The sequence below is a fragment of the Coloeus monedula genome (assembly GCF_965178545.1).
Source record: "Coloeus monedula genome assembly, chromosome: 6".
NCBI lineage: Eukaryota > Metazoa > Chordata > Aves > Passeriformes > Corvidae > Coloeus > Coloeus monedula.
The window spans coordinates 39367376-39655733 of record NC_138786.1 but is presented as its reverse complement, the minus strand read 5'-3'; the positions used below and the strand labels follow the sequence as shown (position 1 = coordinate 39655733).

The window sequence follows — 288358 nt, the reverse complement described above, 5'->3', positions numbered from 1 at the left end:
ACAGATGAAGGAACTTGAAATAGTGATTTCAAATCTGTATTTCTTTAGCCATGCTCTATTTTTTTTCACAAGAGAAGTTTATCTAAAAAATTTTAGATACCAAAGGATTCTGGCCTTGAAACTCCTTTCACACCTGCTTTACATGGGTATCTCATACATCCATGATCTCTTTCAAAAATATAAACATTTCCACTTCATCAGGTATAGCTTGACTTATTTGTGTCCCTGAATCCTCTGATTTCTAAAGAAGACAGATATGGTACTAGTGGTCATTACACATGTACTCTTTATTATGTTTTTCTCCATTATTAAATGTCCTTCTTGTTGACTGCATAAGCATTTCAGTACACGTGAGGATACAATCAAACACAGCATTTCAAGTGCAGATGCATTAATGCCATGTGTCTTGCAAACACTGTGGCTTTTTGTTTGTGCACTTAGTCACAATGTTTCACCAATATCAGCCTGTGCTTCAATTTGCAAATTTACATTTGTTTTTCTTATCTTTAAAACTCCACCCATTTCTAAACTTGACTTCTAAAGAGCTAATCCCCAATTTTTATCCACCCTATTGATTTTCTTTCTTGTGCCATATATAACCTTACACTTACTGGCATTTAATGTTATGTCAGATGCCGTTTTTCAGTCATACGCCTTCTAAGGCTTTTTTTTTTTGCTGGTTTTATAGAATGAATGTTCTAATCCTTACCCATACCTTTATGTTCTTTGCAATTATCTCACTGTTCTAGATCAGCATATGTTCTCACATGTTTAGCCAGCTCTACTGTGAAAGCTGTTGCCTGTTGTGTACTTACACAAGTTTGTCAAAGGTTCCAGAACAGTCACTTGTTCTGAGACCTGGCATTACACAAAACAGTGGTCTAGGTCATCATTATGCTCAGCTCCTTTCCTTCTACTTTGTCCAGCTCATTTTGACATTTTCAGGCTTTAACAGCTGTTTTTCCTATTGGAAAATGCAAAACACTTTGAAGAGGCAGGGGGTGGGCAAATACTTCAATGGAAGAAAAGCAAATCTGTACTCCTTCGTATGTTGCTCTCCTTAGATGATATCACAGATCTAAAGAAGTACTTTCACACCTGCTTTCAGTAGGACTTCTGTAAGTTGCTCCTCTGTATTCTCTCTTCTTTCTCATTTAAGGTGCGAATTTTGCACAGTGTTTTCTATAGGCATGAGCTGGTAATTAAATACCAACTAAGGCATTGCTTACCACAGCAGCTGTCAGTGATCCCCTCTGCCAGCAACCCAGCACCCCAGCGTGGGCAGCTGCTCAGCCAGGACACGCAGCAGGCCAGCCAGAGGATCCCTACCCAGCATGATGCGGATCCCCAGCCCTGCACAGCTCTCACCTGGGCTCTGCGGCTTCTGTGCACTGCCCAGCTGCAGCTTCAAACAGGCAGATTCCCCTTAGCACTGAGCTAGCTACATGAGGGACTACTAAGTTGGCTGACAGTCTTACCTGAAGTAGAAATACTCTGCATTTTTATATTAACTTTTCTTTTTCCTTTTTCTTATCACTGCTGGGGTTTTTGCTCTCTGCGAAATGACACAAATTTCCCACAGATTTTTTCTTCAAACAAATTCAGATTTCTTCCACTTGGTCAACATTTTCCTGGTGTATAGATTATGGTTCACATTAAAATTGAATTGAAATATTTTGTGACATTAAAAGTACTAGATGGCAAAAGGAAAAGAAATTTACCTTGACCTGTTCTTTATCACTCTTGCCAGACTCAGTTCCAGTTCATCTGACATTTTGGCATCTCTAACTGATTTCTTTTGACAAATCGTTGAGTGAGTTTTTAGACACCTGGGTTTTTTCACTGTTTTTTTTTTTTTGTAAATAAGTATGCATGCTCTACACTACAACATGTTAGCTTGGTTAAAGAGCCTTTTCTCCATTTTTCCACAAATACTGTTCTGTTGCAAATGAAGTCGTAGGGCATTGGTTTTCTGTGTGTCTTTGTAAATTGACTCTGCTTTTTGTTGTTGATGTTGTTGTGTGCCCTCCCTCTTCCCTCTGTCTTCTTCATATTTCTATGGCTGGAAGACAAAACTGAGCTGGTTATTGAGACAGTATCATTTATTTGTGTTCTTTAAGCAGGCTGTAGCAGAGCCAGAAGATAATGGGCACCTCATTTATTCAGGCTTTGAATGATCATATTTAATTCCCAGTGACAGCTGTCTTCACCATATTAGCATTGCAAATCAGCACTGTTTTGTAATGGCCTTCTATTGAACATGATTCAATTACGTGTGGTCCGTAGCGAGGCAGGATACGGTCTTAGTATCTATAGCAATATTTCTGCAAGCTGCTGCTCTTTACACTGCCCACATTTAAGCTGTCTGTTTATCACAATGCTTTCCTTGAACTACACTGAACTCTCTTCATTTTGCAGTGAAATAAAGAAGAACGAATATAATTTGTGAAAGCAGTTATCTGGTCAGCTATATTACATACCCTATCTTCTTTACACATGCCTGGAATCAGGAAACACTTGTTAAAATAATTGTTATTTACTTAAAACATTTATATTACAAAAGTCATTAAGATGGATTTAAATTATAATACAGTGTTAGATGGTACTAAATATTAAAGCTCAATGCTGGCTTGAAGAAAAATTGTAATAACATATCAAACAAGTAAATTTTGTGTTAATGTCATAGTTTTTTGAGGAAAGGGCAGTGAGGCTTAACTTTTATAAAACAAGTTAAAAGTCATAAAATTTTAAAAATACCATTTCAAAAGGTTTCAGAAGTCGTATTTCATTTACTGTGGAATGGCTAAATCCTGTGCTCTAAGTATTCTACTCTTTCCACATCGTGGGCCGACGTGTGCATATGACATTTCAGGCTATGCTGTTGAAGGCCTAGATTTCAAGACCATAGCTTAAAAGGTATGTGTTCTTGTTATAATATAAAAACCCTTATAAATTCTGATTCCAGCTGTAAGATAAGTTCTCCTATTGTGCTAGGCAGCCTCAAAAAAGAAAAGCTTCCTCTGCACAAATTCAGCAAATACATGCTTCAGTCAGTGCAAGGCAAAGCACAAACCTTACTCTTTCCTTCAGGTTTTCCATTCCTATGTTTTCTACAACATTTAGATCTTTTCTTGCAGAAATCTCATTATACACAATACAACTGTCCCCAGCCCCAGGGCTCTCTTAGCATCCTTCATCTTAGTGACAAAGTGCACCTATAGCAGAAATACATTGTTTATTCACCAACTAGAGTGCTGGGCCATCATTCCAAAGTTTTTGGTAGATCAATAAGATGCAAGGTTTTTTAATCATATACAAACCTTGAACTGTTTAAAGATACTTTCTAGGTAATTGCAGCAGAGGAGCTGACATTCCCAGTTTGAGGTTGGTCCAGCCAAAGATGCCCCAGATGGGGTGGAAGGTCACAGAAAGCCACACTAACCATACCACTTCCTCCAGTGATACTGCATTGGATACCACTGTGCATATACCACATTCATCCACTTTTTAAAGGATTACTTAAGGTTTTTTTTCTTTTTTTTAGTCCTTATTCAAACCTTTCCACTGTCTCCTCCAACAGGTTCTGTTGTCTTTTTTTCAAAGATTTGCTACATGTTAATTTCTTGATTGGATTCCTAACTTCACATATGAGATTTTACTACATTTTTGTAACCAAAGAGCTTACGTGAAAATAATGACTGCTTCATCACTCACATAGGGGATTCACTGCATTTTTTTAAAGCAAGACCCATTTGTTGTTCATGACTGGGTTTGTTTACGTATATCAAATTACATATTCACCTACCTGGGAAGCAACTCGAGTTCATGGAAGCAGTTTGACTTACTTTTATTGTGCCTACTGCATAAAAAAACTATGTATGTACAAGAAAATACCTTTACATGCTATTTTTGCACATGGTCCTTCATGAAGCTGCTCCAAGACCCTAACAAGTCAGTTACATAAGAGGGTCTCAGGCCCCAGTCCTAAGAGGTATTTAGGGATATAGTGCCCATAAATTACATGCAATGCCAAAGCCTGCTCTGCTCAGATATCCAGAAAAGGAATGTGTCTCAATTTATATTACACTACTTGAGCCTTTCAACTGGCTAAAAACTGTTTATAAAGGGAATTAAATAATATGGATAATGAATAATGGAATAAACCTGTCTCTACCATACATGTTTAGAGTCACATTCTCTAAACTCTTCACAGACAATCAGAGATTTTTAAAAATTAGGAGGAAGTTGTTCCGTTATTTTCATACATTTTTCTCTCTTTTTTTTATAATATTACCTTGAAAGATTTAAATTAAAACTCTTTTTCTTAAAGAATTATCAACAGGGATAAAACTTTGTTTAAGGATGAATAATGGAGCAAGATAGAAGAGCAAAGGAAAGAAAAGCACACATTACAAGCTCTACAGGGAAGAACACAATGAAAGGCTTTATAAAATGAAGGAAGAACAAGATCTTATCTGTACCCTTCAGTTCTTTGTCCCATTGAAAAAATGGAAGAAAAAATCATTTTTAGTAAAATGCAGATTTCCATTGTGCGTAGTAAACAATTCAACTATGTCAGGCATGAAGAAAATTTGTACATATCTGTCCTTGGTTTGACTGGAATAGAGTTAATTTTCTTTCTAGTAGCTGGTACACTGCTGTGTTTTGGGTTTTGTATGAGAATAATGTTGATAACACACTGATACTTTAGATGTTGCTAAGTGGTGCTTGCCCTGAGTCAAGGACTTTCAGTGTCTCGTGCTCTGCCAGTGGCAAGGTACACAAAAAGCTGGGAGGGAGCCTGGCCAGGACAGCTGACCAAACTGACCAAAGGGACATTTGACAACATAAAATGACATTCCCGAAGTATAAACTGGGAGGAGTTGGCCGGGGGGGTCTGAGCACTGCTTGAGGGCAGGCTGCACATCTGACAGTGGATGGTGAGCAATTCTATTGTGTATCACTTGTTGTTCTTGGGTTTTATTACCCTCTCTCTTTTATGTCCCTTTTCCTCCTCCTTCTCTTTCTCCTTCTCATTCTCATTATTATTCTCATTATTATTATTATTATATTTTACTTTGTTTCAGTTACTAAACTGCTCTTATCTCACCCCACAAGTTTTACCTTCTTACAATTCTCCTATCCATCCCACCAAGGAAGGGCATGGAGTGAACGAGCAGCTGCAGGATATTTAGTTGCTGGCTGCGGTTAAAATGCAACAGTATCAAAATATGCCCTTCCTTATCACCGTCTTTCACCTCAGAAAAATTGCACTACGACTAAAAAGGAAAAGCCAGTGGAATGTCTACGCTGTGGGAGGTCCTGGTGGGGCTCCCAGTGGAGCATAAAGCCATGCTACAGCAGTCTGTCACATGGGTCGTACTGTATGACCCTCCTAGATCATTCTCAGGCACACATTTTCAGATGTTGACCTTTGCACAAAGTATTTTTCACTGTTTCTTTTCCTAGGAAAATGTGGTTTCCTCTTACCACAGTATCTCCCTCTCATCTAATTTCACACACACACAATCACTACTAACCCAAATCTGAAACTTACCAACGATTGCACTCCTACAGGTTTCCTGAAGACCAGCAGTTAGCAATAAAGTCTAAAAGAGAGGAACATATGTCCGCCCCAGAGGAGCACAGATAGCCTCTGCTGCTGCCAATGCAGCTGGCACAAACACTGACAGGAGGTCCATGTATGGCACCCACATGACTGCTTGGCTTAGGACACTAGAGAGGACTTAGAGGGAGGTGGAAAAGGGGCTGCAGTAGTGGACACAGTAGATCCTAATCCATAGCAACCCAGGCTCCACTGATTTTATCACTCAGGAAAAACCTTTTTATTCTGAAATAAGTAAGCTCTTTTTACATGAAAACTACACAAACAAAACATCACCTCCTGAGTGTGTACTGCTGTTATGTAAGAGTGGTCACGCTTACAGTCAATTACCACAGAAAACCAGGGAGTTTCTCTCTATATTGCTGTATGTAATGGATACTAATGACAACTTCCTCCACCTGTCATGTAATTTGGTGTAATTAATGTAATTTGTTCTGGTAATTGTAAGAAGGTCAGGATCAGAGTTCATGAAATATGAATCACTTCCACATATTCAATATTTATCATCCTGTGCTACCCACACATGCCATTATTATACAAATAACTTAATTGAGAAACAATAAAGGTTTCTATAAAATAAACCTTTCATAGAAGTAAGGAAATGAAAAGTAAATCCCATAACACCTTATTGTTCAGCCAGAGGCACATGTTCTGTAGCGTTCATATAGCGTAGGCCAGCACTCCAAAATCTCCTAGAAGAGCCAGACTTCCAAAGTCATTACTTATCAACTGCTTTACAGTAACACTTTGTTTATGCTACTTGCCCCTGCCTCAGACGACTTATTTTGCAGAGTACAGAGGAAATTAATGCAGACATCAATGGTGGAGATAAAGCAACCGGCATTGCTCAGCTTGATCTCAGGAGACTGTGCTCATGCTCTCATGTATTAGTCTTAGTTAAGAAGAATATTAAGCAGGGATTTGGAGGATAATGAAGAAGATTTGGTCTGCTTATAGGGATATTCCCGTTTCCCAGCTTAGGTAGAGGAATACTACAGGGAAAAACCAAATGTATCTGCCTGGAACTTCAACAAGTAGATGGAGAAGGCTGGGCTTCAATTAGGTTTTCTAAATCTGATCACAGATTTCTGGCTTTCTTTCTACATCTGCATTTTTGATAGTCTTCAGATTTGTTTCTTGATTTGAAAACGTGCTTTCTCATACATCCTCTGTCTGGTCGCATGTGGTACTGTTATGTTTTCCTGAAGCTGTTTTTGTTTGTGATGAATAAGAACTACTGGAATAATCTGTAGTGATGCTAATTCAAATCCACTTGCAGTGCTGCTGCCTAGATACATAGTAATTGTTCCAGAGCCAACTGGAGGTTGGTGTTCACCCTCACCCTTGAAGATAAGGTCCTAAGTATGCTGCAAACAGTTGTTAAAAGCCTCAAGAATTAATTAACAGCTTAAGTTTAGAGAAGCGAGGGAGGATGGATTTTGCAAAGCAAGGGAATCAAAGGTAGTAGAAACATAGGAAGGAAGATCTTTGCAGCAATAAGAAGAATTGTCAGAGGAACAAAATTACAACAAAAGACTGAAAGTATGCCATCGTAATGGCATCACAAGATAGTGCCAACTTCTGCTACATGAAAATGCAGGAATTATTTGAAATATTGCAGAAAGAATCATCAAGACAGCCTGAATGGAAGAATAACCCACATAGCAAACCCATGCTATGTGCCTCACTGACAAGCTTAGCAGCATTCATACTTGGAAAATGTAGGCTGGAATTAGAATCAAAGGTTAGTAGCTATCTCTGAACTGAACATGAGTTCACAGGTCTCTTGAAGGCTATGCAAGAAAGTTTTGGACAAAATAAGTCAAGACTGGAATAGAGAGACAGGCTTGTGAGGCCTTTTCTAAAAGGTTTCATATTTTCACAAGCAGATATGTGGAGACACAGTTAGGAGAACAGACATAGTCCATTCAGAACCACTACAAAAATTTTAAGAATGCTGAGTAGGACAACTTTTTAAGGGAATACTTCCCAGAGTGTTCAGAGGTAGGAAACAGAAGAGGACAGGAACTGAGCAAATCAAAGGCTGAGAGGTGGGCTGAGAGGAAATAACAAGCCCAAGGGATAAAGATGGAATACTTGCTCACTAAAATTATCAAAAGAGGAGCTGTAGTGACAGAAAGAAATATTAGTGAAATGTAGATCCTAAAACCAGATGAAGGGGACCATGGGTAGAACTGGAAGACAGAAAGGGACTTCGGTAACAGAGCATCTATATAAGGCAAGAGGAAGGGAAGAAATAGGTGGGAAAAGAGGTCTTATCACTGTATCCATTTGAAAAAGATTCTGCAGTTACTCCATCTACGATCTTTTGCAAGTCAATTCCTCCACCAACTATCCTACCCAAATAAATTGATGTCTGTGTAGTCACTGGTTCTGGAGTTTTTGGGAAACCAAAAGCAGTAGCTTCTCAACATTTTCTTAATATGATGTAGTGAAGGCTATTGTAATGAACCATCAGCACTTTAAAAGGCAGAACTTACCAATGGCAGTTACTGACAACAGTGGAGTCAATATGAGTAAGTCAGAAATAAATGCCTAGATTTTTAATTGAAAAACATATGTTTGATTCTTTAGATATACAAGGCATAGATGTTTTCTTTGCCAAGAGATAGTACTGTTTAGGGAGAGTATTATATATTTTTTAATTCATTTCCAAAAGCAGAATGTCAGTAGACAATAGCAGTCCATACAAGTTAGAAAAACAAGCAGTCAGTCCACAATTGCCAATGTAAGAAGAGGCAAGCTATTGCTTATTGCTCACTAAGTTCCACTGTTAACAAATGATTTAAATACTAATATGGAGAAGCAGTGGCCAGTAAACCTGAGACATACTCCAGTATTCCATAAGTGAGTGTTATATTAAATTGTACCTCTAAAACCTGTAACATCTATATACTCTCTAAATAAATATACATTTAGCTTGAATTTAATTGCTCTTCATCCAAACTTTAATTATCCATTTCCTGGATAAGAACTAGGAGCAAAAGCATGTAAGAGATTATAAAATTCTCGCTTAGAAGATGACAAGAAAAGTAGTTTTTCCTAGATTCTCATTCTTCTCTATGGTACATTTTTTCTGGAATGCAGTTTTATTTTCTCTTACATTCCTGTTCTCTCATATAGATTCTCTGTACTTGATGTATGGTAATTAGCAGTCACCATTTTTTAAAAGGCCTTTAAGAATACTATAGATAGAACAAAGAGCAGCTATTCTGAGAGCCAGTTCCCTGACTTCTCTGTGGACAAAGAAGTCAGATTAGCAAACTGCCATTACAAAAGAAGGTCTCCAGCATTTTCTCAGTTTGGTTCAAATTAACAGTTGCCAACTAAAGCAAGAAGACTGAAGCTGAGGAGTTAAATGAAATAAAACTCTTCAAATGCTTGTGAAATGCAAAAGCCAACCAAATAACCTCTTTATCATATTCCAGTGCAGTTAAATAAACAAACATGGTATTATTAATACAAAAAAACATTCCTCTAACTTTCTAGAACTTTCATGTTGTCTGTCTTGTGAGCGCCCTGACCACTTAGGGCTTAGCAACAGCAACACACTCAGAGGTGAGTACTCTGAGTTAATAAATTTTCCTTCACTGCAGAGCTACAGGCTTTACTTTCAGAGCCCAACACAACATATGTCACAAAGCAAATTATTTTATGCATTCCAAGACTTTTAGAAAGATAACCTGTTTTGATTTTAAAATGCCAGAAAATATAGATTACACCACCTAACCTTTGGTATTAAAAAATGGTCACTTCACAGCTACTGTCAATGATTCAGTGGTTTTTTTCTACAAGCTCTCTTTCTACCTCTCTCTCCCATCAGATATCCAAACTGCAAATGGACACTCTAGAATAATGTTTTTTAATCTGATCTTAGAAACTATTGCAGAAACCCTTGTTCACAAATACCTGCATTTGCAAATGACAACTATGCAATTGATTGCATAGCTATACATGCCCACACATGCAAGAAAAATCCCCAGGTGATTGTTTTATTTTACTGTATTTCAAAACACGCAAACCACTCTGGAATAAACAAATTATCTTCAGTTTATTAAAGGCTGCAAACACAGAAACGAAATAATTTTAAACTTAATGACAGTCTACAGGTCTTCAGCTTGGTGCAGCTCTGTGCATCCTAACAGGGTGCACTACCACCTGAAACCAACAGCTGGTTGAGGAACACTCCTGATTTTATCTTCAGGGAAAATCCCTTTTGTACAACAGTGCCTTAATAGTGGGGATGGACGGGGGGGGTTGCAATGGATGATATGCTGGTGTTGTGGTATCCAAGACATTCATACTTTAAATATATTGTGCCACACGAGATTCAAACAATGTACATCACATGTGTTCGACTGATTAGTCACGGTATTTTAGGGTTATTAAAGTCATATATATACATCCTCAAAACCTGTTTCCATATACCCGCCCTTTTGCTTCTCTTCATTAGGAAAAAACACTGTAGTTCTGAGCTTAAAGAGCAAATGAGTTAAAAATCAGTGATGTCTTCATCATGAATATTTGTCTTTATCAGAATAGAGGGTCCTGTAACAATTACTATGTATCTAGGCAGCAGCACTACAAGTGAATTTGAATTAGCATCACTACAGATTATTCCAGTAGTTCTTATTCATCACAAACAAAAACAGCTTCAGGAAAACATAACAGTACCACATGTGACCAGACAGGGGATATATGAGAAAGCACATTTTCAAATCAAGAAACAAATCTGAAGACTATCAAAAATGCAGATGCAGAAGGAAAGCCAGAAAATCTATGCTCAAATTTAGAAAATCTAATTGAACTTTTTAATAATATCTGACAAGTGCATCACAAAATCTCTTACTTGTACAACACAAAAGGCTATAAGCAGAACACCCATTCACACAGTGACCTTGTCAGGGAGTAATGGTGGGTAAATAAAAGCACCACTCCCTGTCACATTCCCCAACACTGCTATTGCTCTACTACCCTATAGAAATGTCATGCAATTAATAGAGGATAATGCATGTTAAAATGTGTCCCATACATGAAAATGTATGGGAAAATGTAATTAGTATTAACATGAAGAATATTTTGCACCATAGCTCCACTATTTTAATCGTAGATAATGAAAAGAAGTATGCCTGCTCTCCCCATCCTTCCTTCAGTTATTAACTATCACCAGTATAATTGCATGCAAGCAGCACTAGATTACACATTTATGTTAAATTGCTGAAGTTTCACAACTAAACACACAACAAACAAATGCATTGTTCAACGCATTCATTTTGGATGGGTACTTAAGAAAATTCTGTCAGCTTTGCTTGAAACTTGAAAGATCTGAATTCTGACAGCAGAAACTATTGCTAAGAGAAAGAGAGCACATTTTTAAAAATATTATAGTCTGAATATTGTTACAAGAACTGACAATTATTTTCCAGTATTTTGTTCCTCAAAAGGAGAGGAGTTATTGTTTATACCTTACTTATATCAGACTCACTTCAGTGGGCCAGCACTTCTGTGACTGTACAAACCAAAAAACAGCCTCATTTCTGAAGCCCAAAGCAAACTTGTAGGGATAAGTCTCCAAGAAGACAAATTTCTATTTTACCATTCTCAAATGTTTTGAGGAAATATTTCTTCTCCTCATATTAATTTCTTTGTTAAAATAATTTCCAAATTGTATTATCAACTTTAAATACAAAATCATTTTCAAATATGGTCAAGGTTTACTACCTGCATTTTAACAGCATGAAGAAATTAAGCCTGTGGGTCTTGGATGTTTTATTTAAAATTGCAGAGTAACAGCAGGAACTGAATCCTGCTCTTTCTTTTCACCCAATACTTTCTCTCCAGTAGCCCACAGAAAACAAACCTACACTGATACTATCTCACCTAGACTGATCATGAGGAATTTTTCCATTTTGAGTATTCCTGCTCCAGCATAAATGCAGATCCCATTTCTATTCTGGTTTCATGGAACTGTCATTCCAGGAGTTCAAGAAGTGAGTTCAGCACGTTTCTGCAAATAACTACTTGATTCCACCAGCTGCAAACATACATCCAACATAATCAGAAAGCAATTGGCAGTGGCCATGATGCATCAGACATGACAGTGTGGATGAGAAAAATGTGAAAAGTTCAAGACAGTAATTTTGAAGTCTTATCTTCACTGATACCTGCATTCAATTTGCACCTGAAATTTTGACACAAATTTCTCGAAGCACCTAAACATGGACACTTGAAGCACTTGCAATGACACCTGAGCTCTACTCAGGGAGAAAGAGAGAATGTTCTCAGACTCTGTCCAAGTCTCAAATGTCAGGATGTTTATGCAGTGCTTAAGACAGTTCCTCTCTTACACCACAGGCTTACAACCTGACAGGACCATTCAGCCCATTGCCATTGTGCAATATATCCAACACCACCAATATCCACCTCCACGTGGTATTTCCAGCCAGTCCAACTTGACACAGCAGACATGCTACTCTTACAGCTGAGCCTGTCCAGATACACACGTATCATCACATGATGCCAGTGCTGTGCCTAATGTTGCCAGACCTCTTATCCTGGAAACAAATGTCAGTACAAGTCCCAGCTCCTTAGGAAGCTGCCTGAGAGGCAGGGCACCCGTTCGAATGAGCTCTGTCGTTTTTCAGCTTTCAGAAGTGAATATTCCAGAAAATGCAACAGTACCTGTTCATAAATTTGAAAATAATAGGAGAGCGCTAAGTTCTTGACAGTTCAGTGGTTTTACTCAGTATTTCAGTGGTTGATAGCACCTTTAACAGCCAGCCTTTCCATTTTCTCGCATTTCTCCCATGGCATGAGCTCTAAGGGCTTCATTCTTCCTCAGATATTGAAGTATTTTTTTTTCAGCATTCTCAATCGGCAGAGCAAACTCAAACTGTATTTTTCTCAACTTTGCTGTCAGGAGAATCTCATTTTCTCTCATTGGAAAAAACCCTCAGGGTTGTTCCCTCTCTCTCAGGGACAACTCAGCCAACATTTTGTAGACTTTCCATGTGCCAATTCCAAAGCTGCAGTTTTGTTCATGGTGGGCCTTGACAGAGAAAGAATCATGGTCACATTAGCTTTGAAGACCTGTGAAGACACCAATGTTCTCCAACAAGGTTGTTTTCTGTTCCCACAGAAATCACACATTTAGTGGGAGAAGCCCTTGAAATAAATATTATATTATATTATATTATATTATATTATATTATATTATATTATATATTCATACAGTAATAAAGGACAAAACCCACCTGGATTACTGTTCTTCTGGTACTATTTTGTAAACGTAAAGATACTGAGAGTACTTAACTATTCTTTCCTTCCAAATTTTGTTTCACTAAAGCAAAATTAGAGAAACTGTAGAGAAACAGAATTCGCATCCTTTGCTGGATTGTGGAGATATATCTCTCCCATTTGTCCTTAACCATGCAACACTTATGATGCCATGAAGATTTTTGCCTTTTCTTTTATACCCCTGTTATACCTTTTTACAACTTCTGTATTCCCAGTGCTTTTTGCCTACATTCTTGGACTTGTTTGTCAAACTAAGAGACTAAACATTTTAGAAGCTTCATAGCTAAGGACCAGTGTGCCCCAGACCCCAAGGTCCTCTCCAGAACACATTCTGTAAACCAAGATAGAACCATCCAGGGGAAGGCTCCTGGGGGAGGGGGGCTCACTTGAGCCTCTCATTGGGGAATCTTAGATAGATATGCTCATTAGTAAAACCTATAATGTTATGCCCAATGCTGGGGGGAGAACTCACACACACATACTCGCCAGGGTGCATCTCGATGCATATGACCTAGACATGTATACCTAAGGATCCTTAAAAATAAATACCAAAGTAAAATCCCTTTTCCCCTTCTAACCGTGTATGACTCTTGATATTAAGACCAAGAAAAAGCATCACTCATTGAGGCTCAAGTTGTATATTCTGTATCTATTCATTTTTCTTAGCAACATTGAAAATATTTGTAGACCATTACATACATGACAAATGCCTAAAAGAGGATCGTTTAATAGAAGGTTTTGGCTGGATTATTATTGACATATTATCGATTCAGAAGTGCTCAGTTATATGACATTTAATCATGCCGCCGAAATGACACCAGGTTAGCTTTTATATTGACAATAGGCTGGGATAAAGGATAGCAGAATCAGAGCTTACATATTTAGTTTGAATAAACCATACTTTCTAGGCTGCTTTACATAAAAACAGATATGCTAGATCAAACTAAAAACCAAAAGATTTTTCTCAGCCAGTGGCCTGCAGCTGATGTTAAGAAAAAAAGAACATATGAAAGAGGGAAAGTAGAACAGTAGTTGCCAGCTACTTCTGTTTCAAATCATCCATCTCATGTTTAATAGCTCTTCACAGTCTTTCCTTTACAAAATTGTTTAATCATTTTTTTAACTTATTTGTAATTTTGGTGTCCAATGAAAATGAATCTCAACATGTAATATTGCTATGCAGGAAAGGGCTTTCTTTTGTTTGTTTTAAACCTGCTGCCTAATAGTTTCCTTGGGTACCCCACAGTGAGTAATCATTCCCTATTCAGTTTCTTCATGTCATTCATAATTTGCTATTCCTCCCTCACACCCACATTTTGTTGTCTTTTTTCCAAGCAGAAGAGAACTGCTACACAGTTATATGTCTCACAGGAGTTGTCCCATACCCTTAACCTTCCCTCTCTGCTCTTCTCTCTGCCCTTTCTAGGTCTGTTTGCCTCTGCACTTCCACAAATCATTTACTGTGTTTCCATCTCATCGATGTACACATAATCAGGCTTTCTGATGGTTTTTTTTTAATTGCTATTCTTTCCCAGTGCTTCCTAATATCCTGTTTTTCTTTTGATGGTTGCTGAGATTTGGGCTGATGTCTTAAAGGAATTAATCAGAAGAGTTTCAAGATCTTTGCTAATTTAGAGTCCACCACTGTGAGCTTCATCATTAAAACTGTTTTTCCCTCAGGAGGATTACTTAGCATTAATTTAGTCTTTTCTCACCCAACCACTCAACACTAATTCCTTACAAAACTCTTTACAGTAAGATTTGGCTATCTTGAATGATTTCATATCAGCCAAAAATTGTCTCATTATTTTCACCCTTTGCTAGATCAATTAAGAATATATTGAGCGACATACAGCTCCATCCATTCATCTATGAAATCTTTTGGAAAACAATTATCTATCCTATGTTCTTTTTTTCCCCCTGTTTTTTAACCCATTGCTAATTCAGGAAGAAACTTATTCCCTATCCCGTTTGTGGAAAGACAGCTGGCAGTAAAATCAGGGGAAACTGAGAAATTATATTCACATCCTAACAGGAGTTACAATGCTATGGAAATTATAGGGTAAAATGTAGCTGCTACTCCCTGGATGGAAAATGGTTGGCATGGTCCACAATGATTCCTGATACAACAGTAAGCACCTGCTAAGGGAGATGGAATGGAAGGTGGAGCAGAGTGGAGACATCGAGGGCCTGGCTCTGTTGGAATCCTTGCAGGGAAGGGAACTCGATGGCACTTTGTAGCTGATAAACTGCTTACCACCTGTCAGCCAAGGGAGACAGGAGATGTCCTGCTGCTGAGCCAACAACTGTGGCGAAATCTCTCTCCTTAGATGCACTTGGTTCATTATAGCCTAACTGTAATGTTAACACACACTTCCACCCCAAAGTTACCCACCCCCAAGGTACAACCGGTACAACCACCCCTCACTGGGCATGGGCTCTATATTGTTTTGACAGTATCTTTACAGCAAAGCAAGAGAATTTTACACCAATCAGTAACAAAGGTATTTATGACTCAAGTCACTCAAGCTCCACCTAAACATAAAGAAATAGTATAAAAGTAAGTCGAGAATGGGGAAAAAGTTAGGGAAGCCTCCATCGTAACTGCTGGGATCTGTTGATAGGCTGAACCTGTCTTCTCCCCCATGGGGATACCTATTGGGTAACAATCATATTCTATGCATGCAGAATATGTTTACTGGGGATTAGAGCTTCTCTGTGTATTGCTTTAAATATGTTTTTGCAGTCAGGTACTATCACTGACAATCCCGGAACCTTAACCTGTCACAATTTTATGTTTACAAACAGTGTTATTCCATAAGCTGTTGGTGGGAGTCCTTCACGGGTGCTGGCAGTCCCTGGCGGAGGGTAACACATGCAAATAAAGAGGAAAACCCACTGAGGGGTCAAAAAGAGGGAAGACCAGCTGAGGGGTCTCCCTTAAGCTGTTGGCGTATTTCCCTGGGCCACCCTCCACTCTGACTTCTGCCCGCAGCCTGCAGCACTGCCTGGCATTATTGTGACCCAAGGGCAGGACTCAGCGCTTCACCTTATTACAGCTAACACAGTTGGCCTCAGGCCATGGATTCAGCCTGTCCCGATCCCTTCAGAGCCTTCCTGCCCTCCAGCCCATTAACACTCCCATCCAACTCGGTGTTGTCTATGAACTCGCTGAGGGTGCACTCAATCCCCTTCATCCAGATCATCAACAGAGGTATTAAACAGGACTGGCCCTGGGGAACCCCCCTGGTCACTGGCTGCCAACTGGATGTAGCTCCTTTCACCACTGCTCTCTGGGCCCAGCCATCCAGCCAGTTTTTTACCCAGTAGCAGGACAGAGCACCTGTCCAAGCTTCTCCAGGAGAATGCCATGGGACACAGTATCAAAGGCTTTGCTGGAGTCCAGGTAGACAATATCCACAGCCTTTCCCTCATCTGCTAGGTGGATCAACTGGTTATAGAGGAGCTCAGGCTGATCAAGCAGGACCTGCCTTTTCTAAACCCATTCTGGCTGGGCCTGATCCCCTGCTGTGTATCCCCTGTCCTGTATGTGCCTTGTGAGGTACTCAAGGTAATCTGCTCCATAGCCTTCCCTGGCACCCAGGTGAGGCTGACAGGTCCATAGTCCCCCAGATCTTCCTTCTTACCCTTCTTGTAGATGAGCATCACACTGCCTAACTTCCAGTCATCTGGGACCTCCCCAGTTAACCAGGTTCACCCAGATCACAATGAAACTGATTCAGGGATACAAATAGTGCTTGATATTTTTTTCTCAATGTCTTTTGTTACCCAGAGTGGCTTTGGGGTCTTTTCCCGGCTCAGTGAGCTCCCTTGAAATAAGATCAGAATGAAGATTTGCTTGTTTAACCCAGAGATAAATTCACTAAGGCTACCCCAGCACAGTGAGGAATAGTCAGTGTGTGGGAGAAGAGGTTCGTATAAATAAACATGTATTGAACGATCTAAAACCACTGTGCCACAAGGCAAATTTTGAACACAATTAAAGGATGAATAAAGGTGACTAAAGACTATATTTGGGCCTCTTACTTTATTAAGTGAGTATGAAACTAGCAACAATTTCCAGGACTGCCTGAAATTTAAATGATAGGAGCAGAAGAATATCAGCACTACTGCCAAGAGGAATTTTCCATCTTGTAATTACATGGATTGCAACCAAAACCCTCTTCTATGCACTTTCACTAGAAAAGCAATATTTTTCTTTCAAATACATTTAAAATACAATAAAATATTGCACAAAACCACCTTCTGCAAGAATGTAGAGAAATCAGATTTAGTGACTCTAAGATATAGACAAGCATCCATAAATCTATGGACACAACATTGAAAACAACTTCAACTACATGTAAATCTGGTTTTGCAACAAACTTTCATTAATAGAAAACAAAAAAATCTTTTTTTTCTTTACCATCTTCAAAATTAACACAGTTTTTTCTCCATCTCTCTACACCTTGCTCTGTTGGGATTTTCCTGATATTTTTAGATTATTTTTTCTCTTCTTCCACATCCCTGAGCATTCTTTTACTTGTCTACCTGACTTTCTTCCTCTTTTTAGCCTCTCTTGATTTATTTCGTTGTGTTCTAACAACAGTGGTACCTGGTACATGACCTCTGCCTAAGCCAACCTCAGCTAATTTACACACATTTCTTTCATAAGAGTGTACCTAGGGAATAAAGGCCCTTCTCCCTGATACCTCAGTATCCAGGTATAATCTTGTCATAGAGTCATCTTAAAATAGTAAGAAGGGGAGACTTAATGGCTTAGGGATCTTTACACCTGCTTGCCTTCACAGAAAACAATAGATATCTTACTGTGATATCTTCTTTCTTCTCTGGTTTTGCATTTGTTTTGTTCAATATTATGTTGTTATAAAAAAAAAATAAAACTGGCTGTCCCTTTTCTCCAAGTGATGCTTCTTATGTCCTCCTCCTGTCTGTGCTGGACCACTCATCTGTAACTGAGGTACTTCCCACACAGCAACCAGGAGAACACGGAACCATGAAAGAAGAATGGAAACCACATTTGTTTTGCAAACCCTATTTTACAATTTCACCACTGAACTTTGTTTGTGGTTCTATGGAATTCATTTTTAAAGAGACAGCCTGTGATGGATATTAAGCCACGTTAACATCACTGAAATGCCTGCAGATGCAATCCTTCACAGAGAAATTCACACAAATACAGACCCAGGTTCCAGTTGAGACAAAAGCTGGATAAGTTATCCAGGAATCAAACAATCATTTGCACATCTTTTCTTTCCAACATCATGAGGTTTTCAAGGACAGCACTCCATCCTAGTACTCTTGCCTCTAATTAACTCACATTGTAATTAATGGGATATGTAGCTGTGAAGCTCTGAAGAGATTTTGTCTACAAAACATTAAAATGAAAGTTTTTGTTGTTGAATATACATCTATTCACAGAAGCTAACAGGTGTTTGCTCCACTTTCTGCAATTTAAATGTTTAACCTTCAATTCTATTAAACTCTATTGATGAGAAGAGAAAGTTCTTTTAACAGAGTGCTAGCAAAGCATTCATGAAGCCTTCTCAATCATACTCTGCCAATTATTTCTCCATGAGGTTCTTGCAAAAAACAATCTGCCTTAGCTTGTGACAAGTTCTGCATCCCAGAAGTACATGAGCTTGAGAAACCCTGCATTTGTCTACGTTTAGGTAAAAGTGCTTCTCTTAGCCAAAAACCCACAAATTCACTAATCAGAAAACACATTATAATGTACTCTTTTTAGGGGGTGAAATCACTAGAATATTATAGTTGTCAGTTTATCTAATTTTTAGCATTTTTTTAAAAGATCAAATGAAATTCCTGTAAATATGAGATTTCTTTTTCAGAAATGTTTCAATTAATAACAAAACTAACCATGAATTCTACTGGGAATCACTTCATTGTTGACACTTACTAATAAATCAAGCCATCCAATACATCCATAAAAATAGAATAATTGGCCCAATCTTTTGTTAATAGATTCGTAACCTTCACAAACATCAAAGTCATAACTCAAACTGTAAATGCCATAACAAGATTGGTTGTTAGCCATTTGGGCAATAAAGTAGTGGATAAACTCCTTGAACAGAGTTCTTTCTTTTATTTTGCCTATTTCTTGATTTAAGTGTTGGATTGGCACTGATTCCCTTTCCGAATTTTTTTTTTTTTTTTTTTTTTTGTGTGTGGCCAGGCAGGTTAGGTTATATTTTAGTTCTTCTCTGCACACTTATCCAGCTTTTTTAGACTCAAATTTCCTTGCCATTAAGAGTTAGGGAAATAGTATGCACTGCATGACCTTTATTACTTATTTATGCAGCCATAAATAAAATCCTTTACTACTTGATTAAATAATCACATTTTGTTTCTTTTTAGAGTTCTTGTTATGTTGTCAGAACAGTTTAGTTTTCTTTTGTGTTGATATAATGGGGGTTTTTTCAGTTATTTTGGAATACTTTTGGTAAAGAATTGTCCTGACACAGCAGAAAACCCACACAGCTTTACTTTTGCAATAGGCACCTGTACATATTTGCCACATTTCAAGTTATGTCTCATTGTTCCACCTAGCCTTAATTTCAAATGTGGTCTATTTTCAGTTTTTAGATGCAGTATTTTTGGCTACTCTGCTACTTGCTATGGCATGTTTTTTGTCTAGAGACTCTTCAAGCGAAGCCACATGCCATGACAAAGAAGCAGTAATCATCCTCTGTTCAGGTGCAGCCTAGCACCAGAAAGAAAAGTATATCTTGCTTCCCACAGAGACTTTAATTCTGGATTTATTTTGAGTTTCATGTTTAAAACAAAACTTATTAGGCCTTGGAAGCAGAAGCTACACGTGGAATGTGGCAACATGTTTTCCAATACACTAATAGAAGTTTCTGAAAAATCTTTTGTTAGTTTCTTGTGTTATTTATTACCTATATGCAAAGCTGATTTATATGGCTATGTGCTTATTATATCCCACCAGACAAGAAAACAGTGATGTACCTAGAAATCCAATAGGAGGCAGGAAGAAAGTTGCCCTGGTCAAGAGTGCCAGGACATGCAGAGTTCTGGACCCAGAGAAGGAAGCATCTGCTCCACACAACCATGTGAGGAGGTTCAGTGCTAAATGAGTGAGTGTGAGAGGTAAGACATAGGCAAACCATATCACATCTTACAAAGGCTGCTAATAACTAAGAGAGGGACCCATGAGCTAAAAAGCACTGTTGGAACATATGTTAGAACTGGCTCACTCAGTAGCAGTGAGGAATGGTTTGATGAGTGTTAATCATTTTTCCCACAAAGAGAGTTGGAAAAGCAATTTGTGCAGCAACTGCTAATATGAAAAAGGATCTGCTAGTCCACTTCAATGCTTACAGGCAGTTTGTCTTGTCTTTTCCTAGTGTTCAGGTACACAGACAGTGGGATCAGAGCAGTGACCATTCTCAGTGCTCAGGAGACCTTGTTTTGACAGGCCAGAAAAAAGGAGACAGTAGATGAAAAGTATGTATCTCCTTTTTAATAAGTCACAAAAGAGGCATGGGCAACTTAAGCTGCAGTTAAAATAGAAAATAGAAGATCAACACAAAAACATTCTCAATATCTCCAGAGAAAAAAATAAACTAACAGATCATTTTTAATGTGCATTAGACAGGAAATTGCTCAAAACAAAACTGAATCTCAACAGCATAGTCTAAACAGGCTAATTTTGACAGTTTTAGCAAGGAAGTATCTTTGGGCTGTCCAAAAATCAGAGTTCTAACATGGCATGGTGGGATTAGATAACTATAAGTTTGCTCAAAGTGGCAAAGAGAACATGAAATAGTTGCTCTTTGTCTGAGCATGCCTGTCACCAGAAGGGCTGGAGAGAGGAATCATCATGCAATTGTACTAGACAGAGTCTTTAAATACCCTTAACAACTGGCATGGGATCATGCCGGTAACCGTTTGTGACAGTGGCACTGCACAGTTTTGCTGATCAGAATAATAACATGCTAGCAACTGCAGATTTTAATTCCCCCCCACCAGTCCTGTCAGTGATATTTCCCCTTTCCCTCATCTCCCAAGGTAATGCTGTCACATAACAGAATTACCAGAGTTGGATGGGAGGTGCTTCTTTTCATTTAGAAAAACTTCAGTAATGTAGGTGAAGGCTATCTGGGATGGATGGTGAGATATTTCTTTGGGAAAACACACCTTTTACAAGTTTTGTGATTAAAGGAAATATCCTGACATGTCCAAATGGAAACAAATTTATTGGCTGAATATTTCCAGAATTATTAAATGCAGATAGATCCTTTTTCCATTCCAGTTTGTGTTATAGCAGGTCACTTGCATGAAATCAGAATTCTGCAGGAACACAGAGAACTGAGTTTTACTCCTGTGTCTAGGGCTGTGAAAGAGCCACAAGTCTTGCCAAGGCAAGGCTTTCAATGCAACATGTGACACACCACAGAACCACCAAGCAGAACAAAGAGGATTTGAAGAATGGAAACAACCAGCAGCTCTGCAGCAGGAGGGATGCAAAGGGAGACTTATCTCACCATTCCCCCGCAAAAGCTTTTTTTTTTTTTTTTTTGGCAAGCCCAAGGACCATTAATGCCATTTTTAAAGTTTATAAAAGTGCTTAAAGCACTTCTCAGGATCCTCTGGGATGATATTTCATCTGCTTGCTCTATATCAAAGCTCAGAAAAGTGACTGGATTGGAATGGGTGGAAAAAGCCAGAACAAAAACCAATTAGTTGGGTTTTCTAGTGGTGAGGAGCAATGTTATTCTATATCTTTCTTCATACTTGTATTGTTCAGTGGAAGGATGCAATTATAAGCAAATTGTGCCCCCAAAGCAAACTAAACTTATGCACTGCAGGAAGTGAGTTTCCCAGCTTTGAAGCCAAGATGTGGGATGGACAAATGAGAGGGTTTTAACACCACTGGATCACTTTGCTCCCTCCATCGCATTTGCAGTTACTCAGTGAAAATTAGCCAGCATAACCAACAGTCATCCCTCACTATGGTATCATTTCAAATAGAATAAGTCCAGGTGCAGATAAACACTGCAGATTACTCAAAAAAAAAAAAAAAAAAACCAAAAAAACAACCAAGATTATCATTCTTATTCTAAAGAAAAGGTATTTTTTATAAGCATATTTTAGTAAACAAGACCATAGCCAGGAAACAGTGTTGTTGTCCTTTTTGGATTTTATCTGAATTGAAATGCAGTTACAAATAACATGCATTTTTAAAAAGACCTTTTCAAACCATACAGCTGTCCTTATGCCTCACACTTAGTTCTTTAATAATTTCCATGAAAAATACTAAGGGCCAGAAAGTGGAGTAGGGCACAGAGGAAAATGAGTTTGAGCTTTACTTTCATTATAATCTCTATTCAGCTAAAGGAAAATACGAATTTGTTTAGGCTGGAAGTCTTTCCTTTCCTGAAGTACAATTTCCATTTCAATTTTTTAAAAACCTCAAGTATGCACCAGAAAATGGTGGTGTTTCTCCAACATTATATTTTCTTTATGCTAATTCAGATAGAAAGCAAACACTGTTTTTCAAGTCAGATAGATGTTTAAGATGTTTATTTTTTTATGTAAATTTTAAGAAATTGCATGCTGTCAGCTTCATGCTTTCTACTCCTTTCTCTAAGTTGATTAATGCAAAAAGTGTATATCTACTTGGTGACATTCCCAATATATAAATGCATACTTTCAACAAAGGCATGTCCTTTCCTAACATTTTTTTGGTTTGCATTTAACAAAATAACCGCAAATGTCAGGTATTAGAAGGGTTGAAACAACCTTTTCTATTTTGTTGTCTTTAGAACCCCATCTTTTATTCATGACTTTTCTCTTAGTGCTGGAAGGGAGGCTGTGTTGCTATAGCAATGCCCTGCATATCCTTGTGGATAGCTTACAGTTTCACTTTTTTTAAGCAACAAAGAGCCATTGATACTACATGTTGCCAAAGGTTACAAAAGTTGAATTCTAAAATGGAAATATTTCTTCTATAAGGCTGCATAGGATATATGCCATGCAAATTCAAATCGTCAAGTAAACATACAGCCCTTTTGTGAATACAGATGAACCCAGGATAATACTGTTTGGCTTCAATACAATATCTGGAAGAAAAGTATTTAAAATATATTTGTTATCTACTCTTTTCAAGACATAAATGTACCAAAATGTATGACCTACTATTACGCCTTTCTGACCTGCAGTAGAAATAAAACCTTTCTACATTTTAACAGATCTGGATAATAAAACACAATCTCGTATTCCAATTATGATTTAATAGTAAATACACTTCCAATGTCAGGGAACAGTCACCTTATAGAAGCTTCCCTGCCCACAATGGATATTAAATATAGTTGAGTGTCCTTCAAGACTTCTTCAAGTATGGGGGGTTTTCCTACCCTAATTGATTTCTCTTCTGTCAGATTTGACTCCCACAGATAGATGTTTACATAGTACAAATTCAATAACGGTTCAACAAGTTAAATCAAATAAAGAGTTAGATGGAAAAAATTAGGGTTACAGTCATAAGGAAGAAATTTATACTCGTGATTCAGCAGGCAGCAGCAATTTACTCAGAACAGATCAAAGAGGGTAATACGGGCAAAACATCACCCATGACTACTACAGAGCAGTAAATCAGAGAGGAAATCCAAACTTTCTCACCCTCAAATACCTTCTGTGCTGGTTTTACAGCAGGTGTTTACTGCCTCATTCCCACTGCACTGATGGGAGGAACGAAACCATTTCAGGAGGTGTTTCAATTGAGTGATTCAGTTTTCTGTGTAATTGTTCTGACACTGGTGCCTGGCAGCCACAAGGGCCAGGTTCAATTCCCAAACTACTGAAACACTTAAACAAGCCAGACTCTCCTTTCCCCAGAAACCTGGTACAGGAAGGCCACCTCTTGACAGATAGGGACAATGCCACATGGAGCCCTTCCTGCGCCTTGCAGGCTCACCCCTGCACTCTCCTTCCTCGCAGTGGCACTGGGGCACTCTGCTGGGGCCAGGCAGGAGTGAGCTCAAGAAAACAGCTATCCTGACACTCAAAACATCTATTTTAGTTTCCAAATCTCAACAGATTTAGAAATGCATGAACAGCTGCTAAAACTACTGCAGGGTAGACTGCAAGGGAATATTCATCAAATATTATCCTGACCATCCTGGACTGCTTGGGTTCTGGACAATCCACCTCTATTATCAAGCAGAGTGGGATGTGCAGAGTTAAACAGGCTTTGTTTAAGTGGAAAAAAAATTGAAAAAAGAAAAAGTAAAAATATATTCACAAGAGCCAGCACCACCTTCCCAATGGAGTCTCTAGCAATTTACCTGACCCTGTCCTCCTCCAGGTGCTTCTGATCCCATGTTCCTTCTGCGAGCGTGGTCTGCTGGACCTGGTCCTACTGCTGAGGACCTGGTCTGTTGTGCTGCGCTGCCAACCCACCTTTCACATCAGTCCTGTGCAGCACAGTGGGGCAGTGACATGGCAAATCCACTCGAGGACTTTGTCCCAAGGAACTTTGGCACCTTTTTTCTTTCCTCTGCAAACCCTGAACTGCAGAATTGGGTTATGGTGGCTCCCTTGTCCCAATGAAAACTAGACTGCTTGAGATTTTCCCAACTTGATTACAACAGTTCTGTTCTTCCTGATTTTACAGTTTTATTTTGCAGCTTGGAAAAACCCCTTGGAAATTTAAGAAGCTGCCAATAGGGACAGGTTTCACTGCCACATTTTACCAGCCTATGCCAGCTATCGCTTTCCAAAAGAGACTCTCAGAGGGACAGGAGAGCTCTGAACTCAGATTCCCAGAGAAGCGCTGATCTTTGTCCTCCTTTATATCCACAGTCAGGCATATGAGGAAATGTTACCTACCACAAATAAAAGACTAGAGTGCCACAACACTAGCTCATATTCTCCAGATTGCCACAGCACACTTTGTAAAACAAATATGTTAACTATCTTTTTCTTAAGTGACGACAGTGCCACAAAGCTTGCTAGAAGTTCCTTGCTAGACATCTGCAAGAGTGCTGCGTGTGAGCCTGCTCCCCCACCAGAAATGGTCCACAGAAAGAGTCTTTAGGCCACTACTTCATTGCCCCATAGAAACTGGGAGAGTTAGGAGAGCAAACCCTGTTGTACTCCCCCAGACAGTTCATGCTACTGTCCTCATGCCCATGCAGCACCAGTGAGTGAGGCAGAGACTGCCAGCATGGGGATGCAGAAGCCAGAATCCAAGCTTTCTGTGAATCCTGTTTGCCTTATGACATTTGAAGTCACATCCTTTTTCTGAAACATTTTATCTTGCAACAAGGGGAAGTTATGTGCGCACTGGTGATGGGCCAGGAATGTTGTACTCAGACATGGTGCACATATGTTGCTGTTGAGGTAGGGCCAGGGACAGGCAAAAGAAAATTCACCTTATGCTTCCTCTTGGAAGCTCATCTCAAGGATGTGGTGAAGCCCAGATTTTGTATGTAGGTTGGTTGTGACTTATCAGTGATTTTGAATGCAGGCATGGGCTTAACTCTGATGCAAAGACACTCCAACCTCTCCACTGAAATGTGAAGCATCAGTTCCTTTTAGACCCCACAAACTGGCTTAGCACAGCTTTTCTAGAGCTCAAAGTTGTGCGCACTCTGGGCTAATATTTTACCAACAGTTTCCTCTATCAGATGCCCCTCACAGAAGTACTGTTGGGTAGCAGGGTTTCCAGTGGGATCCATTGCTTTGGCTTCTCACCTGGAGGCATATCATCACAGCACAGATGGCAAAGAAATCCCTGCTTAAAATGAAGTTCTCAGTCTGATACAAGGTGTGCAATACTAAATGCAGCTGACAGACTCTACACATCAGCTCCCCCAAACTATCCTATGCAGCTTTTATTATTTGCACCTCCAAAACCTGGGCCAAGATGTGACCATGAGCCAGAGCTGAGTTGGAATCCAAACAAGTCAGGCTCACAAAGTCTCCAATTGGAAAAAATCCTGAAACTATCACACTAACACATCTGAATCTTTTATGCTTATTATCTAGGGCTCTCCCTACTGGCAGGCTGCCTGTTAAAACCAGCCTTTCTGGGTTACACAAAGCAGCAGTTTGAGGTGATTGGGAAATTTTGTTTTGTGGGTTTTTTGGCAAAAACAATTGCTTTTACCAGCTGTTCAGCATTCATAAGGATTTTTGTTTCATGAATTGTGGGATTTAGTGTTTGAGAAGTTGCTAATTCAGTAACAAATTCATTTGTTGTCTTCCTACTTTAACCAAAATGACAGCTTCTGGGTTAGCCTGCTTGCTCCAGCTTCCACTGTGACAGAACTTGGCATCATAATCTTTTCCCAGTATAGATACCTACAAATATCCCTCCCAAATTACCTGCAATACTGATCGCTGCCTGTCCCTTTTCTCAAACCCTCTCTAGTCCTGAGGTCCTAGACCTCACATCGCTAGTCTAACTTTTGACCCTTATTCATCCTTCTTCTCTGACACGTTCTACAAACTTCTTCTTTACCATATGTCTGCTCTCAGAATGCTAAGTCCCACCTCAACATGCTCTTAAAGATGAAGTCTTGTCTTATAACCATAGAACCTTTATGAAAAAAGTACTCTTGGACAACACAAGTTCCATACCGAGATTGGTGCTGAGCAACAAAAAGGTGTCTCAGTCTAGATTTATAAAAGCCTTAGATATAATTGTGTTTGTCTTTAGGGTTTCATGTTGCAAATTATACATAAACCTATATGCATTGGACCTCCCTCTGAGGCAGACACCAGTGCTTGGTGACAGATAAAAACTCTGGGAAGGTGGAGCTGAAGTTAAGATGCCTGAAGCAATGACTTGGGGTAAAATCATTACAGGCCTGAATTGTAACCATTCTAAAAATCAGATTTATAAACCCCTGGAAAATCAGGGTGAACCACGCTTGAAATAAATCCAAATATGTGAAAATATCTAGGGTATTGTTACAAGCCTTTTGTTTTCTTATTGAAGGGCCTTACACACTGGCCTGAAATAACACAAACTAATAATCGTGAGATTCTGATTTGGCAAATATGGTTGTCAAGGCCAAGTTAAGAGACCTGCAGCTATTCCATGGAGTGATATTGAAGATTAGAGTTTTAGTATAGACTTTTGAGAATTTGTTCTTAAACGTGTAACAGTAGATGCTACAGCAGACCATGAGAAAATGAAAAATTTCCACAACTGTAAAGGAGCTCATTGATGGTGAGGGATTTTAATGCTTATATGTCCAGATAAAATCCGCTTTTTAAAGAACAATTTTTTTTAATGTTTTCTTGATCTCACAACAGAAGAGGTATTCTTACAGTCATTCACAGAAAAACAAAAGATTTTTTACATTACTCATTTTAAAATTATTTTCAAATTAATTTGCATATTGAAATGCAATATTTTTCAAAAGAAAAGAGCAATCCTGAGTCCATTACATTTTCTGAAGAAAATCTCTGTAGCATTCATACATGAAAGAGGGATTTTTTTCATGTAATTAAGAGGTCTCCAGTGGAGGAGATCTGGGTTGCAACCTCTTTCCTAAATCAAACAACATGGAGATCAGAATGTAGGTTTCTACATTCTTGGTAGGAGTCTTGGTTACTGATTATAAATAGTTTTAGGAGTTTTCTCCTTGGTCTTCCTGTGAATGCTCCCTAACACCTTAAAATTTGTATTCAACCAAAACCAATGGATCAAATTTCACTGGAACGTGCGTAGTTTTTCTTTCCACTTTCTACTTTCTTCTCACTTTAAAATTTCAACTGAAAAAAATTATCCTATTGGGCATATGCATTATTAACCAAATTAGAGACAGCACCCTCTGTGTTCATTTTCAGCTTTGAGAACCATGGTTAATAACTGAAGAAATATCCAGGTACAAAGAGAGTTCTACTATTTTATAGCAGGATGCTTTACTGTCCGAAGTACTAAAGGATGAAGAGGAATTCTCCTTCATCTCCTATCCTTTTCAGTTATAGCTGATAATAACAACAAAAAAAATCTGACTTAAATCAGCCCCTGGATCCTTCCTTATTCATTGCACAGTTCTAGATTACTGATAACACCATAAGAACAAATATATGCTGGGAATCCCATAGGCCCATTTGATTCTAACTAGGTTTATGGAGTGCCAAGCAGATAAACTGCCCTTCTGGGATTCCAGTAATGTGTGCAGAAGAGATCTCATAACACCCAATACAAAAACCACTTGGCAAGAAGTGAAAAAACCCCATCCTTTCTAAAGGATGGTTTTCCATGTGTCAGGACCCTAATGGAAAAAATCCGTCATGAAGCAGGAAAAAAATTACCAGAAACATTTTTGACAGGTAACTTTATACCACAGTGGTTACAGGAGGCAAGAACGTAACAGAACTGCATGCATAAAACTGGTAATATTTGCAAAGTCACTAGATTTTAAGCAACAAAGTCCCACAATCAATGTATAAAAATAAATTCAAGGTACTTATGGCAAGAAGTCTCGTGAAATCAAAGCCAAGTTTTCAGAAGACTTAGCAGTAGAAGCAATTATTCCTCTAAGATGATGCATGCAGTTGAAGTGCTGTAAGATCCAGGCACGGGAGGTGGTAGTGTGCTGCCCCCCAGAGACTGCACTGCTTCTCTTAACACTGACTTTTTTTAGTACTGACAGCAAAATCTTGCCTCCTTGCTTTGCCCTTGGCCCAAACAGCTCTAATCTAGTCAGTTCTGAGCTTTGTATGTTTCAATAGTCATTTGAGGGAAAGGAATAATTTTCTTTACTGCTGCAGCTGAAATTTTATTCTAAAGGCAATAGATAGATGCAGTGTCCTCTGCTTTTTGTTATTCTATATCTGAAGGTACCAATTTACCTGCAGTCATTAAAAAAAAAAAAAATTTACTGTTTTCTCATACAGAACCACATGCTCCCCATAGTGCTTTTACTGTTTGTGTTTAAAATAATAGCATGAGACATTTGATGGCATCTTATCTGCTTAGCAATCATCAAAACATACCAAGGTGAGGAAGGCTTCCCACTCATTCTTCCAAAGCTTCTCTTGCTGAGTATTTGTTTGGTCTGGAAAACGCAGTAAATGCTTTTCACACAACTGCGATGGCACCAAAAGGTGTACAAAGTCATGGATGCTTATGTAGTAGAGGAAATTGTTTTATCAAGAAAAAAACAGGGCTAGGATGCAAGACCTCTGGGCTCAAACACAGCTGACACACTGTCTCAGCCATTCCTGCCATTCTACATGTATTTGTTTTTTCATTAGATCTCTCTAATCTCCTCTGAGAAAAGAAGTCTCAAATGTCTCCTCCTCTGTTTTATCTGTCTCACTGTCTTTATTTTGGTCCCCTTTTCCCTTTGTCTTTTTCAGAAATCTGAAAGGACTTCTTTCCAATTCTTGTCTTTTCTTCCTAGAACTCTCTCTTCATATTGTCAATTTCAAATGTATGCTTCACAGTCCAGAAACCAAAGTCTATTCAAAGTTAATGAAGTGTGGAGTCAGAATGCCCACAGTATTTTTCAACTAAGTTTCACCACTTCAGCATCTTTTTTCCACCTCTACATCCACATTCCTCCCTTTTTCTCTCTGAGGTCTTTAAGGCTAGATCTATTTTGGTAAAACTCAAAAGAAGAAGAAAACCCTGGTAGAGAATATTTGATATTATAAGGCATTATAATATCAAGGGATGAAAATTACTCATTTATTTCCTATCCTTCATCTTCAATCAAAATGGAAATTTGATACCAATGAGAGGCTGAAAGCTTGTCATATTATCTGCTGCAGCAGAAAACTCACATGCACCTTGAAGGCAGGAGAGGTGATCTAGAAAAGGCAAGGTTAGCTCCATGGGAGGTGAATTACACCAAGCAAATACACATCATCTGGGTATCAGTTCAGCCCTAAGGGTTTTTTCCTGAAGCAAGTGGGAAATGAGGTGCCAGATATGAAATATAAAGAGGCAGGTACATGGTTCCCCCTAGCTGCAGGACATTTATCACCCATACAAATTTTTGAGGGGATATTTTCACAACGTTGAAAGCAAAGAAACACATAGATAAATAGAAGATATGTATCTCCAACCAGTTCATCAAACAAAAAAATTTGACAACTGAACTTTCAACCTCTACTTGGAGTTCAGGATGTTTTTCACAGCTCTGTTAGCTGCTCTAACACAGCTCTGTTAATTTTCAAGGAAAACCATTCTCTCTTATCCAAAGTAGTACAGGAAGAGCCCACAAAGATGCAAGGACAGGTGTAGTCTTGCATACTGTCCTTATTCCAAGCCAAGGAACAGTTCTCAAGCCACTGATCCAAATCAGACTATCTCAGATGTAGGCCAGTACAGAGCTCAGAGCCACCAACTCCCACCTCCAACTTTTTTCCTTAATTGTTAGAGGAAAAGCTCCCACTACCTGCTGTCCAACTAATGTAACAGAATAGAGAATAGTTTTAACAGTTGTAAATAGCAGCTGGTAATCTCAGCAGACGTAAGCTAGAAGTAAAACAACCACCATAAAATTTTTTAAAACTGTGGTTTGTGATCACCAGCAAAATGCAATAAAACCCCTCTTTCAGCAGAAGGGATTTTTATATTGAATGTCTTTTTTATTTAAGGGAGTGAGAGATACAACACAGTATCTGCCACTTTCCATCTGGAATTCACCAATCTTGGGTGAACATTTGAAAAACATTGCTACCTTTATCAAAATCATATGCACAAATAGCCAGATGAGAGAAATTTCATCCTGTACTTAACTCACTCAGCTGCCTCTGACCTTTCATGTAAGAACAAGTGTGTGTACACTGTATAGGTGAACAAACAAGAGGGTTATATGCACGCTTAGAAGCAAACTGCAGCGATAATTACTCTGATTGCAAACCTAAGGAGAATGCAAAGCCTGCTGTGAGCAGAGCAAGAGCTCAGTTAGGTGCTCAGAGCTGCCGTGCCAGTGCAGCCCCAAGGCTCGGGTGATGGGCAGAGAGTAGTCCAGGGCGCAGCCCCTGCAGGAACGGTGGTCCATGGTGGTAGGCGTCCCCTTTTAGTGGAGCAATCAAACAGGTTTGATTGTCACTATCTGCTTTTGTCCAGCCCTGACCTACACATTGCGCTGAGGGACATCTTTGTCTCACTTCTCTTTGGTCACGGAGTTCATGGAGCTCAATGGGCTGCGGCCGGCAGTCCATTAACGGGGGTGCTGGGCTCAGTGCCGGGCCACCCAGGAGCCCCGCTGCATGTTCTCACTGAATGGCTTCACTGGTGGCCCATTCAAATGCGATAATGTCAGAAAAAAGGGTTGAATGGAGGAGCCAATGTACACCATTGCTCAGGCGAAGTGACTGCAGCCTCCAACAAAGCCTCCCCTGTGGCGATGTTAAGCAGAGTTATCAATAGTGCTAAGGCAGAGCAAGAACTAATGCTCCAATCATGTCATCCACAGGTGGCACAGATGGAGCCACTTCAATACAGAAACCACAGGGCAACATTTCCTGGTAATTCTATCCTCTTTCCAGTGCTAACATACAGAAAAATGTGCAGATGTCATGCGGATCTCTTGTAGTGTGTCAGACCCCCTTGAACCAAGCTCCAAAAGACATTTTTGTTTCCTGTTCCTTTTACTATTCACACCAACTGTGGGCAATGTTAAATTCTCATTTTGTGGGAAGCAGAAAACTTGGGTTTTAATGTACACATAAATAAATTCCCATACTTTTTCTGAGCTGCAAGATTGGACCTTGTCAGCAAGAATGGAAACTGCTTTAGTACTCGCAACAGTACAGGACACATTATTACACCATTTCATTCATTCTTAGAGGGAACACTAAGTTATTTTGATTATTTAAATAAAAAGAAATTAAATCAAAACATAGTTGCACTCACATCCACTATGAGCACGAATATCTTTTCTTCTCAGCTGAGTACAATGTTCACCTCTAATGTTACAGAGACAAAACAGAACACAATAAAAACAGAGCTTCTAACAATTCTGAATGCAGCATCTATACAAAGTGAATTTGCAAAGCACATCTGAGGCAAAGAACTGCCACAGTTTCTCCTCTAATTAACAACTCATAACTTTGTCTATGAATTTCCATTGCTGTGTTCATAGTAGGTGGTAAATGTGCAGCAGAAGGGAAGTAAACATGTCCACAAAACACATTACTCCTGAACAAGACAGACATCTTCCTTGCTTAGGCCTAAAGACTTGCTTTCATTTTCAAATCCTTCATATGAGACAGAAGGGGAGAAAACAAAAACACTAAAGAAAATTCCTCTGCCTGGGGAAATTCCATCACTCAAAGAGTCTGAGATAGGATTCATTCCAAAAGGGGTTCCCACAATTACAGGCAATCAGTCAGGACACGCCACAGGTCATAGATACAGACCACTCACCAGAAAGCTTTTCTCAACTCTAAAACTAACCAAAAACCAAAACCCTGGACCCTGAATCACACAAAGAAATAGAAGAACATACCAGTGTTCTAGGTCTTTACAGTGAATTGGTTAAGCACAATCCCCAGATGATTTTAGGAAGAAAATTCAGCACAGAACTAAAAAGGTACGAGGAAAATTTCCACAGCAGTCCAACCTGGGTGAAAAAATCTCTTATTTGGACTTTGGCTCTCATTTGAATCACTTGCAGGGGTCACCTTCCACTCTATGGAGACAGAAGAGAAACTGTGGACCAGAAACATGAAGTAGGGAGTAGCCAGTTCTGCACAAGAAACAGATTCAACATTTCTCTGCTCCAATGCAAAGCAAATCCACTATAATGACAGAATTGAGAAAGAGTGCTGAGATTAACAAGACACAGGTGGGATATTCCCATTGGCATCACGTGGTCTGGTGCATAGATTTACCATCAGAAGGTGTTTTTTTCCCGAGCTGCTGTAACATTTTTCAAAATCCATTATTGCAAATACAGAATTCATTATATCAATGCAATCACTGAACTAATATTTTAGTTTATTTCTATGTTTAACAGTCTGAATATGATTTGCATTACTTATTGATGTGTTCTTCACTTGTGGATAACTAAACTAATATGATCTCAGGCTGATAACATTAAAAATTGTGATACAGAGTGATAACATTTTCAAATCATGATTGTCAACCTGTCTGTGGGATATATGATTACCTATTGAAAGCAGTAGGAAGACCTACTGAATAAAAGGAGGTTTTGCTTTAAATTCTATAAGTATATAGAGAAATCACCATAAGATATAAATGAGCCCTTTACAGACATCTTTCCATTTACATCAGGTTTTCTACGGCCCTTTGCATGAAACTTGACATGTTTGCTTGCTTTCTCTAAGCTTTCAAAAGACATAAGGAAACAAAAAAGATATCCTGATAAAAAAAAATGTTTTCCCTAGTACTTTACTGTTTGCTAATTGATAACACTTGTTTTCCACTTCACATCCAGCATAAAAATGTTCAAGAAAATTTAACAGAAATTTTGTCTAAGAAGATGTCTAACCTGCAGATGTCAAGAACCCCTTAAGCAGTGTTCATTGTCATTACACATTTTGTAATAGCTTACATTACAGTTGGAGGTTCTCGGAGGTTTTCAATCCAGAAAAAAGTATAGGTTTTTTTTTCATGTTTTGGCCTTAAATGCTGCTATACAATTTCAAAGAGATGTCATAAAAGATTCTACTAGAATAACACAAGAAACTTTCTCGAACTAATTTTCCCCAAGGAAAACTCCATTCGCTTAATGCAGAATCACCTGCTTTTCATTATTCCTGCCTTCCTTTTGTCTCTATGCCTATGACCATAAAGGCTCTGCAGACCACTGTGGAACTTTAAATCAGGAAAGAAACTCCTGCTGTTTTGTATGATTTAGTCTTCGATGCCTTTATAAATGTGTACAAAACCACAAACTGCAATAGTTTCACAGCTGGTCTTCTCCTTCCATGTCTCTAATTCTACACTGAGGAGCCTGATACCTCTCCCAGAGGAATGAGCAGGAGGCTTCAGTACTAGCTGGTACAATGGCCCTTTTTACACAACTTTTGGTCTTAATGTATATGCCAAAGTGTTTTACAGGACAACATTTATTTTCTTAATTTATTTTTTTTAGTCTTTCTAAAATTCACAATTAACTAACTAATAGCTCCTACTTGCTTTTCAGAATGTTAGGATTTACAGTGCTGGTTGCTTCTGTTCACCCAGGTCTTCTCACTGTGTTATGTGGCAAGAGAACATATAGTGAGGCCTGGAAGATTGTATGTGTATTGTATCACCCCTACAAACATGCTTAACACTGTCTGTTTACACTTGAAGGAATTCTTCATTTAACTACAGCAGGCTTTGGCTAGAATAATTTTTCTTACACTTTTTAATGTACTTTTAATATATTCAAATATAAAGCCAGATCCCTTCCTACAATACTGGTTGGTACCTTGAGGAGATGAGAAAAAAAAAAAATCAAGATTTAATTCTCTCTATATTAATGAAAAAGCAAAGAATATTTGTGTTAAAATATTACAGCTGGCTTACAAATGGCTTCATTTCTACTGGGAAGCAGCATCTTCAGTTCTCCCTAGTGTGAAATTTATCTCTGTGCAATAAAAAATTCTGTGCCTTACAAATTCTATAATAGGCAGGTCAACAACTTAATATCACATCATTCATGTAAACATACACAGCACTTGAGCTTTACATAGGTCTCAGATGTTGTCACTTCAAAGGAGCTCAGATTAGAAGCAGAAAGAGAAATTAAGCAGTAAGCGAAAATGTGCTCTTTCTTTAATACAAATGGACTCCTTTTTAAAGAACTGTTTTTAAAAGCCTTCATATCACATTAAAAAAGTTGCATTTTGGCTACTGGAATTAAATGTCTTTACAATTGTCTGATAATTCAAAAATTAAACTCAAAGAGATTGTTCATAAGTTGAAAATGACAACTGGTATCCCTGCTGAAATAACCTCCATTGAAACAGTAGCTGTCACAGAGTTCAGTTCCATTTGGCTTTATTTGCAGGTTGTCTCACGTCGTAAGGATTCAGTCAGCCCACCTGATACAGAGCAAGAAAATAACCCCTGCCCCAGCATTTGACAATGCAATGTACAATGTTCAATGGTGTACAATATCTGCATTCAATGGGAAAGAAAACAAAACAAAACAACCCCACTCCAACCGTAAAACAATTGTATCCAATATGACAGTGTACAGAAAACAAAAGTTTTTTGGCCTTCCAGGATACAAACATGTTGCAGACTGGGGGGAAGGTGCAGTTCTCCCATCAGCATAGACCAGTCAAATCAGGGCTGATCCCATTCTTGAACATTCTGTGATACAAAGGCATGGACAAAAACAACAAAAAAAAAACCCTGTTGCAAAGAATGCCTATGGATAACTTGTAGGAAAAACATAAGTGGATTTCTATAATTCACAAAATACTTAAGAAAATGGGCAGACTTTTAAATGGTCACAGATCTCTGTGGGAAAGATGTGATGACCAGAGGGCTTTTCCATGTACTTCGCTAACTGCAAACTGTTAGTATTTTCAGGTTCTAATTCCAGCGCAAACTTGAAACAGGGAGAAGTATTTGACTCCAGCTACTCTGTCCTGAAAGAATTAAATCTGGGAGTGAGTAACAGTTCTTCTACCAATACTAGAGGCAAGCAAGCACTGTCTTAGTTTAGTAAGCCATTGACCCAGTTTCCAGACAGGCAAGGGCTGAGGGCCTTTCACTGCCTCTATAATCTACCAACAGTTCACATAAAACCAGAGAGTGGGAGAATCCCACAGGGATCAAAATTCAGACCAGCATGTAGTAGCAGAGGTCTAAGCCCATAGAGAAGCCATCCCCACCTCTTTTTCTCCCACTCACACGCAAGAGACTATCAAAATATTCTTCACTAGACAGGCTGAGAGACAACCAGTAAAGGGAAGGAAACACTGTGGCTGTAGAATGCTTTTTGCAGTGTGATGCTCTTTTCTTTTCATCCCACTTCATCCTAAGGCATCCTGCAACTTCTATGCTATCCTCTGCTCCAGTGTGCAAAATTCCCTCTGTCATTTCCTCCCGTAGTGGAGCATTGGGGTTATTGGTGATCTTACCTTTTCCTCCTTGTTGGGCAAGGATCTCCTTTTCTGTCACTTCATTCTCCATCCACACCAGACAGGAACACAGACATGCTCCCATCATCTCTCTTCTTGCAAAGTGCAGCAGTAGCCTCTACTTTAAAGAAAAAGGAACTTGAATCAAACCTCTTTTCTTGCCCTACCCACTTGACAATATGAGCATCCTGGGTTGCAGTGTATTCCATTACCATCCTCATGAGCTGTTGAAACCAGGTGGGGCAGTGTTTCCTTGCCTCCTCCCTCCGGACTCTCTTCTGTTAATGAGCCCATCAACACCTGGCCTCATGACCCATTATCCCATTGTGAGATGCTCCACCCAGAGGCAGGAACCAAGCATTCCATCCTGGATATAGTCTGAGATTCTGAACACCACAGGCAACCTTTCCACTGGATTCCCAGAGGACAGGAGCTACGTAGCCGCCACTGGACCTTCCGAGGAAGAGCAGACCTCTCTCCAGGATCGCCGCTTTGACAGAACCATGGCATCCCGCTCACCGGGAGCCGCCAGCGCCCCTGCCGGCTGCGACAGTAACTACACCAAAGGGGAAAGTGCCTGACAGCCGAGGAGGCCGTCACCGGGTCTGTAGCTCTGTTACTGCCATAGTTGTTGTTTGCTTGCCTTGTTATACACACACACACACACACACACACACATATATATATATATATGTAAGTAAAGAACTGTTATTCCTATTCCTCATATCTCTGCCTGAAAGCCCCTTTCAAAATTATAATTTGGAGGGAAGGGGGTTGCATTTTCCATTTCAAGGGTGGCTCCTGCCTTCCTTGACCTGTCTTTCAAACCAAGACAATAGGGCAGAGAAAGAAGAGAGAACAGGACTTCAAGTAGCAACCAAAATACTGAGATACTGAAATAATGAAATCAAATCAATGAAGTCATGAAATCATGAAAATTCTGGGCTGAAATAGTTTTCAAGAAATTACCTAGCTTAGCAAGGTACATTAAGGAAGAAATCTCTCTGCTGACAATACCGGGGGGGGGGGGGGGCTGTTAGTACTACCATTCTAGCCCTGCAACTTCTCATCAGTGTATTGGCTTCTTCATATTTACTCTTTTTCTTTTCCCCCTTTAAATCACACACAATTTGTGCTATCACTCAGCAAAGACCCAGATTAATACATATCTCAGAACATGTCACTGGCTTCAGACACACTTTCCTCCTGTATTGCATTTTGATGGGTTTTGGAGACACCTTTGCTCAAGGAATTTCTTCTTCCTGCAAGTCACTCACAGAAGAGAAAGGTTAAGTGAAAGAATAGATGTTTTACTAAGCCCATTGAAATTACATTTGTTACATCCAAATGGATTTTTTTCAAGCAGTGCACTGGATTGCCAAGGAAGCACCTACTCTGCAGAAAACAAGAATGAAAATTAATAGGAGACCAAGGCAAAAGAAAGACTGTGGGTTTTGCTCACCACCATCAAATTGCTGCGATTTAGAAGAGCACCCTTCGATCTCTCCCAGACCAATTACTGCCCTGGGTTTGACTGCTTAGTACATTAGTCGTCCTTCATAGAAAAATGCAACCATTGTAATACTGGAAATAAAAGTGAAAATACAGCATCAAATAACAAAAAATAGCAAAAGTCATCTGTCAGAATACCTGTGCCACACAACTTTTTTCAAGTGTTCTTTAGCAGAGTAGCAGCATGTGCACTGACTGTTAAAATGAAATAGTTCTAAAAAGGAAAAGCATGTGTCTAAGAGCAAAATCATACATATTTATTTCTTCATTTTTTTCCAATATGAAGTTGCCACATACTGTTGTTCTAAACTATAAATTGCCAATGTAAATCCCATGTATGTGGATTTTTTTATATTATAAATTTCTGTACTGCACCTAGGAGTGGGATGTTCATAGAACACATGGCCTTTGCTGCCAGCAGTAAATTGATGAGTAAATTTCAGATACAGTTATACATAGGCTGTACCTTTAGCTTGTACAGGTAAGGCAAAGGAGGGAGTATGTTCAAACTTTGTTAAGGTAAAAAAGAATAAAAAAAGTGAGATCAACACAACATTAACTTAAACATCCCTTTACCACATTGTACAGCAATACATCATTCAACGTGTTGAAAACAGCCCCTCTCACAGCCTGAGCCTTTGCCTGTGAGCCTAGGGCCAGGCAAGGATGGCTACAATTGTGTCTGGCTCAGGGTTACCTCCTTTAACAGATCTAGATTTATGAGCAGTATGTTTACTGTGCACAAGCAGTCTGGTACAATGCTGGCACCTCCAGTGTGGATCCATATAAGAGCAGCACGTCACCAGCAGGCTCCTGTGTTCCTGCTATAGTCATCAGCCAGGGCAGAGATCTGCTGCCCCTTTGGAGCTGGGCACCGTTGCCATTCCACAACTGTCAGAGCATTCACTATCTCACCTGTGACAAATTCAGACAGCAGCAAAAAGCTCACCATTCCCATTGCCCATATCTCAGGTGGGGGCTCATGTGTCAGCAAAGGCCTGTCTGAAAGGCAAAGCACCACGAGGTACCTGTGGGAAGAGATCTTGGATTTTGCTATGGAGTCACCAAGAAGCACCCAAACTTGTGGTTTTACAGGCAAGCACATCTTGCACCAAGTAACTTTGCTTATGAAATAGTCCTCATAGTAATGTCCTAAACCATCATGCAGTCACAGAAAGAACACTTCATTTCTTGAAATAAGATTATTTTGGAGCTGTAATAAATCTGAACAAATAAACATAGCTTTCTTTAATGCAAAGCATTAAAAGATAAATTATATCTTACACAAAGTCAACAGAAATTTTGATTTGTGCCATAGCTCACACCTGTACCTACCAGCATTGAAGGATATTATCAATAACACAAAGAGTAGCTTTGGTATCACAACAGTACAGAAGTTCCAAATATAAAATCAGACAGATGGCAGATAGCTCTCCCTCTTTCCTAAACACCAAAAGCCTAATCCTCCAGAACTCACACATCTACAAAAGCCATTTTTATACCTCTGCAGTTCTACTTCCATGTAAGCAAGACCTTCCAGGAATGCAAAGTTCATCCACAGTATTCTCAGGTATGAGAGATTAGGCCTCCTATTTTGACAGTGCCTAATATGTACAGAGCTAAAATAACATCAATAGGCTTATCTACAGCATAAAAAAATAAAAGCTAAATGGTTGGAATTTAATACTAGGCATTCAAAACAACTATAGTAGTACTCCTCTCTACCCTCTGCAAGTCATACTGGCAACACAGACCGGTATCATTTGAGTTTACATTTCTCTCTCAAAATTAGTGTGCCATTGCTCTGGGCCAAGAGGTCCTGGTTTCTTATGATCCCAATAAGACAGGCACCCAGACACTCTGATTTATCACTTAAAATACCACTCAGCAGAGCTAATACCATAAAAAAGCTGGGGATAGTATAAAGGATTTTACATCTCTTCAGATACTGGGAATCCTGAGCTGCACAGCATCAGACGGGGATCCAATCGGTGTTCTGTATGCTGCACTGATCTCTACCCCATTTCGGACTTTTAAGCTTTTATGGGCTTTCCTTCAAACATTTCTATTCATTTGTACTGTCAAACAAAAAGAGCATCCACAGGAGAACTTGTTGCCACATTTTCAGGTAAAGACACAGACACTGGGGTGGTGTGATCACTGGTACTGACTGGGAGTTGCCTGCACACTCCATCATCACAGTTCACTGGAAACATTTATCCTGTGGCCAAGGTGCACATGCAGCTCTGAAAGCAAAGCTATAAATGCAGTATGTAAGCTGCTAAAGAGGTGCAGCACAGGCCTGCAGCTCCTCAGGCAAACTCCCATCACTTGGTCAAGCATCACCAAAGCCTGTTTACTTTTCTGCTTTATTAAAGAATTCTTCACAGCACTCAAAAAAACTCAAAGAAAATAATTATCTATTATACACATTTAAACTTCTTGCACCAACCATAAAAACCAAATTTCTAAATACGCTGATGTGCACAGAAAACCCTAAAATACTGCCATAATACTCTTTTTGCAGTTATATTAGATTACTTCCTAGCAGTTTAGAAAAGAATTGATATATTCTGTAGGAACTTTCAGACCACAAGATACCAATAAAATAGCAGGCATACTTTGAGTATTTAGGATTAAATTTATATTTAATGCATAAATCATTATAAAAGTTATGAAAAAAATGCAAAAGGAACAAAACCCTATTTCTGACTTCGGTTTCCTTGCTCACTATTTTAGATAATAAATACACATACCTAGCGCAGTTTTCCAAGCAAATGAGCCTGATTCAACTGATTCAACACCTCCTGTTGGTCCATCAGTCCTTTCTCTCTAAAATGTTCTTTATCAGCTTTAATTACATCAGACAAGGCAGCAAGAGGATTCAGGGAAAGCACTTTGCTACAGTGAGTGAGAACATGTGGGTAGGAGGTAACAGCCTACGTTGTTGTTCCCTTTGGAGGCAGTTAGAGGGGACCTGAGGCTAAGGCTAACGTCATTCTTGCTCCTCTTCCACCAACTACAACATCTTCCACTTCTTGCCTTTAAAGCATCAGGAGTGCTTCTGCTGCCCAGTCCTGGCTAGAGGGTTGTAACCTTAAGGCCAGGGAAGCAGCTTCCCACTCACATTGGAATTGCTCCTTCTGAGGAAGGGATGCCAAATCCCAAAAGCTGGTAATGCTGAAAATTTATCCAAATTATTATCACCATATATGACTGGTAACATTCTGGTTGTGTATATTTCCAAAGTTAAAATTGGAGATAATGAGATTAGCCTGATACTAGGTATCAGGAGATAGCCCTTGCTGTGAAAGCCTTCTTCATAAAATAAAATATGAGTGGGATATGGTCAGTCCTCTGTAACAAAAATCTTTCTTGTATTATAAAGTGGAGTAATAAAGCAACCCACACCCTCAATACTACATAGCAAGGAAAAAAGATTATTCTATACAATTTCAAACAATACTGGGCTATTTATATCCCAGGAAGGGAAAAAACCAAACACCACCACCACCAAACCAACCAACCAACCAGAAACCCACAAAGAATGAGCATTACTTAAAATGAGAAACAAGTTTGTGTGTGAAATTTTTATGATAGAGCCCCATTCAGATGAAGCCTGATTAAAAATGCTCATTTGTAGACAAGTTGGAGTTGGCTGACTACTGCCTAATCATTAGGAATATTTATATGCATCTCAAACTATTTAAAATGCAAACACTGGAACAACTGGGGAAAAAAAAAACCAAACAAACAAAAAAACCCCACAAAACAAACCAAAAATGCATTTCATCCCAAAAAGCTTTCCTTTGGTTTCTATTTAGAGATATAATGAATACTCCAGTGATAAAAGCAGCAAGACCACACAATTAGAGAATGAAAGACCCTGGAAAAAGATGAGAATTTAGTAACTGTTGTGCAATTAATAATATATTTTAACACATGTTCTCAAAACTTTTTCCATAGGTGGTGAGTTTTAGGCTGCTCATCACAAGTGAGCTTTGGAGACAGAAATTATACACTCACAAAACAGATTTGTGATTTGATTCTTGCTGCTAAAATGGTAAAAAATTTGAAAAAGTCAGCTATTGTTTACATACCACGCACAGATTTTGCCTTGCTGAAGTTATTCTTTTCTTCAATCCTATAATCATTCCAATAAAATAATCCTTGAGTGACTAAAACTAGATTCTGCTTCACAGTTTTCAATGCAAAATAACTTATTTATTATGTTGGGCTCAAAATACATTCTGCGCAATATAAGTGTCTGGTTTTGTTAGTTCTAGGATTCCCCAAATAATCTGATAAATCAATGTCAAACACCTTAAACCTCATGGCTTCCCCACAAGGAAGTCCTATTTTACAAGTGGAGACAGATGAGTGCAGAGGTTAAGAGCCAAACTCTCAATAGTACCTAGGAACCGAGTAGCAACGCCTTACCTAATTTTGAGGCAAGAGCAAGGACACGGAGTCATCACCTGCAGGTGACTACAACACCTCTGATTCAAACACACACCCATTTCTGGACAGGTACTGAAGAGGTGAGGCTGTGTATCCCAGACCTGCAGGGAATGTCATCAGCACCAAACCTCAGGGACTTGTTCAATATGCAAAAGCCCTACATGCTGGTGGTAACCACGTACTGAAGCACTTCTAGTAAACATTAATGATAACATACGCAACAACTTCAACAAGTGAAAGTGCAATTTTGCCACTAGACAGCACCCAACACCTTCTGCTGGCCGTCTCCAGCTTCAGAAAGCCTGGCAACAGAGGAAAGAAACAAGCCACGTGGGGTTAGGCAGAAAACAAACAAAAAACCAAACAAACCCCACACGTTTTGGGGATTGAGCCTCCTCTAAATTTCCAATTTCTAGTGCACCACCAGTATTCAGGCAACTTAGCAGGGCAGCAGCTGCACTGAGAACAGATTGAGCTGCACAACTGCTTGAGGCTTGAAAAAGAGGCTGAAAAGAGGCTTGAAAAAGGACCTTCAGCTTTGGTCCCCTGGGGGCTGGGGCATGTGCCCTTCCCTACCTCTCATTTTATAAGATTAGAAAGGTTAGAAATTATTTGGTTGGTTAAAACAAAGTCAGGGATCAAAAGAACATTGAAATGTCTCAATTCAACTTTAGGAAGTTGTAGATGGTTTTGGAATCAAGTAATTTGTAATAACATTAGTAAGCACAAGAACATCAGTGTAGTGTTAGCCACAGAAAGTTAGGCATTTGGTATTTTACAGATCCTGAGCACACTGCTGGAGCACAACACGGTGTTAATATAAGGCAAGAGGTAAATTGTGACAATTTTTCATTACTGTGAGATAATACAAAATTTCTAGTGATAACACTTAAACAGTTTATCAATTACAGTAGGCTTTGTAGTTATGAAAAACTCCAAGCAACTTTGTCTGTTGAAAACCTGAAGAACTGTGCCTTCAGAAGTCTTAGCAGTGGCAGGTATCCTAAAATATTGCGGATTTAAATGTGCTTAAACACCCCCAACCTAACCCTAACCTTGCTCCCCCCTCCTCCAAAAAAAGGGGAGGAAAGTCAATGCACTTTTCTAGGGCTTGGGGAGATTTTTTTTAAACATACTTACACTGATAGGGTTTGTTAGCTGGACTAACGTTTCAGATGCTTTAGAAATCAGTGTAAATATAGCCAAACATAACAACACACTCACCTGAGGATGAGGGAACAGTCTGCTTGAGGAATAAAAGTCAGGCAGATCTCAAATAAATTCCTACCCCAGAAAATGCTAAGAATTCAGTCTTTTTCTCCCTTTTCTCTATTTTCCTTTTGGTTTTGAGTGAGGAGGGATGTTGGGCACACTTTGCCTCTGCAGCAGAGCTGGCTCTCTGTGTCTGTTCAATGTTTCCTCCTGTTTGTTTCCACCCTGACGTGCAGAGCCCTGGAAATAGGTGTGCTAAATCAAGGCTGCCACATCCTCAGCAGGGTTTAAGAAATTATTCATTCCACATAGAAGCCTAGCAAGCAAATGCAGATGTGCCACATAAAGTACTTCCAAGGACAACATTGTCTGTATAATGTAGATTCTGATATTTTAGCCAGGTTATGGCATAATCACGCGAACTTGAAGTCATACATTGAACTGAGTGCAGGATTTTCTTTTCCTTCTTTTCCTTCACTCTGACCAATAAAGGTAAGAATTATATACCATAATTCTCTATTTTTTTTCCTTTGGAAGGATGGCGTTGGTAGTGTGAAATACAAACCTAACCAATTTCCTTCCATCCACCTCCCAGGGCCACACACTGAGATGTGCCAAATAAGAGACCTTACCATGGCAATAAGCCTCCTCGATTTATAAACAGCAGAATGTAGTCACCTTAGGAGTTAAGCTAACAAAGAGAAGTAACAGTCACTGCTACATTTCTGAACTTTAAGCAGTTAAATTTTACGGTAGAAGAATGAAAAAGAGAAGTCTGAGAACTCGAGTTAAACTTTTTTAAGTAAAACAGTGTTTCAAGAGAAACCTCAAAGTGCCCTCTCCTGACACCTGGCAGTAACTGCGGCTCTGAAACATCCTAAAGCCGCAGCACCTACTACCTGACTAAAAGGAAGTTCTTTTGACACACATTTTTTGTTAAGAAATTGTCTCTATTAGCTATAGAGCAAGGACATGAAACTGTTCAGATAATCTTACAGAATAAGAAGCATTGAAGTGATCTGTTAAAAATTATTTTAAAGTGTAATTAAACTGTTCATACTGTTTGGCTTTTTTTTTTTTTTTTTCCAAAAAAGGCATGTGCTTAAGATTCATTTAATTGTATTATCAGTATCACATAAAATTAATGTTATTAATCTGACACAGTATTGATGTAAATTTTCACTGCATTACTTATTGTTGATTATTATTGACATTCCTTTTTATAGACTCACCCTAGAAAGCAAAACATTTTTGGTTTTAGTTAACCAAACACAAAAAGTACAGTAAGTGAAAATTGCATTAGAAAAATAAACCTGAACCCTCTGTTTATTCCTGGGTTTGGTGTTGTAGGTTAAAACACACATTCCATTGTCCCACCTTTCCTAAGCACTTTCATCAGTGTAAGAGATGCAATATATTTCATTTTGTTTAATTACATATTTTGTTTCTATGGCAACTAGACAGAATCTAATCCATTTCTGTTCCTTCGTAAGCCTTTACATAGCAATTTCCTTTCAGAGTGTAGTAGCAAAAGATAATCCTCCTTTAGAACTCCTAGTACTGTTCTTTCCAAATATACCTTAATTAGTATGCATTAGGATTAAAACCAGTTGTAGTTGTGCTATAACTAAGAGAAACGGTGGAAAAAATCTAACAGGATCTAGACAGAAAATTCTAACTACCATTAAGTAACTTCAGCGTAAGTTTACTGCCACCTGCAGGTAGGTTTTCACTGTCACGGATCTCCAGAGCACGGGAGCATGGGGACGAAGCGAAAGCAAATTTCATGCTCGAACTCTGGCCAATTGATTCAGATTTATTTTACATATAGGAAAAGGAGAATGCACTAATCTTGCCCTGTTTAATGAAATAATACAGATTATTTTAATTTCTGTTGTTCTATTCCAGCTTGCTTCTATTTATGCAGATCGTGGTAATGTCTGAAGATTTTCCTTCTGAATTGACACTGTAATGAAGGACACACATTCTACTGCTGCTAACCACCTCTTGAACAGTGTGCTTTCTGTATTCTTCTATTTTTCAAAGGAATTACTATGTTCTAAAATTTAAGCCAGATTTTTAAAAAAATCTATCAAGTCATATCTTACAAAAATATCATGTCTGTGGTTAAAATACCTGTTCCAGGAAAATCTGGAGATTACTGCCTTATGAAATGGCCTCAGTCCTATACATTCATATTCTTTCATACAGAAAACCAAACTGAAAGAGCAACATTGACACTTGTAAATCTTACAAATATCAAACAAAGTTTACCTACAAGGCCTGTTTTTGAACCCATTACCACCTGAAACAATCCTAACTTACAAAATCATACAGTATTTTCTCCTGTCAGAAACTGATGTTGTCTCAGTGCCTAGGGCAACTAGGGCTAAATTACTCATCTTACCAATTTTTTTTAAATGTTAGTGCTTAAAGCACACTTCATGCCTTCATTTATTCTATTTACCCAACCAATCTTTATACTGCAGTAGGAATTTCTTCCTTTCAACATTGCATTCAGCACCACTCTTAACCTCGGGTCCTCTGCCTGCTAGTGAATCTGTCATTATTTCCAGCCTTCAAACCCTTCATGCCACATCCGGTAAAGCTAAATTTCTAGAAGTGAGGTCTGCAGGACTGCCAGCACACTGAAACAGGAGTCAACTCAAAACATCAATTTTCAGCTTTCCAGGCTGGTAGTTCCAGAAAAAAACAGCAATGAGTCTTAAATGGTGAGAGACACATCTGATCCATCACAACCATTTTCCATACAGGGAAACAAAAGCATACATAATGCCATCCAAGTACATTTAGGCTGGCAGGAAATATCAGGTTTACTGAATACATGCTGTGCCTTTGATTCAATTATAGACTGCAAATTCCATTCCAGAGGTAATATACTGGCTACCTGGTCTGAATTGCAGCAGTAACTGTGCCTCTGCCTGAGAATAGCATAGTAAAGAGCTTTCTTAGGAACAATCACATGCCCTCAGAATAGAGCTTCCTTTGCCACGTGTAAAAGGCTGTTTGGACAGGGCTGCCATCTGTCAATCTGTTATCATAGATTGATAGAAACGTTTGGGTTAAAAAGGACCTTGAAGATATCTAAGTTCCATCCCCTCTGCCATGGGCAACGATACCTTCCACTAGACCAGGTTGCTCAAAGCCTCATATGGATTAAAGCACTGAAGATTTCAGCTATTTAAATGCAAAGTATATTGAACACATAGTTTCTTTCTCCTTACCTCTCTCCCTTGTCCTCTAAAAAAGGAGGGGAAAAAAGGCTGTTCTTTCCCACAGTAATATTTGAAGAATTTCTCCAGGAGATGGGAAGCTGTATTAGCACATCTCTCTTTTGATAGAAATCTAAGCCTGTTTTTTTCTTTCTACTTATAAGAAAAAAAAAAAGAACAAAACCAAACAAAACCTCGCACAAAACAAACTGAACCTATTGTTGGAAGACAGCACAGGTTTTCAAAATGAATGAAAATTTCAGTACTTAATCATCTCTTACCGCTTGCTGGGGGTGGTGAACTACTTACGCAGGCCTTGGCTTACAAATATAGAGCAAGATATTCCTGGACTATAAATAGTCAATTTTTATAGTTTAAAAACAAACACACTACAACAAAGTGCCAAAATTCAAATGCATTTGGAAAGTTTAAGACCTGCTTATTATGAAATACCTAAGCTAAATTCCACATTATACTTACACAGTAAGTATTGTCAGGTTAGATCAATTGCATTCCAACTAAATATACCAGATACTTCACTGTGGGAAAGATGAGCAGATCAGTTTGCTGTGTTTACTAAAAACCAAAGCGCATCTCCTCTGAAACATAACTATTGATAGAGAAGCCTTTTCTACACATGTATAGAAAGTTACTTTTGTCACTAAGTGCCTCTTGTTCTTCATTTCCCTTTTCACGCACTATATATCACAGAATTCCTTTCAGCACTTTACAGATCTAAATCCAATTTGTAGGTTAAAGCAATGCTACCAAGGCTTGAAAAGTAATGGCATAAAAGATGAAACAGATGACAAGAGGCTAACAATGTCTGTACTTCAAAGGACTAAAATCTGTGGAAGACACCCCTTACATTTTATGTTGGATCAAGCAAAACATTAACTATTCAAATATTAAAAAGATACAAAGCATGTACCAAATGTTCACCTAATCATGAAACAACTAACCAGTTATAAAGAAAGACCAACCTTACAGCTTTCCCATCACATATGCAGAAATGGTTACATGTCAAAAAGGAAAGCTAAAGCTCAGTTTCCTGTACTTCTAGTAATGGAACAGGTAGGTCCCAGTTGCCTCATCACTAATCCATACTGCTATGATTATTACCTCTCATGTTGATATGAATTATGTTTATTCTGAATTAAGAAACCACACTCACTGAGTGTCAGTCCAAACTGCAGGGCCGTACAAAGCAAAGTTCTGCTTCGTACAAGATCAGATCAGCAAAAGCTGTAGGAATAATCAACCGCAGCTAGAGAGATGCAAAATACAGAAGAGGAAAAAGGAAAGGGGTAAATCACAAAAACAGTTTAGAGTGCCCAGTATGGCCTAAATACAAATGATTTCAAGCATGTCAACGGATATGAAATTCTTAACAGTGCTTATGTTCGATTTATAAATGTAACAGAATAAAGCTTCCATAAAGTACTTTGTAAAAGTTTGTAAAAACAAACAGAATCTATACAAACAAACTCTCAAAAATCAAAAGAAAAAAGTGAAGTCCAAAGTTTTTAAAAAGCTTTAGGCCTTCTGATTATTTAAAAATATTTCCCTGTGCCATTTGGTAGATCAACAATTCCAACAAGACTAGAAAATCAAAAAGCGAAACAACATAAAAGATGTTCACTACCACAGATCATTTATTTATACACTAAGTTAAAAAAATGCAAATATTTAATTACAAAATGTTTATCAAACAACTGTATACATACAGTTCATATTGTTAAAAGCCAACATGTCAATCGATACTTTATGTACATTTGATTTATAATGTCATACAATTGTAGAAAAGCATCACTCAGCAGAAACTGATTTGGCATTTGGAAAGTACTTACCACCCTGCACTAGAAGAGACGATTAATTTATATGTTACAATAAACGTATTTATTTGCTGTGATCATTTAAAGCAAATGGATGCTTTTTTTTCCTCCAAGAACAATCACCAAAAGTGGAGATTAAAGTGCACGTAACCAATGCGTTAACAATTCTTCAACAATCCCATCTACCATTCTAGATGCTTGAAGCACATCACAGTAACATCAAGGATTTAGGACTTTCCTCTGTGGCTAAAAGAGCAAGACTTTAAAAGACATTCAGCTTCCTAAGCTGCATGAAATACTTCCGGTGTACAATAAGATGAAATGGGGTACAGAAATTTTGAAAATAATGTTTGGTGAAAAACTCAGTGTAAATTCTCCCAGATATATGATTTCTGGGGAAATATTTTCCTTTTCTAACAAAAATTCATCATATTTCATACAACTGTGGACCAAACATGCAGGCCATGCAACAGCATTTATGTAACCATCCCCGCAGTCGTTCTTTGAGGGCTACATGTAACACAGGTTGGAGCAACACTGTCTACCTTATGCATAAATTTTGCTGGCAATCAAGAAAAAACATCACCAATGATTTGTCTGCTATAGAATAGGGTCCTACACTAGAAGAGTGCTCTTCAAAAAATATAGTTCAAAATATTGGCTTTGTCTCATTACAAGCAATACATTAAACCTTACAAAATAAAACACAGTCAGTATTAGCAGAGCTGTTGAGGACAATAATTTTAATAAATCAGTACACTTTGGATAAAAGAATGCTTATGCATGTTACAATCTATTCAAAAGCAACAGCTGAGCAGGCTAAATTTACATCCACAAGAGAAGCATGACACAGTCACTGAAAATAAAGTGAGTTGCTGGTAATTATGGTTATCATTTTTTTCACACCAACTGGTCAGCAATGGAAAAAGAAGAATTTTTTTTTTTTTTCATTTTACAAATATGGTAAGTTTTGAAGCATTATACTTGAAGAGCATACTTCATATCTTAGGCACTGGACCCAATTTAGAGGCAAAATGTCTGTTAACAGGATTTACTCTCCTCAGGTTTCTGAAGGCCGTCCATAGGAAGTTTACATACAGCACGACCGATACACATTAGATACTGCTGTATATATATAAGGAATACAAAACACTATTAAATACAATTTTCACCCCATGGCACATCACGCATGGCAATACCACTTGTTTCATATCCGGTGAACAATGGTCAGTTGTGGTTATGCTTTATTGAATATTTTCCTTTCTGTAGCTGAGAAATATACAGCTTAGACTTGCTTCCATCCGGTCTTTTAAACCAAACTTCATCATGGTTAATTGTTGTAATTATGGCACTACAGAAAATGAGGGAAGAAGGGTCAGGGGAAAAAAACAAGAAGAATTTAGAAAGCTTATAAGCTAAAAATAACCTCAAAACTGCAGCTGTATTTCCACACAGTAAATGAAAATATACATTAGTTCTAAATGCTAGGCCCCAAAGATACTGGCTTCACTCTAAGGATAGTTTTAACAGAATCCCTTGGCAACTGCAAATGTCTTCAGTGAAGGTAGCTAATGTTTCAGCCATCTATTTTATTCTCTTACAAGAGAACCCTAACATGTACAAATATTTTAATTGTTTAAAAGAACAACAGTCACATAGAGAAAACACAACAATAAATCACCCATAGTAAAAAAACAAGAAGAGCCTTGAAATTACATCAAATATGAAGTACTTGAAAAACAGTTGAACAACCTGAAGCCACAATTTAAAGCACAAAATGTCTTCAACTCTTACTCATTATACCAAGTCCATAAGAAATAAATTGAAAACTGATTTACCAATTCACTATTAAATGAGCCCTGTTTTTATGCTTCTTGTGGTAACCTTTAACACAAACAGTGAACAAAACCCCCTCCCCACACCCCACAGAAAAAATATCATTTAAAGTAGATTGATGGGGAAAACAGAAAGGACAAAACCAAAGATTAAAACAGTTCATAGAATAAAGATCTATTGCTTACTGAGCATGACAATTCCCTCTAGTCTTAGAAGTTGCTGGAATCTTGAAAGCCCAGGAAAGCTCCACTGCACGCTTGCCCTGTTAAGCATCAGCTTTTGGCTTTTGTCAGACACTAGATACTAAGATCTTTACTTGGCCCAGTATAACTGCTATGTTCTGCTAAATTAATTCCAAGTTTTTTTAATTTCAGACACAATCTATAGTTTACTGAAGTACCTTCCTTTTTCAGCCCTGAACAAATACCAAAATCACCAAAATTTGTTCCTCTTCACAACACACAAAGAAAAAGAGAAACAGCCAGTTCTACAGTAAACTACTGATATATGAAATTAAAGTGAAGTTTCCTGAGTACACATGCCTATTTAATCAACACTGGGCTTAGACTTATTTGCCCCATTCAGTAAAAGGTAAGATACACATTTAATTTTAAATACACTCAGACTCTTAGAATTTACAAATATTATCCATATAGAAAAATACATTTAAACGTTCAACTGAATTTGCACTCTAATATTTAGACTGTTCCCAGGTAGAACCTTTCTTAAGAGAAAGAAATACCATTAAAAAGGTCCAATTCTTTTCTTTCAGACCACTAATCAACAGAAAACAACGCTTATCTTAAACAGTATAAAGTGTTTTTCCATAATTAAGTATGAATTCCCATAATTAAGGTGAACTAGTAAATGTTACTGAGGTGGCAGTATTTCCACATAGGCCTTACTCTTCAATGCCATCATCCAAGTTATTGCTTAACATAAATGTACAGAGCTGCATAAACTAAATAATCTTTACCTTGTAGGACATTCATCTTTCTTATCAATGCATATCGTCTGCCCTCGTCCATACCACTCGCCGTCATAATAGAGTCTTCCTTCTTCAGATCTAGCACTATGTAGATGCTTTTCTAATTTGACAGGTGCTAAATTAAGTCATAAAAGTGATTTAATATTGACTTCACAGAAATCAGTTAGGTGGTTAAATACACTTTCATCACGTTATTTACACAGAATACACATTTTTTCCAACAGTTCGCCTCTTAATAATTGCATGGAAACTGGAAGCAATATACCTTTTTATTTCCAGCCAGATAATTAAAAGTTATATTTTAATTTTCAAATAGAAACTATCACCTACTTGCCTACTGTCCCTTTTCCTCCTTACTCACCTCCAAATATGTGATTTTACTTAGCACCAACATGCTTCTCACTTCAGTGCCAAATATGAATACCCCTCCTTTCCCATAGCTCTGCTTTTTCAGGGTTGTAGCTTGAAGTCAATGTGAGCATCTTTTGAAATGCACCTCTAAGGTCCAGATGCTCTCAGTTTTCTGCTTAACCTTGTGCAAACACTGGCACAGTTTGCTCATAGGAATTGCTGTAAACCACTGTTGGAAGCCTGAGTTTTTGATGCTAAATTTCTAGAATTTGTGTCAACAGAAACAACAGCAATCAAGTTACAGGTATCAGCACCTGAGAGAGGGGAAAGACAACAGCCACATCTTCCAGCTACTTCACCTCATCCTCCATCACTATACCAGTACTATAATAAATGCAATCTGCCTGGATGCAGTTCACATCATTCCACATGGCAAGTTCTGTCTTATGAAACCAGACTATATTTACTTACGTTCTGGCTTTACCCTGTGTGGCCCCAGCGTAGCCATTGCCTTGGAACACAAAAGAAAATTAAAGCTAGTCAGCAAGCATAGTCATTTTTTCTTAACTGCCAGCTTTAGTTGTGAAGTAACGTGCAGTGGTATTTACTCTTATATGCAAGTATACACTTGCATTTACATGCAAAAAACACAATGAGAATTCTAAAATAAAAATGTGTTCAATGGTGACTCGGTAGCTAAACAAAAAAGAATTTTGAGGGTGAAAAAAATCACCTTCTTTAATAAGTTTTGATTTCAAGTAACTCTGAAGTTTTTCTAAATTAAATCCTCAAAATTGCTCTTACGTAATTCTGTCAAGAAAACACAAAATTACATTAACTCATTCTGAAAAACAAAATGCTGCATGAACAATCTAGTCTTTTAATTTATATGTTATAAGCTCACAACTTACTTCATGCAAACTCCAGATCACACATAGACTTGAAAAAAAAAAAAAAGCACTCAGGAGTTTTTGGGGGTTCACTTCTTTGTTTGCTTTTTGGGGTTTTTTAAAATTATTTCCAAAAAAGGCAAAATCCCTAGTAGGTCCTGGGTATGTTGCTCTTGTTTAAAACTCTGTAAAACTACGGAAAAGAACTCAAGCGAAAGATATTTTATGTCTGTTCCTCTGAAGCAACAGAAAGAGAAAAGTCAGAGAAGTTCTCAAGCAAAGGTCACATTTTACTTCTTGTTTAGGAAATAGGTACAAGGTAAAAAACAGGATAGAAACTGACTCAGAGCCAATTCCCCACCAATTTTTTGAATTCACCTAAGTGGTTTGCTATTCCATAAGCTGGGATGCACTAGGATACTAGGGGAAGCTTTCTGACTGCAGGTGCCAGGCAAGGATAGCATTTCATTACAGCAAGATCCTTCAACAGTCTTACAAAGATCTAAAAAAGGCATTACGCAATTAAAAGAAGGATGTATTTTTTCAAATATATCAACTGATCAAACAAATTTCTTTTCCTATAAACCATTATTCTATTACAATCTGAGAAAAACACAGCTTCCCATTTTATGTAAAAATACATAAGAAGAGGTCCAAGGACAGAAATCTTCTTAAAATAAAAAACTTACTATATGAAAACATGCCATATGAGATACATTTTTTAGAATTTTCATATAAAGCAAAATCCTACCAGACTATCCTATAACAGTTTCTATCCAATTAGGCTAGACTATGAGAAAGCAGATCCACTTAACACAGGCTTTAGGCTCGCTTTTTCATGGAAAATTATGGACTCCCCTTTTTAGAGATACCCTCTTGCACACCTTTAATGGATTCCTCTGTATGATTTAGGTAGAAGCAGAAGTAGCAGCAATAACACAGATTAAACTGAAAAGACTAACTGACTACTGAAGAAATAAAAATCTACTTAGTATTTTGATCATGTAAGAAATCCAATTACATATTTTTAAGTAACAAAAGGACTAGATATGAACCCAACTAAATCCACAGTCATTGGCATTCATCCTTTCATCTTACCTTCCTTATTGTTGTCCAGTCTTCAAGTATATCAAGGTCTTGTAACATATAAACTATATACGGGCGTGGAAATGTTAGGGAAAACTCTTTTAAACAGAAATAATAAAAATATTCTAACTGTAGAAAGATATTAATAGCTCTCTTCTGCCTGTCTTTCACACAAAGAGTACCCACATGAAGTAAAAGCTCAGTGCAAACACATCCATCTTTGAATTATGCAACCTAGAAATGCACTCTAAGAATCATTAAAAGAGGTAATAATAGCATGTAGATATTCAGACTACAGGAGTTCAACAAAGGGATAAGATGAACTGAGATATAATCATTCCATTCCTAACAGTTCAAAAATTATTCTATTCACAATAATTCAAATCACAATTAAAATTCATTGCAATTTCAACATACCACTGCAAAACAGCACCTACACTAGTATCAGCTTAAATGAAATAATTATTTTTACAGTACCCTGCATCATATATCTTAGAGAAAAAAGTATGGTCAGCACCACATATCTGAATATCAAATATCCAAAACACAGGAAGTAGAAAGGCAAAGCCCCCTTCCTTAAACTATCAACTGCAAAGTAAAAAATGTGTATTAGAACAATACATGAACTTCAAATCAAAATTCCATATAGTACAGCTATTCCATTACAACAGTCTTTACTTTTTACTTTGTTTCTCCCCATTTCATCTCTGAACAAGTTTAGAAAAAGGTGCTACGGATGTTTAAAAAAAAAAATCTCCTAAAATGGACACCAAGCCTAAACTTAAAATTCCATTTGAAATTTTAAAAATCTTAAACCTCTTTCAAATCTATTTTTCTCTAAATAGCAAAAAATTACAAATCAAAAGACATGTAAAATGTCTAGGTATTTTCTTTACACAGATCTGACAAGTTCATAACTATTTCTAAACGACAATCAAAGAGAACAAATTCACTTACTTCACGACTGAAAGGATTTTCAGCTTTATAAACTGCGTGAAATTGCTGAGATTTTATACTTAACACTATATTAGTATTTTTGGTTTGGAATATACTCCAAAATAGCAAGGTAGTTCATAATTCACAGAATCCAGTGCTATTTATATGGTCAGTTGGCGAAGCTCAAGCGGCCTAACTTAATTCTGCTTTTGTCTTGTAACTCTATTTTTCTTTAAGAGTCAGAAAAATCAACTTTTAGAAACATTTTCTACATAAAACTAGTAGCTAGGTAAGAGAATCTTAATTTCAATTTTCATAATGGGATGTGCCAACATGGTTTCTCTAGTCTGAATTAGAATAATATCTGCCATGCAAAAATCAGTTTTGATAATTCATTATCACTTCAACTTGATATTAATCACACATGTAATAAAATTAGCTAGAAAACTGCAAACACTACTAGAGAGAACAATGATTTCAGTAAAAGGATATCTGATACAACAACAGGTTTCTTCTTATCTGGGCTAAATGGATCCTTCCTTTTCTTCCTGGACTGGAGCTCATCATTCCATAATTCTGAAAAGATATAATAAGAACATGCTATGAATCAGAAACATTTACATGTTTAGCTCTTTTTATAGCAGAAAACATTGTCCAAAAATGAAAAATAACATATTCTGGTGAGATGCTGCTTCTGAACAGAATAAAGGTGTTACATGATTATGTAGGCATAGATTAATACTCTCAAAATACACAAGGGATGCTGACAATTATTAAAGCAAAGTTTGATTTAAGTTTAAATTCAACCCTCTGCCTGAAGTCTACAGCTGAATAGCATTCTAACAGATCACCTAAAATTCACCAGACATACTATGTGTACAGTCAACTAATTAGTAGCCAGCGGAAGATTAAAAGCAAACAAATTTAAAAAAAACAAACTGAATTTCCATCCACCTGAGGTAATGTCAATGCTATGTCTGTCTTCTTCAAGTCTTCTAATCTTCTCTTCCAGTTCACTTTGCACAGTATCATACAAGAGAAGCTTCTCACTCTAAAAAAGCAAGATTGCAGATCTTTACATTACTAAGTTCAATAATCTAAATATTGACAATTTAAGGAATCAGTGGAAGAAACATAAGAATAGATTTTCCAGAAGCCACCAAGCATCACATCTCCCCGTATCCACTTCCTTAGCATGAGATCCTGGCTCCTTAAAGACAGCACACTCGCTTAGCACAAGAGAAAATATAATTACATATTTATCAGCTATTGGTACCAAGAATAATTAAGAGCATGCAGCTAGCTCTCCAGAAAAACTGTTTGCATTTTGACACAAACACAGTATTTTTCTTCTGGATAGAAAAGATTTATTCACAACGGGTAACTGTAAAGTAGTGACATCTATGCCACCTTCCATTACAAATTACAAAAGCTAATGTTTTCATGGAAAGCTTTTTATAAAGCTACCTCCTATACTAAATTACACAGTATCTATACAGAACAGTTACTCTTTTAAAGGCAGCATCAAAACCCACTGAATTCTCTAAAAGAGTAACTTGGAATTAAGCTGAGTTTCAAGCCTCAAGGAAATACCTTTACTGCTCTTTCATAAGCTTGCACATTTCCAAATATATGAGTAGAAAATACAGCCAATTGTTAGATTTTAACATTCACTTTCAGTGAGCAATGTCTTCAACAACTCTGGAAAACAGAGAGCTTGGACTTACTGAAAAAACAGCATAAGCAGCTCAAGCCACTGCATCCAGATATCTGCTACTGTGTCTCTGTCAGAAGCTGCAGTTCCCTACAGCCAAATGAGCCGATGTCTGCACCTCAACTGCTCTTGCCCACAGCAGAGCACAGTAACAGAAACTTACTTTTACCAGTGTTCAAGCTAGTTTTCTGGAATGAAGCAAATCAGCTGAGGAATGGACAAAGAATCCTATTCCACCAAATGTCTGTCGTGCTTACCATTCTCTTCAAGTTATAAAATATGCAAATTCTAAAAACCTCCTTTCACATATTTTTCAACCCCTCATTATAAAAAACATTTCCCAGGTGAATTTAAAAGGCAGATGCCTCTTTATGTATATCTGAAGTGCCAAATGAGTGTTATCTCTTCTGAGATCATTTTAAAATTCCATTTTAAAATTAAATAGCATTTGTGTTTAGACGTGTTCTGCTTCAGGTAGCTGGTAACCAATAAGGTGTGAAAAGCTGTTACAGGCATCAGAGGCATTCTTGCTGAATGGTTATACTCCAGTGCAACAGTGATTCTACAAGCAGCATTTCTGACTTAATAGAGCTTTTTCCCCCAAGAGCCTTTTATTGGATGGTGAATATCTGAATTCCGAATGTTTCACGTAACAGCAAAACAAGGGACAAAGACCACCTTAAAGAGGAATAATACATAGCCAAAGCAAATCATTCAATCATGGATAAGAGACCCTGCAAGTCTTACAGGGTTCTGTCAAGCCTCAGGAGTATCCACAGGAACAAAGACAGCCAATAATGAGTCATCCTTCATAATACCTAATTCTTTCCCAAGGCATCAAGAAAATGGAAAGCTTTTCAGAAGTACACATGCATATTCTTGCTTTATTGGTATAGTAGGAACCAGGAATTCAGGAATATGGTGAACCACTCAGAAGAAAACACCTTTAAGCAACTGTAAGGGGGCTGAGGAGTACTATGATGAAAAACTCAGGATCTAAGCAGCTATGTACAGCATTGGACATACATGTACTTGAGTGTTTGTACTACAGTATCCAGCATTTAGATATGTGAACAGGAATATTTATGTTCAAGGAGAGGAATATTATTTTTATTGTAACTGCTTTTGAAATGACAACTCTATCACTAGCTGTCTAATGCATCTCAAAAAGACTTCTTTGGTTTTGTTATTAAAATGTAAGGTGTTTCTTGCTAAAATTATGTCAAGTATTTATTTACTTTCTTGGTAATCTTTTTAAAACAAAGGTAAAAAATCATGTGGGAATCTATTAATAAGAATTTGATAATGAAAAATAAGAAGACTTAGCTGTATATATATATGCAAAGCCAAACTAATAAAAATCTCTCCAACATCTTCATTAACGACTCAGACACGGGACTCAAAGGGGACTAAGCAAGCTTGCCAACAACACTAAATTGGGAGGAACTGTCAACTCCCTCAAAGGCAGAGAGGCCCTGCAGAGAGATTTTGACAAATCAGAAGGCTGGGCAATTGCCAAAAATGAAGTTCAAAAAGGACAACTGCTGGATCCTGCATCTGAAACAGGGTAATCTTAGATGTACAGACAGAATGGGGAATGAGATGCTGGAGAGCAGTGCCATGGAAATGGACCTGGGGGTCCTGGTCGATGGCAAGCTGAACATGAGTCAGCAGTGCCCTGGCAGCCAGGAGGGCCAAGCGTGTCCTGGGGGGCATCAGGCACAGCATCACCAGCCGGGCAAGGGAGGGGATTGTCCCACTCTGCTCTGCACTGGGGCAGCCTCACCTTGAGTCCTGTGTGAAGCTTTGGGTGCCACAATATAGGACAGATATTAAGCTACTAGAGAGTGACCAGAGGAGGGTCACAAGGATGGTGAAGGCTCTGGAGAGGAAGCTGTATGAGGACTGGCTGAGGTCACTCGGTCTGTTCAGCCTGGAGAGGAGGAGACTGAGGGGAGACCTCATTTTGGTCTCCAATATCCTCACAAGGGGAAGCAGAAGGGCAGTTACCAATCTCTTTACTCTCATGATCAGGGACAGGATTTGAGCAAAAGGCATGAAGCTGAGTCAGGGGAGGTTTAAGTTGGATATCAGGAAAAGGTTCTTCACCCAGAGGGCACCTGAGCACTAGAACAGGCTCCCCAGAAAAGTGGTCCCAGCTTGTCTGAGTTCAAGAAGTGTTTGGACAACACTTTTAGACACATGGTTTGATTCTTGCATGTCCAGCACAGGGCCAGGAGTAGATGATCTTGATGGGTCCCCTCTAACTCAACATATTCTATGATTCTAATTTTCAGATGCTTTGAATAAACTCTTCCATGGGCTTAAATGTTACATGGCAATTGCACTCAAATAGCAAATAACTAAAATAATAAAAACATGCACTGAACCTGAAAAGCATGACAGACAGTAAAGTTAGATGAGATTAGCTATCAATGTGAAACATCTGGCACAACCTCACAGTGTTGTCGAGAGGCTTGAATTTCACATTCGTATTTATTCTTCACAGATTCCAGACAAAGCTCTCTATAGATACCTGTAATCAGACAAATTACAGCAATATTACTTTCTTTAGCAAATATCCAACTTCAGAATTCTATTTTAAGACTGCCTGCAAGTCCCAACACATGCACATAGTGGAAAATACAGATATATTACATTAGGCACTTAGAGTGGCTGGCTGCTTTAAAGAATAAAAATAAGAACAAGTAAATCCTTAATTCTGAAGATCTGAGCAAAACTAAATGATATTTTAACTCCTTCTCCCGTCAGTCAAAAAGTACACCAGTAGTCATACTAACTTTAGAAAATATGTCTATTTCATATTTCTGATCCAGCTATCCTGAATATCATCAGTTTCCAAATTTAAGTACTAAATTGCCTCTTCTATTTTCTAACTAGAGTTTAAAATAAGGTTTTGGGGTTTTAAAATAGCTAGAAAACTGATTGAAAGAAAAGGATTTTAAAAATTAGTATTTGGAATAATACTTACTTTATAATACATGACCTTAATAAATTAAATTAATTAACAAGACTGATCCATTCTTAAAAATAATCACCTTGTGATACAAAGGATACTGATTCTAAGTATTAGGAGCATTCTTAGACATTTCTGAAAATGTGTCCACTAAACAGCTGAAAAAAATCTGAAACGTATCTGAAATGTAATACCCAGCAAGCATAGATAAAACTTCATTTAATATATTCAATTCATTCAACACAAAATATTTAAATTACTTCAGATTAGAAACATGAGGAGTTAAGTTTGCACACACAGTAGTGGTGTCTTGCAACTGAAGAACTTTCAAAATCAACTTCCCTTATAATTCAACTGACTATAAATGAACACAGTACTAGAGGAACAGTATTACTACCAGCACTTCCTCTGAAAAACAAACCACAAAGTATTACGTCAATCATCTTTCCACAGTGAAGCTATTCTAGAATTCAAAATGTTATTTTCTTACATTGCTGTTATGTTTCTTTTATTTTTTTAGTATTTAGGGCTGACTGGCATATTTGGGTCACTGTTTACTTGCCTGAAATTTAACAATATAGGTATGAACAGTTCTAGAAGAAACAGTTGTTTTTCTGACTTGCTATAATAGCCAAGATCCACATTTTGTTTGAATAGTGCCTTAGAAAGCTGAGGAACGGAAGTTTCTTTTCTACCACAGATGTAATTATATCCAAGGTTTAGCTAAATATAGTTTAGTTTGGGGTTTTTTTTCACCACTTCCTCCACTCTCTCAGGTAACAGTAGGTCCCTATGGGTTACCTGCTGGAACTCAAGTCCTGCTATTACCAACTTCTGTCAAGGCTCTCAAACAGTAAAAGCAAATAAGCCAGTTCTGCAAGCTCTTGCCTTCTCTGGAATAATTTTATCAAGTTTATTCAGTTGGGGATGAAAGGGAAATAACCTCCTGTTTTCTAGTCACAACTTCAAGAAAACTTGAAGCTGGGCTTTTTTTACATTGAAACATGGCTCTTCAATGCTGCTGAAGACCAATCAGGAGAACGTGTAATATGCTGCATATCCCATACCCACCTACATGAAAGCACTGATGGACAGTCACATTTAAAACTTAAAATCAAAAGCCTGGATTAAGGTTGCTTTTATATCAAACCTTTTTGCAAGTTCAACTGAGATCCTTCTGCAAAGCCCAAGTGGGCTACTTAGGACTAATCATGTAAATTTGGGCTAAGAACTTAAAACCCAGAAATGCTGGGTCAGCAGCTGGGAAAAAGCATTCCAGAGAAGACCTGGAGGGAAAGAAATGCAGTAGATCAAAAGATTTCAAATTCTCAAAGTCAGAAGTACCAATGAAGACGTACGAGTAGTACTGAAAAAGCACTAGTATTATAGAAAGTATAAGTTGGTTTGTCATTTTTCAGTTAGCCTGCACCACATTTCTGCTAAATTTTTTAGAAAAGACACTTGTATGGCTTCTCTGGCTACAGAGATCACAGGTGTCTGTCTTTTGGCTCCCTGACAGCCTATGTTAGGTAACCCTTAGCTGAATCCTCCTAAAGGAGTCAAGCTGTAACATGAAACAAATTTAGGGAAGTAACAAAGTAGGGAATTGCAGAACTTTGTCTTCCTATATTACCATTCCATATGGTTATATGGTTGTATACAAGACAAATATTCTTGCCGCCTTCTTCTGAGCACAAAAGCCCGTCTAAACATTAATTTTAATAATTAAAATTGAGCTTAGAGAAAAGCGCCAAGGACAAGAGGTTTTTCCTCTTTCCCTAGACAGAACAGAAGGATAGAAGCAGAGGAGTAGAAGAGACACAGACTAGAAGATCAGGAAAAAATGTGATCATATTAGATAGTAAGCATGTCATGAGATAGCACCAACATGTCTCTTCAACAGTGACCATTGTGTAGACCTGATCCCAAACCTTCTGGCTAAAAAATCATTAGCTTTTACTCAGTAATTTTGTGCTTACTGCACAAAGACAGGCAGCTATTAAATGAAAGATAAAAAAAAATCTACTTTTAGCGTGATGTTATCAGGCAACGTATGCACGGAGGTAAGCAACATATTCATTTTGACTTAAAAACCACCTACTTAAAATTATGCTACAGAATTTCTAACTTTAAAACACACTCCTTCAACAATTCTGAAGAAAAGAGAAGATTGACCTTAAAACGCATAGCAAGTTTATACTTTGGAACAGCAATACTCATTTTGCATGCCTACCTGCCACCTTGGTTCGGATTTGCATATTTTCTTGTAAAGCTGCCAATGGTTCTAAATATTCAGGTGCTTTTCCAGCTATGACCTCTTGTAGCTTTGCATCCACTTGGCTTAATCTTTCTTTGTAAAGTCTTAAAATAATAGGAATTATTAGGATTTTATTTAAAATAGAACAGAAGTTAGAATAAATATTTTTAAAATAACTATTTGTCATCCCTTTATTAATGCTATGGAACACTGAAATAAAATGAAGATTTGCTAGCATTTAAATTTTGCAATACATCTTTTTTTTTTTGAACAACAACATTATTCATGTCTATTAAGCCTTTCTGAAAAGCAAATGCAAACAATCAGAAGTGCAGAAAGTCAGGATAAAATTAAACATATCTCCATCTCTAAGGAAGAGGAAAAAAAAATTGTACATCTGTTAATAATATGACATAAATCAACATGGAAGAGGACACAAAAAAGTACTACAGTACATAAGAACAAATTGGGTTATGTCATGAGAGAGAAAGACAGTTTGTGGATGGAAACAATCATTCATGTTTCTGTTCACGTATCTGCTCCCCTGCTACCATAAACCAAGGAAAAAGAGATGCAGGCGCTTAATGAAGCGACTCTCATTTCATCTCCTGTGAAAATCTACCTGTTGCATACGATTATAAATATCATGAGATAATTTCTAACTCACATATTACATTCCTGCCAAAAGGAAGTGTAATTAAAATATTTTTATTTTACCTGAAATTCAGTCATTCCATAAAAGCTGATATTTGCTGGCAGACAATGAAGAAATCTGCTTGCACTTTGAAGAATTTGATGTAATATCAATTACAAACATTTCAATCTCAATAAAGGTCTGCTTACTTGTAACTGATAGTGTTCCATGTTAGAATCATCAATATAACTAACTTTTCCTGTTCTCATTTTTCACCTTGCACCCCACAATCAAAAGGTGTAAAATTAAAGCAAACATGTACAAACTCTGTGTTACGAACACATCAGATGTTATCTGTTTACACAGACATAAACAGACATCCTCAGGACAAGGATGCTGCTTTTTACTTATTTAAAGTGCACAGGTTAAGTAATTAATTAGACAAAATAAAGTTCATGTATACTGACACATCAAGACCCCCTTGAGAAATAACTGCCTGTTCATCTTGCCACCACCTTGCTCATCCTCTTACTTTGACTTTAGCTAGGTTAGGTACACACATTTGCACTATAGAGTTGTCATCAGTGATCACTGCCCTCCCTCTTACCTGCAAGAAGTTAAGGGTATGATATGCACAATCTGTCCTGCAGTCAACTGACATAGCCTGCAGCTGATCAAACCCAGTTTGCTGGGCTTAACCCTTGATGAGCATGCTGTGCACATGGTGGTTAACACAGACCTGCAGCAGAATTATTTAGCTCGAACATAAGCCTGGGTGCACAGTGCACATGACTGGGTCAGTCACTAAAGTTTGATTACATAGCACTAAGTACCAGCTACATAGGAGCAAGCAGCTATGGACTGGGTGCTGTCAGCACTTGGTACCATGCAGCAGCTGACGGATTACAACTATTTATCCAGTACTTTCAAACAATGATTTGTCTAAAGTGAATAAATGCTACCAAACCACTGTAAATGCTACTTACAACATCCAAATTCAGTCTCCCTGAAATGGATAAGGAGGCAGACCCAATCATTACATCATCTCCGCTGTTAGGTGCGACAAAAATCCCATTGTTTATGCATCTTTTTCTACTTCCCAAACATCATCACCTCCCTACTCACAGCTGCTTCTCCCTATAATCCTTCTTCCACCATTCTAATGCTCTGTTTCCAGTATTTCCACCAACTGTTCTTCCAGCCCACACAAATACTTCTCTCTCAACTAACCAATGTGTCTACACAACGCCTTCCTCCATATACCACAGCCTTACCACTTCTCAAATACCATTCGTAAGCCCTAAGCCCCAAAAAATACTTGCTTCCTTCCTCTCAAGACCACCCTCTTTCATATTCACTCCTTAAAGATCTGTTTCCACAAATTGTTGTCAGTCATCCAAGCTGTCAAACAGATGGAAGAGTAGGGCTGAACTCAAAAGCTGACAGTTTTCCAAATGCCAAACCAATCAGTGCCAACTGGCTTCAGTACTCATCAGCTGGCTGCATTTCCCAGGTTTTCCCATGCTCAGCCCAAAGAACAGCAGGACAAACAGTCCTTTCTAGACACTACGGCAAGGAATTTCTTGTTGGGCAATTCTTTCCAGACCCTACTATTTCCAGACCTCATAGTGTCCTGTTATGCAAAGCAAGTTATATGTCTCCATTTTGTAGCAGAAAGAAGTATCTCACAATATAAATACGCATCTGAACCATAATAACAACTGACTAAGTTTTCAATTAAAGCATATGCCCAAGCACAGACCAGGTCTTCTCAAAATTTCACTTAACAGTTACCAAATTGCCACCAATTTAAACCTTGTCTGTGCATGCATGAAAACAAATTTAACTTCACATACATTGCTGGAGCTTGTCCAAAGAAGGACAACGAAGCTGGTGATGGGTCTACAGCACAAGTCCTGTGAGCAGCACCTGAGGGAGCTGGAGTTGTTTAGCCTGGGGAAAAGGAGACTCAAGGGGGATCTTACTGCTCCCTACAACTACCTGAAAGAAGTTTGTAGCGAGGTGGAGGTCAGCCTGTTCTACCTGGTAACAAGAGGCAGGACTAGAGGAAATAGCCTCAAGTTGCACCAGGGGAGGCTTAGATTAGATATTAGAAAAAAATTCTTCACAGAACGGGTGTTCAAGCATTGAAACAGGCTGCCCAGGAAAATGGTGGAATCACTGTCCCTAAAAGTATTCAAAAATATGCATAGATGTGGTGCTTAGAGACATGGTTTAGTAATGGACCTGGTACTGTTAGGTAACTGATTGGACTTCATGATTTTAGAGGTCTTTTCCAACCTTAATGATTCTATGACACAAACGATAGGCTGTAATACAAATGACAATCACTTTTGAATAACTCTTCTTTTAAGTAGGTCTTTACTAGCTACTTATGCAGGTATTATGGCAAACTACAGACTGAGATAACAGTATTATCATTTTATCTAGTAGTGGTATCTGGTTTGCAGCAATCACAAGAAACTTTCATTAGTACCAACTATAAAAACTACTGCTGAAAAAAAACCAAACCTAATTTCTTACTTAGCAAAGACAATGCACTTAGGTCTGTCCCACATATATCAAAGTATGAGAATGATATTGAATGAATAAGTAATTAAACAAAATCTCAAATTTCCCTAAAATCACAATTCCTTGGTTCTACTAGTGAGTTTGATGCAATAGACCCAGACTAGCCCTTCACAGGAACAACATTTCAAAACCATCCTTACAGCCAAACAAAAAATACGTGAATATATAGAAGTATTCTGCCTGCAAGTAATTTCAGAATTCCCAGTTCCTACTCTTCTCCAAAAGTAGCATCCACATATACGAAAGACAAGAAACACCAGCTGCACGATATTTTCATGGAATGGATCCTCAAATGAGGCACTTGAAACATTAAAATACTTACTGATCTTTAAGGTCTGTAAACTGCTTTTCAAGATTGGACATTTCATCTAAACATTCCATTCTTCTTCTTTCACAGTCCTCATCATCCATTTCTAAGAATTTAAAAAAAAAAACTTTTAACAATGTAATATATAACCAAATAAACTGGATATTTTGTTTCTAGTGAATGTGAAAGAAACCTGAATTATAGCCATGAGCAGTTTCTCTCATATTATTATTATTCTCACAAAGCAGAATATGAGAAACCACTTGGCACATAAGCTACAAAGTTAGAAACCTCGATATAATTCTAGAATAAACCCCATAAACAGCAATTTTTCTTCCTCAAAACAGGAAACAACAGCACTGTAAGACCTCGAGAGGTGTATTTCATGCCTGATAATACAAAGAATACATAAGAATGCATGAAACAGAAAAACTAAACAATGCATATCACACCAGATGAAAGACACTGTTAAGTGTGAGCTGTTATCAGCCACCACTGAAAATTCAAGTGTATCCTGGGTTAGTACAAACAAAAGCAATCCCTGGAATGCAAGCACGGTTCAGTGTTACATTTGTCATATAAAATTCAAGATTTGTTTTATTAATATTCTTTAAAGAAAAAGCAACACATAATTTTGAAACAGGTTTCATCCTGTCCAGTTGGAAAAGTTCTTTGAAGTTGAAATATTAATGTAAAAATATCTGCTGTTCATTTTAATGACCATTTGAAATTACTCTAATGAAACATTTCTTAACCTGAAAAGTCTACACATTGCAGATACTTAACTTTCTATGCTTCTATGCAGCAAGAGTAGTTAACATTAAACTCTTCTCACAGATTTTAATTTATATTCCTAAATTTTTTTCTTAATTTACCTAGGGAAGATAAAGCAACAAAAATACACACATTTTTGCCAAAACTTTTGACACTGCCATTGAAACATCTGATGTTACTAAGCATCAGTTGTTACCTCCACTGGCCTTTCTTAGACAAGAAAACTGAGAAACTGTGATAAAAAATTCTTGACTCCCAGAAGAAGAGAAAAAAGAGACTTTGTTAAGCCATATTCAAAAGTCAGATACGTGAAACTGCTTTATAACAGCAGTATCTGCAGGAATTAGCTCTCTACAGTTACACTACAACTGACCCATTATCAACCAGTAGAAGGCATGCAGAAGGAATGGCCATGCACTCAGAACTGTGACTGAACTGGTGGAAACAGGCCAGATGCTCGAGAGAAAGCACTGTCCTAAGGAGCAGTTACTCTGACAAGAAAAACCCTACCTCCTGACAGAAAGGCAAAGTAGGATTCTAAACTGAGCAGGAATCACTCTTTTAGGCTATAAACAACTCTGAGCTTTTTGCTTCCTCCTCACTCACATTTTTCCAACAAACATGTTTAACTGTTTTATGCTGTCTCCTACACCAACTACAGAATGCAGTGTGCAAGTCTCCATTCTTATTGTTTTGCAAAACAATATGGCAATTTGTAAAACTCATGAGGTGAAAGGAGTAGCTTCAGGGCCACTAGCTACTTGGAAGGATCTGATTAAATCAGATTGTCAACTCAGGCCTCTCAATATTTGAAGCTCTCTGCACTTAACTTCTTCCTGAAATCATCACAAGCTTTTAAGACTAAAAACGACACTAACCTTCTCTGCCTGGATATGAAAACCAGCAGCCAGCACAGCAAGATTAGTCAGTATTACAATGGCATCTATGAGTCCAAATTAAAGACCCAGTGCAGTCTGTCATACTACTGTTAGTACAATCAAAAAAGACAGTGTACAAAGTTTTAAAACACAATATAACCTGGAGTATTTGAAAGCAGAGCAAGAAAATTTAAAGACAGAACTTTAAAAAAATACATTGAATGGGGAGGGTGGGGGAAGAGCATATCAGGCTGTTAAGAGATATTATTTATATTAAAATATTGTTCTCAAAAGTCAGGCAGAACCATAATCCCAAAACAAGGCTGAAAACCATATGAAAGAACAAAGTTTTATTTGACTGCTTAACACAATAACCAAGCCAAAATCGATTTAGCAACTTATAATTTGGCCAGATTTAGGAATGTGGCAATCATATTACTCAGTTGTCTAAAGCATTTCTGTGCTACAAAACTAAAGCTTCTTTAAAATTTGAAGGTACCTCCCTGTAAAACCAAACAGGAGCAAGCACTGGGATACCTACAGTTTTCCCCCTTAATTCTCAAACATGTTTCAGATGTGTTCTGCTATGCTTTTGATTCTAAGTATGTTTTAGTAAGGAGTTCATTGATAAGCTTTTCTTAAATTAACGTGGATTTATTTTATTGTTTGTGTATGTTTAGGGAGTACAAAGCAAAGAAAGCTACAACTGTAACCCTGGCTGAGGATCAGGGCACTCCCACTGCTGGAGCAGAAGGGGACTGCATCTTACATTTTAACTTGCAACTTGTGTTGCAAGGAAATTGCTATTCATTGGCGTCTGAGGGCATAGATGATTTTCCTGCAGATAAAGAAATAACACATAGCTCTCTCCAATCTCCTCTCAGCTACAAATACCCTCAAAAGTCTTTGATTTTCTGTGTTGCAGTCTACATTCTAGCTGTCATTCATACTGAATGTCAATTCACATGCCAAGTTGCTCTTCAATTGTTTCATCTTTATTCTTCCTCCAATAAGATTCATAAAATGATGAAGATTTTCAGAGTCCTGAAACATCTTTAATTCCCCACTTATGGAATTTCTTCATCACGACCTTAAACAACATACAGACTATGTAATACGTATGCATTGCTGAAAAGGTAAAATGTTTTAAGATCAAATCTCATGGCTTTCCAGTTGAAAATTTAAATGACAGGAGGTGGAAGATTGCTCATTTCATATTAAAACACTTGCTGATAGGCCCATCCTGTCTCAAAACTTCAGATTTACCACAAAGTTTCATACTGCAGAAAGTATTTAGGCTACTTTTAAACACTTTCAAAATCACAGTTGTTTTTTCCTACTATACTCAAGCAGTCCAACACAGTAATTAGGGCAACCTGGTTTAAAGATAAAAAAATCCACACAGCAGTTGAAATGTGACAGCACCTAAAATAGCTTTTTTTAATAAGCTGTGGCCTGTATAAACTGCTTCCAAAAATGGCCAAATTCTCCCCTGGGATGGTAAGCATAACTTGTGGCTTTTTTAATTCATCTCTAACAAACTATTCTATACCCCAGTCAATAAAACACCTGTACTAAATACATAAGATCAAAATGAACAGGATAGATAGAATGCCAGCTCTCAAGGACGAGTCATGCTTCCTCTAACTGCACCTTTTGTATTCTCAGGCATCTACTGGAGAAAAAAAAAACAAAAACAGAATGCTGAATGCAAGTTAAGCAAAGGACAAATTTAACCAAAAAAAATCTTTACTAATTTCAGTTATGACTTATTTCTTGAGGTGCTAATCATTTTAAGTCTGTAGGAACAACATGCTTCCAAGGAGTATGTTCATATTGGTCAATACACTGAGACAAGCATGTAATTTTCTGTAATCATCACATTTTAAGTGCTCCCTTAAAAGCATTTCTCCATGGAATGCAATAGAAATTATCTGGAGAGCTTCTTGTATTGTTTTGAAGAAACACGCACAGACTACCTTCACTTAAAACACACTCCTTCCTAATCCCAGATGAAACCAAGATAAGGACAAAACCATATAAATATTTGCCTTCAATAAAAATCAGCCAAAGTGTCAAGATGTCAAGTAAACTTGAAAGTTTTCTTTGAAAATAGCAAATAACAGAACTACAAACAGGAAACAAGACAAATTTTGAAAAAGAGCAAACTTCAAGGCTGGAACTAACAGAGACAATTCTCTCTTCACTAGAGCCAGAGAGTTGGGAGAGAAAAAGTTAAGTTTACATATGTTATACCAAACTCACTTCCTCATACAGAAAATTACATTTCCTCAGACATAAATACTGGCTAGAATAAGAAATTAAGAAAGGGCATTCCCACGTGGTATCTAGCTACAATACAAACTGGAAGGCTAAGATCAGGCAAGAAAGTAGTGGATTTTGTTGCAGTGCTGCTCCTGAACCTCATCAAAGAGACGTTTGCAACTCTGTGTCTCACCCACCTACCACCCGTTAAGGTTGTATATTCCTCCTTTTTTCTCTCTCTGTTTTCCCCTGAAAGGTGTAACTTCATGTACCAGAACTTCTTGAAAAGCTATCTCCATTAATTTCTTATCCAAAATACAGTACTCCTTTTTCAGGTCCCATACAATTCTGACAATAGAAGAATTGAAGCATGCTTTCATAAGTCACATCTCAAAGGAATAGTGCAAGTTGCTATGCAAACAAGCATATATCCAAGGATATATCCAAATCAGGTATGCTTTTCCAACATGATTACCTCCAGCTGCTTGCCCTGGTAGCCTCACTCAAGTTCACCTTTTTTCCAGCATAACCACCAGCACACACAGATGCTACCTAGTTTAGGTTTCACCAAAACGAGCCAAGACCATTTGAGCACATCTTTCTGGCCCTGTTTTCCAACAGAATCACTTTGAGAGAATGGGGATAAAGAAAAACTGATCAGCCTTCCCCAGTACTGGATCTGTAATTGTGTCAGGGGAGGTTCAGGTTGCATATTAGGAAAAGGTTCTTCATCCAGAGGGTTGTTGGGCACTGGAACAGGCTCCTCTGGGAAGTGGTCACAGCACCAAGCCTGACAGAGTTCAACAAGCATTTGGACAAGATTCTCAGGCACATGGTGTGATTCTTGGGGTGTCCTGTGCAGAGTCAGGAGTTTGTCTCAATGATCCTTCTGGGTCCCTTCCAACTCAGCATATTCTATGGTTTTAATTTGGTGATATAGGGGCCTCAGCACAAAATCACTACGCTGCCAGAACCACATGTCAGGACTAGGACTGGCCCTGGTCCGCATCCATATCAGGACTTTTCTCACTTCACTAACCCTGTCCACCTTCCTTTCCAACCACCGGCTTGCATCTCATCACTAGTCAAATAAGGCACCACAAACTTCCACTGGAAATATGTTTTACGATCAAAGACAGAAAATAGTAATTGCAAGGAAAGCTTGAACAGATAATAACCTTCTTTACAACACAGTGTAAATTGAGCATAGTAAAAGGAATCCTTTTAAAGATAGATTTCAGCTACTAATGTAATTTAAAATCTACAGTCCAGAGGAAAGCTACGGAAAAAGGAAGGAACCTTCAGCTGAGCAGAGCCTGAAGTGATCGGCAAAAGAGGCCAGTGGTATTGACAGGGCTTCCAATATCCCCTCAAAGACAGGTCTCAAAACACCTAATTGAAATTCATGAACTTGCATGGAAATACGTACTTATATGTACGTACACACTTGTTCATGTATGCACACGCCTTTAAGTGGAGACCTCAGCAAGGAGTCCCTCTGCGAGGACGCACTCAAGCCCAGCAGGGCACAACCCACAGCTCTTCCACGGAGCGGAGCACCGCGGCCCAGTCCGCCATGGCCAGTGCCAGCCTGCTGCGGAGCCGGCGGCTCGGGGCTCAGCGGGGCTCCCTGCCCATGCGCCCCGCCCCGTTCCTGCGTCCCGGCCGGCGGCCCGAAGAGGAGCCGCTGAGCCGAAGCAGAGGCTGGGGCGGGGCGGGGTCACGGGGGGGAGGGGAAGGGGGGTGACACCGACAGCCACCAGAACCGGGGCGGAACCGGTGTGCCCCGGGGCAGCACCGGGCGCTGAGGGAGCCGCCGCGGCGCCCTCTCAGCGGCGCTGCCTGCGGGTGGCCGTGGTACCTGAGCTGTCCCCCTCCTCGGAGACGGACGAGCTCTCGGTCTCCTCCTCCTCCGAGCTGCTGCCCTCGTTCTCTCCGTAGTCCACCTCCATCTCATCGTGATTATTCTCCTTCTTCTCCCGGGAATGGACCGGCATCGTCCCCGCCGCTGCTGTGAAGCCCCGAGCCCGCCCTTCCCGCCGCCGCTCCGCCGCTACCACCGGCCGCTCCGCCCCGCCCGGCGCCTGCGCGCCCGCCCATTGGCCGAGTCCCGCCGCCGTCTGGCGTCACCACGCGTGCGGCGTTCTGGGAATTGTGGTCCGCCCTGAGAAAAGAGAGCTGGCGAGGTGCTGCGAGGGATCGGGAGCGTAGTGGGGGTTCCTCGCGCCCCTCTCCCGTCTCGGGACACTCACAGGACTGCTCGTCACCGGGAGAGGCTTCGTGGCGGCCGAGCAGAGTTCGGAGCGCTTTGTACCTGCCCGCGTCTCGCGCAGGTGGCCGGCCGAGCGAGGCTGTGGCCCTGTGCGGCGGCGGGGTTCGATCGTTGCCGTTCCGGGCCGGAGTAGCGGAGGGACGACGCGGGGCCTCACGTGTGCCCCCACCACCTGCCTGGTTCCTATCGAGGAGGAGCATCCTGGCAAGGCGTCCCTTATGGCTCGGATCTCAGAGGAGAGAGGTCCTTGGGATTATTAAGGGGAAATTCTTTACTGAGGGTGGTGAGGAACTGGAACAGGTTTCCCACAGAAGCTGTGGATGCCTCATCCCTGGAAGTGTTCTAAGCCAGGCTGGATGGGGCTTTGAAAAGCCTGGACCAGTGGAAGGTGTCGCTGTCCATGGCAGGGGGCTTAGAACGAGATGATCTTTGAGGTCCCTTCCAACCCAAACCAATTTATGATTCTATGAATAGTGGCCTCCCCAGCAAAACTTGCTTCTTCCCATTATATGCTGTCCTGTAATCAGTGTGATATGCTTTAAATTAAATCAGACTTAACTAAAGCTGACAGCTGTCCACTGAGAGTGGATAAGAGAAGGGACTAAACAGATACGCTGCAATCTGTGCAGAGTTGGGATAGGGTTTTTTTGGCTTTGAGTATCAGTACTTTTCTGTTCATTTGCCAATTGCTGTTAATTGTGCTACAGAAGATGTACTGAATACAAGTGACACTTACTGGAAAAAGCTGTTTCAACTGTCCTCTTGCTCTGAGGGACTGATTAGCTTCACCTCAGGACATACGCACGTACAAGGAAGTCTGGCAGGGATCCTCAAGTGTCCTGAAATACAGAGCTGGTTGTGGCCTGAAGGTCAATGTGGGTGATATCTTTGGGGCGAAGGTGAGCTTACTTGTACTGCACAGGCTCACTCTGGAAATCTAGGCCAGCTGAAGGAGTAGTAGAAAAGCACTGTCTGTCTCTGTGATGTGATGTGATGTGCTGCTCCAAAGAAGTTCAGGTTGTGCCTGGCAGTAGCAGTTCTTCATACTGAGATCCAAATTTGGCCCCTCTCTGCTGTCTGGATGGATGTTATGGAGGCTATATTGTAAAGCAGTTAATAACTTCTGAGTTTCCCTATGGATTTCCACCTCCATAGCAATAGCTGCCCACCTCAACCACAATAACCATTGCTGTACATTAGTCACTTCTTTTCTTCCACATCTCTGTATATCCAATGCAAATAATTTCCCTGAATCTCCCCCAAGAGCAGTGTATGTAGGTGTGCCACCTCTTCTCCAAGGACACTGAGAGAAATAGTAGACAAAATTAACCTCCCATCCTTCAGTGTGCAAACTCCATCCTTTCTCTTTTTCTTGTCTCCGGCTTTGTAGTCAACCAGGGACACAGCAAAACTTGGCATGCATTCTCCATACCCATTACAATTTTCGTCATTTTTTTCATAGATCCATAGAATGGTTTGGGTTGGAAAGGACCTTAAATATAATCTAGCTCCAACCCCCCTGCCATGGGCAGGGACACCTTCCACTAGTTGCTCAGAGCCCCATCCAACCTGGCCTTGAACACTTCAGGGACGGGGCAGCCACAACATCTCTGGATAATCCACTACCGTGCCTCACCACCTTCACAGTAAAGAATGTCCTCCTAACACCTAATCTAAACCTACGATTTGTAAAAGAACTGTAGCCCACATGGGAATCCCGAGTCCTTTCCTAGATCCGCAGCAGTGGGCAGCTGCGGAAGGCTTTTCTTTCTTCTGCGTCCACTCCTTCGAGGCACTCCTCCCAGCCCCTCCGCGGGGTCTCTGCTCCCGGCTCCCAGCACCGCGCCGAGGGAAGGGACGGCCCTGCGGCGGTAGCCGCGCATGCTCCGGCAACGGGCCGGACCTCGGCGGAAGGGAGCTGGCCTGGCCCAGGGTATTTAAATGTCTCTGGCTACTTGACGGAGCAGTAGTAGCTGACTTTGTGCCCAGGTTTTTCCCGGGGAACTTGTGAGTCCCCGAAGCCTGGGCAAGTGCTGGTTCATATAGCTTTAAAAACTGATAGAGGCAGTTATCAAGGAACATTTATCCCTTCCCCCCCCCCCCCCCCCCCCGGCTGGTATTCTTTTGAGGTAGCCCGGTAATAGTGTTAGTAATGATGGGTGGTAGTCAAATGGCTCAAAGGAGCTAGGAGACGGCCTGAAACAAGACCAGTACACATCCCAGAAGAAAACCAGGACATTTCACAAGCTGGATCTGATTTTTTTTTTTTAAGATATCTAGAGGGATTCCGACGGGAAAAACCCACAAAACTGGAAATCAAAATGCCTAACAATCCCCAATTCAAGTGCTGCCTTTTGGACTAGCAAGATAAAAAGACTAGAAATCAAAGGTTGTGGACTAGAAAAAAAGCTACTGGAAACAGTTGCCGGGAAAGGAATGGCAGGAAAACAGGAAACCTTTGTCTTGGTTGTCATTTCCTATTCAAACAGTTAGAACTAGGTCTAAAGGAGCTAAAAATAAACCCTAGAAGGAAATCAAAGTTCCCATGCCCTGGTGGAAATCAGCAACCAAGATGACGAGTTAAGCCAGAAACTCTTTTTAATAACACACAATTCTACATGCTTCTCTTCTGTTTATAGCCAGAGAGGGGGGGAATTACCCAGCTCAAGCAATATAGACATCTACTGTTGTGCAGAGAAAAAAAAGCTACTCGCTGAAGTTAACTTGACTGCCCAAATAGAGTGCTAGAAAACCTAAGAGAAAAGGGTACCTCTGGGCACTACATATGGTGGCATAGTGCTAATGGCTGCTTATCATTTATTTCCAGACTATGAAGTTAATTTATCAGATCACCTATAAGCCCTTAACATATAAAGTGGCAACACCTATCTTAATCAGCTCTCTAGAGGCAAATGCTAGGAGTGGGAAAAGAAGAAATTCTATCCAGCCTTTTAGAGAACTCGCAAATAATTTTGCTTAGTGTGTATACACACATCTATGAATCCAGCTAGCTACCAGAGGACCAGTCTATAGATTGACTATTTCATCAAGATAAGTGAAAGAAAGTGTTAGGTGCCTACAAAGGTGTGATTTGTTTGTTTTTTTGGGTTTTTTTCTGAATCATGATTTATGCCCTTCATTAAAGTAAAATAACCATTAAGAAGGTGATTGTCATCATCCGCATCTGCTCAGCTCTGCATTTAATGGGGAAGTGGGGATTAACAGCGGGGGGGTTTTTTGTGGTATATTCCAACAATTAGAGACCATTAACAGGGCCAGTTGGCAACAATGTAAAAATTCCAAACTGGAAATTCTGTTGAAAACTGGCATTGAAAAAATTTGGATGCAATAACAATTATTATAAATAAAATGCTGGCTAATACAGATGGTGATATCTCCTTTCCCAATTTGGGACACCTTCAGAAAAAGCTAGGAAGTACAGCTGTTATTTTACACCTAATTTATTGCATGGAGGCAGTGAGTAGAAACATGTATCCCTTTAGAATCTGAAAAGCAGTTACTAACTTTCTGATTATAAACCTGATTGCCAGCTTTTGTTTTAGTGAGTAACTGCATAGTAACTGAGTATTTCTGACAAGAAGAAAATTGTAAAGGGAGAAACCAAAAATATTTATAATGTGAGTCATTAGGATACAGGTATAGATGACACCTTGAGAAGCAGGGATGAAAAAGCTTTTACCATGTGTTAGAAATACCTTCTCATTAGGAGTCTCTCCCATTTCAAAGATTTAATATGTCTTGGACTGGTCATCACAGGTCTGGTTGCTGGTGTGAGATCCTCCAAAGGAGACAGAACAGCAACATATTAGCCCTGGGGTGTTTGGACTCTAGCAAACCAGAATATGCCACTTTTTATCACTAAAAAATTATACTCTGAATACTTTATTAACTCTAACTCTTCACCCTCAATTTGAAAGTGCAATATTAGGAGGTAGGTCACAAGAACTCTGAAAATACTATTTTGCATGCAGGTCAAGATCAGCAGCAATTTAAAGTTGCAGTCATTGGATGCAAGCTATGAGCTATGTTTGAAGGCTATTGGATGATGTTCCTTCCTCAGATCATGTTTTTTTCTAGGCAAAATACTCTGATATGTGCTGCAAAAGGTGTAAAGTTGTACTAATCAAAATAAACGCAAAAAGATATGACCTATTTCTAAAATATCCATTTTACTCCTGCAGGTGGCATAACAGGAGAGATCGGGGCAAAATATTTCCTTTGATAGAAAGGAAATAATCTGTACAAAATTGTCTCTCACCTAGAGAGGCTGGCAGACATGCAGGGTTTCTTTTGTGCATTTGCCAATATTGCAAAACTATTTCATAAGTTGCGAAAGAAAAATAAAACATGTCAGTGGTTGAGAGAGTGTTTGAGTACTTCTGGTTAAAAGAAAAGTTGTTGCAACTTCCACTGTATCAGAGTATTCACATTTCAAAAGCTCTTTCATATCAGATATGGGTGCTAGTGCTCACATTAGAACTCAAACATTGTGAGTTGGAGGTGACTTTACATAGCAAAAGTCTAAATTCTCTGGCACTGCTGGCCAGGAATTAGTAATGATTACACCAGTTTTAAACAACTTCCAAGTGTCCGAAAGTTTCTCATCATGATAGGCCCTATACCTCTTCTGTTCTTTGAGCATGGCTGACACAGTGCTAGCATGCTAAGGAAACAAAGCTTAGGTAATGATTGCTTGGTTGGTTTTGGTGGTTTGATTGGCTGGTTTGGGTTTTGTTGTTTGTTTTTTTTTTTCAATTGCACTCTTGCTGTTGCTTTTGAAGCCATTGTCTGATTTAGATCTTATATTACATGAGAGCATGAATATTAAAGATGTCTGCATGTTTTGTGAAACAGCATTTGGAACAAATAAAAACTAGTAATGTCCCAGAGAGGGATATGTGTTCACTTAGCTTTTGTCCAAGGGACAACAGCTTGCCAACCCATACGCATGTAGTTAAGATTTAACTGCAGTCCAGCCTCTTACCCATCCCAAATAGGTAGGGGAGGACTAAACAAAGGAAGGCTTATGGTTTTGAAGGGAGGTGGCTCATGGCTTTCAGTGGCTAGAATACAAATGTGGAGGAAATCCGGCTTCATGAGTTCTGTAGTCCTTGGAAGAGTTTATTCAAACTTGGGATCTTTGGTGGTTGGAAAGACTGCAGTGTTCTGACTTTGTATCACACAGAGATTAATGCTGATACACTGCTTAACAAAACAAAAGCAGAGTATAAGCTCATGAAAAGCTCCTTCCCTTAAACACAGAAGTTTATAAATTCCAGATTACATCTGTGAGACACAGAGTTGTGCAAATGTAATGGGAAATTATGGGGGTTTTTTTCATAGGAAGAGGATTTTGTTGAAGGGACAGCTAGCTGTTCCATGATTCTTATACTAGAAATATATTAGAGGATCCTGATATTTGACTGCTTAGGTGAAAGTAGTAAACATCTCTAGTATCAACACATTACACTAGAGTATTAAATTGTACAGAACTGTGGTTTTGACTATTAAAACTTAAATATTTAATTTTGGGTGCGTTTTTCATAAAGTAAATAGTTGCCAATTAAGTAAAAATTTGTTACTCAGGATGAACAGGAATACTGCTGCACAGGTAAAGCCAGAGGTTCACAGCACACCATTCCAATGGCCACAGCAGAATACAGAGAGCCTTCTTTCTCAAAAGCAAGACAACCCTCATAGGAAGGACACTGTGAGCTAAATATGAAATTATCAGAAGCAGTGAAACATTTTTAAAAAATTCTTTTAAATTTCTTCTTTTCTCCTGAAGGACCATGTGGGCAAATATCTCTTCAGTGCATGCACCTCAGAGGGGTCAGGTTTAAGATTTATACTAGCTACCTGAAAGATGGGAAATACTTAGTGAAAATCTGAGTAATTTTAATTCACTTTTAATCATGTACACTTATGTGGTTTAAATAATAGTAAGGCAAGAATTCCAGAAACTTAGATATCTGTAGGTGTATGCAAGAATTCAAAACAATGTATCCATTGAACTGTTGGATCAGGCTGCAACTGAAGGGTTTGCACTCTCTAGGATATATTAAAAAATACCTGTATTTTTTTTTTAAGTATTTGGCAACAGCTAAAATCTTAGGAAATCATAAATCCTAGATAAACTGAGAGAAGTTTTTTGATGGTATGAATGTGACCCAGTTGCCCCCCACTACTTTGACTATCCTATGGGATCCTGTAGAGATTACAGAATCACAGAATCTGATGAGTTGAATTATCGAGTCCATTTCCTGGCCCTGCTCAGGACCATCCCCAAGAGTCACATCATATGCCTGGGGGTATTACCCAAATGCTTTCTGAATTCTGCCAGGCTTGATGACAGTTAATAGGAGGAGGGAATAAAGTTCTGCAGCACTTAATTGTCTACAGTACTCCTCTAAAAGTTCAGTTAAACTTAGACAATCCCCTTGCACCTGGACAAGAATATTTTAAAAGTTCTTTCTTTAAAGTGGAAATGTGAAGAATTTGGCACAGTAATAGCAGCCTGGAATGCAGCAGAACCTAACCTCTGCCTAACTAATCCTGCCATTTTCTAACTTTGTCCGCCATGCATATTCAAAGAAACCGAAGTCACATGCTTCAAAGTCAAGCCTCTGCAAGATCATGGCTTTTCCTGTGCACAGAACATGCCCTTCCTGCCTGGTGTGGTCTGCACGAGGAGGTTAGCTACAGAAGTCATTATTATCTTGGTTAACACCACTCCCTCCTGTCAGTTAATATTTTTGTGATGCCTTACTCTATTATTTTTAATCTCGTCTTGAGTTAAAGATGTAAAAGTTAACAGAAAAACAAGCAAATTCTCCAAAGAAAAGGTATCTTTCAAAGTTTTTAAATATGCAAAATTGTGTTTAGAATTAATGAAATTTTGAAAACAAAGCACATAAATCAATGTATCATTGTCAGATCTTAAACAGCTAAAATATACTGTGTTATAGTAAACCAAATAATTGTAATACTAGCTATTACCTAACATTGCTAATCTTCAGATCTCATGTACAGAGATGGTAGAATATTAATTTTTGGGGGACAGACCATATAGTCAGGCAGACAACACTGAGTCCCTCACTGATGGCCTGCTGACTAAATCCCACTTCCCTTGTGCTTCTAATACTAACTGTTCTCTGTCATTAATTTAAACACTTGGGTTATGTTATTTATGCAATAGGTCTGTAAATGTTGACAACTCTTGGAATTTTAAAACAAGTCTCAAATAATTAAATATTGCCAATATTAAAAACTCCAGCTGTTGCAATCAGACTCTTAGCTCAGGGAAGCGGATATCCTCAATCCAAAACAGAGCACAACTGACTGTTTAAAAATGTCCAAGCAAAGAGATACTGGAAAGAGTCTTGAATGGTACTACAGCAGATGTCTTTCGGAAAGTCTGAGAATTCTCTGTCTCATGAATGCAAACAAACATTTAGGAGAATCTTGTGACTTTTCCAATGTTAGTAATTCAGTTCTCAGCAAGAGTTGATATGGCACCTCATCCATTTCCTGGGGTGTTGTGGGCCTCACTGGTGAGGTTGTGCATGGAACTGGAACAAACGTGGTCTCTTGAGCTCATCTGGTTTTGCTGTAGGAGCAGAAGGGACAGGACCGTCCTACAGCACAGAAGAAATGAGGATGCCTTAGACCATGGTGCTGGACCCAGACACGCCTGATGGTTCAGTCTCGATGCCAGCACTGCAGCTGAAGGCGTGGGCAGTGAAATCAGGGAGAAGCAACTTTGGCCAGGAGCTCGGAGTGAGGAGTTGCGGCACTTTGAGGACCAGTGTGGAAAGAGGAACTATGAGACACATCGTTACTGGTTGCACAACTGAGGCTTGAGTAAAGGTTTGGAGTCGCTGCCGTGGTGAATACGGTCCCCACCTGGATTTTATTTCCTTATTGCTCACAGGATTGCCCCCTTACACTGCAGCATCTCTGTACAGCCAGAGTAGCTGTGTACTGGGATAACTTTACATTTTACTTACAAACAGTATGAGTACAGTTTCCCACACAGTTACTGTTGCCGAGCTGCTCAGAGGATCCTGCAGCGAGCCCCAAAATGTCCTGCCCTGGGGCCCGCTCTCCATCCTCGGCTAGGGGCTCGAGAGATGGCGCGGCCCCACCCACCACGACTCGGAGGTGCGCTGGGCAGCGCCGCCGTGACGTAGCGACGCGGTTGCCATGGGGACGCTGGGGTCGTACCTGACGGCTGTCGTGAAGCAGCGGGAGGAAAGCGAGGGAGGAGGAAGGGGGAGTCCAGGCCCAGCCCGGCCCCCCGGCCCGCGGGGAGTTGGCTCCGCGCCGCGCCCCTCCGCCCTCGCCGCATCGCAGTCGGAGTCAGGAGGACGAGGAGGCGGCGCTGCCGCCTCTGGCTATGTAGGGGCCCCAGAGCGGGCAGATCCGGAGGCCGCTGTTTGCCTCTGGAGCGCGGCTCCGGGGCCGGGCCCGGGGCCGGGCCCGGCGGGATGTTTTCCAAGAAGCCGCACGGGGACGTGCGGAAATCCACGCAGAAGGTGCTGGACACCCGCAAGGACCCACTCACCCGACTCAAGCACCTACGCGTCCTCATCGGTGAGGTGGCCGGGAGGGGGGAAGGGAGTGTGCCAGCGGGGGCCGCGGGTGCCGGCGTGGGAAAGACCGGGAATTTGGAGGGACCGGCTGGGCGCTGGGGCGGGAGGCGGACTCGGGTCTCAGCTCCGGCTAGAGACCCCACCCGGCGAGCAGGGGAAGACCCCGCGCCCGGCATGGCGGGGCCGGCGGCGGCGAGACTGCAGCAATGAGCCGGGGGCTGCGGGACCCCGCGGGCGCGGCGCGGGATGCTTCGCTCGTCGCTTTTGTACTGAGACACGGACATTTCCATCTGAAGGTGGAATTGCTTTGGTAACTGTGGAAGGAGGCGAAAAAGTAGTGTTCTTCGCATGTGAATTATTCTCTAGAATACACAAACTGCTAAGTTGGTGCGCATGAATAAAAGTGGCTGGTGAGCGCAAATGATGCCTGTAACTCCCGAATCCATTTCCCCTACGTTCTTACAGTAACAATTTATGTTTGGGTACGTTTTCAAGGTAAGAACTGCAGCAGTAAGTGCTCACTAGCGTAGATGTGAATGAGCTTCTATAGAGCCAGATTTAAAACACTTTTGTTTTGCCAGTTGGTAAAGGAGGACACACAAGCCCTTACATGCTGCTGCAGTTCCATGTGAGCTGCCATTTAACCTGACCAGTGAATTAGAAATTGTGATTATACAGCATAATTGCCTAATGAAAAAACCAGGGGGAAACAAAAACAAACCTCGAGTTAACCATGCCAAGATATCTGTTAGTTGCATGTGTTTGTAAAAATCTAAGTCATTGTCATCAAGCTGTCCTTGAAAGAAGAAGCTTGCTCTGGAGTCTCTTCTGGGCACTTCAGTCCTGTAAATGCGTGTGTTGCTTCTGACAGTTTATCAACATGAGAGCAGGGCTGGGTCAAGGGCAACTGCATTCCGTGTTTAGCACAGAATGCTGAATGGATTATTCTGGGTTCTGCCCACAGTCTGGTGGTATTTATGTATCTTGTCCTCCAAAGCTGAATTCTTTCCTTTCAAAGGAAAACGGCTATTTCTCCCTTTTTTTGCCTTGGTGTTTAAAGGAACAGGTGTTCCCATGTTGCACCATCTGCTTCTGCATGAGTTATTTTCTGCAACATAGTAATTATCTAGACTTGAAATGGAGCATAGTTTTGTAGCTAGCTAGCTGAGAGACTTCAGTAGTCAGATGCACCCTCTTGCCTCACTCAGATTATACCACTCTTCCTAACTAGCTGTACTGAGCCAGTTGTAGCTTGCTCTGTGTTGATTTTTTGCTACTTCCTCAGTTAGAACTTAAGAGGAAAAAACATTCTAAAGAAGCTAAGTACCTCTGAATTTAGATTTCCTGGCTAAAGTATATTGAATATTTCTAGTTTTGCTTTAGTCTGCAAAACACTCTGAATGATTTTGATCTGATCTGTTCTAGATTTTGTATTTATGTTGCTTGCAATTTATTAACAAGGTTTTTTCCTTCAGCTTTCTTAATAATTGGGTGCCTTCTGTAAGTTGCAAGCCATAAGCAATGTCAAGCGGACATTCTTATCTAATCTAAGGTTTCTGTTTACTGGCTGTAGGACAGACTAAATTTGCTGGGGATGTTTTCATATGATGCCCTACCCCCCCACCATGTGTATATCTCAGCTGCTGAAGCACGGCTCCCACACATCCTTTCTCCAGGTTTGGGAGAACACAGTGTGTGAGTGACTGCGTAATTAGGCAAAGGTGTAACAGTACTCTTCAGCTTGTCTGTTTTGGATACATCTACAAGATTTTGTCATTATGCAGATATTCTTAGGTACATGAGGTACAAAACCAGGGGGGGTTTTAGGGCAGAAGAATAAGGTATTTCCATACATATTCCTACTGTAATGCAAGAGAAGTATTTGAAGTCTGTCTTCTGCTGTGATCAGCTCCTTAACTTAATCCTTTCTCTACTGCCTAAAGTGGCTTCCAAAACATAAGATCTATGGTCTTTCTTCTCCAGCTGTTTCTTTGACTAATCTTCAGGACCAGATAAAAAAAATTAAGGTGCCCCCATAAGACAGACTGCTCCCTGAGGTGGCTTTTCATACAGGCACCATCCCACAGCTTGAGCAGTGAAGTGCTGTGTATCATTTTGTCCACAGTGACAACTCCCCCAGAAAAATAATTGCCATATTTCCGTGTGTTCAGGGGAGCCAAATTAGCTATTGCCAACAGACTATCTGAGGGGATGGGCAGGAAATCTTAGGTCATGCCTGTTCAGCATCTTCATGAAGGAAAAATGATTTATTTTGTTTATTACTCTTAGCCTCTGCACACTGGAGACTAAAAGATACCCAGAAGAGAATTTTCTGCAGTTTCACATACAGGAGAAGGAGAGAATTTTATCTTGTTTTTTAATTTATAATATTTTCAGTAGGCCTGCAAGGTGTATTGGACCAGAGTTCATTTTTTTTTGCTGTACATTTTAGTCTTTGGTTCAGCAACAGTAAACAGGTATGGCCTTGGATTCATGGTTAAGACTTGAGGGGAGGAAAGGGAGTTTTAGTTCATTTCCCTGCTATTTTAGCAAGGCATCCAAAGCAGCAGTTCACCAGTAAGCCAAAATACTGGAATAGTCATGAATAGAGGTGAGTGCTTGTGAATTATAGACTGATGGCTGTCCATTAGCCAAAGAGAAATCAAAAAAATTTAATTATGGGAAAACACTGAGAGTTGCATCCTGCAAGGCAATGGTGCAAGTCAGGCATATCTAAAAATATTTAAATGCCATTTTTAGTGAGGATCAGAAGAGACTGAACAATATCAAAGAACCCAATACAAAGCTAAGTGGATGGATAGCACAAAGAGCGGTGACTTTTATTTTTAACAAATTAAAAGTAGTGTACATTAGGTGGAATTTTTGAAATGTCTGTTAGAAGATAGCTTAGAATGAAGTGAGTTGTATTCTTTTAAGAAAAAGTATCCTGTCATTGGTGACAACTCAGTTTAAATTTAGTAAAAAATGCAAATGAGTCTGCATAAGGATATATAAAAAATTTTGTGTCTTTTGTAAAGCAGTGGTGTTCCATTGTACCAAATATCATTGCAGCTTTAGGAGTCGTCTTGTTATAGTCAGTGTATAGAAGATTTAGGTATGGGAATGACTCAGATGAGAGTAAAACTTTAATGTGGAAAGACACTGAAAGCTTTACAATTCCTTTGTGTAGGGACAGAGGGTGAAAAATTGTATGAAAAAGACTAGGAAATAACATCTATTAAGGCTTATCTAATTTGAAGTTACAAGTTCCAGTAAATGATTTTTGTCTTGGGAAGCTCTTGAATGCTAGGCTAGCAATCAGTTATGGGCATACTGGGGGAAAATGCTTTTCTTGTGGTTTGGGTTTTGGTTTTGTTTCTCGGTTTTATTTTTTTTTCTGAAACTCTTTAGTAGATAACTGCTCTTTTCCACTTCAGTCCCATATCCTGTCTCTGATTCTCTGATCTGCTTCAGTTTGGCTCTATTCAGCCTTTTTTGTCATTTGGGAACCCGAGAAAATTATGTGAAATTCAGGTGACTAATTCAGAATTGATTAAATTATTTGTTAAAGTAAGTACAATATATGATAAATTTATGCATGTCATAGGTATAAGGTTTTTTTTAGTAGAAGTTAAAGCCTTTAGGAGACCCCTGAGTAGTAAGAAATATTATTATTGCTAAGAAATGCTAAGAAAACTTGGAAAGATTGAGGTCTCATATCTTGGGACTTAGCAGTATATGAGGAAAGGTAATCTGCTTTTCATTGTTATGTTGCTGCAGTATATTTCTTGAAACAACTGCAGCTATCTGGTTTAATAGATTTTATTCTTCTGAGATGTATTAGTTTCTTCGCATAGGGAGGCGTTTACCCCACCCTGCTCCATTTCGTTTTTTCCTTCTCAGTTCTGGGAAGTGCCTTAGAGTCTCATACAGTTCCCCAGTGCTGATTTGGTCAGTGTGTGACTCTTTAACAAACTGTTGTGCTGTCTTGCTCCTGTATGCTGGAAATGCTGTAAGTTTTGTTTGCTGTGTGTGACTGCGGTAGTTAGAGCATCCGAACCTTGGGCGGGAATGGTGGACAGGATTCCCTGGGGGTCTGTGTGGCAGCAGCGAGGCCTTGCTGGAAGGAAGGCTGCCAGCTGCAGTTGGTGCAGGTGTGATCACTGAGGCTTCTCTAGCTGATGGAAGGGAGGCACATCATGTACCTTACAGAGTTAGGTATTGCCTGTACAATGATTTTCCAGAAAAGATATCTATATATATATATGTACATATTTTTAGCAGTCCCCAGTCAATTAGCAGCTGATTGCAATTTTTAGGATCATTGAAGTGGAAATAATATGGCGTTATTCTTAAAATGTTGCACTGTTTAATCAGACTTCAACATCAAACTGAAATTCTATGATTTTAAAATGGTCTTTTATAAAAGTTTGTTCTAGTAATGTTTCAAGCATGAGATCTTGGTTTATTTGTCCTTTGCTGAAACAGTGCTTTGAGTTTGAGCATTGTATAAATAATTAAGACAACTAGGTATGTGACCCTTCATAAGATCATACTTTAACAATAGTGACTTTTCGTTTTGATATCACATATGTTGGTGCTACCTGTTGAATTTGAAGTTTCAGTCAGAATTTGGAAATATATGTATTTTTTAAAAAAGCTAAAACCTCTAAATATTTAATGATTTCTGTGAAATCCTACTGTGCAAGTAAGTCAAATGAATATACTTGGTTTAAAATTTACTTATAGGCCTGAATTTTTAAGATACTTGTTTTCTTGTTGGGTGGGTTTTTTTCCCCCTCCTTTTCCACTTTTTTTTGTAGAGTAGAAGTTATAGGCCTATGATCTGTTAATCCAGAGTAAAGAAAAAAGGAAATATATTGTTTCTCATGAATTATTATGTTTGTATCTGATATCTAAAACTATACTGCTTTTATCTCTGGAACCATGGAGAGAATACTTGTAAAATGCAAGAGAACAGAGTATCTAAAGTGTAGGCTGTTTATTTTATTATTTTGTTTTGTTATTCTTGGTGGTTGGTTAGTGCTGGACATCTCATGTAAATAGTCTTTGATAGGGAAAAGTCAAATTATATGGGATAGAATGAAATGGACCGCATTCAAAGTCAAATGATATACCATTCTGATATATCATTTAATATTAAACAATATATTTAAACAGAGATTGTATTCATCTAAAGGGATTTTAATTTAAGAAATCTATTTCACTGGCAGTTAGCCCTAATGCTTCAGCTGGATGGCATTCATTGGTGTTGCACATCATCAACATCAGTCATAAATGAAAAATGTTTTATCATTGTTAAAGTGACAGCAAATGAGAAGATGCAACAAAACTAGCTGCCTGGAGTTTCTGTGGATGTGCAAAGATGTATTATTTTTGGCAAGAGTTGTAGACTTTTTTTTCTCTTTCCTGGTTAGTCTAACTACAGAGGTCATGTCACTGCTCATATAACCCACAGATCTGGATGTGGGTTGCATGCAGTGTAAGAAATTGGTCTTTATGTTCTGTCACTCTTGACTTAACCCTGAACATGTTATGTTTTGGTCAGGAGCAGAGGGGGAAGATTTACTCTGCTTTAGTATTTTGGTTAATGTTACACTCGACTTGCAGAGTTCAGAAGTGGCCAGGGCTGCTGAATTGCAAGGCTAAGGGCTGGAGCCAGATCAAAGCCCCAGGGTAGACAAAAGGGAGGCTCTGACCACTTGGTTGCAAAGGAAAGGTCTGTGTGGGTTTAGCTCTGACAGTTTGGAATGAAGGTAAGTACATTACTATGGAAGTGTCTGAAGTTGCTCAAATAAAAGCTGAAGTTCTGGAACACATGTGAATTGTTGTGGAAGTATTTCTTAAAAGTTTGCTAGTGTAACTCTCAGACTCTGCAAGCACCCTTAGAGAATTAGCTTGGAAAGCTGGCAGCTGCTTCTGCTCATTCCTGTAGAGCACTGGTGTAGTAAGAGTTTGTATGCAGATGATGTTCATTGGTGCTGTTAACCTGCTTATTCATTTGTGATTTTCTTTTTCATTTGTATCTAGAAGATTGTGATCAGGAGTTCAGACTTGTCGGATGCAAAATAGAAGTCCATTAGAAGATTTCTTTAAGTCATGTTCCTTTTTCAGTACCAAAACCTTCAAGAATATTTTCTTTGACAGAATTACCTTTTAAAAAAAAATGGTTTTGCTAAATAGCTTGTAGTTAGATGTGAAACAGTAAGGGCTAACGTGAAGCCTTTGTTTAATAGATTTGCATTTGTGATCTGTTATCAGGGCTCTTTCACTTTGACAGTCTGTTAACTATGCCAAAGCTACCAGTTAGTTCCCGAGGTTTTCCACTTAACCTTTCTCAGTTACGTGCTTTTCTATTCGAGACAGTCCCTATGTAACCAAATCTCTCGACTGTTCTGCTGTAAAGAAACAGTATTGGTCTAAAAGTCTGTCCATCAATTCAGGTTCAACCCACTACACCCTTAAATTTTTCAGCTTGGAGAATTAAGAATGAATAAGTTTGATTATCCATTGAGGACATGGAAACCTTTGCTTTCTAGTGGCACCAGTTTGTTACAGGGATTAATACTGACCTTGTCAGTTCATAGCAGGCCTCTGCTTTACAGAAATAGATCCAGAAGTCTGGCCATCTTCCAGGTCATTGTTTGCTGCAGTTGTCAGTTTGGTTTGTGGTAAGGGCAAGGGAAAGTGACTTAAAAGCCAGTAAGTCTTGGAAGGAGGCAGGATAATATTTTCATTATACTGCCTGCTCTGACAATTTTATGTATAAACATAGTATTAAATTCTAAAACTCTTAAAATAGAGCATGAAATTAACCGCAACTTAATCTGTAATCATACAGACTGTTTTCTTAATTCCTGCAATGTGGTGTGAACTGATGAAAGTTCTCTTCAGAAGAGTTAAAATATATGTCTAAAATCTGTTTTGGTGGGGTTTGCTTTGTTTTAAGGAGAAAGTTGCGTTTAAGCACAAAGAAACAGCATACTGTGTGACATTAAAATATTATAAAGCAAATAAGCTAGTACTTTTCTGCACAGGACAGAACTTTAAAGGTAAACAATTGAAATACTGAACTTAAAACAAAATGGACCCCGCCAAAACAGATTTGGGCTTTTTCTTTTAACAAAAAATAGCACCACCGAACACAGAGTTAGTATGGAGATCAGATTGGTACCAGTTTCTAAGTTACAGAAAATTATTAATGAAAAAACTGCAAAGATCCATGTTTATTGCTGTTGTGAAGAAAACTGCATTTTCTTGACAACCAGCTTTCATAAAATGCTGAAAATCTGGATTTTAGTGTACTGAAACTATGCTTTGTACAGTAGAAACTTTAGTTTTTACATCCCTTTGGAATACAGTAGTATCCCATTTTTCCCTCTCACATTCTGAGGAACTTTTCCAACTATTTCATATGATGCCAGCTCTATTTCTGAGTCCTTCTCTCCTCCCAATCCAGATTTAGAAGCAAGAACAGAAGGAATACTTTAGTTTGTATTAGTTACATGACCTGTGGTGGAAGAATGTAAAGTTCTTTTGTTTAAAAAGGAGGAATGCATGGGAAGTTGTAGAGAAAAGCCTCTTTCTGTTTAATTACACTTTACATAAACAAAAAGCTGTCTCTCTTCTTAAAAAGCCAGAAAATATTTAACTAGTCAAAGCAGACAAGCAACTTCCTGCAAATTCCTGGTTCAAGGCTGTCTGAAAAGGTTATGCTGCTTGTAGAATAAATGATTTTTACCTGTATGCAATATGCATGGTACTTTAAGAGAGCATAGAGAAGAGACAGTGACTTGGTGTTGGAGAAAATGGTTTATGATGCGAGAGTTGAGGAGCTGTTCCTTTAGCTGATGACAAGGTTAGAGGTAAACTGAAAATTTTAGAGACATTAGGAAAAAGATCAAATCCTTGATTAAGGAAGAAAGCTGTAACAGCGGCATATAACTGGAAGTTTTAATGGTACTGCAATCAAGGAGAGCAGTAGTCTCTCCGTACATGTATTAGTCTTATGGGTTGTGTTCAGTGTAGAGGTAGCTGTGAAATGGAATGATGTTTACAGGTGGCCATATCGAGCTCTCTTAAGGTCTACATTGTTATGTCCATGCTGTATCTGCTATTTTCCCCCTCCTTCTTCTTGCCATAATTCATGTCAGGGTATTCTTAATGACTTCCAAACTTCTTGACCAATGCAAGGTTCCAAATTTCTGTACTAGCAGCTGATTGAATCACTACAGGTGTCTTTTGATGATGAGCAGATGTTCTCTTTTGCTGTAGGTGGCAAGCCTGTCAGATGAACAACTGTGTTTTCCTCCCTTAGGAAGAAAGCTGTTTTTCAGCATTAACAGAAATAGTTAGTGAGTTTTTAAATAAGTATTATTTTCACGTAATAAAATAATAAAATTCCCATTAAATAAAATGTTACATTTTCTTCCATCTGAAGCAATAGTATTTATTGCAAGAATTCAGTTGTTAACTGGTTTCAATTTAAAAAACTTGCTTTTGATTATGCTCTTAAGTGTGTTCTTAGGAAGGAATCAGAGTGAAATGCATTTGCTATAGAAATTGCAAAGTCAAGGAATTTTTTACTCTCCTCCTACTCTTGCAAGCTCTAACTGTATTCTGAGGGTATGCTTTTAATGTTAATTGGGTGTTAGTGGTAGTAATACAGGTCTACCACTGCTCCTTCAAGCATTTTTTTAGATGATTGACACCATATTATTCTTAAATAAGTCGAAAACAAACAAAAAATTTAAAAAAGGACAATTTTCTGAAATTCCTCCTCATCCCGCACCCCAAAGATGGAATGCCTTACCACAGTACCAGTTGTACATATGCACTTATGTGGTAAAATGATAGTCAGTGTTCAGCTGGTTATGTAGACAAGTCTTCAGTTTGTTGCCTGAAGAATTTAGGAATAGCATCTCCAAAAATACTGAGTCTTGTGTTGAGATTGAGTGTTTAAAGAATACATTTGGTTTAGGCATTCAGGTTTTCTCTTTTGGTCTGCTTCAGAGTTGACCCATGTCTGAGGAAAGAATGAGGGCCTATTTCAGGAAATGAAACATTTAACATGCCTGCAAAAATGCAGCATTTCTGTGTTTTGACTGGAAGGGACCCTGTTTAACTGCTTCCTATCCCTTTAGCATTTGGAACTAGTGTTTTCTGCACCTTTGCATTGAGTGAACCATTCCACTGCTTTCTACGTGCAATTCCTATACAGTCCTATAAACATATGGACTACAAGATATCTTCTGTCACCCTTCTTTCTCCTGAAGGTCTCAATCATTGCTTTCTCTTTTTTTTTTGTTTAATCCATCCATCTCAAACTCCTTATTTTCCTTCCAGTATTTTCTTGTCCCTAGCCTAGGACTGACTTAAGGCTCTGCCCATGAGCAGAAATGGTTGTAGTTGCTGTGCTTATGCTCTAGTCATAGCTCCATTTTGTGTGCATTTCCCTGATCAACTGAAAATAGTCATTCAGCTTGTTTCAAGTGGAATTGGTTTTTGTTGTCATTTAGCATTTGTGTCTCTAAACTGTAGCAGTTGAGCTGCTGATCTGTAGGTGATGTGGCAGTTTCTGCAAACCCGGGGGTTTGGTAAGCCTGTAGATGATCAGGTGCATGCTTGCTGCTCTGGACCGCTGTTTATTCCTAGCTGAGCTGCCTTGCTTGAGTTCATCTTGGTTGCTGATATAGCCCTACTGCTCCAAGAGCACCCTAGCTCTACTATGGTCATTATGCAAGATGTTGGTAGAATGCTGTGATACAGCAAAAATTAAATCTGTACTGGAAACTTCTATGGCAAAATTTGTGTTAAAATTGAGTTAATAATCCTCTAGAGCTACATAAGAAAACATAACTGAAAATATGCCATGCTTTTGGCCATCCTTTCTGTTGATTGTTCCTGTCTTTATACTCTGCCATTTTTGTATATCCAGTCGTGTGAGATGATACAGATTGATGTAATTCTAAAACAGGTTAAAAACCCTGTGATCCAACACAGAAGGAGCTGTTTAGAAGATATATCTACAGTGAAAGAGGATGTCTCAGTGTATACAGCTGGTGAAAGGGTATAAAAGTTTTGTTTGCCTCACTTTTCTTCATGTTTTGCTTTTGTTTGGTTTTGTTTGTTTCCCATGAGTATTCTGAAAAAGAGGAGAGTTTTGCCACTTGAAATGCTGTCTTCCTGTTCCTCTGTGCTTCCATGGTATTGTTTTGTCCACCTAGTTTCTCAAGTCTTATGTAGTTGAATAACAGGAGAGGGAATGTCTTTTGTTTCAGTGTGTACTAAGGCTTGATTGTTTAAAATGATCACTTTAAAATTAATCAAGATAAGTCACTGTGTATTTCTTTACTGGGAATTTGCAGAAAACCATCTAGAGAGTTGTGGGAAGAGAGTCTGGAAACCTTCCTGGGGTACACAAGAAAGCACATTCCTCTATACATGCAGTGATACCTGAGGGTATCCCTGAGGTCCCATCTTCTGATCTCCTGAGACCACACAATGAAAGGAGGGTGGGGGACTGAGCCAGACTACAAAGTAAAGTGTGTGTTGGAAGTTGGAGGGAATAAGGAAGCAACAGTGGGAATCCAGTGCTGCTGTTTGTGTCCTCCCAGCTTGTTTCTCTACAGAGCAGATGTGTTCCTCACTTAACATCCTTCTTCCACGTTCTTTAAGCTTAGTTGTATTTAGTAATTACTGTTGGGGTATGTGATGGTCTTTCCGTTGTAGAGTTTGGGCAGTGTCACTAGCTTTAGTTCTATTAAATTGACAATTAAAACCAAATTAATCTGTACAGTGCTAGTCTTGATGGAATTAGGGTTCATGGCAGGCATTTGTTTGCATTACTGTCATGCAGACAATGGGTGTACAGGAAGGTGCTGCTTTCTGCTTTAAAATTCACTAGGCGCTTACAGCATGCCATACGGAATTTCGTTAGCCTCAGTGTAAAGAATGAAAACGTCAATAGTTTCTTTAATTATTTAGTTATTTAATTATTTAAAACCCAGTATTTTTTCTTTTAAATATTTCAGTTCTTACCACTGGATAATGGTTGACTCTGAATATTTGAAAGAAATATAAATAGTGTTCTGTTCTGTTTTTCAGAGAATGCAGAATCAATTGATCTCAAACAGTTTTTCGACCTACATTTTTCACATATATATTATGTGTTCTTTGAAAACTTTGTGACTATTGAAGTGAACCTTAAACAAAAAGGTAAGTATTTCAGATAGAACTCTTTTTTGTCTTGATGCTTGTGTTTTTGTTATAAAATAAAGCAGGATGCTATAAATAAAGCTCTGTTTGGTCACAAATGATAACATTAGCTATGCAGAAATATGTCTAAGAACTAACTTTGCAAATAAAGGCAGAGCAATGAGATGTGCATTCAGTGGAGGTGAGGAAGAAGTGTTTATTCTCTGATGACTCTGTTTGCCCTTTTGCAAAGTGAGGGTTCTTAAGGCGTTATACTTTGTGTTCTGCGGAATTATTCTTTAACAAGATACTGTGTAACTTAATCTGTCCCAGCTGTAGATGCCATAATAGGAAGTTATACAAATTGTAGCTGCTATAAACTCGTATTTGTGGAGTATAATTTTTATTTGCAGAAGCAGTGCAAAGTTATGGTTGTATAAATGCAGGTTTTCATTTTACACATTTAAGGGTCTTTGTTTTGATAAAGTGCGTGCATCTTCTGATTTTTTTTAACTATTTAACTATTTTAATTATTTATTTTTGCAACTAGGTCACAAGTCTCAGAGAGAAGAATTAGATTCTATTCTTTTTATTTTTGAGGTAAGATATTTTGAATTTTTTTGCTTTAAGTCCTGTTATTCTACAGTTGTCTGTAAATACACTTTGCATTTAACTGCATTCCTTCTCCCTTTTGCATAGAGCTGCATTTATGTGCTTTGTGTGAAAAATAAAAATTTGACTTGCAGTTTTGCAGGAAGATGTCTTAACTGGAAAAAGATGTTTCTGTGTCTCTAGACAGTTGATTAGTCTTTGGTGGTGGTATTTCTGCATAATGTATTATACACATTGAAATTCTTAGAAAGGTGATATCTGTTTAATCATTTTATTTTTGACCTTTTGATTGCATATTATCTCTGATTTCTCTCATAATAGATTGCTACTGCACGTTTTTTTTCTAGATCCTTTCTGAAAAATATTCCTTATTTTAAAAAATATTCATTATTTGAAAATTGCATCTCACAATATTGTTTCTTAAAGCGTATCTTAATCAAGATTAATTAGATACTAATGAAATAATTTAACAAAATTAGAACATTTCTAAGCAGACACTGTAGTTTAGAAACAGCTTATATTTGTCAAGTTTTCATCTTTCCTTTTTGATGGAGGCTTCTATAATTATAGAACAAGCATTGTGCTTTTTAAAAATTTGCAAAACTAAAAGCTTATTGATGTTTATCACATGGTTGAATATGAATTAAGTTATTATTTATTTGTTAGTGAGGTACATTGCTGAATCTGGAAGAGAGCTAGTTCATTTGTTCACTAGTTTCTGCATAAAGGAATATTAGGTGATCTGTGCTTTGGAAGCATTTGCACAGTGTGCTGGAGGGCCACAGCCAGAAATTCGTTTGGGAAATCGGGTTATTTACAAGTTGCAAATGCCTCTAGTGTAAATGTTGCAAGTCCTACATGATAGATTTTTAATTACTAACTGTGCTCTGTTTCTTGTCTCTGGAAATGATCATTCTATTTGTAGAGGTCTTGTCTTCATTGTTTTGCTGTTGCTCACTACCCCTTGGTTGAGAAGGCTGAAGCAAATGTTTGCTTGTGCCACAGAGGCAAGTTGACAGCTGAACATCCTAGCTGAAGCCATTAGAAAGGTGGAATAACTTAATGCAATCTGTTATGAACCAGGGCAACTCAGACACTCATCCCATTCCATCCCATTCCCTCTGCTGTAAGCAGCAGTATCCATCAGAGAGGCAGTGGAGCCAAATGACCTGCAGTAACATCTGAAGTCTCCAATGCAGGACTCAGAGACAGTCTGTCAGAGCCTTTGGGCTTCTTAGCTTTAGGAACGGGATCATCTTGAAAGGACAATAATGCTTCCAAGGAAAACATTGTGGGAATTTTCTAAGTTGATGCTTCAGCTTCTGATCTGTAGCCTTTGTGAAAGGGCTGTTTGGTCTTTCAAGAGTGATATCTACAACATACATCCTTGGGTTCTGGTTTTTTATAGAAAATTTTACAACTCCTTCCTGAAAGGATTCATCAGAGATGGCAATTTCATAGTATTGGTAAGTTGATTTTTGCTTTCTCCCTCTCTCTTTCCCTCTTTCTTTCATTTTACTTTTTGTTTGTAGCTACTAATTAGTGGCTACTATGCCATTCATTTCCTTAAACTTAAAGTGGCTTAACAGGGGTTATGGTCTTGAAAAAAGCTGGGTGAAGGAAAATAAAAAAGAAAATAAGAGAAACAGACAAAAAACCTCACCAATGTAGTGAAGACTCTTCTAGATAGATTTAAATCTGGGAATATGGAAATAGAAGAGTGGCTGAGAAAGAACAGGTGAAAAGTTTAAAGTTTTAATTATTATGTTTTTCCTTATTTTTTTTCTCTTAGTAATACATTTCAGAATTCACATGAGGTATTTGTAAATAGGGAATGCTGATTCTATGCGTAGTGATGACTTACTTTTAATGTGCACATCTCAAAAATCTTTGGGGAAAGATATTATATGAGGAAGCTATGAAAGGTGATATTTGGTTATTTTTCCTTCTGGCATTGAGTCAATTGCTTGAAGGTATCAAGGTCACCAAGATTAAATTGGAGATTGCCAAGGACTTGTTTAAAAGTGACTATCAAGTCTGACCGAGAACTCTGACATCTTACTTAATATAAAAAGAAAGGACAAAAGCAAATTTTTTTCTCCTCTTTTTTTTTTTAGGGTTGATTTTAAAGAAGCTTCTTCACACTGGAAATTCATTAAAGGTATTGCAAAAAATGGCATGGTCTTTTACCTACAATACTTAAAAATACAAATAAGAACATAAGGACAAATTTTCACAGTAAAAGCATAGGAGTGAGAATCAGATCATGACTTGTGTGTCATGAAAGAATGACTTCAAATCATCAGCTTTATCTCAGTAAAACTACTCACAGTAGTAATGTGTTTATATAGAGTAGCTAGTGGTTTAAAGGATTTTGCATTAACAAAATAGTAAGCCTTAACTGTTCATTGTTAGAGGCAAGGAAGCTGATGCTAGGGCTCAGGCTACCTTGGAATTGGAAGATTATCTATGCCAGGGAGACCTGCTGGTGGGTAGAGTAATTTAAATGGTTGACCATGGGACTAAAACAGCTGTACCGCTCCTCTGTAAACCACCTGCAGGCTCCTCTGGTACTGAAATTCTCCAGTGTGAGAGGCAGGAAGGGAATGCTCTAGGAGTCCATTACCTTTTTTTGAAGGAGAAATGGAAGAAGGTAGAATTGGTCCTTCTGATACAGAAAGCTCACTCTGTTGTTATAATTCATGAACACTTTTAGAAATTTTATGTTGGCCTTTGTATTTTCTGAAAAATTAATGTGGCATCTCGCAGTGCTGTAGTCAAGCAAGTGATTAGATATGTGCTGGTTTTCTTTCTCTTCTTTCAGAGAAACCCCTGTGAAAAATTCTTTGAGGCAGTGAAGGTGCCAGGCTTGCCCTTGCATTTCATCAGGAGCAGCAGATATGTTAGTTTGGCTCTGCTGATTGCTGGGGGTCATAGTGTCTGTTCTCATTTTTTTATTGCTCCCCTTCTCCCTCCAGGACAAATGGAAATGCTTTTGTTTGTCCTGGGACAAGATAACTTATTCCATGCTTTTTCCTTTAAGATACGTCGAGAGGGTGTGCGTCTCTTTCTTTTGTGGCTGCAAGCACTTCAGAATAACTGTAGTAAAGAACAATTATGGATGTTTTCTTGCTTGATTCCTGGATTTTCATCACCACAGTCTGAATATGGACCCAGAACACTAGATAATCTCATTAACCCTCCCCTTAATGTTCAAGAAAGTAAGTAATTCGGTAATATTACTCAATTCTTGACATAATTCAAATCTTGTCACAGACAATGCAAGTTGAAGTAACTGACATGCATATGTACCCAGGGAGGTGATGGAGCTGAGATGAGTTTCTTAGCAGTTTGTCAGATCTTCTTTCTGCAGCAATTTCTGTCTTTTCTGTTGTTTTTCAGGATGAGTTGTTTTTTGTGGTTGTTGGGGTTTTTCCCCCCAGGTAGGCTATTGTAGCTTAACACATAGTGGTGAAAATAAACTGACCAATTGTGTGTAATTCTTAAGAATTGCAAGAGGATCCTGCATCTACTGCAGACTTGCACAGGTGAATTCTGCTTGTGTCGAACATTTGCACTGGCTTTGTTCATACTCCAGGGAGTAGGCTGTGCAAAGGAGTTTCTGGTGTGGCCTTCAAGAGAGTGAGTGGTTGTTAGGGTAATGTGTAAGGACAAATGCGTCTGTGTATGACCAGGCAATTAAGGCTGTCCTATTCCTGCAACCTGGAATCTTTGAAAATAATCAGACCTTGTAAATTGCAAAACTTGAGGTGCTAAAGGTTTGCATCAGTGAAAAGCTTGAGCATTCTGAAATGAGGTTTTTATACTTTCTGATGTTTTTTTCTTAATGGTAAGGTCATTATCTTGGCCCTAATCAAGAGTGAGGATGATTTTTCTCTTAAGATGATTCTTAGCACAGTTTTTCCTTTGTTCACTCTAGTATTAAGCGCTTCCTAACTCAATTTATTCTTGATAGTGGGATTTGAAACTCATTTATAATGAATTGCAGTTAGATGGGGTCTTTGAATGTAAGTGCATACTCTGCACTCACATAAATGGGAATAAGAACTTGAACGCTTTTTCCCCTGCATGTTGTGCTGTTGCCTTCTTTCCATCTTCTCTTAGTATTTGAGTATTTTATTGCTTGTAGAGGAAAGCAGTGTCTCCATGACTAGCAATTAAATTTGCTGAAACACAGCAGACAAATTTCATGGCAGGATAGCTCTGCAAGTAAAATTTTGCTATCTACTTAAGCCCTTTTTTATTATTATCTTGTGAAATTCAGAGTGCAAGGAATTATATGTGAACATCTAACTACAGGAACAGGAGAAAAATCAACTCTGAACTAGCTTCACTGTCGAGGCAAAGAAGGATACAGCTAGTAAAACTTAAAGGAAATGTAACTGATCAACTGCTAAATTGGAAAATGGTAAAAGATGTAAATAAAGATTTGGCATTTGTGTACCATAAGTGTTACGCTGTTGTTTGCATAAATTCCAGAAGAAATTAATTACACCTTTTGGAAAAATGTGGGTTTGGCAGGTAGATTGCAAAAGTGCATAGAGAAAACCTACTTACTGTCTGCTGTGCTTTTTATATGTGTAAGAAATTAGTTCCATGGTGGTTTATTAGTCAAAATTTCCTGATTTTCATTAATCTGTGGGTGGACTGTTTTACCTGTAACTGTCTCTGCTTGCTGCAGTGCATTTCCACTTTCATAACTTGGTAGATGTTTATGCATGAGAAGAAATGGTCTAAATGTTAGATGTACTTCTGTTTTTCTTTAAATAGCTCAAGTAACTATAGAAGAAATCACTCCACTTGTTCCTCCACAATCAGGAGATAAAGGACAAGAAGATTTAACAAGCTATTTTTTAGAAGCACTTTTGAAATACATGGTAATTCAGGTATGTTCTATAGTTTTCAAGCAAACAAGTATGAAACAATTAACACCTCTTTGTCCTTTATAGTAAGTTTTTTACTTGTAGCACTGCAAATGTATATAAAAATATTTTAAAGATTTCCTCCTTGCCTCTCCCTTTTTTGTAAAAAGCAAATTCTTCTAGAATAATGTTCCCCTGTCTTCTGTGTGAAGATTCCTAGATCTGTTACCACAGGATCTTCTATCTGACTGTGGCATAGAGACAAAACAAGACCTTTCAGTCACTTCTAGCAATGCTGATTTCAGCTCCCTTCTCATTTTTATCTCCCCTTCCCTGTCCTGTTGTCTTCAACCAACAGTTGGATCAACTGTGTGCAGAAAATGAAGAGTTGAATGAGTATTTAGTCCATGGTGTGCAACTCAGACACACACGCTGTTCTTCCCTTTGAAGTTTGACAATTCCATGATCTCAGTCAGTACGAGGCATAGCAAAAGCTTCTGTCAAAAACTGTGGCCCAGCTGTTATGTGTTATGTAATTGATTTGCTGGCCAATTAGCATGTGCTGCTTCTGAGCCTGCTGTGCTGTCATGTGCTGCATGACATGGTAGGTATTCCTGCATACTTCCTTCTGGGTCAGACTCGTCCCACAGAACCCAGTTAGCTATCCGTAAGTTTTTCTTCACACTTTTGCAGGTTTTACTAGAGAAGATGGACAGTGTACATACATGACAAATGTTAAACATTTCATGGCTTCCCTTTATCTATCTTTCTCTGTGAACTTGCCATGCTGGAATAATTTTCAACCTCATTTTATTGCTTCCAGCATCTCCCACTTTGAACAGAGGTCTTCATACTTGTGATCTGTAGGGTAAGCTTAATGCTGGCTATTTACTTTGAGGAAAAATAGCCCTTATATTTTTGAAGATTTTTCTGTAATAAATTGTTAGTATTATATTTAAATGCAGGTAAGTCATTGAGATAGGTGTCATAGAGCTTGTTCACTATGTGAGTTCTGAAGTTGTTTGCTGAAGTCCCTTTAGAGGCACTGATAATTGCTAGCTCCTTTGATACAAAGTTCTGCTAAAGGACTTTGTGTCACTGAATGATATGTATCACCCATTGTACTGAGTTACCCATTGCCCTGAAAATGGATCATAATAGAACTGTGGCCTTTGAGTAAGAAATGGGGAAGTAGAGGGGAAAGGGAAAAAAAAAAAGAGAGAGGGAAGTCTTCCTTTATATTATTTATGATAGACTTGGCAGGTCACTTAGCTCTGCAGGCAGATGGATTCTCAGGAGCAAAGATGGAAACTGCATGTTGGATTTCTTGAGGAGAACTTACCATGCTTGGTAGCACTTACCATGTAGTAAAACACTTCATAATGGGGAATGCTTAGCAATCACAATCCTTGAAAGGACATTTGTGTAACTCAACTTTAGAGTTGTATCTTCTGCTGCTTGTGGTTGAAAAATTTGTCTGTTTTGTGTTGCCAATTACACGAATGGATCCAAGTACCTATTATAACGACTATATGGACACTTGTTAGTCAAAATGTCTTAGAAAAAGTTGTTGAAGAACTATTTGGAATTATTTATTTGGTAATTATTCTTTTTTTATAAAACTTTTTGAAGTATAAAAACAGTTTTGTTAAAAACAGTCAGTTTGGGCTTACTCCCTGATTTGGCAAGATGTCTGCAAAAGCGAATGTATTTCTGTTGGTTTCAGTATTTTATGTGTTCATTTTCAAACAGTATTTTGGAAGAGAACAGTCTTTGTTTCATTGACATTTCCCAGCTAGTTTCTGTTTCATTTTTCTAAAACTGTTTATTAAAATATATATGATTTTGTTTCAAAGAAATACCTTATAAAGAGGACATTTTATCAGTTACCTGTCTCTTCTATTTGTAGATATTTACTTTGTCCAAATTCTTTTTTTAAGGTTAAGAGTTTAGAATGGAAGAACAAGGAAAACCAGGAAAAGGGATTTTCATTTTTATTCTCAAATTTTAAGAAGTACTACTTACCTTCTATTTTCCCAAACATCTGTAAGGAGACCAGCTTGTATAACCCTATACTTGGTAAGTGTTAACACAGCTGATAAGATCATTACATTTTATCTGATAGTGATGTTATGATCTGATTAGTGAGAGATGCCTCTACCCAGCCTAGGGTGCCAACAAGACCAAATGCCGGTTCAACAGTACTGACACTAAGTGCATGAGGAAAGAAAAGACAGAGGGAGAGGGAGAGAGGGAAAAGGAGAGAGAGAGTGTGAGCAAAGCTAGTCACCGCCCGTGGATCCAGCAGTGTCTTGTTGGTCCTTCTACACCCTGGGCTTGGTGGTGGGGTGCAGGTCCTGGTTTGTTCATCTGTTAGTAAGTTCTGTGCTGAAAGGTGTGCTGGGTCCACAAGGTTTGCCGCTGACTATTAAATCTTTTCACTATACATTTTAGCAAATAAAGGAATTAATACTTATTGGCTACAAGTAATATAGTTCTCTTATTAATTAGCATTCCATCTTCTATTGGTTAAATGCAGCTCATGTAGCTAGTCTGAATGTTCAGTCTCTCTCTTCTTCTGCGATGGTGGGTTTCTTGTGTTGGTGAGTCAGTGGTCACAATCTCCCCCAGCGAAATTACCTTTTACCCAATTGGATCTGATTTCAGCAGAATTGCTGAGATGGTTTTAATAATTTCTTCCTTACCTTCTGCCAAATGTCCTTGTGGCTCCTAAATTCTGTATTCTATGTATCCACTATCAGTAATACATCGTTCTTCCTAAGCTTTGTTAACCTCTCCCTAGATCCTAACACAGTACATCTTGTACTGTGTTTATACAGCCCAAATTCTGGGTGTCCATGGAGGCATATTCAGGGGAGCTTTGGTGGCCATTGGTGGCCACAGATGCCACCTGTCCCATAACTTGGGATGATGCTTTTTTGACTGGTGATATGTGTATAAGCAGGTGCTTCTTTTCTCACAGTCTGTTACAGTTGGAAGTGTGTTAACCAGGATGTGCTAACCAGATCTTGCCTCTGTCAGGCCTGGAATTAGCAACTTCCTGTCACAAATTCCTCCCTTCTGTGGCCTTAACAATGTTTGAGACCAGTAATTGTGCTCTCTAACTCCTAACAAGACAATATAGCAAAGCAGTTTTTAGCTTGAGTCATGTTGCCCATGAAGGGTATTCTCCAAAAGTATTTGTCATGAAAGAACATGTTAAGGTTCCTGTTTGTGGTTTTCAGTTCTTTGTTTGTGGAAGCCTCTGACCCTTTCATTAGAGTCAATCTTGCTATATTGGCCTCAATGAGGTAACTTAAATGTTCTTGTAAAATTGCTGTTTAATGGGACCTATATTGTTGATCTCAGTTGTACTCTGAAGAGAAGCTACTGCTGCTGAAATAAAAGGTGTTAGTGTGCTGTTCTTTGGATGTGTTGGCTTTATCTGTACAGAATCCCAGTGTTTGGATTACATGGTGCTTGCTCACAGTTCTGACAGGGCAAAGTTACATTTTTGTGCCAACTGCATTTTATCAGGAGCTTGCAGTAGGATAAGGAAGCTAGGGTTTAGCACATTCTTCAAAGCTGATGGTGCTAGAATGTATCTTTCCATATAGAGAGTGGAATGTTAGGTTTTGTCTAAGCAAACCTGAGTTTTACTTAGAGTTTTTAGCCCATTTTAAGCCAGAATGTTGTTGGCAAATCTTGATTTTTTTTTTTTTTTTTTTTTTTTAATCTCAGGTTTGCATGCACTCATGCACATGTTGGTTGTAGGCCAACAGAGTTCAAGACTCTGCAAAGCAATACCTTGTACACAGGCTTTAAATTATCATTTCATCACTTGAGTAATACAGTCACATCACCATTCCTCTTATCTGTTGATGCAGCATCTCAAAGGAACTAGTAGCGATCTCCAGACACAGTTCCATAATCTAAAATCAGGCCGTTGGGGAAGTTTCTTCCAGTCCATGTATATTTATTTAGATTTCAGATTATTTATTTATTTTAGATTTCAGAGATGGTTGTGTCAAAATTGTGTTCTCTTGGGAAAGACAAACAGTGGGCCTTCTCATCTAGGGGAGAAGAGCCAGTATAAATACAGCCATAAGTAACAGTAGAATAAGAGTTATTGGGCAGATGCTGAAGAGGTTCAGCGATAAAATAGCTACACAAGGGATAGTAAGCAGTGCTGAGAAAGCAAACCTACCATTCCTTGATGCTCCAGAACAAGAAATATGGAAATGCTATTTTTCTCTTTCTGTGAAGATCTTGATTGAGTCTTCCATAGAAGTGTTACTCTAGTCCTCTGTTTTTCTGTGAACTGTAAACAAGAAACTTCCAAGGCCTTAGTAAAGAAGAGGACAGTGAGAAACAGGAAGAAATGTGCACAGATCTCCAAAAGTACTGTGAGTGCCTTATAACTGTGCACAGTGAGCAACTATAATGAGGATTTTTGGAACAATACAGTGATGAAAAGAAGAGAAGCACGGTAAGTTGAATAATTTTTTTCTCCTCTAAGATGTTCTCTGGCATGCATCTTCCCAGCCTATTTGGAAATAATCCTGTGCTTGTTCTTAATTTACAGCCTTGAGGCTGAAAGCAGGGCAAACTTGGGCACTGAGCCTGCTACTAAGAACAGTTCTCATGCTACTGGTGTAATGTTTAATTTAGGAGAAGTCATGAGGTACAAATCAGAACAGTAGTTTTAATAAGCAAGCATTGATACAAGGCTTTACTGGAGATAGTATATTGGACTGAGATTTCTTTCCTTCTTTCCTGATAATTATGTTGGTTACAGCAACAATCACCAAGCATTCCAGTTACAAGAAAGCTAGTATGTGCCTCCTTCAAATTCTGGCTTTAGTATTACAGACTTAGAAGAGGAATACATCATTAGAAAAGCCCATGAGATAGTTTTTTGAGGGGGTTGGTTTGTTTGTTTTTGTTTCGTTTGGTTTGGTTTTGTTTAGAGTTTTTTTGCTTTATTATGTTTTGGTTTGGTTTTTTTTTTTTGCTTTAGTGTTTACTTTGATTATAATGTCTTTGTTAAATATCTGTTGAGATTGAGTTAAAAGCTGTTTAGGAAGAACTATAGATCTGGCAGTAATATTCCAGGGGCATTGCTTCTTCCATCATAGCCGTTTCTAAGCCATTTAGATGGGCTCCTTCATTTACAGGGAAACACTAAAGTGGGCTGTCCTACAGCTGTCTTCAGCTCTTCATTCCTTATGAACCCTTTATTGTCTTAAAAATTAAGCATGGTCAAAGCTTACAGGTGTTCACTGTGTTTTTGCTAGCTTGTTAATTTTCTACCCTGTGTATGTCTTCCACCACCTGCAACTTCCTGCCCTTTTTGCCATCAGCTCACATCAGGTTCCCAGAGGCGGAAGGGCAGGGGGTGGGGAAAGCCCAAAACACAGTAGAAAGAAAAAATGGAAAGTTGGGGGAAGGGAGTATTTCCTCTTGTACTGTTTGAGTCCATCTAACAAGCTCTGTTTTGCTTTGGTTTTATGTCTGTGGTCTCATCTGAAGCCTTGATACCTTCTTCCAAGATGGACAGAAATGTGAAAATACAAGAAGCAGCTGGAAGGAGGATACATTTGAGAAGCAGCTGCAGCACACAGTGCAGTTGAAACAAATTATAGAAAGAGGATGTTCTGAGAGGTTATCATGAAACAAGAAGGAGACAGTGTGCTGCAAAAACGTGTTTACTGCATGTTTAGTCCTTCTGAAAATACTGCCAGTATTGCAGTCTTTGTGCTCTGCTGAATGCTAGTAGATACTAGAGAGAACTGATTTTTGCATATTTAAATGCTGTGCTACCAGGCATTTGCTTCCTTTTTCACAGATTGTACTGTTATACGTGCTTGTTTAAGATACCTTAGTTTTTAATTTTCTTACTAACCTGCTCCTTTCCACAGAATGTAAACAATATACTGGGGTTTTATTATTTGCAGTAAATAAACCATTTGTAAACTTGTCAAAGAGTATTCTGTGCATTTGTTACTTATGTAGGTAGATGGTATGCAAGAATCATGTGGATTTTTTCCTCTAATAATAATGCTTCCATTGAAAAGTGTGGATGTGGTTTTGAAGTCTGTACAGGAAACATTCCTCAGTTTAGCAGCATTGTGATGGGTTTATCACTACTTACGTATGTAGCTTTTGAAATGACACCGAGATAGACCAGCATGGATATCTTCAGTGCAGGTGCTGGATTTTGTGTATTTGTAGTGATAACAAGGAAATCTTTACAGCAGTCTGGCAGGTTGGCTGGTTTCACTTTAGATGTCTTAAAAAGGCTATCATAATATAATTGCCTAGACAAAAGTTGATTATTTCTTCACTGCTGTCCAGATTTGTCCCTCTTGGATTCTAACACCATAAACTGGCAAAGTTACACAGGATCCTTTAAAACAACTCTTGACTTTGCATTAGGAAGATACAGTCAGGGAATAATTTTATATTGTTCAGTGTGACTTTTTAAAATCTTTTTTGACTTTCACCATTAGTATCCTTGAACTGCCTTCTGGCTGGCCTGTAAAACCATGGAACTTCTCTCTTGCTCATGTACTGCAAGCTGTAGAAGAGTTGAGGTGCCTACATACCATCTCTGTCCAATCTGTCACTCTCTGTATATGGATAGGACCATTATTTTCCATGCTTCCTTCTTTTTGTTAGTTGGTTTTTTGGTTTGGATTTTTGTTCATTTTGTGTTTGTTTTGGTTTGAGTTTCTTGGGGTTTTTTTTGCTCTCATTAGATGAAAATCATGGTACTAAAATATCAGCGTCAGGGTGTCCTGACAGCACATACCATAATCAGTACTCACACAAATCTTCATCTTCTTTTTGTTTTGGAGCACATCTCATATTTGCCCTTTTAGAACAAGGAGTAGAGTTGGTTGCCATGCCGCTTGCACAGAAATGTCATTTGCACATGAAAGTACCGTTGCTGCTTCAGGTTGATGATTGGTAATGCAGAACTATTCTGCACCATGTCTTGGGTTGTAAAACCCAGAAATAACATTTTGTAGTGTTAAGTCACAGAAAAATGCCCAATTTAAAAATGAGATCCATGTGTATTCCCATCTTTGTAATGCTTTTAACACACATGTTCATTCCATCCACACCGAGTTACTAAGTACTGTCATGGGTTTTTTTTCTGAAGTAGAGTCAGGAGTACTGATGACTCTAGCACAGTAGAGAACCAGAAAAGCTAAACAGTTCTGAACCATCATGTAGAACATGGGATGGCAAAAATGGAGTTGTCAGTTACAGCCCCCAAACAACCACAGTTCCTGCCAGCTGATGTGCCCCTGAGCATCCTTCATTACACTCCCTACAAGCCAGTACAGAAGCTACTGCCACAGAGTTATCTTGTGGCTAAATCATAGGAGAATGTATGTGCCTGTGGTCTGGCAGCAAAGTCCAGCAAAATTAGCCAGTGCAGATGGGGCACTAGGTGAAGCTGCAAAGCTCATGTGGCTTCGGAGCAGGATTTCTCTGTTCTATTAATCTTTCGCCTTTTGCTGGGCCAGAAGAGGCTGTGTTTATTGCATTTGCATTTTGGAATTATATATCTCCCATTGTAGCCATGATGAAATTTGACAATATATTAATTTTATATGAAAGTAGTTTTCTTGTATAGGTCATAGTCTAGTTAACAGTTATTTTGCTACTCGGAACTTTGTAGTTTTCAGTAAAAATTTGAAGTAGTGAGTTTGCTGAAGTTTATCTTTAAATATTGAGTATGATGTAGCTTAAAAGAACCTGAAAATAATGAAATGTGTTTACTTACATAGAAAAGAAATGCAAGCAAAAATGTGAGGCTATAGAAATCACTTTCAGATAAAAAAATTAAAGGTTCTTCGTAACAGATACAAGTGTCTGTCTTTTGGATCAACAGTGTTGTCTCCCTTCAGGAGAAAATTCAACTGTTTTGATGTCTTACAATTCTTGACATTTTCTCTGTTGCATCCATTCCAGCGCATCTTGGAATGAGTGGTGCAACAGTGAATGCAACAAAACTACACCTCTGAAAGTTCATATGTATTGGTTATGGTTTTAGGATTTCTTTCTTATGCAGATCTTTCTCTCTGCACATATTTTTGAGATGTTTTATTTTCTTACAGATATACCACAAATGAGACCAAAGCCACACTACGTAATAGTTAAGAAAGATGCTGAAACCAATGAGGCAATATATTGCACAAAGGAACCTTTCATCAAGGCTCGTGTTATTGTCATTAGATGGTTGGTGTCTTTCTGGCTTGAGCCAAAACCTCATACAGGACCTCATATTCCTGGGATGGAAGGTGAAAATGTGCCAAAGAATATTCAGGTAAAACTAAATACACAAAAATGTATTTGTTTTCATGTTTTTGGCTTAATTGTTATGTCAGCAGTATGCTTTCCTCCAATAATTACAACTAATGAAAAGTTTTTAAAAAAAGGAATTTCTAAACAAAGTGTGTATTTGTGAATTCACTTTGAAAAGACCTGCAATGCTGCTTTCTTTTTTCAAATTCTGCTATTTGTTTTTAATCAACTAGCCATTAGAAGCCTTAAAATGCAGTAAATCCTTTTGTCTGTTTGTTTTCTTTAAATCTTTGTGCTGTTTTAAATTCTACTTAAATTGTACTGTTATATTGCTGTACTAAAAATGAACTGTGGAATATTTTAAAATTTTGTTTCAGAGAGCAGCTGCCAGCATGGCTTCAAGGGAGGACAGCAAAAATGACAGTACTGATAAGCAGGATAGAAATGCAGAACCAGAACAATCTCATTCTAACACAAGCACTCTAACAGAGAGAGAACCAAGTTCTTCTAGCCTCTGCAGTATTGATGAAGAGCATTTAACTGATATTGAAATTGTCCGGAAAGTCTTTTCTTCTAAAAGAAGCAATGTTAATTTTCTAACTGAGATTTTTCGACAGGTAAAAAACTCTATTTTAAATGCGAGAATCTTGACTGTTGTATTGTAAGTTTTCATTATGTCATGGTTTTCTTTCTAGAGCACTTGTTAAGCAGAACATTATACCAAATTACAGGTTTCTTCTGTCATCTTGCCTTCAGAAATCGAAAAACTAAAATTCTGAAATATTTTCTGTGTAGAATATCCCCAGTTCCTCATTTTTCTAATTTTATATGTTTACTAACCAGTTTAACAACATTTAAGTTGGACTTCACAGTTCCCCATAGACGGGAATGTTTAATCTTTTCATATGTCAAAGCTGTAGGTATTAGAACTCACAACCAACCATATTAACATAAGCCTCCTGTGGGCGTCTGCAGCTGTTAAAGAGCTGTTTTAGGAGCATCTAAATGTCCTTACCTTGACAGTGTTCATCAGAAGAGTAGGACAGGTGGCTGTAGAAGGTAGCAGCTTCTGTTTCTGCCTTTACTGCAACCAGAACTGTTAGCTGAGCATACTCAAAATAGTGTTTCTCTACTGGAAACTATTGAACAAATTTAAACTGAGAACATATGCCAGAATATGGAGTCTTTATTAATAGTAACTTTGAGTTCAATATGGGAGAATAGAACAAGATAAACTTTCTTTATGCCCCATGCTATAGATCAAGAGAGTTTTCTGAATAATAGTAAAGAAAAATACACTAAGTTTCAAGTTAAATGCACAACACTCATTGTTCTAAACAGCAGAAAGCTGAACATTTTAAAACTCTTTTATCTGGATGAAATACGTATTTTTGAATGAGGCAAATAAATGTCAGAAGCTTATCCACATCCCTTGTGTTAAAGAGCTTGGACACATTACTGAAGGACATGGCAGAGTTACCAGAATTCAGCTGACACTCAAGAGTTTACAGAGTCTGAGGCATTGAATGTAGAGTCTAAATTATCAATGGTCTATGTAGAAACTGTCCCCACAGTGAAAAGAAGCAAGGGCAGTTTTCTTCATTTTTTTCACAAGTCACTCCATGAGTTTATGTAGATTATTTTGTTTTCATGTGCAAGTATGAGATCTTATTTACATCATTATTTAGCCAGGAGTTTTCAGTGTAAATTAATTTCTAATATACAAGGTGTTTGTAATGTTTGTAAAACACTAGGGCTAAGTTATTCCAGTCAAGAGAAGGTTTCAGTGGTACTGAGTGATGGAAAGATTGTCTGTAGAGAACAAGTTCTATGCATTTTAGACTTGAGGGTACAAAAAATGTATATGGGCTTGCAGAAGAATGTTAGACTTGATGAGCAAGTATATGACTGAGCTTGTCAGTTGAAGCTGAATTCTTTTTAGTGTGAAAATGGTATGAAATGTCTGTTTCCAGAGGGAACATACTACTGGTGTTAAGTGGGCCCTCCTTAAAGATATGGGCAACTAGTTTTCAACAGTCACAGCATGGACCCAGTAAAGTTGTGTGTTAGTGTAGTTTGTCTGTTCTTCTAAAAATATAATTAGGGCATCATGGTCTTTGGTAAGTGTATTTATAGGTAGTTAAAATCTGACTAATGTTAAAAGTTTCTGGTCTATGACTAGTTGTTACCAGCACAGCCAATACAGAAAACCTTCTGAAGAGGGCACTGATCAGCCATCACACCGACTCAAATGCATGATTTTTAGAAACAGTAATTCTGAAATCTTTTCAGGGAGTCATTTACTTTAAGGATACTGTTTTGTAAAATTTTACTTAGCTAAAAATAAGATAGATGACTACCAGTATTGTGTGTCACTTGAATTTTTCTTAGTCGTTTAGAATTGGTTTAACTCCATTCTTCCAAATCCTCTGAATGGAAGATGTTGTAATGGGAGCTTCTGCTCATTCATTTTGCATATTTTGATGAGTGTATGGGTCTTAAGTTCAGCAGGCTACGTGCTAAGCAGTTAAGCCTGCATGGATTCTCGTCTCTCTCTCTCTCTTTGGCAATTAAGTTTTCAAAGTATTTCTTGGTAAGTTTTCTTGTTTAAATGTGGAGGTTTTTTCATGTTTTCAGTTTACATATGAAGAAAGTGAGCAAACATTTAGGTTTAGCAATAATTTGTATGTTAGGATCCTGCAGTGGCTGTATTTTTCCACCCTTTTAGAACTTACACATTATAGAGCCCAACTTATTTCAAGTATTGTAACTATGTTTTGTTTCTTTTTTCTTCTACTTGCAGGCATTTCTGTTGCCAATATGTGAAGCAGCTGCCATGAGGAAGGTGGTGAAGGTGTATCAGGAATGGATTCAGCAAGAAGACAAACCTTTATTTATGAAAGAACCTGAAGAAATAATGCAGTGCACAACTGTAGATTGTGATGAAAATGTAGACCATAATTCATCAGAGAAAGGAAAAGAAAGAGAAGAGGTAAAATATTGTTGGTTAATATTTGTGCATTAATATGCCAGTAGACAGAGAAGTGGCTTTCTTGATAGTTTACGTGGTTTACTTTGATGTCAGAGCATTTCTGGGGAAAATCAATGGTAAAACACTGTATGAATGAGCTACCAATTTTATCCATTTTCTGTAGCTTTTTAATGCGATTAGTTCAATTTAAAATTTTATATCATTTTATGAACTATTTTCGAGATGTGGATTATACAGTATGCCACCTTTCAACTGTGTAAAAATTATATACAAATAAAAGGATGACAAAAATAGTACTTACTTGATTCAGGTACTTTAAGATAATTGCTACAAGCCTCATGAAATATTGTTGTGTCTTAGGTGCATTTGCCTGCCGTTGTCTATTATTATATCCTTTTTCCTTTAATATAAAGCCAAAATTCTTGTCTAAAAATCTGTGGAATTTTAAGAAAAAATATTTTTCAGGAAAAAGGGATGAACTCCAGTCATGTTCGAAATTCAAACTGGACAAGAAATGGGTGTTATGAAGACACTTTGCATAAAACATCTGAAATTGATACTGAAGAGCAAAATGTACGAGCTGGAGTGCAGTCAGTATTGCAGGTATGAAACAGATTTGATACCTAATTTTTTCTAAATTATCTATCTAAAATTACCTAAAATACTTGTTATCAGCACATAAAGAGTGGAATGTAGTGCAATACTTCTGCTAGGGAATCCCATGCATCGCTAAAGCATCTCTAAATTTTAAAATTATTTTCTAAAATGTAACAATTATGATGATAAATGTTAGACTAATGACAGTGGTTCACTAAATCTTTATTGACCTTAAGTAGGACAATGTATAGACCAGTACTGGATAATACACACACACAAAAAAAAATCTGCTAATTTTGCATCAGAACATGCATTCTGCTCTGCATTATATTACAGAAAAAATAATCCTTATGTGACTTCAATATCTTCAAATAATTCTAATTAAGTGTTTTGTAAGAATGTTTAGAGGCTTTTTTCTTTTACACTACTAGTCACAAAACCCAAACCATCCGATCCTGTAGTTTTTGTAGTCTTGATTAATAAGGTGTACAGGGATATTTTTTCATCTTTTTCTGAATTTGCAGCACGTTTGAAAAATTTGATGAGACACCATAACTCTGCAGTGATATCATTAAGGAAAGCAAGAGTTGCAGTTGTACCCTAACAGAAGTTTTTTCATTGCTTTAAGCAGTTTGACAGGGTAGAAATTGTGTTAATTTCAAATGTTTAGCAAAATGCTTCACTGATGTTGAGGCTATAGAAAATCAAGAGGGTATAATTTGAGGGTATTTGAAATGCTCTTACGGTTAAATGAAGTGTGTGCATTTTATGTATATGTGTGTGTACGTGCATTCATATAGGCGTGTATATGACTCTAGCCCCCATAATACTCTTTTATGCAGCAGAAAATTGATTCTGAACTAAATAAAATAGACGTGCATTTGCCACTTTATTGTGTGCACTTCTGCTATGTGTGACCATGCTAAGTAAAACTCATTTTTACTACAGCTTGAATGATTTTCTGAATAGGGTTTTCTTTTGTGCTGTACGCTGTTACATATATAAATTAACTTTGTAATTGACATCACTTTTAAATTCAAATATGTTACAATCATTTAAGCTTCATAATCTTTGTTTTCAACAACTTTTTAGAATATAAAGTGTTACTGAGAAAAGAAATACGAGGTATCTTGGTTTGCAGTATACTACTAAGGCTTACGCTTCTGACAATGTCTTGAAGACTATTCACGTTGAAGTTTTTTTAGACAAAGGTTCATTTGACTACCAAATATCTTTTTTTTTTTTTAGCCTGAAACAGAGTCAAGCCATCATTCTAAGACAGTACCATGTCTCAGTTTGAGAGATTTCCTGACCTGGAACCACGTTTGATTTTTCTCTGTGAATCAATAATCCAAGACTTCTGTCTTGAGTTTTTTTCCCATTTAATGCTTGCATAGACTTATTTCTAGGCACTTAGTGTAGGTTAGGTTCATTAGTTGAGGCTAGTGAATGTAAACCTGCATACTAATAGCTTTTAATTATTAAAAATCCAAGGCTCTCAGTAGAGGGAAATTACGACTTTAGTACCAATGACTTCCTGTACATGTAGATTAGAAAAGACACAAAAATACTTGAAAATCTAGACCTGAGATTCAAGTGCTTTCTAAACTTTTTTTATATTTCATAAAAATATAGTAGCATTTCAGTAGCTGCTTCTATAGCTCCTACAATGTCCTTGCCTACTTTTTTTTTTTCCATAATTTTCATTCTGAAGGCCCTAATTCACTGTCCACTGAAGTCAGTCACTTTGGGGAATGTGTCCTGTTTCCTGCTTTTGGTAAGCCTCACTGATCCCAGTGGGATGAATGCTTAGTTTCTCAGAACATAATACAGGCCGTGTCATGCTGAAACACACGCTGTGTACCAGGAGTATTTCAAGTAGTTCAGCATATATTGTACTAGTCAGTTCCTGGCTTACAGGTGGAACTTTTGTGCAGTGGATTTCTTACTGGGACATTTTTGTCCATCATATTAAACTAATCATATTGAGTAGTCTGTTGTACCATCTGTCTATGAGAACAAAAATATACAAATAGATTTTGTAGAAAAAATGGGAAAAAGATCAGTCTCTTTGTTGCTTAATCATACTGGAAACTAACATATTTAAACGTACACTTCCATGTGCATACACAACCTTTTCTGATAAAGATTTTCTGTTACAGATTTTTTTCTTCGTGGTTCTGTCAACTGAATTGCTGAAAACATCAAAGTGCTTTAGTCTCATAACATCCACTCTTTTCTGCTTGCAGGTTTTTATAATAAATTCTTCAAATATATTTTTTCTTGAACCTGCAAATGAATTTAAAGCTCTGCTGGATGAACACACTGATATGTGCAAACGCATTCTCAATATCTACCGCCACATGGTAGTCCAAGTGACTATGGACAAGAAGACATGGTAAAATGATAATGCTTTTATCTTAGATTATTAGTTCACAACACAAATGTGAAAATTTACTTGGTAGTAAACACAGTAGAGCAGTACTGGTTATATGAACCAGTTCCTCTAAATCAGGAAGTACATGAGCTTGAACATCACAGACAACTTAGCACAGGGGAGGTTATCTGCTTTCTTAAAGCCTCTAGTAAGCTCCTAGTTAATTTGTGGCAGCTTAGCCCTCAGTGCAAAAAGGACTAAGCTGGGGATATATAGGCTGCTATTAAGGAGCTACTCATGATTTTTTCCAGGGCATTTTACTCGTGTATCAAAGCATTAAAATATGAAAACATACAAAGTTTCACAGCCTTATTTAAAAATAAACAAAAAAACCCAGATAAGTATGGATAACTATTACAATCAGGCGTGTGTTGTTCTTGACAACACACGCCTGATTGTAACTGTATACAGGAGTCTGTGTACTGTGTAACTGGGTTGTTCCTTTCCAGTGCTTACAGTGCTTAGCAGGTACAAGGGACCCTGCTTTAAAGGAATTTCTATCATTTCCCACTCTTCTAAATAGTAGTCTGTAATCAGGTAGTATTTGCCACCATTCTCCGTTACAAGGAAGAAGTAGCAAGGGGGTTTCAAATGTCCGATTTATTCAATTTTAACTTCACTTGCATTCAATCTGTCAGTAGTATTTCCTGAACTCTAGGTAAGTACAACTGGCACCATGTGTCATGTGAAGCTTGTCTCCTCTCCTGAGGAGCCAGTCAAGCTAGCCACTGGGAAATTTGGGAGTGATAATAGAAAACAGATTCTACTAGATTGGTATTTTCTTTCTCAGTTTCACATCGATGTAAAGAGGTGACTCTAGACCACGATGGAAAAGATTGTGCCACACGAAATAATTGATAATGTTAATGATAATGTAAAATTGCCAAAACCTGTAATACGTAGGAGGAAAAAGCTCAGATTGAAAATACATTTAAAACTTTGCCTCTAATTTCAGGCCATTGAAGGTGGTAGCAGTTGAATGACTTGGAAGAGGGTGTTAGAGGGCCACAGGGATTCCTCACTCTTAAGTACGAAAAAAGATTGGAATAATTTCTTTTGCAAGAACCAAGTTAGGCCCTTTGTAATCATTATTTCCTTTTTGGAATGTGTTTGAGCAAATCAGGCTTGATTATTACCTTTAAAAATACCTTGGTATATACAGAAGAATAACAAAATTATAACTCTAAGTTTAATACTGTTTTGCAGGGAGCAGATGCTGCTTGTGCTGCTCAGGGTAACCGAATCTGTGCTGAAAATACCACCCCAAACTTTCTTGCAATATCAAGGAAGAAAAAACTCCACGTTAGCTGGAAGACTTGCAGGACCTCTTTTCCAGGCAAGTAAACATAAATTCACTTTAATTAATTCAGCCTAATTTTCATGAATATATTAGATACAGCAACCACTGTTGGCTGATACATTACCCAGATAATGTGAGTGGTGTGGGTCAAAGAGCTGGTTACATTTTTTACTTTCTGTCCTATATTTTAGTGACACTGTGACAACAGTATTTGAGGTACTGTAAAATTCAAGAATTGCTGTCCTTCGGTTGAGTTGGAGTAACTGGCAAGGATAACTGGCAGTGTGTGCAGTTTAACTTGCTTCCGTAGCAAAATTAGCTCAAGTCAGCATGAAGTCTTCTGTGTAATCCCTGCCTGATCGATGGATTTTTTTTATTTCTTAGAGAACTCTGTAATTCCTCACAAAAAGCTGTAGCAAACTCCTTTCAAAGTTTTTAGTTCCAAAGTGCTGTTTGGTGGGTTCTCAGTGACTAGGATCTGTAGAGCCTCCAGTTTCTTTAGTGGAACAAAAAAGAATACAGAAGATAATGAGTCAAAGCAGTTGTTCTGTATGTAAGTCAGAACCCTGTGTTAACACTTGATAATTCATTAAAAATCTGTGTGTACTGGTGAGGAAAAGAATGTTGGAACTACAATGAAATTTCTGTGGCAGTTTGAAGTTTCCTTTTAAATAGTAACATTTGAGTGTTGTCAACTTATGTTCACAATCCAACTTTTCTCTGTTCTTTTAGACTCTTATAGTAGCTTGGATCAAAGCAAATCTAAATGTGTACATTTCTCGAGAACTTTGGGATGACTTGCTGTCTGTAATGTCATCCCTGACATACTGGGAAGAGCTGGCCACTGAGTGGTCACTGACAATGGAGACACTTACTAAAGTATTAGCTAGAAACTTGTATAGCCTGGACCTCAGTGACCTGCCACTGGATAAATTAAGTGAGCAGAAGCAGAAAAAACACAAAGGCAAAGGTAAGACAACACTGTATAGACATAATTTGAATTTGAGCTGGTGTAATGAGGTGTTGGGCCCAGGATAATTTTGGTCTTAGCTTTTTTTGTATACCTAATTAGGCATCTATATCACCTGAAATAGCCCTGTTTCTTTAAGGTAAAGCTGCTTTTTAGAACTACCACAAAATCATCACGTTAAGATTCATTTCTGCAAATTGGCGCATATGAAATATAGTTCTTGAAAGTGTGTTGAATTTAAACTAAAATGTTGCACTGTAGTGGGTTATACCTTTGTCCTTTTATCAAAGCAGTTAAATAGTTGAGTCCCAATCATAACTTCTTGAAAATAAAAAAGGCTATTCATCTGGTGAAAATGAAGCCATTGCAGGCACAATTGGAATATTGGTCGTGAAATGTTAGAAGATTAAGTGTGAGGTGAACATAGTTTAGTTTGGCACTAATTGATCACTAGCCCATTGTGAAGACAGTTTTTATTAAGATAACCTTGTGGACTACTGAAGAGAAAGTATAGTTTTAATAATCCATATGAGTGGTACCTGTTTTTGAAATGATTCCTAAAAAAATGCATAAAATAGTCTGTAAGATAGAATATGGGGAGAGGAGGTGACTTATAATGGTACAGTTCTGGAATTGTTAAGGCACAGGAAGTTTGTCCTCCTTGATAGAGGACTGGATTGAAAATTGCAAAACCTGGATTCTTTTCTCAGTTTGGAGACAGACCTTCTGCATGTGACCATTATAAGTCACTTTGTTTCCACTTTTGTAAAACATGGATAAGGATAATATTCTACTTTAAAAAGTGCATTGTGATCTAATAATGAGAGGCGGGATTATATTTAGGGTGAGTAATAAAGATGTAAAACCATGTAATTTTTAGTCTACTTTTTATCTCTCTCTGTTCTGATTGATGTGGTTCTCCAATCAAACCTGAGGGAAGGTAATTCCTAGTGCTATCATAGGGTTTGTCATGGAGAAGTAACCTATATGGATTCCTTCTCTTAAAGAGGATGTTGCTACAGGCTTTTTTTTTTGCTCAAACATTTCACATACTTCTATGCCTCATCTTAAGCAGTCATCATTCACAGTTTTGGTTTGGTTTTTTGCTGTGTGACAACTGGAAATACATTTCTCTGTAGTCAACCTTGAGAGGTTGTTCCAGACCATGCATTATTTGTTTTCCTGTACTACACAGCTTTCTTCTTTTTCTTACTAAAAAAACACAGGTTAAACAAAACAAAAAACCCAAACAAACAAACAAAAAACCCAACAAAAATGAAACAAAAAATGGCAGTCTGATATAGGATAAGAATGTGTAGTAAGAACGTGTACAGTTATTTGAATATATGCTTTAAAAAGCATGTTGAATCATCTGAGCCAAATGAGAAAAGTTTATGTTAACCTTCAGTGACAGAGTTTCAGAGAAAGCCTCCATTGCTAAATGTGAGTTGCAGAGTCAAGTCCAGCTTTAGAATTAATAGATATCATACAAATTATGCCAAATTTCTTTGTCCTTGTTTGTTTGCTGATAATAATGAACATGTTGGACTCTCTTTTTCCAAAAAGATGCCCCTTTAATGATTGTAATTGTGTCAGTTTTGATTATTAATGAGCTCAGTCTGGATAAGGAAATACATTGCAAATATTCTTCACTCTTTTTTTTTGTGTCTAGCTGTTTTTGATAGCTCCTCATATGAGCTTTACTTACTTCAATGTAAATGTCAAATCTGATTTGTTCCATCTTAATCTTACTGTAGGATTTTCTGTCAATTTCTGAAGAGCCCTGTTCTCTGAGCCCATCGTCAAATTTTTTTTGCTTTTGCATTTTGTGTAAAATTATGCTATCATTATTTCATATTCCTCAATGTTGCAAAATTATTTGGAAACCCCCCCACAATATTAATGTTTTGAAATGTATGACTTTGTGTGTCTTATCTGGTAGGAACAGCAAAGAAAAAGTTACATATATTATCAGACTACAACCTTTGTAAGCCCATTTTTTCAGAAAAGAAAATTACAGTGGTTTAATAGCACCAACATTTCTGAAAAAGTTTGGGTATCCCTCAGTGTTAGTGCTGGCTTAGCTTTTGAATTCATGCTTGCTTTGGTAACTTAATTTAAAGCTTTAAAATTGTTTGGAAGAGCACATCTACAATCATCTGGTGATAGCAGAATAGAAGTGAGTAGATTTGCAATTTTATTTTTGCAGGAGTTGGGCATGAATTCCCAAAGTCTTCTGTTGATAAGTCCTTTTCTAGAGGCTGGAGCCGTGATCAGCCTGGACAAGCACCAATGAGACAACGCAGTGCTACGACCACTGGCTCTCCAGGAACAGAAAAGGCAAGGAGCATAGTACGGCAGAAAACAGTTGGTAAGTATCTGTAAGAGCTGATAAAAGTTACATTTGAGAAAGGGTAAGGAATTGATAACTGATTTCTATAGCAGTATGGATAGCTTCTTTCCACAATGGTATACTATCTATAATGATTTACACATTAGTTAAATGTGTAAATTATGCAGCCCTATGTGCTTTGAGGGTAGCTGAATAGCTTGTGGTTACTAGAATTACAGTTACTGCAAATGAAAGTAATGCAGTTGCTGTATTAATTCTTAATGAGTTTGATCACATGCTTAAGCTGGATTGGGAAATAATACTGTTGTGTATATATGAAGGAGAAAAAAGCTGGAATGGTTTGAGCAATGGTGCTGATAGGTGGGTAAGAGAAGGTTTCTTAAGTATGTGTTTTCATAAACTGCAGAAGATGGGTTGAGTATTCTCAAACTGTGCAAAGGAAACTGGGAAAAATATGTGTAAGTCTGCATAGATTATAAAATGTGCTGTCTTTTACTATACCCTGAATATTGCAATAATGAAAGATTGACACAGATGTGTGCAATTCTCCATTTCTGAAGTCACCTATTTCTGAATTTTATTACTTGCAGATACTCTTTGCTGTGTTATAAATGAGTTATGCTGAACAATGCTTTAGGTGAACTCCTCAAAAGAAGACTCATTTATGTTCATATGATTTTCTTAGACTATGTTAACAGGAACTGAACTACAAATTTCTTTACTCTGTTGTCTCATCTTGATGATCTCAGTGCTATTGCTTATGTGAAGGAAAATTAAGCTGATTCTAATTTTGTATTTAAAAGAAGAACCTTCTAAGGAATATCTCTTACATTTTTACTGTCTTTATGGTAGTAGTGGCTTTGGTCATTGTGTGTTGTGTGTTCACTGATACTTCTTGGAAGTAGGTACATTCTGACACAGTTTTAAAAATTTGGGATGTATATTGGCAGTTGAATATGTAATTGTGCTAGCGTTTCAGAAACTGACATTTTCCTTCTTTTTCCAAAAATATTTGAAGATAATTTTTCTAAGTCACAGAGGTTATTTAGACAAAGTTTTTATTTGAATATGCCTCAAAATTCTCCATTTTAAAAAGTTTTTCTCTCCAAAGGCTCCTGTTGATTTGGGAGAATTAATTGTCCTGTAAGGCATACAGAAATGAGAAAAAATGAAGTCCCGATTCCAAAATTTCCTGGTTTTTTTGCACATTCAAATGCTACACAGCTTTTCCTGTATCTCATGCTGACAGCACCTAGTTTTCCTGATGGATCACAGATCCTTTAAATGTAATTTCTGCTTCTCTGTAGATAGTCTGTGATTAACAGTAATGGTGGTTTTGTTTTAAATCTTAATTGTCTTTAAAAGATAAAGCTTATGTTAAAATTTCTCCTTTACAAATTGTTAATATTTCAGATATTCAGAAGGTTATGTTGTTCGGTCAATTTATTAATGATTTTGTTTTGCTGCAATGGAAAAGATGGCTATTTATATGATGTTAGCCTTAAAATGACTGGAATTTATCCTAATCAAGCTTTATATTGACCTGATTAGCAGCAAAGTAATCTGATTTTAGTTTCACTGCACTTTAGCTTCCATGGTTTTGTTTCTTTCCTCCAATTATCTTACATATTTGATATTAATAAGCCAAGTTTGCATCACTGCAACCAGTTAAAATTTCAACTGTATTTGTGTTGCAGAATACTGACTGTGGACAAGCATCCCAGCATTGCTAGGATGATTTTAAAAGACGCTAAGTCCAAAAAGAGTCGCCAGAACTAGAATCCCAAACTTCAGTTTTTTTAAATGTTAATGAGCAAAATGTTACAAAATGTTACATATATCTTAACTGCCTGCAAACGTTTGTTTGTTATTGCCTCTCAGGTCTGCCAAGAGGGCTGTTCAGCTGCTTCTTAATCTGTGCCATTAATTCAGGGTCAAATTATAAAAAAATAGCCACAATAAGTAAAATCTAGAACATTTTGCTGGTCAGATCTTCTCCTTCAGTTTATCGCTAGGTCTGCAAGCTAAGTCTGGAATTGAGTCAGACCTTAAATATGTTGCATGATACGTGATATGTATTACATTCCCTTTGATTATGAGTAACATATACTCTTAATATCTGAGTAAGGGGGATGTGCATGTTGAATATTTTATGGTAAGAAAAAACTGGAGTTTCTTTTTCATCTGTTTTATGTTGTACACATTTTGTGTACATCTTTGCACCTCTATTTTTTGAGTCATCATCATGCCAGCACACATTTATTGCTGCACCAAATATGTGTGTGTGCGTGTTACTCAAATAAAAATCACAGCTTTTTTGATATGCAGTGTGTACATTTTTAGCCTGAACTTATGTAAAGTGATTTTTTGGAAAGGGCCTTTAAACATAGTATGCATATGGGTTGAAAAATCTGTAAAGTTAGATAGAGGAGTTTAGGCAGGTTCTAGTCCTATAAAAATACTGTATCAGAAAGAATTTACTTACCTATTATTCTGCTTTTGTATAGACAGTAGTGGAAGATTATAAACTATGAAATATCTACGTATTCTGATATTGTCTGCCTCCACTCAACTGTTTAATTGAATGTAATATGGTGTAAAAAAAATCTAGTCAAATTAAAAGGGACACTTTATGTTAAGATTTATAATCAACACAGTATCCAATATCAAAAGCTTGATTTATTTAGGATAATTTAGGCTCGAAAAGATCCTTAACATTTACTATGTAGTTTTTATTTTTTCTCTTGCCTTCATTCACTGTAAGATTCCCAGTGATGAATGTAATGCATCTAACTATAACTGTATCCTGAATTTTATTACTGTATCTCTTAAACTGACTCTAAAGCTTTACATGTAACTGCCTTTTTTAAAAAAATAGTTTCTGTCATATAAAGTTTACTAGAGCATTGCTTCAGTCTTAAAAGATCTGCTTTCTGAATTGTTTTTTCAAACTGAATTTAAGACTCCACTTAAGTTGTGCTGCATTTGTCAAATGTTTTTTCTGCTCTGTGTGACCTCCAGGTTATCTGCATGTGTTTATTAGCAACAATTCTTTAACCTGGTTTAGAAGTGTGATGTGCTCAACTTTGACTGCACTCTATTCACATACATTTGATTGCCATGCAGATCAGGAGCACTAAGATTCTAAGTCTATATTCCATGTTGTTTTGAAAATACACATATAGAGAGAAAAGTTCAGACTAATTAAGTATTGCACTGAAAATGTTTATGTAAGATACTCTGAAATTTCCTTAAAGAATTTTATCAACAATAATTTTATCACCAATAATTTTTTTAAAAGTTAGCAAATTTACAACAGTTTGAAAAGAAGCTGCTTGAAGCAACGGATATTACTTTTTGAAGACCTTCAGTGTACCTTGAGGTTGAATGCAGTATCAGTATAACCTTGATTGTAATACCACAATTCTTATGTATGTTTTGTATTCTGTAGGACTGTTGGAAGGATGTGAGATATGAAAAGGTGAATTAACCTTAGTTTAGCAAGATTTACTCAGTATCAATTAAAAGCCAGGCCCCATGGATAAAACAATTTAATGCTTTTCATTGTCAAACCATTTCACTTCAGTCATTTCATTTTTAATGTGGAGCTATAACAAGCTTTATTGCAAATTTCTCTACACAGAACTGATCATTTTCTCCTTATGATTTTGAATCTCTTCTGGAGGAGATGAATTCAAGAGTATGGGTATTTCTATAATACAGAGATGCATTTTCAGGATAAAATCAAAGGAAATTAGAAAAATGCAAATGTAGTACAAGTTACTTTTTCTGTTTAAAAAAAATCAAATCCAGAGTGCTTGTGGAGTAACTTTAACTTTGATTTTTCAACCCCTGATGCAGTAGGAAAATGTGTTAATTACCTTATTGATTTCAAATGCAAAATCTCTGTAATCCTCATAATAAAGGCATTGTTGCTGCTTTACATAAAAGTTGAAAACTCAGAATGTCTTATGTGTCCACTGATTTTTTTCTTTCTTACAGCTCTGCCAATATCTGCCGTGCTGAAACGTTTTAATTTTTGAATTTTCTTCCTTTTTATCTTTGTTTTCTCTGTTGCTGCTTTTTCTGTGACACAAGCCTTTCATTATAGTCACTCTTCTTTTTTCCTTCCCCACTTCTTTCTTTTCCTTTTTAAAGCCATGAGAAGCCGATCCATTGGTGAATGTGCTCTGCCATCGGCCTATATACGCAGTGCTAAAAGTGCTCCTGTTCTGATCCATACTTCCAAACCCTTCTTGCCTGATATTGTTCTCACTCCCCTTTCTGATGAGCTTTCAGGTAGTGCCACCTCTGCTAATTTCTGCACCCCCTTTATCACTTTTTTAAACCTTCTGCTTTCAAATTCTGCTAAACCATTAAATTTTTCAAAGTAAAAATACTTTGGGGATGGTGGGAGAGGGGAAGAGATAAAGAATTAATATTTTGAGTTTTGTAAGATACCATGCTATTTTACAATTCATTCTGGAACTGTTAGAAGTTAGTGCTGTGCCAATGTTTACTATCATAAAAGAGAAAATTTGAGAAATCTCTTCACTTTTCCAATTTATTGGTAAGCAGCAATATAATATCTGTCTACCAGAGAGTACAACTAATCTAAAATTTTTATTTTTGATGAGGGAGGGAGGGAAAGGAAGAACTTAATTTTACTTTAATTTGTCCCTTACATATTTCTGTGTAAATTTTTTAATTCAGTGTCATAGACGTTGTGTGAACAACCATGATGATACACTTTAGCTCCAATGAAAAAAGAATATAGTATCATATAATATGCTTTGGAGTGTGACTGGTTTTCATTACTATATAAAACCATGAAAAAAATCTGTAGTGTGGAATTCTCAAGTGTGGTGTTTTGGTATTATTTTCCAAATGATCCATTTTTTAGGATTGTGGCTTTCCTCAACGTTCTCTTTCATCCAGCAGGGTGTTTGGCTACAAGTTGGACAGTAGCTTACTTTGGATACTTTTATTTGAACAAATAGATTCAAAAATTAGAATTAGCACAGACTTTAAAAATGCATGTTTTCAGATAATGTAATTTTTCCAAGTATTACATAGGTATAAATTAGTAATGTGTTAAGGCTGACAATCATGTTCTGCCTTTTTATCAATGAGTGGAAAAAAAAATTAAAGCACAGTGGGAGGACATAGTCAAAATGGCATACAAATATAAGGACTTCATGACAGTATTGGTTTTATGAAAGGTTTTTTTTTTCTGTCTCTCCTGCCTGCCTTTGTTACCTGAGAAGTACCAAGTACAATCTTCATAATTGTATTTAGTCACGTGTCATGTGTGACAGAATTCTTGTTGCGAAACAGAAATTTGGTGCCTTAGTATTCAGTCTGAAAACATTACTGGACAGTCAGGAAAGAACCCACTCTAGAGAGACCAGACTTTCACAATGAACAGTTGCGAAGTATTTGAATGCAATTCTTGATACCACAAACAAAATTTTATAAAATAAAAATAATATGTAATAAATTAATAAAAGTATGAGTGCAAAGAGTATCTCTTCTGAGATACAAGTGATTATAACTTAGAGATTTTTCTAGGAATGATACGTGAACAACCTATTAGAAAATGGATCCTACCTGGCCATAGCATTGTTGAAACAGTCAATGCTTAATAGAGACCTTAAGAACACCTACAGAAGGGTTATGAGCTTTCACAGTGGACTATTATTTCATCACATAATTGCTGATACTTAATTATCTTCTCTTAAACAAGGCAAAAGTGCTTTTGTAGTCAGTTTTATCATCCATGTTTCTGAAAAGTCCTGGCTTGCATATTACTTCTAATGTGTCCCAGACCTGATGGCTCTCTTGCTATTATCCTTTATGTTGATAGTCATCTAATAGAAAAACTGTATGACAAATGTAATTATAAAAGTAAAGTGACATTACAGACCTTTGTACTTCTGACATAGAAAAAGTCCTAGGCCCTTCCTGGTTTTGATGTCTTCTCAAACAGATGGGTGTTGCAGCAGCTTCATGATGTGCCCAAGAATCTTGAACATTGCCAGAAAATTAAAAACCTCTAGTGAAGAAAAGCAAGCTGTCAAGAGTGTTGATGGGGAGGTAGCAGAGAAAGGGAAACACTGTCCACTGGATCAGAGTGCACTTTGCTCTTTTAATTTTCCGCATTTTAAATTGTGCTCTCTTTCTTCTTCCTTTTTTTTTTTAAACATGAAGCTTTATCATTTTCCTTGTCTTTTCTTCTTACATTAAATATATTATTTTCTGAAAGCCTTCTGTTTCCAGATGTACAGCATGTAATTTGGAAAGTAATCAAATTGTTTCTATCGTAAGTGTGTTCTACGTAATGAATGATGTTTAGCTAGTTGTGACAGCCTGTCATCTTATTACAGGGTTATATGAATATCCCTGTTATCCAAAATGACTTCACAATCCAACACAGCTTGAAGGAGAGGACATTTCAAATTATTCCAGAATAATAGGATGACTAATATTAAGTTTTTGGAAGTAGTATTCAGCTCCTTTTTAGCTGTAAAACTCATAATTGAAAGGTGGACCCACTGCACACTCATGAATCTGGACAGGTAGTCTAACAGAAAACATTCATGACCAAACTTTTACTTTATGTACTGTGTATTAATTTTCAAGAGTAAGGCAGAAAACCTGACTATAATTTGTGAGACATAATGTTTCTGCTTGAAGACCAATCAGTAGGTTGATAAAATATATTGCAAAAGTTCAATATTGACATCCAGTCATCTAGTGTCATAGAGGATGCTTTTGCTAAGATTGTAATTCCTTCATGTCGTTTCTGTAATGCTGTATTTCCATGTGCAGAATATTTGCAACTTTTCAAGGTGTTTAGTTAGTAAAGTGATTTGTTATAGTATATTTGTTGCAAATCTGAAATATTTCTAAAAAGAATTTCCTCCAGTCCTACACATGTACAAGATAACTAGTAAAATGATGGTTCATTCTGGAACTGTTGGGGGTTTTCAGGTACAAGACCTGAAATAAAGTGTCAATGAGATGTAGGCAAGATTCCTAGAAGCAGTGGGCAAACTAATTAATTGCAGGTGGGAGATTTTTCCTTATCCACTGGGACTAAAAGAATCAAACATTAACCTGAAAGGGAGATCCATATTATGCCTTTACAACCTTGTTCCCAAATCATTAAGTAATCATTAAGATGAAATATAAAGAAATCATAATTGTAATGTCAGTATGGCTGTAATTATTCTTTAATCTCAGAAACTCACAGAATGCCTGTGTTCTTTTAAAAAATCCCCAACAAACTATTGAAAACTCAGAAGCAAAATGTTATTTTTTCTCCACTTCCCAAATTGACTTTGCATGATGAAATAAAAACCTGTCCCAGCATTATACAGGGATCTTCTATTAGCACTCATGCTGTCTTGTCAGAATGTGTCTCTCCATGGGTCTGTATTTTAGCATATTTATCTCACACTTGATGCTGAAAAGCTGCCTTCTCTTTCTGCCTTCTAGCAGCAAAAGGAGAGGCAAGGTTGATTTAGGAAAGTTGTGATTGGCTGAGATTGGCCAGATGTACCAATAGCTTTTCCTTACTCTACCATATGAGGAACCGCAGCAATTTTTCTCCTAAGGGTACGCAGGGTCAGATACCCAGGGTCAGCCTGCTGGCACACAGTTGCAATGTACAAACTCCTTGAGAGTTTATGGTGTCCCAGTCTTACTGTATACCTGTGTGCAAGGGTGAGCCCTGATTGTAAAAGAAGCAGTTCATTTGGGTTTTTAAGTATTGTCTGTGTTTTCAGTGCTGGTGTTGCAGTAACGTTTTTCATTTCCTTCGTTTCTTCCTGTTCTACAAAAAAGAAATCTTCATTGGCACAAGCACACGTTAGTTTGAAGATGTGTACTTGTATGCGCTTGTCATGAATATGTGAGCACCTAAAATTAATTCTGGATCAACATTGAAATAAATCTAGCTGAATTTATTTCAATGTGTGGAGCTGCTTTCTGTGCATTCTCAGTTCTCTGTCCAATTGTTTTTAACATCCTAGAAGGTCATGATCACTGCATGCATGCACAGCATGGGATTTCTAGGCTGCTGCTTTAGATAAGGTTGAGTTTATAATAGATACAAAAAATGCATACTGAGGGCTCAAGCTGAGATCACTGTATCATAGTTGCATATATTAATCTCATATACATCATCATGCACACTTTTGACCGAATTCTGTGGTCCTTTCTTTGCAGCTGTAAGAAATAGCTTGAGACTATGTTAGCATAAAATCTCTGCCTAAGTCAGTAGGGAGTTTGAAGTAACAGTTCCAACTAGAGAGAGACACCATTCATTTCAGAGGGTGTTAGTTCGTGTAGTTAGTAATAAGTTGAACAAGAGCAATGATGGGACATTTGTTGTTTATCAAAGCTGAAGAGAAAAGGAATAATAGATTGTGTTGTATTCGATGATTTTTCAGTTCATGTTTATTTTCTGAGATGGCTTGGATGTCATTCTCTTTTTCCAATATAGATCTCTCAATTTCCTGTCTAATAGCTTCTTTACAGTTCAGTAAACTTTGCATGAGGTCAAACTTTTACTTCCAAATTTTAACTTCTTTGAAAAATTGAGCATGGAAATAGCATTTTTCATTATCTTGGAACACATATGTTTAGCTAAGTACAACATATCTCATTCCTCTGGTTTATATGTTTTGTTGAGAAGGAGGATATGAGAAAATGCAGCTCCATCTCTAACATTCTCGGAAAAGTGTAAGCAGTTCAAACAGGTTTTAAGGGGACTTCAGATTATATATATAGAGAGATCAATGTAGTAATAATTTGAAATACTTAGTAATATTTGTATATAATATTTAGTAATAATAGAAATATTTTAAAATGTAATTATGCACATAGTTATTTATAGCTGTAACACATAAAAGTTAGGGGAGGGAAAGGGGCTTAAACTTTGTTCTGATATTAAGTAAATTCACCATTGCACTCATGAAGTTAAACCTTCTAGACAGAACAACAAGGTAAGTCTGTTTATTGTGGCAAATAACTCTTGCTGGTGTTCATTTAAGCTATTTACTGTTATTCCTGAGTTTGAAAGCATCTCTACAACTTTTTAAGTAGTAGGTAATAAAAAATTAGTCTGGGGAATAAAGGATTCTATCAAAAAGAAAGCAACAGAAAATTGAGTAAACTGGTTTCACCTTGCTGTTTAAGTGCTTATCTCATAAAAGGACTACAAGGGGTAGCAGTTAGTTGACTTGTCTGTAAGGGATATTTAGTCTTGCCTGCACTGGTGATTTGATAGTATATAGTATACCTATAACGTAGTAGGAAATCTGAAGAGATGCATGAAGTTTCTTTATTTTTGTGGATAATGTGAAATCAGCTGATACTTCCATACAATTTGTAGGTGATCTATGTTGGAACTGCAGCTTTCATTACAGTTAACTATGGTATGTACTGACACTAACATAGGAAGAGTCTCAACAGAGACAAGGAATCACTAATTTAAATGGTAATAACAAATTCTGGTCTTTTCATAAACAAAAGTGTCTTTAATGTTAACTGTTGTGAGGCTGCAGGATGTTTTTTGGTATCAGAGTACTTAATTCTGTAATTCTCATAAATGTTACATTTGGCTGAGTAAAACTGGAAGAAGAGGGAGAGGTAAGCCTTCATTAAGTATTTAGTTTCATATTTTGAAGACAAGAGACAAAACATCCTTCTAGGGAAGAAGGGTATATCTTTAAATTGTCCATTTTGTACAGTCATCTTTTCTGTATAGGAGCTGCTCTTCCTTGTAATTGAAAAGCTTTAGACTTTAGGTATACACTATATTGCATATCCCAAAATATTTATAATGGTATTATAGTATTCTTTCTGATATCTAAGTAATTTGTATATATACATATATATATGTTTTTTAATTAATGGTTTGCGACTTCAATAAACAGCCCTAATTTTCCAAAAAACATCCTTATTCTCTTTGGAGTTGCCCATTTTTCTGAAGATGTAAATTCCACAAAGGGAATACTACTGTTAAACTAATTTGTATTCCAGTAACCATTTCCTGAACAAGCTAGCTGAAATAATATTGGTTGAATTATTGAACTTATTGGCACAGCTCTAGCTTTAACTGTATTTCCAAACGTTCCATGACCTCACTGTTTGTTCTCATGCATGTTAACATTTAAAACTGTGTTCTGATGGTCTAACTCATATTACATTCTGTACTGGATATTATGTGCGTGTGTTTTTAACACTCTAGTATTGGAAAAAGTGTTTTTGTTGTACCTAAGAAAACAAGGCTCTGGATTTTTCTGGCTTTTAAAGTCACATAATTAGGATGTAGTGGTAAATACATATTGTCTCTATTTGTAAATTTTTGTGCATGTTACATATACTTTTTTCCTACAGACATTGACGATACTCAAATTCTTCCACGTCCGCCTCGAGTCAGACATTTTTCTCAGAGTGAGGATGCTCCAAGTGAAGTTTTTGGTGCATTAAATGAAGAACAGCCACTGCCACGAAGCAGCAGCACCTCTGACATCCTGGAACCATTCGCAGTTGAACGAGCCAAAGGTGCAGTTCCTGTCATTGACAGTTCATCCCATCATGCTCCAAGCTTACAGAGTTCCACTGAGACCTCTTCAATGCATAGATCCACTGAAAGCCATATCACTGATACAAATAGCAGAGAGTCCTCCTTGGAAGTTGGGGATAGTATTTATGACCATCTTTGTCATTTAATAGGGCCGGTAGAATTTGCAAACACTGCCTTTGAACAAAGCCAATATGTTGACCTTGAAGGTGAAGATGATCTCCTTTCCTCTCTGAGAGAATATCTTATTAAAGAAAAAGAAGAACTTTGCGGTAACGTTGAGATAGATAAATGTGAGGCTTCTGCTCATGAAGTTGATACATCAGTAAGTAGGAACGATAGATTACCCCTGGATGGATTAGAAAAGAGAGATCAGACTGGTCAATGCACAACTAGCATCACTGTTACAGAAAGAGCCAATAACACAGAGCTGCACCTAGAACAAAACCCAAGTGGCTTCATAAGTAATATTGCACCTACTCAAGTAGACTTTTTTACAAGAAATCAAGCGCTTAATAAAGCCAGACAATTAGATATTGATAAACAATATGAAAGCATGTTTGATCATGGGTCAAGTAGTCCTAGCAGTAAAGAAGGGAAGAGATGTCTGTACAGGCAAGCAGCCACTGAAGCTGATGTAGATTTAGTTGTGGAAGCAGCAGTAGCTGAAAAGAATAAAAGTGCCCAGTTTAATGAAAAAGCGACCAACTCGTGTATTGTCCATGCAAAGAAAATTCTTCCTAAACCACAAGTTGATCCTCAAATGCCTCACATCACAGGCACGAGCAAACTGGCACCAACTAAAAGAAGTATATCTGAAACCGTAACTCATAGGGCCAAAATCATGAAAATAACAACTAAAAAAAGAAACAGCGTTCATGTTACTTTTAGGCCATCTACAGAATCGGTTCAATTTTACAATCCCCTTGAGAACAAAGAGGCTGCTTGGAAAGCAAGACTTCGTAAACTTGGTGGCTTCAGTAGTAGCAGTAGTGGTAGCAGCAACAACAGTACCAGTGCAAGCACTAGCTCATCAGCTGCCACAGAGCTGGTTAGACCTGGAATATATAGACATCTAGATGCAATCAATGCTGCTTCGGCTGGCAGTAAGCAAGTTAAGGAACCTACAGAAACTCAAGCAGCTGTGTTGCAGAAAGAAAGTCTTGCAGTTAGTCAGTTCCAATCTCGCAGTGCCTTTAGAGCATCAGGTCAGGAGTCGGCACAACAGCAGGGCTCCCTGGGTGGTGTTTATAAAACTGTTGTACATGCTCTTTCGAAGCCGAAGGCAAATGTTTCCCCACAGAGGCAGAACAGAATGCCAGCAGAGGCTCCACTGAGGGATCTGTACAGTCATGTAATGGGCTATTTTGGAAGGAAAGCTGCAGGTGAGCACTAACAGTGTGCAGAGCGCAAAAGGAGAAAGGCAGCACCAGTTTGGCTTAATGCAACTGAAGCAAGCTCTGATAAGCAATCAAAAGGCTTTGGGATGATCACTGCTTTCCCTGTTTGGTTATGCATGCGCCTATAGCCAGCTGATATTTCTCCCAGCATAAGTTACATTTACATACTTTAAATTACTAATTTTTCTTTTCAAGATATTTAGTTGAACCTCTTTGCTGCTGAAGATCATCAGGTTAGGGAAGAGGAAGAGACAGTAAATGACCTAATAAAGGATTAAGCCTTGAGACTTTAGAATTTTCATCTACCATGCAGAGTCTTCAAATTAAGCCTACTGAATGATTGGCATTGCATATTTTATCAGAATGTGGTATTCCACTCTAAGTGTAGTTTTTTTTGTCAGAAGGACCTGGCTCTCAACCAACTAGGTTGAACTAATTGTATTTCTGGTTCATTTAGTGTGTTTTCTTCTTCCTCCTCATTCTCTTCCTCCTTTTCCTCCTCCAAAACAAAAACAAAAAAAGCCCCTCAAATTTACATTTGGAGGTCATTTTAGATGGTTTTAAAAAAATAGTCCGAAATAGCAATCTGCTGTTACTGGAATGATTTCATTACAGCAGTTCTCTGAGTCTAATCATAAGGTTTTGTTTGAGTCTTTTTCAAAACGTATCATAGGCCTTCCTATATTCATTCATCAAAATGGCTGCAGTTACATCTTGGCAACATCTTCCATTGCTTTCTTTTTTTCTTGGAATCATGGATGTTCATGAAGGTCTTATGATAGTCTTTCTCCTGCTAACTGTGAGACCTCTGTGGACTGATCAAAAAAGAAGGCTGTGACTCTAATATACATTTTCATAGTTCACATAACCTTAATTGAACAATAAATTAACTTTCAGCAGTAATGCAGGTTTTCCTTTTTTCCCATTGTTATGCTGGCATGATTAACAGAGGAGTCTGCAATGCATCCTGCACTGAGATGTTAATGCCACCTGAGGGCAGTCTCTGTAAGCACAGCACCTGAGAGCGGTACTGTCATGGGTCTCACAAAAATGATTTGCTGCTCTTCAGAAACTAGACTTCTGAAAAAGAGATATCTAGGAAGCACCAATTTTAGAAGTACCTGTTATTTAAAATCCAACATTTAACAGAGCCTCATTGTTAGAGTAAACTAAACTGTGGTCTCATGAGAGATGATGCTGAGGGAAAAATTTGTATAAAGAGAACATGAACTGGAATAGCTTGAAGACTTTAAAGGCAAATATCATAAAGTGAGGTGTAACAGCCACAGCTAAATATGAACAGTGTAGCTATATCAAAAATACAGCACTAATAAAGGAGTGAACTTCATTAATTGTTCATAACCATTGATCGTCTAGAGTTAGAACTTTCATTCCATTTACTAGCATGTAATTTTATTATGTAACATTTTCTTTGCACTATTTATACTAACTGTATACAGTGCCACATTGCCATTTGTCATTAGTATATATTACAACCTAGTTTACTTTCTCCACAACATTGCTTTTCATCAGGAATGCAAGGAAGAAGGAGCCTGAAGGAGTCACATAATTTTTTAAGAATTTGCTACTTACTTGTGATATGGAGGAAGAACATATGCTTTATCCTTAAAGCAAGCATTAACAACTTTGAGTAGTGCTTACCTATAAGCTTCCTGCTCTTAAAGGTGGAATTGGAAATCAACTAACCCCTGCTTAGTGGGAAGAAGAAGCCATACTAATTCTGAAAGTAGAATCTGCTTTAAAAGAGGGACATTCTTAAAATGCATGTTTGGCAATTTTGATTTTTTAATTTCAGTTAATTACCAGATTTTTTCATTTGTTACATTTTGTTTTGAAAATGTCTTGATGCATTCTTTACTATAAATGGTTGTTCATTTGCTTTTAGCTAATAGAGAGGACATGAGTCAGAAGTTGCACCCTATTGATAGTGATATTGGCAGTAGCAATACAAATGTTCCTGACCTCATGGATGAATTTATAGCTGAGAGGCTCCGCAGTGGTAATGCACTGGTAAGCCTTTAAACTTGCTACATTTCAATACTTAGGTCTCCATTATGTGTGAACTTGTCAATGACATGATAAATCAGTTCACTAAAAAGTATTTCTCTAGCTTTTATGAATCAGAATTAAGAATATTGCTTAATTATGCTTTGCCTTTGACATAGATTCATGCCATTTTATACCATTTGTGTTTTCGTATTTATTAAGTCTTCATCATGGAAGCAGTGCAGAAGTTACTGTCTGATGAATAGTCTCATGGAATTAAACAGCCTTAATTGCACCTGCAAAGATATCTGTACATAGAATACTGTATTTTCAGAGTACTAGTTTAAATGTAAATTTGCAGTCCTCAGCATGGTAAGTAATTGAATAACATGCTGTAGTACAGTACTGTTTACTACAGGTATAGTCAATGCAACACACTACAAAACTACTCAAATATATTTTATTTTTTTATTTCACTTGCAAGTGTTGAATAATTTCCTGTAAATAGTGCTCTGTTAATTGAACCAACTTTTCATATGCTTTCTTCCTACACTTTTCCAGAAGTGTCGTGTTGTTTGGAATTGCATTCATAATAAGAAATTTTAATCAATTTTAAGTCAAGATTTTTTGGTTACTGTTGAATGTTTACAAAAGGAGACAACTGATTTGAAGAGATAAGTGCTTATTAAGGAGTAACAAAAGGGAAAAGACTAAAAAAAAGTTTCAAATTAAGAACAGAATGGGTAACAATTTAAAGATAGTGTTTCAAAATTGTTTAGTTCTTTTTTCTTAGAAGTTTTTAAGGTCATTTTAAGACATGCTCCTATAAGACATACTCCTATAGAAAATTGTCAGTAAGGAGTTGGTGATAATAAGGGGCAGAAGAAGATTCTTCTAAGTTATTAAAAAAATTGTTTATTTATCATCACCTTTTAAAAATGGCAAGAGAGGATCTATAGATGTATATAGATATGTGTACTTTTGTCTTTTGTATTGAACTCATGTTTATGAAACTTGATTGTTGGCACAGAGTATTCTTGTTAGTAAGTCTTGAGTTACACGACAAAATGCTAACTTGTAGTCTATGAAAAAGGTTAACTTAGTCTGAAAATTAATGAAACAGAAGTCATCACGGCTGGCTCTAGAAGAGAGAAAGGGAGGGATTACTCTTTGTTTTGAGAATTGGTACTTTCCTCAGGTAGCAGGAAAGAGCTGAGATAAATTTGAGTAAATACTCTGAAACTACCACTCATTTTTTTAATTAGTGCACAAGAATAGATATGCCTTCTTTAAACAGTACCAACTTACTAAGATTAGTTTTAGGTTGCTATATCTATTGAATGCTAAAACCGTATCATGAAAAGCTTGTAAGTCTGAGTTAACTTCTAATTAGTAGTAGAGTAGTAAAAGAATGCAGAACTGACTGGGCCTAGTGTAAAAGGAAGGCATCTTTAGTCTCATAATGCATACAAATTTCAAGCCATTTCATAAAATGGCTTTTCTACTTTGCTGTCTCTTCCCTTTCAAGCAAACAGTCTTATCTGTGGAAAAATGCGCCTTAAAGAAAGACTTCAAATAGACCACCACCTTACTTGTACATGAGTAAATCTGCATGCCTTACCTTTGTTATATGTGGTCTTTTGTGTTTTAATCATAAGAGGAATAATGCATGAATTAGTATGTTAATTTTCTCCTTTTATAAATTAAGTTTTTGGTTATAGCATGGTGGCCTATAGGCTGGAAAAGACATTGTGTCTGAAACCAAGGTAAACAAGTTTTCTTTAGTTATTTGGATGTAATATACTTAACTAGTTTTCTCTCTCACATCTTACCTACCATGAGGCCGGTACTAGTCTGAATCCTAGCCTTTTGCGATATGTGTCCAAAAGTCCACTGCGCAAATAAAATTTGTAGTTATGAAATCCTGTGACTGCGTGGGTTCTTCATGTGGGGATATGGAAAGTCTTGGTATTTAGTATGATGGCAATTTCTGGCTTAGGTACTTAAGAACTGTTTGTTGCTTCTGACTTCAGCAAATGTGGAATTGCTTTTTTCCATTTTATATAAATAAGCCATCCAAGATTTTAAGATTATTTATGTATCTTCAATGTGTAGAATGTGACAAGAAGAGGAAGCAGTCCTGGCAGCTTGGAAGTTCCTAAAGACCTACCTGATATATTGAACAAGCAGAACCAAATGCGTCCTGTAGATGACCCAGGCGTGCCGTCTGAGTGGACGTCACCTGCCAGCGCGGGCAGCAGTGACCTCATCAGCTCAGACAGCCACTCTGACTCCTTCAGCGCCTTCCAGTATGAGAGCCGCAAATTTGAAAGCAAGTATATTTTTCCAAAAGTAATAGCATTTTTGATTAATGTATTGCAAATTTCCTTTGTTTTGTTTGTTGTCTTATTTTTTTCCCCTGGATAAAGTTGTATGCCAGCAGTTTTCTGTAGAGAGAGATTGTTTTGATTTTCCATTGAAATCATTAGCAAGTTAATGGAGCAAGAATAGTTCTTATGAGAGGCTATTTTTTTTTAGTATCCTGAAAAAAAAGAGCACTGGAATACTACTATGCAAAGAGCAGAACATAATTGAACAGAAGTTAGAAAGCAATATTGTGTCTCTGTGGAGCGTATCCATCTGTTTTGCACCAAATATAAAAATTAAAGCTTATGTATTTTGGAAATTATTTTAACTCTTTTGAAAATACTTGGGTAAAACGTAAAAGAAGGGCTTCTGATATTTTTACAGTGGTCTTTATGTAGCTATAGATTACTCAAGATATTAAGTGTAATATCATGGTAAAATTAGTATGCTTTGTTAAAATTACTGTGTTTTATTTAATAACATAATGCTTTTCCTCCATTTTATTTATCCATTCCCACTCTTGTTTAACAGAAGGAGTCATTATGGTTGCTAGGAATTATAACATCATGTATTATGTAAGATAAAAATAATGTTAATATAGTATAATTTTTTGAAGAAATTACAATTTTTATATATGTCTCCATTATGCAAATAAGTTATGGTATTTAAACCTACATTTCAGCCTGACATTTTCTTCATTAGTGTTAAAAGTAATGTTTGTTAGAGTACCATTTGCTGTAATATTTTTATTTTGAAGTTAGTGCTTTTACCACAAGCTTGAATATTTCTTCCAGCCTGTAAATAAATTCCTTAATGTATGAGTCTATTATTTTTGCTTTATTCGTATGTAGCTGCACTTAACAGCAACTAAGAACACAGACATGCGACAGGAATGTCTTCTGCAGATGTGAAGTCATGGGTTAATGACAGGAAAGAGAATATTCATAATAGTCAATACTTTCTGCTGTTGCATTTTATTTAAATTTTGCAACAGTGTGCTAGTAGCACAGAAGATGCACATACAAGGTTTCTGTTTGGTTTGGAGATCCTGGGCCTCTGGGATTTTTACGTATTAGTGGTGTTTTTGTGTTGTAAATTAATAAAATGCTTTCCTCATACAGATTTCAGCTTTGGCACTGAGGCAGGGACGCCAGCTTCTACTGACATTGATGCAATTTCAGGACAGCAACAGAGTGCTGAGGAACAAGAAGTGGCCAGTCTAACTACACTCCACATAGACTCAGAAACAAGTAGTCTCAATCAGCAACCATTGTCTGCTGAAGCTGCAACTATCACTGGTAAAGTAGATTAAAAAAAAAAAAAGTATTTATTTCAGGAATTTTTCACCCATCCTGAAGAATGCAACTTCCAGCTTCTGCCAAGAATCTATATTCTATTTTAAATTATTCTTTTATTTCAATTATTTTTGATTGCTATTGAAAAGTAGTATGTGAAATAATGTAAGTGGAAAACCTTTGTCTGACTTAGTTACACATGGTCCTAAATGTATTTGAAACCCTTCACGAGAAAATCTATACAATTACCAAGGAGAAACTCTTACCACATAATGTACGCTAGATCTCTTACAAGTGTCCTTCTATTACTGGTAGTTAAATAATTAATTTTCAGGAAATGTTTTTGCTTTGGATGGTTTTCACAATGCTTGTTCAAACCAGCGTATCACACTGAAGTATCTTGGGATTCTTTTTATATGCATCCATCTTAATATCTCTTTATATTGTCTGTTGTGTAACTGAGAGCTTTTATTATTCAAAATGTTAGTTATTTGGCCATGTAACATCACTTTCCATTTGTATAACTGAAAAGTGATGCAGTTAACTGAAATTGAATGGGCTCCTGTCTCAAAGAGAGAATGCTTCTCTATGAGGATGATTTGAAAGAATGGTCTCTTGCCAGGTTTTGTACATGAGAAGTAAAGATGTCCATAGTCATTTTCATACTCCTTGTTCCATAGCTGTTATACATTACCATTCCTGTTACAACCCTAGCTGTAACAAGTAGCAACAAGTATCTATATTTCTGTGAAAGCTTATACCTCCATATTGTATCTTGTTCTCTGTTAGAAATCAACCTCTGCATTTTCAGAGACATGGAAAGACATCTTTACTTCCTCTGCCATAATTTTCACTTTTTGGAAGTGCCCTTCCACTGAAAGAACCATGGTATTAGCTTTCATGGACATTGTTGTTCAGCTTGTTTGACAATGTTCAGCTTGTGTTCTCTTCATTTTTCTCTTTGCTGTGTGCTTGTTGAAAGTCCTTGCTGTAGATCTGTTCCTTTTCTGTTTGTTTGTATGTTTTTATATGTTAATAATTTCATTACTGTTTGGTATTTTTGTCCAAGTTTACACTATAATTGAATTGATAAGATTGCAATTAGTGACTGAGTTGTCCATTGAGAGATTCTGTGGTTATCTCTTCTTGCTTGGACCACCGTTTTAAAGAGGCAGCTCTTGTGTGTCACATGCATTTAGCTGGGTTTCCTGAGGAAGCAATACTTGTGCAATTGTATTGTCTGTCTCTGACTGTTCCACACCCCAACAATATTGGAGCCTATTGTCTAATTTTTGCTAAATTGACATATAAGAAAACAGAAGGATGTTATTTTCTTTGATGTTTTATGAAAGATAGGCAGCTATCTAGTGAAAATTTTATATATGCAGACTCTCATGATGGAAGCTGCAATGTGAATTTCACTGTATCAGATGCTGGCAAATCAATGCAGAAACTCAACCTTGAAACACACTCATAATAAACAAGTTTTCAGTGGTTCTGCTGATCAGAAAACTACTCTTTCTAAATCTGAAGGGTTTTGGAAGGAAAATTTCTTTTTGGTATATGGTCATTACTTCATATTCTAAGTAAATGATAAAGTTGACTATTGACTGCTGTTTACTAGTTCTAGAACAAGTTGTACCCATGGAAGTCTCAGTCAAAGTCAGATCCTCATATGCTGGAGTATTGTTTAATGACAGATTCCTGTAGTTCTGCAAATTTTCCATGATTGTTTCTGTCCATTCTCTTCATCATATGAAGATCTCTTTCCCTTCTTCCTTTGCTCCCTGCCTTCCCTGCCTGTCTTCTTTTCCATCCCATTCAATTTCTTTCCCTCTCTATCCCACTCTCCCTCACTTTCTCTCTTCCCTATCACTCTTTCTTGCTGCTTTTTTTGAACTACTTTTATCTGTCCCCAACTAATGAGCAGAATGAAAGTGAAGTAAGAAAATACTTCTTTGGACATCTTTGAAGGGTGTATTTACATTATCCTTGTAAGCGTGTGGAAAACTACTGGTCAGTAGCAAGAGAGGATTGTTACCTGTCGTGTGAAGCAATAGTCTGTACGTGAAGCAGTAGTGTCCCTCTCTCCTGAATAGAAATGTTGATTTAAATTGATAGTAAAAGCTTCATTGTCTTAGTCATTTAAAGGAGATAGAGACCTTTGCAGTTTAACTATGTAATAAAGATTGTTTACTGCAATTTCTGTTCTGATAACACCGATAACATTTTCTGTCAAGTTCTTTAAACAATTTGTTCTTTTTATAAGAAAGAACATTTCTCTCAAATGAGAAGTGTTCTTCAATTATTCTCACAGTAATTTGGGAAAATTACTATTTTAAAAGACTCACTTTTCAATTGCTGTCCCTAAAGTTCACTTTATCACTAATACTGAACTTCACACATAATATTTTTGTGTCCTTGTTACATTTATCTAAGAATTGAAATTAATAGGAATTCTTCCATTTTAACATGTGCTGATGTGTAGAAAAGTCTGTGGTGAATATTTGTTCTCTTTTTGTCTGCCATGTGACTGTTCTGGCTAAACACAACTATTTATAAGGATCTTTAGACAAATTCAGGATGTGAAACATAAGATAGTATAGAAGAAAAATGCAAGTACCTAGTCCCTCTCCACAGATTACTCAGTAGAGACCACGTAATTGCCTAGAGAGGTTGCTCAGAGACGATCACAGAAAAATGCCTTTGTAGCACTGCTTTAGAGGAAATAACACTCCTCTGGCTATACAGAACTTTCCCATCATATGGATCTTCTCAGCTTAATCAGTAGATAAACATCAAAGATTATCCGTTACTGGTTTCAGTTTTTATTTATAAATTAACTTGCATGCATTTATAATCCTGGAAAAGGATTTGTTCTGGGAAAATTTTTGCTTAAACATTTTGCTGGAGAAAAATTTAGGTGAGGGAATGTGATGAGAGATTTGGCTGTTTCAGAACACTGAACATGCTGCAAAACAAACACATTTAGAATTATTTGGACCTAAAATAGAGGTCTGCTAGTCCACTTACCTGTCCAATTTTGATGTTCATCTTTCAGCTTTTCTGTATGTACTTTTTTCTCTTTCAGAACACCATTCACAAGGAGATCTGCTTACTGTTTTATATCTTTTCTTGGCCCAATTTGATACATAAAAGCAGTTCAGTTTTCTGTTAATGCTGTATTTAGACAACATTTCAATAGCTCAAGAAAATAGAAAAGGCTTTTAAGGTAACTGTTAAAAATTGCATTTGCAGGCTCTGAAAGTGCTTCTCCAATCCAATCTGCTCTTGGATCCCGATCACAGACACCCTCTCCTGCCACTCTTCATGCAGATCATATTGAGCAGAAGGATCTGCAGCTGGATGAGAAGCTCCACCACTCTGTTTTACAGACGCCAGATGACCTAGGCAATATCTGGAACAGAAAATACAAACCTGTTCTTTCTTTCTTTCTTTCTAATGCAATATAATGAAGTAGCTAGTATCACATGAATTGTAAACAATCCTGTACATGGCTATTTCATCTGCACTTCAAAGAATATTTAATTATAGTGCTTTCTTTTAAAAGCAAACAAAAACCTTTTGCATTTTAACCTGCATCTCATTGGAATTTTTAGCAGTGGATTAATAGTCCACATATTTATATTTATTCTTTTAGTTGCTTAGAATTGTGGCAGCTTAATTGTGGTCCTGCCATGGACTGTTTTATCATTGATGTACAAATAATAAGACAATTTCAGTAATCTTATAATTTCTCCTTGTAAGTTTGGTTTGTTTCCTTTTCATTTTTAAACAAATTTGTAATTACATCAACTATCTTAGCTATCGAATTCTAAGATTCATTCTCTTTGTAAATACGATGTGCACATTTCTCCGGCATTTGGTCTCTTGGAAACAAAAGAGTGTCTGATAGGCATTTCAGACCCTATTTCCTTAAGTAGCCTATTGATGGACAGAAATACTATCATTTTGCTTTGTACTTTAAAATCTACATCCTAGAAACCAATAGTGTCTCTGCCACAGTGGCCCAGAAGTTCAAAAGAAGAGGCTATGTGATTAGGCCGAATTCAGATTTAATTTTGCTTTGGTATGCCTATGGGAGCTACGAGATTTTCAGAAGATCCCAGCGAATTACCCATCTGAGGGGGTGGAAAGAAGATTCTGAATGCCTGCTGCTTTAAAACTGGCTCATTATCTATTTTTTTGTGGCTGTTTAGGTAGTTAAGCATGACCTGAGTAGACTTGAGACATCATAATCTATTGAAGGTTTCTTTATGTGGACAGTCTAGATTAATCATCTCCCACCTAAAAAAAGAATGTTTATTCATATAGCACTGATGTGTGGCAAGAGCTAGGTGGGTGTTAGGACTGTGGTGCTAAATTACTGAATGTTGCCTCTCCACTCATACAAATTTACTGTTTAAAGGATAGTAGCTAGAGACAAGTTTACTTATACTTTTCTCTTTGATTTGCAATAACATGCTTTCCTGGTAGAGTCTAAGAAAAATAGTCTTCATGTTTTATTAGGAAAAATGCAAAGTTGAAAGGGAATTTTACTTGAAAGCAGGCAAGTGGAGTTCTGGAGATTCATTGACTCAAAGAATGTAAGAAAAGACTTACAAAAGGAGTGGCCTTACTGGGTCCATCAGATCTGTATTAGAGCTCCAGTAGTGACCTTATATGTTACTTAATGAAAGAATAAGAAACTGGACAATTCTTTCTCTACAGAATTTATAAAAGACAAACCTTATCACGTACAGTGCTGAGGTGGCTGAATGGGTAAAAAATAGCTTATTCCGAAAGCCCGATCTTTTAGTTTTAAGACTCTGTATTTAATAGTTGTATCAGAACTTTTCCTTTTCTGAAGAGATATATCTCACTATACTTTTTCTCTTCTGTTACAGAAACTAGTGAATTCCCCTCAGAATGTTGCAGTGTGATGGCGGGGGGAACACTTACAGGATGGCACGCAGATGTTGCTACTGTGATGTGGAGGAGGATGCTAGGAATTCTGGGAGATGTCAACAGCATCATGGATCCAGAGATTCATGCCCAGGTTTTTGATTATCTATGTGAACTGTGGCAGAATTTGGCCAAGGTAAAAGAACGGAACCTTTTCTCCAACCTGACCTGTTTGGGCAGGATTTTCACAAAGAAAAAACCACCACCTTACATATTTCCCTTAATTAATTCTCTTTTTGTTTTGTTTTTAATAATGGCAGATAAGAGACAATCTTGGTATTTCAACAGATAACCTAACTTCACCATCTCCCCCAGTTTTAATTCCACCACTGAGAATTCTAACACCATGGCTCTTCAAGGTAAATTTGAGCACTAAACTGTGAAACAGAAATAAAAGTTAACATAAACATAGAAGAGTGTTTAATGTCATTTTTTAAATTTATGAATAATAAAAATTGTTCTAAAACTGTAGGCAACAATGTTGACTGATAAATACAAACAAGGAAAACTACATGCTTATAAGCTTATTTGTAAGACAATGAAACGAAGACAAGATGTTTCTCCGAACAGGGATTTTTTAACTCATTTCTACAATATAATGCACTGTGGACTTCTTCATGTTGATCAAGTAAGTTAATTATGAAATTCAAGATAATATAAATGTTATGACTGAAAATAAAATTCTCTTCTCAAAAATAGTCAATGTATTTTCATCTGGATAATTTAACTTTGTTTTTGAAATTAGTGATGTGACTGATACTTTTTCTAAAAAGAAAACTTTGATAAATGATCCCCATGTTCTTGGTTGTATTCAGAAATGCTTTTTTTGTAGTCCATTTCAAGCAACTATGAGGGCAGAAAAGGTATTCTCTCATTTTTTATTGGTTGTATGTTACAGATTGAAGTATGCAAGAAAGAGAAGGAAGCAGATCTCTCTAAAGTCTACTGTTCTTCTTACTTGCTCCCTGATGCAACAGTTTAGCTAGTAAATTGTGCTCACTACATTGGAGGACTTTGTTTCTACAGCAAGTATAGGAACCAGTAAATTGAGATGTACTGAGCGTATCTAATCAGTGGGAGTAGACCTTTTTCATAGGTTTTGATATTAAGAAGTCTGAAAATATTGTGTGGCTTAAATACTTTTTAAAGGTTTGCATCAGAAGTGTAAAAAGGTTGGGTTTGTGAACTTTTTTGAGGAATGATGATAGGCATGGGGAGATCAAAGGTTCAAACAACCCAGTTTTCTCTAACTGGGAGGAATAGAATTAGTCCAAAAGTATTCCACAGATGACTATGCATAGGACAGATCTCCAACTTCTGTCCTCTAACAACCATTAATGCTGCTTTTCTTGCTGGATTGAAGATCTTCCTATGACATACTGCCATTTAGTTGGATATTACTACTAGTGGAGAATTATTCAAAGGAGAAAAGGAGGGGGGTGCCTATCTGTAAACTTGGGATGTTTTTTAACAATTAAAACATATTACACTTTTTCAAGTGTTTTTGAAAAAATTGCATCATGTACAATAACTTTAAAAAGTGCCTTACTAAGTCTACCAGAACATAATATGCTGCACTGATTAACTAGATACCAGAAATGTTACTAAACATTTTATTATCTTTCTTTAAATTTTGGTTCCATATGGGTATGTAAGAGGCTAATGCCTTTTTTAAAGTTATAGTCAGGCAATACTTGTTGGAGAGGATTAAGCAATTGTTAAGGTATAATAGCTGTTTATCTTACTCTGTCTCTTCTGTACCTATCCAAATGAATGGTTAATCAGTTACAGAACTCTTAAAAGCTGACTGTAAATTAATATATGAACTATTGTCAAAGGTTAAATTGATCTCTATACCACAGTTTACTTATGTTAATATGAGTATACTTAAGGAATTCCATCTTTTTGTGCTACTCTGCACTCACTAATGAATGTCTTACTGGCCACAATGAGTTTTCTTTCTCATGTTTTTACTTTCTACCTTTGTTAAATACCTGCTTTCTTTCATTCATTTTTCATCTTGATTCGTGTTGATACTCTTCCTTTTTTTCCTTTTCTTTCTGCGAGGATATTGTCAATACAATCATCAAGCACTGCTCTCCTCAGTTCTTTTCACTTGGTTTGCCTGGTGCTACCATGCTTATTATGGATTTCATTGTAGCAGCAGGAAGAGTGGCTGCTTCTTCTTTCCTCAATGTAAGTATTCATCAGTTAACTCTCATTTATGGGTGAGGAAGAATTTGAGAGAATACTGAGCAGTATATTTTTCCTTGACTAGGGTGTTAAATTGATCCCAAAATTCAATCTAATAGTTATCAAATACAGATAATGTTAGTGATTTGTTCTAGAACACTACACATGCCTCTCCAGAAAATATGTGAAGAATGCAAAAATTACTGTTGAAGCAGAGAATCTTTCATTCTAGAGTTACAAAAATTGAGACTGCCATTTTTCTGTGCTTGAGGATGTTTTAAAGTAAATGTCCACTTTGACTGTGATTTCATTTTAAAAACGTACTTATTCCTCCATCTCTCTGCTATGCAATGACTTTTATGATCATGCTTGAGAACTCAAATCTGCTAGTGTTTGCATTATTTGGAATTTTTTTCACGTTTCTGATTTTCTTACTCAGGCAAGTTTAGACTTATACAGTAATACTGATGTGATTACCTAGGTGCTGTTGGCCTTGCATATTGTACTCTCTCAAATCCCCCACAATCTCCTCCAACTGTCTGTGAATTTTGACTGTTTCTCCCATCAATCCCCCTCTAACCAGTTACAAAAACCAGCCCTCCCTCAAGGTACTGTCTGAAGCCTCTGTCAGCTTCTTACACTGTAGCCTTTCCTGTTCAGCAATGCCTCATGTCACATTTAGTAGTTTTCCATATTCTAGTCAATTAGCTGAACCTTAGACCTTAGCCTAGTTAGCAGCTCAGTCTGTCTGTAGTTCTAACAATTCCTCTGCCTCCTTTTGACTGTCTTGGAAAATGAGAGCAGGGATGTGCATGAGTAGCAGTCCAAGGGGCTGTGGTCTCTGTTTACTCAGCTCTGCAGGAGCTCAGAATTTGCAGGAGAAAGAAAATAGCTCTATACCGTTTCAGCTATTGTTCTCTTTTAAGGCAGTTAGAAATGTCAGCTTCCTGATACCAGTAAGAATATATATTTCTCTCCACCTTCTTGTTTTTTTAGGCACCAAGAGTTGAAGCACAGGTTCTTTTAGGATCTCTAGTCTGTTTTCCCAATTTGTATCGTGAACTACCAGCTCTTCACCCAAATATTCCTGACATTGCTGTGTCTCAGTTTACAGATGTTAAGGTAGGAATTTTAAGAATATATGGGTAGTATTCTGTTACCAAATACATGTTTAATATTGTGCTTTCCCAGAAAATACTAAGATTTTTAAGATCCTAAAGTTTTTCAAAAGTAATTTCAAATAGATTATAAGACTCAAGATCCCTTAAGGTCTTGTCAAACTTTATACTTCTAAACATACTTTATAATTGCTATTAACTTAATAATTAAGTGTTTTCTTATGTTTTTAGAAGGAAATAATACATTATCTCACCCTTTCAAGCCTCCTCTCACTAGGGCTATTTGCAGGTATCACAGATTTAAGTAGCTGAGATGAGAAGATTGAGAGGCTTAAGATTCATTATTTAATTTATTAAGACTTCACAACTGGTGAAATCTGCCCGTGTTCCTAGAGGCTTTAAAAAATTTCTGTACAGCAGTGCTTTTAGCCAAAAGGCAAATATTAATGGAGTCGTTTCCTTGTCTATCATAACACAGTTAGGTAGTGTGACAGTATACTGAAATGGCACAGAGCTCAGTTTGTGTGTCTAAGAAAGGCTCCCCTAAGTTTTCCAAACTGTTTCAATTTAGGGAGAAATAATGACTTGAGAGCTGCTTTATACCTTGCTCCCTTTTGGAGAATGATTTTGCATTCCTTCTTATTTCTATTGTAGAATGGCTGTTTATTTGAATTTTATTAAGGGCAGCCTACAGCTTTAGGGACATTTCACTGTAGTTCAGTCAAAATTCTTCTTGACAGTGTTCTTAGCGCACTGGAGGCACTTATTCTGCAACTAGTTGAAAATACCTTTTAAATCAATTAATTTTTTTAAAAAAATGCTTGTTTAAACCTCAAAGTAAAAGATTCTTTCTGTCATAGCCTTCAGCACTATTCACAGAAGCTAGCTTCAGGGAGTCCTTTGCTGTTTCTTCTTTTACCCTTGATATTTTATGGAAGTGTTTTGACAAGAATTGGATAAATGGCTCATCAGCAGAAATTAGGACAGTAACTTGTAGGATATTCTTGGGGTAGTTCAGTAATGATTATCTGGGACAGGCTAGATGTTTAGAGTAGTGGTAAGCAGACAATTCACCTGACCACAACCTAGAGACTCAGCTAAGCAGTATGCCTGTGTGCTCTATAATAATATTCTGATGCTTTATGTGATTGAGTTATCTGTAAATCAGTGAGTGTTTCCTCTTCATTTTAGGAACTCATAATTAAAACTGTGTTAAGTTCGGCAAGAGAGGAGCCATCTGGTCCTGCACGGTAGGTCATACAAAAAGAAGCTTCTACATTAATAGATTCTTTTCTTTATTAGACTGTTTTGAGGTAAATATATTAGAGAGCTTAAAGTAAAAGTTTGTTGCATTTTATTAATGGTTTTCTTCACCACTATCAAAACTGTGGTCCATGATGTGAATTTGAAATTATTTGTAATAGAGATATTAAAAGAACAGACTGGGCTGGTCTAGTCCAGTCCAGTGTTCTTTCTGTGATAGTGGCTGATGGGAAAGGGTGTAAATATGGGTAAGAGAATAAGCTTTCCCAGCTTACCCTGCTGTTCAGCTCAGGGATTTTCTGGACTAGAGAGGCATGTTTTACTTTGATTAGGACAAGATTATTTATGAGGGAGGGATAGTTATTTTTTATTGGATCACATTATTTCATTTGAAAAACAGAAACAGTCCAGTGTTCATGAGCCCTTCTTTATGGTATGGACAAGAAGCAGAAAAAACTGAGCTAAGCATTAAACTGGGAATGGTTGCTCTGATGCTTAAACCCAAGCATCTTCATCAAATAAATTATTTCAGAGAGGATAGTTACCAGTTTTCTCTTCTGTTTCTTGATTTGCTTAGGATTTTGTTCCTCCGTATCCATCTTCAGAGGCATTCAGTTACACAGTCCTGTGTATGGGATTGGAACAGGAATCCCTAATGCCCACCAAGGAAGAGCACATTTGTGTGCTTTATATATCCGGAAAGAATATATATGTCCAACTAATATATTGTCACTTAAAAATACTAGAACTACATACCTGAAAAACTACAAACCTGGAAAGATCAGCTTATTGAACCTTTAAACATTTTGTTGGAAAACCAAGAGCAGTTTTCATCAGTCCACTTACCTCTTGCTTCACTTGAGCTGATAATATTGTCAACACAGGAAAAGAAGGGAATATCCTGAGATCACATTAATTTAATTTTTCATGTTACAAAACTGATTTCTAAAAGGCATAACACTCTCCATTTTTCAGTTATTCTTTCAGTGACAATGTACAAAATAGGGTGGTTTTACACTATAATGTACAATTAAGTCTTGTATGTATTTTTGCTATCTGTAAGCATTTTCGTGATTCTGTGTAGCCTTAAAATCCTTTTTCTACAGCACAGGCTTCATAGCTACTTCTGTTTCTATTCTAGCCTACAATTTTTCCTTCCCAGATGTAATGCATTGCAGGTCACATGACCAGCTTTCTTCTTGTCAATTTTGGATTGCACTCCAATTTTATCCCGGATTTTGAATTTCAAAGTTGTTTCCAAAATATTTATAGATTGTGTTCCCAAAGAAAATGACTAATGACTCAGAGATTGCTTAAGCTAGCTCCTTAACATTTCTGAACAAATCTAATCCACCTGCTGATTTGAACACATATATCTAAATACTCTTTACCTTTGCACTTCTTTTCTATTTCCTGATTTTAAATGAAGAAACAACAAAAGTTGATGTGCTTAGTCATGATACATATACTGTCTATAGGATACATTTACCCCTCCTCTATTCATCCTTGTTTATTGTCAATCTAAAGCAATGGGAATGTCTGTGAGAGAGTAACATTCCCCTCTAATCTCTGTGTCTCAGAAGCTCTAAATATGAGCAATCTCTTGTGTTGGGAAGGACGAAGCTCCCACCCCAGTTTTTAGTTTGTCTTAAGAAAATATAAGAATTTCCCATACATTGATTTCAGGTAATATTTTTAATCAAAACACACATAGAGATGCAGGAGTTCTTGATGTCTTTCGGATTTTTCAGATGGGTGCTTCCTCTGCCCTTTCCTCTGCCCTTTCCTCTGCCCTTTCCTCTGCCTTCACCAGCATCCTTTGGATTTCTTGCTCATTTTTAAATAAGTTACAGCACTGTAAAGGTCTTCATGGAGTTGTTTTAGAAATATTAAAGGCATATTTGTTGTTATATGTCTTTAGCAAGACATAATGAGTCATAAAAATTGCATATTCTTGTAAGATGTTTCTCAACAATTTGCCCTCCAACATTATTTTACAGATGTGTTGCTCTTTGCAGCCTTGGTATTTGGATCTGTGAGGAGCTAGTTCATGAATCACATCATCCTCAGATCAAGGAAGCATTGAATGTTATTTGTGTTTCTTTAAAGGTGAGAGAATTAAATTTTTACAATGTGTATTGCCTTTATGTGTAAAGATACTTTGCATTTTCAAAGTCATGATGACATTTTAGTGTCCTTACTTTGCAGTTTCATTTACCATCCTTAAAAAAGAGAGAGAACTCAGTTTAATGAGTGGGTCTCTGAAATGTCCAAAGTTCTTTACCCTTCTTTAAGTTTGGAGGGAATGGTGTGCTGGGAGATAAGATAGTGGATCTTTATCTTACTATGTATCCCTAGCCGCTCTAACCTACCATGGTATTCTCACAACATTCTCTGTGTGTTCACTTCTGAGTTCGAGTCATTACATTATGCAGTATTGCTTCTTAGGTATGGCTAGATATTTAGAGAGGAATGCAAGGTACTTACACTGTATGCATGGAAGCACTGGGGGATGTTTAATTTGCTGTGACAGAATCCTTTTCTATGCTTATTCTAGGAGCTGCATCTGTTTGACTTTTTTTTCCTTGATGAGTGCTTTTGTTTTTCTACTATTTTAAATCTTTTTGCATTTGTTCTTATTTTATAGAATAATTAGAATATTAGTAAAAACATCTTGTTTTTAAGCAGTTTTCAAATTTGCATGTTTGTGAGCAAGAGCTTCAAGTTTTTAAATGTTTTCCAGTTTATCTTCAGAACCTTTCTATATGCTTTTTGTCTGCATCAAAATTCTATGAATAGTCTTTCTGTATATACACATTGATAAAAATTGTAGTGTACACCTGTTACATATGACTTCTGTCGGATGTTGGGGATTATTATTTTCTTTTAAGCAATGGGAATCTGAAAAATATCTTAGCAGATCAGCTGCTCACATCCTGTGAAGCAGGATTTGAGTCTCTATATAAGCTAGCTGCAGGGCTTTTAGTATTAGACTCTAAATTGCAATTTCCTGTTTTGCAAAATCACATTCATTCTTTGCAGCTCCACTAATACCCTCTTCCAGGTTTTTCCCCATGGTTTTTAATAACACTTAACTTTTGCATTTTATCAAGTTCCTGTGCAAGTTTGGTATGAGGCAAATGAGGTTTTTATCTTGCTGCTTCAATTTATCAATATTTGAGCTATTTTTAATCCTGAAATTCATAGTGGTTTATCTTCTTTTTCTCTGACATATTTATTAAACCAATTATTTGTATCTCATTTATATTAAACATAAATTACTTTTTGAATGAGAAAACAAAGATCTTTGTATTTATGCTTTGCTTTGCTTTGTGTGGCAAAACCATCCTGTGCACATTGTCTTTTTTTCCAGTTCTGAGCAATGGTATACATTCACAATTGAGTTTAATAATGAAATGAAAAGTTCTTTACTGTGTCATGGGAGAAATAAATTAGCTCTAATTTGTTACCTAAGCAATCTCCTGGCTACCAAGTAGTCAGAGGTTTGAATTCCCAGAATGGATTATTTTCTTATTTTCAGGAGAAATGAATGGGTAGGGATCTATAGGCCTAGTCCAACTTACTGATAAGTTCAATTGAGCAAATAACATTGAACAGAAATGTTAGCAGCAATTATATGCTTATTTTTGAAATACCAGTAGCGTATTCAGAACTGCAGTTCAGCAGCTTGCTTTGGACATAGCTAGTGCTTCTCCCAGCTGTATGGCAATACCACTCTGTCTGCATCAACCTCCGCTGAAGCTTGAGCACAAAGGATCCTAACCAGCCATCCAGACTTATGATTTTATTATGCTTCTCTCAAAAATGCTGCAGATACATCACAAAATTATGTTGTACAGACTTAGTTGAATGATTGCTAAATATAGGTTATTTTCAAGTATGGACAAGTTTAAATTCCCGATTTAACATCCAGAAGGAATGGATCCTTGCAAAGATGGTAAGACTACCTTTCCAATAAAAACCCTAAGAGCTGGGAAAGTGCCAGTTCATTGGTACCTTTTTTTCCCCCCATCAAGTAACTGTTCCAAAATTATGTCCACAATTGTCTCGGTTTTGAAAGACAGGTGTCTGCTAAGGAAGGCAGAAGCCCCCCTTGAAGTGGCAGATATAACCCCTTTTCCCTCCAAGTTATTATATTTTGAAATCAAAGGCCTTTAGGCAAAGATGTGGGAAATAGGAATAACAGTTCTTTACTATATATATATATATGTATATGTATATAACCAGTCAAACAAAACAACAACAACTATGGCAGTAACAGCACACACAAACCCAGTGCCAGCCTTCTCGGCTGTCGGGCCCTTTCCCCTGGGGTGCAGTTCCGCTCGCAGCCGGCAGGGGCGCTGGCGGCTCCCGGTGAGCAGGGCAGGTGCGATGGTTCCCCCGCGGCTGCAGGGGGCGCTCCGGAGCGAGCTCGGGGAGCACGCGGCACTGGCGGCCTGGGATCCCGGGAAGGGATGGAACAAAGGCTTCACAAACCGCTGGGCAGCCGATCCTGGACTCTCAGGAACAGCAGGCTGGAACGGCAGGCGGGAACAGCAGGCTGGAACGGCAGGATAGAACGGCAGGCTAGAGCGGCAGGGACGAACACAAATCCCGGGTGGCAGGCGAGATGTATCCAGATGGGAGAACCCCACGGATGCCCAGGCAGGCAGGGCGAGCAGGGCTACAGCGTAGCGAAAGCTCGAAGCAGCAGCAGCGGGGCAGGGCAGCCACAGCTCGGCCTCCAGCAGGGCAGGGAAAGCGGCTTTTGGGGTCCCGGCGTTGTTTCCAGCAGGAAGAGAAGAACGGCCAAAAAGAAAGAAGCAGCAGCTCCTTTCTCTGCAGCTCCTCTCTCCGGACGCTCAGAGCGAACTGCCCCCACACCCAGGTGTACACAAAAGGAGTAGCCAGGCCCGCCCCACTCCCTTTTTTGTCTTTCTTAAGTACAGCTATTTGTCCCCTAGCAACATGCATATGGGAGAAAATTCCTTTAACAGAAAAAAAAACTAAACTAAAACCCCAACAACAATTTACACTACTAAATATAAAAGTAGTGAATTCTTATACTTTATTACATATGGCATTTTCCAGAGACAAAGAATGGCAGGTGGAATGTTTATGGGATCACACAGGTGTTTACATGCCACCTCTGAAAGTTCTTGGAAAAGTCAGAACCAAATTGACTGGGGTGAAGAGTTTCACTATCTGGCACATACTCAGTGTTGTTACTTGAGTTCAGGAAAATGTCCTTCCAGAGCCCACAGCTCTCGTAACTGTCTGTTGTAAAGTGTCTGAGTGTTTGTCATGGTTTAAACCCAGCTGGAAATTAAGCACCACACAGCCACTCGCTCAATCTCCTTTCTTCCCACCCACTGCAGTGAAATGGTGAGGAGAACCAAGGCAAAACTTTTATGTTGAGATGAGAACAGTTTAATAGTCAAAACCAAAGTAAAACAGGGTAAAAATGGTAAATGATAATAATGATAATAAAAAGAGAATGGAAGAAAAGAACCCAAGTGATGCACAATACATTTGCTTACCACCTGCTGACCAATACTCCCTTCCCGACCCAGACTGACCCCCTTTCCAGGTAATTCCCCCCAGTTTATGTACTGGGCATGATGTTCTATGGTGTGGAATATCCCTTTGGTCAGTTTGGGTCACCCATCCCAGCTATGCTCCCATCCAGTTTCTTTTGCTCACCTTCTCACAGGCACAGCATGAGACAAAAAAAAAAGTCCTTTACTTCAGATAAACACAGCCCAGCAAAAACCAAAACATCAGTGTGTTATCAACACCATTTTCTTTCCGAATCCAAACCACAACACTACAACAGCTTCTGAGAGGAAATTAACTCTACCCTAGTGACAGCATTCTTTTGAAATGTGATATATTGACCATGCTAGGACAGCTTTCTGAAGCAGATGAAGGGTCCGATCTATTTCACCAACCCCCATATTCTTGATCAAAACTTCCTCCCTGATGGCAAATAGCAGAACAGTTAATCTCCTGTTTAGTACTACAAGCTGCATTTTGGGCATGTGGCTCTTCACCTGCCTTGATTCTCAGCAAAGACCTCTGTTTTCAGAGTTAGATCCTTGAGGGGTTTTGCAGTGATTCATTAATATTAATAATCATAAAGGTAACAAAAAATTGATTCTTTCTTCCTGGCTTTGTGATATTGTACTAACCAGTCTGAAGTTAGTTAGGCAACACCTCTCCCCTTTCCGGTGTGCAACTCACTTGGATGTCTGTCCCAAAACTTTGGTGTTAGCTGCTAACATTTGTTTATGAATATAAAATAGTTCCTTTTAAGTTTGTAAAATTTAATTCTGCTCCTCTGGTAAATAGGTACTTAAGGAACTATATGTATAAAACTACCTGTGAAATTTGTGACCATCCTACCACCTAATGTACTCTTACATTAAATCATTTTCTCATTGTTACTGTGCTGTGTTCTCTTTTCTAGTTTCCAAATAAAACAGTAGCCCAAGTTGCCTGCAGTATGCTGAACATGCTGATACATTATGTACATAGACTTCAACTGTATCAAGCTGATTCACCTTTAAGAATTATTCAAGTAAGTAATTTCTTTTTAAATTTGAAATTTTCAATTATTTTAAATGAAATACTACAATGTATTACTCTAAACACCTGTATATTGAGAATCATGTTTTGCAAAACATTGGATTAGTATAAACAGTCTTACTTAACACTAGCGGTAGGGAATTGCAGCACACTTAACTTCCTCACTCCAGTAATTGACATGTAATGTGTCTATATCATGCCTGCTTTTTCCATGCCTGCTTTTTCTCAGAGAAAAAAATGTCATGAGAATGTTGCCAATAAAGTACAATTTTTTTTTTAATATTAGATACCTTCAAACATATTTATTTATGTTCAGGGAGAAAAATGATTGCCTAAAATATGGATCTGCAGTTGTATTTTGCATATCCATGAAAGAGTTTTAGTATAAAGCAAAAATAATATTTTGAATACGCTACCCATAACAGGAGGTAGACTATGGCCTCTCTGAGTCTGAACCACAGAGAAAAGACACAGGTCTCCCAGGTTCTTTTCATGTAAAAGATTCTTAAGAGATACAGCAAGCATTTCTGTGCTCCTCTGCAGTCATATTTTTGATCAAGTAGAGATAGGGTATATACAAGTAGTATAGTATATAGTATATATTAGTAGTTCTAAGAAATAATGTAGCTCAGATAGCACCCTACGCAAAGCAGTATCAGATTTCTTCCCGCATCCTACAAGTGTGTTGAGTCATGTTCTCTTCATGCCTGAATATTTGGGGCAGCTGTGTAATTTCACTGTCCTTCAGGCACCTACGTCAGTCAAAGAGAACATAGTCCTTCTATGTATTTTGCAAAACTCAATTAAAAGTGGTTTTATTTTTAAAAATATTGTCAAGGAATACTGTAACTTGTCTCAAAATAATTGTAATGGAATTTAACCGAGAAGCTAGTATTATGTCAGATTTACCTGCTTAAAAATTATTTTAAACTTAAATATTTAGGTTACGTTTTAAAAGAAATATGGTCTATTTCCCCAGATTCTGATAGCAACTATCACACATCTGCTACCCAGTACAGAAGCTTCCTCTTATGAGCAGGACAAGAGGGTAAGTATTTTTCATTTCTATGAAATTTCTATTTTTGCCTCTTGAAAGCTGTGTCTCTTCTGAATTAGCTTTGCTCTGGGGCTCATTGGATCATTTAAATTTGGGCACTTTGGTGCAGTTTGTTGCTGACAGCTCCATGATTCTGGGCTACCTTTCCCACAAGGAGCTGGAGATCATCTGTTGCTCATTTTGGCCTTCAGAGCTCTGTTTCATCTCCTGTTTCTGTTTGCAAGAAGTCATGGGCTGTTGTAGACTACACTCATATGCCAAGCTAGCCACTTTTTCACTTGAGGATGCTTTCCATAATTGACCACATTTCCCCATGAACCACTGTGGATCATTGGACATCAAATATCATATAAAAAATTGTCTTTGCTATTTTGACAAATGTAGTCCTAATGGGTTTCTTAAAAATTGGTTAAAAATAAAAAGTGCCCTTCAATTCCCTTCATCGTTAGGTTTATTATACTTTTGAGAGACAAACTTGTAGTGCATTATGTGAAATGAGTAAATTAGGTAAATGGATTTCTTTTTAAAGACATCTATTTAACTTGAGAAATATTTTAGAGAATCTTGCCGCTATTTATCTGAATCATCTTCTCTTCACAGCTGAGTTTTAAAAATCAAAAATAATTATTTGGTCAGTAAGTTATTAATAATTTGGTATGGATGTGTGTCTTAATCTAATTCTGTTCTAGAGTCTTTCAAGACATCCCGAGAGGGAGTTGATTCTTTTGCTAACAGAATACCCTACAATACAGAAAGCAGTTGGATTTCTTTCAGATGATACCTGGTGCTGCATAACTTTCTTGATATGTTGTAAAGAACATTCTGTGTTATTTATAAAGGACTAAATACAGATTAAAGAGTTCCATTTTGTGTAATCCTTGATTCACTTTACAGTGAAATTTATGTACAGAATGGCGCATCAGCCTTATTTGGACCTGTGTTATCTGTCATTTTAAAAACAACACTCTACAATCGATTTTGAAAACTCTGGGTATCCTCCTAAGTATAGTATCTGCTCACAGTCTTACCCTGATGAGAAACTGTTGAATGGATGACCTTTGTTAAATACCTCAGTAGCCTAAGTTTTCACTGATGCCATAGGTTTTGAAGATACAGTGGTTAACAAGTGAGACCTGCCATTACTGCAGAAAGTTGACTTTACTGAATTGAAAAAAGAAAGCAAAACAGAGAAATAAAATAAAGTGATAAATATGAAGTAGCAGGTGCTGGCTTAATTGATTTGTAATGGAAAGTGTTTTTTCCAGTTGGTGGTTTCTTTACTTCTGTGCTTATTGGATTGGATAATGGCCTTGCCATTAAAGACTCTGCTGCAGCCTCTTCACACTACAGGAGCAGAAAATGATAAGACTGAAAGATCTGTTCTTAACTGTATATATAAGGTACATGTTTCTTTACTCACTTACTAAGAATTTCTGTGTATGGAGATAGTCAGTTTTCATGGAAATGAAGGCAAAAGTTTTCTGTAAGCTGACCTCCATTCTGCTCCTGAAATATGGAGTGCTGGCTCAGTTCTTGCATGTTTCACTGTAACAGCTTGACCTTTGGTATATTTGGAATAGTAGATTTTGTTTTACGATTTGGATGGTTAACCAAGCCCTTTTTTTTGTATGTCATGGATTGCAAATGCTTGTATTGTAGAAGACTAGCTATACATTTAATACAAAAGGATGTAACTTTTATATATCAAGCAATTTCATTTAGCAACAAGCAAAGCAAAAAGCAATAAGTTATAATTAGTGTCTTTAGGAACACAGAAGAAAGATAGGGGTTTTTATCTTTTTTTGCAAGGGAAGGGGATTAAAACCTCTAGCAGCTTAGACCTAGCATATGTAATTAAAGAAGATAGGAGATCTAAAAATAAAGGTAGCGTAATGATTTTTTGTAAGTTTTGTTTCTTTATTGTTAAATTCCACTTTGATGTAGACTCTGTTTTAATAATTTTTTTTGCAGACCAGAGTTCGTTTCTGTAAACATTAAACATCTAACATTTTCCAACGTTTTGTCATGTTCCTTCTAACAAATCAATTTTTAAAATGTAAAGAAAAATAAACTTCATTTCTTGTAAAACTATCAAGTATAAATTTCAGTAGTTAATGTAATGAAATTCTGGTTTTGTTCTAGGTTCTACATGGATGTGTCTATGGGTCTCAGTGTTTTAGCAACCCTAAATATTTTCCTCTAAGCCTTTCTGATCTGGCATGTATGGATTATGATCCTTTTATGCATTTAGAAAGCTTAAAGGAACCAGAACCACTGCATTCTCCAGACTCGGAGAGGTCTTCTAAACTTCAGCCAGTCACTGAAGGTTTGTCTAATTGCCTAAACACATTTTCTTTCAAAAAGATTTTATCTTGGTTTTCAGTATTGAAGTGTTGGTCTAAAGCACAGGGTTTTGGCTACATGTAGACACTAGGTAAGAACCATTAGTATGGAATGAGCAAACGTAATTTTGAGCTATTACCATTTGATTAACTCAAATAAGTATGTTCTGAACAACACCAAGATCAATATGATATGGATTCTTCCGTGCTCTGTGTATCACCAGAAGTGTTAAGTACTGCAACATGGATAAATGTTGCTTTTCATTTTACTTTCAGTAAATTAATTTGATTTTTTCTTAATTTTGCTTTTTTTTTTTCAAAATAGGAGTATTTTGGATTTTTGTTCCTGTTTGACATTGCAATATTGAATGCTTTGTGTGATTTTTTTTTAGGCTATCATAATCTGTTGTTGATCTCTTTTTACACTACTTAAAACCACAGATTTGTCTAAAAAGAGAGAAATTTTCTCTTGTCTGGTTAGAACCTTAGGAGAGCTGGGAATTAACGTTTTCTTCACAACTCAAAAATAAAGAATCAAGAGTCTCAGCTACAGAGGACTGTCATGTATTATGCAGTGTATCTAGTAAATATCAAATGGCTACCTAGGGAAGAAAATTGAAAAATATGAGATTAAGATACGAGGAACTCTTGTGTAGTGCTATTCTGCCTCTGTATTAAGTTGTTCCATTTAGGCTTTTTTAAGGGTATTAAGAACCAGATAAATGCAGCAGTTCTTTGTAGCAGCTGTGTGCTAACAGCAGGTGATTCTGTGGTTTGTAGTGACTACGTGCTGTTTTTTATGTAGAGAAAATGGCTAATCATTGTGCCCTTGTCTAAGGCATGCTTCATCATCCTCAAGTACTTTTTTGGCCAAAGAATTCTAAACATAGAGCTGTCCCCTAATAAGCTCAGTATTGGATTGAACAAGTCTGATCTGAGAACTACTGGCAGGAGGAGCTGTAATTATTAAATTTACTGAAGAATGAAGCAAGGTACTATAGTTGGCTTTTCGTCAAATGGCTGTGGCCTTATTAGTAAAAAGTAATCATCTGCAGGGTCAGAATGAAAGAGGCTTCGGAGGATTCATTCTGTCCTAATTACAGTCTCACCTATACATATTATGTAAAGCTAATATTTAAAGCATTTGCCAAAATTTACTTCCACTGCATGTTCTATTACAGTGTAGTGAATTGTAGTAGCTTTTTATGCCTGGCATCTTTTGTATTCCATAATAATCTGTAATTATGGGTTAGAAGCAAATGCTGTGTGGCTTTTTTAATCTGACAATCTGAAAAGACAACCCTGAATAGATTTCTCTTTAAATGAATACGGTTGCACAAAGCCCTAGCATCAATATCTTCATTTTGCATTTCCAACCATGATCTTTTCTTTTATGATTTCTTGTTAAATTTCTTAATAAAAGTAATTTCAGATGTTCCTTTTATCTCTCCAGATAAATTAAGTTTCAGGGCTCTGGAATTGTAAGTTAGACTGTGAAATTTAATTGGCAGACTACAGCATTATAATGCAACCCTGGTCCTGCAACCTTGGCATTTCTAGTCCCCATTGCCAGGCAGAGAATAAAATTGGCAGTGCTTAACCAATTGCACAGCATCTGTTCGCCCTGGCATTGTTGGAGGACTGAGAGGAGTAAAACTAGTGGATAACAACCAGTCTGGGTCTCTATCAAGACAGAGGGTCAATTAGTACAAGCTACCAGCAGAACAGTATGCCAATGGGTCAACATCTTTCAGTAGAGTAAAAGGGCTATCATAGTATCTTTTTTGAAGGAATGGAAATGAGCAGGGCAGGAGCTGTAGGGAAATCAGAGAAGTTCTACAAAGACAGGGTAGGAATTGCAAGACTCTTTCCTTAGGTCACAAGCAAAGCTGAAAGTACTGAAATGACAGAATTCTTAAGACAAGGTGCTTTAACAGATGTAATTGATTTACCCTGTTACGCTTCCCATTGTTTAAGGTCAGATCCAGCACAAGTTTTGTGGATACTTAGCCACAGCGTAATGTGGTGGTATGAGACAAAGAAGATACAGGACTTAGAGTGACACAGCTCTGTAATGGGGACAGGATCTACTGGGAGGTTTGGAGCAAGCCATTCAATGAACAGCAGGGCAAAGATTCCTTAAATCCTCTGGGAACAGGTGTTGAGAAAGATGATTACTGGCTTCTGTTTTTCAGTAACTTTCCAAGTTCTGTCTCTCACATAGAAGCTCTTAACTTAGGATTATCTGTAAAATTGTCTTTGTTCTCCTCTCTGTAGCTTGGAAGTGGTAGGTTTTAGTATGAGATATACAAAGAATAATTTTGAAATTAGGGATTAAGCATATTAAACTGTTACATTTAAACCAGAATGAACTTTTAGCAGCTCTCAGTAAGGACAGCAGTAGGAAGCTTTTATTGCACCACTAGAACATGCAGACAGCAAGTCTGTGATGCTTTCATACATCTAAAGAATTACCAGGCTTGTCTGTGTGAAGGCTGATTAACTGTTCCTCTAGCCAGTGTTGGCAACAACCTGCTCTAGCTATAGTACTGGCATACAAGTGTTGTCGGTGGTGGTTTGACCCTGGCTGGGTGCCAGCTGCCCACCAGTGCCGCTCTGTTATTTGCCTCATCTGCACAGGGGAGAGAAAATAGAACAAAAGGCTCCTGGGTTGAGATAAAGACAGGAAGAGATCACTCACCAATCACTATCATGGGCAAAACAGATTTGACTTGGGGAAATTAATTTAATTTATTACCAAACAAATCAGGATAGGATAATGAGAAATAAAACCAAGTCTTCAAAACACCATACCCCTACCCCTTCCTCCTTCCCAGGTTTAACTTCATTGTGAATCTCTACCTCCTCCTTGCCTCCAGTGGTGCAGGTGGATGGGGACTGGGGCACTGCAGTCAATTCACCACACATTGTCTCTGCTGCTCCTTCGTCCACAGGGGAAGGACTCCTCATGCTCTTCCCCTGCTCCAGCATGGGGGCCCTTACACAGGAGACTTCTGCAACATGAGTCCTTCCCACGGACTGCCGTTCTTCATGAACTGCTCCACTGTGGGTCCCCTCCATGGGGCTCAGTCCTGTAGGCCCAGGCTGCTCCAGCATGGGTCCCCCATTGGGTCACAAGTCCTCCCAGCAAACCAGCTCCAGCATGGGCTCCTCTCTCCACAGCACCACAGTTCCTGCCAGGAGCCTGGTACAGTGTGAGCTTTCCACAGGATCACAGCCTCCTTTGGGCCTCTGCCTGCTCCAGCATGGGGTCCTCCAGGGGCTGCAGGTGGATATCTGTTCCACTGTGAAGCCCCATGGGCTGCAGGGGCACATCCTGTCTCACCATGGTCTGTACCACAGGCTGCAGGGAATCTCTGCTCTGGTGCCTGGAGCACCTCCTGCCCCTCCTTCACTGACCTTGGTGTCTGTGGAGTTGTTGTTTTCACATATTCTCACTCTGCTCTTCTCTGGCTGCAATTTCCTTCTGCCCAATAATTTTTTTTCCTTCTTAACTCTTATTCCAGAGGCATTACTTCCACCGCTTATCTGCTCAGCCTTGGTGAGCAGCAGGTCCATCTTGGAGCTGGCTGACATTGTCTTCATCAGACACAAGGGAAGCTTCTAGCAGCTCTTCAGAGAAGCCACCCCTGTAACCCCCACACTACCAAAACCTTGCCACACAAACCCACTGTTCTAATTAACTGCACCTAACTAGCCAGCTTAGATTTTCACAAGCCAACCTGGACTGCATAGTGCCACTATCTCCTAACTTCTGAACTTTTCCATTTCATTTCAGGAGCGTAAACATATATGAAGGAGAATTTTTTTGCAATTATAGACAAAAACATTTGGAAAGCTGTTCTTCGTAGACCACAAATATGTTAGAGATAGTTGTGATTGGAAGGTACTAGTAACATTACATAGATACAGTGGCCTATCAGTTATTGATTTGATTGATTTTTTTCCCCCATTCCTCATATTTCTCCAAACATATTTTAAACTCTTTTTCATAGATTGATCATTTTTTCTAATATTTTTCAATTTCTAATGAAAAAGTTTTCCCTGCCTGATGTTTAGTTTTAGCTTTTGTTTAAAAAGTAGAAATATAAAGTACTTTTAAGGCTTTGCTGTTTGCCATTTTACTGAAAGGACGCAAAATGCACACTTTAAAAAAATACTTTATATGTAGTGCATCCAGATTAACACAGTTTGTGTTTTGTGGGGAATATTCTAGAGATGGGTTCTCTGTAACTGCATGTCTATATAGCTGAAGTTTAAAATTAGAAAGGAATGAGACTTGCTTAAACTAATGTAAAATACAGGAAACTAAGCTAAGAGGAACACTCTTAGGCTCTCTCTAAATGTAATGAAGGAAAAAGATTTTTTAGAGAGTGATTCATCCCATTGCTCCAATTTGAGATTAATCAGTCTGTACAGGTCATCATTCTTTAGACAGCTAAAAGGATGAGGAGACTTAAACTCCACTCTCAGTCATTATTTTTTACTTCTACTACATAACCATAGTTGTTTAAAACTGTTCAGCCAAAGTTGAATTAAAATTTAACAACACATCTGAAGGAAATTCAGGAATCCTTCATTCATGCCACAGATACAGATTAGTAGTGATGGACCTTCAGCCTTTCCACAAAAGAGGTAATTTCAAGGCTGAGAAAAATAAATAGTGTAACATGCTTCTAGTAAATAACCAGATGATCATGTACACGTCTAAATTACATTGCCTAAGCCAGAGACAGTACCATTGTAAAGAATGCAGCGATGTGTTCTCTCAGGAAGACAGGTCAACAAACAGTGAGCTGGACTGTCTTAATGTTTAATGATAGACTTAGTTTGTAGAATTTGTGGTAAAGCTGTGATGGCTTGCATTATTACATATTTTCATTTGCCCTCCAGAAACAAAGAGCATGGTTTAGATACTCATGTTTTAAGATTTTAATATATTGAATGTCCAGTTATGCCTGATTGAGGAAATGTGCTTCAAGGAATAAATTAAGTTGCAAAATTAATTTAAAATTCTCATAATTTCAAAATGCATTACTAGTCTTGGGATTGTTTTTTTTCTTTTTTTTTTTTTCTGTGTGGCAAAAATGTTTCAAGATTGCTTTATTTTAACGTAACAGGTTGCATCTTGTAGTTTGCTTTTCAGTATACTTCTCTTGATACTTCTACTTTAAGTTTTCTGTGTCATTTTTAGATCAACATCACTGTATTCTGAATGAAGACTCAGACAAGTGTTTGCATTTTATAAAAGAAACAATGACAGATTTAAGATTTTAATTCAAGTGCAAAGTTTTCAGGGAAAGGCTGTATTAGAGAATGGATCTTCCAAATTTAAATTAATGTTCCCCTCTTTGTACTACTGTGTCACCTTTTCCATATGTCCCTTGGGCTCCTAAGGGAGTAAATTCACACACAGAGGCACAAAACAACCATGGTCAAGTTTGAGATCTTTAGGGTTTGCCACACAACAGTGATAGTAATAACTTACATGCTAGAAGATCCTTCTTATTTCTTCAGGTTTCTCAGCAGAACTTAACAGGGGACATTTAACCTTTATAGAGTGGGACTTCAGGTATCTGGAAAGCTTGTATGTCTCTGCTCCTCAGAACCTGAGAAAAGTATTACCTTATTTATCTGTGCAGTGGCAAGTGCTAAATACTTGGTATAAGTATTCTGACAAAGATGGGCCACCCCCTGCATTGTCCAGGTGCTAGTCAATAATGTGCTGATAAATGATTCTTTGAGCACCCAGCTTATTTTCTCTTTGTTTTGTATAAAATCTGCTTCCAGCTCCTTCTTGTATTTCAGCAGATGGCACTATAACTTAATTTCCTTGTATGCTGCCAGTATCTGGACACTTAATTCAGCATCACTGAATGTTTTTGTATTTGTAAATTTTAAACCTCAAGAAGGCTATAGACAATAAAAATATAATCTCTAATTTTCTTACATTAGTTGTCAAGGCATTAATTTATTAAAATACTTGAGTTGACATGAGTTTTGGAATTGTGTAAATATTATGTTGGTTTTGCCACCTATTAACTGGATGAAATGTTTCCCTTCTTGCAGTTCGGATGTAGTGCTTCCTAAAGGAAGACAATAGCTAGAATCCCAAACATGTCTTACATGCTGTACCCAAACCTTTTGGGAAAAAAAAGGGAAATACATACTACCTGTTTATTTTTGCAGATGCTGAATGCATCCATCTTCAGAAACTGAAGATCTATAATGGTAGTCAGTACACGGCACAAATTTGCCTTTATTTTTCCAGTTAAGCCAATTAAGACATCTGAAACTGCAAAAAGAAATTTGTTTATTAAACATTAGGTTTTGCAGGTTATAAATATCCAACATAAAGAGATATGGTTTCATTATACCTTACTTCTGTGTCCAAGAGGTTGCATATTCTCAGTAAATACTGAATGAAAAAGTAACGTTGTTCAGAACATTCTGGTTTGATGGATTTTCAGTGAGAAAGAAGATGGGAAGCATTTGCAGCAGTTTTCAATGTTTAATGTAATTTAAAATACATCATGTAACCCTGAGGAATACAGTATTTTATCTTCCCTTTGTAAATCCCAAATTCAGGGCATCCTTGCCCAGTTACAAGAGAGAGGATACAGAAAACAGGTACTCTGCCATTTTGATCTTGTTCCCTCTTCTAGCAGTCTTATTCTGTAGTGTAATATTTTTGTGTATGGGTTCTTCAGTGGGTCCCCTGAACCAGTTGACAGTTCTGTGCCTGAGAGAGTCACTTTGTCCTGCTCATGTACCTCCTGTAGACTGGACTTGATAAAAATAATTCAATAACAATATAGTACTGGGTTAGCAGGATGTGATATAAACATTAGAAATATCTTTTGTGAATTTAGATGACATAATGTGCAAGTGAAAGGTATGCAGCAAAGAAGGAGGTGGCAAAAACCATACTGAAATACCAGTGCATCTCACAGGATGAATTTCACATAAGATGGGCACAACTAACTCCTCTTTCTCCCTCCCAAGGTTTTCTAACCTGAAACTTCTTAAAATGCAGTTGTGGCATGAGATTTCCTTTTTGAATATTTTGATAATGTTAGATTGTGTTCAATATAGACAGCCTGGTTTTTGATTTTGTACTTTAAAATTATCCAGTGCTATTCTCAAGCTAACCTACAGCTATATGCTCCCCAGGGAAATTAAGATGGATTAGACCTTTTGTGCATCTATCTTCCTTTGTATTTGTCAATGTAATGATGTGTATAAATATAAAAATACAGTGCAGTTGGAATGGACATCTAGCAACACAGTTATGATCTCTACTTCAACAGCAGTTCAAGATTTATTTTCACTAGATAAGAAATAGTATATTTTAGAAGAACAATGCTGATAACAAAGCTACGGCAAAGGAAGTATGATTGGCTGTAAAATAATGAAGATGCTTCTTTAACTGTTTCAGGATTTTTCATCCTATTTATATACAAGAGAATGATCATCAAAATACATATTTTCCCTTACTGAATTGCATGTATCCTCAGCTTGCAGTGCTCATTCTGTTTAAAACTCAGTAAGAGACCAAAAGAAATACATAAATCTCAGTGTTGTTTTCTGAACTCTTCATTTAAAACCTGTGCTCTTTCTCTTGCAGTGAAAACTCACATGCAGCAAGGATTAATTTCTGTTGCTGCTCGCACTGTGATAACACATCTAGTCAACCACTTAGGCCACTATCCTATGAGTGGAGGTCCTGCTATGCTGACCAGTCAAGTGTGTGAAAACAACGACAATCCATACAGTGAAAGTCCTGAGCTTTCTCCTGAACTTTTTGAGAACCCAAATCTTCAATTCTTTGTATTAAACAATACTTCCCTGGTGTCTTGCATACAAATCCAAGCAGAAGATGACATGCCTGGAGGAGGACTGTCTGCTGGACTTGCGTCTGCTAATTCAAATGTTAGAATTATAGTGCGTGATCTGTCTGGCAAATACTCGTGGGATTCGGCCATTTTGTACGGACCATCATCTTTATGTGGATCTTCACAACAAACGTCTTTTGCACTTCCATTATCTCAGCAAGATAAACCAGAAGATGCTCTTTCATCTTTTGAGCATGTGGAGGATGTATCAGCAAGAGATGGAATTACACTCCAAGTTAAAAGGAAATTTAGAGACACTGTACCAACATGGGATACAATTAGGGATGAAGAAGATGCTCTTGATGAGCTACTGCAGTATTTAGGTGTTACAAGCCCTGAATGCTTACAGAGAACTGGTGTTTCACTCAACATCCCTGCTCCTCAACCAGTCTGCATCTCAGAAAAGCAGGAGAATGATGTCATCAATGCAATTCTGAAACAGCACACAGAAGAGAAAGAGTTTGTTGAGAAGCATTTCAATGATGTAAATATGAGGGCTATGGAGCAGGATGAGCCAACCTCACAAAAGCCACAGTCAGCATTTTACTACTGTAGATTACTTCTCAGTATCCTGGGAATGAATTCATGGGATAAAAGGTAAAACGACTCATATTTTAAGAACTTTTTTTAAGGAATTGTTCTATTCTTACCTTGATCATAGAGTTTGTTAAGCCAAAAATATTCCAGGCCAGCTAACAAAAGAGAGCGGATGTGCAACTAAGGGCAAAATAGCAGCTTTCTTCTGCTTTTCAGCCTGTCATTTAGAGAGACAGAAAGGAGGAATCTGTTGCATTTATTGTGATTCATATTCTTTCCTTAGAAAGTGTTTGAAGGCAAATTGAAGGAGTGATGTATTTTCTTTGCTTCCCATGTATGTTGCTGCAAAAATTGTTACCTTTCTATGTCAGAATAATACTCAGAAAGTGTCCTATTCTCAGCTATTGTGTCGCTGGACAGTGTCCTGCTGCTTTGTCTGCTAAAAGCATGCTTGCATGCAGCCTCAAAGCATTGCATGTGTGTTAGCTAATGAGAAAGATGTGTCCTCTAGTGTTTATTTCAACACTGGCTGTGCTTGAGTATTGTTTGAATATGGTTTAGAACAACAGGAGAGAAGCCATGTTCAATTACAGAAATAATGTCTCTTTACATTATTATTTTTTTGTGGGTGTCGTTAAGTGCATGTCTGCATATACATGTGGATATGTACAAATATTAGCATCCTAGCATTTATGGGTCTTTCTGAACTTTTTTGCCATTGCTGTCAAATTTCATATTAGAATCATTGATATATTTTCCTACTATGAAGGGAAATGGATATTCTGTAAAACAAAACTATTCTGTGTCACTGAGATATCACTGGAATCAGACAAAATGTTGGTGTTACAGCCCTTCTTATTTGGGTCTTTCATTCCTCAAGGCAGTCTGGTTTTGGACAGGACTGCTCTTAATTCCACAGCATTTTGTGGGAAACATCTTAAGCACAGTTGAAAAGAAATGAAAACTGTCTTTCTTGCTCTAACATATTGGTTTTGTCTTTGCTTTAATTGTTACAGCTGGCTGGGTGATCACTGAGCTAAGTTCTGCTGTGCAGTTCAGGATAGCAGAAGTTCTGTGTTGAATGCACCAACTCCCTACAACAGTAGATTAATGGGAGTGTCTTTTGTCACTAAGCATATATATTATGGTCTAGTAAAGTGTGAGGCTTATGTATGCATCAAAGGGAGTTCTGTTCTTCTGCAGAGAAGAAATGGATCCTAGTCAGATCCAACAGGTTGACAGAAGAAAGTGGAGTGAAGCAGAAGTTACACTCAGGGCTGTAATGAATATAGAAGATTTGCTGGAGTAAGAAAAATTGCTTGTATATTTTTTTAAAGATGTCTTAATTTTTAAATATTAACAAAGGACTGTTGAAAAGGCAGAAGCATTTGTTGACTGTTCCTGAGTGGACCTGGATATGTTCTTGTACTGTTCTTGTACTGTTCTGTATCCATCAGTGAAGAGGTGATAAAAGAGTTACAAATTTCTCTATTTAGAAGGAGCTTTCATCTCCTGAAGAAAAATGAGAAGTTACTTCGAGAACTCAGAAATTTGGACTCAAGACAATGGTAAATTCTTTTAATGACTGCCTACTTACTTGTTTTAAGTGTGCTTTTACTCAAATGGCACTAATTGCATAGATGTGAGAGTTGAGCTGACTTTTGTAATAGTTTTTTAAATTATTAATGTATTTTGCATTGTATTGTAGTTTTTTCTGTTATATTGAAGTTGCATTGGTTTTATTTGTAGGGTCGAATTCTGCATATAGGATACTATGAGATAAACAAATTTCAAAATAACTTAAAATTATGAGCATTTTTATATGCATAACATTGAATTGTTTTAAAACTTTGATATATCAAAGTGTCCACGTTTTAAGCTTTGGTTGATTGTTTGGCTTTTTCAAATGGTCCCAGTATTTGAAGACACAGACCTCTAGTGGGAATTGTAGCACAGAATTAAAAATTGACTTGTTTTTGTAGAAGTTGAAACAAAACCCCGTGGAGGTTTTAGAAGTGTGAGAAACCACCTCCACTTGTTCCAATGTCTAACAGCAACCTGTCAATAGAGGACATTTAAATGATGATGATCTTTAAAAGAAATGTAAAGATTCTTCATTCAGTTGCACAAGCTGCATTTTCACAGTGTTCAGAAGCCATTGTTAATGGGCAGTGCAGTGTGTATAATGCCCATGTGACAGGTTTTGCCCATGTCAAAAGCCCAGCTATTCCATTAGCAATTGGTACAGCCAGCACCATCCTGGATCTTAGAAGTGGTGAAAGGGGTAAATGCTGCTCATGTATAGCAAAACTTAAGGCCCTAGAGAACACAGAATGAGAATATGAAAATATAGAGGGCATCCAAAAAGAAGCCATATAGTTGTACTGTAATTCCACTATGCATTTTCTGTGCTTTGAAAGCCATGCTCTGTGTGTACTGTTTGCATATTTTCATTTCATATTAGTTAAGGCACTGTCATGCAATAACCATTCTGTTTTACAGCCGAGAGACACACAAGATTGCAGTGTTTTATGTTGCTGAAGGACAGGAAGATAAGCACTCCATTCTTACGAATACTGGGGGAAGTCAAGCCTATGAGGATTTTGTAGCTGGTCTTGGCTGGGAGGTATTTATTAAAATGTTTTTATCCTAGGTTTTTTTACAAAGAAAATTACGGATCCCTTTGTATATTACAAGTCTTTGGCTCTTCAGCATTACTCACAAGCACTGAAATACAGTGGTTTAAAAATGAGATTCAGAGAAGAATTCCTGTTTTAGTTTCATTAGCAATACTAGCCATTTAAATTTAAGCTTTTAACAATTGAAGAAAGTTTGTGCAGGCAAAGATAATTCTTTAATATGCAGTCCTGTACATGGCTTTCATGGACTGATTAGGAGGCATCTTGATTTCCCTGTTATCTTGTAAAGTGTTAAGTCCATTGAAGTTTGAACGTTGCTCAGATTTGGGACTTCAAAAAGTACAGACAAGCAGCTTCTGACATACTCTCTTCTTCCTGCCTTCCACTGCAGGCAGGTATCAGTTCACACACTCCACTCTACTTCTCTTCCAGCAGTCAGAAATATTGTGATGTACCCCATTATCTGTGTGGGCCTGCAGCTCTTTAGTCACTTGTTTGATACTGTTACAAGGATTTCCTTTTTTTCATCTTTCTTTCAGATGCACAGGATTAATTACTACTGTAAAGTTCAATTTGGCACTGAATGGCTTCTGGTCCTGGTTGGGTGTATAAGAAGCTGCAGGTTTTTTGATCCTCTTGTGACTTGTGCTCATCAGGAGTGTCCACATGAGTGTCTATCTTATTTGTTCTTTGTGTTTCTTTACTCCTTAGGTATAAAAGGGCACTATTAGATTAACTGTGTGGATAATGACTCTGACTTTTCCACAGGAACAGAGGAAAATAGCTACAAGTCTGCTGACTTTCATGAACATAGATGTTTATTTCCCACATTCAGGAGAAAAAACCCCACATTAGTACCATCAAATATCCTTCTTTAGTGGTTTAATTTTCTTGGGCATTATTAGTTAGTTTAAAGAGTTGCTAATTTGGATTACTATTCCATAATGAGACAACTAGTATTTTAACATCTTAACATTAAATTCTGCATCCTTTAGTATCAAAAACCCGAATATATCCCATGTGGGCAGAGATTAAATGTATTCACATCTGAAATACAACTTTCTGTAGTCACTGTTTTAAAGGTGAAGCAGCACATTAAACATGCTTGCTTACTTCAGTGTCAGACTATTTTCCATATATCTAAGACTTACAAACTTACCTACAAATTATCAGTTAGTTTCATGTGAATTTTTTTTTCATATTCACATAATGAAAATTTCTCAAAAAAATATATGGAAGGCAATAAATTACCTGGCTCTTACACAGAGTTTTTCCAGAGCTCAGGGCAAGGTTGATGTAGTATCAGAGAATTTTAAAAAATACAAAAAGCACATGTAAGTGACTGCACTCAAATGGTCAGGGAATAATGCAGTAAATATTATTTGCACAACCTTTCCTTTCCTCTAACCTCATCCTTCCAGGAGCTACTGTTGTGACCGCAGAATATAGAATGCTAATGCACTGCAGTTGATTTCCATTCTAGTCAGCAAGTCTGAGCTCTTTTAGAAAAAAAGCGTAACTATACTGTTGTGAAAAGGATCTTCACTTTTAAAGTTCAGTTGAAAGTGCATTTTAACGTATAAAGGGTTTATTTATTACCTGATAATTTTTTCTTGTAAAGTTGCCTGGTCTTTATTTCTAGGTAAATCTCACAAACCATTGTGGCTTTATGGGAGGACTGCAAAAAAACAAAAGCACTGGATTGACCACTCCATATTTTGCTACCTCAACAGTAGAAGTAATGTTCCATGTGTCAACAAGAATGCCTTCTGATTCAGATGACTCTTTAACAAAAAAGGTAGGTGTCTCCGAATAAATAGTGTTCTCTTGGTAGTAAAATTTGACAAATTAGAGTCAAAGGAAATCCAATAACTTAAAAAAAAAATCCAACTCAACAACAAAACACCATAAAATATCATAACATCCTTACCTGCTAAGTTGGTATATTCTCTACCAATTTCTGATTTTACCATACTGGTGATTTGTACCATCATTGCAACTGTTGGCAGGAACATATTGTAAAGTGGGGAAAAGTGCAGGGAAGTAATGGTTGGTGTAGAAGAAAAAGTATTACATCCCAATGATATCTTAGTACTTTTGAAACCTTGGATGCACATTAAGGTATATGTGGTGAGTACTTTCTGAGATGACTTTTTATGTACTTACGGGTCATGTGCTGGTTATTAACATAATCTTCCCTTTAAAAAAAAAAAAGTTAAAAATATGAAGACAATGTTTATTGTATATAAGGTGTTTTGTCTTGGAGGAGGCACAGACACTCAACAGTGATATGATCTCTTATAGCTGCATGAAGAAAAAAATGGGTTTCTGTATTGGTATTTTTTTTCTTTAGAATTTAATAAATTCCACATTAGTAATAATAAGTTACAGTCTTGAACATGTGTCCTATTATAAATGAACAATTAGCCATCCTTAGACTGTGCCCCCATCCTGCATACATACATCTTCAGGTGTGCTAATCCATTCACTAGACACGTTAATGAGCACCGGTTGAAGTGTAATATTGGAGGAACTGAAGCTGGTTGACCTCAGCATGGACTTTAATACTTGTAATTAAATTAGATGGTAGACATTTAGTAAAGAGAGCAATAGCCATGCCTCTGGCAAGCTTCAATTATTAATGACTTCTTTTTCTTTGTGTTCATCTTGAAGAAAAAATATTATTGTTCTTATTATGGACTGACTATGAATTCTAACTTCTCACTGTTCATCTCAGGTTGGTTTGGTTGGTGTGGGGTGTTTGAATTAAAAATGCTTTTGCTTGTATGCCTATGATGCTGCATCCTTTCTGTTCTTTATTTCCTGAAGTAGAGTCAGGGTAATACTTAGGTTATTAAATTATTTATAGAAGTGGTTAATAGCAAAAATAACTAATTTTAAAATTCTATTATTGCTACTGTTTTAGTATAGAACATTGGTGGGGGGGTTAAGTTGACTGGCTTCTATATTTTTTAAACAAAAACCTGGTTTTATAAAATACAGCTTGTAATTAACCTCACAATGTTTGTTTGTAATCTGTTTGAATTCAACACAGAGTGTTGAAAAGGGGGAAGACGGGCCACAGTGAAAAATGATTAAAAGTGAATAATTTGATAATGCTATGGACTTCAGCAGAACACAGAGACAAGGTCTCCTGTCTGTTTCCAGGAGCATATAGTCAGTGAGTGTTTTAGGTACCTCAAAGAATGACCAGCAAAGGCATTAGCAAAAGCAGGTTTAATATTCAAATAAAAGTGTGACACAGTTCATTGGCAAGGTTTGGTCTACTGCCTACTGGATGGTTAAAGCACACAGAGAAAAGTCAGACTAAAATGTAAAATCAATCAATCTAAAACTAAAATCAACCAAGTATGATCTATGTGGAGGCTGGGGATGAAAAAAGGGTAAGGATGGGAAAGGGTAAGGATAAAAAGCAATGAGGAAGATCCTCCGAATGAGTCACAAGGTTTGGACTGGACCCCCTTGCTAAGCTTAGCCCCAGACTTGAACGATGGTTTAGGCTTAAAGCTTTTACCAGCATGTAAACTTAACAGCACCTAACATCAATAGCTTAATTTAAACAATTTAACAAAAGATTCTATAGAATTTACTATAGCACAACGGTAACTCACTTATAGGCCTAATTTACTTGCAAATCTAAAGTACTTAATCCAAGAGCAACATTCATAGTACAGTTGGTATAGCACATTTGCACTTGCATGCGCACAGATCTAAAGGACTATGTACAAGGTATATACCTGTAAAAAATTCCCCTTGAGTTCAGTGAACTACTCATGTCAGATGCCTTTGCATCTTCTCAACAAGTGAAGGGGTTGATCCTTGAGCAGTGGGGGTTATCAGCCCAGGCTCCAATGGTCCTCTGAGTACAGCAAACTTGAGAGTTTGCTGCCTCTGAGAGGTGTGTCACTCAGAGGGAGTTTGCTGGCTGCAGCTGACTGGTGGTCCAGGAGAGCTCAAAGGGTCTCACTTCCCACCGCTGTTTATAGGGCTGCAAGGGAGTTGAATTTAGTCATAGTAATTTTCCATTCTGTCCACAATTTGGGTTGGTAACTTTCTTTGAAAGTTCAATTACAACTTCAGTTACCAGTTCCACTTGGGCTGTTATTCATGCAAGAAAAATAAGTTTCCAGGGTTGTTCATTAAAAAACAGAAGCTCATTAGATAGCACAAGTTCCTGGGACTAGACAGTGATTTCTGTTTCTGATAAGCTCAAGAGGAGCTTAGCCCAGGTGGTTTGTCAAGGCCAAGGCCTAACGAGCATTTCTAAAATGACAGTGCAGTCCAAGGGGGTAGGGAGGAATACACCGCCACAGAGCACCCTGCATCTACATATAGTTGTTCTTGCCAGGCAAGGTTCAGTGCTGGTCCAGGCTTCCTGTGACTCAGCTTGTGAAAATTGTGTCAGCTGGGCTTCTTAACAATTCCAGTGTGCCCCAGGCCTGTTTCTCTCCTACTTTACCAACAATCTCACTTGTCAGTAATTTGAAATATCTGTATGGATATCAATAAGTGTATCAATAGATTGAGATTATATTTGTGGCTCAGCAACTGATTGACTGTTTAATCAAGCTACTTTATTTCTCTGTGGCTTTCTTTTCTGTTCTTCCTCAGTATGTTGGTTTTGTTATTTTTAAGCACATTTTCCCAAGAACAGGGGCTTGGGAGCCTCTCTCTCTTTCTCTTCTCTCCTCCCTTCCCTAATAGTTTTTGGCCCATCAATCAAATCTAATAGAAACATGTTTCAAAGGTGTTCATTTTGTGTATGTTTAATGATGATAGGCTAAGTAAAGGAGATAGAGTGGGTGGGACTTTCAGTGCTCCTACTCTGCAAGTAAAGACTTCGTGAGAAGAAGCATTAGATATCAAAGAACCAGCAGCAAAGAGAGATGTTAAGAAATTCATCCTAAACTTGAGAGAAACATCAGCTGAAGTTTACATCTTGGGATAAACTAGCAAGTTCTATCAGGAGACAGGAACAAAACAGTCTCAATTCATTTACTATTTCTGCAACTACTCATGGTGCTTGGACTCACCATATCAGCAAAAGGATTGTATTTTATGACATACTGTTCAGCTCACACACACTATCAAAATTATTTGAGAGCCATGTGAGTGCTAACAGTTCTAATTGTTCTGAATGCATGTACTGTTCATGACCTTCAGAGAAATTCGAGATTTGAGCTTCTCTCCAGGTCTTCAGTGTGATTTTTTGTCTTTTTTTTCAATGGGAGAAAAACAAGCAAACTTGCAGTAGTTGGCTTTGGCTGCTGGTTTTTATATTGTAAATGTGCCTAGAGGTACATGATAGTTCCTCTTATAAATGGAAATTAAATTAAATTAAAACAAAACTTCTTCCTGCCAGTTGAGCCCTGCAAAATCAAGATTCTGCTGTTTCAGGGGCTAAGCCATTTTTAAACTGATTTTCCATCACTCTTAGAGAGTAGTAAATTCAACTTTTAAGTGTTTTGATACCTCTGAAGCATTTGTTTCTGAAGATGTGAACAAGAGCAAAAAAAGACATGAATTCAAGAACCAATAAAAAACTTCTGATTGTGAAAAGGAACTTAACATTGAAATACATATATAAAATATTTAATTTGCAAATACTAAATCAAAGGTTTAATGCTGATAATGCAATTTGTTCTGGTTTTCTTACAATTAAAGGTTAGAGTAAAAAGTATTTACACTAAGCTTACAAGAGCAAGCTTGCAGAGAATATCAAGAGAATGTGAAGACTCAGTTCACAGAATGAGAAAGGTTGTAGAGGCACATAAATGAGCAATCACCTGTCTAGTTCCTCCTTCCTTAGGAGGAACTTTCTAAAGAAGCAAAGGCATTGTAAGTGAGAATATTATACACACAGTATGTAAATAGAAAGTAGTAATGTTAATGATTGAATACTAATTCATCTTGAGCTTTTGGTGTATTACACGATTCTAAGTTGTGCATGACATGATCCTAACCACATAAAATCATTACAGCTCCCAGTACTTATGGCTTTTTATTGTGTTGCTAACATGTATTGGGTACCTGAAGGTTTATAGATGTGAATTACTAGTACAGTATTTTTTTGAGTTACAATTATATACACATATTGCTAAAAAACCAAACCAAACAAAATACCCAAACACACCATAGTTATTGAGACAAAGTTTTGTGGAAAATTCATCTGGATGGTACATTACTGTAGACAGTAGTGCTGTTAATATCTAATGGGCAAAAGTAGCTGCATAAAGCCATTACTTCATATATCTCTGCTGCTTTTGTTCTTTTTGTAATAAACACTTCCATTTTTGAAGAAGAAAGAAGTTGAGGCTAGCTGTTCTATCAGAAGAAAATATAATAGCTTTTTTTCTCCCTCCTTTAGGTAAGTGGGTATTAGAAATTACAGTAATTTTGGCAAGAGTTCAAGGGTTAATGTAACAGATAAATAAAAGGAATTTTCTGTAAATTGAGCCCTGCATTATTTCACTTGTCTTGCCTTTCCAAACCTAACTCATTTAATTTTAAAAAGTAAATACTTAAATTCTTCCTGACAGTGTGCTTTGCTTTTACTATCGTTTATTACTTCAATTATACTTGGTATCGCTTAGAACAATCTGCCATTTGGAAATTTCAGTATAGCCTGCAGCTTAGTTTAAAGTCTGGCTGCTATTGTAACATGTACAGCATATGACACTAATGTATCAAAATTAGATTTGATCATCCCTCCTGGTTATATTTATTTCACATTTCTTTTGTATTCAGTTAACATAAATGTATTAGGAGAGCTGACACATGATGATGGTTATAGAGTAAGAATATTTTAAAGTATTTTGAGTTAAATTTGAAATTTCAGGTAACCTAACAGTTGGTCATTTTTATATATTTGTTCTAATGGAGTAGAGTTTCAAAGCAAGCCTGAAAAAAAAATCTGTTTTCTCTTTTATCTCCTCAGGGCTGTCTTCCCGACAGCTCAGGTTTAAAATGGCTAAAACAGAGCTCTTAATCTATTTCTCATTGCCACCTTTCCAGATCATCACAGATAACATGACCATTGTGCCTGTCACTTGTGCCCATAGCCTGAAATAATCTTTAATTTGGTCCACTTTCTGGATTCTTACATTCATTCTGTGCTTACAACTCTTCTTTTTCCCACTTAATATTTTTTCCAACATAGCCTTTCCATACACACAGTTAAAATTTATTCTCTATATCGTAAAGTGTTGTTTTGGTTGCTGAACCTTCCTTTCTCTGGTCTTGACACTTTCATTCTTGAAGAATGCTGATATAAATGACATTTTCGTAATCTTTAACACCTTTTACAGCTTCTTTGCATTTGTCCATCTCCATTTTGTGTCATGTCTTGTGCTTAGGTAATAAACTCTCTAGGGCAGTTTGATCTGCTTTTAGAGTGTTAGGATACTGGTGTGTAACCTATAGTTCCAGGTGTTTCCAGTGTTTTATCAGTTGCTCAAAGTATAACATTATTTTAGGACTTTTTATTATTTATATTACTGCAGTGACTTATGTCTCTGCTACTGATTTGCCCTTTGTTAGGCTTACTGTGATGTATGCACATAAGAAGTTGTAAATTCAGGAAAGCAAGGTCAGGAAATAAGTGTGAAGACAACTGGTGGTGAGTTTTGAATAACCATTAACACAGAACTCAGTCTTGACAGCTGTCTATTCTGTGTGCACTAAATCCTATTCTGTTAGATAACACTGGGACCACACCTTCTTGGGAAATCATGGTTTTGTCTGTCCTTAAGGTTTCAATGAGCAGAGGTGGTTGTAGCTCAGTATCTTTGTCCTACTTGTGTCCAGGGCACTGAATTCTGGGATGCTTCCAATTCAATACAAAGAAATAAAGAACCCAGATTAAAGTTGAAAGAGGTCAGGCCCTGGCTCTCATGTGGTGTAATAATTACAGTGAATGATGGATTCTCAAAGTGTTTGTTGTGCTTGTAGGAGATCTTGGTTGTTTAACACTGCTGAATTTCAAGGTCCTCAAGTGAAAAATTGAGAAGAAATTTGAAATTCTTCTTTCTAAAAAGTTTATGCAAAACTTAGCAGATGAAGTAAGCCAGGAAAGCTTTTCAAGTCAATTTCAGGTATCAGATCTCTTCCATGAATCGAGTGTTGTTGATGAGTCAAGTTACCACCATTCACGCTTTTTCAGAAGCTTTGTTTGCTGACCAAGGCGAGGACATCTGAAAGAAGCAGTAAGGAGTACTGTGTTAGTAGTGTCAGAGCTGATTCTGATCTAATCTTGAAAAAAAGAACAGAATGACTTATCTAGAACTTAGTTATTCTCCAAACATAAATATTAAATCAGCAACACACAGCCTTGGTTTTTTGTCTATTATTTTTTTCAGTCATCTGACCACCTATAATAGAAGCAAGGTTTTGATCCTGAGTACTTTTCATTTTGTTATATACCACCATTCATACTTTATACCATCATCCGCCTACTTGCACCCTCTGATTTTGACTCTTAATCCACTACATGTCACAGAGATGCCATTCTACATTTGACTCAAACTGGGTCATTGCCAGATCATTCTGGATAGTAATATGAGGTGAAATACATTTGACAAGACTTGGAACTCTGAAATAATCTGATTCATTTTCCTCTGAAGAAGTTTCTGGTTTTAGCCTGGAATGTATTCTCACACTATGAGTATTAAGTAAACTTTGAAATTGGAAAGAAAAGTTGCTGATGGCTTTGGTACACTTGGCATCCAAAAATATGTGTCCCTTGTCAGTAATCCTGCTGAAATAACCACACAGTACACTTCTATCACAGCAAAATCTGTATCAGTCTAATGTGAAAGCATGCATCAGTAGTGCTGCTCCATCTGGGTAGCTTTCACAGAAGTGCAAGAACTCGTGTCCTATCTGATTAATTGCAGGTATCAGTAACAGGTACACAGGGGCAACCTCTGATAAATTCAATTCAGAGGTAGTGATGCCCTCAAGAAGCTGCAATATCTAAACTCTCTATATGTTCTGGAGTTAAAAGCTATTTATTTGGCATGTACATTGTCACCATTACTTGTTTCTAACGGTGTATGAGTTTATTGTCTCTGAGTCCAAAGATGGCAAGTAAAGGAGGAATAATTACTTTAGTAAGTAGTTCAATATTGCTGAATTATGAATGGTGCAGTGCAGTGATGGTGTATTGGTGCCAGTTCTGCTTTTTGGCAGTTGGGTCAATGAGTTCAGTCCATGCTCCAGATGGCCATCCCTCAAGATCATGTGGGTTTTTTACATTCCACAACACTTCATGTCCAAACTGATTTGCCTCATGCTTTCTCTTTGGCTAGGCAGCCTCGTTCTCCTTGAGCTTTTTGCTTGCTCTAAGTGCAAGCCAGTCAATCCCTGATACCTTATCATTGTCGTATTTCAACAGCTATTTTGACCATCACTTCGCTGAGGAAGCAAAATGGGAATTTTTTTTTAATCTGAGGTGCAATTCCTCACTGACATCTCTGGTTTGAGATGTGACAACCCTGCTTTCCACTCCTGTCATGCTTTAAAAAAAGGTGCCAACAAGTTGTTTTCTTGGGCTATGTTTGAGACCAGTACAGTGAAATGAGCTGAATTTAAAACAAAAACCTGGCATGTACTTCCCCCACTTGGATCACATCTGTGATCCATTTGAAAAACTATCTCATGCCTGAAGAGAGAAACTGGTTAACTGTGGCCAAAGGAGAGGAGGCCAAGGATAACAATTTATTAGACAGCGATGCTGGAGGAGACTGAAGTGAAGCTGAGCTTTGTGTAAACTTAAAAGATAGAACTCTACCCTGATGAAAATCAATGGATGAGGCTGTTCTGGTGCCACAGTGCAAGGTTTCTTTAATTAATGTTTTGCTACAAAATGAAAAGGTTAGAAGGCGAAGTTGCTTTTCTGGTGATTTTGGGGGGTTGGAGGGTTTTTTTGTTGTGTATTTTGAAGTTTATCTTTTCAAGTCCTCCAAGCTATAGCCAGAAAAGAAAAAAACAACTAAGTGTGCTTCATATCACTCTCTTACTGTACTTATTGACTTTATTACTTTCTACAGTTACAGGAAAAGAGGTTGTAGTGATGTGGAGGTCAGTCTCCTCTCTCAGGTAACAAGAGACAGGATGAGGAAATGGCCTCAAGTTACACTAGGGGCAGTTTAGACTGGGTATTAGGAAAAACTTCTTAAGAGTTGTCAAATATTGGAACAGGCTACCCAGGGAAGTGGTGGAGTTGTCATCCCTTAAGTTATTTAAAAGATAATATTGATGTGGTGCTTAGTGACATGGTTTAGTGATGGACTTAGCAGTGTTAGATTAACAGATGGACTTTATGATTTTGGAGGTCTTTTCCAGCCTAAATGATTCTATGATTCTAAGGTAGGAGAGGTTCAATTTTGCAGTTAATTTTCTTTTATGATGTTTGTCATTGTTAAGTATTATCCAAGGTTCCTGCAGCTGCTGTTTGCATGTTGCACATCAGCCATTCAGGTTGCTGTCTGGCTTTATTCTAATCTAGTAGAATAAAGCTCAGTGTAGTGACTGTTGTTATAACCTATTCTTTTGCTGAGTTTGGTTTAAGTGTTGGTGCAGGAGCATCCCTAACTAAATGTTGTTCAAAATAATTCAGCCATCTACACAAGATGCAAGAACAGCTGACTTCAAAGGCACCACAGCCATTGTAGTGTAGGTGTATGTACAGTCTGGTCCAGGCGAAACAAATGACTTGTTGAGCATCAAAGAAGAGATAGGGTTTTGAAGCCACCTGTCCTTTGCCTAGTCCAACATGGAAGAAAATCCTTTTTTTGCAGAAATACAACCCCGTTCTTCAGTCTGATACAATTTAAAGATAACAGAGAAGAGCCGAGACAGCTTTTTCCCTTTTTTCATTTTTTTTGGTTTTTTTAAGTCTGCTACTGACAACTGGTGTAAGCTCTCAGATAAGACAAAGGTAGCATTCCAGGAGGTTTCATAAAATAAACAAGTGAATAATTGCAATTAAATTTCTCTGAAGACTGTGCATGTGTTTTGCTTTTATTTAAAGTGCAGTTGTGTTCTGAAAGTGCTATGGCAAATTGTTGGCTTTTTATATGGAATAGCTTCTTGTATGTGCTCAGATTGGAATTTTAGGTTACCTGTTAGCAGCAGTTCACAGTGCAGTCCTTTGAATAATATCAAGGCAATTGTTTGACAAATTCCACCTACCTAAAGCTGAAGTTGGAAACAAGCTGAAAACTGAGGGTGAAGACATTTGTCAATAACTAGTGATGCACTAGGAGATAAAAAAGATATTCAAGTTTGAATTTTCAGAAGTAACCCTTACTGGAAAGAATCTCCCATTTAATAATCTGAATGTATTTGATCAGTATACATAAAGCCTCTCTCCATGATGTGAACATTTGTTGTCAGATGATAATGTTTATCAGAAGGAGTGTTTTGGATCTTCAATGCAGATAATTCCAGAGTGTTCAAGGAATTCCTTAATCTGGTTATATGATTACATCTGAGGATACAGCATGGATTTTGAGGAACCCATTCAGCCATTCTGAGCCGTTTTGTAGTTTGTGGGGGAGCAGGGTGTTATTTTACAAAAGTATACAGATTTCATTGAAAAGGAGCATTTATCTTAGTTATTCTGGGGGCTATGGAGAATGCAGTAGCTATTCTCCTTTAAAAGCTTTTTGTTTGTGGTAGGCACTTTGGAATTTGGCTAGAATGATGAGGTTAACTTCTCAGATATGTAGCTTTTAAACAGATGTTCATTCATATACTTTAGAAGTTCATACAGAATTTAATAGTTTTCTGCCTATCCGTGATGGCAATCTTAAACACATTTTAGTAAATCAGGTTGAACCACTCTGCATTCTTGAGATAGTATCAACAAAATGTTAGCTTTCAGCAGAAAATGGATTTTCACATATATGTTAAATTAAAGGGAAATTAACACCAATGTATAAAAATCTGTAGCACAAACCAGTACTCTCAACTAATACACTGAAATTGTAAAAGAACTGTACTGTACTTTGCTTATTTTACTCATTTTTCTTCATGTGTTTTTAGTGGGTTTGTCCTTTTAAAATATGTACATTTAATATAGCTGTGTGGCTATAGAATATTAATTAAGAATATTTAAATTGATGGCATTTTATCCCTGGTTTTCCAGCTAAGACATTTAGGAAATGATGAAGTACACATTGTCTGGTCAGAACATACTCGAGATTATAGAAGAGGAATAATTCCAACAGAATTTGGTGATGTTCTTATAGTTATCTATCCCATGAAAAACCATATGTTCAGTATCCAGATCATGAAAAAGCCTGAGGTAAGAGTTTGTTTTCTTTTGTGTTCCTTTCATGTGTTTAACGTGAACTGAGTTTTGTTTAGAATCGGAGGTTTTGGTATAATAGATTGATCCAACAAGGTGATAGACAGTTGCAGTGGTGGTAGGAGGGAAAAGGAAGAGCTGAGTGAGTACAGTGTATAGGAAAATACGTAACTTGGAATTGCAAAGGCCTGATGCTGTAAAGTATATCTGCTACCCACATATTCTGGAAACAAAGCTAGAATATTCTGCATAATAATTTAAATATTACAGTAAACTTGTCAAATCTTTTATCAAATTTGATACATAACTGAGGTAGTTGAATAATGGCCTGTTCCAACTTCCTCCGTCCACATCATATTCCCCCTTTTTTCCTCTCAAACCTATTTTTTACTTTCTTCTTAACTCCACACAAGAATTTGGAGATGAATTCAGTAAAGCAAGACCATTCAGCCCTTAGGCATATGAACACACATTCTTTCTAATGACTGTTCCTCAAATGTCAGTGCTGACCCTCTTCTTAAAAACAGTGGTTTAGGGTAGTGAACACTGACTGAGTAAAAGTAGTCATGAGTTTTTGTACTACCTAACTTCTGTGTGCGCTGTCACTTGCCATGAATTTCTATACTTTAAGTGTTAAAACTGTTACTACAAGCACTAATATTAATAAATGAGGTATGACATAAATAGGATTACCTCTTTATGATGATTGCCTCTATCTATTGATAGGCCCGAAATAATAATCAGTCTTGTTACTGTTGGATTACTTACATTTTTAACTAATAAGTATATTCTTTCTTGTACTGCTTTAAGTACAAATAGTTCTGTTATTGGGAGCATGCAGGTTAAGAAGGAAAGCAAAAACTGCTGAAAACAGGGATTATTATTAGTCCAAAAATAAGTCCTTGTATGTGAAAAAAGTGCCTTCCATTAGATTTCAGTATTCTCAAAACTACGTTAAATGACTAATTGCAAAAATAATACAGGGGTCTAAAATTCCTTTGCAGCATTTGTTTCCTCTTAGCAGGAAGAATATTGAGTGTACACTCGGCTCCCTTTGCTGAGCTGATGCACAAATTTTGGTGCTCTTCTCCTGCTTTACGTCAGCAGCTTCAGAACTTTATTCACATGTACAGGAAATGAAGATACTTAATACTGAATGCTTTTTTGTTTTTTTTTTTTTTAATTGCAAAATGATGATTGATTAGAGAGAAATGTGATGCCAAAACATAAGATCTGTCTGTTCTGTTCAGCTTTTGGAGGCTAGCTGTACTAAATATTGAGGTTTTCCACTGATCTCACGAATATGGTTTTACAGTTAGTCCCCAGAGAGGCTAAACATTCACCACGGATTTCTTCTCTAAAGGGCTTTTATAGTCTTTTTGTTTAGGTAATGTAGAAAGGAAGAAGAACAGATAGAAGAAAAAAAGAGAAAATAGGAGGTGAGGGTCAATACACCAATAATTGTATGTAAGTTGGTCCTTATAGACATGTTAAGAACTAGAGCCATGATAAAAATTTTTTTAAGATTTGAATTATTTCTTTTGCTTCCTACCATCTACAATATTATCATCTAGCCTTTCAACTTCATACACATCATATGCATGACTGTTCCTAGGACTTTTGCAGCGAATGTTGGAAATTATCTTTGATGAGACATAGTATTCAAATAGTTGCTTAATTTTTTTCAAATCCTGTGTTATCTGTTGCCAAGGATATCAAGCAGTTATATGACTGTGTATTTCCACAAGAGAAAAGGTCTGACTTGCAACACAATAACTGGTTTGATTATCTAGCAATGAGGAGGGAAAAAGACATATATTTGAGTGCTCTATTGTTAATGTTGATTGCTAATTGTTATAGCTACGATCTTACTTTATGTTGAACTTCTTAATTTTTTATTCAGGTTCCATTTTTTGGTCCACTCTTTGATGGTGCTATTGTGAATGGAAAAATTCTGCCTATTATGGTTCGTGCAACAGCTATAAATGCAAGCCGTGCATTGAAATCATTAATCCCATTATACCAAAACTTGTATCCTTTCACTCAAATGGTTTCCAAGGCATATACATTCCCTTGCAGTTCTACAGATATTATCTTCATGTTTTCTTTTTTTTTTTTAGATTAATTTAGGGAAAATATTTTATTTAAATTGTGATGGTGCCCTTAGGGAACTTAAACCCATAGAAGAGCATTCAGATGAAGACCACCTTTTAAAAATTAAATAAATAATAGATTAAGTGTTGAAAAATTGCCTGTTCCTAATGTTTTATACCATGAACTTGTCACTTTTTGTTAACAAAATTTTTTTTTTGTATGTAGTCTTTCTAAAATAGCAATATCATGATGTTAATAATCCTTCTTTCCTTAAGATATTAGGTATTTATCCAGTATTAGTGTGACTTAGTTTTATTTTCGAGTTCCAAGAATGCTGCTTTCCTTCAAGGTGAGAAGTTTATTAAACTTCTGTCATACAGATTTTGTTACTCAGCTCAGAATACAAAGTTGATGTCGAAATCATGTTAGTGTCTTTGTAAATGTGTCAGAAAAGGCTGTCTCGTTGTTGTTGTTGTAACTGTATTTTTGGAGGGGCTGTTCTTGGAAGAATAGATTTATCAACCATAAATTAAAAAACATAAGGTAAGTCAGTCACTTATACCCTTTTCCCTATTTAAGATTGAGTTCTGTTATATACCTATTAGTTAAATTAACAAGAAGTTTTTGTATTTCATAAATTGAAAGATAAGTTTAAATTTTGATCCAAAAGAATTCTGTGCTTATTTTCCAACCAAGCTGTAAATGCTTGTCATGTGATAGATTGTTGCTAAAATACTGTTTTTTCTATTGGTGACTGTTAATACTTGCAGAGTTTTGGATTAGATATGATGAAATGGATTTACAGATGAATGATGGATGTGTTTTATGTGATCACATTAAGTGACGTTTGTGCCATTTCTGTAGATGACACATGTTGATTCATTGTATTTTCATGTTTGGAAAGGTCCGATCTTTCTGTCATTACTCAAGTAGCTCAGTCAAAGAATTTAAAATGTATTATCGTCATCAACAACCATCAAAAGTGATGGTTTAGAGCATTATATTGATGTATAGTGATGAGCAATTGGAAAACTATTTACTTTGAAACAGTAAACTTGCAGTACCAAAAGAACCCCACAGACTTGTAGGTTTAAACTTCATAGAATATGAAAGGTTTGTTCAATTCCTTGGATGTAGCTTGCCGGCTCAATGTCTAGGAATCAGCCAGTTCCAGAGAACTGTGCACTGCTTTTTTATTCAGTTTTCCAAATTGCACTTCTTAATATGCATCAAAGCACAGTATGTCATTTATGACATAGTGTGGCCTCCATTAAAATGCTGATATATCTCCTAGTATGGTTAGCATGGTAAGTGGAAAGCATTATGTGTATCTGATTTTAGGGAGCATTGGTTGGTGGATTTCATGTCATCACTTGGTAAGCCTACGAAGTACCAGTTGGCTGGGCACTGATACTAAAGGGTGGCTTTGTTGAGTCGTCAGTGGAATTCTTTTTCCACCTGGCTTGGAGAATCTTAGATTTACTGTTTGGTGTAATAATTTAAAAATTAAAATGGGGTTGTGGGAAGTTCTTTAAAAGCTGTTTGCTTGGTGTGAAATTAGAAAAAACCTCAAACTTTCCTGGCTTGAATTAGGCTCTGATGGAGTCAGTTGTGTCACTGGAGAACAGCAAAAAATGCTAACTTCAAAGTCTGTCCTAAGTCTCAGTAGTTTAAAAACCTCTTGATGAAAAATGTCGTGGACATGCTCTTGGTGTTCAACCTATGGCCAGACTTGAGGCCAAGAAGGAATTTCTCTCATACAAGAATGGCTAAAACTGGTGGATGTTTCCTGTAACATGGACATAGTCTGTTATCTAGGAACATTTGAAAGTTGAATCTAATTATGTTCCTGCGATAGCACAGAGCTGAAGACGTCAAGGACTGTCTTTATTGTCCCCTGCTTTTTTCCTCCGGGATATTTTAGCTATGGCTGCAGCAGTTCACTGCTGGCTTTTAAGTTTGTAGTCGACTAAAGGGTGTGGGGAACAGGCGTATTTTATGGTCTGTGGTTAAATAGCTTTTCTGGAGACACTACTGGAATTAATGTCTCTTGCAGAAGACAGACAGGATTCACTAATCAAGGTGGCCTTTCCTCATGTTGGAGTATTGCCGGAGCAAAGAAAAAAAGCTCTCAGAGTGATGAAAACAATACATTTGAAGAGGGAGGGAAAAGGGAACAAAAAAGCTATGTTTCAAAAGGTACATGAAATGGAAAAGTGAAGCTGATGATCAAGGATTTGCACAAGTCCAGGACCATAACAGTGTCAGTGAAAGAGAATCTGGACATGATGTTCTTGAAACTGATCTTCATTTACTTACTTATAAGTGTCTAATATACTGAGCAGTGTTAGTTTATTAGGAACTCAGATGATGATATCCAGTTGAATGTGGATGTTAAGGGCACAAGAGTACTTGAGACTTGTCAAACAAAACAGATGTCAGGCACTACATTTCTGTATTAGCTCTTCTTATTACAGTAGTAAACCAGCAGAAATAGTTAATTTGAAAGCCAGCATCAGTGTACGGATACCTCTCTGTCTGCAGGTATGTGGTTTGTTTTATGGTGCTGTGTAATACATGGTGGGCACTTTTTAACGTAGTACAGACTTAAAGATATATATGTAGGCCTGTGCTTATCCACTTTTGAAGAATGTTTATAGTATCACATTGTAGATCTTGTGGTGACAGATCACTGTAAACTCTTAATTAAAGACTGTGTTGATTTGCTTGCGTATGGGATGGGAAAAAATTGGCACTGAGGTTGGCCCTCCTACTTCCAAGGAGAGCTTATCTACCATCCGAAACAGTGCATTTTCTAAGTGCAGACCTGACTGAAAAAATCATCTGTCATTTGTAATCAGCAGGGATATTCAGACCTCTTCACGTAACCTGATTGCAACTTTTTCCTTAATGCGCTGGTCTGTTAATCACAATGTGGCAATGGTAGTATGTGTGAATGGTATAATAATGGTTGCATGGATACCAGAAATTCTGCTCATCTCCCTCTTACTGCCATCTCCAGCTTTGAGTATGTGTTGTACAGTCTGAAGTAGCTTTCTGAGACTGACATATTCTGTCAATCAGCTTCCTCTTTCTGACATGATTTTGACATTTCTGATAGGATACTTAGATAGCAAAACACTTTGAAGGTTTGATTTGGTTAATGATTTTTAAAGGTTTTATCTGCTCTGCGGTTTTATTGTTTGCTCAGAATACTATAATATGTTTCCGTATGGTCATGTTCTAAGATTAAAAATTTACTAAATTCTTTGGCAAACATTAGTCATGCATGGCAGGTGTCCTTCTTTATTTGGTTCTTGACACGCTCACTGCTGCAGCTGTGTGAAGAGAATATTGCTATTTTGGGTGGAGTTTTTGCATTGGTGTGTAGAATTTGCTTTAGTTTCTGCTTCAGGGGTTCTCTGGTCCCCCAATAATTTTTGGTGGCCTGGCTCTCTTATACTAGTAGCCCCTCAGGAACAGGTGGCACACATGCACACAGAAGGAGGTGACAAACACAAAATACTTGTGGTGTCTTGCTAGTGAAGCAGCAGTAACCCCCTCCCTGTCTCATAGCTGATGTGTTTCTTCTTCTCATTGCATTTACCATTGTCTTAAGAAGTGCATGCTTATCTCCTGAGTATGCTCCAGCTGCATATATGCTAGGAAAACTTCTACCACTCATAAATGCAGGTGCAATAATGGAACTAAATGTTGAGAACAATCACATTTTCATTAAGATGGAGAAGAAAGCCAATATTTAGGGATTGTTAAATATTCTTTATTTACTACATTGCATTGAAATTCTTGTATGAATAGTTTTATTCATGGCTTATGTCTCAGAGCAAGCACTTTGTCACATTCTGAATTCAGAATCAACCATGTGTGGGAAATGGATCAATACTAAATATTTGGAACATTAGAAATTGTGGCTTCATGTAAAATTTTATTTGAACTTCCTGAATAAACAGCAGATGTCAGCCAGATGCCAAGAGGTACATCTTGACATAGTAGGCACCTTCAATGATTCAGCTTTTTGCAATTACTGCAACAAAGCAGGACAAATACTAGAAACCTTGTGGGAGTGAAATTGCAATTGTGAAACAATTAGTGTCACTTTTTTCATTGTACACAAATTCTGGAGTGTTAACAATTATTCCAAACTATCTGCACTTCAGATAGTGCAATTCAGACACTGTGCTTTCTGTCTTAGTATTTCCCTATTACAGATGTTACTTAAGATACATAGTAAGAAGCTAGACACACAGTAAGAAATCCTCTTTAACATCTTTTAAATCTGAAATTTATAGACATTTTAGAATACCTGGAAAATGCATGGCTGTTTTATCCTTAATCATCATAGCATAATTTTCACTTCTTTCTAATGATCTGCAGTCTTTGACCTATTGCCAAGAACTGGTGTTTCTTTTTGGAGATTTTTTTTTTTTTTTTTTTTTTTTTTGGTCACATGAAACCAATTAATTTAAATAGCAAAAAAAAAAAAAATAATGCTGCTTTAATTATTCCATCTAAAAAATGTTATAGAATAAATCTTAATCTGAATGATTAGATAAATTAATCTTTGTTATCAAAACTGAAAATTTGACATCCTTCTAACTTTCTTGATATTGTATGACTTATCAGTTGGTACTTGATGTATTGTAACTAATCTTTTGACAGTTGTCTTCCAGAGAAAGGGAAGGTATTAATCCCATGTGGTGTCTGACAAGCCAGTAACTTATTTATGAATAATGTCTATGAGTGGTTTGTTAAAAGTTTGCTCCATATTAGAAACTGATTGCTCAGAAAAAGCTTTTTTTCTTGAGGTGATACTCAACTGCCCCAAGAAAGGGTTTTATTAGAACTGGTAGTGTCGCTGTCTGTTGTGCCTGCTTGACCATCTCCTGCCTCAAGATAGAATTGCAGGCACTGGAAAAGTGAAGAAAGTGTTCTTAATTAATGACATGCAGTGAGAAAAGTGTATTCTTCAGATTTCTGGCAACATTTGTTTCACTTAATTAAGAATATTTGTTTTATTTGCATTTTCAAACTGTAACTTACGAGGATTTTGAAGATTTCTCACTAGTACAGAAACTTAGAAGTTAAAACTGGATAGCACTGATTTTGGCAGTGCCAGTTTCCCTTCTTCCAATAAGTTTTCTATCTTAAAGCTCCATGAGCATCTGTAAGAAAAAAAGTGAATAGAGTGATACTGCATCAATGACAACTGTGTATCAAAGGGGAGGGGCATATGGATTGCTCACTCTTGTAGTTTTGGTGTAGTGAAAGGAATAATGCATGAAATTATAGTTGCTCTTCTAGTATTTTCTGGCTTAGAATTTTTTTCATCTGCCATATGCCAAGACTGCAAAGTTTGCTGTATTTCTGGTGATATATTTTTGATACAGGACATTTAATAAGGTTTTAACATAGCTGTTCCTCATTTTTTTTTCTGTCATCACAGCTGAGAAGATAACATTAAAATAACACTTGATAAACTTTTTTTAAAACTACTTCATATATTTTATACAAATAATTTAAAATTTCAGAATTTCAGTGAATATTTATTCCATCCCTGATGCCTGCCATTGTAGCCTTATCTGATGTGATTTCAAGTAAGAGCCATGGATGAGTTCATCATATGACCCCTGCTGTTTTTTCCACAAGAAAATACAGTTATTTCTGAAACCTATTTTACTGCTTAGCAGTGGAAATTGTTTTCCTAGTTCAAGCAAGAATCATAAGGTACAGAATATGATTTTCAGTCTTTCCTGTACTTCAAATTGCTCAGTTGTGCTGTTCTCCCAAATCCTAGTTCCGCTGACAACTTATTTGATATTTTAGTAATTATAAATGTGATTGATAAATGAAATGCCTGCATACAATGATGTAACGTGAAAAACCAAAGATTTCCAAGACGTGTACGAGTATATGATTGTTTAAATGGACTGTTCAGGTATTTCGGTTTCAAGGAGTCATGTAACAATTTTTCTGCATGTGATAAGAAACCTAAATATAAGAGGAAAGTCTTGTATCTGCATATATCTCTATAGAATCGTGCTTGTGTGTGTCTGTGTGTCTCCTTGTAGATATGCAATGCCTGTAATAGCTATATCTTTATTACCTTTACACTACCTTTCCTCTGAAGTAATACAGCAAATTAATGTATTTTCCTGTGTTTTCACTAGTATTTTTGAACAAAAAGAGACTGTTTTAAGGAAAATTGCTGGGAAAACACCAGGAAGATATAATACCAGGTTACTTGTGTGACCATGAATGGCTAAAGTGCTCAGAATGGCAGACCACGAATGCCAAAAAAAGCAAAATGCACAGTAGTTAAATAACTGCTGCATTTAAGAATGTTCACACTCAATATTAATGTTTTAATATGTTATACGGAAAATTAGTACCGTTTGAAATATCTTATCTAAAAGAATTGTATACACAATGACAATGCAGTGTAATAGGATAATCTAAAATAATTTTTGTATGGATAACATCACGTTGAAGTTTGCCCAATTAAAAAAAGGCTAAATGAAAAAAGAGCTAAGATTCCAAAGCATAAATTGTGCTATTTATGTTCATTACGTATGGTTTGAAATCCTGTCTTAGGGACATCTTGCCTAACTATATATCTCATGCTGCTCAGTAAATGAGAAGAGTATTGATTGGCATATGCTGCTTAAATCGATCACCTTGACAGCCAGAATTACAGTAATCTGTCAGTATTAATGACTGTCTTTCAAGCCTTGATACCTCTCCTTTTGCTTGTCTCGTCTTGCCTCAGTTCTGTTTGAAGTGCATTTTCTTGAAACCTCTGGTTTTGTCAGGGTAGGTACTTTTGTAGGGTTTTTTGTCCCCTGAGTCCAATTTATTGGCTTGATCATGCAATTAGAGTTAAAATGCAACACCAGGGAGCAAAAGTAGGCAGTGTTCTGAGTAACAATTGGACCTCAGAGGTAGTGCAAGCCTGTTCTCAGCCATCATTTATTAGTTACCTGTTGAAAGAATAGGATTGTTTTGCAATGAATAATTCCAAAGCATCACTTTAAATGCCTTTGATTTTAGCCACTAGAGACAACTGATTGAGCCAGCATTTGTGATAGGCTTTTAAACTCTTGCCTTAGTGTTTGTCATATAGACACTTCAAATAACTGCTGGAGAAATACTTGCAGATGTGTGTACCAAGCTGCTGCGTTTGCTACATTTTCATGTAGTGAACATAATTTCACAAAATTTCACTTGGTTTTCATGCATTTTTAATTTGAGGAGTGAGTGGAAGCGTGACATTGTATTGTTGGTCACAACTCTTGGAATGTGATCATCCAGACAATTCCTGATCCACCAAGTGGTCCATCCATCAGATCCATGTCTCTCAAATTTAGAGACAAGGATATCATGTCAGACAGTGTCAGATGCTTTGCACAAATGCAGGTAGATGACATCAGTTGCTCTTGCCTCATGCACCAGTGCTGTAACACTGTAGTAGAAGGCCACCAAATTTGTACATGATTAGTCCTTAGGACAGCCATGTTGGCTGTCTCAAATCACCACCTTATTTCCCATGTGTCTTAGTATAGCTTCCAGAAAGATCTGCTCCATGACCTTGACGGGCACTGAGGTGAAACAGCCTGGCCTGAAGCACATGTTAAAGAGGTGCAGTTTAAGCGCATGGGTTTAATAATGCTGTTGTTATCACAAGATATCTACAACATATTTTAATAAGTAGTACCACTTTATTTATTAGCTACTCTTCCCTAATGAAATGCATGAGACTCTCCTCAAAGTGGTAAAAACACAAAATACCAAGTATGCAAAACTGATTGACTGTAGTAATGTAGTTTTATACTATTAATTGCACTTATAAAGACCTGAGTGCTCTGTTAGTGTTGTGGACAGTTGTGGGGGAGACTCAAATATTTTTGTACTGTTTGGAAAAATACATTCTAGATTCTTTTACTTCTACATTCTTTCATAAATATAATTTATCCAACTGAAGGAGAAATATTGGTTCTACTGATTTCTCTACAAAATATGCCGGCGGCATTCTCCTTTAGCATAGAAGGAGGGCAGTGAGCTATCCTGAAAAGCAGTGATGTGCTTTATCAGCCTCCTAGAACTTCTGAGTCTGGATATGTCAGTACAGATCACTTGACAGAAGGGAAGTTTTCTTTGTTGCAACATATTTTTAAGGGAGAAAATTTTTGTATACTGTAAGCTGAAAGTTAGTAGTGAAATTGCTCATTATAAAATGTGTTTTAGAAGTCTATAAATCCCTTTCTTAAACAAAAATTTGCAGAGAGAAGGCTACAAGTTCTTAAACTGGAATGAAAAAGATAAACTAATCCATTGTTACACAGAGTTGATTGCCTTGTGTGTAACACAAAGTGACAGGTTTTTTGTTAATACCTACTTAACCTTATTAATTAATTAAATATTTGGGGTAACAAAAGCCCTTTGTTAAAATGTTATGGCTCTTGCCCCCTTAAGGTGTTAAAATTCATACAGATTTCTTTGATGCCTCTCAGAAGTCTGTGAATAAAAGCCTGGAAGATTAAACAATTTTTCCTGATATTTCTAAGATGTAAAGAAAGAAATGTTTTTAAACTATTTAAGCCCTGTTTTTACATTGCAAAAAAACAGCATTGTGTATTGATTTAATCCTTTCTTGTTATAAATTCTCATAATAGATAAGGGATGTGCAAACAACTTGCAATATTTGTATGTTAAAACACAAAACCCCATGTATATATAAAAATAAGTATATGGCATTGCATTTGGTTGATTCTGATATTTAAATTGGTAGGAAATGTGGGAGATTATTTATAACAATCAAAACTGGCAAAACCGTAATGGACGTGAGATAGACTAATGTTTTCGGATGAGTTGAATAAGATATTGGCAAACTGTTTCTGCATCATTCTGCATATGGTAATCAAAACAGTTGGGGCATGCTTTCCAGTGCCAACAGAGAGATTAGAAGATGATAGGTACCAAAAAAAAATAGATCAGTAGAAACTAGCACATTGGTTGGCTTTGTCCTCCTACAGGTCTGTTATTTCAGTTACTGAAAAAAGGGCTTGTATATAATACCTGGTGGTATGTGGAAATATCTAGCTGGAGATTGAATGTACTTCATGTAAAAATATTCACCAGGGTCAAAATTATAACACCAAAGGTTATAGTTTATTCCGTATGTGCCACAGACATAGTAGGAAAATGGAATAAGCTAACATAAAGCAAGGATTAAAAGTTAGTGTTACAGTAATTGGAATTACCATATGGCAGTCTGAAGGACATGAGTCCTAATCATAGCCTGGCCAGTCAAATTAATCTCAATACACTTTCTAGACATTGAGAAAATAGTTTAATTGCCGATTAACTGCATCTGAATAGATCCATGGGTCACAAATACATCTCTCTCCTTCTGAATGCTTCTTCTCCCAAACACAGAAGAATGCATGCTATTAGAAAATCACTTAATTTCGGCTTGCTAAACCATAGTTACCATCCATCTGTTCATGCCAATTGTGGAAAAAGGTCAGTTTTCAGCAAAGCCATGCATTTCACAGAAGGTATGTGAAGTGAAATTTCACAGGGGACACGATGGATCCTGATTCTTAGTGATAAACCTTAGGGGCCAGCAGGGTTGGCATATGGTTCAGCATGATATGAAGGCTTGGGTTCCCTGGCTTCACTTCTTTGGCGTGGAACTGATAAAACCTGGCTCTTAAGTATTGTTTCACTGGACACCAATCATGGGCAGCAGGAACTGCCCACTTAACTCTCTGTGGGAAGGAAGCCCGGGCTGTGTTCACAATAGTACCATTGTAGTGCTGCAGACTGCTCTCAACAGCTTGACAGCATTTGGGAGGAGGGCGAAGGGGCTGCTTTGCTAATTGCTGTTCAAAATAGAAAAAGAGCAAAATATCTGAAAATTCGTATTTGTTTTCTCTATTTAAATAGAAGCCTGACTTTGAGTTTTAAAAATGATTTTTAAACTTGACTTTGCTGCCCTCCATAGAGACTTGTAAGTAGATTATCTGCTATTGGTACTGCAGCAACCCAAGGTAAAGAGAAAACCTTCTCATCAACTATAAAATTTTAAAAAGGTAGTTGTAAAGTTCATTAAAGTACATATTGGAATTAATGACAGAATTTCTCATTAGAGAAGTTTCTTTTGTTACTAGTAGTGTGGAATGGCAAATGAACATGTACCTGTATGTGCAGTCTTTTTACTGGACAGTATTTAATACTAATATAATTTTTGTGTAATTTTGCAGTTTGCAGTGATTTCTTCATGAAAAGACACTTGCTGTTTTTCTCATCAATTAATATGTCTATATTTGCAGAGAAGGTATTTAAAGTAGAAATTTAAATATCTGAATGCATGAAAACAGTAAGCTTAAGCATTCATGCTAATACCAGAGAGAAGAGAACTAGTTTTGCTTCCGTGTTCTTTACACCTATCAACCTTAATTACTGGAGTTAAAACTGATGTAATGCCAGATGTCAAAATGAGGATAAATCCCTCTCCCAACATCAGGAGTTAGTTTGTGTGGTTGCAGTTCCCCTCTGGCCTGTAGTATTCCATGTTTGTTGCAGTTATCACTTCAGCCCACACCTTAACATCTCTCGTTGGTATGTTTGGTACAACAGCTTTAATAAACTTCAGTCCCATGGCTGGTGGCCCTGTGCCTCCCCTACTGCCTCCTGCAAACCCACAGCTGCCAGGTGAGCGCTTCTGTCTGACCACAGGATCAGCGCTCCATCACTCCAGAGAGAGCCTGAAGCAGTGGCAGCTGTAATGGGCTTCAAAACAATTAGCACAACATACCTTATAGATTCATTGATTCCCATCTTGGATACATTAGTAAGACAAATCTTCCCTCTAAGTCGGGATGGGAATTCTGCCTGCATATGGGCTTCAGCATGGTTTTCTTCACTGCTTTGTTTTCATGTCCATAGCCTGTTACTAAAACATGGACAAGTGGAGTATTTTTAAATACTGTCATCATTCATCTAGCCACCCAGCCAGAGTTATAGTGTTGTCCTTCCAATCCTGCTAGCCATTTGATCTTCCTTTTTAACTCCATGTTAAAATGCAGTTCATGGTTTGTAGAACCAACAATACACTGTAAATGGTACCGAAACTGGTACTTTCTGCTATATGTTTGTATTAGGATGCTCCTGCTATATTTCAAACACATAATTCATTGAATGCCCATTCTTCCTCTTACTTCAGAGTAGATTATATTTAAGTCGAGATTAATGGATAGATTCTGATGTTAAAACCCAGTCTCTGAGCCTGTCATTCCCTAGAGGCATATAGTGCATTAGTTTAAGCCAATGTGCTGCTTATCATAGATACTCTGACACTGTCTTAAATGACAGTTTACTGTACTTTGTAGCTGCTTACTCTGGTAATAAAATCACTATATTGTGTTCTTGATAATTACAATATTAAATAGAAACTTAATTGGATTACTGCACATTTAGATACAGATAGTTCTTAAGTAATTGTCCACTGTAAAATTTCTGATACTCATTTTTTCTCTCATGCAGTGTGTTCTGTCAGAGTCTAAGCTTAATATGTAGTTCAGTCACCTTAGATGAAAAAGTGCTGAAAAGAAATCTGCAGTGGGATGTTTCGGTGCAAAGGCGTATCTTCTGTCATACAGGTTTTCACTTGAACTTCTTGGTTTTTAAATCCTTCCATAAGATGCTTTCGTTTGCCAAAGTCCTTAATATAAAATAACTTCTGGGTTCTACAAAGTTGAAGAATTTGATAAGTAGTATTTATTTTGATTTTTTTCCCCTTAACTTTGAAATTGCTAGAAGTCTGAGTATAATTTTTGTCATTTTTGCTGCCTAATCAGATGAAGAGAATTATAATTAATTCAGTATTTCTTTTTATATTATTATCTTAAAAAGAACCCCAACTTTTTTATATAATTGGTTTTTATATAGTTCATATTCTAAAGAATATACTGAAATTAAAATTTATTTTAAGTTCAGCTCACTTGCACTTTAATTCTACATATCTTTATAAGCCTTCTGTAAAGGAGCTTGGTGCAGAGTGGTTACATTTTTCATTTCATAATTGAGTGTTTTAAGTGGTTAAGCACAATCCAAATTTTATCCAATTCCAGCTTGTGTTAATGGTGCTCCACTCACACTGCCTTAGCACCTGTTATGGATTTTGAGTCATCTGGCAGCCCGTGGGACTTAGATAAAGAAGTACCAGGTGTCCTGCCTGTCTCTTAATTGAGACGCAATGTAAACAATATAGACTTGGCAATATGGTTATAGAAATGGATTAAAGCCCAGCTTTGTCTGCACTGATGAATCACAGCTTTTTCTTCCTAGAAGATGTTGTAAACCACTGATGAATTTAGCAAGCTGTAAGATCTGGTGGAACAACATAAAAGTAAACAATACAAGGATTTTCCTAGAAGGACAGTGTTGCAGAATGTTAAATGTTTTTTAATGAAAATGCAAGCATCAATTAGAATTTCTTGCAGTAATTTAGCAATTTTGAAACTGCCCACACTGTAAAAATGAAGATTCTTACATAAATTCAAATAAAGTCAATGCCTTTCAATATGTAGTGTGTTAGTAAACTAGGCAGAAAACAATACCATTGACTTGGAAACACTCAATGACTGCAACTTTATCTAGCCTACACTTACCTTGCAGGACTTTTAACCATATAACCATGGAGTAGATATAATGTAAATTATCTCCTTTAACTATAAGATAAATAATCTTAAATAAAAAAACTCCTCCAAATGGCAAAAGTGCCTGATAATACTTAATTTATCACAGATTTATTTAACTGTTTAGTAGTGTAAAAAATTAGAAGTAATTTTCATTATATTTATTCAAAGAATGATGCAACTATGTTTTGGAAACAAATTGCAATATCTGGAATGATGGGATTAGTTTGTATAGATTTATCTATTATATATTCCCTTATTCTCTTCATGAAGAAATATACCTCAGAAATTGCTTCAAAAAGCCCTTCGCAGTTACAACTGGAGTTGAAAAAGAATGTCATTTAATATACTAGATAATACATTTTAGGCTTGCTTAAATTCTACAGTCTTGGTCTGTTACTTGTTTTTCATATACATTCTCATTTTATTAGTGAGATATCTGCATTAATTAGTAGATTGTAACATATACATTACTTACTAAATTACTGATTTTGGATAATTAATAGAGCCCCTTGTGCAGTTTTAAAATGTTTTCACCAAATGCAACAAGTTTGCTTTTGAAATACACCTTTCATTTCTCTGAGGTTTATCTCATATTTTTATGAGTAAGAAAATGTATTGTTACATTTTATTGCAAAAGAGCTGTCTTGAAAATATGGTTCAGTTGGAAAAAATCACCTTAAAAGACTGTAAAATTTTTAATTCTTTCACCTGTTTAGTAGTGTCAAGCATAGTAATTTTTTTTCTCTTTAACCTAAATAACTTGCATGAGAGATTAAGAGAATTAACTGAATTCTGTCTTATGAATCATTCATGCTGTGGCTAAGTCCAGTTGTATGTGCAGAAGCTTCTTTCATTTAGAGCATAGCTGCCTAAACAGATGTACGTAGCTAAATACTTATTTGCCATTTTCAATATTGGTAGTAGTTAAGAAAAAAAAGAACCCAGACTGACTTTGAGATATCAAGGTGACTTGAGTAAACAGAAGATACAGCTGGAAGAAAAAAACCCTCTTTATTTGTATACTGTGCAAACTAGATGTGGAAATTACTGAAATGCAATAAATGGGAAACACCATGATACCACTTCTACAGAGTAACTTTTCAGAATATAAGAGAACTTTAACTGTTCCTCTCAGTGTGGCCAGTTGATACTCATCACCCACCTACATACAAAACGCAGCTACTTGCAGGGCTTCCAGCACTGGATCAATAGCAGCCCAACTTACATCCTTAACTCTGAGAGCCAACAAAGACTACAAATTGCTGTGACTCAGTATGAGTTCAGCTGGTTTGACAACCACTGCACAGTCTCTTCTTTTAGAGTGAGATTTCCTAGAAAAAAATTCCATTTCTGTGATGTGTGGGTTTTGTCCAGTGTTCCTGTAGAAGTCAAATTCTGCTGGGGCTAAGTTTTCCTTTCAGCTTAAAATCTTGATCCTAACCTGTACTTGTTATTTTTATAGGGGAGGCAATTCTCCTTTCACACTTGGATGTCAGGAATTGAAATTTACTAGGAAAAATGTGCCAAATAAAATAAATTCTGAGGTTTGTACACCTTTTCGGGCCAGAGAGCAAAAAATTTAAAATCTCTTACCAACATATGCTATTCACTGTGCTTTAATGTTTCATTTTTTACTTTGGTCCCTATTATTCCAGGAGCACTTTTGTATGTTGACAATACTACAGATTTGGTGGGTTTTTTCTATAAAAAATGATGTGTGCTTCTAAATTTGCTGAAGGGGAAAATGTAGTAAATAAGAGAGTTCCTTCTTATGTAGCTTTTCTTAAAATATTGTTAACCTCTTTTATATAAATTGTGTATATGTGCAATTAAAAACCTGTTGCAGGTGTCCATTGATCCTACAAGAAAGTATCTCTAGGTGCAGGATTTTCATTTTCCAGATAAGGATGGAGCAGCAGTTCAGTTTCTGCTTGTCTTAAATTATTTTCCAAATGCCTGGCTGACAAAGTCATACTCTCCACAATCATATCAATATATATTGACTTCTTAGATGATTTTGCTAACAGTTGAAACTGCCAGGGATGCAGCTGCACATGTATTTCTGAGAGTAGTTTGTAATTTAACCTGAAAAAACCCATCTTGCTATTTAGAATTATGTGTTCTAGCTTTTTTTGTAAGATCAGGACAATCATTAAAACCTTGTCATTTTTTCCTAGCTCTGGAACCAAAGCATCTACATACCAATATACAGTAATATCATGGTATACTGCGCATGTATACTGCACATACATACAAATACGCAAGTATGAGGAGGGAAGATTTATGAATAAAGCTTTCATGAAAGTGTCTTACTTTGACACTGCTGAAAGGGTTGTTTCATCAAGTAAGATTTCTTCTGAATCACAGGAAAAGTGCTCATCTATGTAGTCTAATCATTATGATACTTTTCTGGGAGAGAAGAGTCCCCAGATTCCAGTCCATGCTCAGGAAGCATTTGTTATCAAATGGTTTTTGGAGCAGGCTGTAGAATTTCTTCTCCAGCCCATTTGGGAATCTAACACTTAGTAGCTGTGGTAATAGAATACATTGTTGTGAAGTGCTATATCCTTGAATAAAGTCTTGGAAATTTTATTCTATGTTTAAACTATTTTTTTTCTTCATTTTTTCCAGCCTCAGGTTAATGTCATTTTAGGATTGGTATTCCATCAATGACTGTAGCAGTAATCATGGATCCACTCCTTAACTAAAAAATACTAGATAGATTTATTGTAATGCATTTTAGTCAGCTCTAAAACTGAGAAGTGTGAAGAAGAATGGAAAGAAAATATGTAGTCAGAATGACACAGTAAATTGTAAAAAATCAATAATCATAGCAAAGGGAGAGTTTGTGGAGGGGATTGTTTGTGGACACTTGCAGAAACCTGATGCCACACGTAAGAAGACACATAGAAGAAAGTGCAAAAGTGCCTTTCCAAAAATGTCAAGATTGGTGAGAGTGACTGCATTAAGTGACTGGAGGCAAGTGGTTGTGGTAAAATTGATGGAATAGGTATGGGCTATCAAGTTCAAATCAGTAGCCTGCATTTGTGCTAGGGAGTGGCAGACTGATGGCAATATATGAGAGAATGCACCAAGTAGCATATCCAGAAAGTGGATTCTGCAGTTCTCTGAGTAGGTTATAAAAGGATTAAAAATGCATTTATTTAGGCCAGAGAAAAGGATATGGCAGTAACTTAGATGTGAGGTGAGAGCCTAGGTAATTTGTTCAGGTAGATGGCTAGATGCAGATGTATTTTGCCATAGGAATCTTGGAAGTGATACAATCAACAGAGATGGAGAGCTATTAGGTGAAGACATGAGATGAAGTTTTTCAGAAAGATTAGGCAGAAGTAGATGATCTGACAGCCAGGCTTTCAGTGCTTGTTCCCAAGTGCAAGTCAACAGGTCTAATAATGGAAAGTACAGTATTTTCAGATAATAGATCTTTTCAGATAATTATTAATATAAATAATTACAGATTTAGAGAATAAGTAAAAGGGATCATAATGCAAATTAAATATTAGCTGGAGTGACTACAACCTGAGTGACCTGTAAAGATATGATTCCTAATTCCTTCTGGTACTGATTCTATTTTTCAGAATAGTTTCTTCTGAGAAAGTATAATGAAGTAATTAGATTTTTTTTGTTACGCTTTTTGCAGTTATGAATCTGCAAGTTTTTAGCTGACGCATTTGGGCAAGTGCCTGTATAATTAACGTATATCTTACATTTTTATCCATTCTGTTTTGTTCCAGTTAGCACCTTCTTCAGAAGCAAAATACTCACTGTTGTTTAAGTGTTTTGTCACTCTCTGTGCCAGTCTTTCTCCATTGGTTTGTCTATGCATCCTTCCCATTCCATCTTAATTGCTGATGCCAGTGGCAACATGCACTCGAAGTAAGGATACAGCTTGCATTGTGCTGTTATTACTAGCCATTGGGTTTGTATGTGCCACTCAATCGGTAAGTGCTAATAAGTCTTTCCTAGAGAGCGGTGTTTTAAAGAACTAAATGTCTAGCCTATTAGAAGTAATGTAAAAATTAGCTACAGTGGGTTTATGGTCACTCTTGCAGACAGTTGCATTCAAATACAGTGTAGACCTAGATTATCTCAGCTAGAAAAGCATACAGAATTGGAGTTTCAAAATTACTAGGATGTTCTCAAAATATAAATGTATAGAACATAAAAGTATCTCATCTATGCAGTCTCTAATACAGAAACAGAGTTCTTCTGAGGAGAGTGTGTAATTTCTTAGTGCAGAATAGAGCAAGCTTTGGACTTAGCATTTGCCTCAGATTTTTGTTTTGTTTTTAAGGTGGGTTATGTTTTTAACAAGCTGCAGATGGTATTGTGGATTGTTAGGATGAACAGCAACCCAGCTAGCTGAATTACTTTACTCTGGGCATACTAAGTGTGCGTTTGAATTAGACTTCTAGAACTGATACAAGCATATCCTCTTCACTGGGTAACAAAAACATCATTATTGTCCTCAGTCAGCATCTATCTCAAGACTTCTGTATTTGGTTAGGAGATATATACCAAGACTGGAGAATGAGAATGTCCTTGTCATGTTCAAAGCAGTAACTTTCCTTCATTTTGCCTTATTTGTGTATAAGCTTTGGATATAATAGGATAAACTAAAAGGTTTCCTTTAGAGACCTCTGAAAGTAGAGCATTTTAAAAGCAAGTAGGTGTCTCTACCCTACTTTTTCATGAAACATTTTACCCATTCAAGCAGACTTTTAAAAACAGCTTGTTTTGATAGCAGCCTGTTCTCCTGTGGGCCTTCAGCCTTTGCTTCCTGGCAGCACCTTTGGTGCGAAAAGAGAGTGATCAATTGGGAGACTATCAGTGCCAGCATGCATAGAGTGATAAGTTAACACACCACTGGGAATTTCTAGGGCCCACCAAGATACTTCACTTCTAATGTGCTAACAAGCTCATTTTTCTACCTCTTGCCTCTTCAGTTATTTTTTTTTCTCAGAAGAGCTTAGAAGTTGAGTGCATCAGGCATAATGAAAAGCTCTGTAGGAGGGAGAAGCAATAACCCCATTTTTCCCTTTTCAGCCAAATAGAAAATTAGTTTCTGGTAATACACAAAGGCCAGTATTTTTTGTGCAAGGGGCACTGCTGTGAATCAAAGGACTCTATTAACTGCAGAAAATTCAGCAGCTGTGAATCTCCCCCAATGAAAAAAAAAGTGCTTTTCAACAAGTTGTGAGATACGTATTATTTGGACTTCAACCATCAGTTTCATCCTCTACCACTTATACATAGCCTCTTAAAAACTGTGCTATATTACTGTCCTCTGTTCAGGCTCAATACTGTGTTTATCCCCCAACCTAAGAATCGTTACAATGGGAGATTTTTATATTTTCTCTTGTCCCAGTGCTTCTATTAAAGCTTCTCCAAACTGAGGCTTCTGCTGTGGTTTAGCTGTCTCTGGATTCAGAAATAATTCAGAGCATGGATTTTGGAGGGAAAACTGTTTCCCAGTTTCACTATGTAAACAAGTTATGGTCTAAGGAAATATGATAGAAATAATTTTATTCACGGGAACTTTTTTCCAGATAATATAGTCTCTATTTTTTTCATATTTAGATAGACTGTAAAATCTACAGTAAATATTGTACAGAAAAAACTGCAAAAAATTTAGTAGGAAAAGTTCTGTAATTGTGGAAGTGTAGTTTTGTAAGATAATATGAAGATTATTGTTTCCAGCTTTAATTTGGTGTTGGGAATTTAATTGCTTATCATAACTGAAAATGGTATCATTATTTATTTTAAACGTTATCACTAGTAATTAAAAGTGTTTGTCACATGTAATACAGTTTTTATGTTTGGATTGATAAAAAATATGTGCAAGATGAGTATTATCTCCATTTCACAGGTGGTGAAATTGAGTCAGAAAGGTAGTTTCCTCACTCTCCCTGATTCCCCCAAAAAGAGCAGCAGACCTGAAATCAAACCCCAGAACTTTAAAGAAACCTATTTTGAGTGCATTCCTCCACAGCATGCTGATTTGTTTGGAGTATTTTTCCAGAAAATAGAACTATGTAAGGAGAAAATTATCTCACTATCTGCAAATAAAATATGGGAAAAAAAGTGGGCACAAGTGTAAATGTCAGGGGAAATTTCTGATCATTCTGTGTTTCTGTAAGATAACTGGAGATGGTTTCCCTCATTCAACATACTGAGTCCAGCTGGAGGACTCTGAAAGTTGTGTGAGAAAAGGTTAACTGATTTCTCAGTTGAGCAACTATACAACATGAAGTCAGCATGGTAGTTTTTCTTGATAATTGTATGTTGCTGCCTGCTGCTCTACATTTTGACAGCCATTTCCATAGTTGCTTTCATGAACAGCAGAAATATTCTCTCTTTTTCTCACTCTCTCTGTGCTAACAGCACAATTGGGCCTGCTGGAACAAGAAGCCTGGAGAGGGTTCTTCAAAAACAACACTTCAAGATACCAGTCTCTTGTCAGTCATATTAGAGGGGGAGAACACAGGAAAAAAGAAGTACTGTATTTTACTGTCAGTACCCTGCCAACACCCTGTTAACCAGTATTTAAGGGTCCTGTGGATTCTTTACAGATATTCTTGCTTGTTTTAATGACATAATTGACAAGGTGTTTTTCCCAATACTGAAATTTCACTATATTTATCTGTGTTTAGGGATTATGAAAGCTGTTTATTATGGAAAAGTGCAAAGTCATTTATTTTGTTAATGCTAAGGTATGTTTCATGCTACACCTCCTAAAAATTGAAATGTTTTTATATTTAGTTGTGACCAGAGTACAGGCAAATTAGTTACTTAAGAGAGTATTTAAGTTGCTGTTGTTTGTAAACAATTTCAGGAAATTTTGCATCAGACATGAAAAAAGTACAGTTGAATCATAAGGTTTACATTAATCATGTTTATCTTACACTAATATTATGTCAATGCATCAGACAATATCACAGTCATGTAAAGAATTAAAAATAACTGTGTACAGTTGCTGAAAAGCATGATATATATTTAACAAAAAGAAGAATTCTGAATTACTAGATACTGATATTTAGCAGTTACAGTACATGGTATAAATTCATCCTTAATTCTTGGCTAAATCAGTTATGAGGAGAGAGCACGATACCTGCAAACAATTGTTCAACATCATCTAGAGCCTACGACATTTGAAGATTTTGCTGCTCAGGTTTTCTGTCCAGCACCTTATCACCATTTGCCCTCAGAGACGGGTAAGAAGTAACAAACAGTTCTTATACAGTCTTGCTTGAAATGCAGTATCCTTACTTATAAAGACTAAAAATTCAGACCTTTGCACATCATGAAGAGTTACCATTAGTTGGAAAGAACATACATGCTTGAGAATGTGGGCAAAGTTGACTTTAAATCTTTATTCTATTTTCTGGCATCATGAGCCAATGCTTGGCATTAAGATTTGGCAAGATGCTTTAATATAGCAACCGGATCCTGTATTTTTACAGCAAATTTTATCACAATCCCCTGTATAAAGTCTGCATGGAAACGTTGGTACTCTTTCATTTAGGCTAGTTCAGGTAGAAACATTTTAGGTACACCGTCCTCATAAGAAAGTTTCAAGGCTCGCTACATGTTTAGAATGTAAGGTTTTAAACTGAAAATATGAGCCTCGCAATCTTAATTTTGTTCCCAGGTTATTAGTCACAAAGTTGGTTTTAAGGTAATTTTTACTTTCCTGTAAAATACCTGTTTTATAAGAGGATACTGCATTTTTTGTTACTAATAAGAAAATCGGTAAAAGAAAATGAGTAACTCAAGGCCTTCCTGTTCTGACATTTCTTGAACTCCTTATGATTATTTCATTATTTTATTTCCCCTCTTTTTAGATCATTAAATATCAGTTCTGTTTATCTGAAGGTAAGACAAAGTGTCCAAAAAAACCCTTTGTTCCTCTTACTTTTACTAGAGCACTAAGCTTGTAACCAAATTGTATGCAAACTTTCCTTGTTGCCCTTGTTCACACTAAAAAGAATTTCACACTGATTGAGAAATGACCACTACATCATCTAAAAGTTTTAGTCTTTTACTAACCTCAGGTCTGCATGAAGCACTAACACTGGTTCTGGGATTAAGGTAACTAATGATAGAGACAGTTGTTGAATGAGTAACACTTTATTGTGTTGGCCTTTGTTTCTCAGCATGAACAAGTAGTACTGGATGGCAGTGGTGTGTTTTGTACCCTGTACTGTCTTTCATTCATGTTGTAAGACATTCTGCAGTGATAACCTAGGAGAGATGGAGAAGAAAAATGTGTAACACTTGAAATTCCCTGTTCAGAAAAACCTTATTTAATGATAATCAAAGTGCTTCCATGGAAAAACTGTAAATCTAAATTAAATAAATTTTGTAAGAATAATTTGGCAAGTTGTTATCTGAAAATTTGTTTTTCAATTCCAAAAATATATACAGAAATCAATTCTAAATTATACAAGAATTATTATAGGACTACAGAAAGAAAGACTGAGAGATGTTAAAATGTTGAGGGTCATTTACTTTAAAGTATAAACAATAACTAGAAATGAGGTGCAGTTTCAAAGTATAGTAAGTGGTATAATTATGCTAGTGGAAATAGCTGAGACCAAAGGAAAACAAAATTAAAAGTAAGTAATTTAACTAAAGCAGTACAAAAATTAGTTACATAATTTAAAGTATGAAAACGTTTGAATATGAAAAATCTGTAACTAGAAACATTAAAAACAAATAAACATTAAAAACAAATATTAAAAACAATAACCAGGGATATACCAGTCCTTGCCACATTTCCTGCCTAATGGACCTAGTGAATATTCAGCACCAGACATTTTTGTATGGCTTTTTTGTATAGTATATATTCTATATTCTAGTACACTTGTAGAAGTTCTGCCTATTCATTTTCAGAAGTCTCATTCCAAGCCAAGTCGTTCTGCCCTCTTCCTCTAACTCATTCTTTCAGGGTGAAGCAAAGCTGCTTTTCTGTGCTGGTTTGGTGCACCAGAGTACACTGCTCTACAGTGGCAATTCTTGTATTCTTTTAAATTTGGTATTTTCTAGCATGATCTGAAATGAGGTTATGATTTTTTAGAAACTTGATTTTAACTTAACCTTTGTATCAAAGTTAAGAAATTTTCTGTAGGAATCTCATTAATAGGAGCTTGTGATGTGTTTCACATCTGCACACTTGCATGTGTGTCCGCATACCATGAAACATGATGTCCTGTCCTGGGAGCCACATTCTTCTGGACCTTGCATTGTGCAGTGGAACTGACTGAGACATCAGTGTCAGGAGCAGCCAGCAGCTTCCTAGGACAGACATGCCAGCACAGTGTGACCCAGCATCAGATTCAACCTGGCCCCGCATCTGCCTGACTCTCAGCTTTCATTTCAGCCCAGGGAAGCTGGAGGTGCTCTGGCAGCCTGATCCCTGTTCCATCTGGGGCTCCTGGAGCTCTGATACTGAGCTCCAGACAGAGTGCCTGGAGTAGCACAGAGCCGTCTGCCTCCAAGCTGATTCTAGAGGGCACAAATTCTAAAGCCTGAGGCAGGTATAAAATAACACTGCAGTCACCTAACAGAAAGGTTACCCCAGGGCTTGGGGTTAGCCTGGAAACCACTGGTTTCCAGTTCTAGCAGAGGCAGATCTCTGAGCTACGTTGCTGCAGATGACCCAAATTTCTGATGCACCAATGATCACAAGAAGAGTCCACCAGCAGTGCTGTTGAAAAATAGATACCCCTAAATTTCCAGGGGCCCTGCAACAGGTGAATTTCTTGAAGGAGGTACAGAGCACTGAACCATGCCAGGATTACACATAGGAGTGGTCCTGTAGTCCTGCCTGGGAACCCACATGCATTCATCACCCTCAAGATGACTCAGACAAAACCGTGCAAGCTTCCTACCAGATGTGTCCATGTCATCTAAAAATTTCTAACCAGCTTCTAAGAATACTTTACATTTTTTTTAAATACAAAATATTTCATTTATTTATGGGGCTTCTTTTAATAAAAAATAATTGACCAGAAGAGACTAAGAAAAAAAAACCCTACATTTTAGATATTACAGACTTAATTCTTTTATTGGATCATGATCTGCAAGATTACAACTGCTGAATATGTTTAATTTTATAAAATGTTCTATACCTTTTTTCATCTAAGAAAGGTCTTAGAAACTATGAGGCTGCTATAGCCCATCACCAGGTGTTATCATTTTGTTGTTGTTGTTGTGACCCATTGGCCTTTTTTTTTCATTTGAGCTATGAGAATTAGAGCAAATAGAGAACATGCCATTCAGTAACAAACTGTATTTTCTCAGATGGACTTATTTTATCAAAGGCTCAGACATCAGCAAAGGCTGTTCCTTTTTTCTGTGACTACTGTTCAGTACAATGTGATTGTGGCAGCTGCTGTTTTATCTAGAAGCTTAGTTTGCTTCTGACAAATCTACCTTCCCATGTTTGGGAACCTGACCAATGTAGTGAATGTGTACATTTAAAGAAATTGAGATTTACCTGTACTTAATCACAGAATGCAATTCAGTTGCCTCTGTGTTTTTTACCTTGTGCTGTTCCTGTTAAATTGAGTAACTGCAAATACTCTGCTAAATAGAGTAACTCGTCCTATGCAGATATTGAGTGAACCAGATCTCTGTGACACCAGAATAGGTTGAGGGAACTGTCAATGATAAGCTCAATTATATTGAAGAACATATTGACCTCATGATGCTAAGATTCTGATCTTTAAAATGTCTTGGGTTTGTTTTTTCTGTCTTCTTTTGTTCCCTTTCTTCCTACTAAGACTAGTACCTTTTTACAGTAAATTTTCTAAAGAAGAGGCCCTTCTACATTAATCGTAGTATTTTCCTTGTGGCAAAAGCATCAGGCTTTTTGGCCCCAACAATCATTCCTGTATTTTCAAGCCTGCATTCAGAACAGTTCTGCTGCCCCACTCCCAAAGTAAGTGGGGTTGTCACCATACAGGCAGGAAAGCAGGAGAATGTAGAGGTAATGATGCTTTAGCATTGCAGAATTAAAGATCAAGTTCAACAGCTTGCATTTTCTTCCACTGCTTCCTTGGTGCAAAATGTTGAAACTAATAATCCTTTTGTCCCTGTACTACCCCTTCGCAGATGAGAATGATGGTGCTTTTGTCACTGTAGAAGGATCTGAGTAACACTTGGTGGTGGTGGTTTGTGATTGGAAGTGGAGCTGAAATACAGAAATGAGAGCTCTGTGCCTGGCAGGGTTGGAAGAATTTCTCATTATCTCTTCTCCAGTCCAAACTTAAGAAGGCCTTTTTTTTATTCCAAATCAGAGCAAAAGCTCAAAACTTACTGACATTTTCCACAGAATTCGTATTGGAACAGCTGAAGCATTTCTGAACTATTGTCCTAAAGTCAACTACTTAGGTGAAGGTCCACTCAGCATTTTGAGACAGTAAATTCGGTGTGGACTGCTAGAAACCCACACAGACCAGCTTCCTACATTTAATGAAATGGATCTACTGAAAAAAAAAAGAGTAGGATTGTTCAGTTAAAGAGCATCCCATGCATACACACAAGGGGACAAAACTAAATTTTAATCCTGACTTTTCCTAGTTTTTGAATTTTTTACTTTATTTTCTTGTGACATTTGCTTTGTGTAATTACTTCCATTTTGTTATAAAGTATAGGGCAAAACAAATCCTGTAACACTGATTAACAGGATACATAAGCAAACTGCAACCTCTAGCACCACCACCTCCTGCAGACTGAGGTAGGACAGTAGTTGATAGGAATGGTAAGCTCTCTTAGCTCTGCCTGAATTTCTGTAGTGGAAAGACTGGGAATTTTGCCAGTGGGTTTCACTGTAGGCTGACAGAGGGAAATAGGCTTACCTAACACACATGCTTCAGTCTAGGTTCTGAAGAGCATTATTCACTGGCCTTGGACTTGGCTGCTGTTTTGCCATAAACTTAATCTTTTTTGCTGTGTTCTTTCTCATGCCTCTTAGTTCTTTCTCTTCTACCCAGTTCTGGTCTCTCAGGCCTTTAGACCATCTCTTCCTCACCTTTTTGCCTTGCTTTGCAGCTGCTTTTGCAGTCTTTCTAAATCTGCTCTCACTTCCTTTCCTCATTTCACAAAATTAGTGAGAGACTTGATTGACTTGACTCTAGCAAAGCTGCTGAGCATGACAGACAACCTGGCCAGATTTGGACTGAAATTTGTAAGAGTGGTGAAGGGCATAAGCTGTGCAAAAATAATTGCCCTCTTCCTGAAGGTCAGATGGGACGTGGTGAAGTATCTTAGAAGACCATCAAAATTTACCAACATGCACAAATTGTATTTTACTCTGTGGTCATTTTCAGAGACGGCACTCAGGACTACACTGATCGAGACAACAAGGTGTGATAAAGCTGGAAGTGCTTAGGGTAGTTTTACCATGCAGCAACCTGTCAGGCTTCTCCTTGGTGAATTTTTCACCTTGGAAAGTCAGCACTGATGAGCGAGATTAGTCATGGCAGTGCATATGTTATGATACCTCCAGATTCCTCCATCTCACCTCACTTCTAATTTAATCTTTGTATAGTTAGGATTCCATTTTAAATAGTTAATTTCTGAGTCAAATAACCGACATACTATCATTAAAAGGTTCTAAAATTTTTCAAATGGAGTGTGAAAAATGTCGCATTTCAACTTTGTTGACCCACCTCCTAGTTTAGAAGCAATTGAAGTAGCTTTGCATTATGGCCCCAAAATATCATAGCACATCAGACTATGGTATTTGTCACTTGTCAAACCTAAGAGGAGAAAAATACGGATCACTTCCTAATGTTTTTCAGCCTCTTAAGAATCCAAAGATATCTATTTTATTTTTTTAATAGAACTTTCTGGCTTCACATCATTTGTCCATAAAGCCTTCATATATAACCCTATTTTTATATTTTAGATAACTAAATATTTTGTTGTTGTGGTTTAAGAATGGTATTTTCCAATTCAGTGTTCCCACTGAAACCACTCCAAACCATGTGCCACTTGATCACTCCCCTCTCCTCGGTGGGCTGGAGAGGAGAACTGGAGTCATAAAAGGCATGGGATGAGATAACAACAATTTACTGGAAACAGCAATGAGATAAGAAAATGAACAGCAGCAACAACAACAATCATACTAATGACAGAAGGGACAAGAAAGAGGCAAACAATTCACATGGGCACAGACATACCCCATCTCTTAACAACACCCGACTGTTCCCTCTGCCATGCTACACTGATCTGGAAGTGAGCCCTTCCCCCATACCTGGAAAAAGTAATATAGAATAACCTATGTGTCCTGGCTATGCCCCCTTCTGGCTACTGCAAAAATCAACCCTGTCCTGGCCAGAACCAGGACATTTTTCACCCCTTACTCTATACCATCTCCATCATCCTTTGCTGATACACAGATCCTACACCTTCCAGCTATATGCGTAAGCATGAGTATCATTTCCATAGTCAATGACCATCCCTCCAAGGTGTCTGTTGACTTCCGTTAGTCAATGACTGTGGGTCCAATCTGTCCTAGATATCTTCCAGGGCAGGAGGGCTGGTGTGCTGTCAGGTGGTATTTGTCACTTGTCAAATAAGCAAGCTGCACCAGGAGCTCACAATTGGAGCAGTTCATACTCATTGTCCATGGTAGTTCTGGCATACGGTGGCAGTGTCATTCAGCAACCACTTTTGTACAATTCAATATTACAGACTGTTCTAACCCAAAAATCAAACTCCCTGGAGGTACACATTGTGTTTCCCTGTTCCACTGCATCACCCATCAAGTGAACCCAGGTCCTTGAGCAAAAACAATCCCATGGATGGGTTTGCCTTTGCTTGAGGCAGGACTAATGCAAACTGTCTTCCCTCACACATTTCTCATGTGCTCCACAGGGAGGTACAGGGAGGTTTTGATTGGGCAGGGCCAGCAAGGTAGATCCTCTAGTGTTAACTTACCAGGGGGCCTGTGCTGAAGGCAGATCCCAGTGTTTGAAGGTCACACCACCCGTTGCTTTCAATGTGGTTTTTAATAGTCCATTGTACTGTTTCATTTTCCCAGAGACTGGCGCAGGATACAGAATGTGATGTACCCATGCAATATCATGCTGGCGCAGGTGTCGATGAGGATATTTTTGAAATGAGTCCCATTGTCGAACTCAATTCTTTTGGGGGTGCTATGTCACCACATTAGCTGTTCTTCAAGGATGGTGTTCTGGCCAGTGATATGAGGCACAGGGTGCGTCTCCAGCCATCCAGTGGTTGCCTCCACCATTGTCAGCACATAGTGCTTGCCTAGGCAGATTTGTGGGAGTACGATGTAATCCATCTGCCAGGTCTCATTACATTTATATTTCAACCATCATCCCCCACACCAAAGAGGCTTTACCCATTTAGCCTGACTGATTGCAGTGCATGTTTCACAGTTACGGATAACCTAGGATATAGTGTCCACCACTCAATCACAAGCCCATGACCTGAGGTGTTATGGGCCCACCAAGTCAGAAATAATTCACCCTTATGTTGCCAGTCCAGATCCACCTGAGACACTTTAATCTTGGCAACCTGATCCACCTGTCCATTGTTGCAGTGTTCTTCAGTAGCCCAATTCCAACCCCCCCATATTATCAGCTACCAGAAAATGAAAAAGGATACACTCTCTTCATTGATGGTTCCTAGCATTTTGTAGGGATACATCGAAAATGGAAGGGTGATGTATGGAATCCTACATGGCGAGTCACAGAAGATATTGAGGGACAAGGTGCATCAAGTCAGGGTGCAGAGCTGAAAGCCATCCAGCTGGCTTCAGATGTCACTGAACAAGAGGAATGGCCAGCATTCTGCCTCTACACTGACTCATGGATGGTGGCAAATGCTCTGTGGGGTGGCTAGAACGATGGAAAAAGAGCGATTGGCAGTGCAAAAGGAAACCATCTGAGCGACTGAACTATGGCAAGACATCACTGCCCGGGTAGAGAAGTTGGCTGTAAAAGTACATCATGTAGATGCACAGACTTCTTCTGTATTGCTCCTCTTTGGAGCTGCCATTGCATTCTCCTTGCAAATATTCTGTCACTTTATCAGGGTCATACAGGTGAACTGCCAAACCATTGGAGCAAAGAATTTTCCCCAAAACTGGGGACATTTTCTCCAAGTTCCATCCACTCATGACTATCTACCCTCAGGGCAGATCTCTGAATGACCTCCCTAGAAATCTCTGTCCTGACTCCTGACCTACTCTAAACACAGTGTAGAATGCACTGAGGAGATATGGCAGACTTAGCAACCAGAACATGCTTTCCTTAACATCCAGCAGGAATTCTAAATTCTCAAAAGCTGTTTTAACAGGTCTGAAGGAGAAAAAGGAGGTGAAAAGCTGGGGAAAGTCATCCCCCCTGTTCTTCCCACAGACTGGGTTTGATTGTTAATGGACTCCCAGAGCTAGTGCCTGAGTAAGGATAGGAGAGCAATGCTGAATACGCATCCCAAATTACCTTCATTGCCCTTTATCTTACCATGTCATGAACTGATACCCCATAGTATTACAGCTGGTGGTGGGGTCCGAGGCTGCGACCCAGGAAGAGATGACCGGTCCGGGGAGATGGTCCCGAAAGGAATCGCCTGCCCGAGGTCTGGTATCTTCCTCTCAGCTGCTGGCAGAGGAGCCCTTGCAGAAGCTATCAGCTCTTTAGTGATTATCAGCTCGTGATTTCAGCTCAGCTCTGCAGGGCAGCCTCTAGGCCAAACCAGACCAGAGAGAGAGAAGAGAAGACCCGTATGGCTGGTTCCGCACGAAGGGAGCTTTATTGGGGGTTCCCTCCGGCAAAGGGAAGGCCAGTGACGAGCTCTCCCTTCTACAGAGGCAAACTGGTCTTTTATAGGGATACAGGGGATCAGCAAGGGGACCAATGGATTACAGAGGGTCTGGGATAGACCAGTGGGTTACAGAAAGATCTGCATAGGGTCTCCCAAAGGATTGTGGGTCTACTTTTCCTCACCATGACTCAAAAGTCCTTTCCAGGGAGTCCTGCTGGGTGATTGCGAAATCTCTTATCTCAGCAGACATCCCTCCAGGGCAGTGGCTGCACATATCCCACACCATAGCACAGCAACAAAGCAATCCTGATCCCTCTCCCTGCTCTATGAGCACATAGTGCATATACAGAAACATGCACAGGGTTAGGTACTGCACCCACATGAGCAGACCAAGCAACATTGTGACCAGTAGATCTAGATCTAATACAACAAATTTGTTTTCAACTCACTGTGGGCAGATCTGTTGTTATCTCAACCCTTTGTGCCTCACACTGGGCACCAAAGAAGGCTGTTGTGTTTTAGGAATGGTATTCTCTGATTCAGTGTTCCCACTGAAACCACTCCAAACCATGTGCTGCTCCATCACTCCCACTCCCCTTCCCCTCAGCAGGCTGGAGAAGAGAATTGGAGGCATAAAAGGTAAAGCTCGAGAGATAAGAACAATCTTTACTGGAAACAGCAATGAGATGAGAAAACATACAGTAACAACAACAGTGCTAATGACAGAGGGTACAAGAAAGAAGTGAACAATTTGATGTAGGAAGCAAACACCCCTCCCAGTAATACCCAACCACTTCCTGCACCACACTGCACTGGCCCAGAAGTGAGCCCTTCCCCAGAAAATGACACAAGGTGGTACAGAATAACCTCCAGGTCCCAGCCATACCGCCTCCTGGCTACTGCAAAAATTAACCCTGTCCTGACCAGAACCAGGACAATTGTGGAGAGAGATAAAGATAATAGCATTTTATAGTGAAAATTTTAAAACTCTGAAGGGGAAGCAAAACCTGCAAAATTTTTATATACCATGTTTAATATCCACATGTGTGTATGAGCGTATGTATGAATATATATGCTTATCTAAAATCCAAAGAAATTTAGTTACTAATTAACCTGTTAATTTCTGTCAGACTTTAAATATATTTTAAGTACTGTTATTCTTCACTCTTCTGGTGTGGTATGTTCAGATGTGAAAATCACTTTACATGACTTCTGTTCTTCAATGGCTCTAAGTTTCTTTAAAAAAATATGGTTGAATGTGAATTTGTGCTTTTGTCTGCAGGAATCAGAAACAAAATTTTAAGGTACGACTGGAATAATATTTTAATCGAAATAATAGGGCAGACTGAGGTTTTCTTTATCCAACAACACATGATAAAATTTCACACTAGGGTTTAACCCTTCAATGCAGACTAACTAGCTTAAAACTAGCTGCTTTTTCTTCTTTACATGATTTCAGGAGTCTCATGTTAAGACTGGCTATAATTTTAAAATATTTGGTGAAACAGCTGGGGAGCAGAAGCCATATATCGAGTTGCCATTTGTTTTTCCTTCTCAACTGTGTGTATGTGTGTGAGTATTTAGCTGTTTTCACAGATGTTAAGCAAGCATTTCAGACAGTGTTTAGGATGTATCTCAGTTGCTATTAATAAGGTTGCTGGATCTGGATAATGTTATAGAATTCTTTTCTTTCTCTCTCCCTTCCTTTTTTTTCTTGTAATGCTTAGTTGGTAAGTATGATGCTGGATTTCAGAGCTGTTGCTTCATTGCACATAACTAACTCATCACTTTCTTTAACCTGTAGCATGAGCAGCAATTGCATAATGAAATTCGAAATTCCGTTTTCTGTGCTCATCTGTTAATACCCTTCAATCTCTGCGGTTCGTGTCTCATGTCTCACACCTGTTATCTTTTATCTTTTCTCCTCCCCCTTCCTCACTTCTTTCCACTCCTCCTTCCTCATCACTTCTTCATTCTCAACAAAGAAAGAAATGCTGTGATATTTCTTCTCCTTCCAAAACCTCCACTAGAAAGCATTGGCCACATCAAGGTAAAGGGCAAAGGCTTGAAACGGAAGGTCTTTCACGCTAGCTGTGAATGGTATGCTGTGCAAAACAACAACGGTTATTTTCTATTCTCTAATTTCCACCATTTGAAATGCTTTAATTTCTTGTAAAATCAGAACAAGATAGAATTTCAGAAAATGCAAATGCATGTTTCCCTGCTTGCCTTTTTCTATAAGGCACAGTGAGTCAGGCATTATCATGCTTTTCCAGATTGTTTGGCAGTGAAGTACCTAGTTCATGAACAAAATTACTGTCACCAGCTGGGGAACAAATAACAGCCCTTTCTCTCCCCTGTCACTCTGATGGGTCGTGTCAGTTTGAAGATAGAAAGTACCATGCTGTTGCTCTGGAGCAGGCAGGTGAGGGACCAGGTGAGGAAAACAGCCAGGTTGCTAAATACCACAGGTTTATAACAATCTTTTAAATGTGCTCCTAGACTTCTTACCTTATGACCTCATTTGATTTTAGAGGACTTTTTCAAAATAAATCATGACCAGTTTTGAATGACTTTTGCACCCTTTGTATGTGAAATGTATACTGAGGCAGAGAGACCTTCAGTTCTGATTATTGCATTATTATTTTAAAAAAATTACCAGTAATAGCATGATGTGGAAGAAATAGCAAGTGATTTCTGCCTTACTTCAGTCCACAGGGGTTTCCCCATTGACACCTGCAGGACTAGGCTTCTGTCTCTAATTTATATGGGTCAGAAGCCTTCAGAGTCAACTGAGGTAGTTGAGTTCAATCACACTGTCAGTTTCTGTAAATGGCTAATGAAAATGCAGTTTAGTTTTATGGATGGGAATTCATAGTATTAATTTTCTGTGTTATGGGAAGGAGAATGTAATTTTGATTTCATATTTTCTCCTTTTCCTTTTGTACTTCTGTGGAAGAAGATTTGGAGACAGGCTGTTTGTAGGAAAGAGCCTTGTCCCCTTGCAATGAGGACTCTGGGGGCACTGGAATGTAGCTCACTGGGCTAATGAATTACACATCATTGTCTCAAATTCATCTTGTTCCTTTTACAAAGAAACGTTAACATACAGTGCATCCACTTAGTACAATCTGTTCAAGCTTCTGCCTTGTGGGCCCTGTAGGAATTTGTCTTTTGAAGCACCAACTAAAGTTGGGATGGGAGAAGATGTTTTGCTCTCTCAGTTGGCCCCCAATTCACTCCACCTCTTCAGCAGCATTCCTAGAGCTCCCTTCATGTGCAATGAGCTGTTAACCTTCGTGTTCTCATTAAAGACTGGATTCTTCTGGGTTGTGGTTTGACTAATGATTCCCCATCCCTGCAAGGGAACTGGAGCTGTTTGTTTTCCTGGTTAGGGGGAGAATGTTTCCCACTTCAGTGCTGCCTCAGTTGCTCAGAACCGAGGGGGTTCTGCAGTCCCATAGCTCAGTGGTTTCTGGAGTCATCTTTTCTCTAGAGGTAGATTTGTAGCATTTGCTAATTCCATGAGCAATATCATCAACCACAGCTGGTAAAGGGGTAGGAGATGCTGTGGTAGTGACAGCAGCACTGAAATTCCTCTCTGCTCCTTGCTAAGAGATCCTGTGCTGCAAATGCAGAAGGCGGCACTGACCCGTCTGGTTCTTGCTGTCCTCTGCAGGCTTCTGCCCAGAGACTCAGCTGGGAGAAACTCCAGCAGCAGCAACAGCACAGGTGGATGGAACAGACTTAGCCTCTCCAATGTCTCCTCGGACTAGCAAGAGCCGCATGTCCATGAAACTGCGCCGCTCCTCTGGCTCAGCCAACAAGTCCTAAGTGGCAAGATGCCTGCAGCTTTCTAGTGAACAGCAGCTGGCCACCCTCCTCGCAGTGACTCACCGCCTTTCGGGTTTTTTTACTGCTCACACCTTTCATGCAAGGATAACGTATCTCATGTGTGTGCGCCCATGCCCTGCATACTCCTTTTCTGTATGTTTATTTTAAACAGTGACACTGGAATTTTACTTTAATAGTTTTGGTTTTTTTATCAAACTCCAGTTTGGCTTTTTTTTTCTCTGCAGTGCAGTTTGTATCCTGCACCTTTTACCTTCTTGGATGATCATGGATGATTAACTTTGGGTTTTAACTCTGGTTGATCTTGAGTCAGTATGGAATTGGAGACTGCAGTTGGATTACAGTATATTTATTGTGCCCCATTGCAATTTTCTGTGTAAGAAAGAAAGAAATATGTACAATTTGAAAATGAATGTACAATTTTAAATTGAAGTTGCATTTGTAAAGTCTTTGTCAGATGTCACAATGTTAATGTCACAAGATGTGTACAGATTATTTATGTTGAGAATAAAATAGTTCCATGGCCTTTCAAGCATTACAGAATCCAAATGAAATAATTCGCTCATAGCACCAACTCTTTCATCATAAAGCGATGTTATCATTTCATAACTGTGCAGATAATCTATGCCAGAAAAAAAAATCACTGTGCTGAAATCCTACTTATGCTTGGCTTACAAATATTTTTATAATGTTTGCTTTTCCAAGTGGTATCGACAGTAAATGCCATTGAGTTTCATGAGTTTTAGCCGTTATCATTAGGCTGCTCCATCTAGATGTATATTCTTTTTTCTTACATTAAAAAAAAATTTAAAACAAACACTTTCCTGATAGAAATTAATTGCTGTGATGATGGGTACTAAGGAAGAAAAGGGAACATGCTCCGGGAGCCTGACCTGAAATGTTAATAATTTCAACCTTCTGAGCGCAGATTAGTACACGAGTTCCACCCACCTAGAGGTATTTTCCTACAGAAAATGAAATGCTCACATTTTGAATCTAGTAAACAACAAAATGCTGTTAACAAAATGTAGCATGGCATCGGTACTAACTGCATGTGTAAATATGTCATATGGGCAACAATTAAAAAGAAATTATGTATTGTCATTCATGTAGTATCTACAAATTTGTAATGGTTGAAGAGAAGACATGCTATTTAATAATCCAATAAAATTATTCTTACCACCTTTTGTATATTAGTCATTCACCTCACTGATTAGATTCTTAGTCCAGTTTATAGAAGAATTGTGTATTACATGCACATGGACCAGTTAAATGCAATACACAGTTTTCATTTGTATTAAAAAGTACACACAATTTTGCAAGAATGCACAACTGAAAGCTTTTCCCCAGATCTAGCAGATACATTGCACGTAGCTCTGCAGGTAATACAAAGCACAGGCCGTTCCCTCCTGCAGGCTGGTTGTTCAAGTGCTAATTGTAGGAGCAGTTAATAATCACCACGTTTGTGTGGTCTGGAGCCCTTCATCTTGGACTACACAAGGGGAGAAAGAGGAACCATGATTTTAAAAAAAAAAGCATAGTGACTTTCTCCAGGGGCAAACTCATTTAATTGTATAAACAGGCATTTTTACCTAAGTCTCTTGTCAACAAACGATGGGAAAATGCACAGCTTAAAATAACATGCTTTATTTTTGGCATATTAGTGAGTTGCAAGTTTAGCCTCCTTTGTCAGAAACCAAATCTTGGCTGCATTAGGTTATATTGTATTCACTCATTTGTCCAGGTTCTGGAACTAAAATGACAAAGTCCGTGAAGCACATTTAACATAAATCACTTACCGCTTGCTTCCAGCCTTTGGGCATGATACATCTTTTGTTGTGTGCAGCAAAATATGAAACTACAGAAATAATTGCTTTAGATGATGCTAATCAAGAGGTTGACACATTTTGTGTGCTCATTTGAGAGAGTGTTAGAACAAAGACTACGACTGGGATCAATTTGGTTTTTCAGAAATCACCAGCTGACCCACTTTGCCCTGCTGAATTCAAGAAAGGCATGAGCTTTGTTTTAAAACTTTTATTGAATTTTCTTGCCCTTATTTTTAGCCTCATCTGCAATCACATTTAGAAACAAGCACTCATGGAGAAATTAAATAAGTAAATAAATAAACGAACAAATACTGGCTGAGGTGTCAGTAGCTGGTAAATTCAAAGCATTTCAAAGCATTTGGCCAGAGCACTGTCAAAGCCAGGAGAATACACACCGCGGGTCGCTTTGCTAAAAGTAGGTGTCATTAGGGAGAAGGAAGGTAGCCTGTCACCTGCGCTTTAGGAACATGTCTAAAGACTGCTTCATGTCCTAATTTCAGCTGTTCACAAGACTCGGAGGAGCTCACATCGAAAGCGCAGCTCACAGGAGAGGGGTTGGAGGCCGGCTGAAAAGGCGAGCCGCACACAGGGTCCTTTTCGCCTGCCTGCGATGCAGGGGCTGGCAGAGCCACACGCTGCCCAGCCTGGTGAGACTGAACTACTGAACTGCCCTTCTGGCTACTGTCGGTGCCGCACTAACAAGCCACTAACAGAGCGGAACAGCTTTTGGAACGGCCAGCTGCCAGAGATGTGTGTTTTGCCTACCTCACGGTTGCTAGAGTACAGAGACACAGAGTAAGCAGGAGAAGCCATAGAAGATCAACACCTCGTATTTCAATTAAGCAGACAGCACGATTAATTTCCCATACGTTTTGCTAGCTATTATATGACATGACACTGACTTAGTATGAACATTTACCTTCTCGGCTATCTTAGTACAGAGTACAGCAAACAAAACACCTCACGAATGTTGAAGCTCGGGGGCTAAGGCTATTAAAACAAGGTCACTAGATCAGGCTCCTTTTCTCACGAAAAATAATTCCTCTCTTTAGATACCCTATATACAGCTGAACTTCTATCCGTCGCTACGGAAGATGTACTGGCGGCGGACCGCCACCCGACGCCTCGGCATTGCTCGACTCCCGGCAGACGCTGGCGGGGCTCCTCGCCTGCTGCCGCCAGCCCGGGGCCGTGCCGGCGGCCGCCCCGGTTTCAGGGGGGCTGCGCGGCGCTCCCTCCATCGCGGGGCTCGGCGAGAGCGCTGCCGGCAGTGCCGCCCGTGGGCTGGACACGCCGCCGTGCCCGCGTCGCTACCCACCGGCCGGGGAAGGCGGGCGGGAGTCACCGGGCGGCTCCTCCGACGTCGTAGCCGTGAGAGCCGCGACTTTCCATAGGAATTACAGCGTGGCCAGGGCTCGCTCGGCTAGCCCGGGCTCTCGGAGCAGTCCCACCGGGGCGGCCGCGGGCCTAGCAGCCCGGCCGGACGGGCACCTGGAGCAGCAGGACCTGCCTGCTCTCCGGCGGGTGGCACTTGCTGGCGTGCCGCGCCAGCCCGGGCGCGCTGAAGAAGGTGGCGGGGCAGTGCTTGCAAGGGAAGCCCTGCCGCTCGCCGCCCGCCGCGCCGCTCTCGGGCACCCCGGCGGGCGGCGGCGGCAGCAGCAGCTCCTCCCGCACGGCGTGCCACAGCCGGTGCTTGTCCCTGATGTCCGCCGAGGGAAAGCGGGCGCCGCAGAGGTGGCAGGCGAAGGTGAGGGGCCCGCGCTCCGGCGGGCCGAAGGCGGCAGGCCGCGCTGCCCCGTGGGTGCCCAGGTGCTTGCGGAGGTAAGCCTGCCGCCGGAACCGCTTTTGGCAGCAGGGGCAGGCGAACGCCTCCCCGCCGGGGCCGCCGCCCGGACCGGGAGCACCGCGGTGAGCTAGGCCGGGGCCGGAGCCGGGGGCGGCCGGAGCGCCGCCGGCGCTGTCCGCGCCGCCGCGGTGCTGACGAGTCGGCGGCGGTGGCTGGGGTGCGGCGGGGCCGCGGGGCCGCCGCTCGGGGCTGTTCTCCTTGCCCGGCGGGGCGGAGGCGGCGCCTTCGGTGCTGGGGCCGGGACGTGGCTTGTGCCAGCGGCGGTGCGAGGCCAGGTTGGCGGGACAACTGAAGATCTTGTGGCACTCGGGACAGCGGTACTCGACGCGCACGATGCGGGAGCAGCGGTGCTGGGCCAGCGCCAGCGGGTCCGCGTACTGCTCCTTGCACAGCTGGCAGATGAACTCGCCCAGCGGCGTGCGCCCCGGCGGCGGCCCCGGCCGGCCCTCGGGCCCCTCCTCTTTGATGCGCAGCCCCAGCACAGGCGAGGTGGTCACCTCGTCGGCGAAGCTCAGCTTCCGCGTGGCCTTGCCCTTCTTGGCCGGCGCCTTGGCCCGAGACGGCCGCTTCAGCGCGGGCACCGACGGCAGAAGCGGGGCGGGCAGCGGCGTGCGCGGCTGCAGCAGCAGCTTCTCGGCGGGCGGGAAGGACGCGGCCAGGGGGAAGGACTCGGCGGAGGCGGGGGAGCTGAGACACCGCTCGAAGAGAGCCGCCCGCGGCCCCGCCGCGCTGCACGGCCCCGTCGCCCCCCAGGCGGCCGGACCCTCGGGCGGGGTAAGCCCGGGGCTGCCACAGCCGCCGCCGGGGGGCCACGTCGCGGGGCAGGCGGCGACGGCTCCCTTCTCCTCCTCGCCCTTCTCCTCCGCTACCTGTCTAGCGGCGGGGCTGTCCCCGCCAGCGGGCGGCGGGGCGGGCGGAGGGTCCGGGTCCCGCTCCCGCTCCCTCGGGCGCGCCCGGTAGGAGCCGCCGGGGCGCCGGCTACGCTTGACGAGGAAGCCGCGCGGCATCGCGGGGCAGCGGGAGCACGGCACCGCCAGCCCGCCCGGCCTTTATACCCCCGGCACCCGCTCCCGCCCGGGCGTCATCCGCCCTCCGGCGGCCGCGGCCAATGAGGAGTTGGGGCCGGCGCTGGCGGCGGGGGGCGGTGGCCGGAGCGGGCCGGGGTTCCGCCGCCGGGGCGGCCGCGCTCGGGCTGCGGGGACGGGCGGGGTCTCTCGGAGAGTGCACACCACGACGCCCTGCGGGACTGGGTGAGATGTGGGGCCGGGAATGGCTCCGAGATGGGAGAGACCCCGAGCTGGGTCACGGGCTCTGCCCGTCGGCCGAGGCGCCGGACGGGGCTCGGGCAGGAGCGTCTGTCGTGGGTGTTCGTGCCGGTGCCTTCATCCGCCGCCGGAGCCGCACGGACCGCCCCGCACGCCCTTCTGCTGAAGGGAGCCAGAGCTGGGAACTGGCCCCGTCCTTCTGCACAGCCACATCAGGAGTTTTCCCAGAAGTAGCCAGAAAACTCCGATATTGCGGCGCGCTCACAATGCAAGATCAGGGCTGCCACCGCCGCATAAAATGCTAAATCACGGCTCTGCGTAGTGGCCATGACTGGTTCCTCGGCAGCCTCACCCGCGGGCAGCCTCCCGAGCCCGGGGGAGGCAAGACTGAGGTGTGGTACAGCAAACTGCAAAAGCGCCCGAGCCTCCCCTCACCCCGCCCCGATGCACCTCCCGGCCCGTTCAAGGGTTCCATGAGCCTGGTGGCAGCTGGTGCGCCCCTGGAGCACGGCAGGAGTCGTGTTTGCTAAAGCACTGATCGCCTTTTTAGGAGAATGAAGCGCACTAGCAGCGGGGTCTCAACAGCCCCTCCGGCCCCACGGCGCGGTACCAGCATCTCCTGTTGGACCGCCCATGAGCCCGAGCCTGGGTTTGGGGGCAGGACGGTGCTGTCCCGCCCGCAGACCTGCTGCCCGCGGTACGCACGGGATGGCGTGCCATTGGAAATGACCGCGCTAAAGGCTCGCTCCATTCCTGCCCAGGGACAGACAGCCCTTGCCACAGCAGGACGGTCGGACTCACCCTGCTGGAAACATCGCCTGGCCGGAGGAAGTAGACAGCACCAGGAGAAAGGGAGAAACAGCACCTCTGGTTCGAGGGGCTTTCCAGAAGTGGAAGAAAGGTATGAAGCCCTCGTGCAAGACCAGAACTCGCCCCACCTGCTCAAAACACTCAGCCACTTCTCTGTGTAAGTGCTCTGATTATATTTGCTTAGCAAAGTCTTAATCATGTTTTACATTACTCTCCCATTTTCCTCCATTTTCATGGTTGCACTGAATCTCAGATTAGATTATAGACTCTGCAGGCTAGAGATCACCTTTTGTTAGTACAAACCACTGTAATTGGGACCAATGAGCCGTGCTTTCATGCAGTTAGGTCACTCCACAGACTGGCTGCTTGATTTTTGCCCAACATTTTTTACCTTTGTAGCTGGACTTCCCAGCTACATTTCTCACTGAATAACTGGATCTCTCGTTACAGATCAACTGTTCCTCAAAGCAATATGTAAATAGTTCTTTCCGTTTCCCCTTGTAATGTTCCCATTAACCTTTCATTTGCTTTTGCCACACTGCAAAAACAGTTTGTAGTAGGAATGTCTGGTTCTGGAATGTCCAGTTCAGTTCCTAGTCCTAAGAGGTGAGGAATCCAACAATGCCTTTTCCTACACAGGAGTAGTGGGAGGTAGAGTGCCAGTTGGAAAGCAGGTGTACTGAGTGCTGAAACTCCAAACATTTTTCCAGTAAAAGCCGTAGGCTGGAGTTGCATCAGGGAGTTTCTGCAGGCCCCCAGTGTCATCATCTGACGTGGCCCAGACATCATGGGAAGGCTTGGGGAGTAGCCTACAGTCACAGACGTGGAATTGCTGCTCCATCTCCTCAGCTGCTGTCCCTCCTGCTGTCCCTTCTTGGCTCTTCCCTGTGATTTGGGGCCCGTCTGTGCCTCCCCTTTGCTCACAGTGCCCTCCAGCACAGCCCTCTTGTAGCTTTCTAAACTTGCCTCTAGTTTATGATCAGTTTCTAAGGTGGGACCTAGCTGTAGAACCCATCATTCCGTGCTTGGTCTTGCTGCAGCATGTGCCAGTTCCCACAGATGTCTGACAAAAAAACCCAGCAAAATTGGTGGATTCAAGTCAGTTCAGCCACCTTGTGACTCATTTCTCTCAATAAACATACTGGTTGTCCCAGGCTGTCTCTGTGCCAGTGCTGACTCCCAGTGCCCTGGCTCCCACTCGGAAGGGTCATTATTCTGTGATTACGGATTATTTCCCCTCCATCCCACATTTACAAGAGAATGTAACCGTAGTGACTGGCATTACACCTGACTCTCACAGCTTCTAAGCTTTCCAAACTGTTACATGGGTTTATCTTCTTGCCATCATCCTTTACTCCTACCAGAAATTTTACAATTAGAAAATTCAGATAATTTATAAGAATAGTTAACAGTTTTGTGGACACATCCCCAAATCCTCTGTAAATTTGCTGGATTTTTTTTTTACTCTCTCTTATTACATTTCATTAGTCCCATCACATAGCTGAGAGTACAGCACCTCACCCTCCTGGACATGATACAAGAGGGGAACTTTATTTAAGGGCAAAGCTTTTCTAAGCAAGGAGCTGAACGATGTTGTTGCTTCTGTCCTTACATTGTGTTCTCCACAGTCTGCTAAAATCAGGTTGGCCTTGATTCAACATGTTGGCTGCTTACACGAGAGTCATCCTTGTATGACCTGAGATTAACCAAAGGGTTAATCCCGCAGTAAATAGGAAATCAAACTTCTAGTGGAAAAATGCAGTAGCTAGTGGGGAACTGGCAGGGTAAAACCAAAAGGAGCCAGTTCCTCCTCTGACATCTTTTGCTTCCTCAGTCCATTCCCTCCTCTCTGGATGAGGCTGAATGTTGGTGTGCTAGGGAATGGAAACAAGAGTAGTACAGCACCACTGCTCTGCCCCCCTTTCTGCCAAAGTTTCTCATTTTGTGTGAAGGGACTTGTACCTTATTCATAACTTTGCTGCTGAAATAAGCCTGAGGGCCCCATTCAACCTTGTCAAGATTCAGCAATCAGAATCAGTGATGGCTGGGCCAACCTCTTGGGGACCTTCCAAAGTGAGGACAATCTTCAGATTCCTCTAGATACCTTTCCCTGTTGGTGCCTTCTTTTAGGGACATGTTTTAGTGGTGGGCCTGTCAGTGCTGGGTTAATGGTTGAACTCTTAAAGGTCTTTTTCAACATAATCGATTCCATGATTGTGTGACTCTGGAGGATGCTCCATCTGATTGCCCAGGATGCTCCAGAGTTTGGCACTAGAAGCTCATCGCCCAGGTCCTTGTACATCCCAGCTGTCCAGGGACTGACATCTCTACCTGTGAGGCAGGGATCCCATTGCTTTCAGCCCCAGCCATGTCTCCAGCAGCTCCTGGACACCTGGAGTGCAGACACCGAAGAGAAGGTCTGCACCTCCATGGTCCACGAATGACACATTGTCAAGCAAGGGGGCAGCTGCATTTATGTTTCTGAACAGTCTTGGGGCATAAACAGCAAGAGGAATGTATGACAGAAATGCCAGCTGGCAGAGAGGTCTTGGGTGAGGTCTGGTTCTCAGAGAAAACCCTAAAAACTCTTCTGGGGGCTGAGCTGACAGAAAGAAAATGAGAAATCCCTTTTGCCACTTAGTAAAAGAAAAAAATAACCACAACTTAAAAAAAAATAAGAGTTAAAAATAAAATAGAAAAGAACTATAAGCAAAGGATTAAAGAGCATTTCTCTCCTTCATGTTTCCTCTCCCCACCACAAAAAGAAATGGTTGTGGTTGAGTTTTTTATATTGCAGGATTTCAAATAAAGTTGACTTTTAAATCTTGCCCTGACATCTGGTTTGTAATTAATGGAGCAGTAAATAGGAGAGAGACAGAAGCTGCCTCAGAAGCCTGTCCTTGATACATGACTCTCCAGCAATATAGCTAGATGAGCGATACCACCCCCAGGCTCCAGCACTTAAACAAAATCCAGGCTGGTTTTGGTGGCAACACAAGTCATTTCATCTTCCCCCTAGAACAAGGCTGCCAATTATCTTGCTGTGGTTGGAGATTTGATGCTGGTGACAGACATTGAAGGAAATACCTGCATTATGAGGATATGGATTGTCTAATATAACTGACCTTGCTAGTATCTTAATTGTGTTTTGTTTTACCTAAGGACAATCTGCTTCAAGAGGAAAATGATGCTAACAGCTGCTATGTTTTCTTCATTGCTCAAATATTAACAAAAACCTTTCTGTAAGGGAAAGTAGAAAACACTGTTCTGTGAAGGTACTTGGGTTAAAGGGATTTGAAGGGTTTTGAAGACACTGAAAACATTTAACCTTCCTCTTTTTCCGCAAATGAAGTGCTGCTGTGAGCTGGTCACATCACATCACCCATCACTACGGTGATACTGGGAGGACAGTGGTGCCACAGCTCCTGTCCCTCCTCCGTAAGTGAGCAGCTGCGTAAGGGCCAAAGGAACAATCTCATGGTTTGGTTCTTCCCCACCTCCACCTGCATTAGCCCATTGCAGGGAAACCAGGTCCTCTCCAGGGAGCAGATTGACGGTCCCAAACCTATAAAAATTACAGGAGACTCAATGGGACCATTATGACTTCTGTTACTTCATTACAGATTTCAGCTCATTTCAGCTCATACCCCACAGGCTGAAGCCATTCGCCATTTGCCAAATTTGCCTGCAGTGGAGTTACATATTGATCTGACCATGTCATAAATAGGAAGATTTGGCTTCTTTTGGCATGAGATGCTCAGCAGTCTGTTCCCTACAAGCATCATTATATGTTGCAACTCATTGAAAAAAAGATCTCCTAGTCCAGTGGTTATTAATTATGTGGATATCAGTAGTGGCTTTCAGGGAGGCTGAGTCCCAGCTGCACTCGGTGCAGGTGTGTGTGCTGACAGGTGGATGGTTCTGTAGGCAAAGAGAGCAACAACTGAAGAGACCAGAAGACAAGACAGCAGGAGGGTGGGAGAAATGAAGTTTCTGAGGGATGCCTCTGCTGCATGTTGGGCTGGGAAACTCCATGCCTGCCTCCAGTAAAGTTTAGGCAGGACAGAGAAACATGCTGGTTGCCTAATTTCTCAAAAGGGCTCAATCTAGGAAGCTTTCAGAGAGCAGAGATCAGCACCAGATGAATCACAGCCACAAATACTTAATTTTGTTACGGTCACACTTTATCCTGCTCTTGTTCTAGCACTGGAGCATATTTAGTTCTGCAGGGATGTGGTGGAGGGAGCTGAGCCCTCAAGAAAATATTTACCTTTTTTTCTTTCCCCCCCAACCCCAATAATTCTTTCATGCCCCTGCTCTAAGGCCCCCTTATTCAATAAAATTCCTCTGCCTCAGAGGTGCAACAGGCAATTCCCCAGAGCTTTCTGCCATCCCTACTCCATGATACCCTATTTCTCCCTCCATTTTCTTCAGTCACACCAAATTCCCAGGTCCTTTTCCTGCCAGAAGTGGAGGCACTCCCTGACAGAAGCATGCTACTGCGTCTTTGCTTGCCTATGCAAAGGAATGGCAGGATTTGTTGTGGAATACGGTGCAGGTATGGCCTGGCCACTGCAAAGCAGATAGATGGCAGTGCAGGAGCCACCACTGCCAGCAACAGTTGCCAAGGGGCAGATGGAGCATGGGAGATGCAGATAGAGAAAACCAGTGGCGGGGGTGGGAGAAGACAAGCAAACCAACAAAGAAAGCTGCCTAGAAACAGCTGGGCAGAGCAGCACCCAGAAGAAGCAAGCTGGAAAATTGCATTACAGGGAAATAAACCACATCTGAGCTGGGTGCCTGCATCTAAGAAAAGCAACAAGGAGGATGATAGCTCCCAAAAGGAAATAGCAATCCATCTCTTTGCAGGGATTGTGACAGAGAAGGGCAAAGGAAAGGCAGCACTGAGCCAGAGACCTGCTGCCCTTTCCTGACAGGGCACCTCCAGCTTGTGAGCCCAGCCACCTTGCTCATCCACAAATGAGACCTGGCAAATGCCCGCTGTGCACGAAGGGTCAGAGAGGCGAGGTTGCAGCACTGGCTCTTGACAGGTGTGTCAGGATGGAGACTCTCCCCTTTTGTTTTTTGTGGGTGAACACCCATGGGCAACCCTGCAGGGCAATGACAAAATGCTCTGCTGGCTGATGAGGTAGGAAAAGGGAAAATGCATCACTGCTTCAGGATGATCCACAGCCAAAGCTCCTCTTCAGCTTCCCTCCCCTCTCTGGGTGCCAGTGCCTGCACAGAAGGCAAGGGCAGTGGTGACTGGAGGATGTCTCCAGCAGAACCCAGGGGAAAAGCAGCACCAAGCCAAAATCATCGAGCATGTATCTCATTGTTTTGAAAATATTTTTTCCATTTAGGACTTAGCCCACTTTACTCCAAAGCCAGGAAAGGGGACTTAAAACCAGCATCAGGCTCCAAGTACCGCTAACATAATGATCCCTAGCAGCTGCCATGCAGGATTCTCCACTTAGATTTGTTGTGCTTCTTTTGTGACATTTGATTAAAGTCTTTCTATCCTAAATATTAATTAAAGTGCTTGGAGGCAAGGCCTAAATTTCACTTTGCCTCCCAAGTTCACCAGCTCTATTCTCCTCCTCCTCCTCCAAATATGTTTTGCTATAAATTACTGGCACTGTTTCTGTTGATAGTCAACATAATCAAACATTTGTAAGCATGCTGTCTCTTCAATCTGTTCAGTTGATGCACTTTACCTGATCTTTCATTAAAGTAATCAAAACACTTGCTGTGCCACGTCCAATGAATGTTGCATGTATGATTAAGTACTTTCATTCATATTGCAAGTTTGATTTAATGTAATCTGCCTTTCAGACAGCCATTAGCCTAGCTCCTGCGTGAATTCGATTAATTGGCTGAATTCTTCCAGATGTCCTTTAAGTATTACAGGAATTTCTATGTAAAAACAGCAGGGACCATCTAGCAGAGAAGCAAACAATGATACGTTATATTGCTGCCATGACTTACAAAAAGCTGGATTCATTTTCATTAATAAAACATCTGTACTGCTGCACAGCTATGCATCAAGATGCATTTATTTTATATGTTTATTCCTCTTACGACTATAAATAGACAGTTAAACAGAAGCATGATATGTTCAGTTGAAAGAGACAAACAGAACTGTATCAGAAATGAAAATCTAAACAAAGAATGTCAGAGTTAGGAATTATAAAATAAGTATTGTGTGTTGTAACAAACATGGCAGCGACTCCCATGGCTAGGTGGTATTTCTAAGGATAAAGGCATTTTTCTTAGAGTATGATGAATCTGAAAACAGTTGATTCCTGGGTTGAAATGTCCTATGTCCGGTTTATGCTTATATGGCCTATGTACCTTTAAGTGGGAGGAAAAATGTAGTTTGGCATTTTTAAGTGGTATGCAGTAAAGAGAAAAAGTGTCATTAAAATAAACAGTTTTTCTTAATTCTCAAAATGACAATTATTTTCTTTTTTTCCCCCCTGAAGTTACACATCAGAAAGGGATCACCCCTTCCTAAAAAGCAAAGTCCCCAGAAGCCAGTTGGTGTTTTAGTGCCTACTGTACCCAGCCCATGCAGGACATGGTGCTGTTTCACGGCATGGGGAGGATGCTTCCACAACCCGAAGTAGCTCCCTTCACTTTCTGCTGACCTTGCTGGATCCAAGAGCATCTTTCAAAGAAGGATGTGAGATCTCAGAACCTTCTTGCCCCTTTTGTCCTCTCTCCCCCTGCCTACCCTTCTCATCCTCAGGAATGAGCCCATTGGGCAGACTGGAGAAGTCTGGCAGGAGTTTGACACTGACCCTGCGGCCCTGAGCTCAGCACAGCTTAATTTTCCTGGATGTGTGGCACTTCTCCTCCAAGTCAGAGAGCTGCAGGGCTCTGCCCATTGCTGCTCAGTTTCACCAGGCTCTGCCAAGTCAGGAACTGAGGAAGGGAGAGGAGCTGCAGCACTGCAGCAGTGTTGCCACTCTCCCTAGCAGTGCTCGGTCAAGTGGCTCCGTCTCACCTGGGGAACAGCCAGGTCACACTCTTCCTTCTCCTCCCTGGCTCCCTCTTTCTCAACTGCTGCACAGCCTTACAAGTGTGTTTGGTCCTTGAGGTACCTCTCCCGTGCTAGGCAAATTATTGCCACTTTGCACCACGTCAGGACTTTACTGACTGCCCTGTCAAAATAGCAGGAGCTCGTACTAGCCAGTTCCTTCTCAAGGGCTGTTGTAACAGATGATGGATTTGCCGGAGACATCTGAAATAATATTGTTTAGCAGAACTTAAGTTGTACAATGAAAGGGATTGAGACCTGCTAAACTGTAACTCCTTTTTTTCTCAACATAGTCACTGCACTGGCCAACAGCTTGCTTCTTTAGGTACATATTCTCCTATGCTTTCACTTCTTTCACTCTTTCTTGCTTTTGTTCCTGTGTTGTCTATTATCCTCCTATAGCAAAGGTACCCATAAAAAATCTGTATATATATATATATATAATTATATTATATTATATTATCAATATTATCTGTATCTTGCTATGAAAAACACTTTAAGACCAATTTTCTACCACAGCTGTGCTGTGAGACTTTGCTCCAGTACCCACATAATCTCATAAAAGCCTGGCCCTGTTGTATTGTGCCTAAATTGTTACACTACCCCATTGCAAGGATCTCCTGCCCACGACAGGGAAAGCAAAACACAGAGAGCTGATTGACTTCCTAGATGCCTGTTCCAGCTGGATTTTCTTAGCAGGGAGAGCACTGGGTTGTCTGGAGAAGTGGAGCGTCCGTGGGAGCGAGTGGTGAGCAGGAGGTGAGGCGGGCTTTCCTCGGCAAGCTGCAGGAGCCTCGGCACAGCAGCAGGAGAAGCACTTTCCCCTTTGAGACATATCAGAAACCTCACTCTCAAAGCAACAAAAACAGTTTCTAGATTTTTGCAGAGAAAAAAATTGTGTAAATATCACCTATAGGTGACCAGTCTAAAAATGAAATGTAGCAGAGTAAAGCAAGCCTTTTCTAGTTTCCAGTGCTGTGTGTTTTTCAAGGCAAATGTGGAAAAGTCACATCTTCTTTTGAAGCCCGTGAGACTGAAAAATTAAATCAGGGGGCTTTGTTATGGATGTTTTTCTAATACAAATGTTTTGAAATCCCTGCCTTTCATGTGTCTCTTACAAATAAGCAGAAATGTGTGATGAGTCATCTTTACTTTTAATTCCTTTAATAGATTCTTACCTCACCCACTAACGTCTAAACAATTCTCGTTTCTGTAACAATCCCTTCGTCAGTGGTAAATATTGCTCTCAGACAACATCTTTTTTGGAGGTTCATTATATTCATTCTGTGGCTGAGACTCATTATACTCAGTTATTTATTTAAAAGAACAAAATGACAGCAAATGCCTGCATGTATCATGTCTCCCCTTACACATATATTACATATATTTCAGCAACAAGGCCCAGCACTCTTACAGTTTTGAAAAAAACAGATGGCCTTCCTTCCTTGCCATCACTCCTCGAGAAAGGAATACTGAGAGGCGATGGTAGAGTCTAACCTTGCCTGCTTAATGAGTTTCCACTGACGCTAATGGGAGATTTGGCAAAGACAGGAAAATAATTTATGAACTATTTGAATATTTCCAATTATAAAATAAAAAAAAAAAAACAAACCTTGGAGAATGATTAAGAAGGAGGAAGCAAATGAACATGCCACTATAAGGCATGGTGAAATGGTATATGTGGAACCAGTCCAAGAAATAATTTTGATACCTAACGACAGGTTTGAGTCTTCCTGAAGTACCAAAGTATCACCCATCTCACTGAAGAGCTTGCAAAAAAAAAAGGGTTCACAACCTTTACAGAGGAGGAAGTCCTCAGCCATTTAAACTAACATTTCACTAATCCAACATTCATGGCTTCTGTTCGTGTTCTTCTAAACCAAACCCCAAGTCTAAAAGCAGCACCCCCTTCTGTTCACATCTAACTACATCTGCCCCTCAAAAGAGAGGTTCTAACTGGTGCACAGTCATAGCAAAAGGTTTTTGAGATTATAATCAGCATAATTCTAAAAATGGAGTGAAGTTTGGCCTCAGTGAGCTGTAAAATACATTTTTAACTAGGCCATTGATAGAGTAGAGACAAGATGAAAAACAAGAGAGGAGGGCAAAGGTTCGGCTATGTGGCCATTCTGGGAAATGACTGAAAAACAAGAACAAAGCTATTCAGAGCAGGTTATTAAAGAAAAAAAATATCTTAAACAAGCCTAAAAGATAGGAAATAGAAATATGACATGGCCGCTTACAAAGCAGAGGTCAAAAAGACATCAGTAATTAATGATGAAAAGATAAAGAACCAAGCACTTAATTTCAAAGAAATAGTCAGGAAAGGCATAATGGCACCGCGAACAGGAAAAAAGACTTTGCAGAAGTAAATGGAAATGAATAAGATCTCAATAGGGGGAAAATGGATAATTGAAAAAGTAGAACTGCAAATTGCTGCAGAAATTCACCTGGAACATAAACCAGTTATTTAGGACTAAGGGTGAAATATAGTTTTGAATGGATCCATTTTTTTCAAAGGGACCTCCAGGCACACACTGCTAATTTTGCTCTGATATTTTTCCACTGCAGTTTTTGTGCATGGAAAATACAGGTGAAAATGTCTACCATGCTTGAAAGTTTAAAGACTACTTTCTGAAATACAGACCAGTGGATTTTACTTCTGTTTTGTCAAGAGATTCTGGAATGAAAGGGGCGGGAAGCAGAAGCCAAGGAAAATGGAGAACAGCAGATATTTTGAAACAGCAGTTTCAACACTAGTAGCATCTTCCCTTGTTTTCTCTATTGTTTTCTGAGCTTCAGCTCAGATGAGCAAAACTAGATAATCATGGAGTCCTAGAATGGCCTGGGTTGGAAATGACCTTAAATATCACCTCGTTGCAAACCCCGTGCCACAGGCAGGGACACCTTCCACTGCACCAGGTTGCTCAGAGCTCCATCCAACCTGGCCTTGAATACTTCCAAAGATGGGGCACCCACTATTTCTTTGGGCAATGTGTTACAGTGCCTCACCACTCTCACAGTACAGAATTATTCCTAATGTCTAATCTAAATCCACTCTCTTTTAGTTTGAGGTCATTCCCTCTTGCCCTGTCATCACATGCCCTTGTACAAAGTCTCTCTCCATCTTTCTTGTAGGCTCCCTTCAGGTACTGGAAGGCCACAGTTAGGTCACCCCAAAGCCTTCTCTTTTCCTGGCTGAACAATTCCAATTCTCTCAGACTTTCATTAATAGGAGAGGTGTTCCATCCCTCTAATCATCTTGGTGGCCTCCTCTGGACTCACTGCAGCAGGTCCATGTCCTTCCTGTGCTGGGACCCCAGAGCTGGATGCAGCACTGCAGGTGGGGTCTCACCTGAGCAGAGCAGAGGGGCAGAATCCCCTCCCTCTCCCTGCTGCCCACGCTGCTTTGGATGCAGCCCAGGACACACTTGGCTCTCTGGGTTGCCAGTGCCCGTGGCTGGGTCATGTCCAGCCTCTCACCCAGCAGCACCCCCAAGTCCTTCTGGGCAGGGCTGCTCTCCATCTGTTCATCCCCAGCTTGGGTTGATACCAGGGGTTGCCCCAACCCAGGCGCAGCACCTTGCACTTGCTCTTGTTAAACCTTATGAGATCTCCCCTGAGATTCGATTCTTGAGTTTGTCCAGGTCCCTCTGGATGGCATCCCATCCTTCAGGTGCTTCAACAGCAGCACTCAGCTTGGTGTCATCTGTGAACTGGCTGAGGGTGCACTTGAACCCATCATCTCTGTCATTAATGAAGATATTAAATAACACTGGTCCCAATACAGACCCTTGAGAGACACCACTTGTCACTGATGTCCACTGTGACTCTGAGCTGTTGAATGCAGAGTGTAAGACAGCAGTGGACAGCCTAAATCATACAGCCTCATACAGTTCCGGAGATGGAACGGAACAAGTTCATCTCAATGAAAAAGAAGATGAAGTGAAGGTATAACTTTCTCATAGTCACTGGTGCAGGAGGTTGTCCCACGACTTCCACCTGAAGAAGATGAGAAAGAGGAAATAATCTATATTACAGAACTGTTTCAGTTAATTTCCCAGTTAAGCTCTTCTTTTTTTTTTCTCCAAGGTCTTTATGAGAAGACTCCTTTACAAAAGCCTACAGTTGTGTTAAGCAGATCACATGTTTCAGAATAACCAAGCCTAACCTTCTCCACCGTTGCTTGAGTCCCCTGATGCTGGTAAGCAGACCCCTGGTGTGTGGAATGGCAGAGCCCTGCACAGAGGCACATGAGGCACTGAAAAATTTATCTCCTCTTCTGAAGAAGCTGCCACACCAGAGGTTTGATGTATTAGGTAGGGACGCACAAGCCCTCCCACCAGTCAGTGACTGCTCCAGCCCCATCAGAAGGACTGATAACCCCATCACCCCTGCAGTGCAGAGCCTGCTCAGACACTAATTCCCAAGGGCTGGACCACAACACTGAACTTTTATATGAAGAAGGAACCTGAAGTGCTGTGGACTGTAAAATACAGTGAGGCTGTTCTGGGAGAGGATTGGTGACACATCTACCTGGTATAGCTGTGGGTCTCAGGCAGTGAAGGAGAACACAGATGGTAGCTGCTCTGCATAAAGGTGACCAAGTTTAGCAGAGAAGACATGATGCCATGTCTCAAATACTGCTTTTTAGGAGCACACCTGTGTGTGGATCCAGGGAAAGAGAGTTCATGATGATCTGCATTTCAACAGGATACGGGGAAATTAAGAGTATCTGTCCTGACATTTCCAGAAACCAGGCAGAACGAGAGGGCACCGTCTCAAGCTGCGTCAAGGGAAATATAGGTTGGATACTAGGAAAAAGTTTTTTACAGAAAGGGTGATAAAGTGCTGGAATGGACTGCCTGGGGAGGTGGTGGAATCACCATCCCTGGATGTGTTTAAAAAAAGACTGGATATGGCACTCGATGCCATGATCTAGTTGAGGTGCTAGGGCATGGGTTGGACTCGATGATCTTGAACGTCTCTTCCAACCCAGACATTCTGTGAATTCTGTGAAAAGAAATCCTAACAGCTGTAGGTGTTCAGTGAAGGCATAAAGCCCTTAAACACCGCGAGTCAGTCCGGGTGCATCCCTTTCTGGATGCTGAACCATAATCCCTAAGTGCCCAGCACTTGCAGAGGCTTAATCCTTTTCAACAATGGGATGAGCTGGAGGCTATATCCTTTCAAGATTTACATAACACCCCAGCACACATGTCTTTTGGGAGGATAAGAGCTGCTTGGTATGTCCTGCATTCACATTTGTACAGCCATTCAATTTACATCCATGTCTCTCTCCCCAGTGAGAAAGCCCAAGCTGATGACATTGCCCTCGACCCACCACCATGCTGGTTATGGGCTTCCCAGCTGGCTCAGCCCAGCAGAAAGCATTTCTGCATCCCGTATCCTGGGTGCAGCCCTTGCCCTGTCACACAATGCAACTTGTTGGCAACACCCCCCCAACCACACACAGGTTCTGTGTCCTCTGAAGATACAGCAGCAGAAACGTGTAAGAAGATGAGGACTGGGGCAGTTGTGTGGGGAAGGACAATGGCTAACTGGTATCTCGAGAAAAGCGAGCCACAGCATCCTGGTGTGAGCCAGGCACACAATGTTATTAACCTTGCCTCACCCTTTTGGTCTTTCTATTTGCAATTCTTGTGCTGTATCCTTACCTTAAGGGTGATCACCACAGAGCTCCACAGTTCTGCTCCATTGCTACAGGACTACAATAAGCTGTGTTTCAGTTGGGTCAGTTGGATACTGCATCCACTGGAATGAAGTTTGCTTTCAAACAAAACTGTTTTCTGGTGAACTTTGTAGTTCTTTTGAAAGGGAGAAGCAATCCTGACATCAGCCTTCCTCACTTTAATTACTCTGAGTGTTTTCTTCATGCCAGCAATCTCCCATGGATGCAGCAATCAATTGTCAGGACAAGGATAGGTGAGCAACTAACACATCTGAACCGAAAAGGGAAAAAAGGTATGAAACAGAGATAAAAAACTACAGTGAAAATTAGCCCAGTCTTTAGTTTTCAGCTGATATCCTTGCATTTTCCTTTTCCCATCAGCTGTGTTTCCTTGCTTTTCTTTTGCAAGCCCTATAGCAGCTTCACCTGCAAACTGGCAGATCCACAGCGTTCCCTTGGCTCTTGTTCAGCAGCACAAGGCACTTGTGTCTAGCTGCAAAGACTTTCTGTTATTTTGCCGGGGACACATTTCAACATTATTAACTGTGGTGTTTTCAACATAAGGTTTAGCCTCATGATGCTTTTACAAACCTACAGTAGCAACCCTGTAAAGTCCACACACATATGGATCATCCCCTAACCCCCTACTTGAGGAACAGGATTGTAACAAGGAACTGAGGAAGAAACTTGGGAATATAACAACATACAAGCCAGACTGGACATTATTGAAGTCTGTCCCAAAAATATAATTATCTTGCCTTTTCCATTTCTTTCTATAATGTGCATATAATATTATCCATTGCATCACAATGTACAAAAATCTGTAAGAATTACAGATTAAGGAGTGGCTTGTTGTCTTTCTCTGCCTGCTTTAGTTACTGTTTAAGCAATTACTTCTGCCTCTGAGAATGGTGCTGAAAATACAAATCTGGCACTTGCATGATAAATACATGATACTGCAATGATGAAAGTCCCCTAGATCTGTCACCAGAGCCATTGCATAAAACTCATTCAACCAACAGAGGAGGAGTGCAGGCACACCTTAACAGCTAGCCTTGGCCACTTATTGTGTTTATGCAAACCTGGGGGACACATACAGAGTTATACAGAGCTCAGCACAGAAACACAGCCAGGAAACGAGAACAAACATGAATATACAATGGGTTTGTTTATCATTTTAAAATGCTGCCATAGAAAAAGGCACCCAAAAGAAGACAGATATTGTTTGTCCCCAGCATTCCCCTCTGCCAAAGAAAAGGGGAGTGTTGGCTGACAAACAATCTTTCCGATTTTGATTTTTTTTTTGGGGGGGAGAGGGCAAGGCAGGTAAGCAAACCAAAACACAAATAAATACAAATTTGTATTTATTTGTCTATGTATTTTTGTGTTCCATAATACTTTTCATTAACCTTAAAATTAGAACAACAAAAAAACCAAAGAACCCACTGATAAAATAAGAGCTGCTGGGATTACTAGGAAGAATTTTGTGACAGGCGGCTTCCTGCTAATAGCCCCTTACACACAATGTTGTGGAAGAGAGAGAGGTGAAAAAACACTGCTATAAGCACTAAGGCCATTTAATGCTTAACATGGGAATGTATTTCTGCTCTTTTTCCCTCCCTAGATTCATTTTATGTTCCCATCAGAAGGTTAATTGTGTTAACAGGAGTTACAGCCACAGGGGAAACATGTGATTGAATGCTGAGTGCAGTTTTAGCTGATAACCTCCGAGTGAGTGAAAGGGCACAAAAAGGGGGTGATCTCCTCTAAAGGGGTTGTCAGTCATTCAGGAAAAAGTGCAGCTGTGGGAGAAACAGCCTTATCTCCCAGGACACGAAGAAGAGAAGCTATCAAAATAATCACAAAGCTACACTCATCCCAGGCTCTGTGTCTGTGCCTGCGGCTCTGACACTGGAGTTAAATGAGAACAACTGGCTTTTTCTTGTATATGAACAAGCAGACCCTGACTTGATGCACATTCTTGGAGACTGATTAGATTCCATGAATATGTAGAATTAACAACAGACCGCAACTAATGATACCTCCAAAAAGGTGGCATGAAATCTTGACATCTTTTAGCTTAATAGCACAACTCCTGTTGGCTGGATTGAGGATATGACTGCATGCCAAGGTTTTAGGTAAGACTATCTGTGGAATCTAATCAAAAAGGCCCGTAAGAGGGTCTTCACAAAAAACAAGGAATTCTCTCTCCTTCATCATTTCAGCCCATGTCTGAACTCATCCTGCAAAATTGCCTAGGATTTACAGGAAGTAGCTTGGAGAAGAAGGGCTAGCATTTTTGAAGATTAAATGTTTCCATAAGCTGTAGTTGATGAGAGTGGGCATTTGTGGAAATGTTTGCACCCACAGAGACAGGACAAAGGACCAAGGTATATGTCAATGCTAGAATACATACCGAGAAGTTTGTATCTGATTTCTCAAAGGTACACTGGAGATTCCAGAAACAGAAAGCCTTCTCCTCCTTTGCACTCCAAGACCACCTTAGAAATGTCCTGTGAGCGCTCCAGAAATGGTTTTAGCTGCTGTTACCAGCTGAATTGCTGTTGTCCTTTTCTACCTTGTCAATGGAAGGGATGCTAAATCTCCAGAAACTGGCAGTCACTTCTGTTTAGACTGTGGTTCTGCTGCCTCTATAATTAAGATCCTTTTCTCACATGCAGAGCTAAAAATACAACTGCTTGTCCAGTTACAGCCGTAATACAACAATGCAGTCTTGCAAGAGAGAAATAAGAAGATGGAAAAAAAAATGCTTCCATTTTTGTTTAAAATGCCCAAATATAAACCTGGCAATCTTTTCCCCCAAAGCATTTAAGTGCAAAAAAGTTCTGTAATATTAACATCTACAGTGCAACTTGAACAAAACAACTAAAAGGCTTATTGACTTGGTAGCAGGGAAAGCCAGTTTGAAATATTTGATCCTATCACCAGCTAAGCAAGTATGTGTAAAGTGTAAAGCCTGCACTTGTTGATTTCTGAGGTAAAAATCAATAAAACTGTCCATAACCTATAACTCTTTGGTTTACCTCTCCATAGAGATCAAAAGAGAGTAATTAGATTTCTGCCTGAGTAGCAGGGGTAGAAAACTGTTTCATTTTGGATCAAAACCTTCCCAGTGGATTACACCTTCTATCCACTGCCTATCAACACTTAACAATTGCTTCTGTATTTGACTTTGACAGAACTACCAGAATGTTACTATCTAATTTTCAGAGTAGTTGATAGAGGGCTTGGATGCTTTATTCTAGTGTCAGATTATAAAATTAATTCTTCTCACTTTGTATTTTACATTTTTACTCTGCATGGTGCTTTGTAAAAGCCAGCCTTGCTAATGTGATAAATAATTAAAACACAAAACTACAATGCCCATCCTACCTCTAATTTACAACAAGCAAAAACCTTTATCTATTATTGATGATCCAGCCTTTGTATCCAGATATCACTCTAAACAAGCAGTTGTCTGCCTTGGATTGTCTTTGCATTTCATATTCAAATGAGTGGACGCTGTTGCATGTATTTTCATTTGATGACATTTTAATATCACCAGACGCTATTGCCTGCCTAGGAGATAACTGTTTCAAATACAGCCTTTTCCCCCCTCTAAGCACAGTGATATTAAGAGATGAGCAGGAAGCAGGTCATGCTTTAAAATAACATTTTATAACACTTGTTACTATCATGGTATTCTTGCATTTTAACAGTCCAGGTGTCTCTATAATAATGTTTTTTTTAAAGAGAAATGTCACTCTGAATTTTGATCTTTCTTAACTAGCAGCTTTTTGAACAGGCTGAGAGCATCAAATATCAAATAACAAATAGCACTCACAACAACTTCATGTCCTAGATAGAGATTAATATGTTGGAAAATATGTGACAGTTGATGTTCCATATAATGAGCTGTGGTGATGGACAGATGCAATAAACTCATGCCTTGATGCAGAGGGCTTTGTCAGATGAAGCCCAGATCACAGATGGCCACCTGAAGCCTTCCAACACCTCCAAGTTTACTTAGAGTAAGCATTTGGGGGCATTTTGCTTATTTATTTGCTTACAAGACCAACAAACCTCCCCATTCTCACAGCTCTGAGCCTTTAGAAAACAAAAACTACTGTCATTTTTAAAAAAGAACTGAAGCTTTCAGTATTTGAACCTGGCCACAATGTATACTTGTACAAAAGTGTTACATAAGGTTTGACCTTACCCTAAGCATGTGGATTTAGACTGAAACTCCCAGGAGCTGGAACATTTTTCACTGTATCTTGAGCAGGATAAAGCACCCTAACTTCTAAAAAGGAATGTATAACTAATAGTTACATTTTTTTGCTACCCGTGGTTTCTCTGTCCCTGCACAATTCCTGCACACAGAGAGTTGTGTGCAGTCTTGGAGGGCTTTTTTGTGGAACTATGTCCTGACACCAAGAAAATCTTCAAATGGTGGCAGAAGGCTGGAGTTAAGGTGGGTGCATTCTTCTCCCAGTGATCACTATAGGGAAATCTATGAAAACTTGTATGGAAACAGACTGGTTGAGTAGAGTCCCACCAGGCTGCAGGACTCCTCTCTCCTCTGTGAAGGGAATTGAGAAGGGTGGTGGAGTCACCAGCTAGTCAGAATATGTCTTGGCATGCCCCAAGACCTTCCAGGTCTGAATTATGAAATCTCTTGCTTGATCAAAGCAGTTAAAAAGAGCAAGTGTCACATCAGGGTTCACCCAGACCAGAGCACAAGGCAGAGAGACCCCAAGCTTCAGACCTTGAATCTACATTGCATGACAGGCTGGCATTTTGTTCATGTTCAGAAGCAAAATGGACATTTTCCTCTCCCTGAAAGACAAGTTAGAGCACAGACTCATGCTGATACAGCTATACTACTGCACTTCAGCTGATTCATATGGCCCTGGCTCAGGCAGATTTGGCACTGTACTCCCCAGTGTGGGATTAATAGATCCAGGACAGCCGCACCATCTCTACTGAAGAAGTTCTTTCCACTGCAAAATTTTGGGGTGTTTCCACAGGGATAGTTTGGATGCATGCTCTCTGCAATGCCTGAAATGGGGACAAATGTCAGTGCTCACCCCCAAAGGCAGAAAAAGGGTTACACTCTGTGCTTGGTGATAATTGTGCTCAGCATGCCAAGTAACATCACCAAGCAGCAGGGAAGTGCTCTGGGTTTGCAAATTCATACACAAGATGGTACAAATTTCCCCACCTGCTTTGTCCCTGCCCACACTCACATCTGATCTCCAAATTGCAGCAGTTTTCACTGCAGAGACCAGTCAACACAAGGTCTGCAGTACATGCCAAAGTGCTGTTCATACACCTGAGCAGTGGGTTCTGGTGGCTTTGAATAGAGATGTGATTGTTTGTAATTTGGCAGTAAATACTGTTAACTTAAACACACACTTTCGAGAGCCTTTTTTTAACCTCAGTGTTGTCAACTGCTTTTCCTCCACTCTTCTCCATTTTAAATCAAATTCAATTCTATCTGTGGTTTTATTTTTCCTTTAGCAAAACATTTATTTATCCAATCTTCATCCTTCATCAGTTTCCATTAAATCCTGACTCTATGCACTGGCATTAAAAAGAGTTATGCTATATGCTATGCTGTTTCTATGCTATATCCATTGAAGAGTTACATAGGTGGAAACAACTTCATGTGCAGGTCCACAGAACAATTTCCAAGTGATAAAGCTGATTTAAGGTAGTCCCACCCTTCATGATGCAATTCACTGGTTTCACCCACTGGAATGACAAAACTACTAAAAGAAATGTGCATTAAATTGCTCCTGTAAAAACAAACAAACAAACAAAAACTACATAGGTCTCAAAAATGATATTTTTAGAGAGTTATTGCATTATCTTAAATATTGTACTGTCAGAATGGCTCAGATGGTTAAACTGAACAAGGAACTCTTCGTCTATATTCACCACTTAAGAAATCATTACACATTTTGATGCAATGTAAATGTGCCAGAGGGATCCAGTCCTCAACTGCACCCAAACCCCAAGGCCTTCATTCTGACCTTTTGAAGGGCATAAAATAGATACTTGAGGATGGGGGAAAGACAAAGTACTTGTCCTCATGACTAGTTTTAAGCAGTAGCTTCCATGTTTTGTTGAATTGGGACCAGTGACTTAATTGTGAAATTATTTGTATTTGAAGACAGTAATTTCATTAGGTAACGTTAGCACCTGAGGAGGACAGCTAGGTTAGAAGTGGCACTATATTAGCAAAAAGCCATTGTTCACCTGACATCTCTAGAAAGGTGTTTGGGCACTTCGTGTTCTCTCCATTGATTCCAGTTTTGCTGGTGAGAGGACTATTCTGGTCTTCATCATTGCCCCCTGTTTTTCCCCTGCCTCATTCTGCTTTCTGCTCTGGGAAGGAGGAAGCTTTCTGTCTTTAATAAAGTCATACCAGTCAAGAAGTACTCCCTTGACATAACAGGCTGCAACATAACAGACTTGGAAGAGTTAGCAATTGCACCTTGTTCTACAGTGCACCTTGCTCTCCACTCTCCCTTTGGCCAGCGGCTCATTGTGTGATGGGTACACTCTGTTCCTTTTCCATGGGTACCCAGGCTGGTGCAGCTCTCTGTCTGCCTCAGCCTCGCAGGCATAGGAATTGCACACAGCTATTTCCAGGCAGGCAGTGTTCTTAGACCTTTCTCTATAGATGCCAATTAGAAGATTAGCGTCTTTTCTCTCCCCCTCTTTGCTATTAAATAGTCACACAAAAGCTGAGCTGACAAATTGCTCTCTCTATGGTGTGGGACAAAGACAGACAATAGATCAACATCATTTACTATACTCAAATCCTATTAATCACAGATTAATGAGAACATGTCTGGGGGGGGAGAAATTACCAGAATGTGGGCATATTGTCTTGTTACTCATGTAACATCTGCTGTGGCTTTACCTTTAGTGTCATGTCATCCTTTATCACATTGAAATAATGTTTGTTCCAGAAACATAATTATGATAATGGGTCCTTCCTTTAACAATTACCAAGGTACAGTAGGATTATATTTCTTAGCCACTTGGTTTAAAAAAAATATATCTCTTAACTACTTTCTGAATGCTTCTATTAGTCATTATCTGATTAAGGAAGATGTGTTTATAGGCATTAATAGAAATTTGTTATTCTCTTTATTATTATTAATTATAATTCTATTCATTACTTCTCTGAAAAATCACACGTGCAGAAGTAAAGCTAGGGTTTAGCTTTTTGTTTTTACACTTAGAGAATTATTTCTCTTTTGGCTTTCTCTTAAACTACTGCTAATTTTTCATTAATTCACATTACAACAGTATTGGACCACGATTTTTGTTTTGAAAAATGTGCACTTTTCTAGGTATCTTCTTAAAATAATTCTATAGCTGAATTGCTTATCAATTTGTTCCCACATTTTCTCTTCTACTGTTGCCATTGGTAAGGAATATTGTTCAGGGCAGCAGCTTAGCATGTATATTGCCTCAGAGCATTTCACTGCTCAGCCTGGATGGAAATTTAAAGTTTTGGGTTTAACTAATTAGAATTCTTCACAACGATTCCTAATGTTGTTATCCTCAATATGGAACAAGATGCTTCACAGATAAATAGCAAAGCAATTACAGCTATAATCAGCCGGCAAATAAAAAGAGACTGCAGTCTACACGAGTGACGGTGTATTTTAAAAAGTTACTTGGCCCTTGTTCATCACGTCCCGAGTACTTGCTGGTCCCTGCTGGGGAGCCGTGGTGAGCAGGGCAGGGGCCGGCCCGGGACGAGCCGGCACTGAGGCCTTTGCGAGTGTTTCAGCACCGCGGGGCGGGACAGCTCCACAGGGCAGCCGCGGGCTGCGCCGCCGCCTCCGCCCCTGACTCGGACACGGCAGCGGCCCCGCTCCGGCATCGCCATCGGCATCGCCATCGGCATCGGCATCGCCATCGGCATCGGCATCGCCATCGCCATCGGCATCGGCATCGCCATCGGCATCGGCATCGCCATCGCCATCGCCATCGCCATCGCCATCGCCATCGCCATCGCCATCGCCCCAGCCGCCCCCGTCCCTCCTCGCCCTGCTCCGCCGCCCTTCCCCGAGTTCCTCTCGCCATCCCACCAAGGCCGGCCGCGCGGGTCCCACTGCCCTGGCTGTTCCCCCTCCAGAGGGAAGGAGATGACCAGAGCGCTGGAGAGCGGGGCAGACCCGGCGGGTGGGCCCGCCATCCCGCTAGATATACGCGATCTGTATCTTGCAGTGCCGAAATGACTTTTGAATGTGCTTCTTAATTAATCCCGGCGCAGCCGGGAACTGCTGGTGCCACCACCGTGCAGGCTGCCCGCTGCAGTGCCCAGCCCACAGGCGCCAGCTTTCCCTGGCAGGTGCCACAGCCCTCACCTGAGCGCCCAGCATCACCTGCAGAGCCGAGGACTATTCGCGGCTGGGTTCACAGCTGCTGTCACAGGGAGCAGGGACACACCTAAGGGGGCCAATAAACATTGTAGTAGCTGCTACATGGTAACCTCCAACCTTCCTTAGGACTTGGGCATGCTGGCACTGCGTTGCACGTAAGTGCCATTGCTCACTTTTGATTCAGAGACCTACGTCCTCTTCTTAAGCTAGGCTTGTTAGCCATGTTCTTGGAAAAACAAAAAAGGGATTATGAGCTTCTGTAATGCATTACACCATGTTTTACACCCTCATACAACAGTTTATCACATGCACCCAGGACACAGAAAAACAGACCCAATTCTTTTATCTGTCCAAGGAGTGTCCACACATCCCCTTTCTAAGTGTCCCTCACCATCTGATGAGAGTTAGTTGTATTGGGGCACTCTCCAATCCTTCTGTATGAAAGAAGTCACTGCTCTTGAATTATTAAAATACTCACAGAGAAGGGGGAAGAGAGTGATCAGCTTTGTTGCCTGGTGTCTAAGACAACCAGAGGAAAATCTAACCACCTATTCCAGTCCCTGCTCCAAGAATGGCTCATACAACTTCATTCAACAGTTGTTCTGTACAGTACCCTACAGCTTGGCTGCCTACAGGAATATTTTACCCAGACTACAAGGAATCTAGCATGAAGCCCCACATTTCTTACCCATCTCTGAGGAAACCAGCTCAGCAGAGTGGCTTGATTCCACCAAAGTGGATGGCGTGGGAAACAGGTGATGCACTGCATCTTCACCAGGCCTCAGTGAAATTAACGGATCTTAGTAAACTGGGAAGTCCTACTTTTTAGCTCTTGGCATGGGGACTTAACTGAAAGCATGCACAGACAGACCTGAATCCTCCCAAATGGCCTGCTGCTCTCTCACCTACATCCTGCATGACGGATCTATTCATTCAATGACCAAATAAGCCCAGTGATAAGGCTGCCAGAGCTTTCTGTATCTGACTAAAGAGAAAGAAAAAAAAAGTGACACCAGTGGTGTTGAATGTGAAATCTGTCTTGAGCATTTCAGCGCACTCTAAGTACATGGTGGCAGATTCAGCCTGCTGTGGAGAGAATCCTGCTGAGGCCACCTTTCTGACAGAGCAAAGCTTAGAACCGGTAGCTGCTATGACCTGACAAGATCAGGGTCCGTCAATGTATGGGCAAAAAAAAATCTTCGGGTATGTGGGATCCACAAGAGAGCTACCTTCAAAGTAGGGAGACTTTAAGTAGCAGCTGCTCAAAATGGTCTTAAGGATTACATTGGGATTTAGGCACCTTATTTCTGTCCAAATTCTGTGTCCTTTTGTAGCTTTGGTCTGTAAAATGGGGATATATAGCCTTTCCAAGCGACTGTGAGGATAAAAGTATTCATGGTTTTGAGGTAATGGTGCTAAAATTCTGGTAATGGGGATCCAGAGATAGCCGAGGGCTGCTTACTCACACTGTGCTTCCTTTCTCAATAACTAATAGCATGTCTAGGCTTTGATGTTGATGAGTAGGCAGAAGAGTGGTCTTGATTAAAAGCATTAATTTACCTCTCGCAGATAACAGATTCATATACACAGGTCTAAATCAGGAGTAACTGCATCAAAATAAACAGCCCTTGGGTAAAACAGGTGTAAAACAGAAGAGAACCAGACCCTGCATCTAGCAGACATATGACAAGGTAAATGGGAAAACACAAGAAAAGTGAATTATTGTTATTATATGTGCACGTTACATTCAGTACCATTAAAATCTAATGCTACGAAGAAAATACCTTTCAAGCTTGCGAAGTATACGCAATAGGGGCTGTCAAGAGCTCATCAGAACCTGTGAATGTTTCCTTTGTATATGTTGCTCTCATTGCAGCATTGATATAAATCAGGAGTAGCTTCATTTGCAGAAAACTGGCAGAAAAAAAAAAATAGGTCCTTTAGCTTTAAGGAAATTAACTGAGATCCATTGACTCAAGAAAACGTTTAAAAATTTTGAATTACATCTTAAATGAACATTTAATTTTATAATTTGTCAACTTAGATAATAATGTTAAGAGATCTATGCTGATACAAACAATTGTGTTAATTACAGTAAAAGCCATCAAATTAAATTCAATTCCTGGAATCAATAGCATTTCTTCAAGTACCATTTCTAATTATGGCCATACCTTCCATTTGGACTTTTATTAATGCATATGTTATATCTGTCACCTTCTTCAGTTGTGAGAAAACTCACTGTATGTTAATTCACACCTGATAACAATCGTTTTTCTGGTATTTACCTTCTAAACCTGATGATAGGATGTGTCAACACCTATATGATTTTTTGTTTTCTTTGAGGACTTTGTGAAAGTTACATTCTTTTTATTTTAAATTTGCTGCTAAATGACAGTTTCCAATTTTAATTATGAAGAGTAAAAGACTACTCTCTTTGATGCAGTCTCTACTGTAACCTCTAGACATGTTGGGAAGTAACAAAATCTGAGCAGATTACACTTCAGATGCTGTTACTTTAGAAATATCTCTTCTCACTTCAAGGGGAAGTTCTCTCATGCTTCCACACCGATAAAGGATGCCAACAGTTATTTAGTCACATTTCCCCCCACCCCTAATAATCTGTTTATATTAAGTTTAGACCAAATACTCTAGAAAATTCCCCATCATACCTGCCCTCCTGTTCATCGCACATTTTCACGCTGTGTATCACAGTCAAAGCATCACCTCCTTCAATAGCTTCTCTCATGACAAACTGCCAGGACACACTAAAGATTGATGTAAGTACATAATACCTCATGCTAATTTCCAGCACACTTCATCTCCACAGCCTTGCCTCCCTTTACCCACCATGTCACCAATGAACTCCTCCAAAGTGACATAACCTTAATTATATTTTAACCGCATCCCAGAGGAAAGTGATACTTTCATTAACTGTTGGGAGGCAATTTTCAGGCTGAGTTGCAGGTGTATTTTTTCACAGATTGGTGTTCTCAGGCAAGGCACAACTGTGACAATGTGTTAGAAAAATACAGTCTTTTCCTTAACTCTCAGTCATCCTTTAACAGGTTATGAAAACAGTTAGGTTTTTGTTGCTTGGAGTTTTTTGGGGAAAAAAGCACCTTTCATGTGACAATAACTTTCAGGGGCAATTCACCATAGCCTGGAGACCTTTTGGACAGCTTTTTTTGGTCTCTTTGTGGCCCTTGAACAACTCAGCCCAAGCAGGACAAACCCATCCTTAGTCTCTGGTTTTTTCCACATCATCAGTGTCCCTAAGGAAACTCCTAGTTTTACTGTGGGCCAAGAATTCTGTACAGGCATAGTGACATTTGGCATTCCTAACACAGCCCTAAGCCCTAACGTCACTCCAAAGAACAACAGTGCCACTAGTGAGGAAATGCGACCTGAGCAGAAGAGATGGAGATGGGAAATGCTGACAAACATGATCAATAGAAAAAAAGTTACATTTGAGGCAGAAAGGCAACTGCTAAGGCAAGTGGAAGCGTTACCAGAGTCAAAGAAAGAACTGAAAAAATTATGAGAGATAACAGGAAGAAAAAAACATTGTGGCTCATGAAAATTTGGGGATTAAGGAAGAGCAGATTCCACTTTCAAGTGCCTAAGTCTGCAAGAGCATCTGCCCAGCAGGCCAGGGAGGTCCTGGGCAGAGGGATTACCCATCACTGCTCATTGTTGCAGTATTTATTACACACCACAAATACTGCTCTTTTGTTAGAGGACAGACCATCTTTGTATCAGTTGTTGTCTGCTCAGGTTTATCAGGTTACCAGCATGACAAGCTATCTGTATATGCATATCTGATCACAGCAGAAAAATTCTTATACTAAAACATCCAATTTTCACCCTTTACATGTACTTGCATGTAAAGCATCAGATAACTTCCTGGTTATTGGTGCTGTTGGTATCAAAACACTTGTTCTCATGTTATTTTTATAGTAAAGTACCTAACTACAAATGTCTGCATGGACACTGCCATAAAAAAAATACATTCTTTGAAGTATGTACCTATGTATACTATGAGCTAATCCTGCTTCTGGTGAAAAGAAAATTTAGAACTAGGCCCTGACATAGAAATTTCACTAGTAATAAGTGGGGCTGTCAGACATGCACAACTTTAGCTCACCGGAGGTGAGGTGGGACAAACATTTCTACAGCTAAGCACCAAGTGCCCTCAGTCAGCACCCAGAACAAGCAGCCATGCAAACCCTCTGTTGAAAAATGTGATTTCACTGAAGACATCCAACATCACACTGGCACGCCCTCAGGGGCACTGGGTGACCATCTCATGGCACTTGGTGACCATGGTCAGTGTTCACCAGCAGCTCCTCTCTCTGCCCATGAACTCCTGCAGGCAGAAGGAGGAGGTAGGACTCTGCATGCTACTCTCTCCTTCACTCTGTGCTCTTATTCAATGCTAGTCACCCTCCACACTGTGATATAAACCAGGGAGGAAGCCTAATAAAAATAGAGTGTTACTGTGTAAAGCAAGTCTATCTCCGAATACACACAGCAGGGTGTCACACTGGGAATTTTCAAAGAATTACAATCCTAAGAGTACAAGTCCCTTTGTTTTGGCACTTTCTTCCTTCTAAGTGCTTAACTTTGCAACCTTAATGTTATTCTCATTTTCATTACTTTATTACTGGTTAATTTTAAGCTTTCTCATACAACTGGAGTCAGTGCCCAAAACTCATTCACAAAAAACTTGGGATTTTGTAAGATGCTATCAAGACAGCACAGAAAAGGCCTGTGTACCTTTGTAAATATACATGCATTTTATATTTTTTAATTCATATTTCATAGATGTATATTTTTATAAAAATATCCTTTTTACTTGTTGAAAGTCAATCTAATCTTGTATTTTGTCTCCTACAATGGCCAAAAACAGCTGCTTGGAGAAAAATATAGAAACAGGAGAGCATAAAGTGGTACTGTCTCTAAATGTTCTCTTAACAGCCCTCTTTGGCTCAGGCAATTCCTGAGTGGTGTCATTTTATTTAATAGATTTAATATATTGGCCTTTCCATTCATTCACTTTTGAACTCTTGCAAACATTCAGCATCTTCAGGAGATTGTGAAAGATGGTGAAGAAATAGGAGTGCTCGCCTGGAGAGCAGGACATCCAGGGCTTCAGGCCAAGCTCCAATGAAAGCTTATCTTTCCCATGAAATAGCCACTGAGTAGCTGTGTCCAGGGACTGGAGCTGACACCACGTCTTCTGCATAAATCTTTCCCCAGTTGCTGCTTTTTCCACAACAAAAGGAACTTTGAAGAGCCTGCACGAAGCAGCACCTTGCCAAAGGTGTGTGATGAGCGGCTCACTGGCCTAGCTCCTTCCAAGACACATTGGAAGGGAGGGATGCAACCCAGGTCCTCAGCGCGATAGCCACTGACCTGCTGAAAAAAGAAGAGCAGAGGTTGTTTCCAAGGAAATCACCAGTATACCAAGCCCACTCCAGCCAGGCCCTGTAGGATAATGGGCTGAAGATCCCCAGAACCATGGGTCTGCATGGGGGCTGAAACACTGGACACACTGCAGCTGAAGTTCCTCACCACATGGAAGTGCAGCATTCACAGACTTCAGGCCAGGGTCAGATAATCATTGTGGGGCAGCTTTCATCATCACAGCTTTGAACTGAAGTGTCTGAGTCCTGCCCAAGCCCCATGATTGTATCCCACCCAGAGCTGGATGCACATCCACAGTCACTGCTCTGCCGTTCCCAGTGCTAGTGCTTTGCTTTAACTAAAAGCCAATGAAGAACCTTTAAAGCTGTTCCTACAAGACAATATAATAATCATAATAATATTTAAAAGGCATAATATTATTGATATTAATATTATGAATTAACTATTAACATTGCTACTTGAACACACTAATAACATTTTAAAGCATCCTTAATAGCTTATTCATTTTAAGGGCAATAATCAGAAGAATCACCTGTTTCCCCTACCAGATGTCAAGGAACAAAACAACGTTTCCTTTTCTCATTACAAGACCCACTTACGATGAGAAGAGTGCAGCCCTGTAATGGCTTCTAGCAGCTGCTGCTGAAGGGACTGAGAGGGAGGAAGATAACAGGTTAGCAGGAAATACAAGCAGCAAGCAAGGCCAACGGCCGTGCTGGAGAATGCAAATGGTATTGCCACTATGCAGGTGCCAAGATGGTCAAATGAGGGTCAACAACAGGTGGCATTGCCTCAACAGTCTTGCCTGTCTCAGAAGAGAATGTGGTCAGACTGAGCAAGGGGAGAGAGGTTTACTCTGAAACACAGTGACATAGAGGCACAAGGTAATGATGCAATGCAGACACACCTGGAGGCTTGGGTCAGCAGGTCCTGCACCTTGCTCCTCCCAAGTGTTTGGTTTGGTTAATGGTGAACAGGACAAGTTAAAAATATCTGCATTGAGCTTTCTAGCATTCCCAGTGAATAGGCAGTGAGGAGCAGGCATGATGTTTGCTCAGAGTAACTCCAAACTTCTCAGGAAGGTGGGCATAGGGTACCCCATCCTTGGGCAGGACACCCTGCAGGCAGGACACCCCACCCTTGGGCTCAAGCCAGCATGCTCCGTATTGCTCTGAGCTGTTGCCATTAAGGATCTCTGCAATTCACTCACTGATACCATTTATATTAGATCTACGAGGAGCTGGAGAATTTAGCTATCCACCTGCAACTGCCTTGAGACATGGGATATTTTTCAAAGAATATGAAAATCCCTTACCCAGAACATCTTGAGAAAACTTGAAGGCCCTGCAAGTAGCTGTGGAGAAGGAGATTACTGTATGTTTATGCAGTGGCTAGAGATTAAGAGTTGGACTCAACGATCCTTGTGGGTCACTTCCAACTCAGAATATTCTGTGATAAACTGTGAGTATCTCTGAAGAGTTTCCTGTCCATACAAGGCTTTTTACCTCAGTTCTCATATGTTTAATGCTTTGTTTTCTGAAAACTTAAAGTGTGGTTATTTTCAACAATTCTGCTGTTATTTTTACCAATTTCTTCCTGTTGCTTGTAATACCAGATAGCAGCAAATCACTGAGAGAGTCACACAACCTGACAGGGACTTCCCCAAAGAGGCATCAGGTGACCAGGAGCAAGCTTGATGCTTCAGCATCCTAACTCATCCGGATACAGATTCCTGGAAACAAGCTTTTTAGCTGTGCCATGAATGCTGTGCCAAATGCCAGCAGACTTGGGCTGCACCAAACAGTGTCGTTATCGAACAAGAAAGCAACAAGAACGCTGACTTCACATGGTCAAGGAGAGAAGAAGAGTCTTTCGTAAAGACATACCTTGCGAGCTTAATGGAGGAAACACGGCTGTACTGTTTTTGCTGTAAAGCCAGAGCTGTTCGCTCTCGACATATCCCCATCGTCATGGATCGAGTACCTCTGGAAAGGTGAGCTCGGCGAGCTCCTAACCCGGCCACTCCTGCCAAGCAGCGACGGCCTCTTGGAAGGGACACTGCATCCCTCTGCAGGGCTCAGGCACCACTAGAGGGAAACCCAGCACCGCCCTCAGCCCTCCCCGGAGCTTCGCAAGGGAAGGGGCGAGCGGCGGGGACAGCGGCGGCGAGAGCAGCGCTGCGCCGGCCGGACGAGCTCCTCCCGCCGGGCTGCGGCGGCGGGGGGGAGGCGCTTTCCCCTTCTCCTGCCCCTTTCCCTTTTACCCTTCCCCTTCGCGTTCCTCTTTTCCCCCACTCCGCCACCGGGGGAGGAGCGGGATGGAGAGGGGTCCTGCACTAAAACCCTGGGGGGAGTAACCAGGAAAGGACGAGGGGGAAGTAATGATAAACTAAATTAACTAAACTAAACTAACCGAAACGAAACGAAAAGAAACGAAAATGTGTTAATTAAAATTAAATGCCGTCATAATAAACTGAGGAGTGGATGCCGGGAGGGATGCTAGAGTTTCTGAGGGTCCCTCATCTCTCCCAGACCAGTAGTCACAGCTCCTAATTTTAATTTAATATTGGCCAAAAATGGCTTCCTCCTGGTTCTCTTCATCTTACCAGTACAGAAACCTCTCCTGCTGGCAGAAACCCCTTGACACATTTAGCTCCTAAGAAGGTAGTACTGTTCCAAACAGCTACTGAACTGTTTGCTAGCAACAAGATAACTATCAAAGGACAGAGCAGTGACAAATAAGGTTATGAGAATTATCACTACCGTAATCATCACTGTAACACACTTCACTTAGCTTATGTAACAGCATGTTTCCTTCCCCAGATCTTGTCTTTAAAGAAAACAATGCTAAGTCGTTTACCACATCCATAAATGATCTAAGTAAAAGAAGAGAAGGGCAAAGCAGCAAAGGCTGCAGTTGATACAGAATTATTCAGAAAAGATTAAACTACAGCTAAAAAGTACAGACATTTCATAATGTCATGTAGCACAGCAATAAGAAGTTAGATTTTGCATTGAATTCCACATGAACAAATACACTATACAAAACCTGAGGGGGAAAATCTATATGTGCCACAGACTTTAAATGAACTGGTTTCACTAGGAAATTAATTTCAGAGCCATGACAGATACCTGAGATGAAGGCTCCATAGTGGGCAAAATACCAGAAAGAATTACCAGAATTAATATGACTAAACAGAGAAAAAAACAGAAAACATCGCTTTAGCTTTCTGTAAATCCTTCTTAACTACAGTTTGCACTCTGTATTAAAATGATAGCCAGAAGAAAAAAAAAAAAAAAGGTCTGTAAAAGGTAACTAGGTATGGAAATGTTCTCATTTGAGAAAAAAATAACCAGGATAGAAGCAGGACAAGCTGAAGCTTGGAAAGGAGACAGCAGAGGGTGGTGACAGCTCAGTCACATCACAGGTGCCCTAAAAAGGTGATGAACAAAATCTCATTCCCTGTTTCACTGAAGTATTGATTTTTCTCAATTAAAATACCACCTAGTAGTTTTAAAACAAACACCAAGGATTTTCGGTGCAGTTTTCTGTTCAGCATCATTGTCACAGGATGTCATGGAGATCAAAGATGTGGCAAAGTCCAGAAAGGGATTAGAGAAATTCACTGCAGCTTCTAAACAAAGGTACATGGAAAGCTCCTAAAGCTCTGGAAGCTAGATGCACAGTCCAGGACTGGGACCATTAAATATCTGCTTATATTTTTCTTCTCTGAGTGTCTTCAGTTGGCCAGTGTCGGGGAGGGAGTGCTGGACTACGTGACCTAGCATGGTGTAGACAAGTGGGAAAGCAAGATCACAGCATGGCTGCGATTTTCTGAAGCTCATATGAAATTTAGGTTGGAGCTGGGAACTGACTTCACACCTACAAACCATCATAACAGGAATACAGCAATATATAACCACAGGGCCAGTTTCCCTGCACAAATGTGTGCCAGCGTTTCACTTGCTGGTCTGGAAATGAACCAGGCAGTAAAAGCGATTAGCAGTGGAAAGACACTAGACAGCTGTAATTATCTAAATGCCTTCCTATTAACCATGTGAGAAACCAAATCCTCACAATCACATTCATTAGTAAATGCTAAGGACAAACTAACTACATGAAGTTTCATTTGATTAGGCAGAAGAATTCTACTCCAATATGATTATGTTACACAGAATGACCTAAAAAAAAAATTAACCAAGTCTGTTTCAGAGAGCAAATGAATGTTAATACTAGCAAGCAAGCAAAGAAGCCCTGTCCTTGTGGTACAAGGGCTGCTCCTAAAAACAGCATAGCCAGGCTCCCTCAGCTGATGGCAAAGGTTCCCAGCTCCCTGGAATGGCTCCTGTTCCCACTGCTAGACCTGTGGATGGTGAGTGCAAGAGGGACAGAGCCAAACCTGCTGCAGCACATTGTAGTGATTCACCTGCCTGTTAGCCCCACTTAGAAAACCCTTCAATATCAGAGTGAGAACAGATAGCAGGCAGCAGGAGAAATTCACCTTGTTGGTGCCTGCACTGTTTTTCACCTGAGGCAAAAGTGTGGTTCAGTGGACAGAGCATCAGCGTGAGCGGCATGAGCACAGCCTGACAGCTGCCCACCTCAGAGGTGCTGGGTTTTAGCCACCATGTTGCAAAAGTGCATCACTGATCCCTATGCCAGACACACTCATTCCTTCCTGCCTTTGCAGAGCACGAGGACAGCTAAACGTAACAATTTCTACAGCCATGTGAAAATAGTATAACAGGCATCAGTTTTCAGGGCAGGCTGCTTTCTTGGTACCTTTGCTGATTTCGTTCTTGAAATACTAATAAAGAACAAACTTTTCTGAATTAATCTCTTCCAAGAACTTACAAGTATGGACTAAGAAGGGTTGGTATGCTGGCAGTGGGGATGGAGGAGCTCACTGCACCTTTAAGGGAAGCGTGAGGGCAATTCCAGCACCAAGCTGAATCCCACTGGATCTATAACATCCATAATTTCTAGATACTGCGGTGGCAAGCATCATACCAATGTCTAGACACAACAAAACAACATCTATGCATAATAAAATGAGCAATGATCACGGTCCATCCAGAACATGAAGCACTTTAGGGAAGACCTGTGTGCCTCCAGAGCCTAGGTACCAGTGACGAGGTCAGGAGGAGAGAGTAAAAACCTGAGCCAGAGGGTCAGTTTCCAACATGAATTACAAGTTCTTGACTGAAACTGTAATTGTCATTTTTAAGCATGAGTTCCCTCCATACCCCTTTATTCCCAGGCAGACAACATGGATATCTGGTGGTTGTGTGACTTTGTCCAGTCACCCAGTTTAGGAAATTCAGACCCCTGTGAGACCCTTGAGGCAAGGAGGCAGAAAGGAGAATGTAGCCTCTCCTGAGAGGCTTCACCACATTTCTGTGTGGGCATAAGTCTCTCTGAAGTCCAAGAAAGCTGCCTGCCCAGATGATGTACCTAGACATCATCTAAGCACTCTTCTACTGCTCTGCAGACTAAGCAGGGGACACTGCTATGTGCTGTTGCCAGGTTGGGGATCACACATTCACAGAGTCCACAGGGTAGACAGGTGACCAAGCATCTGGCTGGTCTGCTACCCTATCCTGTCCAAACACTGCAGGTCAATTCTTTATACATAATCAAATAAACCAGAAAGTTATTAGATTTGAATTAGCATTCATTAACACAATTGATTGTGTTGATTTAGTCATTGAAATGGTCAATGCTAGGACGTTTGGATAATTATTACTGTTTAGTGATATTTCCTCAGCTAATTGTTTTTATTGAATGACTCACTTTGATGATGCAGCTGAAACTAATGTGCAGTTGGGCTCCCAAGGAGAAGGCTTTTATCTGCCCAATCCACCTCCCAGGGGTTCCATCCTTCCTGTAAGACAATGCATTTTGGTGCCTCTGGATGGTCCTTAGGGAAGACACCATTTGGGAAATGTTCCTGCCTCTGCCAATGCATGCTTGATCATATGTGGTGTGATTTCTCACAGCAGCTCACCTCAAAAGGATTAAAAAAAACTGAGCTAAACTGAGCTGAAAGGGGTTCCTTCCAAACTCCACTTGAGTGGGTGCCACCTTGTGAGGGCAGCAGTGCAACAGCCCAGTAAACTATTTCCTACTCCACCCTCTTAAGCACACTCCACCCTTGCCCCATGAGCTAAGACCCTGCTCATGCTACCCTCCTGCCCCTCCTCCACAGAGAGGCTCACCCCACTCCCCCAAAGCCAGGCTGAGCCCCTGCCCTGCAGCAGTGCCTGCCTACATGGGAGGGCTCATGCAGTGGTGAAGCTCTGGGCTTGATCATGGGTGTTTTCCCACAGTGTCCTTCACCACATTCAGAAGGTCACAGGTAAGGTTCTGCCTGTACAGCACCATGACAATGTAGAGAGATCAGAACTGATGTTAAAGTTTTCCCACCTGGAGCTCTCTGGAAAAGCCCAAATGGGCAGACCACTGTTCCAGCAGCAAGAGTTCCTGCAGGCTCCTGGGACCCAAGGGCACTTTGACTGTGATGATTTCTATCTCCCACGTCTGCAGGGCCAAAGAACTGCCAGCTGGTAGGTGCAATAGTGGGATGCTGGGCTTTGGGAGGCAGAGGATGCAGACAAGAAAAGGGTTTGTGTCTGTGAGGGCAGGAAGAAGAATTAAAGAGTGTGACAGTCAAACAGTAGTTTCAAAGAGAGGCTGATGGAGATTTTCTTTAGTGCTCTGGGGAAAATCACTCCCTCCCACCTCACTTCCCTTGCTGACTTTCCCACAAATGTGTTTCAGAGCCTCCACAACTCTTCCTGACTTAAGCATAAAACCAAGCCCATGACCCTAAGCCTGTTACCAGAGGTCAGTGTTTTCCCAAGCAAGTTGTATTTTTGCCTGCTCAGTCACTTGGTCTGGGAAGAGCTCGAGGACTAGTTTCCACCATTTATACAGGATTCCTGAACATCTAGGGATGGCCAGCACCATGTGCCCTCAGGGCTATGCCATGGGCAGGCCCTCCAGATGTCACCACAACATGCGCACAGGATGGGGATTAATAGAAGAACTGACTTTACTGCAGTGCATGAACTATCTTTCCAAGAAAGGCAGGAGCTTATCCTGGAGAGATATTTCTGTCTGGGAAATACTACAACCATAAGTTAGTAAATAACTTCCATGAAATCCAAAGAAATCGGAGCCCTAAAAGGCATATGCTAAATTAAAAGTTACCCCAGGAATGGATATGGCCTTGGAGAGAGATAAATTTAAACTCCTTAGAGGCTAGAAAATCTGCATTGCAATCTCCATCTGCTCCCTCTTCCTTCCCAATACAGCTTCAATAATGAACCACTGATCCCAGCCCACTCTGTAAGATGCAGTGTTACTTCCAGTTCCCCTTTTCTACATGCAGCTCGGGTACCACAGGACCGGCAGAAACAGCCACCTTCTGACCATTGCCTGGGCAGCAGAAGTGAAGCAGTACCACAGGATGGCACAGCTCATTTCCTGGCTCCCACATGTGATGGTGGCCCCGAAATTGCTGCCAGTCATCACCTGCCCTGGGAGAGGTCATGCCCAGAGTAAACAGTTGGCTGCATGAAAATGAGAGGGAATGAGAGCTGTGCAAGAAAATTAGGATTTTATTATAACCTGGTTTAGAGAACCTCTGTCCTGGGACTGCAGGCAATACTCGGAGCATGCAGAACATGGGACATATTTAACCTCTCTCAGCCTGCCTTTAGCCTCTCTGTGTGTAAATCAGACCACCTAACACTTCTTTAAATGCAGTCTAGCTCTTTGCTCTCCTTTGAAGATTTTCTCCCAGCTTGCTCTCCTGCAAAGAATAGCTCTGATACCCCACGTGCTGCAGCCCCACTCTCTTCAACAGCCATTTGTTCAGCTAGAAGAAGGATGGGCTGGACCAGGACATGGCACCAGAAGCACATCCAGCCCTTGGACAATGCTGCATGCTCCCTGATGACACAGCCAATGATCCAGCTCTGAGCACAGCTCACAACTATGCCAGAAAAAACTTAGGTTAAAACCTTGGGAACTTCCCGAGCAGAGCACCAGAACACCCAGATGGGTGTTTTGCACTGAGATATCTAACAGCCAAGCCCCTCTTAAGAGCTATCTCAGCAGCAGCTGCTGCCGACACCCCTTGCCAGCCTCAGGCAATTCGTGGATGGTAGACTGGGGATACCACACCCAGAGCCATGCAGTCTGCCAGGCTGTGCGACTCCAAAGGACTTTCACCAACAGAAGGCAGAGAGAGCAAAAAGCCTGCCTTCCTCCAAAGAGGGTGTGCACAGGAGGAGCTGACTTCGACAGTCCCTTGGCTGGCAGTCCCTGGGCTTTTTCAGGAAGCACACAGCCCAAAGTTCATCTTCTGTTGTTGTGGGTTTTTCCTCTCAGGGTTATGCCGTTAGTATTGTCTAGTGTTTCCTGCTTCCTCTCCTGGCAGCTCCCCTGCTAGCTCAGACACACAGCTACAGCACTCAGTTCATTAGCCCCTGTGTTTGCCACATCCGTCCCCAGGGAAATCCCTGGGCCCACATGCAGTTCAGCTTCTAATTGAGGCTTGCCATGTGCCCGTCTGCTGCACTGGGCTCCCACTGTGCACAGAGGAGCAGTGTGCTGGCTTTTTATGTTTATCCAGGATTATTTGCACCCACCAACTTTAGGCACAGAGGCTGCACAGGAGCATTAGGGGTTCAGAGCAAACCACATGCTGAAACAGACAGCTCTCACTGCCCACACGCAGCCAGGCTCTGACAGTCCTGGACTAACTCGGTTAAGGTCCCTAGTTTGCTCAAAATACCATCTAGTACCACAGAGAAATTTATATCCAGATCCAGTTTTGACTTTCTCTGTAATCCAAACAGAAAGGAAAGTAGCTCTCCCCTCTGCACAACCTTGACCACTCTGCCAGGTGAGTGCCACTTAGCTATCCCTCCCAAATGCTCACCAGCTCAGTTTTCTGCATGGTCCCACTGTTCTGCCCTCTCCACCTTTGCAATGTCCCCACTTTCTGGGAAGAACTAGAGACTGTAACATTACCAAATGTCACAGCTGTCTGCAGAGGGAAAGTCCCTTTTTAATTATTAGCATGGTCCCAGTTCATATTTTCCACATCAGGTGCTTCCACTCTGTCTGCAAACCACATAGGGAGCTGTACTGATGGGGAGCAATGTTATTGCTGGAGGGAAAGTAGTAAAACAAGCTCAAGAGACCTGCCTTTACTTCTCTTCTCCCTCCCCAAGATTCTTTTCTCCTACATGAAACACGTGTGGCAGCAAGCTTTGCTGCATCGGGCAGTGAGCATCGGCTTAAAGCTTTTTGAGCAACATGCTTTAACAAAGCTTCCGCATGAAAAATGGGAATGACGCCAGAGAAAACTTGTCTTCCAAGTGGTAGCAAATTTCAAATTACTTGACTTATATTTACCCTTAAGGCATAACAACAAAAGCAGTTTAAATTGATATAGTATATCACATCCCTAAGTATCCCCAGAAATGCCAACTGATAAGCAAACAGCCCACAGTTCACACAGAGAAATACAGACCTTCCCAAGGATGCAATATGTCAGTTTAAGACATGCCAAAAATAAGCTGCAGCCAAAAAATAAAAACAGACTAGTGTAGACAACCAGAACTCTAGATCCATTAGACTCTGGTCAGGACACTGCAGCTAACTCTATTTTTGTGTCTGTGGCACATGGGTAGGACTTTAAATGCCCTAATTTGGACCTTGGCTTTACGGGCCAAAAATTACCCTGTGCACTATTTGCTTGGATATTATATCAGCTTAAATAAGGTGCAGAAATGCTTCCTACTGCATCCACCATTCTGTTCTTTGGAGTATATGACCATCCCATAATAACCTTTGATAAAAAGGTTTGAGGTAGGGATACAGGCCACATGGCACATGTGGCTACCTTTGGCCCTCATCCTGGCTGACAAAAATGGACTTTGCATAACTTTCTGTTCTCTCATTTGACTGTTTTTTTAAAGCTTTCAAATTAGTTACTTATATTATTATTAGAAAGCAGGAGGAAAATACATTTTCCTTATTTACCACCAGACTAATTATTTGGAGCTGACTGTAGCAGCTGTAAATGGGAAACTGAGATATGTGGATTTTAACTGCAAAATATTATCAGAATGACAATGTCAAGTGTCCCCTGGCTTCCCTTGCACTAGCAGAGTCCATAGACTTTTGAAGCAACAAACCAGAGTCCTATTCCAAGACATTTACTGGGAGCCATGTACAATCTTCAAGATTAAATAAGAGGAAACAGTTAATGGGTATCTGCAGCAGCAATCACGAAAGGATGAAGTTGAGGGACCAACTCTGGTAAATCAACAGCACTAGATGGTTGTCATGATTAGCGTGGCAATCAGAAAATTACAATTTAATGTGTTTGCTGGAGGAAGCAGCACAAGAATTCTTCACGTACTTTTAAAACTGATTAAAACCCTACTGCCCATTTTCAGTATTCAGACACTTGAGGCTGCTTCTAGGAGCTCTGCCAGTTGCTTTCTGCAAGGTAGAATAAAAACAAACATGACATCCCTGCAGCAGCACAGCCTTGCCAATTGAGCGCTCAAGGCACCTAAAGTGGAGGAGACTTTTGCAAAACCTAGCTCTTAGGTATCAGGTGCAAAACCACCTCCCATGGTTACAGTCTTTTACATTGTTAAAGTAACTTTTAGGTAGTCCATTGGCCTTGAAGTGCCTGCTGAACCAGGCAGCAGAGACTGTTAACATAATCCCAAATTAAAAATGCAGAGAATGATAATCTCCTCTCAAGATGATAAGCACAGAAAACACTCTTGTGAAATTAATGCAGACATAGCAGAGGTATTAAACCAGAATACACAAGCAGACAAAGAAGGTTCAGGTTGGCACAGATGGCTGCAGTGTTCATGAAATTTTGCTCCTGTTTCAGCAGGGCCAACCCCTGTCCCTGGATAGGTACAGCTGCTCCATCCCCTGGGAGGCATGTCTGAGCTTCCCAGAACTGCAACACTTAGGTGAGAGGCCACACAGGAAACTAGGGTTGTGATAGGCTCCACCCTATATCCCAAAATTTGGGGTTGTTTCTTTCTATTTTTTTCCTCTTGTGGACCATATAGAAAATTGTACAGAAAAACTGCTAGAATGTGATGGTTTTCAAAAAAAAAAAAAGAAAAAGGACAGTACTTCAACAGCGCAAAGCAGCACCGATGACCTTCACCACTCCAAAACCTTTGCTTTATGCTGTCTTCTATATGTCATACCTTCAGGCAAATATTGTACAACGACTATGCTAACTATGAGGAGTTGCAGAGAAGACAGCAGCTTTATTTGCTTTATCATTATGAGGGCTCCATTTGCCCCTGCATCTGCAGCTGGCTGCTGCTTTACTTATGGTTTTAGGGCTAAATCCCTTCTTGAGCTGTGCTTTTGGCTGCCTAACACCCAGGGTAACTGGCCCATGTCTTGGCCCCCCCATGATGCCTAGGGCCAGGCTGCAGAGCAACAGCATCTCCCTGGGGCAGGAAGTGGGCTGGCCTCAGCATGACTTTCCATCTAGAAAACATTTTCCATCACCTTTCTGCCACCTACAACTGGCTGCAGTACTGCCAAGTTAAAAAACACACAAAATAAAAGCATCTCATGTGCCTCTGAAAAGAGGCTGCTGCTGGCAAATGCTTGCTAAAAATAGTCCTGTGATGGCCTGTGAGAGCAGCTGGAGGTCACTTATAGAAGGAGGCAAAGAATACCTTTTGCTGAACTCAATTTCCAGCCATCACAGCTAGGACAGAAGTTTCCAAGTTCAACGTCTGTGTGGTTCTAGCAAAATCCCAACTGCAGACAGCAAGGTCCTTGCTGGGCTCATTCCCCTGCTAGGCAGAGCAGGAGCTTGCTTTTCAACTCACATTGTCCTTTTTTGCAGAGAAGCAGATAGGAGGAGATTAATTTGTTAATTAAATTTCCCCTGCCAATTTACATTAAAAACGGGGAACTCTTTCAAAAAGCTTACAAAACTTTCATAACCTTTAACTTAAAAAAGAAAGACTTGTATGGCTTTTTTCTAAAACTGCCCAAAAGCACCACTGGGTTGTCCCAGGCTAAGTGATGAACACTGAAAAGAAGCCCAGGAATGGCACAGCTGGGCTGAAAATTAGAAACATCTGCTCACAGAAAGCCAGGCATTCTTCCTCTCCTCTGGCTCTTCCTTTCATCTTTGGATTTTCTCATAAGTTCTTGTTCAAAGGGATGCCATCCCATGGGAAAACGACAAAAGGAAAAAAAGCACAGACACTGTTACTCAGCGAGGCCAGCAATAGTTGCAAGAGAAGAAAAATTCTTCCTGGGAATCCCCTACATCTGAGAAGCAGAAGCAAAAATTCACCAGGAAAAAATTCAGTGCTGTCAGCTCTGCAGACAGACAATGCCTTTTATCCATGTGGGATCCTGCATTTATCCAGTCTTTATTTCCCACAGATGGCATGACAGCAGTAAAAAAAAGGCAGAGAAGTGTCACTAGGAACAGCCAGAGAAAGTAAGAATAATGGCTGAAGATGTAATTTCTTCTTTAAAACATTTGTTCTGTTACAGATACGTACCCTTTGAAAGAGGCTTGTCCAGTCCTGGACCAGAACTGCATATACAGGAGTGGCTCAGAATTCTCACAGTACTGGTCCCACAGCACTGAAACAGAGCGAAAACTTACACACCAGAGATGCAAAATCCTCTAAATGCTCAGGCAACACCTGTACACTTGCAGGCGTTGTGGCAGCATAACATCCATCATGTGCAATACTGCCTGAATCTCTCCAAGTGACACTCCCCGCCAAGCAGGGCAGACACAGTGTACTGATGCAGTAGCAGCCTCAGCTTCGCTCTGGTGGCATTTGATTCCCTGACATTTTAGAATGACTTCGCTGCCCTGGGCTTGTTATAAAGCTTGTTTCTAATGAGTGCTGCTTAATGACTCCTAAGGTGGTCCCTCTCATCAGACTTCAAAATGATCCTCACAAGCTCAGGGATCTGTCATTGTGCAGATTGTGGAAGAAAGAGGTGGTGTGCTACACTGCACCTCGTGGGTGATGAAGCTTCTAAGAGTGTTAATGCTTACAGCCTGGCCCTCTGGCCAGAGACACCTGTGAGGACCATACTGGGGCCTTACAGTGCTTGAAAGCAGTCTATAAAAACAGATGGGGACAGGCTTTGTAGCTGGGCCTGTTGCCATAAGATAAGGGTTTCCATCAGAAGGAAGGTCAATTTAGATTAGATATAAGGAAGAAGATTTTTTACAACGAGGGTGGTGAAACACTGTTACAGGTTGCCCAGAAGGGTGGTGGATGCCCCACCCCTGGAAAAATTAAACGTCAGGTTGGATGGGGCATCCAGTTGAAGATGTCCCTGCTCCTGGCAGGCTGGTTGGTCTAGACGGGCCTTTATTATCTCCTAAATTCTTGTTCAAAGGAATGCCATCCCATGGGAAAACGACCAAAGCGGAAAAAACGCGCAGACACTCAGTGAGGCCAGAAACAGTTGCAAGACAGGAAAAAAAATCTTCTTTATAGGATCCTTCCAACCCAAATTATTCTGATTCTGTGATCCTGCAGCCCCTCTTACGAAATTGACAGAATGTCGGGGGAATGCAGGGTGCAATCAGGGCCAGCAGTGCCCAGCACTGAGGCGCTCCTCGGCCTTCGAGGGGCCCCGCAGCGCGCAAGGACCCGAGGTGGAGTGGGACCCCGCCGGGGAGAAGGCATCGGGAGCCCCAGGACCGGGCAGGGCAGGGAAAACCCCCCGGGGCGCGGCAGGGAAGTACCGACGGGCACGCCGGGGAAGCGAGTACTTCCCGCCTGGAAAAACGCCAAGTTCTCTCCCGGCCTGACCTCTTCCCGCCCCTCCGACGCCCCTTCTGGGCGGCCCGAGCCGCTCCGCCCTCCCTTCCAGCGCCCTCGGCGCCGAGCAGGACTAGACCCGTCGGTCGGGCTTTGACTGGCTGGAAATTCCCGTCCTCGGCGGCTCCTCCCCCGCAGAAATCCCCCGGCCGCGCTGTATATGCGAGGCGCCGCCGCCGCCGCCGCTCACTCGCAGTGCCCGCCGCTCCGCCGCCATGATCAGCGCTCGCCGCGCCGCCGAGCCGCCCGCCATGGACGGCTACGAGCACCCCAAGAAGGAGCGTCAGGGCGCCTTCCCACTCGACGACCGCCACGACAGTGGCCTGGACTCCATGAAGGAGGAGGAGTACCGGCAGCTGGTGAAGGAGCTGGAGGACATACGGCTGCAGCCCCGCGAGCCGCCCGCCTGGGCACAGCAGCTGACGGAGGACGGGGACACGTAAGTGAGGGTCGAAGACGGGGCACGGGTGGCTTGGACACGGTTGGGAACTCGGCACGACCAGTCCGGGACAGGATGTGCTGCCGGCGGGGCGGCGCCGGGCTGGGCCGCGCCGGGAGGGAAGGGAGGGGGTGCGGAAAGTCCCTGGAGCGGCGCCAGGCAGAGGCGGCTCCCGCGGCCGCGGAAAGCCCCGGCCGCGCCGAAAGCCCCGGCTTGCGACAGCCGCGCGTGACCCGGCCCGGCCCGCCGCGCGCGGGGCTGAACGTGGCGTCGGGGGGGTTAACGCGTGTCGCTTAATTACTCCTTTTCTCCCCCCTGCAGTTTTCTCCACTTGGCCATTATTCACGAGGAAAAAGCCCTGAGCCTGGAGGTGATCCAGCAGGCAGCCGGTGACCGGGCTTTCCTGAACTTCCAGAATAACCTCAGCCAGGTACTTTCACCTCGATAGCCCCAAATCCGGATCAGCCCCTGCCACACCCACACAGTCCCTCTGGGGAATTCCCCCAAAAAAGTCCCTTTAATTTTTTTTTTTTGTTTTATTGATGGAATCAATTGAATCAAAGCCTGCGTTCAGGAAAGTCCCCAGCTGGCTCCAGCCGGTGTTGGTACAATGCTTCCTCTCCCCCGAGAGAGTGGCATTTAACGCCCACATTTTTCAAATATGATGCAATGGGTTGCATCCCTCTTTATGGAGATGTTAATGATACCCTTCATACCAATTGACTGTTGGTTTATCCAGAGAGCCCGAAGTGCATCACTTCCAGATGAATGGCAACTATACAACAGCTTGGGAAGCACAAAGAACTGAGATTATGGGGCGTGCTTTCGTGATTTGGCACAAATCACCAAGTGGTCAAGAGGTGTGCTGTCTAGATGTTGCTGCCAAGTTCGTGGTGTAACTTACAGTCTGCTTTTGCTCTTATGCTTGCAGACTCCTCTTCACCTGGCAGTGATAACTGATCAGCCTGAAATTGCTGAGCATCTTCTGAAGGCCGGATGCGACCTGGAAATCAGGGACTTCCGAGGAAACACCCCCCTGCACATTGCCTGCCAGCAGGGCTCCCTCAGGAGCGTCAGCGTGCTCACGCAGTACTGCCAGCCACACCACCTCCTCGCTGTCCTGCAGGCAACCAACTACAACGGTATGGGCACACTCCTGAACAGTTCATCTTGGTGTGCTGGGCTGAGGATAGGGTTGGTCTCTGGTAGATCTCAAAGGTCCCTGGAGAGGTGGAGAAGGATTATTATGCCCCATTTGAGAGTTGAGGAGCCCAAAGCATACAGCAGTGTCTGACTCTTCTAAAATGCCATTGTCTTGTAGGCCTTCTCACTGTTGATCTTAGTCTCTCATGGCTTTAAATTTTGCATTTTTAGTGAGTCCCTTTGCCCTGCTCCTCCTTTTTTTGGTTGTAATAAGTTGCACTCAAACACTAGAATAAAGCCTTCAAGAAATCTTCTCAAAATCCAGCCCTTTTATTCATACTGGAAGCTGGAAAGTTCTTCTGGAAAACACCCTTTTGCTGTGAATGAATTGCAAATTTAGATACCATCCTGGCCTATCATCTTGACTTTTAAATACTGATGAGGCGTTGAGTTAGAGTTACTGAAGTTTTCCCTTTGTGTTTCAGGACATACATGTCTTCATTTGGCATCTATTCAAGGATACTTGGGTATTGTTGAGTATCTGCTGTCCTTGGGAGCCGATGTAAATGCACAGGTATGTAACTTTTACCATGAATTTAACTGAGTGGTGCTTTGTAGTCTTAAGAATCAATGATGATCTGACAATGGCTCTGCCTCTCCTAACATGCCAAACCTTACGCTATTTTCACACAGGAGCCGTGCAATGGCAGAACAGCACTACATTTGGCAGTCGATCTGCAGAATTCAGACCTAGTGTCGCTTTTGGTGAAACATGGGGCAGATGTGAACAAAGTGACCTATCAGGGCTATTCCCCCTATCAGCTCACATGGGGAAGAGACAACTCAAGCATACAGGAACAGCTGAAGCAGCTGACCACAGCTGACCTGCAGATGTTGCCAGAAAGTGAGGATGAAGAGAGCAGTGAATCGGAGCCAGAGTTCACAGAGGATGAAGTAAGTAGCAGTTCTCATCGTTACAAGAGAATGGGAAAATCTTGTCCTGTGCAGGGTATTTTTTGGTGTCACACTGATAGCACGCCCCTCTGGCTGTATAACAGACAGGTATACAAAAGATTATGCTATCAACAGTCAGCAAAATGGTAGATGGGGCAAGCATATAAACAGAGTAGGAATAAAATGTAAAAAATAACATGAGGGAATGGAGTTAACTTCATGCGACATGGTTCTCTGGACACCATTCTGTGGCTGACACAGAAATTCATCAGAGAAAATTCAAGTTAGTGGGTGGTTTTCTCCTCCCTAGAATTTGTTTTTCTGAGTTCTGCATTAAATGGCATATGTAACCATTTTGGTGTAGAAATTTTATACACTGCTGAAGTCTGGGCATGCAGAATTTGGCTGTTATCCCAGAGTGGATATGATACTTTAAGTAATATTTTTGCATTAACAGTGTTTTGGGGTTTTTTTTGCAGCTTATATATGATGATTGCCTTATTGGAGGACGACAGCTGACATTTTAAAGCAGAGCTTTCTCTGAAAAGAAGTGACTGTATACATGTATATGTATAGAAAAAGAACTGACTTTCTTCATTTAAAAAGAAAGTCACAATGTGGAGAGAAAAAAGAGGAGGGAAGTACTACGCTGCCCAGCGAGGAGAAGGAGCACATGATTCTAACAGGACAGTTCCAGGATCTTCCTTGTGTTTAAATAGAGGAGTGGGATGTGTAACATCAGTACAGACCTGTGATTATTCACACCATCTGATAAAGAGCCACATAGCCAATCTTCTCAGCCCTGTGAAGGTAACAGACTACACATCCAACCTGCTCGTTACAGGAGGCTCTCTTGTGGCATTAAGTACTACACGGAGCAAGTGTCCTTTCACGGCAAGGTGGACTCATGCCAACACCCCTTTTCAGAGACTCTGCATTCATTTGCATTGGGCTGGTGGCAGTCCCTGTCCTTTCTGACTGACCTCAGCTGCTCTCAGTGGGCCATCCCAGGTGGAGGAGTCAGACCAAGGGACTGATGTCCTCTTCGCTCTTAGGCAAAAGTAGCAATAATGTTAACTGTGGGCATTGGAAAAGTGTGTTTCACACCATGTGTGTCATAATTGCTACACTTTTTAGCAACTGTATATTGTGTAAATACTGTACATTTTTTGTTTATAATTATTTTGGTACATGTGAAATATGTATTTATTAAAAAAAAGTCAGATTACCATACTAGTCTGTGAAATGGTTCATTGCCTACCTCCCTGAGATTGTGGGAATCTATCTGGTTTGCTTTTTAAGAAACGTTTAACACCTAGTAGCCAATTGGGATCACAGTCTCAGGGGTTTTAGGTGATTCACTTTAGCAGTGGTAAGACACCTAAGCAGCTTGTAGCTCTCAGCCCTTCTGCTGCAGCTAATTTTGGAAGCAGACGTAGGTGGTGTTTCCTGCACCCGCTGCAGCAGGGGGATCGTGGGGCTGGGATTCCCCCTCTCTTCCAGCACCAGGCTGGCCACCCACTAGAGAGGGGGTTTTAGGCTGTTTTTGGCAGCGCCCACCCACCTGCCCTCATGGCACCTTTTGTTCCAGCTCCAATACTTCACAACTCTTGCCAGGGGAGGTTGGAGGCTTGCAGCACAGCCCTGTGTCTGCTCACCTCTTGTTCATCACCTGGCCCAGCTTTGGTTTGAACTCTGACTCCTTTGGAATTTCCAGAGGGGGTTTCTGTGAGAAGAGGGAACACGTCCTGTGAAAACGTGCTGCTGCCTCACACCCCTGAAATTTAGGCGGGGGGTGTCCCCACTGCAGGAGCTACAGCTCTTGTCCAGTTCCTAGCAATGAAGGTGTGGCTTTAACTGCTTCAGTTACTTGTCAAGTTTCTCTCCAGCATTCAGGCAAACACAATCACTTTGCCCAAATCCTCTGCTCCACCTCATTATCTGGTGGAAGTGCATCACAGTGCTGGACTACTTTTAGTCACAGACTTTTTAGCCTGTTCTGTGTCTGTGTAAAGGGTGGGTTGTGTAAAAGGTGACCATGCCCTGTGTGTGCCATACCTCCTGGATGGAGACAGGGAGCAGCAAAGCTGCTGACGCAGGATGATGGAGCTCTGCCAGGAGTGTTGGCCAGGGGAATTCTGTGCTGCTGGCACCTGGCCCAGCTCAGGCTGTTGGTGAACACTGTGGCCCCAGGTTGCACAGGGACACCCATTCCTTTTTCTGCCCTGCTCCTCCCAAGGGGTTCTTGGCGCACAACCTGCTCTAAGGAGGGTTTGCTGGTATGAGGAAGAACACCCCAGCTGCCTGTGTGTTTCCTAATTTGCATGGGAGCCAAAAGCCACTGTGGAAAGGATTATATAAAATTGTCATCCTGAGTAATTTTTATTTCACTTCCACTCTCATTGCATGAGCATACCCCAGGTATATGCACTGAAACTTCCTTCTGGCAGACTTGGCCACATGTGCATTGCAAACCTGCATTTTCCAGGTGTGGGGCTGGATGAGAATCTGCCAAAGCTTTTTTCTTGTTGGGAACTCACCTTGCACTCTGACCAACCATTAAACCTGAGCTGGGAGCAGTGACTGTGGGAGTTTGCTCACTTGCTGCTACAGATTTTTCACCAGCAAAGAATCCCAAGTGCTTCCACGGCTGGAAATAGAAACTGCAGTGTTCGCCTTGCTACATTTCAGTTTCCCCTTGCAGAACAAGAGCTGGAAATGCTGTCAAGGCCCTGCAGAGGCATTCACCAGCTATAGCTATCAGTGGTCTAAAAGTCCTTGGGTACACAGCTGGACCAGGTATGCAAATATTTAAATAGATACCATCTGAAGGCAAATACTTCTCATTTGAAGGCCAGAGGGATGGAGAAAAATGCAGTTACCAGTAGTACCAGGCTGGCCAAGTAGTTTCAGAGGCAGCGGTACATTCTCTGCTGCCCATTGCAGTATTTAGACAAAGTATCTAGAAAGGCACTGCTATAATCTTACAAGAATTCTGCAATGACTTAATAAATTAAGCAAATTTTCTACTGTACGAGGAAGTTTTGCAGCTAAACAAATCATTGCCAAAATACCACATGCTGGTTTTGCTACTGTTTGCCTCCACCCGTCATGCAAAAGTAACCATGTAACATAACGCGGAGGAACATGAGCAGAGCAAGTACGACAGAGATCAATGCGAGAACGTATGTTTGTTAGCAAAATAGGTTGGGACATGTTGTGTATTTGTGCATTGCTAATGCAGGATTACTCATTGGAGAGCTTTGCCTGTTCACTAGATGATATGGGACTACTGTCCACTTTAGGACAGCCCCCTGGCACCCCCAGTTTTGAACATGTGCCCTTAACTGCTGCATGTCCACCCTGCCTCTGCCCTTTCCACACCCATGCCTTTAGAAAGATCTTCTGAGAGTGGTTTTGGTGATGACCTGCCTTCATACTGTCTTTTTGGCATTCTGGCAGATACGTTGTATGGTCTTATTTGTAGGAGACAGAGCAAGAGCTCCTTATGCATTTGTTCTTCCAGCATCACTTTTTCCTTATTCAGCATGGCTCCTATTTGCAGAGCCCACTAGCTTGTTCTTGTTTCTACCAGTGCCTCCTCACACTGGTCCAGAGTTCAAAATTCACATTCAGCACCTTTGCCATGTGCCCTGTGTGGCTCTGCAAGCTTCAAGAGCATCCATGCTGCTGCAGATCAAGGTCCTGTGAAGTTCAGATTTAGTTTCCTAACTGGCCCTCTCTCCATTAGCCTCCTCACTTTTGTCAGCCCATGCCATGCCTGTGTCCTCTGCTTTCATTGACTTTGGCACTCATATCTGCCTCTGCCTGTTCTTTTTTCCCTTCCTCCCTTTCCGCATGCCCCCCCCCTTTTCACCTGCAACACCAGCTCATTCACCCGTCATTACATTACACAGCATGAAGTTACATTTTGTTTCCAGCCTTTCCCTGCTGCCCATTCTTGTAAATCTCTTTGATAATCCCACAGGGATATTCCCATACTTCCTTGTATTACAGACAAACTCCTCATTTCCTCCCACACCCTCCTCTTCCTCCTTGCATTCCTGCTCACTGAAGGCCTTTCTCATCCAAACCACAACCAAGATGCCACCTTCCATGCCTTTCAACCTTCTCAGCATCAGCCCTGGACTTGTCAAGAACTTTACGGTGGTGACAGATAAAATATGGACTGCCAGGGTGGTGATGTTGGACAGCAGAGCCCAAGGCCTGATTTTTCCCCCAGTAATTTGGAGCCTTTCTCTTCCATTCCCTGCAGCTTTGGAAAATGTAAAAAGCGAGGACAAAAGGCAACCCCACACCTAGGGAGGCTTCGTGCTGGCTCCAGCACCAGCCTGATATCTGCAGTCATGAGCAGACCCCTTTCACCATCCTTTCCCACCTGCTTGTTCTGCCACTCTTGGGTTATAGTGCAGCACGCTCCTTGCACCCAGCTTGGGCTGTGTGAGCTGTTTGACATGTAGACATCGGTGTGTCTGCTCCCTAAACAGAGAGAGGTCTAACTTAGAGGCCTTAGCCTTACTGTCTTCTCCTCCTCCTTCAGCCTTTTGACATTAGGAAGGGGTCCCTATTGACTGCTTAGCATTTTACACACCAAGAACTATAGGTTAAGGCAGGGGCCAACAGACAGTGTTTATCAACCATATGTCCTGCATGCAGCTGGTGGAGACATCTAACTGTCTTCCTGCAAGGACCTGATGCACCAGAAGGCAGTGAGGCCACCAGGACCCTTAGCTTATGCCTAAGAGTGGCAGCCTCACTGCTGCTGACTTTGTCTCACAGCTTCCATTCAGATTTGGGAGAGCAAAATGGTTGGGTGAGTAAAGGAAAAGGTGAATCCAGAAGAAAAAAACAAGGAAAGACACTGTGATCTCCAGGGGGGAGGACAAGTATCATTTGTGATTTGTTTTAATGGGAAATCTTCAATAATGATGGACTCTGGGCCAGGCAGAGGCCCAGCACATATCAAGAATCACATATTTTTCTTTGGAAGCTGAACTGTGAAAATAATTAAGCATCTGGTTGTTCCTAGAAGTGAGAATTGCAAAAAAAGAGAGTGCAGGTGTGGCAGGAAAGAATCTCTCCCTGGACAAATGGCTACCCTCACTTCAGGGGGGTGGAGGAAGGGCTTTTTCCAGTATTGCTGTGCTCCCAGCACCAGCGCTTTGCTGAAGAGTGAGAACTGCACAATATCCCGAGAGATGAGGGAACAGGAAAGTCCTGTCCCCTCATACCAGCTGGGACAGAAAATGTGACCTGGACAGCTGCTGCACAGCCTCTTCCCTTCTCCAGCAACTGCCTGTCACAACTCTGGCATCACTCACCTCCTTGTCCCTTCTTTGAAGCATTAACAGGAACAAAAGGTTTCCTTTAAATACTGACACATTTATCAGGCCATAATGCAAGAGGTTTAAGTCCAGAGAGATTGAAACAGAAACTCCCCCGATACACTGAAGGTTTGATTGCCTGCCCTTGCCATGATCCAGTGCTCAGATTTTCCCAGGACTGTCTCCTCATCCAATTTTCCAAACAGGACTTTCCAGTCCTGTCAGAAGAGAGCTGGGATTTTCCCCGTTCACTCCTTTCTGCAGTTTTCCCCTGTTACAGTGGCCATGAACACAGCACCGGGCTCCGCTGCCTCTCCAGCTGCAGAAATGCAGCCTCTTACCTGCCCACCACCAGCCCCAGGGGCTCCCTTGCTCTGAAGGAACAAGCCTGCACCCCTTTAAATTAAATCCTTTTCCCATTCACAGTTTTAGCTACTTCAGATTAATTTTCCTGTGCATCTTTCAAGGGAAGCTTGTCATCTCTCCAGCTGAAAGCACAATGTGAGCACATGTATGGTTCAAGAAAGAGCCTTAAAACACAAATATTTTTTAACATGCATGCACACCTTGAAGGGCATACAGCTACAATTACAGTGCAACACTTAGCTTGGTTAATTATTACTCCTGGATTTCAGTAGCTTGAAGGAGGGAGTTTCCCAAGGCCCTACAGAAGACTCTGAGTGCTGCTGCTCTGCTTCAGCAACGCTTTGTTCTCATCAGGGAGTGCCCCGGGGTCAAGTGAGAGGCAGCCCCCCCGAGGAGCACGCACCAGTGAGAAAAGCGAGCCGGGCCGTGGTGTTTGCTCCTGCAGCCTGGGAGGACCCGTGTGGTGTTTTTCCTCTCTGCTTCAGCGAAGGACACACCATGTCTCAGTCAAAGCTCTACATGCATAGTGAGCTGAGGAGGACTGAAAGTCAGTAAGGATGGCTGCCCAGCCTGTGCAGCACACAGAATGAAAGCACTCTTTTCTTTCCTTTTTTTCTAAGTGAATGGGTTTCCATTCCAGTGTGCGTCAAGGCTGATGTTTCTGGATTTCTTCCAAAAACTTAAATCTGACCCCTGGCAGCACCTTCTCTGAGACGTTTTACCCTAGCAAACAAACAAACAAGCCCTCCCCCAAGCTGCATGGAGGCTCCTTACCCCAGGCTGTGCCAAGCATAGCTTGGGGAAAACACTCCCAAGGCAGGGGATTCAAACGCCCTCTGACCCTTGAGTACACTTGATCTCCACCTCTTCTCTAACAGTCTGTGAACTAGGCTGCTAGAATAAAACAGAAAATCAGTAGAATACCCAACACCTTCTGTCTGTCCATCCACCCCAGACCTCTTCATGCTCCTGCCTGTGCAGCCTTGTCCGCTGGCAGTAGCAAGCTGAAGCACCTGGTGCTGGTCTGCTGGACTACCCCACCATGGGAGGGGATAGCTCTCAAACAGCCATGTCTCCTGCCTTGATAACCACTCTTGCAGACAGCACGCAGACCTATGGAAACTGGAATAACGAAGTGGAAACGGGTAGCCCTATAGCTGTGTGGGAGGCTGGTAGGCTTCAGCTGCAGTCAGCCAGGTTCAAACAGGCAATCAAACAAAACAAGGGCATGTTCAGCAACTAAAATGGCAAGAAGGCAGCAGTGCCACCAGGGTGCAAAAGCTAAGTGGGACACCACCAACAACAGCAGATAAGGTCCACTGTTGAGGCAGTCTCATTCCCTTCACAGCCTAGATCAACCATAGCACTTTTCATGCAGAAATGCTTCAGGTGATGCCTTTTCTTGATCTTAAAATCAAGAATCAAACACGGTTAGAAGGGTAAAAGGGATTTTACCTCGGTATTTATTTTAAGGATCCTTAGGTGCACCACGCCCAGGTGGAATGCACCGAAATGCACCCTGCAATGCACACACCTGATAGATCAGCTAGAACCTTATAGGTCTTACTAATGAGCATATCTATCAAAGATTCCCCAGTGAGAGGCTCCAGTGAGCCCCCCTCCCCGAGGAACCTTCCCCTGGATGGTTCTATCTTAGTTTACCAAATGTGTTCTGGAGAGGACCTTGGTGTCTGGGGCTTTCTGATCCCTAACTACAAGGCTTCTAAGATGTTTAGTCTCCTGGCTTGACAAATAAGTTCAAGAATGTAGGCTAAAACCCACTAAGAATACAAAAAATTATAAAAAGGTATATAAAAGGGGTATAAAAGAAAAGGCAAAACGTCATCGTGGCCTCAAAGGTTTCCCCACAGCGTCCTCTCCTCTTACTCTGTCCCAGAGGAAGGGAAGTGAGCTGGTCCAGGGAAGGCCAGGACTCCAGGACTGCCTTCCTGCCCTGGGTGATGACACAAAAAACCAGTTTCTCTTCTCCACACAGCTGGACTGCCAAGGTGACCAGATCACCCACTTCCCTCCACAAGACACTCCTGTATCTGAGGGACTCATAAAGTAAGGAACTGATAATTCTGTTTCCTTTTTCAGGGAAGTCCACACAAAGCAGAAGAGGGAAACCAGGCCATTTACTTGGCAGTTGGGTTCCTTCCATGAGCAGTTCCAGGCACATGGTGGCATGACCAAGCAAGCCTACCTAGACATGGTGCTCTGGGAAGCCTCTCCCTAAAACCAGCTGTACTGAGGGGCAGAAGGCTGAGGACTGAGCTGCATCCATGCACCGTACAAAATTAGAGCATCTCTTTAGAGCACATGGCAGCTCCATGCCACAAGTAGGACCAAAGACATTTCTTCCAAAGACATGTGTGTATGTGTAGAAGATGTGAGTGCAGCTGAATCCCAGGAACGAGTGTCAATATCTCCAGATTTTCTGCTCAAAATCTAAGAACAAGTAGAATGATTCAAAATAGCCTTTTTAAATTCTGTTTTGCAAAGGAAATCACAGAACCACAGAATATGCTGAATTGGAAGGGACCCATAAGGATCATCAACTCCTGGCCCTGTACAGGAACATCCCCACGAGTCACACCGTTGTCCAAACACTACTTGAACTCTATCAAGCTTGGTGCTGTGACCACTGACCTGGGGAGCCTGTTCCAGTGCTGCTTTTGCCATTATCATATTTGAAAATCTGTTTTTATTGTCCCCCACAGTTCTGGCTTCAACTCCAGTTGAGCTTTGGCTGCATGAATTTTCTCCCTATGGTGGCAAGCAATATCTCTGTATTCTTCCCATGTCACTTGACCTTGCTTCCACTGGGCATTCACCTTCCTTTTTTTCCCTTATTTCCAAGGGAAGATTCCTGTTCAGCCAAGCTGGACTTCTGCCTTACCTCCTTAACTTCTGCTATTGCCTGCCCCTGTGCCCTTAGGAGGTAGTGCTTAAAAAGTGACCAGCACTGATGGACCCCAGCACCTGCAAAAACATTTTCCATGGGGACCTTGCTTGCTAATTCCCTGACCAGCCTGAAGTCTGCTCTCCTCATGTTGAGGTTTTGCTGGCACTTTTCCTCCTGTCAGATGTTTTGCTCTCTGTTTCAGTTAGAAACAATGAATTTTTTAAAAAATATGTAAGACTAAAACCATATTGAGAACTTGTAAAGTGAAAGAGATTACTTCTTTACGCTCAGAAAACAAGAATTTATTTCATTTTTTTTTTCCTTACTCATTGGAAACTTCAGATGTTTGTTTTCTCACTCACCTGAAAAATGTTTTCTCCTAAGCTTTTGCGATTGTGACATAGCAGAATTTCCGTCCTCTCCCACTCTTTTCCTGAGTCATGTGAACTGGGCATACCTCCATCCTGGGGCTTACCATACCATCTCTGAAAAGCCAACCCTCAAATTTGCATCCAATTACCATCTATATAATAGCTATTAAACTCCTTATGCTTGCATAGGGGCAGATCTTCATTTCGCCTTAGAGCTAGCAGCCTTCCAGCAGGTCTGCTTGGCTCTGCTTTCTCTCACCCTCACAGCATCTAGCCCCCTTCACACATGTTCATCCTATTCCCTCTAACCATTGACTCTACCTTTTGGCTGCTCTAAATATACCAGGAAGAAAACTCAGCTCATTGGAGGTGATATTTTCAAAATTGATCCTGAGGACACTTTCATGCTGAAGGTTTTGGGGCTGCAAAGCAATCTGTGTCAAGTGTACAGACTTTGGATGGTAAACTGATGCTGATTCTGACACCAACCAGTGTCCTGCCGCCAGATATTTTGCCCATGACAGACCATATCTGGAGAACAATGGTGTGATGCCAATGTACATCACCTAGGGAGTGTTAGGTATTTCCCATGCAGATGCTTTCATTCAGCAACAAAGCATGTGCAGCTCAGTGTGTCCTCTTCCTGGAGGCAAGTCCCTGGTGTTGTAAGCACATTCGTCATGAAACACCACCACAGATGGCTTCTCAACATCACTGTAAGAAAAATGTTGTCTCTGTAGCTATTCTGCTTCACTGAATTTACGGCTGGGCCCTTGAATGCTGTCAATAGATATTGCATGTTCCTTGTAAGCACAGGATAAAGGCAGGTCTGTGTAGACTTATGAATAATTTTGCTAAATGGCACATGAAGTATCATCTTCAGTCCCCAGAGGTTCTGAGTCCTGTCTCCGAAGACACCAAGAAAACAACTTGGGAGCAGCCTCCCTTTAGGCCATGGCTGGCCTTCTGCCTGAGCTGAGGTGTGCAGGTGAATAAGTAAGGGTGCTGCTGCTGGGCAGGGTGCTGGCAATGGCACAAATGATCCTGCCTCTCAGTGTCCCCTCCTTCCCCCATGCCTGCCTGTTGGTGCTGCAGGGAGATGGAGGGCTTTTAACCCAGGCTGGGTCTGGACCTGGCCCAGCCAGAGGAGAGAATGGATGCATACTGCTGCATGCTGTCACAAAGAGGTATTTTCAGGGTGAAATGAAAAGCAAATATGCCCTAATGACAGGACAGACTTTTTATCACATTTCAGTAACTACTTAGCCCAAAGAGCAGTGCTGTGACACATGCTTCACTGAATTTGCAGCTGGGCCCAGTTGCTGTTTGCTCCTGGTGGCAGCTGAGTCTGCATACAGGACCAGCCATTGGATACAAGTGCTCCTGACATCAAAGCCCGTGGTCAGGGCAGGCAGTGTCCCCTGCAGTACCTGGCACTCCAAGCTGTATTCCACTAGCCATAGAGGAGTGGCCTCAGTAAACCACAGTAGGAAGTCAAAGACAAGATGTGTGAGATCCGTGAAATGTGCAGAGTATGGTCCCAATGAACCTCATCAGTCTGTCACTGAAGGGTGGAAATCCAGATTTCAGGGCACGACCCACATAGTGGATGTAAGCAGTCATGACACTGAGAAGCAAGCAAGCTTCAAAATGAGAGCAAGCACTGCAAAATGTCCCCTTTAAAGGGTTAAAGCCGAGAGGCTCCTCCTGCTTCTAATCTCCAGTGAATGGAGCAGCTCACCTCCCCTGAACCGAGCCTCCAAGAGCTCTTCAGAAAGGAAAGTGCAAGCTGGCGCAGTGATGGGGCTGCTTTGCATGGAATTTCATTTTAACTTTTTTTATGAAGCAGAAGTTAGAAAAAGAAGCAGTGGTGATACATGCAAATATCTGCAAGGCATCAAAGCTTCAGCAGGGAACCTGCTTAGCCCTGTGGTCCCTGAAATGTATGGTTATGACTTATGATTGATGTGAATTTTGCTGCAATGGCTGACTGCTCCCCTGGCTGCAAAGTGAAGTGCCTTTATCCCATCAACGCTAGCTGGCTTTTTTTGACTCCTGCTCAGACAGGATCAAAATACGTACTGAAGATCTGCCCTTGAAAGTGAGAGCTCGACACACATGGCTGCCTTACAAGAAGTGCAGAAGGAAGAGGAAATTGTTTGAACTGTGTGTCTGTGGCATGGGCTGCATCAAGCTGCAGATGGGATGATTCTTCTCCTATGCAGTGCAGCAGCTACATCAGTATCTCTCTCCCTCTTACAGCTGATAGCTAAATCATTTCTTGCAGAGCTGTAATCATATCCCTAATGAACTTGCTCCTGCATAAATCCAGAGCATCTCCCTTTTGCTAACTGGCAACCTGCTGGGCCCTCTGTCTGTAGGGAGCACCTCACAGAACTCATGTACAATGCCAGACACGCTGCTGGCACAGTTTTGAGAGTCCCCAGAAGGGGCCTCCACGAGAGCTGTATGCTTCCAGCATCTGCCAACTGGGGCTGCAGATGTCTTGAGAGAAAACCTCCCTTTGAGAAGCCAGGACAGATCAGGCTGATCAATACCAAAGGAATGAGGGCGAGGGAAAGAAATGTTTTTGCTAGCACAGCCAGTAACGTAAATTAGGAATTGCAATAACAGCAGAGCCTGACTGAATGTGGTGTTAGCCATTTAAAATACTCACAGTACAAATGTTCTAAGTCTCCAATGGGAAAAATGAGGTACAGCTAGTCGGTGATTTATGCTGCAGCATAGGAGGACTCTGTCTGCTCCTTAAAAGCACTGAGGACAATGAGAAAGTAAAATATCACCTTTTCTCTAAAGCACCTTCTAGTAACAAGTGGCACAGACAGGGTCTGGCTCCATCTCTGCTGTTCATCGTGTGTGTGACTGGGTAAAGCCACTGCCACCCCATCCAGCTCGGCTGCTCCTCACCCAGGCAGGCTACATGTGCACCTTGGGGCACCACAAGCAGACACAGAATGTTGCTGTAGGACATGGAGTCACAGCCCACACAAGCTTCTGGCCTGCAGCTTCTCTGCCCAAGCTTTGGGCTGCAAGCTCCCCAGGGCAGGGACTGCCTTTAAATAGGTGTTTGCAGAGCAGCTGCTCCCCAGGGCAGATGCTGCCTGGAGCATATGTGCTGCCTGTCCTCTCCTCTGCAGAGCCATGAGGAATATGAGCTGGTAAAGCCATCAGCTACAGTGTTAAAGCAGCTGCAAACATACCCACTCTGACTTTTGCTGGGACTGGCAAGATTTGGGCTGTTGCCTGTGCACTGGGCCTCCCTCACATGCTTTAGGCTCTACTAAATTAGCAGACTTCCTCCAGTGGTGTGCAGTAAGGTAAGGTAAAAGGCTGTGGACTCCAGTAACCAGAGGTATGTGGAAATTCAGGAGGATTTCTTGCTGGCAGGGGCCCTGCGGTATGACAGGTTTCACCTTTGCTCAGCTTTGCTGGCAGAGGCACCCCATGCAAATGCTGTTTCTAAGCTTTCACACATGGGACTTTCAAAGGGTTCATGCTCTTCAGAAAAAAATGTATAGGATCAAATTTTCCTATGGCCCCCCAAGTAATTTTATTAATCACCGGGACAAATCTCGAATGTCTTTCAACATTGAGAAATTCCACTTAATCACAATCTGCCCTGCTACAACCTTCTCGGCATCAGATGGAGAAAGAAATGATGCAGCAAGGACCTTAGTCACACTAATGCTGCTTCAAGGCTGAGCTGGGGAATGGGACGTGAATCATCTTTGCCTTTTCTTTCTTTTAAGGGAAGTACAGAAGACTGCTGCTCTGAGAGTGAAACACATAAAGCAGTGACAGGTCTTCCTGTTTCCTTTCCATCTCAGGTCCCTGCTGTGTTCTCCTTCCCTACACTTAGCTATATCTACTGAAAAAGCCCACCTCTCTTTCAAGCTACTCCTTGGAGATTTGTTTACCACATCTTAGCAAGTGCAGAGCCACACAGAGCAGTTGTCCAGAACCAGCTGGCAGAGTGAATCGCAGGATATTTTCCAGACAATCCAGTTCCTCCTTACAGAGTACTTCTCTGTGTGTACAGAGGCAAAAGGGCAATGGGATGTTGAGCTGGGTGATAAAAGACCAGCTCCTTGGAAAGGTGTAAGCATGGCAATGATAAGCATTGCATCACCTCACTTTTGTGTACCTGCCAGCTTGCAGGAGTCCACTGAACACATCTGCTGCCCAGAATATAGAGCAAGGGGCTGCCACACAAGCAAAGGGAAATGTCAAGGCCAGAGGTGCACATCCAGCCTCAGGCTGGCCAGCACAGCAGGGCAAAGGAGGTTACTCAGGATCAGAGGTCATGACAGATCTGTTCTGTGAAGAATGTTTTCCGTGGCCTCAGCTTTTGTCCCCCTGATCTGAGGCACGCAGAAAGAAGCACACCCTAGGACAGCAGACTGTCCCTTTCTCATAACAGAATAACTGAGCAAGGCTTGCTCCAAGGTACTGTAATACAGGGAGCAGAAACCCATACTGCATAGAAGGACAGAGAGCAGGGGGAAGCAGCTGGAAAATTTTGACCCTCTCTCATCTACTAGAAAATGCATAACCACAACTCTCCATGCATGCAGCCCCTTAGGAGAGGAATAGATATCTTGCTAGAAGAATCCAGTATTTTTAATCTAGATATGCTTTGAGCAAGGCTTAGGTGACACTGGCATGAAGAGCTGGAGCTGAACTCTACACTAACACTCCCCCCACCACTTCAGCCTGCTCCTGCCTGACTAAACGTGAAGATCTTCTAGGGCAGGCTGCCCAGCATGTCAGCCATGGCTCCCTGCCAAAGCATCCGGGAGCTGCAGCCCTTGCCCCCGCAGCTGGCAGCCAGGCATGCTGCTGGGCCCGCCTCTGCACACTGCCTGAAAAGGTGGATCGAGTACCAGGCTCGGGCTCTGCAGCCAGGCAAAGCATGTGACTGGGTCATAGTTTGTTGCAAAAAGCCCACAGTGCATTGCTAGGGAGAAATCCCAGCAAGGTGCTTGGGCAGGCAGGGGTTGCCCTATTTCTGTTTGGGGTTTCCTGGCCTGACAGAAAGGTTGCCATGCTGGGAGAAGCTGCATGCATGTGGTAAGCTTGGCAGGTTACACTCTTGGGACCTCCAGCACATGAGGGGACAATCTGCCCAGTACAGCCAGGGCACATCCGCTGCACTTTCTGCAATCAAGAGTCCAGGATTTCCAAACACTCAGGTGACTGGACACAGCTGCTGTTTTGCTGGGGTTGCTCAATGTCAGCTCAGGGTTACTGGTCTGTGCACAGTGGATCTCGTCCAGGGAAAAGGTCAGAGGAATCCTCCCCTGCACATAGACTGCCAAGGATGGACTGAGCCCTGGTTTGGATAGAAACTTTCGACTAATTCAGCAGGGTGGTCTGTGTGTGGAATAGCTTGTCATTAACTTTGGCACAGCTTTCTTTGTTGTCAAAAATTTGCAGCCATCCAAACTCAAATGACATGAAAAGCTGGGAATTCCCCTGCCCCTGAACCTTTCTATCACCAGAATAAAGTCACCTCCTCCCTACACCACAGACTGTCGGGCTAGTTACAGCTCTTGGAACACCTGTAGGGACACACTCCAGCCACACAGTAATGCTTGGAGACAGGTATCCATCCAGCCTGCGGAGTTACCTAGAAGGAGACACAGCTCCCAGGGTATGCTTTTGCTGTTTCAATCCCAAAGATCTCCCTCTTTCTCCCAGCCTTCTGACAGCTGGCACTCTGATCACACAAGTTCCTGTGCAAAGTAAGTTTCTCAGCTCACTGAACTCTTGTGTTTTGTTTGATTAGATTTAACAACTTGGAGGTGATAAACTGGTCTGTTCCTAGAAGCCTTGCCACAGGAGCTGGCAGCCTCTACTGGCCACCAGAGACCGCTCTGCAGGAAGGGGCTGCCAGGAGTTACACAAGCAGGGAAGCCCCTGGCAGGAGATATTACAACATCCTCAGCATCCAGGATGTGGTGACAGGTTCCAAGGTCGCTCACCTCCGTCTGCCCCAGCACGTTTACCTGTCGGGCACTGCAGCAGCTGCACGTGTTCTCTGAATGCTTGCTCAATGTGAGAATCAAAGCTGTGCTTGTGGCCATCTGAGCTCCTGTGATTATACTGCAAAACAGAGGCCTCATCCTCAGAGTTGAGCAAACCCATAATTAATGCCAGGAATGATCAACCTTGGGCCCACATGGAGCCACTGAAGGAGCTGCTCACATTGCTCTCTGTGCTGCAATCGATTTGCCAGCCAGGCTATTGCAAGCTGTGTCAGGGTTACATGAAGAAAACAACTCACTGAGCAACAGGCTGGGTTTGACACTTAGTAAGGCCACCCCAATCACCAGCCCAGAGGTCTTTCCAGTCTGGTGTGTTGTCTTCAGCCATGACCGGTGCTGGAAAGGCAGGGATATAAATAACCTCACCATCGCTTGGGCTCTTAGGCAACTAGTAGTTCAGGCCTGTGCAGGGCGATGCTTCTGCCCATGTTGGTGTCTATCTTAACTACCCAACAGCAGGAGAACTAGGAACAATATAATCCAGTCCCAGCCGGGGCTCATGCTGCAGGGCCTCCAGAAGTGCATTCTAAAGTGCCACAGGAATACAGCAGCTATTTCATCCCAGCTTCAAGAAGAATTACTTTCTGTCCAGTAGTGGAAATCAGCACTTGAGCATGGATTCCAAGAGAGGTTTAAAACCCTACATTGGGATGCTGATAGGCTGTGAAAGCCTCTATCCAAAGCCTGTATCCAAAGCCAGCACCTGGAAAGCCTGTGCTCAGCAGCTCCATAGCTCCTGTCGTGTGTACAACTCACTAGTGGCTTCTCTCTTGGCTTGGAAGCCCCTGAGCAGCCAGGGATCTGCGTGGATGCATGCCTCACCCAAGGGCGGGACCTTTCAATGGGCCCACTCAAGGACTGCTGGATCTTTATTCCCTCCTGGCCAAGCAACTTAATCCCACACTCTTGCACTCTGTCCCTGACCCTATGCCACTGTCCTGAATCTCTGGCATTAGGGAAGAAAAGGACACTGCATGGCCCCTCTTCCCACTCTCCTGTCTGGGGGTCAGGCCTCATTTGCATGGAAATGTGCCTGGCAGCCTTTGCACTGCAGGACAAGAAAAACCCCTTTCTCATGTGGATTCCCTAGCTGGAAATTTATTATGTTCACCTGGCAGAGTGTTACCTTTGGCATATTTCAGGAGGAAAAGAGGAAGGCTGTGAAAGCCAGTGCTGTTCTCACCAGACCTGAGGAAACAGCCAGCTCCAGCCAACTCAGGAGTCTGGATGTTAGGATAGGCAGATATTTTAGCAGAACCTGTGGCTAGTGCTTCCAGCCAATCTCCTTAGCTAACCAGCTGAGCACCTCTGCTTAGCACAGAGCTGGGCTGGTTTTGGCCCTGTGTGGAGAAGTGCAACACAGGACATGGCTTGCTCAGCCCCAGCTTTGCAGGTGGAAGAGCTGACAACCCTGGTCTGCCTGGCCGCCACAGCACTCATATCACAGCTGGCAGAGAGGTTTGCATGAGCTTTCCCCTAGTTCGGTTCAGACAGAACCAGCCAGGGCGCCTTAATTTAAATTAACCTGTATAATTTTGCCCAAAGCAAGCACAGGGAATTTCACTCTAATTACTCCACCAGCCATCTGAGGGGGATCAATCTCCAGTGGGAGGGGTAAGTGAGAGCAGGGAGACTGAAAACCTCTTCCAGAGCTGGGTCTAGAAGAATAAAAGTCCTTGTGGCCCAAACCATGAAAGAAAACCCTCCTAGAAATCCACCAAATTGCCAGGGCAGGCAGGAGCAGCAAGTCTTCCTAGCAGCAGGCAAAGAGGCTTTTGCTGAGCCTAGAGGAAAGGAGAGGTAGAGTTTGTGCAATTTCGATCTAAAAAGACAGAGAGGGCCTTGAAGGCTTATCATGGGAATGAGCAAGAGAAGCCAGTAGGATTACTTGGGAGCACAGAGCAGGTTGGAGGTAGGAGAGGGGCCCCGTCCAGTGAGCAATCAAGGCCAGGAGGACACCAGGGAAATAGATGTTGCCCATGCTGGGACATGTGGCTACCATGAGAAACTGTAAGGGAAAATGGCAACTTGCATGACCAAGTGTATGCCCTATTGAAATACAGAAAATCAAAAGAATGAGAAGAGTCTGCTGCCTCTCAGTGCTTTACCATGGCAAATGGTGTTTGGTATGGTAAAGCAAATGGTATACCATGGCAAATCAATTTTCAGCCCCCTGCAGGCCCTGGGGCCACCCAGCATCAGGGAGGAGAGGAGAGGGGAGGAGCAGCACAGCTGTCTCAGTGCACAGGTGTTACCCCTACTCACATACAAGGGCTCACCTTGAAAACAGGCCTGGCTCCAGGTAGGCAGGTACTGAGCTCCAGGGCTGGCTGTGAGCCAGAGGAGCCACAGCTGCCCTCAGCCTGCAAGGAAGCAAGGCTGGAGAGGAGGAGGTGGGGCACTGGAAAGGATGCCAGCTGCTTGACGGAAATGCAGTCACAAACCTGCTGCTCTTACCTTGGGAAATTCCATGTTCCTTCCACAAATGAAATGTTCCCTTTGCAAGCTTGTTTTGGTGGGGTTCCTGCCTCCACCCAGGCTGTATAAACAAAACCAGTGCTGAAAGTAAAAGTACCTGTCCTGCATTATATGCAGGGCTCCCTTCACTTCTTATGTTAACTGTGGTGTGACAGCCACCTTCCATTTCCTCAGTAATGTGCACAGTTAAATCTTTGCAATGTGAGCAGCACGTGCCATCCCACGTGGGCCCTCTGAGAGACAGCTGACATGTCCCAAATCACCTGCTGACAGGTAGGTGTCTTGGTGACTCAGCTCTCATGACCTGTTGCTGCTCATCAAGGAGAGCTTCACCACTTCCACTCTATCTAAGCCAGCAAGGGAAGTGTTTGAGCTGATTGTTCTTCTCTGCTTCATGGACGCTTTATGTCACATCTGAGCGGACAGTCCCTTCTTTATTCCATTTCCTTTGAATGCAGAGAGCTACGGGGTGGATTTGCTGTGAAGTCGCTGTAACTGGTAACATGCTGCACTGAACACAGGCACAGCAGAAGAGCTATGAGGAGAAAGATCCAAATACTGAAATAGGAGAGGATCCCACTTTGAAGGACCAAAATCAAATGCCAGTGTGGGGTTGCCATGAAGCAACCTGGTTTTGAAATTTACTACATGACATTGCCCACAACAGCTATGAGAACACAGAAAAGCTTCTCAATGAGGGTCAGGGTTGGGGGCAGAAACACAGAAACTGAACATGGGGAAAGGCAATTGTCAGGCAGCCAAAGAAGATCAGGGCAGAGAGGGACAGACAAAGACTTTGCCTGAAATAACTATCACCACAGCAAAATTACACCTGGATCAAGCTGATGCAATTTCTACCTGGATGTACTGGATTTCAGTGTAAATGGGTGTGCCACACAGATAATTTAATTTTTTTTTTTAAGTTTTTTGTTTGTTTGCTTGCTTTTAGGTGTTTGGTTTTTTTTCTCAGAAAGTGGAGTGTTTCCCATGGTAACTTGCAATGAAAAACTCCTGTTCCTGGGTTTGGAAGGAAGAGACTGGGGAGAATTTCTGACCTCACTCTCTTTTTCTTTTTTTTTTTTGCTTTGTGTGTGCCTGGCTGCTGCAGGAGCTGGGGGAACTGCTGTTGCAGCTCCCATGGAAGACTACAGCAGCAGAGCCGTGCCAGAGCCGGCGCCAAGTCACTCATTTGGCCTGGACTGTGGTTTTCTGGGGAATCATCCAGACCAAAGAAAACACAGTGCACCTGATGGCTCTTATTGAAGAGTTTCTCACTTCCCTAGTGCAAGCAGGCAGTGTCCTCCACTGCTCTCAGTCCAAGCTGGGACCAAGCTGCCTGGCCAGGAGGAGGATTCTCCCATGCCCACTGCAATGAGGTGTTTCCAGGCGGGTGAGGGGAAAATCACTCACAGCTTAATAGGGCACATAAAGTGCCTTATGCCATTTTCTGGTTCATATGAACTTCTCTAAGGCTATTCTCACCCACTTTCATAGTGATTAAAGTGGAAAACACTGTTGGGGCCTGAGTTCTACTGAGTGTACAGCCTCAGAGGGCCACATGCTGATTGGAAGGTCAGTAACAATCAGCTGTGCTCCCCATCCTAGTCCCCTTTAACACCCCTGTAGCACTCTGCTGCTCTGAAGCACTGCAGAAGCAGAAGGTTTGGTCCATGAGCTGAGCTGAGCTGTTTTCCTCTAGTCCAAGTGTCAGTTGGGATCTCCCCCACTCATTTGCCTGGAGGAGGAAACATTTGAGGATGTTTCCAACAAGCCTGCAGGACCTGGGTGGAAAACACACACATCTGTAAGTTGGATTGGTTATTTAGGAAAAAAGGATGAAAACCAATCCCATGGGAACTATAGGATGGATGGTCTGCAGTCCTTATGTGAAAACAAGGCACATTCCTCCCATTTTTTCAGCCAGCTTTGCCTTGCAGCTGAACACAGCAAGAGACCTTGGTAACATAACATTTCCCTGGGCATGTTTCTCCTCCCTTCCTTTTTTTAAATCTTTTTTTTGTCCTTTTTTTCTTCTGATTGGTTGTATGTGGCAACAGCTGCTTTAGGAGGAAAGTATTGCCACGGCCTCAGCATCCACTGGTTCAGCTTACTCAGCTTCTCCTCAGGGGGATTTCTAGAGGAAGGTAGTCGGCACTGTGGCTAAAGCAGATGCCTTCAGCAGTGAGCAAATAATCCCTGACCTCTAGAAGAGGGGCAAATGCACTTTGCTAGAATGAACTATTTCACACAGTCCACAGTAATGCCTTGTCCCTGTCCTGCTGAAAGCAGGGGGAGGAGAACCAAGGATTCTAGTCCTAATTCTCCAGATCCCACAGATGACTAATCAGGCTTGAGGGGTTTTGTGGTATTTAAAGGGATTTTCCTCTTTGTGAAAATAATATTTCTACTAAAGTTTAAAATGCTGTTAAGTGCTGGTTGTACAGCACCTCTTCTCCATTTACATGCTGAGTTTGTTTTCCCTTGCTCCTTATCTGCCTAAAACCAAGAACATTTTGGCCCAAAAAGTTTGAAATTTTGTGGGTTTTACAAGCTGTTTGTGCCCAGAGGCACTGTCTGTTGTCCTGACAGAATGGTGGAGGATAAAAGGAGGATTTCTCCCTCCTCCTCATACCAGAAGGGTCTCCCTGGGAGGCGAGTCTGCAGAGACTATCGTGAATGGAGCTGCACTGAGTGCTCTCCCTTTTTGTTGCTCAGAGGACACTGTGTGGTTGTGAGATGACAAAGGCACTGCGTTTCAGGAAGAAGAAAAGCGGAAGGAAACTGTGCAAGACAGGGGGTTCCCAGCCTATGACAGTGCCTTTAAACACGGTACTTTTGAATGGAGGAGAAGTCTGGGAACAGGGAAACCAGGAGGGGGTTTTGGTACCTTTACTTCTCCTTGCTGAGCCAGTAGTTGAGATCCCAGTTGAGGCTGTGGCCATGTCCCCACTGCGGGCAGCCCACGGCAATCACTGGCAGGCCCTCACAAGCCAGGTGGGATCCTGTAAGCTGCAAGAGGCACACAAACCATCTCCTGCCTCATTTGCTTCTGGGCCACTCATATCATCTGCAGGGAATTTTGCCATTATCTGCACTGTGGTATTTGAAATGCAATTAGGTTTGAGCTACAGATGGAAAGATGTCACTGCCCATCTGACCACAAGAGGTAAAAGCATAGACCAGACCAGTCTAGTCCTATCAGAGGAAACCCAATTATTCACTGTATGGAAGGGAAAAAAAACCAAGGAAACCACACTGTCCCAAGGCAGCCGCAAAGGCCATGATAGTTCTCTGTGCTGAGCAGATACAGCTTGGCTGGGCTGCAGGAGAGTCACAGGCACCAGCACAGAAAATCTTCAGAGGGGGAAGGACTCTGAAAAGGCCATGCATGTTCGTGGAGATTTCCACTGTATTTACAGGATCTGGAATCAAGCTCAACCCAGGGCTAGTTGAATGTTTGCTGGCATGCTGCGAAGTGCAATTACCAAGCGTGGGAATTCCCTCCAGGGTGGAGCCTGGTGCCGTAGGTGTGTACGAATGAAAACAAGCCCAGGTTCTCCCTGCTTCTTTCAGGGTGGGCCTCAGAGCAACTGGGGGTGGAGAATATTACCTTAAAATGTTTCTCCCCAGGTTGGTAGAGGAGTAATTAACTGCTAACTATATGGAAGTTGGAGGGGACAGGATTAGGACTAGCAGTGATTTAACAAATTTCAAATTATCTTTATCCTGGTTTTCGTAATTTACTTCCAGCAGAACTTCTCATCATTTTTGTCTCCAGAAAAGAGAACTGATCCATTCTCTCAGATCTTAAAACATGCCTGTGACCTGAGCATGAAAGGTTTTTAAAGACAACTGAAAATTGTTTATAGAAGTTGGCCAGTTTGCAGAGTCCACTCCCTAAACATGTTTAAAAATGGTTGGAATAATCATAATTTAAAATTAAGAAGAGAAAAGAATGAAGGGTAGCAATATTTCTCACTGTTAACAGTGGCAGAAGGTCTTCAGAAACCAGCAGAGATGAGAGGCTGTAGCTGTAGGGGAGTTAACAAACCACCAAGTCCTGTGGACCCACCTGCCCCAGGGTGAGCAGCCAGGACTCGGGGGCTGGTGGAGACATGTCCACCCCATTGCTATTATTGGTGAGACTGCACCATGCAAGGACATTTTCAATGAAAATTTCAAAGCACAAATCCAGGAGAAACTAGCCAGGCAGGTTCTGCTGCAACTATATTTAATGCTGTTCTGAATCCTCTCCCACAGCCCGTGGCAGAAGGCTTGTGAGAGCACAGCAGTGCTTGGGTTGGCTTCCTTTCTAGCTCAGCTATCCTCACATGACCCTGCTTACTGAGGACAATGCTGTTTTCTTTCCCAGCTCTAGAAACCAAGAGATGTGCAAAACTGAGTGCCCAGGTTTTGTTCAGTTATTGTAAATACTAGTTGTGTTAGATGCCTATCTTTCAGCATAGATGTACAATACAATACAGTTTTGCTGTATTTCATTTATTTATTTTCAACAAACCTTAAGGTACATCCGAGTCAGAACATTACGGGAGATCAGAAAACAACACACTAGGCAGCACAACTAACCTGTCTCAGCAGCTCCACAGTATTTGTCAAGACCAAAGGGAGGGAGCTGGAGACTTTCACCAGCTGGAGCAATTCCAGGCAGCAACCACAGCTCTTAAATGCAGCCCTTTCAAAACACCGGTTTTTCGCAAACTGAACGAAGCACATGCATAAGGAGTTTCACGCTCTTTGTATGGCTGTGAATGGGGCGGCACCTACAGAGTGGCTGAAGGACCATCTGGAGGGTTGTGCTTTAGTGCTGGAGAGTGCCCTGAGCTAGTGATGTTCGTGATGTTGGCAAAAAGCAATTGTTTATTCTCCTAGGAAACAATCCATCTGAAAATATTTCAAATACCAACACAATATAACCGTAGCAACCCACAGTATGTGGCACAACCAAATCGAGGGGTGTGCTTTTTGCACTCTGACAGGATGATAAAACAGCAGCCTGTGCTAACTAGGTCCTACCCTCCCTATTTCCTCAAGATCTTATCCCTCTCTGTTCTAAAAGCATTGGAGCCCATGCAACTGTGTGATGAGCCAGTGAGCTGAGCTGAGACAAAAGTTAATCCTGCAGCAAAAGGATGAGTACTGGCCCAGAAGGGCCTCCTGAGCAGTGTCAGCTTGCATTCACATGGATGCCAGTGCTAGCACAAAGGCAGTGTGGGACCAAGCAGCGACTGAAGGCAGCTGTTTCTGACTCTGTGGACCTGTGCCCTTGCCTGCTCACACCAAGAGCCTAATATCATGCACCTGAGCCTAGAAGCTCAAACAAGGCTCTTTGCCCACTCTGCACTTGCAGCATATCTTGGTCTTTCCAGCACCTTTGAAAGCTCCATGTTCCCAGCAGAGCTGGATTACAGCAGGTATCTATCCACACATGTTGATTCTTGTTACAAAGCACAAGTGTCCGTGTAATGTTGTGGTATGTGTTTTGATTTGCTACCAAAGTGGGAAAGCATCACACACTCGTTATTATCTGCATTTGAAATAAAGAGTGTAACATCATTTTGCAAATATGTACTTCATCAACAGAAGCAGTTTCTCAATTGCCCTGCTGATGCATTGCACATGCTTTTATTTATCAATATGTCCAGCATCAGTGAGCAGAAAAATCCATTCTATTCTCTTTTTCTCTATTAGTAACTAAATTCCCCTCTTGAAATTGGCCTTTGCTACTTCATTCATGTAATACAGACCACTTGTAATGCTACTTATCATTAATTTCTTTTGTTATCTTCCTTTTTTCAACAACCTTGTTCTCTTTTCCTTACCTGCATACCAGGACATTCACACCATCTGGGTCTGGTTTTTTTCTTCCCCATCCAGACTTACTTTGCAGCCCACCTCTGTAACTCCTGACTTTGAACTTGCAGACCATTAAGGCACTTCATACAGATGTCCCCTGATGAACTACCTACCTACACAAGAGCCCAGGTCTGTTTCCTGCATTGCAGTGAGAAAGATGTAGGTGTCAGTGCAAGGTACTCTAAGTAGAAAAAAAAGTTTAAAAAATTACTTCCTGGTAAGTACTCTTGTCACCCATGGGATATAACTATTTTTGCACCTCCAAAGCCAATTCTACACTATTTTGTACTTTATTTACTTGCTTGGTTACTAGGTAAGCGAGGTTAGTAATAGAAACTTCTCCTGGAGACAGAAATGGGGAACATCGTCACCTAATCTTTTAATAAGCATTCATCAAACATTTCATGCATGCAGACACCCACCAGGCACAGCAACCCGGAGCTGCAGGCTGAAAAATATCCACTGGAGATTGAGGTTTCAGGCAACTTGCCACTACCTTGTGGCAAGTCAGGCAGCCTTCCTGATCATCACTGAAAATCCTCCCTTCTCTCCCATCCTTTCTGCTAACAGCTTTGACTCCAGCAATCCTCAGCCTGCTTCCTGTTACCTTCAGGGGCAGTGAATAACTAAGCTAATGTGGTAGCCTATTTTCAAGGTTCACCACATCCTTAGATGAGAAACATTTTTTTTTTTTCTGTCAGCAGGCATTTTCAAATACTGTTAACTGAAACTAGGCTAACATTCAATCCAAATACATTTCTTCACAATGCCCTAAAGGTATGCAAGGCTACAAGTGGTTTAAGGGACAGCGACAGAAAAGGAAAATAAAGAAAGGCAGCCCTTCCCATTTCTGCTAAAACCAAATGCAAGGCAGCTGCTGTCCCCTCTGGCAGCCAGCTTGCTGCAGGTTTTCTTGATACCTTGTTGAAAGTTCTGGCTTCCTAAATGACCTAACGGTGCACTGCCCAGAGAGAACCCCTGCCTAGCCAACCATCTCAGCTTCCAGTTAAATTCCATGAAGGAGGTTTCTATGGATTCTGAGAGCTAATATCCCATCTTTCCCCGAAGAAAATATTTACTTAGAAGGCAGAATTTTGACTGTCACTCCTACCAGGTGTGCCACCATTTTAACCAGACTCTGCTTATGGATCCTGTGCTGCACTGCCCCCTGCGCTGGTACTATTATTGCAGGACCGGTATCAAGGTTAAATCAGTGTCCACACTGAGCTATTGCTCCTGCTCAGTTTTGTTGTTTTGTTTCTTTTAAACATAAGCTTGTTTCCATATCAGGTTCCCTGGGTAACCCTGGAAATTTCTGGGCTACACAGTTGTTACAGAAACAGAGGAACTGAGAAGGAGCTGCTGTAACAGCACTGTCCCCAGAGAAACCTTCCTCAGAGGAAATGGGAGTAGTCTTGATGCTGCCCAAGTGAAGGCTCGAGTCACCTGCTGACAAAGGCAAACACAACTCTGGTGAGCCAGGTGTCATCATATAGGTTTAAGTCAAAGACTAGCCAGGGGGATTACGAGCTATGGAAACTCCTGTTCTTTTGGTGATGCAGGCTGTGGTTTCACAGTGGCTTAACACAGAGGCAGTGCAATCCCATTTCCCTCTTCCCTCTTTTACACCTGCACTACAGCCAATTTGATCCCAGAGCAAGACGATTCAGGTCACTTATGCAACAGAGAATTGAACGAAAATACCCAATGTTTCACATCAATTAAGTAAAGAGAATGGCTCTTTACAAATGTAAATAAGCACCAGTGCTTGCTGAAGGAAGAGCTGGAAAAAAACCCCAAACCAACAGGGAGATTGAGCACACCTACAAGCATCACAGCAACATGAGACGCCACTGAATGGCATCCCTATTCATGCTCATGCAATCCCAGTCCATGCACATTCATGCCATTTTTCTCCATCAGCTAGCAAATTTGACTCTCTAACTAGAGAGAGGCTTGCCTTCTAGTCTAAGGAATCTCATAAAGGATTAATACCTTATGTTCACAACTCTCTATGCCACTGGGTGTCACAAGAGTCAGTTTTCTGGAAGAGGAAACAAACACAGTTCGCTGGCAAAAAAAATGAAGGCTTGCGTATGCTAATCTGCACTGCATACTATGCTGCTAAAGACTCAGATAGAAAACTTCATTCCAGAGGCTTGCGGTTCAATGAACGTATCAGCTAAGCCACAATGACAGGTAGAAGATGGCCATGTAGTGCATCTGCAGTGCCAGGAAGATCAGCCAGGGCTGGCAGGTTCTAAAAAGAACCAGGAGAAGAGCACTAACCCCAAAAAGTGGAAGCACACACTACTTGGAAGATGACTCAATTCTGCCAAGCAGTTAGCTGGATTTTGACTTAGTGATATGCTGGCTCTATTTATTCATCAGGTTTATACTGAAGTACATTAGAGCTGCCATTTTTAACATTGCAGCACAGAATTTTCATAGAAGATGGTGACATGGGTAAGGCTATCACTACAGAAAAGATGACTGCTAAGAAAATCCGAGTGAAGAGCAGCAAATACTGCTAATAACTGAGGGTTTTGACAGTCACTTAAAAATGCAAGTTTATCTATATAGGTATACTACGAAGGACAGGTTAAAATATTTCATGGGGTTTTCTAAAATATGAGAACCACAATAAACAAACAAAGTCCAGACTATTTTAAACAGCTTTGCATAAGCATGTGATGATACTTGTTTTAGTTTGGGCATGAGAGCTTCACTGTTCCAACAGATCCTGAACCACAGGATGTCTTGCATTGTTTCCAAGTTGTTTGGGTTACAGCAAAACAACAGAACAGAACAAATTGTTACTAGCAAGAACTGGCTGGAACAAGTAAAAATTCCCATCTGAAAAAGCAAAAATTCACTGATTACAAAATGAAAAGCAATGCCCCTACCATTACTACCCTGATAGTGCAGCCTTTTTCCTAGAAGAAAACATGAATACTGTCATGAATATGCTTTACAAAACTTGGTCTCATGACCCAGTAAGGCTGCTGTTTTACAGAACTCAAAATAGCAGGCTTTGCTTCTGTGTCAGGGGAAAAACATGAGAAAGTTTTGTACTTTTTTCTTCAGATGCTAGAAAATGACAGACCTAGTTCTTTCATCTTACTTTCAACAATGTGTGCTGAACCAAAATATTTCTTATTTGATAAACCTGGACATTGATTTAATGCAAAACAGGACAGAGAAGGTAGAGAAGAATGCTGCATATTATTCCATGTCATTAAAATTGTTTTATCTATATGTACTCGCTCCATCTGAACTCCCCATCTACCCGTCCTTAGACTGTCATCAGCTTTACAGTGAAAAGATACGGCAAAACATTGTGCATTACACAGGACCACATATGCTCTTAAGACATATCTGAAATCCCACAGAGGTTCACTACTGCCTGCCTTAACAGGATTGTTGTGTGTTACGAGAGGGTCTTATGAGTGGAGATTGGCCACAGTGACCATGAAGCAACGGAGTCTAAAATCTGTGTTGACATGAGGAGAAGTGCCAGCAAACTTAAACTCTAGACATGAGGAGAGCAGATGTCAGGCTGCTCAGAAAACTAGTTAGAAAGGTCCCCTAGGAAAACGCTTTTGAACACCTAAAGGACACAGTCACTGGTCCCAGCCAACACAGCTTCATGAGAGGAAAGTCCTGCTTGTCACACCTGATTTCCTTTTATGACAAGGTGACTCACCCAGTTGATCAGGGGAAGCCAGTTGATATAATTCTTTTGGATTTCAGTAAAGCTTTCGATACTGCCTGTCACAGGATCCTTCTGGACAAAATGTCCAGCACTCAGCTGGATAAACATATCCTGGGATGGGTGAGCAGCTGGCTCCCCATTGAGCTACTTCTGTTTATAATATATACATTACTGTCTTTGAGGCCCCACTTGCGTGGGGGGAGGGAGGTTACTCATAAGAAATCCAGATGATTTTCAGAGTTCAGTAAATACTGATTTACCTAAGCTGACTGCATGTACCTGGCATTTGCATGTTTACACTACACCACAGATAAAGAACACTGGTATTGTAATGTGGACAGTTACCAGGCTGTGCAGAGCCAGTCCAAATTTAGTACAGGTAACACTGATGTGGGTCTGGTATGCAAATAAAACTTGATCCTATTCCTGTTTAACTACTTACTTGTGCGTTCACACTGGAACTGCATCTGTCAGTTTTCCGCACTGGCACAACAAACCACAAATACCTGGAGCAATCCCAAGTCTGGTATCACTCTTGATAAGCTCTACCCAAACTAGAAGCACCATGACCATACCACACATACTCCAGTTTCTTTGGAAGTGCCAGGTTTGGAACAGCAGGTGATACCAGGTACAGCTCAGCACCAGCCACAGATGTACAGCTTGGTTGCAGGTGATATCTGCTCCAGGGAGTGAAGAATGTAATTATGTGTTATATGTGATACACGGGGGTTTCCCATTCAGTCAGGTATGCCCAGCTGCATTGCAGCCTTCTCTTCAGTAACAAAAAGCTTTGACTTTTCTCCATTCTTAATATGAAAAGAGAACCATGAATTTTCTCTACAGGGCAAAATACTAGCAAAAATGCCACTTCAATTGCTGTGACTTTAACTTTCCTTATAAAAAAAGGCAACGTTCACCATCAATATATTGTAGACAGCTTATTTCATCATCTCTGAACTCAAGACAGGATGTTCTGCGTTGCAAAACAGGCAAGGTATGAACAAACACTCACTGCTCTCAGAACCACCACTTGTGTTATACAACCCCATACAAGCTCCAAAATTTAGAATTAAAGGACTTGCAGGGAATTTTGATACTGAATACTATGCAAATATGCTCTAGTCATATGGATCACCAATTACCATCTTCCCTTTAATTTTTGTTCAAGTCATTAGTGAAGTATTCTATACATTATTAAAGCTGATCAATTACAAACTACCAGTGGATGGTATTTTGTGGCAGAATAAACCATGACCTAAGCCTACTCAAGTTACAGGTTGTTATACAACTGGAGTATTAGGAAGAAAGGCCCTACAGGTTTTCAGAAACACAGCCACCACTGGCAGCTGAAACAACACAGATCTTTCTGAATGTGCCATTAGTTGCACAAATGTGCCAACTGTTGCACAAACCCACACAGAATTCTCAGATAACCAACCCAAAACCAGAAGCAGGGGTGCTTATCTTACCATCTACACTACACTATCTGACATGAGGGAAGATGAAATTTGGAGGCACGAAGAGAAACCCAAGTAGCTTTGTGAAGTCAACAATCCACTATACATCCAAATCTCCTCAACTCAGTTATCACATAAGGTTAGCATTATCTTTTATTAAAGCCACCAAACACAGAATTGCATCTTCTTTGCTACAGTGAACTTGAAAAATACACTTTCAAGGGGCTTTAACTGTAAAGCACAAAGAAAAAAATTAACCAGTTTCTGACAACTTACAAGGCCTTTCCCAAATGCATTGAAAAAAATCAGAGAATTTTGGAATAATTAAAGCCAATATGGGAAAAGCACAGCAGAGGAATGAAGGTAAGAAGTTACATTAGCTTGGCATTCTTTCAAGGAGACTCGTGTGCAACAGCTAAAACTACTTGGTAATCTTCCCCTTCTCCTCAGTGCCTCCTCCCTCACAACTTCATCATCTCCCTATTTACTGCTGAGGCTGGAACCTCTTCAACTGAAGCAAAACAAAAAGGCATTTTTCTTCACTGCAGTTTTTGCAGTCTCATCTCCAAACCCAAAACC

General features: G+C 39.9%; 4 protein-coding genes across 7 annotated transcripts; 2 read left to right on the top strand and 2 right to left on the bottom strand.

The window, feature by feature from the left end:
- Positions 1-48119: 48119 nt before the first annotated feature.
- BRMS1L (BRMS1 like transcriptional repressor) lies at positions 48120-70776 on the bottom strand. Its single transcript, XM_082282964.1, has 10 exons — positions 70631-70776; positions 64868-64958; positions 61296-61423; positions 58542-58621; positions 55326-55422; positions 54864-54947; positions 53448-53512; positions 51931-51970; positions 51097-51223; positions 48120-49635 (listed from the first exon to the last, which is right to left on the bottom strand). Exons 1-10 carry the CDS (start codon positions 70764-70766, stop codon positions 49512-49514), a joined length of 972 nt encoding a protein of 323 aa, XP_082139090.1. The 5' UTR covers positions 70767-70776; the 3' UTR covers positions 48120-49511.
- An 8565-nt stretch (positions 70777-79341) lies between these two features.
- On the top strand, positions 79342-211525 carry RALGAPA1 (Ral GTPase activating protein catalytic subunit alpha 1). Of its 4 annotated transcripts, XM_082283862.1 has the most exons (42): positions 79342-79657; positions 90784-90894; positions 91424-91473; positions 92894-92951; positions 93603-93646; positions 94529-94706; positions 96277-96392; positions 98309-98447; positions 104501-104709; positions 105065-105304; positions 107491-107679; positions 108145-108282; positions 110526-110674; positions 111920-112049; positions 112746-112983; positions 115193-115354; positions 119495-119635; positions 125744-127315; positions 129237-129361; positions 131453-131673; positions 132833-133002; positions 136258-136410; positions 137907-138100; positions 138225-138323; positions 138437-138592; positions 140032-140160; positions 141154-141279; positions 142467-142525; positions 144539-144647; positions 149011-149121; positions 150109-150177; positions 151452-151586; positions 152329-152512; positions 160177-161041; positions 162478-162549; positions 163484-163607; positions 165263-165418; positions 175793-175951; positions 177858-177985; positions 197881-198005; positions 208584-208698; positions 210278-211525. In XM_082283862.1, the coding sequence occupies exons 1-42, from the start codon at positions 79552-79554 to the stop codon at positions 210372-210374; spliced, it is 7851 nt and encodes a 2616-aa protein (XP_082139988.1). In that variant the 5' UTR covers positions 79342-79551; the 3' UTR covers positions 210375-211525. The 4 variants fall into 4 exon arrangements, with proteins under 4 accessions (XP_082139988.1, XP_082139989.1, XP_082139987.1 ...); XM_082283863.1 differs by lacking the exon at positions 208584-208698 and having other exon boundaries at positions 125744-125911; XM_082283861.1 differs by lacking the exon at positions 208584-208698.
- Positions 211526-213746: 2221 nt separating this feature from the next.
- On the bottom strand, positions 213747-215132 carry INSM2 (INSM transcriptional repressor 2; the record flags this gene model as incomplete). Its single annotated transcript, XM_082283351.1, has 1 exon — positions 213747-215132. The coding sequence occupies one exon, from the start codon at positions 215130-215132 to the stop codon at positions 213747-213749; it is 1386 nt and encodes a 461-aa protein (XP_082139477.1).
- A 41592-nt stretch (positions 215133-256724) lies between these two features.
- NFKBIA (NFKB inhibitor alpha) lies at positions 256725-260427 on the top strand. The gene is made up of 6 exons (XM_082283625.1): positions 256725-257097; positions 257419-257527; positions 258029-258239; positions 258726-258814; positions 258934-259194; positions 259674-260427. The coding sequence occupies exons 1-6, from the start codon at positions 256874-256876 to the stop codon at positions 259719-259721; spliced, it is 942 nt and encodes a 313-aa protein (XP_082139751.1). The 5' UTR covers positions 256725-256873; the 3' UTR covers positions 259722-260427.
- The last annotated feature ends 27931 nt before the right edge of the window (positions 260428-288358 follow it).

What these genes read in the sequence shown, in the direction of transcription:
- NFKBIA (XM_082283625.1), top strand. Translation starts at nt 256,874, where the DNA reads ATGATCAGCGCTCGCCGCGCCGCCGAGCCGCCCGCCATGGACGGCTAC. An exon ending in TCCAGAATAACCTCAGCCAG is followed by an intron (nt 257,528 to 258,028) that starts GTACTTTCACCT and finishes TTATGCTTGCAG; the next exon opens with ACTCCTCTTCACCTGGCAGT. An exon ending in GCAGGCAACCAACTACAACG is followed by an intron (nt 258,240 to 258,725) that starts GTATGGGCACAC and finishes TTTGTGTTTCAG; the next exon opens with GACATACATGTCTTCATTTG.
- BRMS1L (XM_082282964.1), bottom strand. Translation starts at nt 70,766, where the DNA reads ATGCCGGTCCATTCCCGGGAGAAGAAGGAGAATAATCACGATGAGATG. An exon ending in CCTCTCGACAACACTGTGAG is followed by an intron (nt 55,423 to 58,541) that starts GTTGTGCCAGAT and finishes TTGCTTTTTTAG; the next exon opens with AGTGAGAAGCTTCTCTTGTA. An exon ending in AAAGATGAATGTCCTACAAG is followed by an intron (nt 49,636 to 51,096) that starts GTAAAGATTATT and finishes CATTTTCTGTAG; the next exon opens with TGCCATAATTACAACAATTA.
- RALGAPA1 (XM_082283862.1), top strand. Translation starts at nt 79,552, where the DNA reads ATGTTTTCCAAGAAGCCGCACGGGGACGTGCGGAAATCCACGCAGAAG. An exon ending in AAGGAAAAGAAAGAGAAGAG is followed by an intron (nt 107,680 to 108,144) that starts GTAAAATATTGT and finishes AATATTTTTCAG; the next exon opens with GAAAAAGGGATGAACTCCAG. An exon ending in TGAAGCTGCAACTATCACTG is followed by an intron (nt 133,003 to 136,257) that starts GTAAAGTAGATT and finishes TTGCATTTGCAG; the next exon opens with GCTCTGAAAGTGCTTCTCCA.